Raw genomic sequence first — 288,358 nt, 5'->3', positions numbered from 1 at the left:
CTATGTTCATAAGACCGTGAAATTGGGGGTCAAAGTTCTAATTTGGCATTAAAATTAGAAAGATTATATCATACGGAAGATGTGTACTAAGTTTCAAGTTGATTGGAATTCAACTTCATCAAAAACTACCATGACCACAACTTTAACTTGAAGCGGGCACTATCATATTTTATGTTCAGTGGACCGTGAAATTGGGGTCAAAACTCTTAATTTTACATTAATATTAAAAAGATCATATCATAGGAAACATGTGTACTAAGTTTCAAGTTGATTGGACTTCAACTTCATCTAAAACTACCTTGACCAAAACTTTAACCTGAAGTGGGCACTATCATTTTCTATATTCAGTGGACCGTGAAACTGGGGTCCAAACTCTAATTTGGCATTAAAATTAGAAAGATCACATCATAAAGAACATGTGTACCAAGTTTCAAGTAAAGTAGACTTCAACTTCATCAAAAACTACTTTGACCAAAAACTTTAACTTGAAGAGGGCACTATCATTTTCTATGTTCAGTGGACCGCAAAATTAGGGCCAAAACTCTAATTTGGCATGAAAAGTAGAAATATATTATCATAGGGAACATGTGTACAAAGTTTCAAGTTGATTGGACTTCAAAATCTACCTTGACCAAAAACTGTAACCTCAAGTCGGACAAACGGATGGACGCATGAACTGACGCACAGACCTAAAAACATAATACTCCTAGGTGGGGGATAAAAATCAAAATCCTGTGGTCAAACACACCTCCATTATGTGTATGAACATCCTACAAAATATCAAAGTTGTACCTTCAAAACTGTAGGAGAAATACAGCAATTTTCCCAACATGAAGTCATCAACATTAGTTTCTGTATCAGACAAGAAGTTTGTAAGCTGCAGATAATGTCTGTTCATATTTATAATGTGTACTTCTTTTTTTTCAATAAAGAAAGCTGGACAAACTATGTATCCTAATATGGACAGACAGACAGGTGGACGAACGGACAGACCAACGTACAGGGGTACATGTATATGCAGTTTGGAATTCAGAATTAATATGCCCCTCTACATTTTGTTGAATTACATGGTTAAATTTAGTATATCAAGAACCCAAAGAATTAATTTTTTGCTGAAATCACATGAAGTTGGATTTTGGACCCTTAGGATTTACCTTTTCAATTTGGACCTTAATTTGGGCCAATTTGATAATGGGGCCCAAAATCCAATATCTGAATACAGTTAGCAATCTTCATAATAGACTTTTGAATTTCAGACCTATGCTAAATTTTAAGAAAATTTTAGTTAAGATTTTAATGGCCTGTGGAAATGATTTTTACAGGCCAGAAAGAAGTTTTATAAGCCTGGGCTGGTGGGCCTGTGATTGTGTGCGAAGACCAGGTTCGATTCAACATACCAAGGAATATGAAGAAATTCCATTTTTATTGACAGCAAACAAACCTTTAATAATTTGAAAACTGGGCCCAAAATCAAATCTTAATACATTTTACATTTCAGCATACAAAAGCCCTTGAATTCATTAAAAAAAACTATGTTCAATTTTGGACTCTTTGGACCTTAATATTAACCAAATAGAAAGCCAGGCCCAGTATGATAAAAGAACAGAGTTCCAATGCCCCCAACATTGCACTTATTTAATATTTCCAAGGGCATAACTCTTTTAAAAAAAGTCGATCGTCCACCATTTTAGAACTTATCCGAGATATTGCTGATATTAGCCTATAGTAAAAGTTTTATAAAAATCTGGCAAATATTGTGCCCTTGAGAGCGCTAATGAGGCCATTTTCCATCAATTTAATATTTCTAAGGGACATATAAACTATTCTAATAAAAAGTCGATCGTCCACCATTTTAGAACTTGTCAGAGATATTGCTGATATTAACCTTAATAAAAATCTGGCAAGAATTGTACCCGTGAGAGCCCTAACAAGACCATTTTCCATAAATTTAATATTTTTAAGAGGCATAATTCTTTCAAAAAAGTCGATCGTCCACCAATATAGAACTTATCTGAAATATATTGCCGATATAGACCTATAGTATAAGTTTTATAAAAATCTGGCAAGAATTGTACCAGTGATGAATAAATTCATTTTTTGTTGAAAACAAACAAAATCTTATTTTGACCCGATTTGGACCAATTTGAAAACTGGGCCAAAAATCAAAATCTTAATACATTTTTAGATTCAGCATACTTAAAAGCTCTTGGATTCAGTAAAAAAATAATCAAACTTAGTTTAATTTTGAACTCTTTAGACCTTGATGTGGACCAAATAGAAAGCCAGGCCCATTAAAATAAGAACTGAGTTCCAATATCCCCCGCATAGCACTTATTAAAATATTTCCAAGGGGCATTACTCTTTTAAAAAAAATCAATCATCCACCATTTTGGATCTTGTGAGAGATATTGCTGATATTATCCTATGGTATAAGTTTTGTAAAAATCAGGCAAGAATTGTACCGGTGAGAGTGCTAACAAATTATTTTTCTTCACCCCACACCTTTTTTTACATAGAAAAAATGATATTAGAAGAAATTTTCTTTTTAATTTCTGAAATCAGTAATGAGAAAATAAATCTGGATAGTGTCCACATGTGGACACATGATGCCCCCGCTTGCATATCATATAGTTATAAAGGGACATAACTGAAGAACGGTAAAAGTGACGCTACCCCAATTTGAACTTGATCTGAGTTTTGTGGTAATAAGCATTGTGAATAAGTCTCATAACATTTGGTTGAGGCTAACTTAAGTAGAGAACAGAAACTAATAAAATGCTCCGCTGGGCGCAGCTAGATACGACCGCAGAGGTCGAACCCTGAACAGTTGGGGCAAGTATGGACACAACATTCAAGCTTGATACACACTGACTTTGGATGGTGATTAAATATTTGACACAGCATAGGTTTCTGACACAGAATGAATGTGGTCTAAGAACTTATAAATTTTTAATTTATCTATTCAAACCATATCATTATTATTTGCTTTTATATATAAATCAGAAATAACCAATTTAAAATGAGAAATTTTAAAGAAAAAAAAAAGGAAAAAAAGGAAAAAAAATCCCTCCCCCCAAATTTTTTGAACCCCCTTATGATTCATCACCCACGAACTCAATCCCAGCCTTCTCTTTCCCTTTGTGGTATGGTACCTTGCAGTACAATTTCAGAGAGATCCATATATTTGAACACAAGTAATTGTCTGGAAACTTAAGAAAAATGCTTCTTTTTGGCCCCTTATTCCTAAACGTTTTGGGCAATCACCCCCAAACTCAAACCCAGCTTTTCCTTTGTGATATGGAACCTTGTAGAACAATTTCATAAAGATCCATACACTTACACACAAGTTATTGTCCTGAAACTAGAAAAAATTGCTTGTTTTTTGCCACTTTTTTGCCCCTAGTTCCCAAAATTTTGAGGCAATTCCCCCCAAAATCAATCCCAGCCTTTCCTTTGTGGTATGGTACCTTATAGTACAATTTCAGAGAGATCCATACACTTGAACACAAGTTATTGTCATGAAACTAGAATCATGCTTGTTTTTTGCCCCTAATTCCTAAATTTTAAGGCAATTACCCCCAAAATCAATCCCAGCATTCCCTTTGTGATATGGAACACTGTGGTACTATGTCAGAGAGATCCATACACTAACACACAAGTTATGTCTGGAAGTTACAAAAATGCTTATTTTTGGCCCCTTTTTGGCCCTTAATTCCTTAACTGTTGGTACCATAACCCCTAAAATCAATCCCAACCTTCCTTTTGTGGTATTGAACCTTATGGCAAAATTTCATAGAGATCCATTTACTTAAACTAAAGTTAGAGTGCAAAAACCAATGTGTCTTCGGACGAAGAAGACGACGCCAATGTCATACCAATATACGACAGCAAATTTTTTTTGCGGTTGTATAAAAAGTTGATCATTCCCCATTTCAGAACATGTCTGAGATATAGCTGATATTAACCTATTGTATAAGTTTTATAAAAATCTGGCAAGAAGTGGACCTGTGAGAGCGCTTACTAGACCAGAAGGGTGGACTCACGGAAGGACGGACGACCTGTATTTTCATGTACCCCGCTTTATGTGGGGGACAAAAAATCTAAGTTACATGGTGAGATTCAGCATACCAAAGAACCCCCCAAAAAGCTGAATTTAAGATCTTTAGACCAATTTGAAAACGTAGTAAAAAAATCCAAAATTGTAACTACACAGTTAGATTCAGCATATTGAAGAAGCCAAAGAATTCAAGACCGAATTAAACCCTATTGAAATTGCGAAAAAACAAGCAATACATAATCTCCAACCAGTTAAAAATTCATTGTAATGGAACGAAATTCTAACTTGATCTATAACTTGTCATGGTGTAAATTACATAAAATAACAAACAAACCTGCCACTAAATTCTTCAAACAATTTACTAAAGAAAAGGAAAAAACTCCAAAACGTCATTTATCTTAATACAATGTCTTTTACAAATCTTAAAAAAAAAAGTTATTTCCCTTTGAACAGAAATCTAGTAATTAATAAGTATTTCATCAAAAATGTTATTCAAGGGAAAGTTAAAAAATGAGTTATTTCCCTGTGAACAGAAATCTAGTAATTAATAAATATTTCATCAAAAATTTAATTCTAGGGAAAGGGCTTTAACTGAACAAGGAGAAAAGCTAAAATCATGAAAATCAAACTTGACCTGTAACTTGTCATGATAAAACAATACACCAAATATCAAATCAGTATCTTCAAGCATGAAGAAAAAAAGTCTGGAAAACTGATTAGCCATACTGACGGATGGACAGACGGACAGAGTGCAAACCTATAGTCCCCTTCGACTTCATCGGTAGGGGACTAAATAAGCAATTTATTTGAAGTTTTAAAAAAATACTGTTTTAGGAACCTTTTCAGCCCTCAAAATCATACCTAATATTCCTTTGTTTGTATGGAACCGAACCGTGTGGTACAATTTCATAGTGATCCATATATACTTATACTCAAGTTTTTGTCTGGAAACCAAATGACGTAGACTGAGCAACACTGACAACGTGATGACATTATAGGACCAAAAAATAATTAGCGGTTGTATGAAAGCAGTTAGATTCATATGCATCTTGCATTTTCAAGACACAAGTTATTGTCCCAAAACATGAAAATCCTAGTTTTTCAACTATTCCAAATGGTTTGGGCCATAACCCAAAAATTCAATACCAACCTTCCTTTTGAGGTATTGAACTTTGTGCTACTATTTCAGAGGAACGTACACTTATACAAAAGTTATTGTCCAGAAGTAACAGAAATGCTTGTTTTTGGCCCTTAGTTACTAAAAAGTTAGGACAATAACCCCAGATTTCAATCTCTCCAGCTATGGTGTGGAACCTTGTAGTACAATTTCACAGAGAACCATATACAAAATGTATATACACTTATACTCAAGTTTTTGTCTGGAAACCAAATGACTTTGGACGACGACGAAACTGACAACTTGATAATATTATAAAATTACAAAAATTTGTAAGGGTTCCACGGAACCCAGTGTCTCGCCTACTTTTGCTGTTAATCGCAGGCTCAACAAAAATGAGGAAAAAAATAATAAAAAATATTCCTCTCTATACTGTCTTTTGATTGTAAGTAGCTTCTGTCCAAGTTTGGTAAAAATCCAGGATAGTTTATGGATCTAATAAATGTTTTAATAAAATGCTTCCTGGGCGCAGCTTGATACGACCGCAGAGGTCGAACCTTGAACAGTTGGGGCAAGTATATACACAACATTCAAGCTTGATACAGCACTGAATTTGGATTGTGATTAAATGTTTGACACAGCATAGGTTTCTGACACAGAATGAAAGTGGTCTAAGAACTAAAAAATTTTTAATTTAACTATTCAAACCATATCATTATTTTTTGCTTTTATATATAAATCAGAAATAACAAATTTAAAATGGAAAATTTTAAAGAAAAAAAAGGGGAAAAAAAATCCCCCCTCAAAAAAATAAATTTTTTGAACCCCCTTATGATTCATCACCCCCAAACTCAATTCCAGCCTTCCCTTTGTGGTATGGTACCTTGCAGTACAATTTCAGAGAGATCCATACACTTGGACACAAGTTATTGTCTGGAAACTAGAAAAATGCTTGTTTTTTTGCCCCTTTTTGGCCCCAAATTCCTAAACGTTTAGGGCAATACCCTAAAACTCAAACCCAGCTTTTCCTTTGTGATATGGAACCTTGTAGTACAATTTCATAAAGATCCATACACTTACAGATAAGTTATTGTACTGAAACTAGAAAAATGTTTGTTTTTTTCCCCTTTTTGGCCCCCAATTCCTAAAATTTTGAGGCAATTACCCCCAAAATCAATCCCAGCCTTCCCTTTGTGGTATGGTACCTTGCAGTACAATTTCAGAGAGATCCATACACTTGAACACAAGTTATTGCCTGGAAACTAGAAAAATGCTTATTTTTGGCCCCTTATTCCTAAACGTTTTGGGCAATTACCCCCAAACTCAATTCCAGCTTTCCCTTTGTGATATGGAACCTTGTAGTACAATTTCATAAAGATCCATACACTTACACACAAGTTATTGTCATGAAATTAGAAAAATGCTTGTTTTTTGCCCATTTTTTGGCCCCTAATTCCTAAAATTTGGAGGCAATTACCCCCAAAATCAATCCCAGCATTCCCTTTGTGATATGGAACCTTGTAGTACAATGTCAGAGAGTTCCATACACTAACACACAAGTTATGTATGGAAGTTACAAAAATGCTTATTTTTGTCCCCTTTTTGGCCCCTAATTCCTTAAATGTTGGTACCATAACCCCCAAAATCAATCCCAACCTTCCTTTTGTGGTATTGAACCTTATGGTAAAATTTCATTTAAACTAAAGTTAGAGTGCGAAAACCAATGTGTCTTTGGACGACGAAGACGACGACACCAACTTCATACCAATATACGACCACAAAATTTTTTTGGGGTCGTATAAAAACTTAAACTGCAGACTGTATGTAATGTTAACTGGAAGAAAAACTAAGTCCTTTTATAAGTAAAATACAGAAAAAATGGAACAAAATTTCCTTCTAGATACTAGCTTTTAATCATAAACAAGCTTCTGTCCAAGTTTGGTACAAATCCAGAACAGTTTAAGAAAGTTGTTAAAGTTTTAAAAACTTTAACCACAGAGTGAATGTAATGTTAACTGGCAGAAAAACTAAGTCCATTTATAAGTAAAATACGGAAAAAATGGATTTTTTTTTTTTACAAAATTTACTTCTGCATGAATACTATCTTATGATCATAAAAAAGCTTCTTTCCAAGTTTGGTAGAAATCCAGGATAGTTTAAGAAAGTTATTAAAATTTTAAAAACTTTAACCACAGAGTGAATGTTATGTTTCCTGGCAGAAAAACTAAGTCCATTTATGAGTAAAATACGGAAAAAATGGAATTTTTTTTTTACAAAATTTACTTTTGAAAATTATCTTATGATCATAAACAAGCTTCTGACCAAGTTTGGTAGAAATCCAGGACAGTTTAAGAAAGTTATTAAAATTTCAAAAACTTTAACCTCAGACATGTCAGAGTGAATATTTGTGGACGCCAACGACGACGGAATGTAGGATCGCTATGTCTCGCTTTTATCAACAAAAGTCGAAGGCTCGACAAAAATGAAGCTGTTGTATGAAAGCAGGTAGATTCATATGCATCTAGATGAATCTTCAAGACACAAGCTATACCCTGTTTAAAATCATCAAAGTAGATAACACAACTTATGATTCCCTTTAGTATGAGTTTCAGGGCAGCAAAATGAATAAAATGCTTCGCTGAGCGCAGCTGGATACGACCGCAGGGTCAAACCCTGAACAGTTGGGGCGAAAATTGACACAATATTCGTACTTGATACAGGTCTGAATTTGGATTGTAATTAAATATTTGACACATAATAGGTTTCTGACAAGGAATAATTGCAGTCAAAGAACTTAGAATTGGTTATATGATTTGAATTCATATTAAATTTTTTGCCTTTGTGAAATACACTATGCTGTTGTGTATTGACCCCTCCCCCCAAATTTTTTTTTTTTCTGAAATCTGAAATGAAAAAATAAATTACCCCCCACAATTTCTTTTTTAGCCCCCCTTTTCTCAAAAAAAAATCCTTTCCCTCAAGATATGGTCATAATCGCAATTCAAATTTCCAATAGAGTTTGCAACCATAATTACCAATTTAAATACATCATAAAAGTCTTGAATAGATAATTTAAAAGCAGTGTAAGGGAGGTAATCCAACATTGTACAACATTGTACAATTTTGTTTTTGGATTACCTCCCTTACACTGCTTTTAAATTGTCCATTAACCAGGAAACCCTTGTTTTCCCCTTTTTTTGCTTCCTAAACAGTTTGAGCCATAACCCCCCAAAACAATCCTAACCATCCCTTAGTGGTATGGAAACTTGTGGTATAATTTCAGAGAGATCCATACACTTAAACAGAAGTTATTGTCTTGAAGTTACAAAAATGCCTATTTTTGGCCCCTTTTTTACCCCTAATTCCTTAACAATTGGTACCATAACCCCCAAAATCAATCCCAACCTACCTTTTGTGGTATTGAACCTAGTAAAATTTCATAGAGATCCATTCACTCAAACTAAAGTTATTGTGCGAAAACCAATGTGTCTTAGGACGACGACGGCGCCAACGTCATACCAATATATGACCGCAAAATTTTTTTGAGGTCATATAAAAATCTGATGGAGACATTTACTTAGAGAAGAATGCATCTACTGTACATGTAGCTGTAATCTTTTGTTAATGACAATGAATGATGTTCATTTCCAGCTTAATTTTCTGTTCTGCTATCCACCAAATGTCTATGGAACTTTGCTGTATTATGCATACCAGTGGATTGAGAAAAGTGCAGCAGATTTTACAACAATGCTGACTGTCACCATGCTCAAACCAGTGAATTTGCAATTCATCAATACACAAAACTTCAAGTCCCACTCTGTTGAAAAAATGAAAATCTTCATTATAAACACTCTGTGTAGTATTTCTGTTTGTATCCATCTGATGAGTTAAGCCTTTTTCAACTGATTTTTAGCTCACCTGGCCCAAAGGGCCAAGTGAGCTTTTCTCATCACTTGGCGTCCGTCGTCCGGCGTCGTCCGTCGTCGGCGTTAACTTTTTACATTTTGAACTTCTTCTAGAGAACCACTGAATGGAATGAAACCAAACATGGCATGAATGTTCCTTATGAGGTGCTGACCAAGTGTTGTTACTTTGTAGCCGATCCATCATCCAAGATGGCCGCCAGCGGGGGACTTAGTTTAACATAGGACCCTATGGGAAATGCATACAAATGACTTCTTTTAGAGAACCACTGAATGGAATAAAACCAAACATGGCATGAATGTTCCTTATGAGGTGCTCACCAAGTGTTGTTACTTTGTAGCCGATCCATCATCCAAGATGGCCGCCAGCGGGGGACTTAGTTTAACATAGGACCCTATGGGAAATGCATACAAATGACTTCTTTAAGAGAACCACTGAATGGAATGAAACCAAACATGGCATGAATGTTCCTTATGAGGTGCTGACCATGTGTTGTTACTTTGTAGCCGATCCATCATCCAAGATGGCCGCCATCGGGGAACTTAGTTTAACATAGGACCCTATGGGAAATACATACAAATGTCTTCTTTTAGAGAACCACTGAATGGAATGAAACCAAACATGGCATGAATGTTCCTTATGAGGTGCTGACCAAGTGTTGTTACTTTGTAGCCGATCCATCATCCAAGATGGCCGCCAGCGGGGGACTTAGTTTAACATAGGACCCTATAGGAAATACATAAAAATGTCTTCTTTTAGAGAACCACTGAATGGAATGGAACCAAACATGGCATGAATGTTCCGTATGAGATGCTGACCAAGTGTTGTTACTTTGCAGTCGGTCCATCATCCAAGATGGCCGCCAGCGGGGGACTTAGTTTAACATAGGACCCTATGGGAAATACATACAAATGTCTTCTTTTAGAGAACCACTGAATGGAATGAAACCAAACATGGCATGAATGTTCCTTATGAGGTTCTGACCAAGTGTTGTTACTTTGTAGCCGATCCATCATCCAAGATGGCCGCCAGCGGGGGACTTAGTTTAACATAGGACCCTATGGGAAATACATACAAATGTCTTCTTTTAGTGAACCACTGAATGGAATGAAACCAAACATGGCATGAATCTTCCTTATGAGATGCTGACCAAGTGTTGTTACTTTGTAGCCGATCCATCATCCAAGATGGCCCCCAGCGGGGGACTTAGTTTTACATAGGACCCTTTGGGAAAAACATAAAAATGTCTTCTTTTAGAGAACCAATAAATGGAATGGAACCAAACATGGCATGAATGTTCCTTATGAGATGTTGACCAAGTGTTGTTACTTTGCAGCCGATCCATCATCCAAGATGGCCGACAGCGGGGGACTTAGTTTAACATAGGACCCTATGGGAAATACATACAATTGTCTTCTTTTAGAGAACCACTGAATGGAATTGAACCAAACATGGCATGAATGTTCCTTATGAGTTGCTGACCAAGTGTTGTTACTTTGCAGTCGATCCATCATCCAAGATGGCCGCTAGGGGGGGGGGGCTTAGTTTAACATAGGACCCTATGGGAAATACATACAAATGTCTTCTTTTAGAGTACCACTGAATGGAATGAAACCAAACATGGCATGAATGTTCCTTATGAAGTGCTGACCAAGTGTTGCTACTTTGTTGCCGATTTACTGTTCAAGATGGCCACCAGGATATTTTATTAAATAACGGGACCAATATTAATCAAAATTTGGCCTCAATCATTATTTGGGTATCTGTTATGATTTTTATCTATCTTTACATGATTTCTAAAACCAAAGTAGAGTCAGGTGAGCGACACAGGCTCTTGAGAGCCTCTAGTTACAGTTCGTTCTTGTGTTGTACTGTTACACCACTGTCCCAGTTTAGGGGGAGGGTTGGGATCCCGCTAACATGTTTAACCCTGCCACATTCTGTATGTATGTGCCTGTCCGAAGTCGGGAGCCTGTAATTCAGTGATTGTCTTTTGTTGATGTGTTACAATGTACATATTTGTTTTTAGTTCATTTTTTGTACATAAACATGATACAATAGGCAGTTAGTTTTCTTGTTTGAATTGTTTTTCATTTGTAATTTCAGGGCCAATTATAGCTGTCTATGCGGTATGGGCTCTGCTCATTGTTGGAGACCATACGGTGACCTATAGTTGTTAATTTCTCATCACTTGTCGTCCGGCGTCGTCCGTCGTCGGCGTTAACTTTTTACATTTTGAACTTCTTCTAGAGAACCACTGAATGGAATGAAACCAAACATGGCATGAATGTTCCTTATGAGGTGCTGACCAACTGTTGTTACTTTGTAGCCGATCCATCATCCAAGATGGCCGCCAGCGGGGGACTTAGTTTAACATAGGACCCTATGGGAAATGCATACAAATGACTTCTTTTAGAGAACCACTGAATGGAATGAAACCAAACATGGCATGAATGTTCCTTATGAGGTGCTGACCAAGTGTTGTTACTTTGTAGCCAATCCATCATCCAAGATGGCCGCCAGCGGGGGACTTAGTTTAACATAGGACCCTATGGGAAATGCATACAAATGACTTCTTTTAGAGAACCACTGAATGGAATAAAACCAAACATGGCATGAATGTTCCTTATGAGGTGCTGACCATGTGTTGTTACTTTGTAGCCCATCCATCATCCAAGATGGCTGCCAGCGGGGGACTTAGTTTAACATAGGACCCTATGGGAAATACATAAAAATGTCTTCTTTTAGAGAACCACTGAATGGAATGGAACCAAACATGGCATGAATGTTCCTTATGAGATGCTGACCAAGTGTTGTTACTTTGCAGTTGGTCCATCATCCAAGATGGCCGCCAGCAGGGGACTTAGTTTAACATAGGACCCTATGGGAAATACATACAAATGTCTTCTTTAAGAGAACCACTGAATGGAATGAAACCAAACATGGCATGAATGTCCCTTATGAGGTGCTGACCAAGTGTTGTTACTTTGTAGCTGATCCATCATCCAAGATGGCCGCCAGCGGGGGACTTAGTTTAACATAGGACCCTATGGGAAATACATACAAATGTCTTCTTTTAGAGAACCACTGAATGGAATAAAACAAAACATGGCATGAATGTTCCTTATGAGATGCTGACCAAGTGTTGTCACTTTGCAGTCGGTCCATCATCCAAGATGGCCGACAGCAGGGGACTTAGTTTAACAAAGGACCTACGGGAAATACATACAAATGTCTTCTTTTAGCGAACCACTGAATGGAATGAAACCAAACATGGCATGAATGTTCCTTATGAGGTACTGACCAAGTGTTGTTATTTTGCAGTCGGTCCATCATCCAAGATGGCCGACAGCAGGGGACTTAGTTTAACAAAGGACCTATGGGAAATACATACAAATGTCATCTTTTAGAGAACCACTGAATGGAATGAAACCAAACATGGCATGAATGTTCCTTATGAGATGCTGACCAAGTGTTGTTACTTTGCAGTTGGTCCATCATCCAAGATGGCCGCCAGCGGGGGACTTAGTTTAACATAGGAACCTATGGGAAATGCATACAAATGACTTCTTTTAGAGAACCACTGAATGGAATAAAACCAAACATGGCATGAATGTTCCTTATGAGGTGCTGACCATGTGTTGTTACTTTGTAGCCGATCCATCATCCAAGATGGCTGCCAGCGGGGGACTTAGTTTAACATAGGACCCTATGGGAAATACATAAAAATGTCTTCTTTTAGAGAACCACTGAATGGAATGGAACCAAACATGGCATGAATGTTCCTTATGAGATGCTGACCAAGTGTTGTTACTTTGCAGTTGGTCCATCATCCAAGATGGCCGCCAGCAGGGGACTTAGTTTAACATAGGACCCTATGGGAAATACATACAAATGTCTTCTTTAAGAGAACCACTGAATGGAATGAAACCAAACATGGCATGAATGTCCCTTATGAGGTGCTGACCAAGTGTTGTTACTTTGTAGCCGATCCATCATCCAAGATGGCCGCCAGCGGGGGACTTAGTTTAACATAGGACCCTATGGGAAATACATACAAATGTCTTCTTTTAGAGAACCACTGAATGGAATAAAACAAAACATGGCACGAATGTTCCTTATGAGATGCTGACCAAGTGTTGTCACTTTGCAGTCGGTCCATCATCCAAGATGGCCGACAGCAGGGGACTTAGTTTAACAAAGGACCTACGGGAAATACATACAAATGTCTTCTTTTAGCGAACCACTGAATGGAATGAAACCAAACATGGCATGAATGTTCCTTATGAGGTACTGACCAAGTGTTGTTATTTTGCAGTCGGTCCATCATCCAAGATGGCCGACAGCAGGGGACTTAGTTTAACAAAGGACCTATGGGAAATACATACAAATGTCATCTTTTAGAGAACCACTGAATGGAATGAAACCAAACATGGCATGAATCTTCCTTATGAGATGCTGACCAAGTGTTGTTACTTTGTAGCCGATCCATCATCCAAGATGGCCGCCAGCGGGGGACTTAGTTTAACATAGGAACCTATGGGAAATGCATACAAATGACTTCTTTTAGAGAACCACTGAATGGAATTGAACCAAACATGGCATGAATGTTCCTTATGAGGTGCTGACCAAGTGTTGTTACTTTGCAGTCGATCCACCATCCAAGATGGCCGCTAGGGGGGGGGGGGGGGGCTTAGTTTAACATAGGACCTATGGGAAATACATACAAATGTCTTCTTTTAGAGTACCACTGAATGGAATGAAACCAAACATGGCATGAATGTTCCTTATGAAGTGCTGACCAAGTGTTGCTACTTTGTTGCCGATTTACTGTTCAAGATGGCCACCAGGATATTTTATTAAATAACGGGACCAATATTAATCAAAATTTGGCCTCAATCATTATTTGGGTATCTGTTATGATTTTTATCTATCTTTACATGATTTCTAAAACCAAAGTAGAGTCAGGTGAGCGACACAGGCTCTTGAGAGCCTCTAGTTTGGTCTCTTGAGGAGAGTTGTCTCATTGGCAATCATACCACATCTTCTTTTTTATATTACATACAATTCAAAAAAATACTGTAGAAGGTCCTATAACAATGCAACAACTCTTTAAGGAATGCAACAGTAATTTTTTGAGATCAACATGTTTCGGTGGCTAGGCCACCCCCATCAGGATAGAAAACAATACCATGAATACATAAAATCATGCTGATGTATAAAATCCGGTTGAGAAAATCATAACGTTACAATGTTGCTATGGTGAGTAACGTTATAAATAGCAATTGAAAGAGAAAGTGAAAGCAAGTATATTTGTAAGTAATCTATTAATATAAAATAAAACAAGTGAATATGTAAGGGAGCTACCATTTGATTTTTATGGGGGGGGGCTTGGATGAAAAATTTTGTCCTGCCTTTTTATTTTCCCCTTTATTTGGTCCTGCCTTTTTATTTTTCACTCTATTCGGTCCTGTCTTTTTTTTTTTAGTTTATCCTGACTTTTTTTTTTACATAAATTGTCATCCTGCCTTTTTTTTTACTCAAAACTCCTGTCCTGCCTATTTTTTTCAAATTTCATCCTAGCCCCCCCATAAAAATCAAATGGTAGCTCCCTAAGCTACATTTGTGTACTGCTCACTAATGATACCCCGCCCCGCTAAAAGTACATGTATAAGGTAAACAGGAAGTTGTTGAGTGATGAATCTGAAAACACATCACACAGTATAGCTGACTCATATAAACCCTGAAACCAAATTACAGAAATCCTTGTATTGTAGTTCCTGAAAAAAATGTGACTAAAATTTTCAACTTGGCTATCATGTGTAAAATGAATTACAAGTGTTCGGTAAACAGGAAGTTGTTCAGTGATGAATCTGAAAACCCATCACACTGTAAAGCTGACTTATATAAACCTTGAAACTAAATTTCAGAAATCTGTGTAATGTAGTTCCTGAGAAAGATGCGACGAAAAGTATTCATGGGACGGAAGGACGGTCAGACCGATGGATGGACAGACAGAGGTACATGTAAAACAGTATACCAACACTTTTTTAAAGCGGGGGTATAATAAAATAAAAATACAATGTTTTTGTTGTTAAAATGTTTGTTAAAATTATTCTGCCATTATGTGTTAACACTCTTGCACAGTGGAACAAATTATACAATAAATTATTATCAGTTGTGTTCTATGTATACATTGTGTTCAATTTAAGTCTTCATTTGCAAATATATACATTTTACTAGCAATTCTGTACCATTTGGCCTGGCTTCCCATGGCCAGAGGTACTACTCCCAATCACGTCTAAAGTGTTTGACCGTCGAAGGTATAGTGAAAATAAAATAAAATATCACAAATCTATGATGAATGTTAACGCTGTGTTCCTTCATTAAACTATCGGAAGTGGCTGGTAATCTGTTAAAAAAATACTGTTATAGAAAATTTTGATATTTTCTATTGCAACCTTCAACTGTAGAACTTAAATAATCAAATACATGTATACAGAAAGCTCTGTTAATTTCTTTATGTGCCCATGCCATGTCAAGGGCCTGTCAATTTAATATTTTTCTATTGGTTTAGGTCCTTCATATTTGTTTTTAGTAAAATGCTTTGTTACTGATTTGTTCCACATGTTTCATCTCAGGGCCTTTTATAGCTTACTATATGGTACAAGTTTTTCTCATTGTTGATGACCGTATGGTGGCCTATAGTATAGTTGTTAATATATCTTCCTCCTTTAAACTCTTTTGGATAGCATTGGTCCATTTGCAAAAAAAATATCACATTTTTTTTAAAATAAAACAGTGAACTTAAATCAATACAACTGTAATGAAAGTGAATTTATATTGAAGGCAATAAATAGGGAATGTGTCCATGACACAAATGATGCCCCCGCTAGCATTAACATTATTAAGGGTCACAACTCAAGAACTGTAAATGTGATGCTACCAAAATTAGTACTTGATCTGAGTTTTGGGGTAATAAGCATTGTGTATACATTCATCACATTAAGTTGAGGCAAACTTAAGTTTAAGAAAGGAATCGAAAAAATTATAATTTTTTCCATTAGTAACGAGGCACAACCGTAGAGCAGTAACTAGAGGCTCTAAAGAGCCTGTATGGCTCACCTTGATCTATGTGCATATTAAACAAAGGACACAGATGGATTCATGACAAAATTGTGTTTTGGTGATGGTGATGTATTTGTAGATCTTACTTCACTGAACATTCTTGCTGCTTACAATTATCTCTATCTATAATGAACTTTCAGTTTCAGAGGAAAATATTTTGTAAATATTTTACAAAATTGTTAAAAATTGACTATAAAGGGCAATAACTCCTAAACGGGTCAATTGACCATTTTTCAGTAGTTTCAGAGAAGATTTTTGTAAAAGATTACAAAAATTTACGAAAAATTGTTAAAAAATTGACTGTAAAGGGCAATAACTCCTTAAGGGGTCAACTGACAATTTTGTTCATTTGAGTTATTTGTAGATCTCACTTTGCTGAACATAATTGCTGTTTACAGTTTATCTCTATCTATAATAATATTCAAGATACAAAAAAAACTTGTAACCAAAAACTGCAAAATTTCCTCAAAATAACCAATCCAGGGGTAGCAACCCAACAACGGGTTGTCCGGTTCGTCTGAAAATTTCAGGGCAGATAGAAATTGACCTGATTAACAATTTTACCCCCTTGTCAGATTTGCTATAAATGCTTTGGTTTCAGAGATAGCCAAAAACGGCATTTTACCTCTATGTTCTATTTTTAGCCATGTTGGCCATCTTGGTTGGTGGACCAGGTCATCAGACACATTTTTAAAACTAAATACCCTAGTGATGATTGTGGCCAAATTTGGTTAAATTTTGGAGTAGTAGTTTCAGAGGAGAAGATTTTTGTAAAAGTTAACAGACGACGGATGCCAAGTGATGAGAAAAGCTCACTTGGCCCTTTGGGCAAGGTGATCGAAAAATGGCTCCACCAAAATTCAAACTTGATCTTGGTTTTATGGTTAAAAGTATTGTATATAAGCATGATAAGTTTCATAACATTTGGTTGAGCGAACTAAAGTAAGATAACGGAAAAGAAAAAATTCAGCAATTTTTACATTTGTAAAGGGGCATAATTCTAGAACAGTATAACTGACGCCACCAAATTTCAAATTTGATCAGTGTTTTGTGGTAATGAGCATTGTGTGTAAGTTTCATAACACTTGGTTTAGACAAAATAAAGTTAGAGAACAGAAACTAAAAATTCCAGCAACTTTTCTATTTGTAAAGGAGCATGTAACTCTAGATTTGTAAAAGTGACGCCACCAAAATTCAAACTTGACTTGTGTTTTGTGGTAATAAGCATTGCGTATAAGTTTCATACAATAAATTTGCTTCAGGCAAACTCAAGTAAGAAAACAGAAACCAATTTTGGGATTTACGGACGTACGTACAAGTAAGAGACATACATACTTACAGAAGATCAAGGATAAAACTCAATACAGTGGGGGCATAATAATAGCAGTATGACCACAGGAATAAAAAGTTTATATACATTTTACACTAGATTCATAGAGGTGCTTATAACCCTGTAACACATTTTAGTTGCTGCTGTGAGATTTAGCATTTAGGCAATAACATTTGAGATGTAAGTTTTAAGCCATTCATTTGATATACTAGTAATCATTGCCTCTGTGTTTGGATGACACATTGTTAATTATAGGTCAGTCTTAAAGAATCATACTGCCCCAGGTATAAAGTGTGAGGATAAAAAGTTCTGGATCTGCCACTGCATTGTTAAGCACTAAGAAAGTCATTTTGCTAGTACATGGACAAATGTTATTTAATCATGTTAATAATTTCTACAACACTTGTCTTGATACACTGAGCTATAATATTCTAAGAAGTATATGCTGACTCGGCTGCTTTTAATACAAGCCTTATCCTGGTAACAATATTATATGTGTACAAATGTAGTTGTTAGTCATAACACTGATGAGGAGGCTATGATAGTTCACTGAGTTGATACGAATTGTCGTTGAGTCAATGTTTTTCTGCTGTCAGTTTGATCCACTCGAGCATGCTGAACGAGTGAAGGTTCTTATATCCACATTGGAATGTGAAACAGCTAGTATTTAAATAACAGAATTAAAAGTTTTCAAATGATTTTTGACATCAAAACCTTCTGATCGATATTTTGACAAAAACAATGCACTTTTCTATTAAAGCCGGTATTTACATTTACTCATTCTTGGTGTGACACATTAGCCATTTAATTATCGAGTATTTTTTATTCTATCACATGTGTATTGTTCAATCAAACCATTATCACTTGTCAATTATCCGACGGCTTGGTCAAAATATCAACTTGATCTCGCATTTCAGTCAATCATGCTGGATTCTTTCGATACACTCCGGCATTTACTTATTCAATAATAAAGATTTGTAAATATCGTACGTAGTAAAAATAGCGCGGGAAAATGTTCATTCATGAAATATTCATGAATGAAACACTGTCTCGTGTAGATTTCTTTTGATTTTCTCTTCAGCGCATGGCAGATCCGCAAAGTAGTGTTTGTGATACTCATTCAAGTTCAAAATGAAGTTAAATTCATCTGAATTGTCGGTGAACATTCATTCCTGTTTTATTTTCAAAAGAGTAGAAACTCAAAATTTCAAAAGCATCTTCCTAGCATCAGTATTCAAACACTACATGTAGTACTACATTATCTTGGAGCAGAACATTTGCGATAGTCTGTCACCGGAAGTTTGAGGCCGACGCCATAGGAAAGTAGCTATAGCAAGCTATAGCAAACTTTCCAAAAACTAGAAGCTCTAAAGAGCCTGTGTCGCTCACCTTGGTCTATGTGCATATCAAACAAAGGACACTCTCTAAAATTGTAGACGAGAATAAACTTCATGACAAAAATCTCTATTTTCTTGATCTTGTATTACTAATCTTTTAGTCTGTTTAGTTTCCAAGTTTCTCTCTTTCTTGTTGAGTTTTTGCTTTAAACACAAAAGAGGGTAAAAAAAAATCCTCATTTATGGGTAATCACTCTTATTAAGAGTATTAACTATAAAACCAAACTTTTATTGTTACTTTTGTATTAAGAAGTTCACAAGCTTTTTTATTCCAGCTGACAATTTTTCTACAGTTATAATTGTAGTTTTTAAATTGAATAATAAATTTATAATATAAACATATTTACATGTATCATTTAATATTAAAACCATCATAATGACTCATGACACTGATATTATATGGCATCTAGGATCTGCTATTCATTTACCACGTTGATGGTCAAACATTATTTTCAACTGTGTGCTAATTAAGTTATAGGGTGTTTTGCATAAATTTTCTCTAACCAGAATGCATCACAAAAAATTTGGCCATTGATTTTTGTTACTGTCATGACTGTTAATAGCCATCTCGCTCAAATCCCTTTTCAATCACAGTTGGAAGTACGTGGACAACGTGATCGCCTTACTTATAATATAGCGGGTTGCACACTTCGTCTAGTAATGGACTTCTGCCATGTCTGCTATTACATGTTTCAATTATCATGATTATTGCACTTTACTGGAAATTGTGATAAATATGTATAAGAAGATGTGGTATGAGTGCCAATGAGACAACTCTCCATCCAAGTCAAAATTTATAAAAGTAAACCATTATAGGTCAAAGTACGGTCTTCAACACGGAGCCTTGGCTCTCACCGAACATCAAGCTATAAAGGGCCCCAAAAAATTACTAGTGTACACCCATTCAAACGGGAAAATCAATGGTCTAATCTATATAAAAAACAAGAAACGAGAAACACTTATGAACCACATCAACAAACAACAACTACTGAACATCAGTCCTGACTTAGAGTTAGGACATGTAGGACAGGTGCAAACAATATTGCAGCGGGTTTAAACGTTTTAATGGTACCAAACCTTCAGGCTTCACCCTTATCTGAAATAATAGTGTAACATCACAACATAGAAAGACACACTATAAAACATCAATTGAAATGGCGTAACTCAATGCCCAGTTTTCTGCTAAAGTGACAGAACTTGTAATCTAGCTTTTGTGTACCTATTTGAACATAACAACAATAGAGGCCTTAACAACTGTGGAGCACAAGTACAAAGAAGGGCTGCAAAGTATGTGACATATAAGTCAAACAAACTGCTAGTGTCACAGACATGATGAAACCCCTAGGCCTAGATTGGAAACCCTACAACAATGAAGAAAGGAAACCAGACTTGTCATGTTTTACAAAAATGACAGTAACATGGTTGAAATATCTAAAGAAGGGCGACTGACACCATTTTTGCGCCAAGGAATAAACACATCCAAAAGCATACCAAGTACACGAAGTACCACACTCGAGTATTACATAAGATGTCCTCAACGATGGTTATCCGACAGAACCTGTCAGAACAGAAGAAAGCGAAAATAATTTATAAGTTACATGACATGCATGAGTAACGAATGAATGTAAAAAAAAACAAACACTTCTTTCTTCATTCGACCAAAAACAACATCTATCTGAAACAAAACGTTAAAAAAACAGTTGAAAGAATGACATTAAACGGAATTACCTGTAAGCTGCCATTTTGTCCTATTTAATCGAAGCGAATGAGTCCAAAGGTGTTCCGAATTAGATCTTCGAATGAATATATATATGAAATTTCAAACATGCTACTCATATATATGTCGAATATTTTTTCTATTTCTCACAATTTCTTGGTAAAAATTAACAGAAAACTGCAGAAAGTTCCCACCACTATGCTTAAATAATAATATACTTGATATACATTAGTGTTTTTGGTAGAAAACAAAAAAAGGCGAATTAGCCCAAACGCCCGTTTATAACTCCAGCTAGATATGCACTTTGCAGACGGTCATATTTCAGAAATCGATAATTATTCAAATGGTTGTCCGATTAAAATGTTTGGACGCGTTTTGGGGAGATATCAACTAGCTGTATAACATATCAAAACCACAAAATGATAGCATTATTATTTAGGGTCGAAATTAGCACCGATCTTTGGGCTAATTTTTTTCAATTACCCCAAAGATTTTATTACACCAAAGGTACCAATTTTACATATAAACGGACACCAACAATTCATATTTCGATTATATATATATATATATATATATATATTAATTAGAAAAAAAAGATAAAGTAGAACGGCCAAATATTCCTTTTTGCAAATAATCGATTAATTTTCTTTTTTCTTTATTTGTTACTTATTGATAGGAATGTTAATTATCATTAAGTCATTTATGGATATAAAAACAGACAACCTATACAATGGTATTTGATAAACAAACTAAGGTACTGGAGCAATGATGCTGCCTTTACAAGCTGGCCCATGCTGTGTTTATCTACGTAATAAACTCACTTATCAGCATTCATTAGACATGCTTAAATAAACCTGTAGTATTATATAATAATATATCATATTAATAATGTAATATTTTATTGTATATCTTGTTGTTACAATACTTTTACGGGCAATGAGGGTTTCTCAAATCTGCAATATTTTAATTGTTTCTTTTTCTTCAGTGTAAATGGACAACTTTTCTACAAAATGTCATGATTTGATCTGTCATTTCAACTTTTCAGGAGTAATTATCTCATCATACTTTAACACAAAAAGTATATACAATGATATACATGAACAAAATATTGCTCTTTATATATTTGCTATAACAAATCATGCACTTTTTTGTTATTAAATGTTTATAATAACCGCCATCTTGCTGCTTAACTTGACCTAGGTTGCTGGATTGCCATGTATTGCTCAGAGGGGTGGTGGGAATTAGTGAATATGGGAAATTTTAATGTATTGTTTTCCTTTACAAATACTTAGAAACATTATCTATGTCCTTCAGGTAGTGAAAATATTAAGACAAATAATGTTTAATATGAACCTCTTATGTTTGAAAGATTTCATATTTCTGAAAAGTATTATCAAATACCATTAGTTAAACCTAGTTTTGCTACGGAATGGCTCCAACGTGATGTTTTTATTGCTAAATTCCTCCAGAAAAAATCCCATTTACATGGTTGCCATGACATCTTTTTTTGGAGTATTTCCCAAATTGTTGTCTATAAATATGGTTAGGCTAAGTTACTGAAAAAATCAAGCCATTCCCCTATATGATATGATTGATGGTAACAATGACTTGCTCATATCAATATTAATTCAATTGAAATCGTTTGTTATATAAACCACATTAACGTACTAGTTATTCAATTAAAATATACATTAATTCAAGGACTTTTTTATTTTAACAATATCGTAAATTCTTTTTAGTGTTAATTTCAAATTTCTACACAAAAATATTGTGCTTAGGACATAGAGCTGAAGAATCTGTCAAGGTCAAAATGCCGTATGCTGCTTTATATAAATGGTCAGAATTAAAATAATAAAGTACATTTCTAAACGATCGACTTTTAAGATGGTTGGTGGATAAATTAAAAACGAAAACTTTCAATATTGGGCATGTTTGGCGAGTTTATAATCTATCGTCGACAGAAACGCTTAACATCATCAATTTATTTGACTCTTGTTGTAACATGTCCATTGGTAAATATCACAGTTGTATCGGTTATGTACATGACGATGTTATTTTTGTAAAATATAGATTTAAAAGCAAAAAGAAAATTGTCGTTGAATTCAAAGAAATTTAAGGCAGAATCCAGAAATGTTTGTAATCGTAATCATGCGGGATTTTTTTTCCAGATGTGGTAATATAAAAGAATTACAAATACTTCAGTGTGCTTGGAATGCTTTACTTGCCCCATCTAAACAAATGTTTACGTACACGTAACACTTCATAAAGCATTATCGGTGTTCTGTGTACCAAAATCAAATAAAGTCTTTCTGTAACATGTAATCTTTTGGAAAGAAGAAAAAAAAAAACCAATTACAGAAAATCATATTATTTTTTTTTAGGAAAACAGGTTTGTTAGGAATTAAATAAGATTAAGAAAAAATAAGAATCTTGGGAAATAGACTGAACGGGATTTACATTACGACAAGTTGTCATATGTTGCTATACAGATATTCAACATGTTCAATAACGGTCAATCGAATCATGAATACGTCTGTCAGACATTCGAACCGATTACTTAAACTTAACCATTTGATACCCTTGATGTTATAGCTTCATTGTAAACTCACTATCAAAAACCCTAATGGTATGTAAAGCAAATCCGGAATATTGTGTCAAATTGAAAATGAATATCGGTACTTTATAAACATTCGCTACTGGAATAGTCATTTGCCGGGCATATGCTGATTTTGTGTGATATCCTTTCTTTTCTGTTATACACATAAATGGGAAGATGAGGTTAAGAAGTTTTTTTTAGTTATCCTTTTGTTGCCAATTACCCCTCATTGTCATTTGTTGATTCAAGATTACAAGTAGATTTTACTGTGTCTGCTCGATCCTTTATTTCAAGTTCACTGAAATAATTGCAGTAACAATATCAAATTATTCAGTGAAAGGACTTCAGTTTTTATGCGGAACGTGACATGCAAGCTGTTCATTTTTCATGAGAAGCTTCTGTATGGCAGAGGATAATCAATTTTTATCTGAACTGTTATTGTCGCTTATTTTTTCATCCTTTTCATCTTTAAACGTTTAAAGTTTTTCTAAGTAGCAATTGATAAACTTATAACAATAAATTTGTTTCCGTAAAATCTAACGTATAGAGGAATATCGTCAATACACTACTGATATATTAAGGTGTATAGCAATTAAAGGAAAACTTTATTTCAGTCAATTTAAGACATGATTCAATTTCAAAATAAAATGCTTTTAGAAGTCTTACTTTTAATCAAACCTAAAAAAAAAGGTCCTCGTTTATATGTTCCGTCATTATTCCAAGGTTCAATAACCACTATTATGTGGACGATACACACGTATACATGGTCATCAAGCCGCTAGACAACTGGATGAATTACTTTTAAATCTCGAATTGTGTCTTTCCGATATTAGTTCATGGATGTCAACAAATGTGTTAAAACTTAACCAAGACAAAACTGAACTTATCATATTCAAACGAAACATCTGAAGGCAACTGTACCAAATCTCTAACTCAAAGTCAGCAATACTGTGACAAGTAGTGTATCCTGCGTGAAAAACCTATATATTTTGATAAACATTTTACGATGGAACAGCAAGTATCTGCCATAGGAAAATCATGTAATTTTCACATATGTAATGTGGGACGCATTCGAGTCTTTATAATAGCCGCATGTAAGACACTAGTGAACTATCTAGTAACACCCAGGCTTTACGGGAATATTTTGCTGTACGGTATAAAGAAGACTTCAATGAACAAATTACAAAATGTAAAAAAATACAGCAGCTCGTCTTATCACCAAGACAAGGAAACATCAATATGTTTCGCCGATACTTACCGATTTATTGGTAACCCGTTCAATACAGACCAGAATACAAAATACTTATTAGAGTGTGCGTTGAATGGCATCGGTCCTGCTTACATTTTAGAATTAGTCAACATATACGTGACACATCGATCTCTTCGTTCAGGATCTACGCAATTACTCATTTTTCCAAAAGTGCGGACGAAAACGTACGGCTAAAGACAATTTGATTGAGCAGCGGTATTTCTTTAAACTAATTTCCCGAACAGTTTGAGATAATGCAAAGCCCAAGACTGATTTAAATATAAAAATAAAACTTTTCTTATCGCATTGCTTTTAAATAATATTGTTTTCTTGCGAGTTTTTGTGATAACTTTCAAGGCAACATTCGGTATTCCTTTTGTATGATTTTTTACCTGCTTCGCATTTCTTAAAGACGAACAGATTGTAAACTTTATTATTTTGTTTTGGAGATTGATTTTTTTTTTTTCAGGTTGCTTTTTTTTCATGGTAGGCAGTTTTGTTGTATTTTTTTTTCAGTGCTTGCATCTGATATATTGTATGCTTTGTGTTTTTTTCTTTTTGATTAATTTAAATTTTAACCATGCTGCATGTACATCGCCTTAGGGTATGATTTATTTATTATAAATGGCGCTTTATAAATTTTCATTATTTATTATAATTATAAATGTCGTTTGTTGATGTTGTGCATAAGTGTATTCTTGTTTATTATATAGATTATACCGTTAGTTTTCCTGTTTGAATTGTTTTACACTAGTAATTTTGGGACCTTGATAGCTTGCAGTTCGGTGTGAGCCAAGGCTCTGTGTTGAAGGCCATACTTAAACCTATAATTGCTTACTTTTTACACATTGTGACTTGGATGGAGAGTTGTCTAATTGGCACTCATACCACATCTTCTTATTTCTATAAAAAAGTGCAGAACAAATTTAATTCAAAGTAATGAAATTACAGGATAAGTTAATGTGAATTAGGAGACTGTGATAACAAAATTTTGTTACTAAAGGACTAACAGAAAATAAACCGACCTGTTGGTGGCCTTCTGCTGTTGTCTGTTCTGTGGTCGGGTTGTTGTCTCTTTGACACATTCTCCATTTCCATTCTCCATTTTAATATTCCCATTCATACGATAATTGTTTAAAATTTTAATATCTTTATTGCAGTTGAAGCCGTTGAGCATATAAAGAAAGTTGAAAGAAAATTATGTTCTGGGAGTGAAAGAAGAGAGATGGCTCTGAACGCAATTGATGTTGGCAGTTTGGAGAATTTTTTATTACCAGCTCCTACATCAGTCGCAATTTTAGGACAATTGATGGCTATTGCTTCAAAAATAGATTTTAGCCTTGAAAAACATGTACCAACCGATGGCTTTAAACATATTAAACAACCAGGATCTTTCCGGGCATGTTTAGTTCAAATAAGTACCTCTGGGTGTGAGGCTTTTACAGCGGCTGATAAGAGTATGGACAAAATACGACTGAATTGTATGCAGTTCCAAGTACATGTTCAAAACCTAGTCAGGATTATTCTTAAAGGAAGTAAGCATGAAAAATCCAATTTAGCTCCGATATACTTAAAGGATATGATGGAAAAAGCAATTATGTGCCTTGACCTGGCACAAAAAACTGAAACGAATTTTTCAGTGTTAACATCATTGCTTTCAGAGGTATCAATTGCTGCAATATCTGCAAAAGGGTTACACGAGAGTAACATTGAAGATGCAAAAATACAAACTAGGATTTTGGAAAAACGAAAAGAACTAGTTCAACTTCAAAAACGTGAACTAGAAGATGAAAAACTTCAAGTCATTGAGCAATTATCTGAAGCAAAGATCGCGTTTGATAAAATCGTAGATGAAATTCCCGGTCCAATGCATACAGTTGGAATTGCAACCTTTGAGAAAACTGTCAATACACTCGCTACTGGTGCCTGTATGTATGGCTTAAGTACACTTTCAGCTCCTGTAGCTATCACATGTGTTGCTGCAAAAGGTATGGTGGAAATGGGTAAGAGAATGTTTGGAAAATCCAATAAGGTGGAAAGCGAGAAAGAAACAAAAGTAGCTGTGACGATAGCTCTTAGAAATGCATCTGAGATTTATGCATTAATACGATCTCTTTTCGAGAATATCGAAAGTCGATTATGTAATGAGGCATCAAAAGACTGCACTAGAAATACTGATGAAGATCAGCTTCAAGATGACCCCAAAGCAAAAAGAAACGACGATATTGAAAGAATTCATGAAAGCCTTGAAAGATATGTGAAAGAGCTTGACATGTCAGCTTTTCCAGGTCATGAAGCAGTAGACGTGACAAGGCATTTATGTAAACGTAGTATTTCTGTATGTGTAAGCTTAACACAGAATAAAGGATGCAAAAAGTTGATCGAAGACCTATTTGGGGAAGTTAAATCGTGCTCAATTGAAGCTGAAAACTTGAAAATAAAGTCTGATCTGTTGTTTTCTACAGGGTCAGCATCATGTCTCAATATTTGTGTCGATTCGTCGAATGGAGATAAAGAAATGGTCCAACAGGCAAATGAAAACGTGCTCACCAAGATTGAAATGCGGAAACAAAATTTGGAATTTATGAGACGAAAACAAGAAGCCGTGAAAGAAAAAGCAAAAGAAATAAATCAACAGCAATGCCAGTTATTGGAAAGCCTTTTAAAAACTGATCTCCAAATAATCAATTTTGAGGAAATCATACGGACTCTATCAAAAGGTATGGATGCTCTTGGCAGGCTTGATGAACAATGGCATATGATGGTCATGTTTTTTGCTCATATAACAAATCGGATAGAGGTTTGTATATCACAGGAAACACAAACTTTTGAGAAAATTTTGCATGGAACAGGATATACATTAACTGCTGGAACCCAAGACATTATTCTTGAAACCGCCGCTGGCATCAATTCAATCGCTTATTCGGTAAGACTCATTGCAGAGACATACACAGATATTTCTGCCAAGCATCTTGTAGGAGCTTCTGCGGGACTTATGGGAATGATAGCACTTCATCCAAAAAAAGACGCAGATGCGTTAAACGACAAACGAAAAGAACTTAACGAAAAATGCACCAACGCTCAATTAGAAATAAAGAAGCTTGTGGCCGAACGAAGAGAAATGGTTTTGAATCATATTACTGAACAGTTCGATAGAATAGAGATTTTAGAATCGCAACTACCAGCTGTAGAAGAGGATCGAAAGAATACGATTCGTGACAGTGTGGCAGAAAGTATTCAATATATAAGTAATATGGGAAAGGACGAACACGATTATCTTTGATTATCTGGTGTACTGTCAGAATTTGCAATTCCAATTTTGATTTTAGACACGTAGATACTTAAGTGATAAAGTGTATTCTTGATATCATTTCAATTTGACTGACTAGAAAACATTATAGATTTGAAACTTACTAAATACAAAGCTGAAGGTCAATAATTAGAATTCACAATTTTTTGTATGTTCATTTTATCTAAATGAATGATATTTTGCCTAAAAAGAATAAACAATCATACAATAATAGACTTACATCATCAGATACTAGTATTGTTCCTACATTAAATCATAATTTAGCAAATAAAGTATTTACTTTAGGAGTTCAAAAATAAATCATTACTTGTAACTCTATATCAGTGTTTCTTGGTTTGTAATGTAACTTTTACCACTGTTTATGCCATTGTTTAAAATCTTGACCTTTGCTAGTTACAAATGTATTCAGGTTATTGCATCTCATTTCAAAGCAAAACAGAAAAAATATAAAAGCAAGGAAAGGATTGTTGCAAATGTTAAGGTAAGTGAGACAAGAGTAATGTACCCATACCGCATGCTTAGGCTGGATCGACGTCATTCTAACGGTGGCCCAAAGTTTGTTAAAAATTGTACTGTTGATGAGTTTTAGGCAATGACATACTTACATTTGTCCCACGTTTGGCCAATTATACGACCTAATGTTTTTAAATAGGTGCAACAATGCATTAGTCACTTCAAAATGACAAAATCAGACAGTACACATTATCAACCAACGGAACGAAATAGCACTTTTGACCAAAAATGTTTTAGATCCATTTAAAAGTATGGGAATAACCATATTACATGTATATTATCAAACAAATGAAATTGGATACTCAAAGCCTGCATAATTTCTTTATAAATACTAAATTTAGAATTCTGTTCCTGCGCTTTCGCTCTTCTTTTGGTTTTGGGATATTTACCATATTTAAAAACAGTATTCATAGCTAAATAAAGTCATCATCCAAATTCAAGTCATCCCTACATGCAGTATTATGCTTTGAACAATTGTCCTTTTACTTAAAACAACAAACCTTAGTTTTTCTTTTAATCACTTCAAGCATCCGTGAATTACAGTACACACTTATTGCATTTAGTGCTGACTGCAATTCAACTAAAACAACTAAGCACGCTGATCTCGTCATATCTATTTGAACCGCAGAACAAGAATCTACACAAATATTGCGAAATCGACACAAATTAGAAAAAGTAATTCTTAAATTTTACACATAAATTTAAAACTTAATTCACCAAAATTAAAAAAAACACATGGCTATATTTGAAAACTAAAAGTAAGCTAGAATAAAGGGGCATAGCTACGAATACTCGTTTTAATCCGTATTCATGCGACACTTAATTTGGTCTTTAGTTGAGAATACTTTTAGGTACATGTAATGCAGTGCATGTGTTAAGCGTGTGGTCATTTTGTTCATTCATTAAAAAAACAGTGAAGAATGAAACAAACGATTCATAAGGTTGACTGGTCCGGCCAACACAAAGCAACATCTCCATACAGGTAAAACGATGATTTATATAAATCCCTAACCTAACACATGAAATAAAACATACCTACAAATCGTCATTATACGAGTGCATGTTTTTATATATATTTATACTAACTTAAACCGAGGAGGGTTATCCTGTCAATATGTTATTCCTTCCCTGTGTTCAACTGATTTTAAATAAATTTAATAACATTGTATTTTTCTTGAATATTTTATCAAGGTTATCAATTGCTTAACAATTTAATTGTGTAAATAAAGTCATGTCTGGCCCCGAATTGATCATATCTTAGATGCATTTTTCAAAACCAAATGTTTTATTAACTATTGACTTGAAGAGTGTTGATCATCAGCTAAATCTAGATAAAGGAAAACGAACAAATACGGCTTATCCTTTCATGCTGATCGTCTTAGGCAGTTCACTATTTTCACGTTTAGGTTACGGAATGTCCCGGTACTTTTTCATAAACCGAGGTTAAACATTTAGGCGTATATTGCTGTCTTGTTTATATCTCGATGACATTATATGATTACGCGAAAAATAACTTTGAGAAACATATTTAAAGTTTGAAAGAAAATTTACACAGAGTAGCATGATTACGAGATGATTTTTTTTTCGGAAGTATTGTCCTTCGAATTTTTGTTAGTGAAAAAGGTAAATTAACAGATTAGAACAAAACAAAAGCTGGACCTTTTCCAAAACGACAAACAAGTCAGGCCTTAGCTAGGAATACAATCTTTTTTTATAGCCGCTTTAAGTAAGTTCGAGCAGATTGTTGAGATTTCCAGACCATTCGATAGAATTATCTAAAGCCAATCAAAAATTGCTTCTGTCAGATCAATGTCAGTCATATTTTAAACAAATTAGGATCTTGTTAACTTCTTCCACAGTTTTACATGTTTTAAATAATCCAAGATATGGATTATCTATCCTTGATACTGATGCTGGTAACGATAGTGTATGATCGTTATTGTGTAAGGTTGAAGATGCTTTTGAAAAAGTAATAATTATTGAAAAAAAAAGTTAACAGGAAATAATATATTATTAGTACATGTAATACTAGGGGTGAGCTTTCTGCAGGTGTCAACTTAGTAAAGTACTTCCACCATTAAGTACTGTGACGTTATATTCTTGTCCGTAGTAAACACGGTGCTGCGAGAATGTTTTTGAATTTAAAAATCCTAATTACCAGGTAGCTCGGTGGATTGATATTGCCCGAATATAATTTTGGAAGTCAAAATCGAAATAGCATACCACATGCCATTGCTGATACATCATCATGACAACCATCTGAATCATTAGTTGTAGTAAGTTGCTCAAAATAAGAGGGAAATGTAGCTTAACTTGGTTGAGTTAAGTTGATGGAATATTGTTTGACAAACAAAACTGAAAAGTATTCTAGAATCTCAGATTTCAATAATAATCAACTTGTTAAAGTTTCTACTACATTTACTAGATGTATATCATTCATTGGCAAATTTTATTGTTAAAACTCGAGGAAACTGTTCTACGAATAAAACTTCTTCAAACAGAAAATTTGAGATAGATTCATTTAACAGATACAATTAAAAATTCTTGATTTGGAACAAATGTCTCCGTACACAGAAACTATCATTTTGTCTTGACGCAATCATTCACTTGGTTTTCCAGAGAATTTTGTTGTAAGAAAATAGGAATCAAAAATGACTCAGGGTTTAATTGCAAACTGCCATGCCAACAGATCATTTAAATGGAAAATTACATAACGGTTTACTTTAGGAACATATAGAGATTGAAAAATTTACATGATTAAACATAGAGGGTCGATCAGTTGTGGCGTAAACGCTGCAAAAGTGCATCGAGGAAGCCACCGAATAATGAACCAATAGCTCCTCTCCAACAATTTCACATAGGAGCATACTTTTGAAAGAATAGGATTTGATCTACTAAGGAAATTCAACCAGTCATCCGAAAGACACAATAATTTATTGGAAAAGGGAATCATTTTACAAAATGAATGGCTGCAATACCTATTTAAGATGCCGAAGCTACTACTTTACTAATCAATTAAAAGAAACAATGTTGGGAGTTCCAATTAAAATACACTTTGATAGAGGTAAACACTTCAAACCTAATCATCAGAGGATTGTGAAAATTATTATTTTAAAGAGAGGGAGAGAATACCAAAGGGAAATCGAAAAAAAAAAAAAAAAAAAAAAAAAAAAAAAAAAAAAAAAAAAAAAAAAAAACAGACAGCACAAAGGTTGAAGCGTAGAAAGTCAATTGTATGAACTTGTTTAGTTCAGTGTTTCTATTGTTCCGTTGTTTTCCTCTTAGAGTTGATGTGTTTCTCTCGGTTTTATTGTGTAACCCGGATTTGTTTTCTCTTAATCGAATTATGACTTTTGAACAGCGGTATACTACTGTTGCCTTTATTCAACCCAGTCACAATCTATATGTGCCTGTTTCAAGTCATTTAGTGGTTGTTGTTTGTTGCTGTTTATATTTGATTTTCGTTTATTGTTTTGTACAGCGTTTATTGTTTTGTACAGCGTTTATTGTTTTGTACAGTTTGTTCTTGTGTTATTCAATTACTCTACTATCCCAGGTTTAGGGCAAGGGTCGCTAATATGGTTTACACCGCCATATTCTATAAATGCCTATCTAAAGTCAGGTGCCTGTTATTCAGTAGTTGTCATTTGTTGCTGTTTATCATATTTGGTTCGAGTTTTTTTTTTGTAGATAACATTTACTTTCTCGTTTGAATTGTTTTACAATTTTGTCATTTCATGGTCTTTATAGCTTTATAGTTTTGCTGATTGTTGAAAGCCGATCTGTGACCCACAGTTTCTCCCTTCTAGATGTACATCATTTAGTCTCTGGTAAATAGTTGTCTCGTTGTCAGTCATAATTAATCTACTTATTTTTACATTAAATCAATTTCATTATTATCTTACTAAAGTAATTTCTTTTTTCAAATTCAAGCCTATCTGCTCTTGAATTTTTGAGAAAATCTATATGTTTTCTGAGATACCAAAGTGATCGGAATACATGATGGAAATATTATCAACTCATATTACTAGTATCGGGCTTGTCGGGAGACAGCAATAACTTGAAGATCACACAATTTGCATAATATTTCTTTTCAATTGCAATTCGATATTTTTATGAAATTATGATCACAGTTTCAAGTTTAAACTTTTAACTTTTAATCTGAAAAAAGTTTATTCTTGTCATGCCATGTATTCAGCCTTGGATCTATAATGAAAAAAGAAATTGAAGCTAAAATCTTGTCTCCCTACATTTACTTAAAAATCGTTGATTTTTGGGGATAAATCTTTCTAAACAAAGGTACTGTGAAGTACTTTTATTCGTGGGGTACCAATTTTCGTGGTTTTCGTGGATGGCTTTATCCACGAATGTAAGTGTTCAACGAAATATAAGAACTGTTGTCCAAATCAGGACATGAAAAGCTCCCTATTACAGTAGTTGACTACATATATCAGCAAACGCATTATGAACTAAAGATACAACTTCAGACAGGATTCTGTCCACTTAATCTTTTAAAAATCTAAACTGTACGACTTCTAACCTTTTAATTCTCAAGAAAAAAACAGTTTTGATCGATAAAAGTCAGACTTCCGCTGATGATATGCGATGATGAAGTGTTTATTTCATATCAACAAGTCAATGTACATTTGTAGCTTTGTTATGTACCGGTAATCATTTTCCTTAAGTGACATATTTATGGACCAATTACCACCTTTGGTGACCGTTAATCTGTTGATCAAACAATCTCGGGTTAATTAGTGGCATCACACGTGTGCAACAATTAAAATATTAACGTTTCAATTTCCTTTAATCGAGAAATTTGTAGGAATAGATGAATCGGCTTATTTCAGAAAGCAATTATCTTATTAAAAGTTTGATGAATGTTGTCAGTATTGAAAGACAAACAAGTAGGTGAAAACAAACACCTTATTTTGCAATGTCCCAGAAATTATTATAAAACAACGCATGATTATGTTCACGAGTTTAAAACAAATTTAAAACCCACGAACATGCAACTTTTGCTCAAACCACGAAAATTGATACTCACGAATAAATGTACTTTCACAGTATATTTTTTTTCTAACTTTCTTCATATGATCGTTTATTGCGCCACTGTATTATCATAACAGTTGTAATTAAAGAACACGCATGTATAAAGACATCACGAAGATAAAAGATATTGATGCATTTCAATTGCAATTGTTTTTGAAAGAAGTTTTATTTGAAATAGAAAAGTACCTAACAAAGCACATATTAATATATAAAAAGTAGATGCGGTTTGTTTGTCGATGAGACTTCCCGAGACCAAATGACATAGATGTTAGTACTTTTAGGACGACATACGGCCTTCAACAATAAACACAACCCATACCTCTTTGCAAGCTATAAAAGGATCCGACAAAATTAAATGAAAACAATTCAAATTAGAAAACCATGTTCAAAACAATAAACGAAAAACAAATATGATAACAATAACGAACGACTGTCACTGCATTACAGACTTGGACTTAGAACAGGCTCATACAGAATATGGCAGGGTAATACATGTTTGCGGATTCCTTAGTAATTTCAGTTTTAGTTTATTAAAAAAAAGTTTTAACTGTTGTCTATGTTAACATTTTGTCAAGTGAAGGATTGAAGACTGTATGGCGCCCTCTCGATATCGTTTGGTTAGTTTTGTATTTGGGTTACTATATTATGGGCTTATAACCCCAACATCTCATTTTATTCATCATAGACATAATCTGGTTCAAAATAAAAACAAAATTATGGGTATAGTTTGTTAGAAAAAAATGTAAAACCAAATTGACTAGATACTACTTTTTGCAACCATTCTTTAACCATTTGCTTAGTAACACCTCTACTAATATCCCCGGCAGAGTCCGTCATAGACATAAAGAGAAAAGATTCTAAGTGAAACAGAATCAACGCATTTTGTATTTGTAATTTATTTTATCGAATGTCCGTTGAAAAGAGAAGTGGCTTTACAAATTATATCTTAGGAAACACATGAAAAGTAAAATGTTTCAATGTACAATGTGCCAATTACGCCCACCAAATTTGGTTCAATTTAGTCAATGTGTAAAGTATGTAAATTCGTTCAAAACGCCTTCAAACAAACTATCAATATTTAGGTGAAGTAGGTATGTATTATTTTGGATCTAAACCATGTCAATTTTGAACAAAACCATGACGAATGTTTAGACTCATAACTGAACCATGTCAATCGCTTCACCAAACCGTATCAATTTCGATATTTTGCTTACCCTGCGTTAATGTCATAAAAACAACAATTTCAATTTAAATCGTTTGACTTACAATATAGATTGAAAGATCTTATTTGCTTTTATTTGCTCATTGGAAAAGAACTGAGGCAATTGTTCATGGAAGTAACCTAACTAAACAATGACCAACTTAACCAAACTATGACAAAATCACTACACTAAACGCTTCACGATATGACGACGTTCCTACCCGTGATAGTGATGCTTATTCAGTTGATATTTCAATTTAAGATGGTGCACTGATTTTTACATCCTCTTTTTTCATAAGAAATATTCAATTAATTGATTGAGAAATGAATAAGAAATATGAAAAGTCAATTGCAGGTTTTTTTTATTGAAGTTTGGATTAAAATTTTCCAGAAAGAGGCATTTTTTCAACAACAGCAACTTTTATTTTTATTTAGATTGGTGTTCATTCTTGAGGGGAAAAAGAGAATTTACTGTTTTTAAATATACAGTCATATATACAGTTAAATAGCGATACAATGTAGATACGATAGATAATCGTTGATTCGATAAAAAGAAACCATGAGCCCTGAGGGTGAATGGCTTCTTTTTAACCATCCAACGCTTTTCCATTGTGTCTTTTATTCAAACTTTTGTCGATACGTCTTTTCAAAATTACAGTCATGACAGTTCTTTTACAAAGTAAGCCCTAATTTTCTTAAACGATTCACTAAAACAACCAGGAATTAGAAGTATACAGGTATAATCATGAACGAATATTAAAACAAAATCACATGCACTTTCAATTTATTGTACTGACTTTTTACCTTCAATTGTTATGCATCTGAATATTATCCGTAATTTACTAAAAAAAAATACATATTCGAACTAATATTTAAAAATGTAAGTTTCTAGTACGAAACCTAAATCTAGGCATAGCACAATTTACTCACATAGGGATTTGTGAATATATATTTGTAAAGATATGTATTAAACGAAATGAAATCACACTATATTTATGAACAAAAATGGAAAAATTTAATGTAATAATTATCTTTGAAATACGCTATAGCCAAAAATAAACGGCAAAACCCCTCTATTATTGGAAAGAGGTGGATTGCTATGCGGTATGGGTTGTATACATTGTTGAAGGCCGCACGGTGACATATAGTTGTTAATTTCTGTGTCATTTGGTCTCTTTTGGAGAGTTGTCTCATTGGCAATCATACCACAACTTCTGATTTTTAAATGTATGTGCTTTTTCTTAGGAAAAAAATCTTATTAATCCTTAATCTGTCATCCTTGATACACAATTTACAAAATTATTTTATGAAGTATAGATCAAAAGTGATTATACATGTAAATAATTATTTATATCATTTCTCTACATTTATATGAACCCTCTAACATTATATTGAGGTCAGGAGTTGTGTATTGAAATATGTTATAAAGGGCCTGTTAAATTATGTAATTCAACAATAAGGTATTAACAGAAGTCAATTAAGGTTAAGTCAGGGATTTTTTTAATTACTTAAAACTTTAGCTAAATTCTTTCATAGATACATATATTTGGTTAGTAAATTTGGCTGTACCTGTAGAAAACTTATTAAAAACGGTATTTCTCATCTTAAATTTTACGGTAATATTGTACTAAAAAATAAAGGCAACAGTAGTATACCGCTGTTCGAAACTCATAAATCGATAGAGATAAAAACAAATCCGGGTTACAAACTAAAACTGAGGGAAACGCATCAAATATAAGAGGAGAACAACGACACAACAAAAACACAACATTAAAATGTAACACACACAGAAACGAACTATAATATAACAATGGCCATTTTCCTGACTTGGTACAGGACATTTAAAGAAAAAAATGGTGGGTTGAACCTGGTTTTGTGGCATGCCAAACCTCCCGCTTTAATGGCAACGTCAAACACAACAACAAAACGACAACATCACATGACAGGACCACAATACAAATAAATGGGAGAACATATAGGACAAAGAAACACACGAATAATAGCTAACAAAAGGTACTAGGCTTTAAATTCAATACGCCAGACGTGCGTCTCGTCCACACGAGACCATCCAGTGACGCTCAGATGAACAAAGCTTGAAAGCCAAAACAAGTACAAAGCCGAAGAGCACCGAGGACCAAAACTTCCAAAATGTTGCGCCTAACACGGCCAGGGTTTTCTGCCTGGGACAAGAACATCCTTATTATTTAGAATAATATATAACATGTTTAATTTTGCAAACAGTAAATTTTATAAAATGACTATATAATAGATATACATGATAAAACCGAAGTGGGGACTAACTACAGAAAAAAAACGGATACATTACATAAAACAACTTAATCCAACATATAAAAATACACAGCCGAGTTAGCCAAAGCATCAACGCACAAAGTGACGTCACATTTGAAATTCTAAAAAAACACACAAAGTGACGTCACATTTGAATTTGTAAAAGTATTTCCCAAAAATAAGATAGGATTAGGATTGATTCAAGATTAGATTTGTAATACTGACATAACATTTATTAATAACAATGAAAACTACAATACTTATTAATATCAAATTGTGGTAGTAATTAGATAATTAATTGTATTATCTAGCGATGTCGGTGTTTCTTCTGAATCAAACTGTAAACCAAATATATCGTATAAATTTCGTTGAACCAAACTAAAATCTAATAAATGAAGGGGTGATTAGTTATCTTTACCATAACACACGAATATAACAGAAAAGACGTTAAGACATTTGACAAAATCCGACGAGAATAACAAATATAACATCAAAATTAGATACATGAATTTGGGATAGAAAGGTACCGTGACACGTCTTATAGCAATGCGGTTTCACACTCAGCAAAACAGTCACAATCTGGAATAAGTCACGTTCGGTAATTAAAAGATCAGACGACGTAATGACAAACCACAATCTAACACGTGGTAAAAATGTCCTTAGTTAGTTTGGACAAAGACACATCGTATGGACTAATCAATTCGTGATGGTGTCCGTACAATTTACGGAGTGTCATTTTTAATCTGTCCTCCTCATAACTTTGTTGGAGCAGTTTCTGTGTAAGGAGCACACTCCTATATATGAAGTCCGTATAGTGTGAACAAGCACGAGAATAACGAGATATGTAAACACCATACGAAGGGGCAGAGGGTGTGTTACTGCTGAGAAATGGGAAATTGATAATTGGGAAGTTGAAATCGTCCCGTTTATCATAGATTTTCGTGTGAAGTCGTCCATCTGTGTCAATATTGAGGAAAAGATCAAGGTATGAAGCAGTCCTTCTAGTATCAGTAGTATCCTTAATTTCAAGTTCACTGGGATATATGAGATGTAAGTATTGGCTGAATATGGGTTATTCAATGATAGAACATCATCAATATATCGGAAAGTAAAATTAAAGAATTTCGCAAGGTGCTTTTTCTTTTTGTCTTTAAGAAGGTTCTGAATGAATTCTGCTTCATACGAGTACAAAAACAAATCGGCCAGTAGGGGTTCACAATTAGTTCCCATTGGAATACCGGCTGTCTGTTGAAATATAAATCCTCAAAACTCAACAAATATATTGTCGATCAAAAAGTCCAGCATTTTGATAATATCATCTTCAGTATATTTTCTGGTAAATTCAGTGTGGTTTTTCACAAAATATGAACTATTGTACCCCAAAACAAGAAATTTGTATCTACGATTCCCATTTTTATAGAAAAAGCTCTGTTTAATGAGATGGTGAAGTCGATCTTTCAACTGAGCATGGGGAATAGTAGTGTAAAGCGTAGAAAAATCAAAAGTCTTTATGTTGCTGCAAAATTACAAAGATTGTGTTCGAAGATTAAGCAGTAGATCTTTCGAATTTTTGAGAATCCACAACTGGTTAACACCACTGGTAGAACATATCTCATCACAATATTTTTGAAGCCCATCTTTAACTGTAGAAAGAATAGTAGTCAGTACTTTAGAAAGATGTTTAGTCGAATATTTTGATGACCCAGCTATGTATCGTTCTTTATATGGAGTTTTGTGTAGTTTTGGTATCCAGTATAAGAATGGTAAATTTTCTTCATTTCTTAGATGTTGATACCAAAAGAAAGAAGGACAGATTTGTGATTTTGTAAAATTTCGTCCTTGGTAAATGATGTTAAAGAGTATGTAGCGTTACCAGTAGTTCTATTTATTCCAAGCTCTGTTGTGAGACATTGCAAATAATGATTTTTACATATGAAGACAATATTATTGGAGGCTTTATCTGCTGGAACAACGACATATCTGTCATGCAAAGAGGATAAAGCATCCACAACATCCTGATTTTTGAAAGGGTTAGTAGCTCTTGTGCTCATATTGCATCGTAGTTTTTGAATGCGATTCTGAATGCATGATCGAATAGCTTTGATCCATTCACACAAAGTGTCCAGATCTGGTTCGTCTGGTTCGCGATTTACCTATTTTCTTGCATAGTCCTCAACTGCATCCTAAAAGCGCGGAAATTACTATGTGATCCGAGTAAACTCATCGAACCTTTAATCAAATTTATTAGTAAAGGTTATCCTATTAATGTTGTAATGAAATCTTTCAATATTGTTTACATTGGCACAAATATCGATTGATTTTGTCATCAACAAATTAAAACATAACTAAATTTGTATTATGTATTTCTTCGGATGGTTTTTGGGATGTATAAATACACATCCACGTTAATTTTTCTGTATAGAGATTGCTTTGTCTATATATATAGCATTATACTTATTTATTACAAGGTTAAATCTAAACCATCCTACTGCCTGTCGATACTATTATTTTGGTATTACACAAGTCATGTCTTCTTTGACTGTCCCTGGCGTTAAAACACTAAATCCCTGGGATGTGTTTTAGTTGATTTTAGTCTCTGATACATGATTTTTTATAATTATTTGTGTTTGACTTTTAACTAGCTTTCAGTAACTGCGAGTACTCTAAAATCGTACTTTCATGTTAATTTGACCTGTTACACAATTTGCAATGCATTTTTTGTTATTCAGTGCTTATTTATTTTGTGTTTTATCTGGTCTCAATTTTTTATCAGTATTTAGTATGGCAATAAATTTTCACTGCTGTTCTCGTTCTATGAACAACAAATTATTTTATTTTGTAAAAAATATCTCCGTACTCCTAACAACAAAATTATTTTATTTTGTAAAAAATATCTCCGTACTCCTAACAACAAAATTATTATATTTAAATTGACCTGTGTACGTTATTTTATTTAACGCAATTTTGTGCAAGGTAATAGTCGTCTTCTTGACATTGTGTCATAGATCAAATTTATTCGTTCAGTGTATGTTTACTTGTTTTTGTTAATATGTCTTTTTGATTGAGTTTAGCCATTTTAATTGATATTTTATAGTGTGTCATTCTATGTGGTAATGTTACACTAATATTTCAGGTTAGGGTGAAGGTTGGCGCCTGTTATAACGTTTAAACCCGCTGCACTTGTTTGCACCTGTCCTAAATCAGGAACCTGTTTCACTGGATTTCGTTTGTTGATGTGGTTCTTAAGTGTTTCTCGTTTTTTTATATAGATTAGACCGTTGGTTTTCCTGTTTGAATTGTTTTACACTAGTCATATTGGGGACCTTTTTAGCTTGCTGTTCGGTGTGAGCCAAGGCTCCGTGTTGACGACCGTACTTTGACCTATAATGGTTTATTTTTATAAATTTTGATTTGGATGGAGAGTTGTCGCATTGGCACTCATACCACATCTACTTATATCTATATAGGATATCACAAGGAAGCTTCCAATAATTCTCAGTGTGAACTGCTTCATTAGCCCTTAAGAACATGTTGTTCTACTTAAATTTATAGGCTGGAATGTAAATTGTTTGCAAATGGTGAAAGACTAGTCGAACTTAAGATAACAAAAGATTAGATCCTGATCACCTATGCAAACAATGTGTTATAATAAAAATCAATTTAAACAATGATTCCCAAGAAAAAAGTTTTTTTAATGAATCTTTAAATCCCTGTATCATAATTCAGTGTGTCAGCAAATAAATTTGAAACCTGTTTTATAGAATATCTGTATGTTTATAAATTATTATATTTTTTTTTTTACTATAGTATCTCACAAACCGGACTTGGCTGATCAATTTTAGGACCATAAGGATTGATATAAAATATAAATATGGTCATCTGGAATACTAAAATGTCATGTACGTGTGGGGAAAGTGCACGAAATAGAAATAAGACAACAAAGATTTAAATGAGTTTATCTGTTTCATTTTAGGTCTTTCTTATCATCATCACCGTTTTTTCTGCATAATGTCCTTTTATATCATACCAATACTATTTGTCTCTTTTTGCATGTTTTGAGTTATTAAGAGCACTGTGGCAACAATCGCTATGCCACCATGGTCCCCATATCTTGCCACAAACGAAACTACTCTGATCATTGTCCCTATCAACAGTAGAGAACTTCATTCCATTTTGGTTTTTCAGTGAATCACATTAAACAGAAATAGTACGATATAATTTAAAAAGTACTAGTAAGACATATAAACAATGTCAAACTTTTCTGTCTGTTACAAATATAAGATCTTATTCTAAATGTTGTAACAAATGTAGCTGTCATATAAGAATAAAACAAACACAACTTCGAACTCAATATATTGAAACAACTATTGCAGACACAAGTTTTGTTTTCAACAATAAGCTTTATATTTAGGTTTCGTTATTGCAACTTTCTTCAGAATATTTTATACATCTAATATTTGTCCTAAGCCTCTTATCCTTGTATATGTTACAGGCATTTTCTAAATAAAGGCATTTTGAAAAATTACTGAATTATCAGGCAATTTATAAAATGCCTAACCTTGACAGGCATTATATAAAATGACTAAAAATACCTTGTCATTTTGAAAAATGACTGAAATTTTGAAACACAGTTCAACAAATTGCCTGTTCAGTTTCAGACAATTTGTAGAAAAAGGATATCATTGAGATGCATATGACAAAAAGGGAACAAAACACAATTTGCAAAGAAAATAACTAATGCTTCGGTAGAATTAATTTATTCTTCAAAAACCACCAGGGAAAGTTTGTTTGTCATATGATATGTTTTTTTTTAGTGAAACTACATTAAGTATGTACTCACTCTGTATTTCAGATAGTAAATTTGTGATTATTTTGTCAAAATTGCAGAAGGAAAAATCGTTTTTTCAATAGAAACAACATTTACAAAGTTAACGAATTTTTTGAAAATCCAGATTAAAAAAAGTGAAGAAGCAGAGAAAAAGAAGTTTGTTTTTAATTGATTCAATGATGTTTATTTGCTTTCAGTAGCAAATATTTCATGCATTTTTAAGACGTTAACAATTCTGTATAATTCATGAATAAATGAGACAGTAGTTAACTGTGGTTAAAAATCTCGAAAATCGACCAAGAAGAGACAAACAACGGTGCATTGACAGGGTAAGCGTCTCTTGTTATAGATGCATCACCCGGCCTGGGCAGATCTGCTGCAGTCCTTTAAAGCTATTAGTCAAAAGATACAAGTCAAAAAAATCATGATAGTGTACTTTTAATCTTTTCGGAAAATATATGAAAACGAAGATATTCATGTGTGATGTTTGTGCTTATTGCAAAACCCAATGATGTCGAACGTTAAATGTTTTATCAGAAAAGATAAACAAAGAGCTAAAAATATCATGATCCAGGTTTCTCCAAATGTGGTCGAAGTGCTAAAACCAGACTTTACGCCCAACGATGTATTTGCAAAAAATCAGGACAAATATTGTGTAACAGTTCTGTCATACAAATATTTTAAGAAATAAACAATAATTGTCGAGATCTGTGCTTCTGTGATATATTTTGAATAATTCAGTAAAACTTATTTTTGATTATTAGAACTCTTAAATTGCAAGCTTCAACATTCAGTAATTATCATAAATAAAACTGCTCTGTTGTTCAAAGCTTTCAATTGGTTTTTAACATTTCATTCTATAAAATAATTTCAGGCATTTTGTAAAATACCTTTCAATTTTTCGAGGCATTTTGTAAAATGCCTAGAAAAATTAGTCATTATGTAAAATGCCCGAATCTTGCAGGCATTTTAGCATTTTAGAAAATGCCTAAAGTTTTAAGGCTTTTAAAAAATGCCTAAATTTAGAAAATGCGTGTTACATAAAATTGAGAATGGAAATGTGGAATGTGTCAAATAGACAACAACCCGACCATAGAGCAGACAACAGCTGAAGGCCACCAATGGGTCTTCAATGCAGCGAGAAACTCCCCCACCCGGAAGCGTCCTTCAGCTGGCCCCTAAACAAATAAGTATACTAGTTCAGTGATAATGGACGTCATACTAAACTCCAAATTATACACAGGAAACTAAAATCAAAAATGATACAAGACTAACAAAGGCCAGAGGCTCCTGACTTGGGACAGGCGCAAAAATGTGGCGGGGTTTAACATGTTTTTTGAGATCTCAATCCTCCCCCATACCTCTAGGCAATGTAGAAAAAACAAACGCACAACAGTACATACAGTAAAACTCAGTATAAGATAAATCCGAGTCCGATGTCAGAATAGGAAACAAAAAAAAATAAACAAAATGACAATAATACATAAATAACAAAAGACTACTAGCAGTTACTGACATGCCAGCTCCAGACCTCAATTAAACTGATTGAAAGATTATGTCTTCATCATTTGAATATCAGGCACAATCCCTCCTGTTAGGGATTCAGTATTATACCGTCATAAAATATATGAGAAGAACATAATCCGTGTCATGCCAACAACTGGTTTTAGAATCAATGTGTTAATTCCGATGCAAAGACCCTATAAGTGAATCAATATCAAAGCCAAAATATGCAATATTTAATGACCTGACAACAGTATCGTAACTATATCCCTTCTTAATAAGTCTGTTTAAAGGTTTTGTTAGCTTTTGAGGTGAATACTGACATTTTTGTGCTTTGTAAAGAATATTACCATAAAGATTGGATGTGAAATACCCGAACGTATAAGATGTCTGCATGTTGAGTTATATTTACGAATGATGTCCTTATACCGATGATAAAATTTAGTAAATGTTTTGACTAGTTTATGATATCGAAAACCCTGGTGTAATAATTTTTCAGTAATACATAAATTTCTCTTGCTAAAATCTAATACGTTGTTACATACACGAGCAAATCGTAAAAGTTGAGGTATATAAACACCATAAGATGGTGACAAGGGAACGTCACCATCTAAAAATGGATAATTAATATATGTATTGTATAATTAAGAAATAAACCAATAAAACAGAAAACTCTATGGTCAAATACATTAACGGGAAGTATTACATTTGGCGGAGATAGTTTGCTGAAAATATGTTTTCCGACGCATATCGTCAAGGTGTATTGCTAGTTAATTCTTCAAAACAAAAAGCGAATCGATATAAATAGATATAAGAAGATGTGGTATGAGTGCCAATGAGACAACTCTCCATCCAAGTCAAAATTTATAAAAGTAAACCATTATAGGTCAAAGTACGGTCTTCAACACGGAGCCTTGGCTCACACCAAACAGCAAGTTAAAAAGGGCCCCAAAAATTACTAGTGTAAAACCATTCAAACGGGAAGACCAACGGTCTTATCTATATAAAAAACGAAAACACTTATTAACCACATCAACAAACGAGAACTACTAAAAATCAAATTCCTTATTTAGGACAGGTGCAAACAAATGCAGCGGGTTTAAACGTTTTAGTGGTACCAAACCTTCACCCTTTTTCTGAAACAATACTGTAACATTACAACATAGAAAGACCCACTATAATTTTTTTTAAATATCAACTGAAATAGCTTAACTCAATCAAAGGACATATTAACACCAGTGAACATACACTGAACAAATAATTTTGACCTATGATACAATGTAAATACAAAATAAATAAACTAAGGGAAGAATAATAAAAATAACATGTTATACCACTATGAAATATTAAACAATTTAAGAAAAACAATATGCTCGAACAAAAATATCAGCCATTTGCAAAAACTTTAAACACAGGTAAATGAAAATAATTTTGTTGTTAGGTATACGTGTACAGTTCAAAAAGAGAAAGGAAATATTTTTACAAAATAAATAATTTTGATGTTCATAGTACGAAGTGAAAATTTATAGTAATACCAAACACTTATCAAAGCTGGTATATAGACCAAATATAACCCTGACTGACATCTAGCTAAAAGCAAAAAACAATTAATAATAAAAAATCATGCATCAGAGACTAAAATCAACTAAAACACATCCCATGGATTTAGTATTTTAACGTCATGGACAGTCAAAGAAAACATGACTTGTGCAATGCCAAAAATGAATGTATCGACAAGCAGTAGGATAGTTAGGAGTTTAACCTCTTATAGATCAAAATGAACGTGGGTGTGTCTTTATACATCCCGTTTGAAAAGAATACAAATTTAGTTATGTTTTAATTTGCTGATGGCAAAATCGATATTAGTGCCAATGTAAACTATATTCAAAGATCTAATTACAACATTGGTAAGATAACCTTTACTAATAAGTTTGTTTAAAGGTTCGATGAGTTTACACGGATCACATAGTGATTTCCGCGCTTTAATTACAATATTACCGTAAAATTTAGGATGTGAAATACCGTTTTTAATCATTTTTCTACAGGTACAGCCAAATTTACTAATCAAATCTTTGTATCTATGAAAGAATTTAGTAAAAGTTTTACGTAATTTATGGTAACGAAATCCCTGACTTAATAATTTACCAGTGATGCATTGATTACGTTCGTTAAAATTTATGACATCACTACACACACGGGCATAACGAACGAGTTGGGATATACAAAAACCGTATGATGGAGCCAAAGGAACATCGCCGTCTAAAAAAGGAAAATTAAAAATAGGGAATGAAAAGTCGTCTTTTTGTCGTAAATTTTCGTATGGAGTTTTCCTTTAGAGATTGAAATGTCCAAATCTAGAAAAGGACAACTACTGCTGTTTATGTCAGATTTAGTTAAAGTAAGTTCTATTGGGTAAATTTCGGTAGTATATCTAGAGAGCTCTGGATTATTTAACGAAAAAATATCATCTAGATAACGGAAGGTATTGTTGAATGTATCAACCAAATGTAACAATCACGTGTCTTTACTGAGTTTGGTCATACACTGAGATTCATAGCAATACAGGAATACATCTGATATTAAAGGGGCACAGTTAGTGCCCATAGGAATACCTACTACTTGTCGATACACTTATTTTGACCGTGAATTAAGTAATTGACACCTGCAGCAGTGCTCTGAAGAGTAATACTCTTTAGGAAATTACACTCTGTTATGAACATACATATATGAATCTAAAGAGAAACTAGACGAGGTGAAAAGTCTGTATATATGTATTTGTGATCTAAGGAATGTCAGAAACAATTACAGTTGAATATTTCTTTTATTAATTTTTTTCTGAAGCGTCCGTTGTTCTTATTGATGACCAAATTAAAATGTTTATGATGATGTCTAGCATAGTCTGAATAGATCATTACAATAAAATTCTAGTTTACGTTTTTACAAATTATTAGTACCCTACCGACGAAGTCGAAGGGGCTTTTAGGTTTGCACTCCGTCCGTCTGGCTGTATGTCCGTCTGTCTGTCCTTCTGTTAGTCCGGCAGATCAGCTTTCTACACTTTTTTTCTTCGTTCTTGAAGATATGGATTTGAAATTTGGTATATAGTTTTATCATGACTAGTTATAGATCAACTTAAATTTTGTTCCGGTCTGATGATTTAATTCAGAGTTATGGACCATAACTCTGGACCATATTTAATGTAAGAGTACTATGTTAAACCATATTTCTGTACACAGGGAGATAACTAATTTTTTAAAAGACATTCTTTGTTCAATTTTTTGAACAATTTTTTGGCAGGTTTGTTAGTTATTTAGTAAAAACTAATTTTCTGAATGCCATATATATAAAAAAAATTATGAAGAGAAATCCTTTAGTTAGATAATAATCTATTTTTATTATCTATACATTTCAATACATTACATTGTGTAGATAAAAGTTGTTGACATTTTATAGATAAGTTACAAATCTATATTAGTTTGTGACAAATGAAAGAAAAAATATTTGGAACTATTAGTTATATTTGATTATAATTTGAAAATAGATATACACTGTATTACATCATATCTAATTTTAGAGAACTATTAATCATATCTAATGTTTTTTTCATCATGCTTATACGATATTGATTGATAATTGGTATATAGTTTTATCATGACAAGTTACAGATCAAGTTTAAATTTTTGTTTCGGTCTAATAATTTTGTGCAGAGTTATGGTCCTTGGACTTGAAAAATTCATTCATATAATCAGTTGTTCACACTGTTTTTATTCATGCTTGAAGATATAGACATGATATTTACTTTTTGTTTACACCATGGCAAGTTATATATTGACAAGTTAGCATTTTGTTCCAGTATAATGAATTTTAACCCGGTAGGGGACTATGTATTGCCATGCAATACTCTCAGAATGCTTGTTATTATTATTTTTATTATTACTTTTATCATTATTATTATTATCATATTTGATTAATAGCGCTGAGATGCTTCTAACACACATTAAATCTCAAATCTGCACGGGGAAAGGTCATCGTCCGTTCATGTCTTTGTTTGAAAGAAACACGGCACATAAACATACAGAAAAGAAGAAAGTGTTGGACAAAATTCATATCTCTTTGCATTATGTTATGTGATTTAGTGAAAGATGTATGTATTAGGAAATCAGTAAATTCCAGTATGGGACGATCACCCTTTGGAGGACATCGAGCCAACAGACGCCAAGTTTAATGTATCCCAAAATATACAGACAAATTACTTTCTTTGTGCTAAATTGCAGGTTATTTGTTGGCATTATTTTGTTCTATGACATTTGTTCAGATAATATGTTCGGGATATTTGCGCTTTCATTTGAAAACCAAAGACATACAGTTATGTATAGCCTATCGTTTAGCACTTACATTATTCAACCAGAGTTCTTCTTGTTCAATGTTTCTCCAACTTTCAAATATTTTATCTACATGATGTCAAGACTAATTCATGAAGGTCCCAAGGCCATAGTATTTAGGCAACATTCTATATATTATGGTGTTCAATTTAATTGGCAAAAAAGCTAAAAGTTGAAAGCAGAGGGTAAAAAACAAGGTGTATCATGACAATTATCTGCATTTAATCCTTATGCTATAATTCAAGCTATTGCTGCCAAGTTGGTTATATTTTTATTTTCGGAAGTCCAAATTGCCAACCCTAAGTATCATCACGTTAGGCCCTATTAGTAGTACCTGCCTATTGTATCTATTGTTATTTTGTTTTCCCGTCCAATATACATGAAATATTTACCACGGTAATGTGAAGCAAGAAACAATCAATCAGTCATGGGAACGAATTTCTATATTCCACCAAAACATTATCGATCAACAATTTATAAATACTCTTTTGGAATTACGAAAACAAGGTGATTAGAGGTAAATGTTTGTTTAATAGAGATCTTACCAGTATAACCATGATAACAAAAGATATTGCGAAAATCAAGGATCTTCCTAAAATAATCAGATATTATTTACACAACACTCCTTTTACGAATTATCATATTTTATGCAGCCCAAGAACACGTAACTGTGCTCTAACTGAATTAGATATATCAAATAGTGACGTTCTTACTTTACTAAGCAGAAAGAGTCTCTGTTTTCAGAAAGTGAACACATGTCGAAATTGTTTTCAGTAGTATTTTTATCTCAGATGTAACATAACATGTTGCCCTGATATTTTCTTTGGTCACGTTTGTTAATCTGTATGCGATTTATGTGTTACTGAATATTGTTCCCTCTCGAATATTCTTCAAGGAGGTTGACCCAAAGTCGTATTTGATGTATAGCAGGTTGCCTGCTTTCAAAGCCAATACGACGTGTAGTGTCAGCTGAGTTAAACGTTGTGATATGAACGAATATTTCTTAAAGCATAATACTGATCGACTGGCTGTTGATTGCATTAGGTCCAGGGAAAGTTTTGTTTGCATGCTTAGTTAATAGAGAAATGGCTTAATTTGAAGACATAACTGAACATCCAGTAACATTTCTTTTTAAAATATTTATTCTGAAACGAAAAAAAAACCAGGTTTCCACAAAAAAGATTCCAGTTTGACTTAAAGGAATTGATAAGAAAGTGAGGGAAAAAAAACAAAGACACGGTATCTCTTAAACTATATTTATACTTATGTGCATTTTTATTTATATTTATAGAAGACTTTTATGGTCAGTGATTATACTTACATTTTATTTTTTTTTAAAGCAACATTCAGTTTCTGCATTCCTCTGAAAATAACAGACGTTAACTCAAAGGAAAATTTACATTCCCGTTATAGAAAGTTATAGAAACTAACATTTATTCATACGCTATTGATTTAAAAATAAATTCGTTTCGTGCAATAAAAAACCCAATCATCGTTTATAGAACTTCTAGAATAGTTATGGCACTGACCATAGTGTTATCAAACATAACATTAGCATCTATAAAATACTGTAAAGACATAAATATAACGATAAGGAGCATGCTTCAATCAAGATATTAAGTAGTTTTGCATAAAGAACGAAAGTTTTTAGATAAATCTTTGGCTCAGAGATTTTAGTTGACGAAGGGTCAACATTGGCTGTAAAATTAGGTAAACATATCCTACAATAAATTGATACATCATCAAAAGTCTCTGACACAAGTCAAATTACATGAAACTTAAGTTTAAACATTTGACTATCATCAATTACAAATATGTAAGCTCCCCACAAGCTCAAACAAAAACTGTTCATCATATATAAACAGTTTAATATAGATTCTGTATACTTGTTTTGGATATTGATTTATTCTAATCTTTACAGTAGGATAAGTGTTCAGCTGGGATCATGTTTTATCGATATCGCCACTTCGTTTAAAGACATTATTTATTTGTGCGTTTCTCTGTGCTGAGTGTTTTTGCCTTTGTTTGTGTTGTATTTCTGTCACGTAGTGTTGTCATCTTAGCGATATTTTTTAACATTGCCATATAAGCGGGAGGTTTGGCTAGCCATAAAACCAGGTTCAACATACCATTTTTTTCTTAAAATGCCCTGTACCAAGTCAGGAATATGGCAGTTGTTATCAAATAGTTCGTTTCTATGTGCGTTGGCGTTTGTTTTTGTTGCAATTCAGTCTTTCTGATGTTCCGTTATTTTCCTCTTATTGTTGATGTGTTTCCCTCGGTTTTAGTTTGCAACCCGGATTTGTTTTCTCTCAATCGATTTTTGACTTTTAAATAGCGGTATACTACTGTTGCCTTTATTTATCGAGTTATTTGATCGAATGTTTTCGAATGTGACCGCATTTTTTTCAATGCAAATGTCAACGGAAAGACATACATGTAATCTATTTATAATTTGATATACAGACACTTTACAAAAAATCTTGATGATTCATTGATAAGGACATTTTAGAGAGTCAATTCATTTTTATGTGTTTTTTCGAGAGCGGTCCGTGTTTTTTCGATAGCGTCCTTGTTTTATCGAGTGAAAAATATGATTCTATACTGGCTTAAAATGCAATATGTCAGTGCATTTACGTTTAGAAAACAATAAAAAGATTCCAATAAAGTAGTTTCCAAACCACAAAACAATGCATTACACCAGTTTGATAACGTTGTATTGACACGTACATTCCATAAAAAAGCATCATGTATTTGTATTCAGAAATCATCATGTTAGTATACTGATATGGATTTCATATAGTAAATATTTCATGATTTGAACAATCTTAATGTGATCTCACACATGTTGGATTGAAATAGGTGCATACAAAACTCTCTAAAATTCTTTACCTTAAAGGGGGACAGGGGAATATAAATATGGTCACTTGGGTTCTCTTTCGACCGACAGGTAAACATGTGCCCAAATAGGGCGTCCGTTTGGCTGTGCAGGATGTACATGTACGCAGTCAAGTTCGGTCAGAATATTACGTATACAGAGAGTGCCACGCTCACAGCACGTTAAGAACCCTAACAACAACTAATACAGGGGTCCGCAAGTGGCATGTTGCAAGGCAACAATTATGTCCCTATCTAATTTTCTAACATTTAACTATTATTCTAGCACAATAGCAGTAAATCGATCTGATCGCATGTAATATCACACGAAAAACCTGATCTACACTCTTAAAAACGTGGAATGATTCGCTCGAGAAAAAAAACCGATTTCAGCCGGATACTATACTATAATACTAACTTTACATATATCCAAATCATACATTTAGTATACATTTGAGCTTTTCTAAATCAGATAGCTCTGAAACGGACGTAACAGCAGAACTGTCACTTATTCGTACTTTTAATATATGGTAAAATAGTTTGTTTATCAACATCAGCATAAACGTTATATACTTTTATCTCAAATATGGGAGTTGAGTTTAAGTTTACTACCGTTACCATGATTACATGTACTTAAAATATTTTCTCAATAGATTGTTTGTTTCAAGAATATTCAAAAATTGCTGTCTAACGTTTTATTGTTGTTAATGGAAGTAGTCTTTTTTTATTTTTATTTAAAGATGTCGTATATAGCGTTAAACATCAAATTAAACTACAATTTAAGTTTACTTCACATACTGTTGCATGAATGTTATCAATCAACCTCGAAATGATCTAAAGTAGAGCCTTATCTGGATAAGGAGTTAGAGCTTTGCATACATAAAATACATTTCTTAATTTAAAGGATTTCCAAAATTTCCAATATTTGATACAGCAATATTTGTATTTGTATAACTTGTCAATTTTACGCCTTCCTGGCTTAACTCTACAATTATTTGAAGTTGAATATGAAAAAAAACACACAAACTATAAACTAAAGGATCTTAAAGGTCAGTGTCGATCACCTGGATCTATGTGCAACGGCCACTTATGAGTTTGATTGTTCCTTTTGTATCTTTCGCCTCTCCTTTGGAAGGTTTTTAAGTAGAGTATAATTTAGACTACTCACATCTCTTTTTTGATGATCTAGCTTGTACTTGTTTTATTGCTTACATTTTGTTTTTCATGGTTGATTTCCATAATATATACATGTTATAGATTTTGCTCATTACACAAATAAATGGGTACAAATTCCTTTCAAATCCAATAACTACCCTAGAAGAAAACTGATATTATTCATGTTTTACCAATGAGTAAATGATCGACTTGCAGATTGTTTTCGCTGCTACAATTTCTCTAACTTTTATGTTTTTACCCAAAACATAGGAAAGGTAAATATCGTATTTTAAGGACAGTAACTCCTATTCTGAGTCAACTAACAATGTCAAAAATCTGGATATTTTATTAGATCATGTCTTACTCATCATCTTTGCTGTTTATCGTTTTTTCTTTCTTTTTGTTTGTTTGACAACCAAATAGGTAAAAAATCATAATTAAAAGACAAAAACTCCTATGATGGTAAAAAAAAAAATCAGCTAAATTCTCCCTCGCCATGCTTGTCTGAATTTAAAGTATTTCTACTCTAAATTCAATTGGTTATAAACAAGACAAACATAGAAATAGAATTAGTTGCCCGCAGTAACATATTATTTTCTCTTGGTATACAATATCTTATTTTACTTAATTTTACAGATTTCTTTTATTCAAACAACATATAAATGCATGTAATAAACATAGCAGCAACTGTATATACACTAATGTGAATATTTTCGATTCGACGTAACTACGAGCACCTTCGATACTAATCTATACTACTAAAGGAAGAGACCGATTTCATTGAGCCGTAACTCCTGTTAAACCATACAAAGTCGGAAATATTTGTGATATGACGTATAAATGTAGTGTTTTGTGATTCCTAAATGTGTCTATGAAACAATCTTTTTTCCACAGAAATCGCCAATTTCTGAGAAAAATCCTAATTCGGAGACCTTTAACGATCCGTGTCTTATACGCTTTCGCGCATGCTCAGTCGACATACTGCCCGCGAAATTTAGTTTTCTATGTTGTGTTATCTGTACTATTATTTGTCTGTTTGTCTTTTTATTTTTGGCAATGGCGTTGTCAGTTTGTTTTCGATCTATGAGTTTGACTGTCCCTCTGGTTTCGTTCGTCCCTCTTTTAAAAAACTCTTTATTTCAACACTTGCCCAATTGTACCGCGAATTTCTAGTACATTTAAATGCCAAACTGTATATAGTACCCTAAAGACCCCACACGTAAAAACCGCCAAAACTTTTCTCGTGCCTTATGCACATAACATCAAACTTTATAAATAATAAGTACTGTTGCAGAACTAGTTCCCATCTATATATAAGTCCTACAAATAGCAAACGGGAAAACCCCAATTTCAAACAAAATGAAATATATTTATGTTGACTTATTTGTAGATCTTGACTTGCTTATCATTTGGCTATTTACAGTAATTCATAATCTTTTATAATTTCGTCATAGTTATCAATTCATAGATAAAACTTACCATTCAAGGGCAGTTACTTCTATAAGGGGATGACAATTTCATACTATTTGCAGATTCCGGGCTGTTGATTTAATTTGCTTTGACGGTTTCTCTTTATATATTATATTTTTCAAGATATTAGTTAAAATGAAAACAAAATTGGTAGCTATCATCATATAAGAGAGATAATATAGGGTCTTAGACAAAAGACATAATTTAGATCTTGACATTTTGAACATTCCAGTCATTGAGATTTTTACTTTTTGTAACGGTTTTCAAAATAATAGACAATCTGGTATTTAATCCCTATTTGGGTTTTTTACTCATATTGAAGTATTGATCTCCTGGTTGGGTCATTGTACGAATTCTATTGATACATGATAACTAAGGTATGAAGATCGCCACGTTTTGTCTGATCAGAGGAGATATTTTTGTAAAGGTTGACGGACGCCACCGGAGATGACGACGAAAGGCAGTCGACGACCGCTAAGTTGAGTCAGATGTGCTGATAAAAGGCTAATTGGGTTATACATTTAAACAACAACACAAAATCAAACAGACATCTAGATGGCAACAAACAGTCTCCAATAGTGTATCCCACATCTCCATGTAGGCACATGATTGTTTCCATGATTATTTAAGCAAACGCTTGAAAGTTCGTGTCAATCATAATTACATGACATTAGTTGTTTGCGAGTAGTATTTTCCTAGAGGCTAAATAGTGAAATAAGTCAGAGACCAAATAAAATGTATTGGAAATTATTACGTACGGTACTTTCAATACTAAATGCAGTGACCAATTTTTGTATGTTGCTTTGTCCAACTACAAATATTAATTCACCACCGTGACTTTATATCCTTTATTTAGCAAATCGCTATCTGAATTTTGACTGATTTACTTTTGATTACATGTAGAAAAATTCTTCCCGTCATCTTTTTCGGATTTATAGATATAAGAAGATGTGGTATGAATGCCAATGAGACAACTCTCCATCCAAGTCACATTAGTAAACCATTATAGGTCAAAGTACAGCCTTTAATACGGAACCTTGGCTCACACCGAACAGCAAGCTATAAAGGGCCCCCAAAATGACGAGTGTAAAACCATTCAAACAGGAAAACCAACGGTCTAATCTATATAAAAACGAGAAACGAGAAACACTTATGAACCACATCAACAAACGACAACCACTGAACATCAGGTTCCTGATGTCAATATTTTCTTTTTCAGCAGTTAAAGAAATTAAAAGAGATCGGTATCGATTTGACTAAAATCTTACACATATCAAAACAACAACCCACCATAATTGATAAGGTTTTAAAAGTAAAATAACATTGGTTTCAAACTTACAAAATCTAGTCCATGAATAATGGAAAACAACTATTTAACTTCACGAAAACAGATTAACATTAGTACTTAGTCTAGTTAATATTATGTGTTCTTTATCATAATGAAAAATGTAAAATGTAAAAATTGTACTGCTTTTACATGATGTATACATATATGTAACAGGCAGAAACGTGTCCATCCACCCAAACGTGTCCGATGCCCTCAAACGTGTCCATATGAGGTCAATGAATTGCAAAACATGTATAGTTGCTAAAGGGCGCCAAAACGTGTCCTATTTATGAACGCCCTATTGTTTTCATTTAATTAAAAACGGCCAAATGGGTCCGGTTCATATGAAACCGTTAGGTCTCCTTTTTAAAAGCACATAAACCACTTCCGCAAGAAGCAGGTCGTGCAATACCCCCAAACATTATAAAGACATTTAAGCATCACCGGAGAATATTAGTACAACAGAATTCACTTAGTAAACGATGATTTAAACTGTACAAAACTAATAAATTGCAATGTTTATGTTTTTTTCTAAATACGCATGACAGATTTGCCACTGGAAATTAAGCAATCAACAAGCTATAGTTGATTATGTGTTGCAAATTTTGGCTTGCAGTAATGCTTAATATGAATATCCGGCGTTGAACAAATTAATGCTTAATAAATTACCACTTTATTAAAAGTGAAGCGCCGGGAAAACTTACAAGATAAAATGTATTTTCGAATTTTAATAAATTTTAATAAAAAAATTTTAATTGTGAAGTACCTCTATCTGAACTTTAAAACAATGATAATTATATTGATAAAAAATTAATAAAACCGCTGCAAGTAAAAATAATTTTATATTGTGCCTTTCTTTTTTTAACCTGGTGTCTGTTTATTTGAAAGCAGAAGTCATTGTGCACAGTGAAGCATGTCTTGGACATTTGTCTATACGGATTACTACACCTTTCCTCCAGATTTCTTTGGTTAACTACTTCGAATTGTTTAGTATTCAACTGAACCCGAAGTCTTTTATCGTATCCTACACCATTGAATTGCCGTAAACGTTTTTGACTTCACGGAGTAATATTGGCGCTAAGAGTTTTGAGACGTTCTGGCGTTTTTATCTGGACACGTTTTGGCGAATAATAATTATCGGACACGTTTGGGGAATGTGAAATCGGGCACGTTTGGGCGATTTATGATTTAAAGGACATGTTAAGGCGAAATAGACACGTTTGGGGGAATCGGACATGTTTGGGGGGATGGACACGTTTGGGAGTGTTACATATATAAATAGAATGAGACATTTGCCATAAATTCCATAGACATGTTATAATTTATATACATAATTCATTATTTTAATTAAACTACAGTTAAGGATAGGATAATAGTCACGGTTAAAATTGTTCATTTATTATCACTATAAAATGAATACCTATCAAATTTTAATATCCATAGGCACCAAGAAGCCAGTATTTTAAGACAATCTGTTTTTATATCAATGATATGATCATTATTATTTTTGTAAATAAATTATGTTAACCCAATTGTATAATGTTTTATTATTATTATTAAAGAAAGGTACAAATAATAATTTGGAACATACATTATTTTGTTTTTCAAAGAAAAAATATCTCAAAACAGAGATGTGAGTTTCTGTCTTGTGCTTTTCTGTGATACATTTGTTAAACAGTAATGTATTATCTAAATTAGGGAAGAAAAAGCAGTAAATAAAATATTGAAAGATGTATCTAAAATTAACTTCCAATGTTATCATTTGCCATGTGATTTAATAAATTTTAAAATAAAAGAGGATAACAAGAATTGGAAATTTTCCACACTGTACAACAGACAACCGCATTTTTTTATTAATGTTTTTATTTGATTTAAGGTTAATTTTCATGATGTTTGGCTATTTTTCTTCTAACCTTAAATCTTAGCACTTTTATTTGAAATATATTACAAAATTAATATAATTTAATTGATAATAATTTTGATAAAAAATGAATAAAGATAGCATTTTCATATAATATAGAACATACAACTTTAAAATTTAAAATAAATTGATATAATATTCTATAATTATACAAAAGATATTTTTTTTTCATTTCCTGTTTTATTATTTTTTTTCAATTCAAAGTACACCTTTAAAACAAAGTTAAACATGTACCTGAAAAAAATTGGAAACAAAATTGTCAACCTGTGGCAGTAAAATTACACGTCTGGATGACCACCTGTAAAATAATTTGCTTAGCAGGTAGCAACATTTCACATCCCTAGCAGTCCATGGTTTATTACTACCAATAGATGCCTAATATCCAATGTCAGACATAGAGAATGCTGATGATTTATCCCACTACGTCCCAGTGTGTACTGTAAGTAGACGCTAAGATAGATATTTAAACACATCACCATTCAAACGCGATAGAAATAGTATACCAAATGATGCGTCCATATGGTTATTACAAATGAGTCCTTTCCAAAAGGACAATTATAATTTAAACTAACAGATCAGCAAACGCATGCACAGAAAACAGGTATCTTTCTTTGGATCATAGAATTCATACAATGTATATTTAAATTATTGTTATTATATCTAGACCTTTCTTATCATCATCACTGATGTCTTCGCTTACGCACTGCTTATTGAAAGCCAGAATCAACGGTTTCTTTATAAATGATTGAGAGCACTAAGAGCTATTAAACCACCACGGTCCTTTTCTCTTGGCACAGTTGCTATTGCTTAAGTCATTATCCCTTTCAACAGTAGAGAATTTCATTCCGTTATGATAGGTTAGCGAATCTCCTAAAATTGCAATGTTAGATATGTTTATATTCAAATGATCACACATACAAAATATTTAAATATCAAAGGCAACAGTAGTATACTGCTGTTCAAGTCATAAATCGATAAAACTATACTTATTTTACTGCACCACATGAGCAAACGATGCCACCAAGTTCCTCAGAAAATATCTTTAAATTAGGAATATGAAAGTTGTTTTCCATTCGCCCATTTAAATATAGCATAGCCTTGATTTTGTCAGATTTTGTGGATTACCCCTTTTACTCAAAGTTGTTGCTAAGGAAACAGTTAATCACAACAGTTCAGTTAGTTACAAAACAAAAACTGCATTAATTGAAGCCGTTTGATGTTAAGAGTACTATTTTATTTTCATTATTGCGCATTTCAAAGTCTCTTTTAAATGATAGTCGAGGCCAAAAGATTTTAAGATTTTAAACCTTTTACATATCTGAAATAAATATTAAATCAAACAGTAAATATTAAAGCAAAACTCGACAAGAAATCAGTTATATTTGAGTGTACTATATTTAAGTTTGAATAAAATACAGCAGTTAAATGACTAAAATGTAAAATAATTTTTTGTTTGCTTTTATTACTGATTTAGGGGTGCAACTGTTTTGTAACTACAAACATAACAAAAGCGAAATTTTCTGTTGATTTAATATGCTATTTTCAAAAAGGAATAGGAATAGGTTTTTTTTTTGTCTGTAATCATCAGACAAATAAAACAAAATAAGACAAGTCAGTTAATAAAAAGGCAATGCATGTTTTTTTTTATACTGTTTTGACGTCTTGTTTGTTAAATTTTCTTTTACTTTACCGTTTTGTGTATCTATAAGAGGAACGAATGCATATTAGAGAAGACAACAGATTGTACTGTTTTCCTTATCTGTTCTAAGACGAACCATATAAAGTAGTAGAGAAATACCGATCCTTGCCCCGCTTTCACTTTCGAGCAGAAATGCACGTCAAAAGATGATTTTTCAAATAGGAGTGAGAGTTTAAAAGTGAAAGTAATGGAATAGGAGTGAGAGGTAGTTTTCACTCTGTAACGCATGCGCTAGAAAGTGAAAGTAAAAGCAATAAAAATGGAATAGGAGTGAGAGGTAATTTCGGAGAAAAAATTGCCCAGTGGACCTCTGAGAAGAGTGGATGGACATTGAAGCAAACCGTGAAATTACAACTTAACATCAACAAAAACATACCGTTATCTGGTTCACAGTATGTAAATTTACCGAAATGGATCATTGTTATCAAGGTAATGTCATGACAATGGTATAAGATGCGATGGGCTTGATGATTCCATTGAAAACAGGGAACAGTACATGACAAATTGGATAATACGAACTAATGAAACACGGGATGAAGTTAAAGCACAATTTTTAGCTATTATTAACGGGAGCCGTGTGAAACTAGCACCTGGTGATCCAAGTTGGTACAAATGATTTTACAGTGGAATGAGACACATTATGCAGTCAATTGTTAAACTACAACCATAATTGTATGCATTAGCAAAACAGTCAAAGGATAACAGAGGTACAAACTACAACATTGATGGTACTACGGTAAATTATGTGATGTGTAGATTTAGAAAACAAAATGTATTGATGATTGCTTTTGATAATTTGACTGAACATGACATTGAAGTAGGTTCCCTTGTGTTTGATGGCATTATCGTGTACAAAGACAACGTACCACCAGAAAACCTTCCAAAAATACTGAAAGGGTGTTCACAAAAAGTGAAAGAGGTTATGGGATGTAACATTACGTTTACCAACAACATGAACAAACGTATGGATGAAGGTTATAATTTACCTATAGACACATCATTAACAACCCCATTTAAAAAACTGAAAAATTGAAGTAGGTTCCCTTGTGTATACACCAACTCCTTCTTTGAACGTTGAATTGGGTCAATATCTTTAATTGTTTTTCCATAGGCGGTAATGGTAACGTTTTTTCCTGTAGCTAAGTTCATATCGTAAACTTTGATATGTATGATAGCTCGTTTCGAAGCTGTGACATTTTCACATATGTGGTTAAATTTTCGGGGTACGAAGTGAGATTTCTTTTTCCGTAAATTAGCATACCCCGAACATCCTTTCGTGATGCGGCTCCTCGTGGTAAAAAATCCCTTTTTTAACACAATAAGTTCTTTGAAAATTTAATACTTTGAACACATTTAATAGCTCCATAGTTTTTACACATTTATTCTATGTTCCTCTACTTTCCTAATCACCACAAATGGTTAAGCTCAGTCATTTGTAAAAAATAGAAACATGTCCAATATCACTACACAGAGATTTTTTGTTTACACACAACTTTTGAGTTCCTCATTTCGAGGCGCATTAGGGATATTGACCCAATTGTTTCTGCGAAAAGGCGTAAACCCCTATGATTACATGGATGGGTTCGAGCAACTCCAAGACACAGAGTTACCCTTTAGGAAAAAGTTTTACAATACCCTCGATAACGAAATAGTGAGTCATGCAAACTATGAACATACACAGAAAGTGTGGAAGGAAATGAGAATCACCAGCATGAGAGAGTACCACGATCTGTAGTTGAAGACGGACGTGCTCCTACTATGTGACGTGTTTGAGAATTTCAGAGATCTTTGTTTGAAGGATTATCAACTCGACCCTGCTTGGTACTTATGATGCAGCCTTGAAGATTACTGATGTTAAGCTTGACCTTTTTACTTACAAAGACATGTTGTTATTGTTTGAAGAAGGAATTAGAGGTGGAATTACCGTTGCAACTCATTGGTATGCTAAAGCAAACAATTTTTACATGAAAGGGTATGATGCTAGTAAACCAACAAGTCATTTAATGTATGTGGATGCCAACAACTTATATGGATGGGCCATGAGTAAATACTTACCCACCAATGGGTTCAGGTGAATTACGCCTGAAGAGATGCCAGCTTTTGATACCGCCGAAGACGATCAAGGATACGTGTTGGAGGTAGATTTGGAATATCCTACAGAACTCCACGATTATCACAACGATTACCCCTGAGCTCCCGAAAGATTATTCATGAACAAAGTGAAGAAGTTAGTGCCTTGGAGAAGTACGTCATTCACTATATCAACTTGAAACAATACCTCGCATTTGGACTTCAGCTGAATAAGATTCAATCAAAGTTCTATCAAGGACCATGGTTGAAAAAATACGTCGACTTGAACACCGTATTTCGTACCAATGCCAAGACGGATTTTGAAAGAGATTTCTTCAAACTCATGAACAACTCGGTGTTTGGCAAGACCATGGAGAACATTAAAAGCAGATTGGACGTTAAGTTGGTTAACACTGAAAAGCAAGCTTTACAACTCGTTGCAAACCCAACTTTGATTGTCGGATTGTTTTCAGCGAATAATTCATTGTACAGTGAGACAAGAAAATTTGGTATGGTACAGGCAGCAATAAATCACATTATATGCATTAAAGCATGTATCGCCTTGATTTTCTATGAAGTTACCCAGTTATAATGTGTACATAAATTCTAAATCGCAAAATTAAAAAAAAAATGATACCGTTCGCTTCACTTGTAGAGCATTCGCCTTAAAAAACCTCATCGTCTAGAAAAAATCAAGTCAAAGACATTTCTCTTGCTCTCCTCATATTTTTTAGAGTTTTCGTCCGAAGAACTGCAAATCAAATTGGTGTGGCCTAACATCTCGTTTTGTTTCTCACAACAAAATACAAAAGTGCTATTGGTTTTATTTTATTAACAAAATGAAAAAAGACAATTTCTGATTTCAATTTTGAGTACAAATGTATGTATGGAATATGTAGTAATGTGTCCTTGATAGAAGGTTGAAAATGGAACTAAAATGTATATGAATATTGTCTCATTTTGTTGCATAGGTATTTTAGGTTCAACTTGTCAGTATGTTTTGTTTTTACAATAGAATAAGTATGCGAGATAGATACACACCAAGCAGTCTTCAATACAAATGGAATACAATATGAAAAGAAAATGAAATCATCTTACTTTCAGCTATTATATGAAATACATTCGTGTATTTAAATCATTGAATGGGTACTAGTATTCTAGTATAACATGTCACATGAAAACAAACATCGTATCCATGAGAGAGATTACTACTTTTAAGAAACAAAGACAAATTAAGAAATAAACAGAGCAATTACCAAATCAATAGTATTATATCCAGTTATAAAGACGTGAAAAACTAATACTTATATAATCTGCACAATACAAGCCAGGAAGGATAGATATTTTGAATAGTTATTTTTGATCCCGAGTAGCAAATTCGCTCCATAATAGTAAGAGAAACTTGTATGTGTCCGTTTTCTTTGTGTGGAGATCCGTTGTCATGACAACAAATGTTGTGGTTTTGAGAATAACTATCTTCTCGTATAATGCATGTGTAAATTTGATTAAGTGACGGAAATATTAACAATGATCAGAAACATCTTTGTGATGTTCTACTGTATAATTTCTTTTCATGTCGATTTCATAAATAGAACCAACACAAGGGTTTGTTTGACACACTTAAAAGAATCAGTTCTTCGAGATCCCCCTTACAAATATTGACAATACTAGAACTGTAAATCTGAAACAAAAACAGTTTTTCGTTGAATACAAAGTGTTTATTTTGAAGCACTTGTTGCAGTAGGTGAACTAGACGGCTGGGGGAGTTTGTCCTATCGAGTGTTCCATACTGTTTCACACATTTTTTTTTTGGAGGGGCGGGGGATATTATTGTTTAAAGATCACACATCCATTTAAATCAAAAATATGTTAATAGGTAAGGGATTTCAGAAATTTATTTATGTGGGTGTCAGTAGGTGTCTTCAATTATTTCTCTGTCATTTTTTAAAATACCTCCTTTATTGTGTTGACTTACATGTTAAACTCTAGATTTCCCGTGTCAAGTTGTCGATTTTTTATCATACAGCTAAAAAACAAGTTATTTTCTTGAATATTCGTGAAATATTGGTCAATGGAGTAAGCAAAACTGATATCGTGGAGAGAATAAGCATCTCCTAACTCGACATACGAATTAAGACTAGCAATGCGACAATTCAACGTATATCTCAAAAGCATGCCCGTCTTGATTTGGCTCACAGACAAATACTATGGTGATGACCACAAAACCTGTTTGTCTTCATTTCATTTGTACACCCTCAAATCCTATTTAGAGCAGTTTTATGATAGAAACATGCAATTAATACAAATTTGAAAGCTCTGTCTTACCTGCATTTCCACTATTACCTCCAATTGTAAACTACTTGTATTGAGATGATACGCTCCCAACTACAAATATCTTCTATTTAGCACAATACTTGCTGTTTTTGTTGTCAGTTAGGTCTATTCTTAGCTCATATGTTCCACTTGATGTCAAGCGATGAATATATGTGTTGCCTTCATTTAAACGTTCAACATTTTACATAATACAAAAATACAAAAACAAAACAAAAAATAATTAAGTAAAAAATACAGATTCCATAAATATTTAAACTAATGTTGATGCCTGTTTTTGTTAAAAGACTGTAACAAAACTGAATATAGAAAAACTTAATTGATTCAATTTCATATAAATCTGTTATTATTTGTAATAGTTATGGCTAAAATACTTGACTTGAGTCAGCTGTTTCTAATCTGTAATGTTTCACACTAACCAAGCCAATATTCTCCATTTACGTTGCCAAACCCATTTTCGCATTCTGTCCACAATCTTTAGAAGTTAACAGACCCGTCATATATCTTCTGAATAATCTGAAATTGAATATTGATATAATATACTACTGTCTCCACAGATATGTTTTAACAACCACCTATTTAGCATTCAGATGTGACCATTTTATAATGTGGATAAGAACTTTGATATTATATAAGTAAACAAATTCTTTTAATATCTTATTCTTAGGACACGAGACTAGCAACGGGAAAGCCTTTCTTATATTCCGGTTCATTTTATTTCATTTTCATTTATATTCTATGAACAGAGTAGTGTTCAAAACAAATTAAATAATTATCCCAAACGTATTGAATAACCTAATACATTATAATGTCTCAACCGACCATCTTTTGACATATATTAAAATAAGAAAAAAATAATTCTTAATTTTTTGTATTGATCTGTCTTGATCTTCAAACAATTAATGCATCACATAGACACAAAGAAAAGCAATTTTATATACATCAAATAAAATATCCATACAGTGATGAGAGAGGAACAATTTCACAAATACACAACTGATTTAACAAAGATCAGCCAAGATGACAGGCAAATTGTTTACAAATAACTTTACATAACAGTGTTTTCAATCTTGGTTGTAGATGATTATATCTAAAAGTTTATTCACGTTGGTCTGTAAGTAAAATACATATTGCTATATGTATGTCATTTTACGAGAAAAGCCGTGCATTCAAATATGTAGTGAAACTTTTCCGTTTCCCTATTATTCCTCCTAACATGTTTTATTGGTAATTTTGTATCCACAATTTACAATTTACAAAATATAAAAGAACTCTGAAAACCAGGAATGTTGAAGTACTCTTTCGTATTCTTACTTCGTTTGAAATATCTTTGACTCCTTGATTTTTTTTCTACGATACAGGGTAAAATATGTTGCCCCATAACACCCATTTTTCTTTTCATACAAGACTTGAAAAATCATTTACCAAATTTTAAGCAGATAATAGATTTCCTTTCTTTTGATTTGAGACCCAAATAATACCAATGCAAATATAACGTAAAAGTCCGAGTCGGCTTTTTCTCGTCATTTGTTAGAAATTAAATATCCCGAAAAGGAGCTAAATAACCTATCAATATTTTCAGCTGATTTTGTTCCTTAACTAATGTTCTTCTGACTTAAAGTATCAATTTTAAACTCCAGTCTTCTTTTTAATAAGTTCACCTAAGTACATCCTTAATAGACAAATGTGTCTTTCTATGTTGTGATGTTACACCATTGTTTAAGGTTAGAGTGAAGGTTGGCGACTAGTAACGATTAAACCCTCTGAATTTGTTTGCCCCATGTCCTAAATAAAGGCAACAAAAGTATACCGCTGTTTGAAAACTCTGAAAACTCTGCTTGTCATCTTGGCTGATCTTTGTTAAATCAGTTGTGTATTTGTAAAATTGTTCCACTCTCATCAAGTCAGAAATCTGATGTTCAGAAATCTGATGCTCAGTGGTTGTCGTTTGTTGATGTGGTTCATAAGTGCTTCTCGTTTCTCGTTTTTATAATATAGATTAGACCGTTTGTTTTCCTGTTTGAATAGTATTACACTATGTCGATTCAATTTTGGGGCCCTTTATAGCTTGCTGTTTGGTGTGAACCAAGGCTCCGTGTTGAAGGCCGTACTTTGACTCATAATGGGTTATTTTAACAAATTGTGACTTGGATCCTATAAACATGTTATATAAATATATTTAAATAGATATTGATAACGTCGTTACGGACGTTTTCCTGAGAATTGCTAAAAAAGCATGAATAAGCTAGCAATCTTTAAAGTGTTTAGTTGTTAAATATATAGACACATTTGCTTACTACTTTATTTTGAATATATTCATATATGTACACAACTTTATTTTTATATATGTGTTAACCGTTACGAAATCTCTGAAATATTCAAAAATCTGGTTCTATTTATTTTCGTTTTCGAAACTTGCTTTGTATAGGTTCTCTTCAATTGTGTGTGCATCATATTAATAATAAAATGAAAGTTAACGTTGCACCAACCAGATTTGTTTTCCATTTTAACGCTTTTCAAGATATTGTATGATATATGCATTTTACTTTGTTTTTTTTATAGCCATTACTGACCTGTTAGGGAATATGATGAGAAGGCATTGCTGACTAGTAATTAAGGGAACATGATGAGAACGTGTAGTTGCATATTTGAAAAAGACTTACAGTCCACCCCCCACTATCTGTATCCATATTACAAAAAGCCTTAACTCCTTCGGTTTCCGTAGGACATATTTGGTAGACACCAGACAAAGATTAAAATTGAGAATGGAAATGGGGAATGTGTCAACGAGAAACCAACCCGACCATAGAGCAGACAACAGCCGAAGGCCACCAATGGGTCTTCAATGCAGCGAGAAACTCCCGCACCCAGGGGCGTCCTTCAGCTGGCCCCTAAACAAATATGTATACTAGTTCAGTGATAATGGACGTCATACTAAACTCCAAATTATACACAAGAAACTAAAATTAAAAATAATACAAGACTAACAAAGGCCAGAGGCTCCTGACTTGGGACAGGCGCAAAAATGCGGCGGGGTTAAACATGTTTTTTGAGATCTCAACCCTCCCTCTATACCTCTAGACAATGTAGAAAAAACAAACGTACACCAGTACGCATAGTAAAACTCAGTTTAAGAGAAGTCCGAGTCCGACATTGTTTATATGTGCACCCCGAACAGCCAACGAAACTACAGCGTGCTTATTCCTGTCAATGTTATTTCAAGGATGAGCCCTACTGGTAAATCGATGACAATTACACAGATGCTTAGTTACTAACACATTTTCTAACAATTTAGATGATTGACCTTAATCCATCGGTCATGGTGCATGTAACTGTTTGTAAATTCTGTTGTGTTAAGAGGCACCATTTATTAGCAGGAAATGCTATTTAACATGCAGTTAGTTTAGCCTTTGTGAGGCGGAACACAAGTCATTTGAAATTATAATACCACACCAGCTCATTCGTGGTTCATTGGCCCTAATGAACTTGAATAATTTGCATCTTACAAGAGAGGCGATAGTAACTAAAGAAAGTTCAAGCTCATAAGTCCAAAAACAATGACAACAACACGGTACAACCTAGAAACCTGAAGACTGAGCAACATGGACCCAAACAAAAACCAGTGGTAATCACAGGTGCTCCAGAAGGATAGGCAGATCATTTACCTCATGTGGCAACCGTTGCATAACGCTGTCAAAACATAATACTGTTTCTAAAGTTCATTAATGCATTCACATAAATTATATGAATATTTTTCTAAAAGGCAGAAGATCCAAAATAGAGTATAAGATACTTAAGAAAACATTTTATTTCTGATATAGCTTGATCCTGTACTGAGTATGTTCATCAGTACTAAATAATTTGTTAGCGCCAATGCATAATCAGCTATGTTATTTCAAACACTTATTCACAACCCGTTTCAAATCTGTGGGTGGTTGAAACATCTTTTGCATCAGATTACAAGAGATATTTTGAGCCTGTCATAGATTGCGCATGTTCACTAGCATGTTTATTATGTTTATGTCCCTGAATTAGCTCATTGAAAATAACTTTTGAAAAACATGATAGAACGATGACATGGATGATGAGTTCACAGCAAGATTTGCAAACATTCAATTTTAGATCGCTCTCAACTCTTTCGATTTTTATTGTAAGTTACATTCTCAATAATATTCTATTAGCGGTTACAATTATATTGCACCATATTGTCTTGACAACAAATAATATTTCTCTAGTGGAGCTCAAGAACAACAGTAACATGTATATTTTAACGTCGAACAGCTGATTAACAAATGAGAAACATAGCAAATGTAAAACAAACTCAGACAAAGAATCAATGCTATATATTTGAAAAAAGGAGATACATTCCTTAATTTAAAAGTTTTATTACATCATATTGTAAATAAACCATCCGTATTTTCATGGAGTACCAAAGTATTTGATACTGGATTGGTGATAACGTCCTGCACTAACACAACATCAACAAAGTAATCCATTCAATTGAATTATAAATATTAAAGGTACTAATTCTAATACACCATTTGTAAAAAGCTGCACTAATGTGTCGTCAATGATGATCGTTATGTTTGCCAAAATTCACGAAAATACACAACCTTACACTGCTTATTTGTACAATGGCAAAACAATTATACTGACCTTCAATAATCCATTTAATATCATTCTTTAACTGTTTGTTCATCTCCGCCATATCTGTAACGAGACAGGATTCAAATATGCATAACGACGTTAGGCAGTAATAATTCAATCAATCAAATAGTCAAAAACAACACAATACAGTTCAATGTCCCTTTTTTGTCCGGTATTATTGTTTTTAAGTGATTTTATAACTGAATAGTATTCCAACAACCATGGCTGAGTATATATAACAAATTTACACAAAAAAATGAACAATAAAGGTTTTGTTTTGGTGTTCTGCTTTCTGTAATATACCAAAGGATGATTCGATAATCATAGGTACATATGTAAAGGAAAACAAGAAATAAAAAATAAGTGTCTTTGACATTTGTTCTCTTGTAGAGAGTTGTCTCATTGGCAATGATACCAGATCTTCTTATTTTTATAAAAACTAAAGAGTACGTACCAAATTTCCATTAAAAAACATAACTCATGACCTCCGAGGGGGTAAACAGTTCCTGATCTATATGTGGAACACGTCATGATGCTGCGGTATTAAATCAGAGTAGTAAACATTACTAGCCTTCCCAACTGAAGCGATATTTTTTGTCTTTTTTTGGTTTGATAGAGAGAAACATACTATTCCATCTGATGATTTAAGCCTTTTTCAACTAATTTTGATAGTTCGTTCTTTTATGTTGTACTGTTACACCACTGTTCCAGGTTTGGGGATGGCTGGGATCCCGCTAACATGTTCAACCCCGCCACATTCTGTATGTATATGCCTGTCCCAAGCCAGGAGCCTGTAATTCAGTGGATGTCGTTTGTTGCTCTTTTCATATTTGTTTTTCGTTCATTTTTTTATACATTAATTAGGCCGTTAGTTTTCCCGTTTGAATTTATTTTACATTTGTCATTTCGGGGCTTTTTATAGCCTACTATCTATATGCGCTTTGCTCATTGTTGAAGGCCGTACGGTGAACTTTGGTTCATTTCTGTGTCATTTGGTCTCTTGTGAAGAGTTGTCTCATTGGCAATCATACCACATTTTATTTTTATACAAACTTTTAAATTTCCATTTAAAACCGAAGTCAAGGAATGTGCTCCGTACAGATAAACAGTTCCTGATCCATACGTGGAACACGTCATGATGATCCAGAATTAAATCAAAGAGTGGTTAACACTACACAAGCCTTCAAAACTGAAGCAACTTTTTTTTGGTTTTTTTTCGTTATGATAGAGATAAACATACAATTTATACGAATACTTCATGTTTCCCTCTTGGTAATTTCTTGGTTATTTTTGTTGTTCTATTGCTGACCGGTTGACATTATTCCCACATTTTATTGTATTCTAACTTACCTTAAATACCTCTTCAAATGTTTCGGTACTAAAGCATTCTCGGCTTTCATCAATTCGGCTTTGAGCGTTCCTGATGAAGGTAAATTCGGAAAAGAGCTTCGAAGGCATGAAATTATTTAACTTGTTGTTTTCAGTTTTTACCACCTTTGACAGGATATTTCATTTTACATTTCTATGTAGCAACATTCCCGCAGCGCCTGCACACGGAGAATATATTTCCCAATTGATACGATATTCCCGGACTTGTATTTCCTGTCATGATTTCCTCGATAGAGGGTTGCTGCTCACAACGAAGCTATTAAACCAAGAGTTTCAAATGATGAAGTTGAAATCATCCCTTTGTAAATTTTACGGACGCCATCCTGAGTTGGTTGACCGTGATGGAATATCCGTTTCACAAATGATAGCGGGTATGCTCCTAATGTCGTAACTACAATCTCGTGCCCTTTTAACGATTGTGACCTACCGAATTAGACTATTTACCGGGTTTGTACTAACATGAGCAACACGACGGTGCCACATGTGGAGCAGGATCTGCTCACCCTTTCGGAGTACCTGAGATCACACCTAGTTTTTTGTGTGGTTCGTGTTGCTTAGTCTTTAGTTTTCTATGGTGTGTTTTGTGTACTATTGTTTGTATGTTTGTTTATTTCTATTTATCCCTGGCGTTGTCAGTTTATTTTCGATTTATGAGTTTGAATGTCCCTCTGGTATCTTTTGCCCCTCTTTTATAATACTATGTTTATTCAGGAATAAATACGGTAGCCATCAACAACTGCTCTCATTCGAAACAATCTAAAAAATAGAGGTTGAAAAATTAAATGCAAATTTGAAAGAATAATCAAGTAAAACAATAACAAGCAGAATAACATTTTATCGATTTTTGAGTTGCTAACATGTACAAACGTTTAATGGTCTTCGAAATGTAAACTACTTAATATGTTATGCTGACATTAATGTTGTTACATATTGCCTGTTTTAAATTTACCATTAAAATAAGTTCCAACTATTGAACGCCTGTTCTTACATGGTAAAATGTTACTCTTATGTACTTACCATTCTATCATGGTGTAAATGATATAAACACTCATCAGGTTAACTGCCTCCGGGTTATATCTAATACTTACATGTTGATAATATTGAGTGGATAAAAAATTTATTAACATTTTGTTTCCTTCTATTATGCATTACAGCTATGGATTCAAAGTCTATTTTTCTTTCTTTTCTTTACTTTTTGATAATGGTTATTCATACACTTCTCAAATTTCTGTTTCTCTTTTTTATTGTAATTTGGTAGTCTGAATACTAAGGTTAGTTTAATAGTATAAATGGGAAAAACGTACGAATCTAAACGTTTTTGGTAGTATCTACGTTTTTATTTTGTATCATATTTCTAACCTCGATGGTGACCATGATGACATAGTATTAAGCTTAGAATATGTAAATAGGAATGTCAAAACACTCACGGCCTTCCATTCTATCAAACATTTTAACTCACCAGGTAAAAGATTATACAAGCGGTACATACGGTTCTGCAAAAGGCTGAATAACGCAATAAAGATATGCATCTCTATAGATACACCAATTGTTAAATAAAACTTTGTTTTATTCTCAAAGAAAACAAATTTGAGACCCTGTAATTTGTATTAACACTTGGCCCCAGACAATAGAATGTGATTATCATCTTTGCATATTTTTGGGTTCATTTCACTTTTCCTGTTTGCTGTTTAATAAAAAACTGTTTGATTGTTTGATTGTTTCAAATCAGATTGGTTTGCTTTTCCATAACTGATGAATTCAAAATGCTATTAATATTTTTGTTCTTTATATTTTACAAAAGTTTAAAAAATGTGTATTAATATTATTCATTATTTGATAATCGAGGAGACATTTGTCGTTGGACATATTGCTTTTTGATTGTCCGTCCATCCGTCCAACATAGGATGCATTGTTTGTCTAGCTCCTCGTTCATTTTGTTAGGCTAGGACTTTAATATATCATGTATATTGCAGGATGTTAGAACATAATCAAAAGGTGTGTACATCATCAGTAATATGATTTTCTTAAATCATCTTGATCTTGATCTTTGTCATTTTTGGGTGGAAATATTGATGTGGGGTACATGGTTTGTCCGGCTTCATGCCCAAAATTTTTTCAAGCAACAACTGTTATATATGCGGGGCGAAAAACTTATACTTATAGTTTGCATTTGTATAGATATCAACAACAGCAAGGAAAAAAAGCTCAAAATAATAAATCTGCTCAGATTCATGACCTTAATGATGTCAATAAATTTCCCTTTCCGTCGCGTAAAAAGTCATTTACTAAGTGTTGTCTAGAAAGGACATGTGTGCCAAGGGAATTAATAAACGGTGCATATTACCAACTAAGTGGCTAGTGATTCCTTGACCAACTTTGGTTACACTGTTTGTCATATTTGGTATAATAATTTTACATTTTCAAATATTTTGGCCTGTTTTCATGTTTGAAAAGACACTGATTCTCGAAATGTGCACCCGATGCAGTAAAATTTGTAAATGTAATTAATCGATATGTTACATATAGAGATAATGTTGGTGCAATTCTGAAGAAAATTATACGGGAAACATATGAAACAAAAGCGTGTCGTCAGTTTACAAAGGTACATTTGCGTTAGAATGATATTTTTGCAAATATTGATCAAAACAGCATGAACCTTTATAAACCATCGAATTCTGTATCAAAACTTATTCATTAAAACAAATAAAAAAAATGTTTGCCTAATAAATTAAAAGCCAACTTATGTTTTTTTTTCTCCTCATAAAGTCGGAAAAACATATTTTTCTATTTAGTTATAGTTTATATTGTTTTTAAGCGTTTTAAGTAATCATCAAAACATTGAAAATGACTTGAACGATCCTTAAAATCTATAAAGTTTAAGAAAAGATATTCCTTCTCCAACAGCAACTTTCATAGCTGGAAAAAAACAAATATAACTGAAACATGCAGTCTGCCAAATACAGAATATATTTTTGTTTAAAAAATAAAACATAGAAAATTGAGAAGATACAAGATATTGAGCTTGCATCGGCAAAAGAAAGTAATATCTGTTGAATTTATAAGTGTATATTGTAGATTTCAACATTTATTTTAAATTGAATGGGTGTTTCTAAATCAAGATGATATATTCATACTGATTACTGAAAATGGCCAAACTATGTATAAAAATTAATGTGTAAAAAGAAAGGTGAAAGGTACATATGGGACATATGAACTCATAAGTCGAAAATAAACTAACAACGCCATAGAAAAAAATGACAAAAAGGCAACAAAGAAGACTAACAACTCAGCCACATAAACCCCACCAAACAAGGGGGTGATCTCAGGTGATCCGGAACGTTAAGCATATCCTGCTTCACATGTGACCTTTGTGGGCGTGTTGCTCATGTAAGTATAAACATTGTTGTCAGTCTAATTCGGTATGCCAATCTTAAGATTGTTGTTTGACATCACAGGGTCGTTTTTGGTAATGACAATAAATTTTCTTAATTAGTTTTCCTGTTCAAACGATAGAAATTTAAAAATAAAGACCAAATGTATTATAGCATAAATATCTGTGTGTACCTAATGATATTAGCAATGTTGATATCCATGTTAGCATGGCTGTATTGTAAATTATTCGAACAGATATCATATTTGGATGAAATAACATTGAGTGTTAGTCATCGCCTTGATTTAGTTTTTAACAAAGCTTTAAAAGTATAACGTAAAAAATTCACTTCATATACTTTGAAAATGACAACAGAAATACTACAGGTGTATTTAATTCATTAATAACTCGATGGAAGACCATTTAATGTTATGAGATTCGAAAACCTCTCCTAATCAGAATATCAAATTATCACTTTCTGTACAAAAATTAAAAGGTATGGACTTGTATGAAGGCTCGCTCTATCCTCTCAAAGCACCTGTGTCCATCTCGAGTTGTAGGTGGTTCGTGTCGATCAATATTCAGGTTTCTGTTAGTTGAACATGTTGAAGGCCTAAACTACTAGTATATCAATTTTCTTTCTGGATGTGTGTTTTCTTAAATAATACGTTTAATACAAGTATTGAGTACTAGCACGAATTATAACATGTTTGTCAACATTTGTTTGGCATGTTTTAGTTGTTTTCATTATACGTTTGGTGGTAACTTTATTTTATTCTGCTAAAAGCAATGGACACTTGATATTCTCCAGTTCGTCATTATACAGCCCTTGGATGGTGTAAACTTCCCAAAAAAACGTGTATGGTGTAATGGTGTATGGCATATGGTGCAATGGTAGAAGGTGTATGGTGCTATGGTGTATGGTGTAAGGGGAATGGTGTGATGGTGTATGAGGAATGGTGTGATTGTGTAACGTGCGATCGGGAATGGTGTGAATGAATGGTGTACGACATTTCATTGGTTGAAACCGAAGTTCATTTTATTTTAATTTTTCGGATTGTAAACATAAACAATAATAATAATGTTATTGTTCTTTTTTCCCAGTATAGCAAATTACTTTACTCGTTAGACTCTATGTTATAGATATTATACACATATTAAAAAATCTTTTTTTGTTCATATTCTTATTTACATTAAACAATGGCTATAAAATTGCACACTTGTGATCACATGCAGTCATCATAAAAGAAAGGATTTTTTTTAAAACTAGAAGGCGGATAGAAAGGTTATCCACGCATCGGAACAATATTTTTATATCATGGGTTATCAACATCATTTTTAACGTTGCTTCGTTCCCCATTTTTGACAGTCTCTTTATAAATATCTCATCGTAATTTACCTTTGTTTGCATTTGGGTTTACGATTCTGTGTTCCAAAAAATGTTCAAAGGAAAAGTGTACAGTGTAATTGCACATAAGGTGTTGTATAATTATGAACAATCTCGTCAATTGCGTTAGATTTGTCTTTACGGATTATAAATGATATCTTGAACATCCGAAAAAATATACTTATGTGAACAGGAATGAAATATTTGCCACTTGATATTTAGCCACCAACAAAATCAACAAACCGACGTAATATACTAATAGTATACTTTTCCTAGAAGAGAACTTCTCATACTTTTCATTATAAAGTACAAATGAAATCTGTCATGTCAGTCACAGTGTTGGATGATGTGGTGGACTAGTTTTATTATACAAACCATCCTGAACTACTGAGTTTAAATCATCACACCTTAGCAAGCACGACTAATTTATGCGCATCACACAATAGCCCAAAAGGAATCTGTGACGTACCCATCCATATTCAGAAGTTGGAAATTTAGATACTGATACATGACTTTAGTGACAGTTTTATATTACGAATACAGAGATGAAATGCTGGCACTCTAAATTAAAGCGGACAAATTTTTGTTGTCATTGTATTGCAATGTTTCTGTCATTTGTATTATACAATCCATCCTGACATCAAGATAATGCTGATTTACTATGTGGCTATATAGATATACATAATAAAGTGCAAATATGGTCAATTTTTGTTGATGCGTTTAAAAAATTGTGGTATACTAGTCAGCCTTAGGTATCAAAATTACTGAAATTTTGTGGCGAGGCAATATTTTGAATAAAAAGAGGACATGCTGGCAATCTTGATTGATGGGGATAATTTTTGTTGTCATTGTGTTGCAATGTTGCTGTCATTTGTATTATACAATCCATTCTGACATCAAAATATTGCTGATTTATAAAGTGGCTATATAGATTTACATAATAAAGTGCAAATATGGTCTGTTTGTGATGCTTTAAAATAATGTTGTTATACGAGTCAGCCTGAGGTATCAAAACTCCTGAAATTTTCTTGCTAGACAATATTTTAAATAAAAAGAGAACATGCTGGCTTTTTAGATTGATGGGGACAAATTTTTGTTGTCATTGTATTGCACTGTTGCTGTCATTTGTAATATATAATCCATCCTGACATCAATATATTACTGATTTACTATGTGGCTATATAGATATACATAATAAAGTGCAAAAATGGTCAGTTTTTGTTGATGCGTTAAGATAATTTTGTTATAATAGTCAGCCTGAGGTATAAAAATTACTGAAATTTTGTTGCGAGACAATATTTTGGATAAAAAGAGGACATGCTGGCAATGTAGATTGATGGGGATAATTGTTTTTGTCATTGTGTTGCAATGTTGCTGTCATTTGTATTATACAATCCATCTTGACATCATATAGCTGATTTACTATGCGGCGATATAGATTTACATAATAATTTGCAAATCTGGTCAGTTTTGGTTGATGAGTTAAAATAATTTTGTTATACTAGTCAGCCTGAGGTATCAAAACTACTGAAAATTTCTTTCGAGACAATATTTTGTATACAAAAAGGACATGCTGGCAATCTAAATTGATGGGGACAATTTTTTGTTGTCATTGTGTTGCTGTGTTGCTGTCATTTCTATTTTACAATCCATTCTGACAATAAAATATAGCTGATTTACTATGTGGCAAATATATACAAATGTACATAATAAAGTGCATATATGGTCAGTTTTGGTTGATGCGTTAAAATAATTTTGTTATATGAGTCAGCCTCACAGGTATCAAAACTACTAACATTTTGTTTTGAGACAATATTCTGAATAAAAAGAGGACATGCTGGCAATCTAGATTGATGAGAACAATTTTTTGTTGTCATTGTGTTGCAATGTTGCTGTCATTTCTATTTTACAATCCATCTTGACATCAAAATATAGCTGATTGACTATGCGGCTGAATATAGCTTTACATAATAATGTGCAAATATGGTCAGTTTTGGTTGATGCATTAAAATATTTTTGTTATACGAGTCAGCCGGAGGTATCAAAACAACTGAACTTTTCTTGCGAGACAATATTTGGAATAAAGAGGACATGCTGGCAATCTAGATTGATAGGGACAATTTTTTGTTGTCATTGTGTTGCAAAGTTGCTGTCATTTCTATTTTACAATCCATTCTGACAATAAAATAAAGCTGATTTACTATGCGGCTATATAGATTTACATAATAATGTGCAAATATGGTCAGTTTTGGTTGATGCGTTAAAAAAATTTTGTTAAACAAGTCAGCCTGAGGTATCAAAACTACTGAAATGTTCTTGCGAGACAATATTTGGAATAAAAAGAGGACATGCTGGCAATCTAGATTGATGGGGACAATTATTGTTGTCATTGTGTTGCAATGTTGCTGTCATTTCTATTTTACAATCCATCTTGACATCAAAATATAGCTGATTGACTATGCGGCTCAATATAGCTTTACATAATAATGTGCAAATATGGTCAGTTTTGGTTGATGCGTTAAAATAATTTTGTTATACGAGTCAGCCTGAGGTATCAAAACTACTGAAATTTTCTTGCGAGACAATATTTTGTATACAAAAAGGACATGCTGGCAATCTAAATTGATGGGGACAATTTTTTGTTGTCATTGTGTTGCTGTGTTGCTGTCATTTCTATTTTACAATCCATTCTGACAATAAAATATAGCTAATTTACTATGTGGCATAGATATACAAATGTACATAATAAAGTGCAAATATGGTCAGTTTTGGTTGATGCGTTAAAATAATTTTGTTATATGAGTCAGCCTGAGGTATCCAAACTACTGAAAGTTTGTTGCGAGACAATATTTTGAATAAAAAGAGGACATGCTGGCAATCTAGATTGATGAGAACAATTTTTTGTTGTCATTGTTTTGCAATGTTGCTGTCATTTCTATTTTACAATCCATCTTGACATCAAAATATAGCTGATTGACTATGTGGCTGAATATAGCTTTACATAATAATGTGCAAATATGGTCAGTTTTGGTTGATGCATTAAAATATTTTTGTTATACGAGTCAGCTTGAGGTATCAAAACTACTGAACTTTTCTTGCGAGACAATATTTGGAATACAGAGGACATGCTGGCAATCTAGATTGATAGGGACAATTTTTTGTTGTCATTCTGTTGCAATGTTGCTGTCATTTCTATTTTACAATCCATTCTGACAATAAAATAAAGCTGATTTAATATGCGGCTATATAGATTTACATAATAATGTGCAAATATGGTCAGTTTTGGTTGATGCGTTAAAATAATTTTGTTATACGAGTCATCCTGAGGTATCAAAACTACTGAAATTTTCTTGCGAGACAATATTTTGTATACAAAAAGGACATCCTGGCAATGTAAATTGATGGGGACAATTTTTTGTCGTCATTGTGTTGCAATGTTGCTGTCATTTCTATTTTTACAATCCATTCTGACAATAAAATATAGCTGATTTACTATGTGACATAGATATACAAATGTACATAATAAAGTGCAAATATGGTCAGTTTTGGTTGATGCGTTAAAATAATTTTCTTATATGAGTCAGCCTGAGGTATGAAAACTACTGAAATTTTGTTGCGAGACAATATTTTGAATAAAAAGAGGCCATGCTGACAATCTAGATTGATGAGAACAATTTTTTGTTGTCATTGTGTTGCTGTGTTGCTGTCATTTCTATTTTACAATCCATCTTGACATCAAAATATAGCTGATTGACTATGTGGCTGAATATAGCTTTACATAATAATGTGCAAAAATGGTCAGTTTTGGTTGATGTATTAAAATATTTTTGTTATACGAGTCAGCCTGAGGTATCAAAACTACTGAACTTTTCTTGCAAGACAATATTTGGAATAAAGAGGACATGCTGGCAATCTAGATTGATGAGAACAATTTTTTGTTGTCATTGTGTTGCAATGTTGCTGTCATTTCTATTTTACAATCCATTCTGACAATAAGATAAAGCTGATTTACTATGCGGCTATATAGATTTACATAATAATGTGCAAGTATGGTCAGTTATGGTTGATGTGTTAAAATAATTTTGTTAAACCAGTCAGCCTGAGGTATCAAAACTACTGAAATTTTTTTGCGAGACAATATTTGGAATAAAAAGAGAACATGCTGGCAATCTATATTGATGGGGACAATTATTGTTGTCATTGTGTTGCAATGTTGCTGTCATTTCTATTTTACAATCCATCTTGACATCAAAATATAGCTGATTGACTGTGCAACTCAATATAGCTTTACATAATAATGTGCAAATATGGTCAGTTTTGGTTGATGCGTTAAAATAATTTTGTTATACGAGTCAGCCTGAGGTATCAAAACTACTGAAATTTTCTTGCGAGACAATATTTTGTATACAAAAAGGACATGCTGGCAATCTAAATTGATTGGGACAATTTTTTGTTGTCATTGTGTTGCTGTGTTGCTGTCATTTCTATTTTACAATCCATTCTGACAATAAAATATAGCTGATTTACTATGTGGCATAGATATACAAATGTACATAATAAAGTGCAAATATGGTCAGTTTTGGTTGATGCGTTAAAATAATTTTCTTATATGAGTCAGCCTGAGGTATCAAAACTACTGCAATTGTGTTGCGAGACAATATTCTGAATAAAAAGAGGACATGCTGGCAATCTAGATTGATGAGAACAATTTTTTGTTTTCATTGTGTTGCAATGTTGCTGTCATTTCTATTTTACAATCAATCTTGACATCAAAATATAGCTGATTGACTATGCGGCTCAATATAGCTTTACATAATAATGTGCAAATATGGTCAGTTTTGGTTGATGCGTTAAAATAATTTTGTTATACGAGTCAGCCTGAGGTATCAAAACTACTGAAATTTTCTTGCGAGACAATATTTTGTATACAAAAAGGACATGCTGGCAATCTAAATTGATGGGGACAATTTTTTGTTGTCATTGTGTTGCTGTGTTGCTGTCATTTCTATTTTACAATCCATTCTGACAATAAAATATAGCTAATTTACTATGTGGCATAGATATACAAATGTACATAATAAAATGCAAATATGGTCAGTTTTGGTTGATGCGTTAAAATAATTTTGTTATATGAGTCAGCCTGAGGTATCAACACTACTGAAATTTTGTTGCGAGACAATATTTTGAATAAAAAGAGGACATGCTGGCAATTTAGATTGATGAGAACAATTTTTTGTTGTCATTGTGTTGCAATGTTGCTGTCATTTCAATTTTACAATCCATTTTGAAAATAAAATATAGCTGATTTACTATGTGGCACAGATATACATAATAAATTAAAAATATGGTCAGGTTTGGTTGATGCGTTAAAATAATTTTCTTATATGAGTCAGCCTGAGGTATCAAAACTACTGAAATTTTGTTGCGAGACAATATTTGGAATAAAAAGAGGACATGCTGGCAATCTAGATTGATGAGGACAATTTTTTGTTGTCATTGTGTTGCAATGTTGCTGTCATTTCTATTTTACAATCCATCTTGACATCAAAATATAGCTGATTGACTATGTGGCTGAATATAGCTTTACATAATAATGTTCAAATATGGTCAGTTTTGGTTGATGCATTAAAATATTTTTGTTATACGAGTCAGCTTGAGGAATCAAAACTACTGAACTTTTCTTGCGAGACAATATTTGGAATACAGAGGACATGCTGGCAATCTAGATTGATAGGGACAATTTTTTGTTGTCATTGTGTTGCAATGTTGCTGTCATTTCTATTTTCCAATCCATTCTGACAATAAAATAAAGCTGATTTACTATGCGGCTATATAGATTTACATAATAATGTGCAAATATGGTCAGTTTTGGTTGATGCGTTAGAATAATTTTGTTAAACAAGTCAGCCTGAGGTATCAAAACTACTGAAATTTTGTTGCGAGACAATATTTGGAATAAAAAGAGAACATGCTGGCAATCTAGATTGATGGGGACAATTATTGTTGTCATTGTGTTGCAATGTTGCTGTCATTTCTATTTTACAATCTATCTTGACATCAAAATATAGCTGATTGACTATGCGGCTCAATATAGCTTTACATAATAATGTGCAAATATGGTCAGTTTTGGTTGATGCGTTAAAATAATTTAGTTATACGAGTCAGTCTGAGGTATCAAAACTACTGAAATTTTCTTGAGAGACAATATTTGGAATAAAAAGAGGACATGCTGGCAATCTAGATTGATAGAGACAATTTTTTGTTGTCAATGTTTTGCAATGTTGCTGTCATTTCTATTTTACAATCCATTCTGACAATAAAATATAGCTGATTTACTATGCGGCTATAAAGATTTACATAATAATGTGCAAATATGGTCAGTTTTGGTTGATGCGTTCAAATAATTTTGTTAAACAAGTCGGCCTGAGGTATCAAAACTACTGAAATTTTCTTGCGAGACAATATTTGGAATAAAAAGAGGACATGCTGGCAATCTAGATTGATGGGGACAATTATTGTTGTCATTGTGTTGCGATGTTGCTGTCATTTCAATTTTACAATCCATTTTGAAAATAAAATATAGCTGATTTACTATGTGGCACAGATATACATAATAAATTGAAAATATGGTCAGGTTTGGTTGATGCGTTAAAATAATTTTCTTATATGAGTCAGCCTGAGGTATCAAAACTACTGAAATTTTGTTGCGAGACAATATTTGGAATAAAAAGAGGACATGCTGGCAATCTAGATTGATGAGGATAATTTTTTGTTGTCATTGTGTTGCAATGTTGCTGTCATTTCTATTTATACAATCCATCTTGACATCAAAATATAGCTGATTGACTATGCGGCTGAATATAGCTTTACATAATAATGTGCAAATATGGTCAGTTTTGGTTGATGCGTTAAAATAATTTTGTTATACGAGTCAACCTGAGGTATCAAAACTACTGAAATTTTCTTGCGAGACAATATTTTGTATACAAATAGGACATGCTGGCAATCTAAATTGATGGGGACAATTTTATGTTGTCATTGTGTTGCTGTGTTGCTGTCATTTCTATTTTACAATCCATTCTGAAAATAAAATATAGCTGATTTACTATGTGGCATAGATATACAAATGTACATAATAAAGTGCAAATATGGTCAGTTTTGGTTGATGCGTTAAAATAATTTTCTTATATGAGTCAGCCTGAGGTATCAAAACTACTGAAATTTTGTTGCGAGACAATATTTTGAATAAAAAGAGGACATGCTGGCAATCTAGATTGATGAGGACAAATTTTTGTTGTCATTGTGTTGCAATGTTGCTATCATTTCTATTTTACAATCCATCTTGACATCAAAATATAGCTGATTGACTATGCGGCTCAATATAGCTTTTCATAATAATGTGCAAATATGGTCAGTTTTGGTTGATGCGTTCAAATAATTTTGTTATACGAGTCAGCCTGAGGTATCAAAACTACTGAAATTTTCTTGCGAGACAATATTTTGTATACAAAAAGTACATGTTGACAATCTAAATTGATGGGGACAATTTTTTGTTGTCATTGTGTTGCTGTGTTGCTGTCATTTCTATTTTACAATCCATTCTGACAATAAAATATAGCTGATTTACTATGTCGCATAGATATACAAATGTACATAATAAAGTGCAAATATGGTCAGTTTTGGTTGATGCGTTAAAATAATTTTCTTATATGAGTCAGCCTGAGGTATCAAAACTACTGAAATTTTGTTGCGAGACAATATTTTGAATAAAAAGAGGACATGCTGGCAATCTAGATTGATGAGGACAAATTTTTGTTGTCATTGTGTTGCAATGTTGCTATCATTTCTATTTTACAATCCATCTTGACATCAAAATATAGCTGATTGACTATGCGGCTCAATATAGCTTTTCATAATAATGTGCAAATATGGTCAGTTTTGGTTGATGCGTTCAAATAATTTTGTTATACGAGTCAGCCTGAGGTATCAAAACTACTGAAATTTTCTTGCGAGACAATATTTTGTATACAAAAAGTACATGTTGACAATCTAAATTGATGGGGACAATTTTTTGTTGTCATTGTGTTGCTGTGTTGCTGTCATTTCTATTTTACAATCCATTCTGGCTGATTTACTATGTGGCATAGATATACAAATGTACATAATAAAGTGCAAATATGGTCAGTTTTGGTTGATGCGTTAAAATAATTTTGTTATACGAGTCAGCCTGAGGTATCAAAACTACTGAACATTTCTTGCGAGACAATATTTGGAATAAAAAGAGGACATGATGGCAATCTAGATTGATAGGGACAATTTTTTGTTGTCATTGTGTTGCAATGTTGCTGTAATTTCTATTTTACAATCCATTCTGACAATAAAATATAGCTGATTTACTATGCGGCTATATAGATTTACTTAATAATGTGCAAATATGGTCAGTTTTGGTTGATGCGTTCAAATAATTTTGTTAAACAAGTCAGCCTGAGGTATCAAAACTACTGAAATTTTCTTGCGAGACCATATTTGGAATAAAAATAGGACATGCTGGCAATCTAGATTGATGGGGACAATTATTGTTGTCATTGTGTTGCGATGTTGCTGTCATTTCTATTTTACAATCCATTCTGAAAATAAAATATAGCTGATTTACTTTGTGGCATAGATATACATAATAAATTGCAAATATGGTCAGGTTTGGTTGATGCGTTAAAATAATTTTGTTACATGAGTCACCCTGAGGTACCGTATCAAAACTACTGAAATTTTGTTGCGAGACAATATTTTGAATAAAAGGAGGACATGCTGGCAATCTAGATTGATTGGGACAAATTTTTGTTTTAATTGTATTGCAATGTTGCTGTCATTTGTATTATACAATCCATCCTGACATCAAAATATTGCTGATTTACTATGCGGCTATATAGATTTACATAATAAAGTGAAAATATGGTCTGTGTTGGTTGATGCGTTAAAATAATTTTGTTATATGAGTCAGCCTGAGGTATCAAAATTACTGAAATTTTGTTGTGAGACAATATTTTGAATAAAAAGAGGACATGCTGGCAATCTAGATTGATGGGAACAATTTTTTGTTGTCATTGTATTGCAATGTTGCTGTCATTTGTATTATACAATCCATCCTGACATCAAAATATTGCTGATTTACTATGCGGCTATATAGATTTACATAATAAAGTGAAAATATGGTCAGTTTTGGTTGATGCGATAAAATAATTTTGTTATATGAGTCAGCCTGAGGTATCAAAATTACTGAAATTTTGTTGCGAGACAATATTTTTAATAAAAAGAGGACAAAATTATTTCCAAATGTTTTAACCCTATATAAATAAACAGATTGACACATTCCCCATTTCCATTCTCAATTTTATAATTAAGTGCAAATATGGTCAGTTTTGGTTGATGCGTCAAAATAATTTTGTTGTACATGTACCAGTCAGCCTGAAGTATCAAAACTACAAATAATATATATATGTTCCTGGGACAGTAAAAAAAAATAATGTTATATTGGAGCCAGTCTGAGATGTGAAAACTACTGATTTTTCGTGATGATTCAATTATTTGAATTAAAAAAGGACATGCATACTTGCACTGTTGATTGGTGCAAAAAAAAATATTATTAATATTACGCTAGCCATAAGCATGATTAACTGTACACCAATATTGCTTTCAATTATCATGATTATTTTATATGATCTAAGTACTATTCGTTTTTGGCATTGTTTGTCGATTTTATCTGAAAACCAAGTTTATAAGATTTACGCTACATTTTAAAACCGATAATAATAGCATTGTAACCAATATCGTTTTTAATTTATAGATAGGCAGATCGCGGATAAATTTGCATTACAAGCAAAGTTTTATGCGTACTTTATTTACAAATACATGTATATATATTTAATCTGTATTGTTTATATAACCATCATAGGCATGACCACGGAGGTTTTAATTTTATACATTAATTTACAATATTGTGATCAAAATTCGTTTTTTAAAACAAATAAATAATTTTGTAGTCGCACGCTTTCTTTGAAATTTAATTGCATTATGGGTAATTCCGGATCGTGTAACTCGAATGGGGAATGGTGTATGGTGTATTGTGTAAGGTGTATGGTGCAAAGTAGTAACGTGTATGGTGTAATGGCACAAGGTGTATGGTGTAATGATGTATGGTGAATGGTGAAATGGTTTATGGTGTAAGTGGGAAGTTTACACCATCCAAGGACTGTATTGATCGTCATAACAATATACCCTACAAACTGTTATCAAAACAAATTCGTAAAACTAAACCCTAATATACAATGACCCAATGAAGTATCACATAGCATACTAGTTACTGTTCCTCATTTTAGGCTTACTTATCCTGGCATCTATAATGAGAGAATTCTTAAATTAAAATATAGAAGTATCTTACTCCTAATGTCTTTTGTTTCCGAGGAAGAACTTACGGCGAACAAAAGTCACAACAAGTGGAATCTCTGTAGCATATCTATACAATCCTTTCCTCCACAAACGAGAGCAGTAAACTAGTTGTTTTGCAAAAAGAAAATAACCATTCGATACACAATCATTCTGTTGCATGGAAACTTGTTTTTCGAAAACGTATAAACTTTCACAAGTAACCAGATATTGCACATTGTTATTTTACACTTAACACAACAGAAATTGATTATATGATAGTTTTAACTACAAAAAACATATTTTTTTTTAATTTCAAAATAATGTCAAAATATTTCAAAATTAGGGAATGACAATTAAATATTTTCGAAGCATTTAACGTACCCCTTATAATATGTATGTGTTTGCAAAGATCTTTTGAAATTTTGTCGGTTGAGGAGGGATTCAAGTTAGACTACAAATTGACAGGAATGTTAAAAATTTAACCAACAAAACAATAAATGTAATTGTTCAGCAATCGTATCCTAACCGATTCTAAAGCATTCAAGTGTTAACCGTTGCCATAAAAATCTTAACTTTATCATGTATTTTTAATGAAGGATGTTCTTTTTGCAATCAAATATGAAAACGCATCGAAAATAACAGGCATATCCTTTTGAACGCAAACCACGCGTTTCGTTTACGAAAGTTTCACCATTGATGCTCAAATAAACAAATTCAAAAGGCTAAATACAGAACGAAATTGAAGAACGTTACCCACCAGCATTCATCAAGTTGCATTTATCAAAATTTCACGCGTACCTGAAATTGTATTTATCCTTTATTATTAATTGGATTGACTTTTATCCTTTTTTATTATTAATATTTATGTCTGTTGACAAACATGGAAGTATTTTCCTACCCATTTGGCTTAGTAGAAACAATATTTTATCGTGTAGTATAGTTATTATGATGATAATAACTCTTATTAGCAGCAACTAAATATAACATGTAACATTACAATGCGTAGTGTCTCTCCACACTTCACATAAAACATATTACAAATGCATTTATATATTCAATGCATTAAGATTAAATGGTTTTTTGACTGACGGACTTTGAAAAAGTAGCACACATTTTGTTGATTTTTTTTATCAGATCATGATTGATTTTCATATAACTACTATTAATGCTTACCATGTTTTTTTTTCTTTTTAGAAACATTACTTACCTGAGGTTATTAAATATACCGAACCTTTGAAGTAGCTCGAATTCCTTAAAGTGATATTTGACAACCATTAATGATTTTTAAAGTGTTTCTTTGTATTTTTTCTTGAAACTTCTTTTTTCAATCTACATTTAAATTAGTCAACAAATGTTGAATCTCCATATTTCTGAGACTGAACAACGAAAATCTGAATCAGGCCATAAGAATATTGCAGGCAGAAAACTTGAATGTGCTGTAACTAGACAATTTACGTCAGAAACTCGTCTTACTGTCTTTCCAACAATGATACAGGCAGACGGGATTTGTTTATGACAATCAATGACCAGATCAAAATGAAGTGACAACGCCTCGTCAATAGAATTTGATAACGCAACGTCATTTGTGCGACTTGTTTACGGTCGCAATGTTAACTGATAATCTAATCGCCGAATAACATGGCAGACAGATTCATGCCGTACATGTTTCCCAAAAACTAACATGCAAGTAAACCGACTGCACAAAAAAGATATAGCTTTAAAGTTTAAACCGTATAATTGCCAAAACACACTGTAATGGATAGGACAAAGGCAAAATCAGAAGGAATAAAACAGAACTCAAAACATTTAAAGGGAGCGTATTTCAATAGATATATACAAGTCACCAAAGTTTCATAAAAACTGCTCAGTGCGTTTTTGAGTTATTGTCCGAAAATTGGAAAATCACCCTTTTTATGAATGATGTCCAAAAACTCCAATATGTAAAATCAGATTTTTTTTTCAAATTGAAAAGAAACTTATGTCATTATATATAAACAATTATCCAAAGTTTCATACTTGTGAAAACGTTTTTGAGTTACCTCCGAAGTGATGACAACGACAGAAAGACGAACAACGTTATACCATAATACATCCCGTCTTAGAAGGTCGCATAACCAATGTATACAAGATATGTGCGATAAACGTCAATAAGACAGTAACCCAATAACACAAACACATTTCTGCATACGGCCTAGAACGATGGACATTTGCCTCAATAACGGCTTTATATATTCTAGATAGATTGTGAAGTAATTCCTTTTTGGCGGAAAAGCTTTTCATCATTTTTGTCTTTGTTTTTGTTTTAATTTTAATTCGGAACTACAATGTAGACATAGAAAATATGATACATGTACATTTTATTTTTACATTTGACAAAATCACTCAATAAAAAAAGCCTTTCAGATCTGATTACAATACTGAAGAACGTTGTTGGTATTAACGTCGAAAAAAGCGTTAACATATGCCCCCCTATACTTTTTGAGTATCAATAAATACCAATTGGTGTTAAGAAACTGGTGAAAAACGGTACATGGATAAACGATTCGCACAGTGCCCTCTTTTAAGCTAGTCGTAGTCATGTCCTAGGATTTGCAATTATCAAATTATCCACAGTACTTTAAACATCATGCCGCCTAATTCTTGTCTGAAAATTCAGTCACATTTAAGTGGCCGCGAACGTTATTTATTATAATAAATTGAAAACAGTGTTACTCATTTAGTATAATGTTTTAAACCTTACTATACTTGAAAACATTAGCATAGACATGTATTTATATTCATTCAAGCTTAAGAAATGTTGAAATTTGAAAGTTACTCTTATTTATACTAATAAATTTTAAAGCAGTTATTTGTCAAAATAACTGAAAAATAATTATTCTCGGCTCTTTTTTATTATTTTAAATAACGAAAAAGATACTTTAATTTAAACTTCAACTCTGATCGTTTTGGTTGTGTCTACTGGCCAAACGCTTGATTATCCAAGATATCATTGATATGTAGAATGAATAATACAGGACACATGACAGTGCCTTGAGGTACCATAAAGAGTCAACGGTTGACCAGTTTGACTTCGTCCAATTTACCATGACTCTTTGCTTCCGGTAGCATTGGAATTGTTCAATCCAATACAGTGTTTTACCTAATATCCCGTAACTGTATAATTTCGATTTAAGTAGTTCATGTGGAGCCGTGTCGATGGCCTTTTCAAAATCTAGTAACATTATATCTGTTTGGTGTCCTTTATCGTTGTGTTTGGCCCAATCATAAATGATAGTATATAGTTGTGGTTCGCAACTGCGATATTTATTTTAGGTATAAAACCACTATTTCATAGCCCCCTTGCTTTCTATGTCACATTCTGCAATATCAAGCATTAATAACTGCTTTGTCCTAGGTTCAAATTATGTGGCAGTCATTTCAAGTAAAAACTTTACCTTATCCTGACTTGTGCCGAAATATTCAACATACCTTTAATTGCATATTAGAGCGTACTGGTTCCCGGAAGTTTGATAGTACAAAAACAGGTACTTCTGATCTCAACAACAGGGTAAATGTGCTCTCCTATTATAATTTTATACACTTTTTTACTATTAAAAAGAAACTGTCAAAAAGGGTTCTACATTAATCCCAAGTCCCCAAGTTTTCATTTAATACCAAAACTACCTAAATAGTTCACTATTGACAAAGATACAGCTATGCGTAGGAACTATTTTGTTTCAAAAATGTACTACTTTCTTGTATGTTCCTTCCGACCGGGTCCAAATTGGTGGTTCTATACCTTTACTAAAAGCATGCTGTGTTTCATAGATATTATAATGATCTAGAAATTTGTTGGATTATACTATATGTTCGATCATCTTGCAGAGAATGGAAGTTAATAATACTTTGTCGGTATCGAATGGTCAGCGTTCTTGAATGTGGACAGATGTCTGCTGTTGTCCATGCATATTGTGCTGAGATGGTATCGATAGATTAGTGAAAAAGGTGACTAATGGTAAGTGCTAATGTCATTATAATGTTTTAGTATTCTAGGTCTTACTTCATCTGGCCCACAAGTTTTAAGTATTTTGCATCCATGTGTTCATTTTTTTCTCACCCCTGCATACGTTATTTCTCAGTCTTTCAATTTTTGATATACTGGTTTCGTTAGTGGTACATCCTCAGTTGATGACTTCTCAGTCGATACTTTAGTGAACTGTTTATTAAATGCGTCTGCTCTGTCATGTTCGTTTTCTGTTGTGAGACCTGTCTTATTCTTCAGTGGTGGTATACTTTGAGTATAGGGGGAGGGTTGAGATCTCATAAACATGTTTAACCCCGCCGCATTTGTGCGCCTGTCCCAAGTCAGGAGCTTCTAGCCTTTGTTAGTCTTATATTATTTTTGATTTTAGTTTCTTGTGTACAAATTTGGAGTTTAGTATGGCGTTCATTATCACTGAACTAGTATATATTTTTGTTTAGGGGCCAGCTGAAGGACGCCTCCGGGTGCGGGAATTTCTCGCTGCATTGAAGACCTGTTGGTGACCTTCTGCTGTTGTCTGTTCTATGATCGGGTTGTTGTCTCTTTGACACATTCCCCATTTCCATTCTCAATTTTATTTGAGAGTTTTTTTTTAGCTCGATCAACTGGCCAAAGGGAGCTTTTTTTCATCACTTGGCGTCCGTCGTCCATCGTTCGTCGTTATTAACTTTTACAAAAATCTTCTCCTCTGAAACTACTGGCCCAAGTTTAACTAAACATAACTCCGATAAGAAGTCTGATAGTTTTTTAAACTTGGCCACAATTATCATTGGGGTATCTAGTTTCAAAAATGTGTTCAATAACCCTAATTTTCCCTGCCAACCAAAAACCGATCTAACTAAAAAATAGAACATGCGGGCAATTCGAGTTGTCTACTTATTACTGAAAACTGTTAAAAAAAGAGCAGATATGACGTTGCAAAAATGTTCAGAATGTAGAGCTATACTTAATGTCTGTTCATGCACGTTACATCTGTCAGACAACGTCTAATACGAGTTATTGCCCTGAAATGACAAATTTTACCTTTTTTTTGTCATTATGCCTATGATCTCATATAATAAAAATGACCAGCATGACAAGATCTACAAAGATGTCAAATGGCCGAAATTGTTAATCGACTCATCATTTATATGTTATTACAGTTTTTCATGTGTTTGCTCTTTAAAGATTTTTACCAAATTTTGGTTTTTTGTCTATTATCTCAAAAACTATACATTGCTATAGAAGATAGATAAAAACTTTGAATAACACAAATGATCAGCGATATAAGATTAACAAACATTTAATATTGTGCCGAAATGGTAAGTTACTGTGGACTGTTTATAGGAGTTATCGCACAATAAATGACGATTGCTTACCCTCTTTTGTGCTTTGGATAAAACCTAAACAAGGTAGAGAGAAATTGTAAACAGAAAATGGTCAGCAATGCAAGATCAATAAAAAAAAATATTTATGTTATGAATCTAATCAAGTCTACAATATTGTAGAGTGTCCTTTGTTAAAGATGCACATATACATAGACTAGATAATTGACACATGCTCTTTCGGGCCTATATGTTTGTAATTTTTTGTTAGAAAATGGATGTTTGATTAAGAAAGCTGTCGGTGATAACGATATATGTGATGGCAATCATATCATATTTTCTTATTTTTATTAAACACTTTTCAGAAAAATCTATCCTTGTCTATGAGTTTTATTTATATGAATGGTTCAAATTGGTAGATTTTAATTGGCACAAAAGAAGTACAACAATAAAAATCGATAGAAAAAAGGTTTGATTCATCCTATCAACACAGGAAAGACAATTAGCAAAAGGACTAAAGATTCAAAGTACCAACAGTTACTGAAACCGAGCGAAAGACAATTACAATCAATAAATAAATCGTGTTTCTCAGATTAAGGTATATCAATCAGTACATACCCAATGGATTAAGTTCAGTTTATGTTCACTGTTGTTCATTCTCAATTGTTTAAAAGCTTTCTATAAGATTCGGTCGTTTGTGTCTTTGATCCATTTCTTGAATCTTAATTTTAAGCTTGTTGGTTTTTGTTAATAATCTTCTTTTTTTTGTTTTGGCTTGTTCATTACGAAAATGGACAAAAATGTGTCATTATGCTTTCTTCCTTGTCATCCATTTACGTTGTAGGCGTATTTGATGGTTAATGAATTATACATCATTGAGACAGCAACTATTCGACAACACAAATAACTAGCAACATAACAACATGCAGCATGCAGTCTTCAGCGGTATACCCAACATATTCTTTTAGTTTCATGATTGTTCGTATGAGTACTTAAAAGTAAAATAACAAAAAATACTGAACTCCGAGGAAAATTTAAAAAGGAAAGTCTATAATCAAGAGAAAAATCGAAAGCTCAAACATGGATAATAACTGTCATATTCCTAACTTGGTACAGGCATTTTCATATGTAGAAAATGGTGGATTAACCCTGATTTTAAAGCTAGCGAAACCTTTCACTTCCATGACAGTCGCATAAACATCCAATATCTCGACAAAAATGTGTGAATAAAACAAACAGACATGATAGGTAAAAATGACAAAAATAGGGGTACGGCAGTCAACATTGTGTTATTACATGTATCTTTATCACTATAGAAACATACAAATATGTCAACAAACAAAAACCAAAAACTTCAAGACAAAGTACAGCAGTAAAAACGAAAGACAAAAATACAAAAATTTACCCAAGCCCAATAACACAATAACAGAATGTATACGTACCGAGCCATGTCAAATTAATGAATATTACCCGTAATAGTAATAATTTACAAAGACAAATAAAAGAGCACTATTATACGTTATTAAGGTAACAAATAACGTCAGTACCTTGAATTTATACTTCAAGACCATACTGAATTATTTGTGAAGTTGATACAGAATATTTATTGAATAATGGGTTCAGAGTGGTAAGGTTAAAGTCATCCCTTCATTTGAAAAGTTTTTATGGACGCCATCACTGAGATGATAAACAACGTCTGTTCCTAGAATGTACACTTCAAGACCATCCTGTTTTATTTGTGAAGTTGAAAAGAAATATTTATCAACAAGTTCTTAGTATCATCCAATGGACTTTATTAGAAAAAGGAAGAGACGTTCTTTAACATTGCCCTGGTTCAACAACGTTCTGCTTGGACACTGATGATGTATTATAAAGTCAGAGTAGAAGCTGCAGGCGCTTGAATACCGAAAAAATTGGAAATGTATATCCCATATTCAGGGGAAGTTGGTATATTGCTACTAAGATAAGGGTAGCTTAGACGAACGTGTCAATCGTAATAATTCAAACCATTTTTCGGTAGGCATTGTTTCTGGAAGCAATTTGATTCAATTAAAGCTAGAGGTCAAATACACTATTTGTGAATTATTAGGTTCTGTAATTTATATACATATTATTCATATTATTTTAGAAAAAGTTGGAAAAAAACATGATTGCCAAATGTTTTTCCACGTCATCCAACTCGGATTTATGTATTTTTTTCTATTTTTACCAGAAAAAGGTAGAAATCGGTAACGATATTACTAAAAACAATCACATCAGCAAACAACAACCTATCATAATGTTTTAAAAATTAGAATAGATTGACCTGAGACGAAAACCATTAAGACCATGCTAGAATGGATAAAACTATGTATCTTAACGGAAATAATTAGGCATAAGTACTTATTCTATTTATTAATTTTTGCACTTAATCATTTTACAACATGAATAGAATTAAACAAAACAATGTGAAGTGCAAAGAAAGTCTCGCAATCCGACAATAAATCGTTCTGTTTTAAGACACGATTCCATATCAATACAAATATCTTTGTTATATGGCATACACTTATCTGCAGTCAAGTTTAGCGATTGATAATTCATTGATAACATTCTGGCGTATCACAAACAAACAACTTTTAACGTCTCATTTCATTGGTCGAAAGATTTAAATACAACAACAATCGTAGAGTGCACGTGAATTAACACAGGTGACCGACAATGGAATGTACTATGTTACTTCTAACTTTTTGTTATGCTGTGTCGTTGCTTGATTTTTCAAATAGTGGGGTTGAAACATTATTGTGTGTAAGACAACAGATTGAAATGTATCATCGGCGAGGATTTTCTTGTGCACTGATGTGTAGAACTAAAAAATGAAGAAAAAAAAAATACTTGTGTCAGAGTAATGTCGTTGGTTATAAGGAACAATATAAATGTACCGTTTCGATTTTAATTGGATGCACATTTGTCTTTTGATTTCATACTTAAATGAACCTACCAGAAGAATTCTCGAGCTTTGCATAACATGTTTTGTGCAAATACAAAAATTAACATCTACATACAAAATTGATTATGAATGAAATTGAATTATTAAAAGAAACATTCACATTTTCTTTTAAAGTCTGACTCTAAAAGTAGTATATGCCGTGGTTAAAATGTATCAGACACAATGTAATCAAGACTATGGATTTAAAACATATTCCATTGGCGGATTCAGATGTAGGATACTAGTAGTACACCTAGAAAATATTTTGTTTCCAAAATCTTAGAACAAGTTTATCGAGAAAGATACAATATTAATAGATGACAATAAAATTAAAGGTAAACAATTGTAGCATACAAATTTAAAAATAAGGAGATGTGGTATGATAGCACATGATACTTGGTCTGTTATGGAAATATTTACAATATATATAAATGTGTGTCGGTTTTTCAATTGAGAACAGCAAACAAATAATTATATACTGACCGACTTTAGAAACGCAACACTAGATTATTCTCTTTAAATTTTTGAATGAATGTGGCACCGTCAAAAGCAATGACTGCCTGTAACAAACGCCAAAATGATTGTCAAAAATATCAACCAATTCTGTTCCACATTTTTGGGTTCTGTTTTACACCTTCTGAATATGCGTTTGTTCCACCCATTACAATGGGTTTTGGCAATTATGCGGTGGAAACTTTAAGCTTTAAATGTTTTTCTTCAGTCGATTCTTTGGCAGTTAAGTTTATGGGAAACGTGTATGGCATGAATCTGTGCGCAATGGCATTCGGCAATTTAATAAGCAGTTGACGTTGCAGCCGTAAACATGTCCCGCAAATGACGTTGCGTAATCAAATTCTATTGACGTTGCATTGTCACTACATGTTGATCTGGCCATTGATGGTCAGTAACAAATTCCGTCTACTTGTATCGTTGTCGGAAGGACAGTAAGACGAGTTTCTGAAGTCAAACTGTATGGTTGCAGCACGTTCAAGTTTTTCTGTTTGCAGTATTCTTATGGGCTGATTCAGTTCTTTATTCCTCAGTCTTGGCAATATGGAGATGCAACATTTTTTAACTGATTTAAGTGTGGCCAAGGATTGAAAGAACTGTTTCATGAAGCAAAACAAACTGAAAAAATCTTTTATGGGTTCCAAATTTCGCTTTAAAAAATTCATTCGACTTCAAAAATCCGGTATGTTCAATAACCACAGGTAAGTCAGATGTTGATTTTTTCTAAAGAGAATGAATTATGGTAAGCATTAATAGTAGTTGTATGAGAATCAAACATGATGTGGAAAAAAAATCAACAAAATGAGTGTTGCGTTTTTAAAGTCAGTCAGTATAATCATAAATTCATCAATTATTATATATATATATCGGCGGAGTTACATTTCCTTTCACCGCGCCAACGTTTTGCCATATCCATTTTTCTCTAAACAAATCATGGTTACCTACTTTGAATTTACTGACAATTTCGGGATTTATTTTCAAAAGGAAGTAAGGAAGTAAACTGATAAAAAAACACTTTCCGAAGTTGAATACCTAAAACACAATCCTCCCTAGATTATGCCATGAAATGATGTAAATGTAAATTGTCATCTATAACCAATTGGAATTCCTTTTTTTCTATTTCTATGTAGTTTCATATTTACAAAAAAGGTTAAGTCTAAGTGAGCAAGCCTAGTTTTAAGGTTGATGAGGTGGCTTTGATAAACTGGCGATGGAATATGAAGGGTTATAATTATCCAGAACTATTTGAGAGGAGACAGTTGGATTCAATATTTCGTCGTTCCAACCGTTAAGTCTTTGTATATAACAAATTCAAAAATTTAAATAAAAATACCTTATTAAGACTGTTGCACAAAATTATATTATCAATACATCTTACATGCGATGTAAGATAGTTTTACAATGAGATAATCAAGTACACAATTCTGTACGTAATCATTCAATTAAATTTTGGATCATTAAAGTACACACGTTCTAAATTCTCAGGTGTGCTTGGGCGGCGTTGATTGAAAGTTTATGTGAGGTTGAAGGTTTGAATTGACCAATGAGAACGATTGTTCCTTGGCGAGTTGACCTAATAAAGTTTGTTTAACTGATTACATCGCACGGCCTTTTGCTAAGCTTGGCCGTAGTTAAGTGTATTTGTTCGTTCTAAGGTTACCTTTTATTCAGGCACATCATGGTTTACTTGTATAAGGAACAACACTCATTAAAATCAGTTATAGTCGATATTCCCCTCCTTTATAACTTGAAATATCTGATTCTTAAACGCGTGCCTAGCAAAATATGTATCATGCCTTAGATCATAGCGAAATAATTCATACAATGTTTATGTAAATAATTTTATTTATCTAGAACTTCCGTATCATCATCACCGACATCTTTACATAATGACCGCTTATATGATACTAGTACCAATTGTTTCTTAATGGATAGTTCAGGGCACTTCGAGAACAGCTTTTAAACCACCAAGGTCCACGTTCCATGGCACAGTTGGTAGAGGATAAATCATTATCCCTGTCAACAGTAGTGAATTTCATTCCGTTGCTGAAGTTCAACGAATCTCCTTAAATTGAAATACCTTATACGTTTACATTAAAGATAGCATATAAAAACATAAATGAACAATAACGATATCAATTGCATCAGATACGAGCACACTTTGCGGTATGTTAATTTTGTTACCGTGACTACAGTTGTAGCTTAAAGTACCTTTCAATATGTGTTAGTTGTCAACTTCGTTTAGAGACTATAATCACGATTTTGTGAAGAAAACAGTCATTCATGACAGTTCATTCAGTAGCAAAATTGCATTTATGTTCACAATACAAATCTAACTGACAAAAAACAAGTATTAAGAAATGATAACTAAAATAAAAAAATTAATGCGAAACTCGACAAAAAACAACAGTTAAATATGAGTGTAATTTACATTGGAAGAAAACAGAACTATTAAATGACAATATGTAAAGGAAATAATGTTTATGTTCTGTTAAGCTTCTTCAACTTTACATTGTATTCTTTATAAATATTGTAAAAATGTTCATACGATATTGTATGCTAAATAATCTAAAATGGAATCGGATGCATAATAAATTACATAACACAGTGTAGTGTTTTCATTACATATTTGAAGACAAAACCATGTTAGGATAAGTAATCAGGGTTTCATAAAGGCGACGTTTGACATGACGCAGTTTATTTGTTCTATATCATACATTTCATAAATGAAAAATCTAGCAGTTTAACTTAATTGCAGTCATAGACAGACTGGTGCTCCACAAAAAAAGACAAAAAGACATACCCATTATTTAAGCGTTCAAAAAGTCACAATTTTTATGGGAGGGGGTGGGGGAGGGGGGAGGGGTTAGAAAGTTTTGTAAGATAAAACAAATATCCGCTTTGGCTAATAATACAAATACAACTATCAAACCATAAGAATTTAAACAACCACGAATTATACTACACTACCAGGAATTTATACAGCGTTTTCGTGTACTTTTAATGCCACTACATATACAGTACTGGTAAAAAATATCACCAATCAGTACATTTCTTACCCATACCTTTTCAGTACATATAATTATATGCATGTTTTCAGTAATGTTGAGAAAAAAGTTGTTTTCAGTACCAGAAATGTTAATTATTTTTCAGTACTGAAAATTTCAGACTTTTTCAGTACTGAATATTTAAGTCATTTTTCAGTACTTAAACTTTTTGTCATCTTTAAGTACTTCTACACATACAATATTAGGTCAATGTCAGAAAAATATGAAATTGTTTGTATGAGGCTGATAAACTGGAGAAGGGCGAGTTTTTACTGAGCCCTTCCCCAGTTTTGTGCCGAATACAAAAAAAGTTTATATCTTTATGACATTGACCTAATATTGTTTTATACTGCAACTTAAATTAATATATTGATAGCTTTTTAAATCATAATTATATATTAATAACATAAATATCAAACTTATTTTTATCCCTAAATGAACCCCTGATTGTGGAGAAAGTATTCCATGATGAAATTGACATTGCACAAAATATAGAAATCAACGATTACGGAAGCCCGCAATGAGAACGGTTTTAATCTTTTGCTGACGACAACTTCAAAATCTACTCAGGACCAGGATTCTGTAAGGTAAAGTTACGAATTGAAACAAAGTAGTTCACATTTCCTTTGGTTAGTATGGTATGGTGGTCATGAAGTTGAATATGGTGTTCAAACTTAGGGCAGCCGCGTTTCAGTTGGGTGCTAGACAAGTCGGCCCGGGGACAACTCGGACCATCTATAATGACAACTCAAACTAAGTTAAAGTATAAAATTAGACTTTGGAAGAAATGAATGATTTAAGGAAAAATAACAAGTCTGAAGAGACGTATCTAAATTGATACTTGTTTTATTCCAAGTTTGACCATGTTGAGTATATTATATACAATTATAACGTCAACTAGGGGCGTGTTGTTTTGTTCCTCGGTAGTAAGCCAGAAGAGGTCCATTTCTGTTTTTTTTTTTTTTTGCATTGGGAAGCTCTTCTGGCTCTCTTCTACATTTTCTTTTTTAATAGGTAGTTTAGATGGCAGAGACACGTAACAAACATGGCGTCGCTTAGTCTATAAACAAACAATAACCACTGAACTACAGGCTCATGAGAATATGGCAGAATTCAACGTTTGTGAGCGCTCAATCCACCCCTAAACTTAGACAATGGTGTAACAGTACAATATAAAAACAACTTGTAAAAGTCAGTTGCATTTGGATTAACACAAAAGATCGGTACAAGACACAAAAACAATTAACATTAAATAAATAGCTAAATATGATAAACGTAAAGCACCGAAATAAGAGTACTTGTAGTAACTGAGAACTTGTTCAAAGCCAATAAAAACCAACAAATAAATCATGCTCTTCCAGACTAAAGTATCAATCAGTGGCAGATCAAGAAATGTTCATAAGGAGAGTGGGACAAGAGGGAGCCCGCTCTAATCATGCTTCAGTAATTCCCTATATAATCAACCAAATTTTTACCACAAAACGGGGTTGCGTATCCCGCCCCCTAAATCCGCCTCTGTCAATCATTACACAATAAACGGATTTAGTCATAAACAGTCTGAAAAATGCCATTACCTTGTATACATATACATTTGTACGATTAAGGTTCTGAAAAAGTGGTGATCCGAAGGTTTTGACCAGTAGATTTTTTTTCAAATTCCAACTCTGCGATACCTTTTATATGCAATTTCTAAAGAAAAGATGTCCTTTTCGGTCATATATGTACTAGTAAATTATTGACAGATTTTTCAGTTTCAAATTATTTCAAAAAGATAAACAGTCTGAGCTTTAAGCCGTATTTGTTTAGTTTAATTAAGGTAGAAAGGATAAAGAAAAATGTCACGTACACACTGATTTCTTCCAACCAATGTTTTTTTCTTTACACTTATTATATAATTACATCAATGCCAAAACAGAAAACACTATTAAAGTCATGTCTACCAAATGAACTGACGTAACTGAATTTTCTAATAAATTATCATAAATTTCGTTTATGTAATACAACATAAAAAAAAATTGTGCTATATTTGACGGCAAATTGTATTTTTGTTTTATAAATTTTTCATCGGAATATCTCCTGAAGAGGTCCAGATTCATTATTTTTGGACTATTCACCAGAAGATATTCTGGAGATATACAGAAGAAACCAATAAAACACGCCCTAGGTCCGTACATGAAGAGAGGTCTAAATCAACAGTGGAGTACTAGTATTTTTGGGACTTTAGGTTTGCACTCCGTCGATCTGTCTGTCTGTCTGTCTGTCTATATGTCTGTCTGTCTGTTCGTCCGTCCGTCTGTCCATCCGTCAGTCCATCACATCAGTGTTCAACTCTTTTTTTCGTCATGTTTCAAGATATTATTTTATTATTTGGTGTATTGTTTTATCATGACAAGTTATAGATCAAGTTTGAATTTTGTTCCGGTCGGATGGTTTTGTGCAGAGTTATGGCCCTTGGACAGAACATTCACTTAAATAATGTCCTCACTTTTTCGTTGTGCTTGAAGATATTGACTTGATATGTGTTATATACAATGTAGTTTGAAGATCAAGTTTTTAACCGGTAGGGGACTATTATATTGCCCTGCAATACTCACATAATGCTTGTTATTTCTGTTGTTTGAAAGCTGTATGAGAAAATATTTTGTGTAATGTTTTGATAGATTCTCTTTTTTTTTTGGTTTGTTACATTACTGATTATTGATTCAGTTTAATTATTATGACAAAATGAATACTTTAATCAACAGATTAATTAAAGGGGCACTAGCTACGATATATAAAACAAATCTAAAATATGACTTTGTTTTTGTTCAATTAAGAATTGAATGTACTTTTTATAAATTCATTGGGGTGTAAAAGCGTTGACCGAAGTACATTTTGTATCAAGCGCGGAAACGCTTCATTCTAAAAATGTACGCACGGTCCACGCTTTTACAACCCTTTGAAATTACTAAAAGAAGCATTCAATACTTATAATTACATTTTTTGCTATGATCATGAAAACACGATTACTATCAAGTTTTTCTTTTATTTACCTGTGCACTTTATTGTGGAAACGTGTGTCATCATGTATGTTTCAATTCATGCAATTCATATGAAATTAAAAAAGAATGACGCGATATTGCTGTTAGCCAATCAAAATAACGTATGATAATTAAACATACATCTAATGTAATTATTCATTAATGAAAGTGAAAGAGTGAAATAATTATTCGCTTTTAGCAGCCAGTAGAGTTCAATTTTGTCATGAAATTGCCTCCGTTGAAAGTTTGCAAACATCCCATAGAGCAAATTACATCGATGATTAATATTGACCATTTGGTATATGACCGTGTTCTAAGAGACACGTACATTCAGGTCATGAATTTATTTGTTGAATGAAATCAAACATTTAGCTACTAATGGGTGCCGTAGGAGGTCCACCGGAATGTTTAGCGAGGGTTACTTGGCATTGGAGAAAGGAAGAAAGATCATTCACAAGTTGACTAACACTTATTTTCTCATAAAGTCTGAAGGCGGGCGCATAGAAGAAAACGAAAGTTTTTTTTGGCAAAGGTTCCCGGGACAATCTTCTCTATGTTCAAAATATACATGAAATATTTGCTACAACCCCTCGTCTGTTCTATAAATTCTAACCCTGAGTTTTCTATCTGTTTCTTGAAAGATTTAAATAAATGGGTAATGTGTTCATGGGACACAGATGATGCCCCCCTTGCATATCATATAAAGTTATGAAAGGACATAACTGAGGAACAGTAAAAGTGACACTTCCTAAATTTGTACTTGATCTGAGTTTTGTGGTAATACGTATTCTGTATAAGTTACATATCATTTGGTTTAGGCAATTTAAACTCAAGTTAAAGAATGAAAACAAAAAATACACATTTTTTTATTTGTAAAGGAGCATAACTCTAAAAGGGGTAGAATGACGCCACTAAAATTCAAACTTGATCTGGGTTTTGTTGTATTTAGCATTGTGTATAAGTTTCATAACATTTGGTTGAGGCAAACTTAAGTTCGAGAACAGAACGAAAATATTCAGCATTTTTATAAATTTTTAAAGGGGCATTACTCTTGAACGGTTAAGGCGACCCCACCAAAATTCTAACTCGATCTGTGTTATGTAATATAAAGCATTGTTTTTAAGTTTCATCTGTGTTTTGTGTTCATAAGCATTGTGTATGAGTTTCATAACATTTGATTGAGGCAAACTAAAGTAAGAGAATGGAAACGAAAAATTCAAAAATTCTTCCAATTGTAAAGGGGCATAACTCTAGAACGGTTAAAGTGACACCACCAAAATTCTAACTCGATCTGTGTTATGTAATATAAAGCATTGTGTTTAAGTTTCATTACATTTAGTTGAGGCAAACTAAAGTAAGAAAACGGGAACGAAAAATTCAACAATTCTTCCATTTGTAAAGGGGCATAACTCTAAAACGGTAAAAGTGACGCCATCATAATTCATACTTGATCTGTGTTTTGTGATAATTAGCTTTGAGTATAAGTTTCATAACATTTGGTTGAGGCAAACTTAAGTAAGAGAATTGAAACCAACTTCAGACGTACGGACGAACGGACAGACGGACAAGGGTAAAACTTAATGCCCCCTCCGCTATGGCGGGGGCATAAAAAAAGCTAATTTAACCTGGACTTAAGTTAAAATTTGTATCCACGTAATTAAATATTTATTTTATTATGTTTTGCGAATTCAGTATTATGCCGAAATGATGTTGCCATCTAAAATATATCACTTGATAATTTATATAGTTCAAATCCTCTTTAGATAATAAATTTTTGAGTTGTCTTTATATATGGTCCGAGTTTACTTATTGATGGTCCGAGTTGTCTTATTGACAGTCCGAGTTGTCTTTTTAGACTTTCCGATTGGACTCGGTCCGACTTGTCTCCGGTTAATTGTGATGCATTCTGTAACTTTACTACAAGGGACCCTGTAAGGGTTCTTTTATGGTTGCCATGGTCAGGGTTGTTTAGTTTCAAGGGGAGAACTATTTGATGTATATTTTTTTTTGGGGGGGGGGGGGGGGTGGATGAATTTTTGACAAATAGATCTACTCATTTGGATCTGTTGCTACGCATGCTTAATTTTTACTGCAATAAAGTTTTATTTTTACTTTGTACACAGTTCATGCATTTTGAGTTGGAGAGATTCATTTTTCCTCATGTTCTTGGCATGTTGAGCAAAATCATTTCTTTCAGCTCTTACCAGCCCACGGAAAAAGGGGGGGGGCATCGATGTCATTCAGCAGAGAGTAGAAATAGACTTTATTAAAGATAATTAAAAAAAATGAAAATAAACTAATTTGAATACCTTATTTAAACAAGTAGCTTGGAAATATACATGTGTATACATGGCTTTTGATTTTCTTATTTAATATATATGTATCAATATATGAACGGGAGGTGTTTTTCAAACTCCAACCGGACGTCTCAACTCTGTACCCATCTTTTTAGGTTGAGATTCCCTTGTATACCAACCAGGCCAGGATATGAACAACTTTGGAATTAGTACACTTCCCCATATAATTCTTATGTCACAATGCTCATGTTGTTTTGTCAAAGAAAAAAAAAACCCTGATTGTTCAAGTATGTCATTTATAATCGTTGTAATTCATTCATACAAAAACAATTTCAGATGGGTGAATTTATAAATACATGAAAATAAAATAGCATAAAAAAGGGAAAAGAGGGGGGTCTTGGGTCTTATATACGATATAAGATATATATAAGTATAAAATCCAAACAATTGGACTGCTACAAAATAACACAAATATACAATAAACATTACAAATATGTAACATTTACAAAAGTAAAAAATTAATTTAAAAAAATCTCAGTTTTTTTTTTTTTTTTTTTGTTTTTGTTTATTTTGTTTATTCTTTAATTCTTTTCTAACACCATAGACTACATTGCTCTCCCCCAAATTAACATGTAAATTGTTATGCTAAGAGCAGTAAAAAGAAAAATGCTAGGAAGAAACATGGGCAAAGAAAATCTTTAAAGCCCTTTTTTTACGGTCAACTGCCGCAGACAATATTTATTTATTTTATACATGTACATGCTTTGTACATTTGGCAAGTAGAGCGAGTGAAAAAAGATTGTACGTTTTCATTATTTTGGGTCAGAATTTATGTAATATATATTTTCGAGTGTGATAAGTCAGGTTTATCTATTTCCAACTAAATAGGTGCCAGAACATTAATTTCCAAAATCTGCCAGCATCCGGTTCCTTTTAGAATCAATGGTCGTCCCCTTAACGGTAATTGGGATTTTGTTACACTTTACTTATAGACTTCTATCATGCACACAGTGCTTTCTTTGTGTGACGTTCAAAACTTTTCTGATGTAAAGGTAATATTGGGAAACATGCACCTAAAAATGTTTTAACATGTAATTTCATCCCCTTACTTAATATTTCATGTATAAAATATCAAGAAATAAATTGGAAAGTGTATAAAAAAAAATGCAAGTTATACACTGTTCACACTAGGGCCTATATTGGTAGACAACGAAAACCAAAGGACGATAACTGTGTCCTTGGACCTAATAGGATAGAAAAACTTGACCAATTTTAATAAAACTTTGCATGATCTAAGCTTAGGAAATTATAAGATAGTTGGCCAAGATTCATGGCCATAGAATCTATATTATAGAAACTAGGGTCATTTTAATATTGAAATTTGGATGTTTATTTTTGACGTTTAAATCAAATATTTTCAACTGTCAAGATTTTGGCCTAAAAAATTTAGATATTGCAAAAATTTGCTTTTTAAATACTCTTGAATATAATGTAATAAGTATTAAAAGCAACGAAACACTCGTTTGATTTATCAGATCTATTACAGCTATTCAAATGTAAAATTTATATCAGCCTGTGCCTGAAAATAGAGATTTTCGAATTAAGGGAAGCCTAACATAAACATGCATTTTGTTCAACCAAGTTGAAGTGTTTGAAGTTTTTTAACCATACATTATATTTTCATATATATTAAATGTACTTTAAATGTAAAGAAAAGTTACAAAAAGCATACCACATGAATATAAAATGGTCTTACGCCATGGAAGACTGAGAATTATTTAGAGTCGATTTAGGCCGTAGCCCATATTTACATATTAAAATGAACACAGAGGCTATAAGAAATGGAAATTTGTTACTTGTTGCTCATTTCTATGCTGAGATGTCATGATACAAGAAATCTAATTGCAAAAGGACTCTTGAATTCAACTTTTTTTGCAGACAGTATGGTCTCATGACCAGTTTTTCACTTTTCAATGGAAAACTTGCATGTAGTTTTAGTCTCAATTGGCATATATTTGAACCACTTACTATCCTAAAGAAGAAAATTATAGTAGCATATGAAATGAATAGGGTGTACAGATCATTGTCAAGTGTTATTTTACAGATTTAGTGAAATATTTGTGATAGACTACAGATTTTATGTACAAAGCTCTTCACATTCCACATACATCAAACAGGCTGTTTAACCAGGGACATAAATACAAATATTCTGCACATTTTTTCTGTGATAATCTTCTTTTCTTTAGATTCAGAGTTCACAAATGGTTAATTAAATTTGAATTAAGCATAAAAACACAAATATCAGGAACATAAAAAGCTGTCAGATAGAAAGTCAGCATGGCTCTTAGGCATAAAATGGAAACTGCTTTAAAATGCTTATTTTAGCCGTATAATGGCAAAATGGGACATTTTAACAGAATTTTTGTCAAACAAAGATGTAAATCTTTTACTTTTATTGAGTTTGACAAATTGAAACCAGCAAACCATTCAGGAAAGTTGCTAAAGTACAGAATCTACATTTACGGAATTCATCTCTTAGGCCCGAGAACACAGTTATTTCGTAGTGCATTTCTTTTAGACAATAAATTCAAATTAAAAAAATCGCACCTGCTCTATCTCAAAAAGATTTTGACAGTACTGTATTTGCAGTGGCATTTAAATTACATGTAAACAATGTTTAAATTCCTATTAGTGTACGGTTTCAACAATCAGAAATACAAGAAAAACATACAATATACTAAGTTATAAAAAACCGCTAAAATCAGCTTGTATTTTGATGCTGCACTTCAGTAAAAAATGCCTTACCTTCATTTCCGCAACCATGAGCCTGTGATGTGATGATGCATCTACATACACTTACCTGAATTTAAGCTGTGTTCCCGAATCTTCAGCTTGTACTTAGATTTCACCATTATCGTCACCTTCCACTGTGATGTTTCATCTTCAGCAACAAATGTCTAACCTGCATTTAAACTTTAACTCCCTGGCCATTCGTTAGCTTTCATGTAATGTTGCATCTAGATTAACTAATTGCAGTTCAGATATATCCTTAAATCGTCATCTTGTACTTATAAGATGCATCTCCTACAACAATTGTCGTCCAGTATTTCCTCTATAAATTCCTATCGTCAGCTTCACTGTAATGTTTAATCTCAAACAACAAATATTAAACATGCATTTCTGCTGTAGCTTTCAATCAACAGCTTGAACTGTGATATTAAATCGCTAACACAAATTTTCTTACCTACATTTCTGCTATAGCCTTCAATCGTCAGCTTGAACTGTGATGTTAAATCGCTAACTCAAATTGCCTTACCTGCATTTCTGTTTTAACTTTTAATCCTGAGCTTGTACTTGAATGTTGCATGTTCAACAACAAACATATTACCTGCGTTTCTGCTATAGCCTTCAATCGTCAGCTTGAACTGTGATGTTAAATCGCTAACACAAATTGCCTTACCTGCATTTCCGTTATAACTTCTAATCGTGAGCTTGTACTAACATGTTGCATGTTCAACAACAAACATATTACCTGCATTTCTGCAATAGCCTTCAATCGTCAGCTTGAACTGCGATGTTAAAATAGCTTACACAAATTACCTTACCTGTATTTCCGTTATAACTTCTAATCGTAAGCTTGTACTAAAATGTTGCATGTTAAACAACAAACATAGTACCTGCATTTCAGCTATAGCCTTCAATCATCAGCTTGAACTGTGATGTTAAATCTCAAACACAAATTGCCTTACCTGCATTTCCGTTATAACTTCTAAACATGTGCTTGTACTAAAATGTTGCATGTTTAACAACAAACATATTACTCGCACATCTGCTATAGTCTTCAATTGTCAGCTTGAACTGTGATGTTAAATCGCTAACATAAATTACCTTACCTGCATTTTCGTTATAACTTATAATTGTGAGCTTGTACTAAAATGTTGCATGTTAAACAACAAACATAGTACCTGCATTTCAGCTATAACCTCCAATCGTCAGCTTGAACTGTGATGCTGCATCACCAACAACAAATGTTCTATATTTGGCATATTTCTTGTTGTTATGTTTATCAGTGAGGTCTATTTTCAGCTCATAATTACCACTGGACGTCAAACGATTAATATGTTTGTTACCTTACAATATACGTATAACAATTTATCAAGTTATTTTCATATTAAAACGAAAAAGATATATTGAGTATATGACTGACGTTAACAATGAACGAAAAGGATGAACGTTTATAGTTTAATTTTATATATTAATATTTGTATAATGACGAAATTAATAGGGAATCGATAACCTAATACGTATAGATAGTGTCACATGTACAAATCATCAAGCATACAGTGTTCAGTTGTCATTTACACTTAAGAAAGTTATAGACTTTAATTTGCTTATTAATGAAAAGGTTTTTTTTTACCATAAACTCAAAAAGTCATTCAGATTATTGAAATCAATAATGATGAAATAGTACATGGCAGTCGGTAGACCTATTTTGTCATATGCTTTGATAATATGTTATAATGCTCATTAGTTATGTGTTTAATGTAAACCTACCAAGCCAATATTCTCCATTAACGTTACCGATACCGAACCCGTTTTCGTACTCTGTCCACATTCTCTGGAAGTTAACAGAGTTGTCATATCTTTTCTGGATAATCTTCAATGATATCATGAAATAATAAGAAACTATAATTTTTATCTAAATCTTTACATTTGAATTAAAATAGTACTGCTTCATAGTTCCACTGATTTCTTACAGCATATTGAACAACATATGTAAATATTCCTTTTAAAATTTGATACTTTCTAAGCTTTTTCAGGATTGACCATCGTTAGGAACACTCAAAGCCAAATATTTCAAAAATGTATAAGTAACAAAACATATGGAGAGCTATATGATCAAGAGTGACCTTTGAAGAGGTAATAGCCACATTTATCTAAGATAAAGCCTTTTGGAGTTGGATCCTACGTTTCTTAATAATTATATATGTGTATGTTAAACATCGTATATGTACCGCGGCACTGACAACCGAGCTTATGACACCCTTGTTGACCAATGTTAAACTAACAGCAGTGCTAAAACATGAACATTATATTTAATAAGGTGTATACATCCGAAAAGATCTAGAGAATTAACAATTTTTGCATCTGGTCTAAATTTGTTTTTAATTTCAATTACCATAAAGGTTATTTTACATTAAAGAATTTCTCGGGAATGCATACAACATAATTTTAAGTGTACAAACCATTAATCTCTTAATTTTTCAAATGAAATTACTTAGACATAAAAAAAAACTTACAGTCCATCCCCCACCGTCTATATCCATTTCACAATAAGCCATTACGTCTTCTGTTTTCTCAGGAAATATTTGATAGACACCGGATGAAGCTCTTATTGTCTTTAACTCGGTGCAGTCCTTTGGTGTTCCTTTATAAAAATAAGGATATGTCGTATGATTGCCAATGAGACAAGTGTCCATCAAAGTTCAATTGAAGTAGCATGTTTATCTATTGTCATAGAAATTCATATAATCAAATAGAATTAGTAGATTTTGCTAAATAAGTCCTTATAATTGAATAAAGTAACATATATATTAGTGAAAATGCTTTTTAACGTCATTTAGCTCCAAACAAACATTGTTTGCTAGCTTCTCTTTGTTATTTATGTAAGATAACTCTGGTTAATTTTCCCAACAGTTTATCATTAAAGGGAGATAATATTATTGGTTTTCAGGTTGGATCCACCATTTTCTAAATCAGAAAATGCTAATACCAAGTTAGGAATATGACAGTTGTTATCCATTCGTTTGATGTGTTTGAGCTTTTGACCTTGCTATTTAATTAGGGACTTTCCGTTTTTCCTGGAAGTTCGTCATTTTCGTTGTTTTTACTTTTTTCATTTATAGACTTCTTCAAAAAAGTTGAAATGCTTTATGTAGGTTCCATTCATAATTTCTCACTAAAGCATTTGACATAATTTTGAAGTTTCTAAGATAAAGTAGTCGTCATGGTGTTCGATTTTTGTGAATGTGCGTATGTGTATCTTATGTGTGATTGTATTAAGAGGTTACACAGAGTACATGTATTTGACTATAGGGAATCAAGAAATGCACATAAATTGAGACAATATGTCTACTTGATTTGAATTCTGGCATGATTATATATACTACATGTACTATATCAAAACAATAAATGTTTTTACTAGTAGTAGGATTAATGCTGTTGGAGGTTAGATGCGGACCACAACTTAAAACAGTGTATGTTTAACAGCAGAATGACACATGTGTATATGAACTGAATAATTAACCTCAAATAAAAAGGTAGACAGAGTACTATTTACATAAGGTGTTACCATAAAAGTTAACTATTCCATGTTTAGTTTGAGGCAGATTCTCTATCTGTACTGTCAAAGCAGATTGCCTCATCAAAATTGAATAACTTAATATGTAACTAATAATATTTATAAAATTATGAAAGGTTCTTCATATTGGTATATACTAACTTGAAACGTTTCAAAACAAATAAATAAATTGTAAGTATACAGTATTGTCTTTAATAAACCAATAGTAAATACTAAGATCTATCATTTGGTTTGTAATGGTTTGAAATGAGATCAAATAACTATACGTAACGGTGAAATTATGAATCTGTTCAAAGGAGACAATAAACGCATTGATTGGATAGACTTCAGATGAAACATAGTACAAAGTGATGACATTCTTGATTACAAAAGACACATCAAACGAATTAACACAACATTTGTGCTCCAGCTTCAATGAAGATTCTAAATTGTCATTAAATATAACCAACAGTTGTTAATATATATGATAGTGATTGCTAACAATGCTTACTCAATATAAGGTATATCTGTTTGAACTTTTTTAAACCTACTTGGAAAAAAACACGAACTACTTGACTTTCATAGCTCAAAATGTATGTGCTTACCATTAATATAATATGACCGTTAAATATTGTTTGCCTCTAACAGTATAAAATACAATACAGATCATATGTTTGCATCAACTTACCAAAAAAGATTTGATTAAAGCTTGGATATTTTGACATTGCTTTTTGTTTTATCAGTTTAGGTTCTTTAATTCCTTACAACTTTAAGATTTAACTAAAAACCTATATCCCGATATCGTCAGGTAAATACGCTAAACGTAATAGATGTAACAAGTATAGGCAACCGTACGGCGTTTAACATGGCAAAAAACCATACCATATAGTCGACTATGAAAAGCCCCGACATGCAAAATTTGAAAGAATTCAATTGATAAAACTAACGGCCTAATTTATAACAAGAAAATTCACGAAACACAATATGACATATATCTTTATCGATTTATTAGTTTGAACATCGGTTAACTAATGCCTTAATTAGATGGTTGTTTTGTTGGGTGCAGTATAAATGTGGTATTGGACAATAATTTTACAGATGTTTTGAAGTCACTTGTGTGTTTTATCGGGGATCTATTTACACATCGTTTAAGTATCCAGTTAACACCCATGTGTTACATTCAATTTTAGGATAGTGCAACAAAATAAATGAAAATAAGTTTGACTTATCACGCATTACATGAAAGCATACAGGTTGAAAGTGTTGTACAGGTACAAAAGTGTCTAACAGGTTCTTATGGTGTGCTGTTTCACCACTGTACCAGGTTAGGGGAGGGTTTGACGCCTGCAAACATGTTGAACCCCGTATCATTATACGTGTACCTTTTTTCCAAAAAAGGAACCTCTACCTCAGTAGTTTGTCGCTGTTGATCATAATTATTTATCATTTACTAGTAATGTTTTGGACAGTTTGTTCTTGTGTCGTGATGTTTCATTCCTGTCTCATATTAAGAACTGTTTGGTGCCTGATAACATGATTTCTCCGCCACATTATCTATGTGTTTATATAAAGTCAGTGATCTGTAATTCAGATGTGGTTGTTTCTTGCTGTTAACTATATTTGTTTTGTTTTTTTTGTTTTTTTTAGTTTTGGTTTATTATTTAGCACATACATCAGGCCGTTAGTTTTTTTTTTTTTTTTATCGTTTGAATTTGTCAGCAATTATTTTGTGGCTTTCTATAGCTTGATATGTGGTATTAAGTTTGCTAATTGTTGAAGACCGTATGGTGGCCTATATTTGCTATCTTCTGCGTTTTTTGAGTCTCTTGTGGATAGTTGTCTCATTAGCAATTTAAGTCAAACCAGCCCTTACAGTCATATGCCTATAACGGTCACTTTCAGCACCTTTCAAACGTTTTTTCTATGGAATTACACTCCTTAAGTGGTCTCATGTCCAACGAAGTCAGAGGTGAACTAACTTTCGCACATAATTGTCATGTCATCCATTTGCAACAGTCATTTTGATATTTTAAACACATGGGGACAAATATATGCATTCAGTGTCGAAGTCAAAATAAATAAACTGGAACCCGTTTGCAACTGAGATTGCGGAATGGGTAGTGAGTAAGTGAATTCTCCGAATAATACAACTTTCCGTTTCCATTAAAAACCATATCATTGACTAATTTATCCACGAATATCAAATTAAACATATTTCAAATACTTTTCTTTATATTAACTGTGCCGTAATCCAACCTTGTTTTATTTCACTTCCGCAAGAAAGATAATTCTATCGATTGAAAACATTTAAACACTTTGCCCGGATTCCGGCCGCGTGTGATGTCGGATGCGGACTTATTGGGGATCTTGTTTGAAAGGTAAACTCTGTGGTGGGGTTTCTGTTGATACTTCCTTAGAGTGACTGCTGAATACAAGTTTGGCTGTATACCACTTATATTATGTAAGTGCTAAAAATGTTCAAAGACCAAAGGTCGATAAAAGTATCCATAAAACTGGTTTTTGTTTAAGAATGAAGACACCAAACAGAAAATGATAGTCATACTGTATAACAGGATTATTAAAGATAATTAAATAGTAACTTTATAGGTGACATATAAAATAAACACGAAAATTCAAGCCCTGTAAAATTCCCTACATATTCCAAGACTAATCTATGTTTAAACGTTTCATACATTATACTATGATTTTTGGAGTTTACACGAAATTGATATGTAATCTCTTTTCAATTTATAGGTGAAATAACTTTATATATAAAATCAGTTTTTTTGTGTTTACTGATTTCACACGAATGTGCAGATGTAATTCTGATCTCTGTTTTCATTCCAATTAAGTTGGCTAAGCAGACATGTCACGCTTTTTGACCACACAAAAATCACATAAGAATCAGAAACATGTTCCAAACTTTTAATTAGTAACGATCAGTTTATCGTTGTTATATTATGAAACATGTATCATATAATTTAAAAATAAAAAATAAAATCATATTTACACTGACATTTGCAAAAATATGCTTTAAATCACTCTGTTATACCATCAGAACGTTTAATTTCAGCATGCTGAAATGTACATAATTTAATTTTCTTTACAGTTTTCCGAATTATCTGTTTTCAAGTTTGTCGTACTCGAATTAATTAGTTAATGACTATTTGTCGTTAACTAAGTTTATATTGTTCACATCTTTAACAATACAATACTGTTATTTTTTTAGCGTGTATTTTCCCAATAATCAAAAATTTTACACAATAAAAAATCAACCTGCCCGTTTTATCGTGAAATTGCAACAAAAGCAGACACGAACAAAAAAAAATTGTTAAGTGGTAGTACAGTGAACGCTGAAGTTGTACTGTTTAATTGCTCAGCGATTTCAGATTTCGAAAAATCAAATGTGGCTACATTTAACTGCAGATCTTGGATCTTGAAATTCACTATAGACACTCCAAAAGATAGGCGAATGAAATTAAACGAGTATTCAAACTCAAAAGTCGATAACAAACTGACAATGTCATAACAAAAGACAAAATATTAGAAAAGACAAACAACTGTATACAAAACACAACATCGAAAACTAAATTCTGTGAAGTAGGAACCCCTACAAGAACAGGCGGTGATCTCAGGAGATTCGGATAGCTAAGCTGATTCTGCTCCACAGTTGCTACTCTTTGGGTTGCTTATGTGATAACAGTTCCGGGGAAATGTCTTATTAGATAGGTGACATTCGAGTAACAGTGTAATTATGGTTCTTACTACATTGAAACATATCGGTCGTGATCTGTGATTATTCCAATATGTAACCAACGAGTTCGGCTATTTGTCATATTTGTTGAGATCTTTTCTTGTGAATAATTTTTGCTGTTCAAGTTTCTCTCTTCACAGTAAAGACAATAATGCAAAAAAAAAATGATTAAAACTCGTCATGTCAGGGCAATTATAAAACAAGTCAACTTTATATTTCGGACATTTTACTTTCTGTAGTTCTTGTCTGGTCAATCATAATTGTTAATTTTCAAAAGTGTATCTCTGTGTATTTCCGTTTTTACGATAATATGCAAAATTGTCGAAAAGTCATTTAAGGACCATTACTTTTAAAAGAGGTCATCTGAAAGTTATGATGTCACCAGATAGTAGGATATTTCATTATTATCAACAATTTACTTTGTCAGATTTTTCTACGCTAAGCGGTTTTCAAATAATATACTAAACATGCGTTTTACTCCAACGTTCTATTTTCAATCATGTCAGCCACATTAGAAGGTGTGCCGGATTATCGGACATATTTTTTTGTAAACTTGAAACCTAATGCATTTTGAATATTATAGTTAATGATTATTTTACAACTTAGAGAATAAAACAATTTACCTTGTACTTGATCTTTCAAAACGCCATTAAGTTCCTGTAGTGTTATATTTTTAATTAAGTCTATGGTCGAGTTTTCTTCCAATGATGTCTTTACAAGTTCTAGTATGTGTCCTTGTAGTGTATTTTGAATCATATTCTTCATAAGTGTTTTAATGTAACTTTTAATTTTCCTGTTAATGGTAATGGTGTCTAGCATTGCTACCAGTGGTGCTCCGTTGTCGTTTACCAACGGTATAGATAATGGATCCTCAATTCCTGTTTCTACGGTATCTGACTCTAATGCTGTTACATATTTATGTGTATCAAAATGCAGGAATAAACAATAAACAAAAACATACAAAGTGTGTTTAACTGCCAAAAGTGCGTCATCTTTACAGGCAAATGTGCAAATGTATAACTGTGTATATGCTATTGTTTAAAACCACAAAACTCTGCACTAGGTATTTTACTAATCAATATAATTGCTTAACAAAGATAACATTCATGGTTTGAAGATAAAGAAACCTGATCGAATTGCAATTAAATTATGTATTAGTTAACTTGCTATAATAAATAATAACCTGTTTGGCTTTGTGATAAAAAAAACTACACGAATTTCGATTTAATTGTGTAGTAATTGAATTGCGATAAACGAATGATAAAGTTTCCTCTTTAAGACAAAGCAATGTGATATAATCTTATTTAGTATTTAGTCTTTCTATCTTAATGTAAATAATCGTCATGATAGAAGTGGTCTTCCCAAATGATAAAGGAAATAATAAATTGAAATAACATGCAAAAGTCAATAATTTGGTAACGTTTGACAAACGTGCAGTGGCTAAAATGGCATGCATATTCAACATTTGAAAAACATTGGAAATCTTTCGGTATGAAGAGTTGAAACAGTAATCGTATTATTTGTTTACCCAAACCACAATAGGTGCGGATTACTTGTTTCCCCCTACCCATTCCAACGACTAACTGTAGGTTTCATTAGTCGTGGGCGATAGTTGTTGAAAAGGTCTAAATAGTAAATTTTAGTATTTGAAATTTATTTACCTCTCCCTTATTTTCACTTTTTTTTTATTTAAAAGACATTTTAAACCCTATATAGATGATGTGAAATTGATACTGGTGTTATAGACGAAAAGTCTCATACTTCATACTCTAGTGAACGTCAAAATAATAGTCCTCGTGAATCTGATATTCAAAGAACTTTTATTACACCTACTATCTTTACTTGCGAATGTTATATCGGTCGTATGCACAAACATCATATCACGTTTATATTTTAATTGTCATTAAATCGCTGAATATGAAAATGATCTTTAGAATAGGCAAAAAGATGTCTGTTTCAAGTTTCTTGCGATCTTAAACTGATGAAAATTTTAACCTCAAGAATTATATACCTGCACTCAAAAAATTAAATTAATAGATTTTACTCAAAACAAGTATTGTTTTTACTCAAAACAAGTATTGTTTTTACTCAAATCAAGTAAAAAAAAACAGTAAAAATGTTTGTCAAAAAACGAGTTATTACTAGTAATTCCAAGTAATGGTTAGTAATTAGCTAGTAATTAAATGCAACACATTTTTCAATGTATCTTAAGTAATTCTTTTAATAAATACTAAGTAATTTTTTTTATATATAATAAGTAATTCTTTTAATACATATTAAGTATTTCTTTTAATTATAGTAAGTATTTCTTTTAATACACATTAAGTATTTCTTTTATTACAGTAAGTAATTCATTTAATTCACATTAAGTATTTCTTTTAATTATAGTTAGTAATTCTGTTAATACACATTAGGTATATCTTTTAATAATAGTAAGTTTTTTTTAATATATATTGAGTATTTCTTTTATTATTCTTAGTAATTTTTTTATCACTTGTAAGCCATTTTTTTTATTTATGGCAAGTTATTTCTGGAAGAACTATTACTTGAATCAGTAAATTTATTTGTAGGTTTTGAGTGATTTTTAATTTTGTAATATATTTATTTTCACAAAAGTTCGTCAAAATAACGCTCCCCCCTTCTTTTCTTGTCGTATTGCACGTTATTTTAACAAAATACGTAAATCAGATTACGTTTAAAGAAAATATTTTCCCGCAATTTGTCTATTCTTATCAAAAATCAATGTCTTTTGTCTGAAACAATAGCTCTAATATTACTCCCCATCTGTTTAAGCTTGACCGCAGGGATAACACAAATTCATTGGTAAAAAATCCAGGGACATAGATGTCCGAGTGATAAGGAGTACACAAAATTCTAAAACAATATTAAGTAAAATTAACATCTAGTACAGTTTTCTTGTGTCGTTAGAGGTTTTTCTTGTATATTTTCTGTGTTCCAGAAGCTTCATTATCCCATTAAAAATACTTAACTTAAAGTTTTAAATTCTATAATGTGATTTTTTTTAAAGTATTATCTACAAGGTCGCATTCATAATGTATCCTATTGTTTCATATATTTCTTTTCCGCCATGTTATTCTGTAATGTTTACTGCGACTTCAGTGTAAGTATATATTATTACATTGATCGATTTTCACTAAACTTTATACAAAAAAAAACAATTAATCGACATTGGGCGAGTGGTACGTCTAAACACCACCTATGCCGCCTTGGTGCAGTAAGCTCATAAAACTGCACTAAGCCCGTAATGGAACAGTCATATAAGCACCAAACCATTTCGTACTAGTACGCAAAAAAAAGAAGACAAAAATGCAAAAAATTACCACAGCACACCAACATAATGGCTGGATGTAAACGTTAATGATTTACAAAAACAAACAGAAGAACACTATAAAATATGATTAAGATGATAAACAACGTCAGTACCTAGAATCTATACATCAAGACCATCATGTTTTATTTGGGAAGTTGATACGGAATATTTATCAAAAAGGTCTTGATATCTTCCGATGAACTTTTTTAGAAAAAGTACTAGATGTTCTTTGAAATAACCCCGGTTCATCAACTTTCTGCTCAGACACTGGTGACGTTTTACAAAGTCTGAGTAGCAGCTAGCTGCAAGCTCTTGAATACCGAACGAGTTGGGAAATGTATATCCCATATGCAGGTGAATTTGGTATATTGCTACTAAGGTGTGAGAAATTGATAATTTCAAAACTAAAATCGTCTCGTTTGTCATAAATTCTTGTACTGAGATGACCGCTTGTGTCAAATTCGAGGTATAAGTCTAAAAATGAGGAGGAGGTAGCCGCATCTGTCGTTTCTTTAATTGATAGTTCTGGAGAATACATTAATGGAACCCAATCAGAAAAGTTTGGATTAGACCCGACCTTTAGTTAAATAAAAGATAATTGAATTAATCTTTGGTTTCTAGTACAGATAAATATTATACTCAAATACACTCTTTATCTACTAAATCTCTATGTTCATTCATGAATATTCTTGTATAAATGAATCAATGGTTATAAAATTTTGGATTTGTCGATTGACATAAATATACTGACCAGTTTAGTATTATAAATAAAAAGAGGATATGTTGGCACTCTAAATTAGACATGGCGAAAAATATAAGTTATGTATGAATTAGTTGCTTTCACTCATGTTCTACTATCCATCCCGAGTGACCAAATCAACTGATTTCTAATTCTGGAATATATTTTCCAATATAAATAGAGAAATGGCCCTTGTTGATAACGTGCGGTCATATATATATTTTGTTTTCACTCGGGAAGGGTTGGAAGATCCATCTTTACCTTTGGCTCGTGCACATGTATCCGACAGTAGAAAAATAACTGTTTTGGCATTTTTGTAAATCTTGTTTTACTGGTCATGTTTGCTATACCAATTTGTGTTTTAACTTTTATTATCGTGTTTATATAATAGGAAAGTACACTAAAAGACAAAATGACGTTTATTGGAAATTGTTATTAATAGCAAGATCGAGTGGTCTTGTATTGATATAAACGGTGCAAGTTACCTTCATCAATCATGAGAACACAACAAACCCAATGAAACCTATAAAATTCTTATAAAATTTTCTTACAATAAATATTTACATAAGCAAGAGAGAGAGATAGACATGATAGAGAGTAGTGTGCATTACAAAAGTGCAATTAAAAAGTAAAGATGGAGATAAAACTGAAAATATAATGACAGGGTCAGCAGTTAAGACGCAAGATGAAAACATTTTACGTTTGTTTTTAACCACAAGTATTTATCTATATGCGTTTAAAATAATTTTTTTTTAAATAGCAATACCTTAAAGTGAATCATTTAACTTTCTAATGACAATGACGAATTTAAGCACAAAGCAGGTGTGCTATATACATAAAAGTGTGAAATATCACAGCCACATTACTCTCACTATCGTTTTCATCATTCTGAATTGCAAGTTTACTTACTTTACCATGTAAAGTAAGCAATTATTTATTAATTCTAATTGAAATCATCAACCATCATTTTAAAAAGTACTTGTTGTATACAGGATAGGTTGTTTTTCATTACATATTATATAGGAATAATAGTGAAAAAAATACCGAAACTGTTTTAGCAAGTTGCCTCATGGTCTATCGTAGGATCATAAATTCCTGTTACTTCCTATCAGTACTAGGGGGAAATTTCCGATTTTCTAGAAGGATTTTGATTCATTGTAGGGGTAAACAGAATATTTTGTTTCCAACCAGAAAATATTTCAACCATAAATCTTTCTTTTTTAAGTGTATCATTCTTGACTAATATTGATTTGTATTCAGTTATTTTAAACTAGAAATATGTGTGATAATTATCTTTATGTTGCTGTGTTATAAGCAACTAAGTTCTCGTTTACAAATTCTAAAGTTGGAGGACAAAAAATTGAGATTGTTGATAAACACAATGCTGCAAAGATAAAATATTTACCAGGAAAATATTGAAATGTAAGAAAGAATGGGTAATGGAGGAGTTTTAAGCTAGACTTTTTAACATGGTTTGTATATTTTTTTTAAGTGCGTAGCTTGCTTTACTGAAAATTTTGCTTGTATATATGTTGATCACAGCTACCTGCTTGGTGTTAACATAATGATATACCAACAAAAGTGTTTTTGAAAAAAATAGAAATGTGTTACCGCTTTTTTTCCATAATTAAAATGAAAAAAAAGATTCAAAAACACATCACGGCAGCTTTGTACATGTTGCAGCTACCTCAGGATTTTGTTCTCTGTTGCTAATATTCAAACCGACGAGTGTCCCGTCGTGTATATAAAAACCCGTGCATAGATGCCAGAATCATAATTGTGTACGCCAGACGCGCGTTACGTCTAAAAAAGACTCATCAGTGACGCTCGAATACAAAATTGTTAATTAAGCCAAAAACAAGAACAAAGTTGAAGAGCATTCAGGGCTCAAATATGTATACACTTAAGTTTGTAATGAATACTTTTAGATTCCTGCTAGAAAATTAATTTTCAAAAAGAAAAACAAAATCTCTACCAGGAATATTCAAATTAGCAGGGCATTTTAACAGGAATCCCGGTAGGAATTTTACTTTCTGTCAAATTTTTCCTGTTAATTGGAATATTACCTGGAGGAAACACAATAATCCAGATAAGACAATTCTGCCTATTTATTTTTTTTTGCTGTTTCCGCAGGACAGATCATTGCTACAATCAATATTTTTACTGTATTCTTAGTACATTCCTGTAGAATATGTCATTTCTTTTGGTAATCAGGATAGATTGTTTTAAAAAAATAATAAGATGCAAATAAGAGAGAAAACACTCAACAGTTTGTTTGTGTTCTTAAAAGATACCTATATTTCTTCTATTTACTTATAATCATGCGCCGGTATTAACAATCTGTCATGTAAATGCCCCTTCATGAATAGTTTTTGATAAGCGTAAATAATAAAAGGATTAAAAATAATTTAACTGTTTTTGTTTTCAATAAGAGTGAAATAATTTCTTCATTCTAATGGAAATCAGGAACCTACATTAGATGGTAGTACAGGTAGTATTTCAGGAAGGATTATTTGCATCAAATTTAAAGAATATCAAAGAAAAGATACATAAAATTGTGTTTTTGGATTGTTAAAAAAACCCTATATTTCTTCTTTTTATTGCAATTGATGATCTGTCATAAGTAATCAGTACTTTTCGTTCACTAGAATTGTTTGTTTTTCCTGAAATATATAAAAAAAACATTTTGATGAATATAAAAGATACATGAGATAAGTTACTAAAAGCTTTGTTTTTACATTGTTTACACGTACCTATATTTTGCTTGCATTGCTTTAAAATGACCATATTTCATTGTTTTTAATAAGATTAATGCATCGTTATTTTCATTAGTCATTAAAAATGCCTCCAGATGAAATATTTTTTAATATAATATGTCAATGATATCTGGATAAATATATTTGAACTTTTGTTTGCGTTGAATGAGAGTTCACAAATTATTTATTTTAATGTAAACTGTCATTGTGTCTTAGTATATTTTATTCCTCAGGATGAGTCGCTTTTCAAACAAGCATGTTATTGATATCAGAGTAAAGATACTTACAATTGTGTACTTTTTAAAAGTATTGCAATCATTCCTTTTAATGAAAATCATTAACCGTCATTTGATAAAATTATGTTTTGACAGGGACTGGGTGTTTTTCATAAAATGTGATGAATATAAGAGACGATATACTACACATGTATATATTTTGCTTGCATTATATAGAGTGTCCATATTTCTTAGTTTTATTTAAAATCCTGTACTGATATTTGAATTGTTCCCTTGATTTCATTTAGAGCATTTTCAGTGTTTAAGTAAACTTTAGCAAACTTATTTGGTTTTATTACAAAAATGCCTATATATTTACGACAAACGGAATCTTTTGTTGAGAATTAAATGGAAGTTTTATTTTGCATATTTCACTTTTGTTCTAACACACCGTTTTGCTACAAAATTGAAAAAAAAATATGTCGGGCTACTGTACTAAGACGATTCGTACTTTTCCTACGCGCCATTTTAATTAAATGAAACGAAAATACGATTCCTTGATTCATTAGTAGTCAACATTAAAGTTGAATCTTTCAGACGGATCAATCCGTTCGATCATTTCAATCAGTCAAACGGAATTTGCTAATAAGTGCTAAAAGAGGGACGAAAGATACCTGAGGGACATTCAAACTCATAGATCGAAAACAAACTGACAATGCCATGGCCAAAAATAAAAAGACAATTAGACAAATAATACTACAGATAACACAACAAAGGAAACTAAAGACTAAGCAACACGAATCCCACCAAAAACTGGGGGTGATGCTAACTTAACTGACTGATGACCAATTGCTGACTGCTGGCTGATCGTTTAAATAAAAACGCATAAATTTGCAGGTGCTAAGTATGTTCCTGTTCTGATTCTATTTTTGGTTATTTCATTGTTTAACAAATTTTAGACATCAAAAAGAGTGATTGATTGATGACTGTTTAACGTCCTAACCACAAACCACAAACCACAAACCACAAACATATAACTTAATTGATGACTGCTTAACCACTAACGACTAACCACAAACAACTTACCACAAACTTAATTGATATTAAAACAGGTTTGCATTGTTTATATATAGTTTTGTCTCGTTATTTGCTTTCTCTGATTGCCTTCACAATCTTTCATGTTAAAAAAGAACTTGATCCTCAGATTGAAACTTCCATCTATCAAGTTTAAATTTTCTTATATTTTTACTTTTTCTTCAGTCAAATTACTTATCATGCTTTTCTACTTTGCCTAAAAATTTCATTTTAAAAAAGAGCCAGATATCAAAGGGACACTCAGAACTGACAACGCCTCGGCAAAAAACGAAAAAGACCAAGACAAATAGCAGTATACCGAACAAAACATATAAAAATAAAGACTGAGAAACACGAACCCCAACAAAAACCCGGGAGTGATCACAGATACTCTGAAAAGGTAAGCAGATCCTGTTCAACGTTTGGCACCCGTCGTTTTGCTCTTGTAAGTACAAATATGTTGATAAGTCTAATTCGGTAGGTCACATTTGGGTAAGTGGAGGACGGTATATGTATTGTGGTAACGACGATCGGAACATATCCGTAGTCATTTGTGAAACAGATATTCCATAACGGTCAACCAACTTGTGATGGCGTCCGTAAAATGTTCTAGGGGATGATTTCAAATTCGCCACTTAAAACTTTTAGAATTAGGAAGCTGAATTCATCTCTTTTGTCGTAAAGTTCTACTCTCAACCAACCCATATTGTCAATTTCTAGATGTTAGTCAAGATATGCAACTGACCTAACTGCATTTATTGTATCCTTTATTTTATGTTCGCTGTGATTAACGTATTCACTTAAATTTTATCATCAGAGAGAACATTGTGTGGTAATTAACCTTTTCACGTATCTTTTAAATTAATACAAGTAGCTTGATGAACAAAATAAATGATGACAAGAACTACTGTATGAATAATATAAACATTATCACTATTTGGAATTAAGCTTAATTGACCCGAGATTGTGTGACATTTGACATACTGACGTCATACATGCATTACTATCAACTATCACATAATCCTGTATAGTGTAATACATTTTCTCTTTTTGTGTCAAACGTTTACGGAACATCTTCGATGTTTATTGATGGCGAACGATTAGCGATATATATTGTCACAACGGAACATTTGAGGGGAGATAATTTACACATTATCATCTCTTGTACATGTGAATCATTGAAAATTTTCCCTGCTTAGTTCGTATAAAATATTGTCATTTTGCAAAATTAATGGAAACTATACGGAACCTGTATTACAGTATATTGCATGCTGTATACATTTCAAAACAAATTTAAACTAATATCTGTACTCTTTGAACATCGTTTAACTACGAATGTTAGATCTGACACTGGCTTTAAAACGTATTAAGAATATATAATAAACCTGAAAAGGAACACCAACTTATCCCTGTGAATAAAACCTAAACTCTTTCGGAACTTTAAATCCTCAGTGCTCTTCAGCATCGTACTTTATTTGAACTTGTTTACTTTGCTGATTCGCGTGTCACTGATAAGTCAATTTTAGAAGAAACGCCCGTCTGTCATACAAAATTAAAATCCTGGTATCCATGATGAGTTGAAATTTAACATTTAACAAGTTTTACATCTGTATTTTTCTTAAGAAAACAGAAATTGCCAAAAATATCAGACAGTACTACATACCACATTAAACACAAATTCCGTTTCGTTTCTTCCAGTATAACAGAAAATACAAACAAACAAACAAACAAAAAGGACAAAAGAAAACCACGAAAATGTCTTTGTCAAGGTAGACTGACATGGTTTATGCAGGCACAAAGAGTGATAGGGTAAATAAGTTTTATGTGAACACAAACCTCCCTCTTTACCTTTCGTGGCCTTATTTTGTAAAGTAAAATACACAATAAAACACCCACTCTGTCAAACTACACATAACTTAACGTACGTATCAATATATAATCCAAAACTTTCTCGTTTGAATTGTTTTACTTTTTTTATTTCGGGGCCTTTTATGACTTGCTATGCGATATGGGACTTATTGTTGAAGACCGAACGATGGCCTATAGTTATTAATTTTTGTGTCAGTTGGTCTTTTGTGGAGAGTTGTCTCATTGGCAATCATACCACATCTTCTTATATTGCATCCTTTCGGAAGGAAACAGCAAAGGCATTATCATTTGCACTCACTTTGCAAGCAAGAACATGTAAACTAGCGGAATAACAGTTTTTGTTGACATCGTTTAAATAGTAGTGAAGAGTAGATCGAGTCAATGTTTAAATTGCTGTTTGATACCAAAATATGTGCAGCTATTTCCATTTGAGTAAAAAGTACATTCCATAATGAAAAACAATTAAAACAACATTCGATAAATCGTCAGAAGTAGAATTCTGCAATTCATTGAAGATTGTATGGTTCCATTAAGTAGAGCAATAACATGTTAAATAGAAACATCAATATCTTTGTTTCATGTGATATGGAAAAAATAACAGAATTCTTTGTCAAAATGTAGTATATATTGTGATATGTTCAAAATTATAATAAAAAAGCAGGTCACCGAGCTTGTTTTAAGCTACATGTGCTGATAAAATGACATATGTTGTATGGATTATATAGAGAAAAAGCATCAAAAAGTGAATAGAAGAAAAACTAAATATTAGAATTTTTAGATATAACACTAGAAGATAGCTCTTATAATATGCTTTCAGAATTTTTTTTTTAAACAATGGGGTCATCGTATGTCATTTCCTGCTATAACATTAATACAAAACATTTCCATTAGATCTGTTTTTAAATTGTTCTATTTTTTAGTAACCTCCTCTTAGTACGCAAAGCTAAAAAAAACCAAAATTAAGCAAAAATTGTTCTTTTTTGCAAAAGAATGATTACTTATAACTTTAAATCACATTAATTTGTTCATTTAATAATCTTCTTATTTAGTTGCTCCTCTGCATCAGATGTACTGACCTAATTAAAATCTAAACCTATTGTGTTCCGCTATTTTACAATCTAAGATGCCAGAAGACACCCATACCACCTTAAAACAAGCATTTTGTATAGAGGTCGGTTTCAATAGTCCTTTACAGTGCTTCAGTTATCTATTTATTCAGTTATTTATTATTATTACATTAATTGCAATGAAATACCGTGATTTCCCAGTCTAATAAAACCCGATAATTTCAGATTTCATATAAATCTTATAACGTCATATAACAATGGCTCTTGTCAAGACATTGTCGATGATGTTGCATTTAAACGAATTGGGTATGTGTTAGAAAAGAAATAGTTCCTTTTATTAATTTTTCTACTTTATTTCCATTACAAATATCAGTCAATGTAATAATAACTTATAGATAAATATATACAACTCGTGACCGACCTGCCAATTAAATCATGTGCTACGCGCTTTCATGAACTAAGTTTTTTTTGGTCACTCGTTGAATATTTTTCCATATTTGAATTCTTCAATTATTACTAAGTATTATATTTTATTATCATTATTATTATCATTATATATATATATATATATATATACTACTATGATTGTTATTATAAGTATTGTAGTTCATATAATTATTTCATTTATCTCTATCATATCTAACCTATTCATTACTAAAGTCGAAGCTCAAAACTCGATCATCTTTTCATTGTCAAATAACATTGACCTTTCCTGGAATCGTAAACAAGTAAAACATGCCACTTTCCTCAAATTCTTAAACAAATATAACCTTGAATCCTTGACATGTTTACTTCTTTTTTTCTTTTCTTTTTGCTAACCAAAAGATGGATTTGTTTCCTTGACGATTCGTTTTCCTTGATTTATCATCTTACTTTGTTTATATTTTTATATTTATAAATATACATACATATTAGGTGATGTCTTCTTGAAAAGTTACATCTTGAATCGTTGAAGGTAAGTCCTTATCCATGACTTATAGTTAATAGCAGTCAATGACGGCAAATCCATGGAATACGACAAGAAATTTAGAGAGCTTATACACTAAGTAATATGTGTTGTGAAGGTAAGGTAAAGTATAATTATTAAACACTGTATAAATAATGTTTAAAAGTAGTTCTCCGTTTACTCCCTGTTCATTGCACTTCATTAGAGTATTAATAAACTTAACGTTCTTGTTTTGGCGAGTAAAAACCGATTACTTACTTATTTTCTGGATACTGAAGCGATTTCATTTAAAACAGTTAAAATGAATAGTGTTATACCTTCTATCGAATAATCTTTTAAAATGTCCAAAATAGATTGTAACATCAAAATTGTTAACGAAAGTCATAGATCTTGGTACGACGTCGGGCAGTTAGAGTTTTTGTTTTTGTATAATGCCATCGGCTCTGATTCTCAATCAACATGTTGGAATTCACTTTTAAAGATTATCAATTCGTTTCCCGGTCACGTTTAGAATTTGATTTTTTTTTTTAATAAACGTGATATCTACATTCCTTAAACGATAAAACAATGTCTTAAGGATGCAAATTAATGATAGTAATTTCAAGCTTAAGTAAAAAAAACCAAACTAGGTTCAATATTGATAGATTTCTTGATTATGAAATGTCAAGTAGCAAATATATCGTGCATAGTCAGGACAACTTAATAATTATTTCGAAAAACAAACAACAGTCAACAAAACACTTAACAGAAGGAGAAAATATTCAGTAACAAGAACCCCAAAAAACAAATCCTGAAGGGTATTCAGTTTATTGAATGACATCCACTATAAACATAATATTCATGAATATATGTGAATGTGCATGCTGATTTTTGTCATACTCCTTTAGCATTATAAAAACAGAGTGACAATTGTGCCTTTCTTGCAGGCAGTTAGTACAAATTAAAGAAAAACTGAAAAAATCATGTTCACCAGTGGGGATTTTTGTTTATATATCTATATATATATTTTTTTTCTTCATCTAATTCAACCTTCAACTTGAATAAATGTGTTCAGTAGATGGTGTACATTTTCTACAACCACATTGTTCAAATATATTGACTTCAGTAGGATTTACTGTAATACGTTTTATTTTTAGGTCTTTCCACTTTTCGTGGAAAGACCTTTTGTTTATGTCAAGTATGTTCTGATTATTTTTTTTTTCTTTTGCCGTCTGAGATGCTTTTTTGTTTTACGACATATCGAATGAATTTTTGGCCAATGATGTCGAACGGTGATGGGGATTTCCCAACTCACCCTGTGTAACCGAACACTTATTCTTATAGGAGTTATCTCCCCTTGTCCCCTTTTTCTTCTTATCTTTATTTCTCTGATACCGTAAAAAATATCAACAAACTTTTTTCATCAAATTGTTTTTCTAATGTTAAAGATGTTTTGGTTAAGTTAAACCGAGTAATCCAATGACATCTTATGGGAGTTATTTCCCTTTAAAAATTTTCAATAACTGATATGTTGAAGAAATTCATACTTCATAAGTAATAGAGGCCTAAAGTCTTTTGATATGAAGTCCTTGGTCCATTTGGAGGAAATTAAGGTCAAGGTCAAAGGTCAAGGTCATGTTCTAAATTTTGAACTCAGCTTGTTATCTTCTTATAATCCAAACAAACCATTACAGTTAATGGTATGATGCAAATGCCAAATTATTGTTTTCGACATGGCGCAACTTCAACCCATTTAAGTCGAAGAGTTTCGGTCACGCTTTATAGGAGTTTTCTCCCCTTATGTATTTTGAATCAGTATTACTCTTCAACCATACAAGTGAATGACCTGAGATCTTTAATTTGAAATAACTGACCTACAACCGTGAAATTGAGGTCGAGGTCGTTCTAAATTTGAACTTTGCTTGGTATCTTTATTCCAAAGAAACTGCAACAGTTAAGGATACAATGCGTTTGCCAGATAATTGTTCACGACATGGCGCAACTTCAACACATTTAAGTCAAAGTGTTTCGGTCATCCTTTTCGGGATTTTTCTCCCCTTATGTATTTGAAATCAGTATTACTCCTAAACCATACAAGTGAATGATCAGGGATTTTTTTATTTGAGATAATTGACTATGACCTTGAAATTGAGGTCAAGGTCAAAGGTCAATTCGAGTTCTAGATTTTGACCTTTGCTAAAAATTCATACTGATTCATTATAAAACCATTAGTTCTATTGCATTTGGTTTTGTTGACATTTGACCTTTTAAAAGATTAACCAGAAGTGAACTTATCTTAACCGGAAGTACCATATTTCGATGAAAAAGTACATAGAATCTTAATTTTTAAAATCAGTTTGAAGTAACAAATTACACCAAAAGTGATACCTTTAACATCGTTTTTTAAATTTCGTTCTGTATTATCGATGTTCCGGTGGAAAGACCTTTAATTGTTCTCTGAACGATTGGTTTTTAATATTGTTATTATTATTCTTCTGAAAAAAAATTCCACATGCATGTTATCTGATCTTCTCTGAAACTACATGTCCAATTGACCTCAAAATTTGCAGTCAGCAGGGTATACATGTATTACACCTTGATATAACAATGTTGGCCAGCTACCTCCTAAGAATTTTCGTAGAGAGCAGAAATTTCAATGCCGTAAAAATCGCTTGCTAGCTCCGTAAATCTTAGTGAAATCCTACAATAAAATGTCTGCTCCTAGATTAAAATACAAATCTGTGTTACAAACTGGTGCTGAAAAATGTACATTGTATGAAAATAATCGATAAACGTGTTTTAAAGTTTCACCGGATCAAGTAAATCCAAAGCATGCACTTCTCGTGAAGTTTGATCAAAACATCAAATACCTACAATAACAAAAGAAATACATTGTGTGCATTCCGTCGCTATACATGTTGTCTGTCCAACGTCTCCACCTAAAAAGAAATAAAAATGCTAAGTTTTCGCTATTATAAGGCGTCGTCACGTGACGCCATAATCTGGCGCGAGACAAATACGCGCGCGGGACCTGAAATAGAATAAAAACTTTCCAAACTAAATATAGAAACTTAACCAACACACTAATATGGACCCTTTAAAGTAACAAACAAACAAACACATAACAATCAATCATGTTTCAAAGGGGGAAGACCGTTTACAATTGATTTTTTAAAGCATTTGATTTATATTTATTTTTGTATTTGTTTTGTATATGTTTTTTTATTTTTATAAACTATATCCTAATTGTTCATAAAATGTTTATCTGTTATTTTGAAGTTTTAATATCGCTAAACTACATAATTAAGAACACGTATGATAGCTTGAGCATGAGCAACGCAAACCTTGTTATATAACTTGTATAAACTAAAGGGATCGTTTAAGTGCTTTAAAGTTAATAGACCCGAAAAGTTGTACAGAGATCTCGATTTTTATTTATATCATAGGAGATTTTCCGAATTTTGGCATTAATTATGGTATTTTTAGTCAAAATAACGATTCTAAGTATTAAATATTACTTTATTATTAATCATTTATATTTATTTTCGTGGATATCAATTTTCTTGGATCGAGGAAACAGTTCATATTGTAGATATTTGATTTCGTGCACTTAGCTGAGCAGTAAAATTCGTTGTCTACTTTAACCCATGAAATTCACGAAAAATGGTATCCCATGAACATTAATGAATCCACAGTAGATTGTAATCTAGACCACAACTATATGTGTAACCTTTAATATCTAAATTACCATGCGGTAGGTCATGTATAAAGATGCACAATTCACGTTTGCATTATGCACGGAACACACATTTTGAATCGTCGCTCCTAAAATAAAAAAAAAACTATGTACATCGCATTTCTCTTTTCATGATCCGCATTCAACCAGTGTTTGTTCTATCAAATATGACAAACGACAAGGACTGCGAATTGAAAACCGCAATGTTTGCATCGCTTTTCTTCTGGTTTCCGAAGTTTGTAAAAGCACATTTTAATTTTTCTAACAATTTACTTCTAGAGATTGTACGTGCATACATGTTTTGAAACGCTCAAGCGTATATAGGATTTTCACAATAGGATACATATCATCATCATCAGCATCACTTATAGTTACTTTACTTGTCATAGATGGCAGCAAGCATTATATTTTACACTATTGTAGAAAGTACAGTTTTACTGAAGCGGCCATAGGAAGACAAAATGAAGTTCGCATTGTTGATGCTGGTATTTCTTGCCATAGTCACAGGTATTAACTAATGAGTAACTGCATGTTAGATTCAGTGCTTGCTCCAGTATCGTGTTCAATTAAAAATCTTAAGTACTAGTTTGTCAAACGCGTTTTAAATGTAACCGTTCCTCGTTTCACTTGCACTATAGTTATTAATTTATTTCTACAAATATATGCGCTTCAATTCCTCTGATTACGTTTTATTCATAAATGTCTCTATGCTCATTGGTATCGTTAATGCATTCAATAGTTCTTCAAACAAAAAATGATGTCATTATTAAGCGCAAAACTAGGCGTTCCTGGCATAATATTTATGAAGTATGCTCTTGACGAAAAGTGTAAAAAATCCATTCGAAAACCATTTGGAGAAATTCAATCAACATGGCCTAGAAATATCCAGTCTATCCAGTCTATGGTAATCTTTCATTCAGTGAGTTGTAACATTAGTTTAACGAAAATTGCATTGCTTAACGAACAAACAATTTCCAAAAACATTGAATTGTTATATTTATCCTGCTAAAACCGAACCCATGGCTCCTCGATTGATGGTACACTTGGAACCCTATTGACATAGGCAACCTAATCTGGCACTTACCCAGTAGTACTAAAAACCAATGGTAGGATTTACGTCTGCAAAACATGGGATCTGCAACAAATCTCATCTGGTGCATTCTTGAATTCAACTTTGAAAGACTAGAAATATATAAGGTTTGCTGACAATAGAATAAAGAAGACCAAGAATATAAAAACTTTGAGTGAAATATGAACGAAAAAAGGTAGTCAAAGGACTGCCAAAACCGTGTATTGACTTTGCCTAAAGGACGAGCAACGTTGGTTACAGAACATTATGCAACAAAATAGAACGACACACATAATTAGCATTATCTATAGCTTTCAAATCTCGAAGGACAGACTTTTTGTTGAAAAGCACACCTGGAGACAAGAATAACAGCAGTACCAACATAGAAGTTGATAAAACATAACACATGTTCGTTACTCACAACATAAGTTTCAAGTCATTTTATTCTAAACTCCAACAAGTTTTAAATCCTCGAAGCTTTTTTGAAGGTTCAGTTCAGAATATGTACCTGTAAATATCCTTCTAGAGATGTTTAACTCTAACGAAACAAAACGAGTTAAATTCATGAGTGGTTATTTTCCTAACTAAGAGTAATAACACAAAACTAAAACACAAAACTAAATCACAAAAAATATAATACTTGTTCAAGAGTCGCATACAAAATTTTGATCTAATAAATGCAGAATACAGAACGAACATTTACCGCTTTTTAACTCTCCTAAAACAGTTAAAACGGTCATACATGTAGTTTAAGACTAGCGCGATTGAAGAAATTCTAATATTAACTGATCCCTAAAAAAGACTATGTATAAAACTTCATTAAACGTAAACATGATATTTTAAGAATAGTTTTTGTTTTGTTTGTGACGTGTTCAAATCAGTATAGAAATACGTAATATAAGAAAAGTATATAATTGTATCCTTCAACAGCTTTTAAAATGCATTTATTATATAGTTATTTAATATATCTAAAATAAAGTAAAATAAATAGTATAGTTTCTATCAAATTAATTGTATGACAACCTTGTGTATTATATTTAATCACTAATTACAAATCAAGTGAACATTATCCAAACTGATCAATAGATTACATTGCATAAAGACAGAATGGTCAACAAATCTAAAATATCATATTGTTCTTTCTGATGATTAAATTCCAGTATAACGAAAAGACTGTATCTTAAAGTATTCGTCTTTTGGAAAATGTATTGTCCGTTGGATCTTTACTCAATTCATCTCGACTCAGTCGATAAACACTTCATATAAAATATGGATGAAGTACATCAAAATAAGCTTGTACCTAAAATATTTCCATTATTAACATCTGTGACAATAATTTTAAAATATATACCTTTAATGAGATGTTATGGCCTACTTGTTCATACAAATAGAATAAATTTGTTAATCTTTAAATAACATAAATACCAAATCAATTAGTCAAATGTTGTATTTTTTGCATGAAGAAGATGTTGCAATCTCAGTTCTTAAAAAAAAATCCATCTTAATCTTACATATTTCAAGCTTCAAAATGCATTGCAGTTATATCTTTTTTTAACAAACAAACACAGCGTACAGGTCGCCCAAGATATTTTCATTAACTAGAACGTTTTTCTTTTCGGACTGATATGATTTAAATAATCTTTTCTGTGCCGATAGTCAAAATCTTCGGTACCAATAACTGTAATTTTACATGTGTTAACTAAAAATAACTTTTTAGTTAAATAGAAATTCTTTACTATGTACTGGAAAGGAAAAGCCTTTTCTGTGTTTCAGAAGAATTCTAATGGTTATCGTTTCCAATTTTAGATGATGTACTTTCCCAACTTTGTGGTTGTAATCCGATAACAGATTTAGTTTGTTCAAGATTTGGTGTGACTTTCGAAAATGAATGTTTCATGCGATGCAGGTAAGTATGTTCTACAAAACAAACAATTCATCTATTATGTTTTAAAACAAATCACATAGTTAAATTAATTGAAATCACTGTTCAATTGATATTGTCTCCCTTAAACTGTGTCGTACAGGCTTAACAAATTTGCAAAGCGATATGCTGAGCTGGCATATTTAAACCCCAGCTTATGAATATCAAACAATGAATTGGACATGAGAACTGTTCTAGATCCTTTTTTTAATTTAAAAGTATTGATATATAACAGTTTAAATTTTATTGAACCAGAAGCACTTCAATACAGTTTCCCAGTGATGCTAGGTGCCAAAATATTTCTAAAAGAACCAAAGGTATAGCCAAACACATAGGATGAATCAGAGCAATTTTAAGTGATACATTTCATAATTCATATAATGTCAATAGTTTCACCACTGCAAATTTCTTTAATCAATATCCCTATTTCCTTCCAAGTATTGAAGCATTACACTTCCGGGATTGTGATGCCCTCTTGGGACTAACAATTAAATAGCAGAGGTATCTCGATCCAGTTATAACAAAGGCAAAACACGGGATCATTTTTAATGCACTTGAAGCGCATTTCCATATATCATGGCTCTTTAGTGATACTCGAAGCCAAAGTGTTTGGAATCAAAACCTAATACAAACGTTGAGGAGCTGATATGACCGTAGTTGACAAAAAGTATAGCCAATAAACATAGATATATGTTTCGGTTCTTATACATCATTGGCTTTCAAATCTTTGGCTTTGACCGTTCCTGGTGAAGGTAGAATTAAAAAAAAACGCTTCGAACGCATGAAATTTACAACGTGTTGTGTTCATTTTTTTTAAGAGCATTATGACATAAAACTTCCGGACATGAATCAGAGAGAGAATACATGAGAGAAATGCGTTCTTTATTTTGTCTGTCGCATTTGAATTGACAAGAAGAACTCTTTGTTCGGAATTGATAAAATTGATACATTGTTTTTATTAACACCAACCGTAAGGTAACGTAAGTTGGTGATATCACGGGTTGATCCATATGAATACCATAGAAATAGAGGTAAAAGTTACCAACGGGACATTAAAAAATAAATGTATAAAAATAACTTTTATATATTTTAACTTTCCGAGATTTAACAAATTATAAATCCTTTAAATAGAAGAATGCATTATAAAATTTATGTAGATATCTGAACAAGTTCAAATATTTTGAAATATTGCTTCTTGAAAGCCTGTCCAACGAATTCCTAAAATTAATCGGTTCCATTTTACAAATAAACGTTGGTAAGGAGTAAATGGTCGAATTTTCCGAACATTGTGAAAAAAGTGCCGAAAAGGCAAACGTAAACATTACGTCGTATATGCTTTGTCCAAAGAATCCTCATTGGTCAATGTTTTTACATATAACACGTTCACTTAAATTGACATTACAGTAAAAACGAATTTGATGACACTTATAAAAAATTATAAAAGTTATGTTGTGTTAATAAAACAGATAATTTAGTGGCAATTTATATAATTTTAAAATTTATGATTATATGATTTTTCCTATATGCAGTTTCGCTTGTTCTTATTGTTTGCAATTTTCATGAAACCCGTGAGATTGCTAAATTATTCTCCTGTTCCCTTAACGTTTGATTGAAATTTCATAGAAAACTAAACATATACAACTGTTTAAGGTTTTTGAAATACGTATAAGATTATGTGATTGCTGGTCATCAGATTTGACTCAAATTTGTAACTCAAATTTCACCAATAGAAAACTATCTGTACCAGATAAATATTCAACTTTACACATTGTTGTTGAGAAAATAAATGTGCATGTGTTTTACTACACCTTTAACTAGGAACTGCTTATTTTTTTACCACAACACTCACAAAACTCGGTCTACAAGCATTCATCATAAATCAGAATTGTCAATTTTATACAATTCCATAATACTTATGTGTAGGTATATTGATGTATTTTCTATTACAGTTGTAATGTGACGTATAGTATTATTACCGAGTAATTGAGGAATGATTTGTCTCATAAGATTACTAAAAGGAAAATCTGTATTGTTGGTTCATTATTATTTGTGGGGTATAAATTTTGGTGGATTTCGTGGGGATAGTTATGTATGTTACCACGTATGTATGTGTTCAATGAAATAATAATCCCCTTAAGGTCTGTGTGTAAACTTTGGCAATAGTTATCAAAGGTACCAGGATTATAATTGAATACGCCAGACGCGCGTTTCGTCTACATAAGACTCATGGTTGACGCTCAGATCAAAATCGTTTTAAAACCAAACAAGTACAAATTTAAAGAGCATTGAGGACCCAAAATTCCAAAAAGTTGTGCCAAATACGGCTAAGGTAATCTAATCCTGGGATAAGAAAATCCTTAGTTTTACGAAAAATTCAAAGTTTTGTAACAGGACATTTATAAAAATGACCATATAATTGATATTCATGTCAACACCGAATTTGCAAAACACAAAATCAAGTATCCACGAAATTACTATCTTGCTCAGTCAACAGATTGCATACAAAATCAATGGATAATATTGAAGATTTTATATAATCAATGTAGGTAAGAAATGAATGATTTTCATAACAATAGCCCATTACAGACGTCAAAGTGATATGTTATACTTTTTATTACAGTGGACAAGATTTTGGTTGCCGTGGTCCTTGTCCATGTCTATTTTAACATGTATCCGAAAAAGGTCAGTAGGAATGTAACAGAATTAATTTTTAGAATGTTGGTAAAGGACATATTAAATTGAGAATGGTCACGGGGAATGTGTCAACCAAAGAGCAGAAAACAGCCCAAGGCCACCAATTGGTCTTCAACACATAGAGAAAATCCCGCACCTGAGGCGGGCTTCAGTTGGCCCCTTAACAAAATGTGTACTAGTTCAGCGTAAATGGACGTCACAGTAAAATACGAAATATAGAAATGAACCAAAATAAATAAACATACAAGACTAACAAAGGCCAGAGTTTCCTGACTTGGGGCAGGCGCAAAAATGCAGCAGGGTTATACAAGTCCGAGTCCGATGTTAGAACGGGTAACAGAAGAAACTATATAAGCTAAATGACAATGATCAACACAAATTAACAAAGGACTACTAACAGTTACTAAAACGCCAGCTCCAGACCTCAACTAAACTGATTGAAAGATTATGTCTTCATCATATGAACATCAAGTACAATCCCTCCCGTTAGAGGTTTATTATCATACCATCATAAAATACACGAGAAGAACATAACCCGTGTCATGCCAACAACTGGTTTTGAAATAAATGTGTTTTTCCCGATGCAAAGACCCAATGAGTGAATCAATATTAATTAAAAAAAATGCAATATTTAATGACCTGACAACAGTATCGTAACTATATCACTTCTGAATAAGTCTGTTTAAAGGTTTGGTTAGCTTTTTAGGTGAATGACGACATTTTTGTGTTTAGTATAGAATATTACAATAAAAAATTGGATGTGAAGTACCTAAACGTTTCAGATGTCTGCACGTTGATTTATATTTACGAATGGTGTCCTTGTATCAATGACATGTATGGGCACATAAGCGATTTCAGTTACCGAATAATCTCAAATGGGAATCAAAATAAAAAATTACAGAGCAAAGTACTCAGATGAGATGAGAAAAACACAACAGAAACTACAAACAAAAAGAGACATATTCGAATAATGCACACTTTAAACAAAATATTTGGTCAATATCAACTCACATCGGAACTAGGAAGATACATATAATATATATATTTATCAGGAATTGGTTAGAAGCCACTTTTTGGACCCCTGTCGTTTCAAAAGTGGTTTGATTTAATAATTAAAGGATCCTCCAGATGTTAGAAATTTATTTAATATGTCGGCTATCAGTAATTATATATTCTAATTTCCCCTTATGACCTTCAATTTCTTGCAATAAACAAAATTCAAACTGTAAAAAGGTCTCATTTAATACAATTTATATTTCAAAATAAACGACTGACATACTAACATATAATTCGCGTAAAAAAATCATATACAAAGACGTCCATATGTTTGTTTTGTTCTTGCTGCTCATATACAATCCTGTAATACTGTAAAATGATCATCATTGTTTAATTGCTAATAATGTAAACATGGTTAATGCTAGTACAGTTAGTCTTTTAAACTAGATTTAACAGACTGCTTATTTCATTCATTACTACAATTCAAATATTTTTTACAGAATGAATTAGTATTCGTTATAACCATACAAGGGGAATAATTATGTGTTTTTAATCATCCTTACAAAGAAACAAGCCCAGTAGAGTATTATGAACTCAAAATCCTTGTTTTAATCAAAAGGAATACAATATTCCAAATACATAAATATTTAATGAAATTGATATTTAAGATTTGTTTCGAAAAAACAACTAAATGTATACGGAGGATTACACTAACAAAGGTTTTGTAATTATGGAGTGATGGCTCTTTCTGACGATTATGCTTTGTGTTATTGCAACTTAATTTCAATGAGAACTTCATTATTTTACATTGTTCCTGTAATATTCATTATCTATAAGATTATATTGGATTTTAAGCAGCAATTATAGAGCCCTATAATATAGAACACACTAAGTTTTTTTTTAATACTTATTTCACATTTGTTTTTCAGAAGCAAGTGAGACTGTCCGCACCAAGTGAGATTGATAAATAAAATGAAAAACAATTAAGATTTTGTCTTGGCTATTGTTTTGGGAATTTCATAATGAGTAAGATATGATTTTCAACTAATTTAAACTATCTGCCATTGTTGGTGCGTATTTGTGATTGCATATATATGTATGTAAAAATGTTTATGCGACAACTGTAAAACATGCATTCTCAATTGGATAACCTTGGGATATCTAGATGGTATACCTTGCAGATCAGAATTTTGTTTAGCTATAAGTTTATAATATTCATCATTTAGTCACATAACCTAGCATATTTTTGATAGCAGGGTTTAGACTCTCAATCATCAGGTTTGAACACAGGCTTGGTTAAACCACTCGGCCATCTAGGTTTTTTACCAATATTTGCGAAAAATACCAGTCGAGAGAATGTTAAATTTCGCGAGCCCAAAGGCGAGGGGAATTCATTCTCAAGACTGGTATTTTTCGCAAATACCCCTCAAGAACATGCTATATCTGTTTAATTACACCGAATGTTAACGTTCAAAAACGCATTAATGATCATGACGTTACAAACGTCCAGTCGGATAGAGTATGTTTTGGCAAATACCATGGCAGAGAGGGTAAAAAAGGCATATCCTTTTTGCATATACCCCGGCGGCGTTAAAAAATGAACGATATTCATTTGATAACAGTAAATTGGTGAAAAATACACTGCCTATCAACCAATCAAAACCCAGGATTCTTGCATAAGGTGTAATTATTCCAGATATAACATTGATTGGCTAAATTTCATACAAAATATTTGAAAGAGCAAATATACTTCCGAAATCCTCACACTGACAACTAAACATTGAGAAAAAACGAGACTTATAAAAAAAAAATGCGATAACAGTCATTTTGTTGTTAGCGTCAGTCGTCGTGATTCTCAATCTATTTGATACGTCGTCGTCAGTGAAAAACTTTCCTGCAATAATATTTTGGTAGATTTTGTCTTTTGTCTAACCATTAGACATTACCACATTCATAAATAATTGGTACATTTAAAGTATCCACAACCAAAAGTGAATTTTTGAAATAACGATAAGTTTTTTTGACATAGAAAACATATCAAGATATACCTGACAAAGGAATGCCTGGGAAAGCCTTTCCTATGAATCAAATTTATAAGTGTTGATTCAATTTTCCAAAACAATTAACCACGCACATACGTGTAGGACAACAAAATCTTACAATATATCTTGAACCACACAAAATGAAAACTAGGAGTGAACAAAGGTGCTGCAAAAGGGCAACATATTATCTAGAAGCACCCGACGCTTTACTCATGAACAGTAAAAATCCAGTGACACATTTGTGAATCGTCTAACATGATGAAATAAACAAAGAGGTTGACGAGTATCGGGCAACAACAAACATATCTGTTATTGAAAGATAATAATAATAATATTATTATTAATAATAATGATATATATTATTATCATTATTATAATATTCTTTATTTAAATCGGGTAATCCAATTAGTTTTTACTAATCTTACTTGGGGTCCTCATAAAGTAAGTACAAAAATGATATAGTACATACAGATAAACAATAAAAACAATAAAAACAAACAAGTAGTATATATACATCAGATTAATATCATTCATAGTGTTCATGTTAATTAATAATCTATCTCTGTGTGGCTTGATGGAGATATTTGAATGATGTTGATGTTTATATGTTCGTTGGTAAACTATTCCATAGAATTGCAGAACTGTATGCAAAAGATTTTTTCATTATATTTGTGTTTGCCTGAATAACTACCAAATTGTTTTTGAGACGGATCTTAAATTTCTTTCATAAATTTCAGAGTTCTGAACACACAACTTTTTCAGATAATCAGGAGTTGTGTCGTGTAAGATTTTATACACTAGAATTAGTTTATGATATGAAATTCTGTCTCGGAAACTTAACCAATTTAATCTGTCAAAAAATTCTCTCGATTGCTGCTCTTTTCTGGAGTTTTAATAATCTCTGCAGGCATTCTTCATTACCATTACCCCATACTGTGCAACAGTAGTCAAATATTGGTAAAATATAAGATTATTAAATACAATTTTATTTTTGTGTTCTAAGTATTTTTTGATTTTTGCAAAATAAACAACCTGCAGCTAATGATTTTAGAAATTTGATTAATTTGCTTTTTCCAAGTAAGGTGGTGATCTATTTCGATTCCTGATACCATTTGTGTATTCACCATTTGAATAATTGTATCATCTATACTATCATTTATTTGATTGTATAATATATTTTTACTTTGGGGAGTACTTATTGTTTTATAGGAAGGTTATCTTTCTGGTAGTAAAACCCGTCCCGGCCAGGCTGGGAAACTGGGTAGGCAAATGCTCACATTAAATATGTAGTGTATACAGTGTGTTAAATGTCCTCCTTTACACCAAAACTCATGGTGGTGCTCCTACTAAAGCAGGAAGATACAAAACATACATACATTAGCATACTTGTGGTTTTTGCTGGATTTATTAACATGTTGTTCTTATTATGCCAAATATTTACTAAACAGAGAATATTATTTAAATTATTTTTCGATAGAATGGATACTTTTACTAACACAGTGTAATGTTGCGTCTTCAGCAGTGGCGGATCCAGAGGGGGCGTAGAGGGCGTACGCCCCCTCCTTTGCTTGCACTTTTTTTTTTGTAAAATGATTAATCAGAATAGACTTCGTGAACTTTGCCATTTCCCGTGTATTTAATTTTTATGCAACAATTCCTTACTCATAAAGATATTTTTCGCTCGTATATACTGTAATATATAATGGATTATGTCAAACTGAGACTACTATAACACAGTATAGTAGTCTCAGTGTCAAATTCATGTGATTCGCTGCGTTGGAGACTTGACCAGTGCGTCGACAAAACGTCACTCAGTTATTTTGAAATTTAAATTACAGTAAGACATTGCTTAGGCTGAGGATGACAAGCATGACACATTCAAAGCGACAAAAGATTGAGCAAGAACGTATAATTGACTTCTATTTCACAATTCCACCAAACAGAAAGTAATACTCTATTACACTCTCATGAAAGTTCCACAGCAATATCATTTACCTACGAAAACAAGTTTAACCCCATACGCCCCAGCCTATTAATAACATAGCTGAATAATGATCCCCAGTCAGTAAGCTCTAGATAGATTTAAAGTATATTTAAGGTACGGACTATTTGATTTGAGAGGGCAGTCTGAGATATTTGAGAGAAAATATTCTGACCCTGATTTTTGCCTTAAACAAATGTTCTGGCCGTATCTGGATTGCAAACAATAATCTTGTCCACTTTTTTGCTATTAGAAACAAAAAATTCCAACTTAATTATTTAGCATTAAATGAACATGATGAATAAAAAACGGCCTAAAAAAGAGGGACGAAAGATACCAGAGGGACAGTCAAACTCATTGATCGAAAACAAACTGACAACGTCATGGCCAAAAATAAAAAGACAAACAGACAAATAATAGTACAGATGACACAACATAGAAAACTAAAGACTAAGCAACACGAACCCCACCAAAAACTGGGGGTGATCTCAGGTGCTCCGGAAGGGTAAGCAGATCCTGCTCCACATGTGGCACCCGTCGTGTTGCTTATGTTATTACAAATCCGGTAAATAGTCTAATTCGGTAAGTCACATTCGTGAAAAGGGAAGGGTATTGTATTTACGACATAAGGAACATATCCGATATCATCTGTGAAACGGTTATTCCATAACGGTCAACCAACTCGTGATGGCGTCCGTAAAATTTACGAAGGGATGACTTCAACTTCACCATTTGGAACTCTTGGTTTAATAGCTTCCTTGTGAGCAGCAATCCTCTATCAAGGAAATCATGATAGGAAACACAAGCCCGGGAATATCGTATCAATTGGGAGATATATACTCCGTATGCAGGCGCTGCTGGAATGTTGCTACATAGAAATGGAACGTTAACAATAGGGAAGCTGAAATCATCTCTTTTGTCGTAAAGTTTTGTTTTCAACCGACCCTCATTGTCAATTTCTAGATGTAAGTCAAGATATGAGGCAGACTTAACTGTATCTGTAGTATCCTTTATCTCTAGTTCGATGGGATAGATTCGTTCAACATAGTCACCAAATTTTGTATTATTTAGTGAGAGAACATCATCTATATAGCGGAACGTAGAGTTAAAGGATATTGCTTACTTCTTATCTCTCTTCCTAAGAAGCTCCTGTATGAAGTCAGCCTCATAATAATAAAGAAACAAGTCGGCAAGAAGAGGGGCACAATTGGTTCCCATTGGAATTCCGACAGTCTGTTGAAAAACACGTCCTCCAAACATAACAAATATGTTGTCAATCAAGAAATCAAGCATCTTGATAATGTCAGTTTCAGAGAATTTTTTGTTTGAATCAGAGTGATTCTTTACAAAGTAGGATTATTCCCTCCCCAAGACAAGATACTTGTATCTACGTTCGCCATTCTTTTTAATGAAACAAAGTAATACCAACTCTTTCAATTCGTCTTTTAGTTTGGAATGGGGAATACTTGTGTAAAGTGTAGAAAAGTCAAATGTTTTAATACTATTGCAAGATGAGAGAGTCTTAGATTGTATGTACTCTAAAAGATCTTTGGAATTTTTTAGTATCCACATCTGATTCACGCCACCTCTAGAATAGGCAGTTTCACAATAACTTTGGAGCCCGGCTTTGATTGCTGATAAAATAGATGTTAATAATTTAGAAAGAGGTTTCTTGGAGCACTTGGAAGACCCAGCACTATACCGTTGTTTGTAAGGACACTTATGTAGTTTAGGTATCCAATACAGTGATGGAAGATCCAGTTCTTCGTCTTTGGTTGAAATTCCAAAGGAACATAGAACAGACCTATGATAATCTAGGATTTCCTCTTTGGTAAGTGTCGTGAGGGTATATGTTGAGTTTCCATGTGAATTGTCAATACCTAATTGTTTTTGGGTCCGGGGGTTTGCATGTAAATCCCATATCTGACCGGAATGTCTGTTTCGCCGAACTGATATATTGAATTATTATTTTAAGGCCCGACTGCAACCTGCCTGCTGGGTGTGGCCTTTATGTCTCCATTTGTCGACCGTCATTCATAAATTCTTTGTCATTTCAGACTCATTCGTAGCCTTTGGTTGATTTGGAACCACTCAATTCACTTGTTGGGTGAAACATTTCAAACAATCATTTGGATAAAAATTGCTTGTTTGTCTTTCTTAACTCGTGTCGGTCGTATTGTAAATTTCATTGAATAGCCCGGCGTATATCTTGTTTACAACAAGAAATCTTTGAGGATATGCTAACTAAACATACAACAAACGAGAATTTTCCATGTCCATTTATTACTGACAAGTCCCACATCAAATATATTAGTAAATAGCTTTGGATCCATCCAATGATTTTATAATAGACAAGTAATGAGGAGAATACGGCATCAAAAATGTCCAACCCTTACACTTTTACTATACAATATACATGCCCCACGTCAGGAACCGTTAAAAAAATGCAGTTTACACTTATTTCATGTTTATTAGCCAAAAAAAAAGGTCCCAAAAATTTTTCGCCTCGCTCCACTCGACGAACATTACATACCTCGCTCCCCCTTTCCAAAATCCTGGTTCCGCCCCTGATCAGCATTCATGCCAATTTGACTGTCAATATTCTCTAATGGTGAATCATTTATAAACAAAATAAACAATAAAGGACCCAATATTGACCCTTGAGGCACTCCAAATTTCACAGGTTCAGACTTGGACATAATATGTCCAACAAAAACCCTCTGTGTTCGAAAGGAAGATAAGATTCAAACCGACGAAGTGAAACATTTGAGATTTTGTAGCATCTCAGTTATTGACAGAGCATATTATGATCCAACATATCAAAAGCTTTCTTTAGATCTAACAATAAACAGCCAATTAGATTACCATTATCGATATTTTTCAACCAATTGTCTATTAAATTGGTAAGGGCTGTATAGCATAAATGCTTTGAGCGAAAGCCGGATTGTGATTCGAGTAGTAATCTATATTTGAAGTAGAAATATAAATGAAAAGCAACATGTTTCTCAAAATATTTAGAGTGTGTGGGCAATATGGAAATTGGTCGGTAATTTCCTTGTGTCATTTTATCGCCACTTTTAACAAGAAGAATTATTTTAGAATTTTTTAAAGAAGAAGGAAAAGACCCTTCAATTATGCTGAGGTTTAATAAATATGTTATACAGGGGGCCATTATTTCTGATAACAACTTAGAAAAACACAGCCCAATATTATCAAGTCCTTTAGCTTTTGATATATCTAATATATGATGCAAAAAATTTGTTTCATCAAGTTTGATAAAAGGTATTTTAAATTCAACAAGCTTAAGGCTTGGGGCTTTTTATTGAACATAATTATTAAGATTTTCAAAATTGGTATCCATGTTGATAAAATTAGTTAACATGTTCCCAATTTGTGAGAAAAAAAATCTTAAGTTTATTCATTATTTCTGGGGTAATATACACTACTTCATTTTCAAATGTCATAGCAGATGGGAAATGATTTTGTTGTTTAGGATTATTTAGATATTTCAAAACTTTCTCTAGGTTCTTTGTTTTCTTCCATCATTTTTTTAATAGTAATTGAGTTTATCTATGAGTGTCTAGCATTTGTTTCTTAAAATCTGAAATTTATCCAGCTCCCCCTTTTATGATATAGATTTCTGCTTTTCTATGCTTCTTTAATTTCATCTGTAAGCCATTCGGGATTATGTGAATAGTTTATTCTTTTAGTTTCAAGAGGTGCATGTTTGTTAGTCATACATGTTATGGTTTGGTGTGAATGATCAGGGCAATCCTTTTTGTTAATTTTACGTGTGACACAAATTGGATAGTGATCACTTAAAGCAATGTGTGATACATTAATATCAAAAATGTTTTCTGGATGGTTAACATACACATGGTCAATATTATACCTTGTAGTAGATGTAACTCTAATTGAGTTAGCAGTTAATTCCTACTCCGAAAGCGGTATCTGTCGTATTGCTCATGCAAGTATAAATCCGATCATGAGTTTTAATCCACGATGTCACAATAAAGGAAAAGAGGAAGGAATTGTGATTACGACAATTATTTACTGAAAATATGTGTGTTCATCTTCGACACAGATATTCCATAACGGTCAAGAAACTCGTAATGGAGGTTATGAAACATTCGAAGGGATGACTTCAACTTTACCACACGGAACCTGTGGCGCAATAAATTTCTTGGAAGCGAAACCCCTCTATCGAGGAAATTATGATTTGGAAAACAATCTCTGGAGTATTTTAACAACTTAGAGATACATATACTTCGTATGCAGTTGCTGCAGGAACGTTATTGCATAGAAATGAAACAAGTAACAATCAAATATTTGCCGTAAAGCTTTTACTTCTTGACCCTCATCCAATGTCAGGAATCTTTACCCTTTGTTAGTCTTATGTGTTGTTTTTTTTTAATTTAAGTTCATTTGTATGTTTTGGAGTTGATAGTGTCGTTCATTCGCTGAACTAGTATACAATATTGTTTAGGAGCAAGGTAAAGCCCGCCTCCGGGTGCGGAATTTTCTCGGTAGATTTAGATAGTTCAGTTTTACACGGGAAACTCTACACTACAATTTACGTCAAAAGGGACGATTTTTCGTTCCCTATTGTAAATTTCCTTTTTTTGACGGTGATGTTCCTGTAGTACAATCATAGGTGTTTATCAATCACAACTCGTTCGCTATGCATAAAAAAATAAAAATCACAAAAATACTGAACTCCGAGGAAAATTCAAAAAAGGAAAGTCCCTAATCAAATGGCAAAATCAAAAGCTCAAACACATCAAACGAATGGATAACAAGTGTCATATTCCTAACTTGGTACAGGCATTTTCTTATGTCTTATTTCTAATGTCTTATGTCTTAATTTTTAATTCTTATTTTCTTGCATGTGTCTGCTGTGACGTTTTGGATTTCAATGAACGTAATCTATGTATTACTGGTAAATTATAAAATCAGGGATTTCGTTACCACAAATTACTTAAAACTTTTACTAAATTCTTCCATAGATATAAATATTTGGTTTGGAAGTTTGGTTGTACTTGTAGACAACTTATTTTTGACAGGATAGCACATCCTAATTTTTACAGAGATGTTATTTACCGAGCCCGGGAATGTAGGTTAGATCCGGGTAAACTTATCGATCCTTTAAATATACTTATTCAACACTATAATTAGATCTTTGAATATGGTTTTTATTGGTATTAATATTGATTGTGTTAACAGTAAATTAAAATCAAACTAACTATTATTTTTATATACATATGCACATTTATGTTTCTACAATCTGTCGGTACTTGTATCTTGGCATTGCACAAGGTCATGTTTATCTCTGACCGTTAATGATGTTTTAAAATCTAAATCCATTGGATGTTGGATGTGTATTGGTTGATATTTTAGTCTTAGATGCATGATTTTTTTAATAGTTGTTATTGGCTTTGAACTAGCTGCCAGTAACTGCGAGTACTCTCAGATCTGTACTTAGTGTCTGTTTGTTGTGCATGTTGTGGGGATGTATAAGTACCCTGCCACGTCTACTCTGGGTTTTAGTTTGATGTATTTCTGCTTTGTATCGATCTGATGAGTAGAGCCCTTTCCAACTGATTTTTATAGTTTGTTCTTATGTTGTACTGTTACACTACTGTCTCAGGTAAGGGGAGGGTTGGCGCCAGAGTACAGCAGATGGACGTACCGACACAGATGGGAAGCAGTTCTAGTAATGTCGTCGGACAGCATACTTCCATCCCAGTTTCAGCTCAGACGACTCCAGAAATAAGAAATGAAGTTATACAGACTGTTAATGCACTAATCAACTCTTCAGCTACTGTTGCATCTCCCGATTCAGTCAATGAAAGGCATCAATGAAATACAGGTATAACACAAAGTTCTATTGTTTTGCCAGTAATTAGTGTTAATGATAATCTAGGTTTGAATGTATCACCACAAACACAGGACAAAATAATTAATGATGAATATGTAGATTTAGGTATTTTGCTTACAATATCAAGCACAGAGCAATCAAATTTTTTAACTTTAGATACAAATGGACAGCTAGTAATCCAAACTGAACCAAGAAAAAGTAGATTACTGATATTAACACATGGATAGATGCTTTCCTTATTTACACAAGTATTTATGTTGGTGTGCATTTAGAAGATACACAAAATATTTTAAAAATATATGTATTCGGTTAAATTGGGAGCAAGTCGTTCAATTAGGCTAGGTTGGAAGGACTATGATCAACAGTTTCGTCTAAAGAAAGCTAGAAACCCAGCTATGTCATGGGCTACATTTGAACAAGGACTTTTGCTGCTATATATTCATGCAGTGCATACAAATAAACCTAGTTCTGAGGTTTATGTGGTTAACACTAACAGGAAATGTTACGAGTTCAATAACAAAGGTACATGTATGTTACCACAATGTCGATACCTTCATTAATGTTTGAGATGCATCAAGTGTAGGGTCCCTCAAAATGTGGCTGGATAACGAATAGTTAATTTTCGTCCATTCAATAGATCAAATTTCAGACAAACCGGACTAGGAACAGATGCAGGTAGACACATACCCTTTATTCGAAATACATAGGATGTCAAAAACTCCGATTAAGGTTGAAGTTTTGTTAAAATTGGTTACAAATAATCCTAATCAGGTGGACAAACAGATTTTATCTGATGGTTTTAAAGTGGGTTATGAAGGACCAAGGTTGCCTACAAATTGTCATAACTTAATTGCAGCATATCAAAAAAAAAACTTGGAATTAAACTTTTAAAAGAGTCAGAGTCGGATCGAATTGCGGGTGCATTTTCATACAGGCCATTTAAAAATCTACGTTTATCTCCAATAGGTCTGGTTCCTAAAAAACCGTCTGGATGGCGTCTCATTCACTACTTGTCATATCCATTTGGTAAAAGTGTTAATACTTTTATTGACCCTCAAAATTGTTCGGTACAGTACACTTCTTTCGACACGGTTCTTAATACTATCAGTGAAATAGGAACAAAATCGCTGATGGGACGAATGGACGTGTCCTCGGCATTTAGATTGATACCATTACATCCCGATGATTTTGATTTATTTGGTTTTAAATTTGATGATAATTACTTTTTCCAAAAAGCGTTGCCGATGGGCTTAGCGGCTGCTTGTTATTTGTTTAAAAAATTTGCCACTTTTGTTGAATGGTCGGTAAGGTTAAGATCGGGACAGGAATCCGTGCAGCATTACCTGGATGATATTCTTCTTTGTCCGGAAAGTAGATTCAAATAATTGTTTAATACTTATGAATACTTTTCGTGACATTTGTACAGAAATGGGCATTCATTTAGCGGAAAATAAAACATGGTCCATCAAGTAAAATTACTTTTCTGAGTTTAGAAATTGACACTATTTAACTGGTTATAAGAATTCCGCATGATAATTTGAAAGAAACAAGGAAAAATGTGTTTTCATTTTAAAAAGTAAAAAGGTTACTCTAAAAGCGCTACAATCACTAGTTGTTTTATTGAATTTTGTCCGCAACAACTATTCCTGCGATGAGAGCTTTCAATAGGCGCTTTTGTGACGCAACGTGTGGAGTAGTTAAACCAGAACATTTTATTCGAGATTCTGTTAGCATGAAAGAGGATATACATATAGATGATTAACAAACGCTTCCTGTTTTAGCGTTTTTTGAGTAATGAATGAGCAGAATAAAGAAATTAAGATTTGAATTATAATTTTCGCAGGGTGGAAAGTTACCTCCATATTGTACATTCAAGCGGGCAACTGCTGGCGGGAAAACAAAAATAGATATGTTTTATCGTTTTGCCAGTTACTGATTCACATGAAAGTATTTTAAGAGGTAAACATTTGATATATGATAACCCATTATAATCATACTATTGTTAGATAATAGAATTCTTATATAAAACAAATCCGGGGAATACAATGAACACATGCAATTTCTTCTTCTGAATTGAGCGATGATTCCTCCTTTCATTTTTGTAAGGGTCCCATCTGCGGGATGTATCAGATTTAAATGTGTTCGCCTATCTGTTTTGTTTTTATTATATATCACACATATCATGTTCATCGTCTAGATAAAAAAAAATGTGCTGCTAGGATGTTAACCTAAAACAATAAAATCAGCATATTTAAAAAGGATAGGCCAACGCGAATGAGTAATCAAATGACACGAAAAACTAAATCTTATGTATGAACATGAATTACTGTATGAATAAGATATAATAAAGTGGGAAAAGATACCAATGGAGAATCAATATGATAAGTCAAGTAGAATAAATCAGCACCATATCCAGCAGTACAAAAACTACGAAAGGACAAACAACAAACCATTACATAGAAAACTTAAGTTTGAGTAACACCAATATCACCGAAAAACAGGGTGAACAAAATGTTTTTAGAGGGATAAACAGCTTATCGTGTGACACCCGTCGTATTTCTAGACCAAATGAATTCATGATATGAAACACCGCCCCTGGAATAAAGTATTAAGTGTAATATATATACTCCATATACATACACTGTCGGAATATTGCTTCACAAAATGTCAAACAATTAGCAAAAGAATGCACATACAAGAATAGTTATACAGACGTGTTTTTTTAAATGAAAATCCACATCAAATTTAATAAGAATTTTGATGAAAATGAAATTATTTGCAGGTTCATCTTTCTTTTCTGTATGTTCAAAATACACATGAGGATATTGACGCCGGTTTCAGCAAGATAGCAGATTCCCTCCGTCGAAATCACGCAGAAACAATTCCTGAGCTTTTGGATCTCTTACCAAATCCAAGCATTTTAATTATGCAATACGATATCAGGAACTGGCTAGAACCATTCATTGCTGATGTACGGAAACATATCAAGCCATTACATTATAAATTTACAATGAATGAAGTATCGAATAAGATGAAATTGTGTTACAAATCAAATCAAGCTGGGCCTTGGAAGACTTCTTCAGGTGGCATGTGCCTGTTCAACAATTAAGGTGAAGTAGAATTGCCAAAGGGTGTACCAAAAGTATCAGCGCAAGTTTTTGACAAAATATCTGTTGAAAAAATTGAAAGTGGTATTAATAACTGGAAATGTCTCTTCACGGATCAAATAGAAAATTACAAATTTTATTGGTGGAAGAACCGGGTTAACTACATGAAGAAATTAGGAGATGATAATCAATTATGAATTGATATAATTGGTATATATAATCATACCATAGGCAGTTCGTTACCTGGATAAATTAGCGAAAATTAGAATGACATCTGACTGTTTGGATGAAAACAAACCACCAAAGGAAATAGTTGACATGATAAATCAGGAGCTTATAGAACACAAGGTAAGCCCTAAATAATCAATAACGATTCTGACCTCGTTATGAATACACATCCACAAAGCCCCTTTCTCCCTTGTGTATTTAAAGCCTAGCTATCAGTTGACAAAAATACTATATTCCGATCCAAATGTCTTTTTTTATTTCGTATTTCCCTTTTAGTTTTATTATGTTTGTCTGGACGATAATATACACAAAAACTCAGAAATTGTTGCGAGGTTTTCATTTAAGCGAATATCATATTCTTTCATTTATAGGTCATAGACAATACTATCTCTGTATGTTTACATTATAAATCAGGGAATTGTATAACTTACTCTTTTGCTATTCCATAGCGTTTAAATACTTTTTTATCATACAGGTTCTGATATATGACATGACGACAAGGGAAATAAAAGGGATGCATAAATATGCTATGGCCATTTTTGCCTGGGGGAAGTGGAAACCCTAGTTTCTTCATAATTTCTAAATTTAGCAATAAAAAAAATGGGAAATATACACTTCAAGTCATATATTAGTGGAGAACAGCTTTCTCCCATTCAAACGATACCTTTGGCATCTAACTATTTACAGCTTATATACTAGTAGAACATTCGTATTTTTTCTATCTTAGATACAGATTACCCACAAAAGAAAAAGAAAACAAAGTGAACAAAACAAAACCAAACCTGAAATGAAAAAAAACAAAAAAAAAGGTAAAAAATGTGACTAATGTGACTAACAAGAAACACTATTGTACAGTTGTTGTTACAGTGTCATCGAGAGGAGCAATGACGATTATTTTTTTCAATGCTGTTATCAGTGGCAACAATTGCCATTAATTGTTTATTATAAAAAAGCGAGACATACTTCAGTTTATTTGAATATTTAAAATATTCATAGAGGAAGTTGGCATTGAAGACCTGTTGGTGACCTTCTGCTGTTGTCTGTTCTATGGTCGGGTTGTTGTCTCTTTGACACATTCCCCATTTCCATTCTCAATTTTATAAGATAAATTGCTGATCGAATTTCATCAGTTCCTCTGATTTCAAAGTATTTTATAATAAGTAAGTCAAACGTGGTCTTGCAAATAACTGAGAAAAACATATTTTTCTTCTTTTCAAATTAAATATTTTTCGTTTGAGCAAGACATCTGGACGTAAATTTATTAGCGAACTCATACTGAAATCGGCAATTGACTACTTTATAATACTTATTGGTTTTTTTTTATCATCAACCGACAATATTTAAGAACGAAATCAATCGGTTTTTTTTATGTACAGGAAATACAAAGAACATGACAGCAAGATGCACCATATATTGCTCATATGTATATGGCTATATATGTCAAAAGAAACAGATATTTTATTCTGTAATACAGGAACTAATAGAACTTATTTCCTTTTTTAATTTGATTTGTTATATACATGAGTTATTATATTTGTTGTGTCTATTTTACCTAGCAGTTGAACAACATATGGATTCAACAGCAACAGTACAATTATGTTTTATTCAAAATAATGCGCATGCTTGAATATGTTAATTTCAAGAATTTAAATTTTCAGCTTAAGCTGTACTGACATTAAACAATTTGTAATTATGTTTTCTCTTATGAAAAACATTAATTTCTATCTCTTTTACCTTCATCTACTATGATGGATACACAAATAACAAGAGAACAGCCTCGGTGGTCTCGTGGTAGTGTGTTCACCTAGAGTGGGGGAGGTCGTAGGTTCGATCCCGGCTGGATGGAACCACAGACTTTAAAATTTGTATTTGCTGCTTCTCCGCAAAGCACGCGGCATGAAGGAGTAAGAGCAAAGACTGGTCGGCTCGAAGTGAGAATAATATGTCCGTGTAAGGTATGTCTTTCGGTGGACTGTTACCTTATGAACAACATTTTTTTCATGTGGGGAAATGTCCCCAATATTGTCTAGTGTTCACGTATGTGTTGTCTTCCTGTATAGATGTTTTCCTACTATTTGTTTTTAGTGGGGAAATTTCCCCATTTCGTATTCTTTATCAGCATATTGAAAGTAAAATACTACAATGTATAAGTGGGGATATTTCCCCATTTTATTCGTTATGTTGAATACAGTTAGTTACAAACACTTCTAAAACTTATATTTGAAGAAAAGTGGGGATTTTTCTCCAGTCTGAGGTGCTTTTTATTCTGAGGATATTTCCCCATTCTCATTTTTTGTTAATATTCATTATGATCATAGATGAAGATAAATTCCTATGTTTACATTTTAATGTATTTTATAGCAAGGAGTTACATCAATCTTTGTTGCTGAAAAATTATAAAGTTAACATCAGGTGTAATTCTGGATATATTTTCACAATTTTTTAGCGATTGATTTGCCTTGCTTTCATCAAATAAATTTGTTTTATACAATATTCGTTGACAATACTTTTGTTTACCGAATTTGCAAACACACAAAAAGGGGAATAAAATAGAAATTCTCTTTTTCAAATAGAACGCGTTATATGTGGTTAACATTTCTAGATTTATTTGATGGAAGTTGTAAATTTGGTAAAAATATCTGGTTGACAAATGAACAATTATTTGTATACTGATAGTACAGGAATTTCCAAACTTGGATGTGGCATATACTTTTTTGGACAATAGGCATATTTTGATTGGCCCGTTAAGTGGCACGAAACAGAAATAATGAAAGAGATGACTTTTTAAGAACTTGTACCAATACTATTTATTGACCCTATATTTATTTACATTCGAATTGAGAGACAAAAAAAATATGTTTCACACGGATAACTGTTCTTTGGTTGCTATTTTGAATAAAAAGTCTTCAAAATCATAACTAGTTATGCAGTTGATTCGACAGCTCGTATTGCACACAATGATGTATAATATGCATTTTATAGCATGCAATACCTAAGGACGGCTCAACTTCATAGCAGATTAAATCTCTCGTAAACAGTGGATAGATTCAGAAGCAATGATCCAGCGGCAGATCCATTACCAACAACAATACCACGAGATTTTCTGAGGCTGATAATGATGTTGAAATTAACAAACTAGTGGATTCTTCAGTATCAGTGAAAACTAAAGAGACATAGTGTACAGGTCTAGTGGCTTTCGAAGCGTTCGGTAAATTGTATATTTGTGATTTCCCCAAGTTCACATATGTGCCTTACTTTAAATTGTCGTCCTGCATATACAGAACTTAGAAAAATCTCAGATCAATGATAAATGGTCCATCAGAACCGTTGTTTTCTCAACATATGTAAAATGTAAAAAGTCATGACAACGTGTCATTTTTTGTTCGTTTTTGTGATTGTACTGAACAGAATGAGGTATTTACGACCCAATGTAATACCGTCCTAGATAATGCGGTTACTAGTTCATTCGAATGAACCCTGTACCGATGAATACAAGTTTTGTTTTTATTTGAAAACGTTTTAAAAACTGATTAAGTTGGAAAATGTTTCTTAATGCGACAATCAATGATATATTTCTTATAATACCGTTTCGGGGGTGAATCAACTTTGGGCCGATATAATATGGGGCGAGATTGACACTTTGATGTGAAAGTACTTGATAAACTACGTCATCAAAATGTGAATACGCTGATGGAGGTTCAAAATGAAAAATCCGATCTGAAGATGTTTTCAGATAAGTATATTTGAAATTTAATTAACATATAATGATAATAAAATATGATTTATTGAGGCATTTTGAAATTTTTATAGTTTTAATTTGACCAAATCAACATCAGAAAGCCTGGCAGCATAAACTTAAAATAGATATTTATTATTATATCCCGTAATAGTGGTACTCCGTTCACTTAATGACATTTTCTCTTTTATATTTCTGTAGACTTAGCTTTGATTTTTAATTACCGCGTGTTGTCAAGCTTGGTTACTCATAATTCATGTGAAATTTTTTCTCAGTTACTGAATGTACGATGTTGTTACAATCTGAAGCAGCTGACCCCGTTTGTTTACCTTTAAATTCTAATGGCGCCAATACCACGTGACACATTAAATCGTGATGTCCAATCAAATTGCTCTATTGTCAATTAGGGGATTTTTTAGTCTAAGGCAATAACATTATTTGTTTGTATGATATTGCTTTGGAATTGTTTGCAATGGATTGGGTGTTTATTTAACAGGAAACCTCATTATTTCCAATGAAATTTGACATCAATGGAATTTTTTTATGAATTTTCACTTATGGTCAGAATATTGATCTGTGTATATTGAACCAATATTTTTATTAAATATATAAAGTACTGAAATTACAAAGCATGTTGATATACCAGTATAGAACAAAATTCTCCCCATAAAAATATATATTACACATATGAATTATAGAAAAAAAATTAGCATCTATAATAATCAACACATTCTTAGACTTACCATGGGTACTTCTACTTTACGCTCCTTCATATTCTTAATAATAAATGTTAATAAAACAATACTCATGAAATGAGAACTTGGTGCAGAAATATCAAGAATTGTAACCCATAACATCAACAGTAGGTACTCAACAAGAAACTAATTTTATTAGTATATGTAGCAGGATCAGTTCTGTTGTGGATTCAAACGAAAGGTGCACTAAAGAGCTAATGATAAGGTACCTGTTGTTATGATAATACTACACACTTAACATACCATCTTAGTTTAACGAAATAGATGATTAGTTATATATCAGGAAAAATTAGACAATACATACTATTCATTTAGAAGTATATAGGTATATAAACATTTTAAATGTTTCAAATCAAAATTTCTGAAAATCAATAAAACTATAAACAAATTAAAAGAGTTACATCTATCAAATTAAACAAGTTGTGTGACTTTCTGCCATTACATGAAATATTTATTAACATTTATGAAATTTGGAGAAAAACTAGGGAGATAACACTACATCTACATACTTACTCATTTCTTGATATCACTCTAATTGGGTCAACTCAACTTGGTTTATAGTAATTAAATTTGAATAAAGAAAGACAGACTGGATGTGTATAAAACATTTTTTTTTCAATTAATGTACTAAAGATATTAAATTGTTTTTAACCTACTCCTGAACAAAACTATGGCATGTACATGTGTACTGAAAAATTGTGTTCATCGTTTGTTTCCCAACGATTTTCTTTCATTTTGGATGCTTTTTCGCGGGAAAATCGCTAAAAGACGTAAGGTGCTTGTCATTTCTAAATTCTTAAAAATACGATTTTCTTTGCCTGTTTTGTCTGCCATTACATTGTAAGATTGATGATGCTTAATAGATTGTAAACAAATCAATGGAGGCCGGAAGACGGGTTTTCTGAAGTTCTGAAATGTTTTTAGGCATTCGGAAGTCAGGTTTGAAATGGCCATTTGAAAATCTGCATTTTTGTACAATACTTAAGAATAATAATGAAGAAAATATCTGTAGAAATATCATTTTATTTAGAAGTGTAGACAAAATGTACTCTGCACTAATTTTATACGCTTGTATAGGCTTACTGACGTCAATGCGGAGTTTTCCCGTGTGATAAGTACAATAACAAAATCCGAACGAACCAACATTATGACCCATTATAGACTACGGTAGGATACACAACAATGAAAAATTGTTATCATATTCGTAACAGGTATAACTGGTAGATATGTACAAATTAAATTGAATTTTGCGAATGATTCCTTGGTGTAAATAATCTAATTCTAAATGGCTTCAAATGTAATATATATATATATATATATATATATATATATATATATATGCAGTTATGTTTCTATGGAATTTATTGCTTCAATTGATTCTTTGTGGATTGTTTTTTGTACTTTTAGGGGACTAAATGATTAAATTAGCTGCCAGTAATGATATAAAACAGATTTCATGCAGACTTCAGTTACCTTTTTTCAGCAATTCTAGTTGAAAGTACGAAGGCAGCAAGTTTAATTACAGAAAGGAAAAGAAGTTTACATTTATCCTTTTTATCTGACACATTATTCTAGTATTATAATTCAGTTTTTTTTGGTGAGGCTTAAGCTGACCATAGTCACTGTTTAACAATGTTCGCTGGTCAGGTTTCAATTTTTGTCAGATTTTCACTATTATCTTGTTTGTTCTGTTTGAATACCATAAGCCAAGGCACATACCATTTTGGTTTTCTAAGGAAAAGCGAGGAGTGTTGTAGCAAGCAAGATTTTTTTTTGTACTATACAAACCAAGCATTAATTTTTTTTTTCAGTCAATCCAAAATTTTGATTTTAAATACTAATACCTTGTGTTAATGGGAGGAAATTTGGGGTTTTAACATTGCTTAAATATAAAAAAAATGATAAAACAAATCTCAGGGTAGGTATTTTCTGTAAAAAAAAATAAAGTAGGTGAGGAAACACTTAACATTCTTTTAACACGCCTAACAAGTATTATGAGATATAGAAAATCTTGTAATTATTGAAACTGAACAGCGAGCATCAGTAAGCCAAGGTCAACATTGAGTATCCATTTCAATTAAGACAATGGACTGCTTTCAAGTGCTAGTGGATATTGCACGTGAAGGGTGAAGGGGTACCATTATACTGGGAATGGAATATTTAACAGCCATTACAAATGGTCAACAAAGTTTGCTATTAACTAATTCTAATGGAAGTTTAAGGATCATTAAATACAGGAAAATTGTATTTTAACGGAAATTTGACAGCCATTCAAATAAGCTTTTAAACATAGCCAATACCCATTAATTTCGAAAATTTTAATTTAATGGGTCTTAATATTGTACCTATAATGACTGTTAAGTTTTAAGTTCCTATCATGTTTTTAAATGGCCATTAATTCATTGTTTCTTAATGGGCGTTAAGTAGAACTGTTTTAATGGGCATTAAAGGTTATCTTACCAATGTTGTAATTAGATCTTTGAATATAGTTTACATTGGCACTAATATCGATTTTGTCATCAACAAATTAAAACATGACTAAATTTGTATTTTTTTCAAGTGGGATGTATTTTGACACACCCACGTTCGTTTAGATCTATAAAGAGGTTAAACTCCTAACTATCCTACTGTCTGTCGATACATTCATTTTTGGCATTGCACTAGTCATGTCTTCTTTGACTTTCCATGACGTTAAAATACTAAATTCCTGGGATGTGTTTTAGTTGATTTTAGTCTCTGGTGCATGATTTTTTATTATTAATTGTTTTGGCTTTTAACTAGCTGTCAGTAACTGCGAGTACTCTCATATCGTACTTTCTTGTTTATTTGACCTGTTGATACTTATTGTATTGCTTTTTTGTTATTTGATGTTATTCAGGGTAATATCTGGTCTATATACCAGCTTTGATAAGTGTTTGGTATAACTATGTATTTTCACTTCGTACTATGAACATCAAAATTATTTATTTTGTAAAAATATTTCCTTTCTCTATTGGTACTGTACACGTATACCTAACAACAAAATTATTTTCATTTACCTGTGTTTAAAGTTATTGCACATGGCTGATATTTTTGTTCGAGCATATTGTTTTTCTTTAATTGTTTAACATTTCTTACCGATATAACATGTTACTTTTATTATTCTTCCCTTAGTTTATTTATTTTGTATTTACATTGTGTCATAGGTCAAATTTATTTGTTCAGTGTATGTTCAATGGTGTTAATATGTCCTTTGATTGAGTTAAGCTATTTCAGTTGATATTTTATAGTGTGTCTTTCTATGTTGTGATGTTACACTATTGTTTCAGAAAAAGGGTGAAGGTTTGGTACCATTAAAACGTTTAAACCCGCTGCATTTGTTTACACCTGTCCTAAGTCAGGAATCTGATGTTCAGTAGTTGTCATTTGTTGATGTGGTTCATAAGTGTTTCTCGTTTCTCGTTTTTTATATAGATTAGACCGTTGGTTTTCCCGTTTGAATGGTTTTACACTAGTAATTTTTTGGGGGCCCTTTATAGCTTACTGTTCGGTGTGAGCCAAGGCTCCGTGTTGAAGACCGTACTGTGACCTATAATGGTTTACTTTTATAAATTTTTACTTGGATGGAGAGTTGTCTCATTGGCACTCATACCACATCTTCTTATATCTATTAAATGTTGGTTGTAAATTTCATGGGTTGAAACCTACAATGTGATGGCCATGAAATAAATTTTAGTTTTAATGGCTTTCATTTTGTCCTGATTAATGACTATTAAATATATATTTAATGGCTTTAATGCTGTCAAAATTCAAGGCCATTAACTGTAGTTAATGGTTTTTAACATAAGGAACACTGGTCTTTAATTTGTACCTTTAAGGGGTTTTTAATGAAATTTTAATGGTTATCTAATGGTAGCTATACATGGCCGATAAATGAGTGATTATGCAGTCAGTCATTATTTTTCTTTTTTTGTTTTTAACTACAGTTATTTTCGCGTGGCTTTGCAATGTCATAGCAAAAAAGAATTACATTGTTTCAAATCAAATGTGTTTTTTTTTTCATGTTACTGTTGAACTTGAAATATCATCAACCGTTGCTTTCCCTTGTATTTTTCAAAAGCACAAACATTTTGCACTAACACCTTTCGATTTAATTATTATCAATCATTATTGGATAATTGAAGCGACCATTTTCGTTGGACATATAGCTTTTCGATTGTCCATTTATTCGCCCAAAACTGGATATAATGTTTGTCTATCTCCTCGCTCATTATTCAAGCTAGATCTTTAATGTACTGCAAGATGTTAGAACATAAAAAAAGGTCTGTAAATCATCAGTAATAAAATTTTCCTAAATAGCTTTTTCAAATGACAAGATCTCGATTTTTGTAATTTTGGGATGAAATTATTCATGTGGGGTACATGGTTTGTCCGGCTTTCTACCCCAAAATGTGTTCTAGAAACAAATTTTACATATGCAGGATGTAGAACTTACATTTCAATTTTCCTTGGAGTTCGGTATTTTTGTTATTTTATTTCTATACTATGTGTATGCAGTTGTATAGATGCGAACCACCGTCAGGAGCTAATAACTAAACATGATAAATCTGCTCAGATTCATGACATTAAATAATTTCTAGTTCCGTCGCATAAGAAACCATTGACTTAGTGTTGTCTAGGAAGGAAATGTGTGATAAGGGAACAAAACGGTGCAATTTACCAACAAAGTATTAAGTACTTTAATACTGGCATGAACATACGGATAAGGTCTTATTTGAATTGCTTTAATAAATTAAGGAAAGTATTTATATTCTCTCAAGCAAAGCTTTGATTCCTTGCCAAACTTTGATCATACTGTTTGTTCTTTTTGTTTTAGATTTTCTGAAAGAATTAATATGAAAAAGATATAAAAACAACAGCGTGTCACCAGTTTACATAGGTACATTGGCGTTACAACGACATTTATTTTGTAAATATTGCTTAGCTTTAACCCTTATTTACTAGCGAACTCTGTATCACAACAAATTCATGAAGACAAATTAGAAAAACATTTGCTAAATAAAACACGAGTCAATCTATGTTTTTTTTGGTAATAAAGTGGTACAAATTGTTTTCTAATGAGATATAGTTCATGTTATATTTAAGCGTTTCAAGTCATCATCTTAACAGTGAAAATGACTTGAACGATTTTTTAATATCTTTTAATTATCCTTTACCAATAGCAATTTTAATAGCTGGGAAATACAAAATATAACTACAACATCGGTCTGACGAAGACATGTTATATATTTGTTTAAAATCAAAACATTGAAAATTGAGAAAAAACATGACCTTGAACTTGCATTTGCAAAATAACGTCATACCTGTTGAATGTGTAAATGTACAGATTTCAACAATAATTTTTAATTGAATGCAACATTAAATTGTTGCAAAATTAAGATGCTATATCCATACTGATTACTTTAACTGGCCAAACTATTATACATTAATATTTACAAAATAGAAACAAAAGACAAAAGACAAACAACTGTACACAATACACAACATATATACTAACAACTGAGCCACACGGACCATACCAAAAATCGGGGATGATATCTGGTGCTCCTGGAGGGTAAGCATATCCTGCTTCACATATGGCACTTTCACGTTGCTCATGTTAGAAAAACTCGGTAATACATATCTCTGAGTATCTCTAGATTATTATTTGACATAACATGGTCGTGTTGGCATTTTCTTAAGCAATTTTCTTGTTCAAATAAAGGATAATAAAGGATAAAGACAAACATGTCTGATAACCTAAATATATGTGTGTACCTAATGATATCGGTAAAATTAATATATACTTTTGCATGGCTGTATTGTAAGTTATTGAGCAGATAATATATTTGGATGAACTACATTGAGTGTTATTCAGTGTCTTGATTTTAGTTTCTTCGAAAAAGCAATCAGAGGATAACGTGATTAAATCACTTAATATACTGCAAATATGACAGCAGATTGGAAAACTTCAGGTGTATTAAATGTATTAACATTTCGGTGGACGATCATTTAATTTTCAAAAGCCTCTCCCTTTCAGAAAATCAAATTGTCACATTTTGGGAAAATATGACAGGAATACAAGCTCAACATCATTGGATTCAAATTTTCTACGGGCTTGTAGGCAGATTTTGGGATAACCAGGAAATTCAATATCTATTAAAATACATTTTCCTTCAATCCACGAAAGTTGGTATCAACGAAAATAAATGAATTCACTGTACAAACATTACAATATAAGTTATAGACTTTTAAGAAGACGATCCCTATCCTTTCAGAGCACCTACGTCCATCTCGAGTTTTTAGGTGGTTCGTGTCGATCAATATTTAGTTTTCTGTTAGTTGAAGAACTATATGAATAGATAACAAGTTGAGTTTGTATCCCTTTGTTTCTGTGTGAGTTTTTTCTTCAATAATAAGTTGAATACTAGTGTTGAGTACTAACACGAATTTAACGAGGTTTGTGTACCTTTGTTTGACATTTTGGAGTTGTTTTCATTATAAATGTGGTGCTTACTTTTAAACTTTGCTTTATTCTGTCGAACGCATTACACACTTGATTTTCTCTAGTTTGTCAGTATATTCATCGTCTTTACAATATTCCATACAAACTGTTATCAAAACAAATTCGTAAACTAACCCTAGTATACAATGCCCCAATGGAGTTCCTGTTCCCAGTGTAAGGCTAATTGATTCTGGTATCTATGCTGAGTGTATTCTTAAAGTAAGACTAAAATAGAAGTATCTTATCCCTAATGTCTTTTGTTTCGGAGGAAGTATTAACGGCGAACAAAAGTAACAACACGAGACAACTCTGTAACATATTGATACAATACTGTTTCATGACATAAACGAGAACAGTGAACTGGTTGTATTGAATTAAAGACAAAAAACAATTGATACTAAATTATTCTGTTGCATGTTAACTTATTTTCAAACACTTTCATAGGTAACCAGATGTTTCACATTGTTGTCGTACACTTAACACAACAAACATTGATTATTCGATAGTTTGAACTACAAAAACATATTATTTTATTTCAAAATAATGTCAAATAAAATTGAGAATAGAAATGGGGAATGTGTCAAAGAGACAAAATATTTTAAAATTAAGGAATGAAAATTAAACTTGTTCAAGGCATTAACGTACCCCTTTTAATATATATGTGTGTGTAAAGCTGGTATTTTGAAATTTTATCGGTGGAGGAGGGTTTCAGGTTAGACTACAGATTGACAGGAATGTTAAACTTTGAACCAACAAAACAGTATATTTATTTGTGCAGCAATCGTATCCTAACCGATTCTAAACTATTCAAGTATCAACCGTCCTCAGAAAAATCATATCTACTTTATCATGTATTTTTAATGAAAAAAATTAAAAGGCCAAATAAAGAACGAAGTTAAAGAACTTATCCACCATCAATCATCCACATGCATTTATCCAAATTTCACGCGTACCTGAAATTGTTTTTATTCAACACCTGGATTGGATTGGCTTTTAGCTTTTATATTTTATTAGTATTTTTGACAACATAGGGGTATTTTTCTACCAATTTGGTTCAGTAAAACAATATCGTATTGTGTAGTATAGTTATATGATGAAGACATAATCTTTCAATCAGTTTAACTGAGGTCTGGAGCTGGCATGTCAGTAACTGCTAGTAGTCCTTTGTTAATTTATGTAGCATTGTTATTTTGCTTAGTTTCTTTTGTTACGTATTCTGACATCGGATTCGGACTTCTTTTAGACTGAGTTGTACTGTGCGTATTGCTGTTTTTTTGTTTTTTCTACATTTGCTAGAGGTATAGGGGAGGGTTGAGATCTCACTAAACATGTTTAACCCCGACGCATTTTTGGGCCTGGTCCTAGTCCGGAGCCTCTGGCCTTTTGTTAGTCTTGTATGATTTTTTTATTTTAGTTCATTTATATGTTTTGGAAATTAGCATGACGTCCATGTTGACTGAACTAGTACACATTTTTGTTTAGGGGCCAGCTGAAGCCTGCTTCCGGACGTAAGATTTTTTCGCTGTGTTGAAAACCCGTTGGTGGCCTTCGGCTGTTTTCTGCTAACTGTATAATTTTGATTGAAGTAGTTAATCTGGGGCTGTGTCGAAGGCTTTTTCGAAATCTAGTAACATTATGTCTGTTCGGTGTCCTTTATTGATATGTTTGGTCCAATCATTTATGACAGTACATAGTTGTGTTTCGCAACTGCGATACTTATGTTAGGTATAAAACCACTAATTCATAGCCCCATTGCTTTCTATGTAAAATTCTGTTATTTCAAACATGTATGGCTACTTTGTCCTAGGTTCAAGTAAAGTGCCAGTCATTTCATGTCAACACTATACCTTATCCTGACTTGTGCTGACAAATTCAACGTACCTTTAATTGCTATTAGAGCTTACTGATTCTCGGAAGTTTGATAGTACAAAAACGGGTACTTTTGATCTGAACAACGGGGAAACTTTTAACAAGGGTTCAGTGATCCCAAATCCCCAAGCTTTCATTTGATACCAAAACTACTTAAATATTTCACCTATTGACAAAGATACAGCTATGCGTAGAAACTATTTTGTTTCAAATATGTACTACTTTCTTGTACGTTATTTCCGATCGGGTCCGAATTAGTGGTTCTTTACCTTTACAAAAAGCATGTTGGTTTTCATTGATATCATAATGATCTAGAATTTTTTTGGATTATACTATATGTTCGAGCATCTTGCAGAGAATGAAAGTTAATGATACTTTGCCGGTATCAAATGGTCAGCGTTCTTGAATGTGGACAGAAGTCTGCTGTTGTCCATGCATCAGGTGTTGAGCTGGTATCGATGGATTAGTGAAAAGGTGACTAATGGTAGGTGCTAATTTCATTATATCTTTTTTAGTATTCTAGGACTTACTTCATCTGGCCCACATGCTTTTGGTGTATTGCATCCATGTGCTTATTTTTCTTTTCACCCCAAAATACATTATTGCTAGGTCTTTCTATTTTTTACATACTGGTTTTTTTAGTGGTACATCCTCAGTTGTTGACTTCTCAGTAGATACTTCAGTGAATTGTTTATTCAATGCGTCTGCTCTGTCATGGTCGTTTTCTGCTGTTAGACTTGCCTTAGTCCTCAGTAGTGGTATACTTTGAGAGTTCTTTTCTCCAGCTCGATCACCTGACCCAAGTGAGCTTTTCTCATCACTTGGCGTCTGTCTTCCATCGTTCGTCGTTGTTAACTTTTACAAAAATCTTCTCCTCTGAAACTACTGGCCTAAGTTAAACCAAACATAACTTCTATAAGAAGTCGTCCAAATTGTTTTGTTAAATTTGGCCACAATTATCATTTGGGTATCCAGTTATAAAGATGTGTTTAATAATTCTAATTTTGTTTGCCAACCAAGAACCGATATGGCTAAAAAATAGAAAATACGAGCAATACGTGTGTTGTCTAAAAGTTACTGAAAACTGTTATAAATGGAGAAGATATGACGTGGCAGACATGTTAAGAATGTTGATCTATACCTAATGTCTGTTCACGTTACATCTGTCAGACAACTTCTTATACTATTTATCGCCCTTAAATGACGAATTTTACATTGTTTTGCCCTTTTGCCTATTATCTCATTATATAATCAAAAGGGATAAACTTTTACTAGCAAAAATGACCAGCATGGCAAGAATTACAAGGAGGTCAAATGGCCGAAATTGTTAGTCGACTCATTATTCATATGTTATTGGAGTTTTTGCTCTTTAAAGATTTTTACCAAATTTTGGTTTTCTTTGTCTATTATCTCGAAAACTTTACATTGCTATAGATTATAGATAAAAACTTTGAATAACAAAAATGATTAGCAAGACAAGATTAACAAACATGTCAAATTGTACCGAAATGGTAACGTACTGTGGACTGTTTATATGAGTTATTGCACTAATAATGACGACTTTTTTACCCTCTTTTGAGTTTTAGTTAAACCTAAATAAGATAAATAGAAACTGTGAACAGAAAATTGTCAGCAATGCAAGATTCCACTTTTCTGTGGAAAGACCTATTGATTTTGTTCTGATTATAATTTTTTTTCCTTCCGCCAAATTTTTTTCTTGCAATGTTTAGTGGTTTCCGAAGATGTCGCTTAGATTTTTTGCATATGATATCGACCAGTTATTGCGCTTTTGAGACTGACCCTGTTTAACCGAACACTTTTTATTCTAAGAGTTATCTCCCCAATCACTGTTTTTCTTGTTTGCGCATCTCCTTCGCAACCGTAAAAGATTACTACAAAATTATTTCACCTATTTGCTCGTAATATCCTCAGGTTCTGAAGAATAATTTTGACCGAAGCCATCCGGAGACTCCATATGAGGGTTATTTCCCCTTATGCATTTGATATAAGTGATATGTATTTGTAACTAGTTAACCTTAAGTGATAAAGTCCTAGGGTCTTTTGATTTGAGGTCCTTGGTCCGCTGAAATGAAAATAAGGTCAAGGTCATATTCAAAATATTGATACTGACTTATTTTTATTTTTATTAGAAACTATAGAAGATATCGACAAAATATGTTTACTAAACTGTTAGTTGCGACATGTCGTTACACATAAATTTGGTTTAAAGAGTACGTTGACATCTAATTAGAGTTGCCTCCCCTTTTCGATTTTAAATAATCTCTAACATAATATAACTCATTAAACATATATAAATAGAACAGACCTAGGGTATTTAGATTTATGGTCCTTGCTTTTTGACCTTGAAATGATGTCAAGGTCAAATATGAATTTGACGTTTTAGATTTTGATCTTTGCTATAAGTTCATTATTTTACATTATAAAGCAATGGCTTCTTTCGCTTAGGTTGGAAGACACATGACCTTGAAATTTAAAGATCAGCCGGAAGTGACCTTTTGTTCACCGGAAGTAGCCATTTGTTGCACTGATATCATGTAAAAGTACCTGGAACAACATATTTTTTGAATCCATGTGAAGTAATCATATTATACCTGAAATTATTTTTTAGTAGCCGATTATCCAATTTTTACAGGCAAAAGTATATATAAACCATATATTTTTAGAATCAGTGTAAAAACAGCTATAATATGAGACCGGAAGTGACATTTTCTGAACCGGAAGTTGGCAATTATGTCCCTTATTTCAGGCAAAAGTATGCAGAAATCATATATTTTTTGAATCAGTATGAAGATACCTATGATTGAACGCCAAAAGTAACTTACTATTAACCGGAAGTAGCTTCTTATCAATTACTTAGAAAATTGATGTGGAAAGACCTTCAATTGCTCTCTGAACAATTGGTTTTTAATTATAATTATTATTTTTTTGTTTCTTCCGCTAAACCCTTTTCTAGCAGAATAAAGTTGTTTCGCAAGATGTCGCTAAGATATTTTGGATATTATATCGAACAGTTATTGTGCTTTTAAAACTCATCTTTTTTAGCCGAAGACTTTTTTATTGTAAGAGTTATCTCCCCAAAAACTGTTTTTCTTGTGAGGTATCTCCTCCTTAACAAAAAAGATAACGACAAAATTTTTTTCCCCATTTGTTCGTTACATCTTCAGTAAATTTTGGCTGATATGGATCGAAGCGATTCGGTGAAATCTGATAGGAGTTATCTACCTTTACCAAATAAATTTGTCGTTATGTTTTTGCAAGTCATAAACCGTAAGCCGTATAAACCTAGAGTCTTCTAATTTGAGGTCCTTGGACCCTTACTAAGAAAATGAGGTCAAGGTCAAAGGTTAAGGTAATGTTCTCAATTTTGGCATTTGCTTGTTTTTGCATTTTCTCTGACACCTTTTAGATATTTATGAAAAAAACTAGTGCAAAATGTTTGCTTCATTATGATGAAGATATGTTACATTATGTCTGAAACAATCCAAATACATCTTATAGGAGTTATTGCTCCTGAAATGATTTATTTTATTGTAAATTGATTATTACTTCAAATTGATAAATGATAAATCCATAAGATCTTTTGCAAATTGTTAGGTGACCTATGACCTTGAAAAATGTCAACCGGAAGAGACCTTGAGTGAACCGGAAGTAGTAATGTTTGCACTTATTTCATTGAAAAAAACATAGAAACCATATATTTTTTGAATGGGCATACATTAATCTATCATTTGAGACCGGAAGTGACATCTTATAAACCGGAAGTAGCATATTATCTCCTTTTCTACAGGCAAAAGTATATATAAACCATATATGTTTGGAATCAGTGTAAATAAAGCAATCATATGGTTACAAGAGCGCAATTATTTGTTTACATTTTACCGGCAAGTTTTTTACCCCAAGATGGTACTCAGAATAGAATCCTATACGGCTTCTGATTGGATGATACAGGATTGGAATTACATTTAATCGAAAGCTTATCCAATTAGGTTTAAAAATTGCAGAAAATCATATTCACATTTTACGAAGTATAGAAAATATTCTCCATTTCTGCACGTCGGAGCCATTAAAAATATGCCTTTTTCATTAAGCGAAAAAAATAGACGATCTTTTTCAACTGCATTTTAAGTCAATTTCTGCCGCATGACCCTATATATTTTTTTGGTTGTAATGCAACACTGGCATTTCTAGTAACAGGAACTGCAATCCGTTTTTCCCTAGTTTGTGTAGTCTTCGAGAAAAAAAATACGGAACACCAGTGGTACCCTATGGAAAATGCATTACGAATAATTGCGCTCTTGTAACCTATAGAAAAAAGACATTTTTTTTTAATAAGGCTTAGAAAAATGTTAAAAATAGTCATTTTGCTCGGAAAAAATGTGAAACAGCGAGAAATTGGGTCAAATGGACTTTTCATTAACGTGAATTCAAGCTATAGTCTGTTTCCTATTTGTGTTGATTTCCATATCTAAATCTAGGGTGGGCTCGAATGTCGACAAAGTATGAAGAGAATAGAACGGTTTTGTGATATCTACTGTTTTTATGGGGAAAAGCATGTGTATATTTTGAATTTGAAGATTCATTTTGGTTTTTAACAATAATGATCGTGACTCAGTTGCTATTCTAGCAAAAAGCTAATTTGGTGAAAATTGACCGAAAGGGTCCCTAAGCAAACACCAACGATTTAGTTAAATTGCAAAGTAGAAAAATTAATCTTGGCATTGAATATTGTAGTCCAAGAATAGTTTATCCTGCCAAAGTAGTAATATTATCATATTTTCAAAATTTGGAAAAACTATAGTCTGTTTCAAAAACGTGTTTTTTCAAGAAATGGTTTCATTTAAAACCATTCTTCAAAATTCGATGTAGCTTTTCCATATCAGAACGGTTTTGTCGACAATATGATCAGTGCTGGGTGACCTTTGAAAAATAAGGCCAGTAAATAAACTTTATCTTCATGTCTTTTTGAACAGTACCGTATTTGGTGAAAAAATCAGTTCAAATTTTTGGCCCGATCGGCGGGCAAAAACTAATTCTTAAAATTAAGAGAGTGATCAGATAATGTTTTAAAGACGTGATTTTATCTAGATAGACGCTAGCGCTTCATTTAGCGCGGGCGCTTAATTTTCGGAATTTTTTTTCATTACCGTATAGGTTACAAGAGCGCAATTATTTGTTTACATTTTACCGGCAAGTTTTTTACCCCAAGATGGTACTCAGAATAGAATCCTATACGGCTTCTGATTGGATGATACAGGATTGGAATTACATTTAATCGAAAGCTTATCCAATTAGGTTTAAAAATTGCAGAAAATCATATTCACATTTTACGAAGTATAGAAAATATTCTCCATTTCTGCACGTCGGAGCCATTAAAAATATGCCTTTTTCATTAAGCGAAAAAAATAGACGATCTTTTTCAACTGCATTTTAAGTCAATTTCTGCCGCATGACCCTATATATTTTTTTGGTTGTAATGCAACACTGGCATTTCTAGTAACAGGAACTGCAATCCGTTTTTCCCTAGTTTGTGTAGTCTTCGAGAAAAAAAATACGGAACACCAGTGGTACCCTATGGAAAATGCATTACGAATAATTGCGCTCTTGTAACCTATAGAAAAAAGACATTTTTTTTTAATAAGGCTTAGAAAAATGTTAAAAATAGTCATTTTGCTCGGAAAAAATGTGAAACAGCGAGAAATTGGGTCAAATGGACTTTTCATTAACGTGAATTCAAGCTATAGTCTGTTTCCTATTTGTGTTGATTTCCATATCTAAATCTAGGGTGGGCTCGAATGTCGACAAAGTATGAAGAGAATAGAACGGTTTTGTGATATCTACTGTTTTTATGGGGAAAAGCATGTGTATATCTTGAATTTGAAGATTCATTTTGGTTTTTAACAATAATGATCGTGACTCAGTTGCTATTCTAGCAAAAAGCTAATTTGGTGAAAATTGACCGAAAGGGTCCCTAAGCAAACACCAACGATTTAGTTAAATTGCAAAGTAGAAAAATTAATCTTGGCATTGAATATTGTAGTCCAAGAATAGTTTATCCTGCCAAAGTAGTAATATTATCATATTTTCAAAATTTGGAAAAACTATAGTCTGTTTCAAAAACGTGTTTTTTCAAGAAATGGTTTCATTTAAAACCATTCTTCAAAATTCGATGTAGCTTTTCCATATCAGAACGGTTTTGTCGACAATATGATCAGTGCTGGGTGACCTTTGAAAAATAAGGCCAGTAAATAAACTTTATCTTCATGTCTTTTTGAACAGTACCGTATTTGGTGAAAAAATCAGTTCAAATTTTTGGCCCGATCGGCGGGCAAAAACTAATTCTTAAAATTAAGAGAGTGATCAGATAATGTTTTAAAGACGTGATTTTATCTAGATAGACGCTAGCGCTTCATTTAGCGCGGGCGCTTAATTTTCGGAATTTTTTTTCATTACCGTATAGGTTACAAGAGCGCAATTATTTGTTTACATTTTACCGGCAAGTTTTTTACCCCAAGATGGTACTCAGAATAGAATCCTATACGGCTTCTGATTGGATGATACAGGATTGGAATTACATTTAATCGAAAGCTTATCCAATTAGGTTTAAAAATTGCAGAAAATCATATTCACATTTTACGAAGTATAGAAAATATTCTCCATTTCTGCACGTCGGAGCCATTAAAAATATGCCTTTTTCATTAAGCGAAAAAAATAGACGATCTTTTTCAACTGCATTTTAAGTCAATTTCTGCCGCATGACCCTATATATTTTTTTGGTTGTAATGCAACACTGGCATTTCTAGTAACAGGAACTGCAATCCGTTTTTCCCTAGTTTGTGTAGTCTTCGAGAAAAAAAATACGGAACACCAGTGGTACCCTATGGAAAATGCATTACGAATAATTGCGCTCTTGTAACCATATGAGACCGGGAGTGACATTTTCTCAACCGGAAAATGTCAATTATCTCCCTTATTTCAGGCAAAAGTATATAGAAACCATATATTTATTGAATCAGTATGAAGAAACCTATGATTGGACGCCTATAGTAACTTTGAGTAAACCTCAAGTAGCTTCTTATCAATTATTTAGAAAATTGAAGTGGAAAGACTTTCAATTGTTCTTTGAACAATTGGTTTTTAATTTGTATTTTTTTTATCCTCTTCCGCCAAACCTTTTTCTCGCGGTATAAAGTTGTTTTGCAAGATGTCGCTTAGATATTTTGGATATTATATTGAACAGTTATTGCGCTTTTAAAACTCATTTGTTAAGCCGAGCACTTTTTCATTGTAAAAGTTATCTTTCCAAACACTGTTTTTCTTGTCAGTGTATCTCCTCCGTAACCGAAAAAGATAACGACAAAATCCTTTTTTATATTTGTTCGTTACATCCTCAGGGATTTTTGGCTGATTTTGATCGAAGCGATCTGATGAATTTTTATAGGAGTTATCTACCTTTATCAAATCGATTTGTCGTTATGTTTTTGTTACTCATAATCGTCAGCCGTATAAACCTATAGACTTTTTTTTTAGGTTTTTGGGTCCTAACTTAGATTATGAGGTCAAGGTCAAAAAGCAAGGTCATGTTTTGAATTCTTTCTTTTGCTTGTTTTTGCATTTTCTCTGATACTTTTAAAGTAATATATTAAAAACTAGTGCAAAAAGTTATTTTAAGTTAAATTGATTATTTCTTCTGATGGGTACATGATAAAACCATAAGGTCTTTTGCAAATTGTTAGGTGAGATATGACCTTGAAAAAAGTCAACCGGGAATGACCTTCTAAGCAATGAAAGTAGCATTTCTTATCAATAACTTTTAAAAAATTATGTGGAAAGACCTTTAATTGTTCTCTGAACAAATGGTTTTAATTGTAATATGAAGTAGTTGTTAATTTCTGTGTCATTTGGTCTCTTGTGGAGAGTTTTCTCATTGTCAATCATACCACATCTTCTTATTTTTATTAAACATGAGTCTATGAGTTTTATTTATATGAACAGGTCAAATTGGTAGATTTTAATTGGCACAAAAGAGAAACAACAGTAAAAAATAAAAATCGATAGAAAGATAGAAGATATGATTCAGCATATCAACACAGGAAAGACAATTAACAAAAGAACGTAAGACTCAAAGTATCAACAGTCACTGAAACCGAGCGAAAGACAATTACAATTAATAAATAAATCGTTTTTCTCAGATTAAGGTATATCAATGAGTACACACTCAATGGATTAAGTTCAGTATATGTTCATTATTGTTTATTCCCAAGTGTTTAAAAAGCTTTCTGTAAAACCCGGTCGTTTCTGTCTTTTATCTTAATTTTAAGCGTGTTGCTTGCTTTCTGTTTATATTCATTAACGTTCTTTGGCTTGTTCAATTGTGGAATTTGACAAAATTCGTCATTATGTTTTCTTCCTGATCATCCATTTACGTTGTACGCAAAGTTTGTATTTGATCGTAAATGAATTATACATTATTGAGACAGCAACTACTCGAAAACACAAATAACTAGAAACACAACAAAATGCAGCAAATAGTCTTCAGCTGTATACTCAACATCTCCTTTTAGTTACATGAATGTTTCCATAAATACTTTAAAAGTAAAATAACAAAAATGCCGAACTCCGAGGAAAATTCAAAACGGAAAGTCCCTAATAAAAAGACAAAATCAAAAACTCAAACACATCAAACGAATGGATAACAACTGTCACATTCCTGACTTGGTACAGGCATTTTCTTATGTGGAAAATAGTGGATTAACCCTGGTTTTATAGCTAGCTAAACCTTTCACTTGTATGCAGTCGCATAAAATTCAATTATATTGACAAAAATGTGTGAACAAAACAAACAGACATGATAGGTAAAAATGTCAAAATTGGGGGTGCAACAGTCAGTATTGTGTTATAATCTTTATCACTATAAAAACAAACAAATATGTCAATATAGAAAAACCAAAAGGCATATAGACAAAGCACATCAGCAAAAACGAACGACAAGAATACAAAACGTTACCATAGCACAATTAGACAATGACGGGATGAATAAGTACCAAGCCACGTCTAATGAATAATACCAAAAATAAACTAAACAGTAAAAGTAATAATTTACAAAGTCAAATAAAAGAACACTATTTATAAAACACATAATTAAGATGATAAACAACGTAATCTATACTTCTTGACAATCGTGTATTATTTGTGAAGTTGATACGGAACATTCATAAACAAGGTCTTGTTATCTTTCGATGAACTTTTTTATAAAAAAAGACGAGACGTTCTTTGACATAACCTTTCTTCGTCAACTTTCTGCTCAGACACTGGTGACGTTTTACAAAGTCTGAGTAGCAGGTGCAAGCTGTTGAGTACCGAATGAGTGGGAAAAGTATATCCAGTATGCAGGTGAAGTTGGTATATTGCTAATAAGGTAAGGGAAATTGATAATTTCAAAATTAAAATCGTCTTGTTTGTCAAAGATTCTGGTACTGAGATGACCGCTTATGTCAAATTCGAGGTATAAGTCTAGCTTAGACCAACGTGTCAATCGTAATACTTTAAATCCTTTTTCGGTAAGTATTGTTTTTGGAAACAATTTGATTTAATAAAGGTTAGAGGTCAAATAAGATATTTTTGAATTATAAGGTTTTGTAATTTGTATACATATTATTTGGACAAAAGTTGGAAACAAGAACTATTGCCAAATGTTTTTCTTCCACGTCACCCAACTCGTATTTATGTCAATTTTTCTATTTTTACCAGTTAAAGAACATGGCAAAAATCAGTACCGATATTACTAGAAACCATCATATCAGCAACCACAAACCTAATGTTTTGAAAATGAGAATAGATTGACCTGAAACTAACAACATTAAGACCATGCTTGATTGGATAAAACTATTTATCTGACGGAAATCATTCGGCATAAGTACTTATTCTATTTATTAATGTGTGTATTTAATCATTTGACAACACGAATTGAAATCAACAGAAGAATGTGAAGGGCAAAGAAAATCTCACAATCCGACAATAAATCTTTTCTGATTTGAAAACACGATTCCATATACATAGACATATCATTGTGGTATTGCATTGTTTGTTTTATTCAATCTAGGGTTAACTTTTATTCATGCAGGGAGATCTTGGTTCAATAGTTTGCGTCATATATTTTTTCTTCTTAAAAAACAACAATCTTTCAATCAGTTTGTCGACATTCCCCTCCATTATAATCAGAATTATCAGATGATTAAACGTGTGCATAGCAAAACATGTATCTTTCTTTAGATCAGAGCAAAATAAGTCATACCATGTACATGTAAATGATTTTTATTTTTCTAGACCTTCCGTATCATCATCACCGACGTCTCAACGTAATGCCCGCTTATATAATGCCAGTACAATTTGTCTCTTGGTAGATTTAGGGCACTTGACGAACAGCTATGAAACCACCATGGTCCTTCACCCTTGGCACAGTCTCTACTGCTCAAATCATTATCCCTGTCAACAGTAGAGAATTTCATTCCGTTGTGGTAGCTCAACGAATCTCCTTAAATTGAAAAGTTTGCATTTCAAGAATCCACTATTAAAACATATATGAACTTTAACGATACCAATTGGCCCAGAAGCTACATATATGAGTGAAATTTACATTAAAGAAAACAGAACTGTTAAATGAGAATAATGTAAAGGACATAATGTTGATGTTCTGTTAAGCTTGTTTATCTTTATCATATCCTGTATGAATATTGTATAAATGTTTCTACAATGTAGTATGAAAAATAATCTAAAATGGAGGAAACGGATGCATAAAATATTATATAATGCAGTATAGTGTTCTCAATACCCATTCGAAAACGAAACCATGTATTAAGATAGGTATTTATTGTTTTCATAAAGGAGACTTTTGACATGTCGCATATTATTCGTTCTATATCATACATTTCATAAATGAAAATTCTAGCACTGTTTCGTAATTGTAGCAATAATTCGACTGGTGCTCCCCCTAAAAAAAACAAGAAAGATATAGCCATTATTCAAGCGTTCGAAATTCACCTGTTTTTGTGGGGGTCAGGAAACTTTATCAGCTAAAACAACTTGAACAGAACTGTTAAATGAGAATAATGTAAAGGACATGATGTTGATGTTCTGTTAAGCTTGTTTATCTTTATCATATCATGTATGAATATTGTATAAATGTTTCTACAATGTAGTACGAAAAATAATCTAAAATGGAGGAAACGGATGCATAAAATATTATATAATACAGTATAGTGTTCTCAATACCTATTCGAAAACGAAACCATGTATTAAGATAGGTATTTATTGTTTTCATAAAGGAGACTTTTGACATGTCGCATATTATTCGTTCTATATCATACATTTCATAAATGGAACTAGCACTGTTTCGTAATTGTAGCCATAATTCGACTGGTGCTCCCCCCAAAAAACAAGAAAGATATAGCCATTAATCAAGCGTTCGAAATGTCACCTGTTTTTTTTTGGGGGGGGGGGGGGGGGGGGAAGGGGGGGGGTCCGGAAACTTTATCAGCTTAAACAACTTTCTGCTTTGCCTTATGATAAAAATACAACTATCAAAACATAAGGCTTTAAACAGCCACAAATCTTAGTATTGTTACAACAATGAAAGAAATGAAAAAAAACATACCATATACTAAGATATAGACCGGCCTCCAAAATTCAGCTTGCATTGTGATGTTGCACTTCAGTAACAAATGTCTTACCTGCATTTCTGCAACAACCATGAACCTGTAATGTGATGATGCCTGTATGTAAGCTCTTTTCCCGAATCTTAAACTTTTACATTGAAGATTCGTCTTCAACAACAATTGTCTACCTGTATGTCCTCTATTACTTCCTATCGTCAGTTTCCACTGTGATGTTTCATCTCAAACAGCATATATTATACCTACATTTCCGCTATAGCATTCAATCGTCAGGTAGAACTGTGATGTTAAATCGCTATCATAAATTGCTTTATCTGCATTTCCGCTATTACCTCCAATCGTCAGCTTGAACTGAAATGTTGCATGTTCAACAACAAGAATCTTACCTGCAGTTCCACTATAACCTCCAATCGTCAGCTTGTACTGAGATGATGCATCCCCAACAACAAATGTCTTATATTTAGCATAATACTTGTTCTTTTTGTCAGTTAGGTCTATTCTCAGCTCATATGTACCACTGGACGTCAAACGATGAATATGGGTGTTGCCTTGATATAGACGTATAACAAATATTCAAGATATTTTCATCTTAAAACGAAAAACATATATTGAGTATATGTCTGACGTTAATAATGAACAAAAAGGATGAAAGTTTATAGTTTGGTTTTTATTAATATTGATATAATTGAAAGAAAATCAAACAAATAATAAATATATGAAAATGTCAGTGTGTATAGTTGTTCTTTACAACAATTACAGTTATAGACGTTCATTTGCTTAGCTTATGAAAGAAAACATTTTTCTACCAAGTAACACAATAAATCTATCCGATTATTGAAATAAGAAATTATTGAATAGTACATGCTAATCGGTAGACGTAGCTTGTCATATGCTTTAATCAAATGTTATAATGCTCGTTTGGTTATTTGTTTTAAGTATACTTACCAAGCCAATATTCTCCATTGACGTTACCGAACCCATTTTCGCATTCTGTCCACGTTCTCTGGAAGTTAACAGAGTTGTCATATCTTTTCTGGATAATCTTCAATGATATAATGACATAATAAGAAACTAGAATATTTATTTAAAACTATATATTTGATTTAAAATAGTGCTGTATCACAGCTACAATGATTTCTTACAGTAAATTAATAAAAAACGTAAATATTACTTTTTAAATTTGATACGTCCGAAGCGCTTTTCTGGATTGACCGTCGTTAGGAACACTTTAAGTACAAAAACACATGAAGAGCTATATGAACAAGAGTGACCTTAAAAACTAATAGCCAAATCTATCCAAAGTAAGTCCACTTGGAGTTGCAACCTATGTTTATAAATATTTATATATGTGTATGTTAAACATCATATCTGTACCGAGGTACTGACCACTGAGCTTATGACACCCTTGTTGACCAATAATCACATTATAAATACATTTTTTTATATAATATGCATCAGAAAAGAATTAATCATAACTGTTGTTTGTTTTCCTGCTTTTAATTACCACTAAGATTCTTTTACACGCAGAAGGATTTTCTGTTTACAAACCATTAATTTCTAACTTTGAAAATTAAATTACATAAACCTGGAGAAAAACGATTGCATGGACAGTCAATGAAATACCCATACAGTGGGGAACGAGACACAATTACCCAATACAACACTGATATAACAAAGAAGGTAAGCCAGGAGAACAAACACATTCATTTATACATTAACTTTATGTACACAGTTTCTTTATTCTCGCTGCTCTAATGTTACATTATTTTTAAAAGTTTCATGCAGTATATCTGAATGTCAAACTATAACTCAAATGCATTTCTTTCGTTCTCTGTCAAAAGCTATTGGTTCAAATACGTAGTGACACTTATTCGATATTTTGCCAAATACCACAATTTACAAAATGTAATATTGTAAGAAAATCAAGAATGTTAAGAATTTCTTGAATTTCATTTGAAAGATCTTATAGTGTTTTGCCTCTTCTGGAGGTTTTTAGATCAGTGTACTATTAATGGGTGACCAGGTTCTAAAGGAATTGTTTAACGCTTAATAACGATTGAACATCTTTTATTTATAATAAAGAGTGTCTCATATTTATATCATTGTAATCAAAAGCATAAAAAAACTGCGTAATAGGCAAAGATCATTCATATGATTATTGTTATTTGTGAACATGTAATATATGTGCAAACAATAGCGTAGAATATGCATTATTGAAAGATCTAGTTCAATTAATTTTTCTTTTCACCTTTTGACAAACAATCATCATAGTATATGTTTTGTCTCTTCTGGCTAATTTGTTTATGGTTCGAATAGGTTTACACTTAATTGAACCCAATTTTCGAATGTTTACTAGTATACTAAAAAAAGCAATAACAGCGCTGTTCCTTTGCTTTTTGTGTTTTTGCTGTGCATGTACTGATGTTGTGTCATGGATGTATACCCCATATTTTTGTTTTTTTTTTTATCAAATCCTTACTGGCATATCTTTCATATGTTTTTCCAATTTATAAAGTGCATTGAAAGTCATGCATTATCTAAAGGCATGGCGAAAATATTTTCCTTTGCTATGTATAGTATCATTTTTATTTAAATTACGCTTCATCATACTGTATCAATCATATTCATAAAATACGTGTAATAAAACACAAACAAAAGTTATTCATACCCGTTTTACCGTTCCACGGTAAAAGCAATGCATTCTATTATTAACATGTAATAACAATTATCAATTACCGTTCCACGGTAAAAGCAATGCATTCTATTATTAACATGTAATAACAATTATCTCTTTCTTTGGCCACCTACCACGTTCTGTTGTTAGTTGTGTATTTGTTGTTTACAACAAGCACAATTTAACAAGATTTTAAGTATCAAGAAAGCTTACTAGTATAGATAGCCTGATGGGCATAATTTGACTTTATATTGGACAAAAAATTAGCTTGAAGGAGTTGGAACATTAGTTTCTTAATAAAAGACAGACAAAATATACTAAAGGGACATTCAAAATCATAAGTCGAAAATAAACTGACAAACAAGAGTACATTACTTAAGTGTTTATATATATATATATATTTATATGAATAATGCAAATCAAGTCAGTACCGAGGCAATGACTACTAAGCTGATGATACCCTTGGGGACCAATAGTCAACCAGCAGCGGTATTGACAAGTGTTAAAGCTTGAAAATTATATTTTATAAATTGTATGCATCCGAATAGAATTTTGTTTTGTTTTTGTTTTTTTTTTTTTATGCAGCATTTATAGTATACAACATTACAGTTATCAAATAGAAGTTCATATATATGAATGTAATATAATACAACTCTTCATAAAATGTATAGTATTTGAACTTGAAAATAACACTTTGTTGGGATTTTATAAAGGTAACTTATTAGAAAGGACAAAAAAAGTATAGAGAATTAAATAAAAAAAATAATAATAATAATATTAAAAGATGATTAAGAAAAGACTTTAAACAAAAATAGTAAACTAAACCAAAAAAACAAAACAAAACAAAACTTTAGTTTTATGTCTGTTAATTTTGTAGTTGATAATCCATCATATTATTATGTAAAGCCTCCTGGTAAATGTGTCAAGCTTGGTTAAACTTGTCAAAACCTTTATTTTTAATTGCTTTCTTCTTCTCCAAATAATAATGATGCTTTATTTTTTCAATCAATGCTGTTAAACTTAATTCTCCTTTAAAAGATCTTGAATTATATATGTATATTGTTTAATCCAGAGAAAAATATTATTTTGAGGGTCACCTTTGTACACTCGTGATAAATTTTCAAACAAAAAAATATCTTGTGTAAAAGGTATACTAATAGCATTCTGGAGAAACCAGATTTCAGTTTGCTCAATGAATTGTTGTACATAATAACCGTCCCAAAGTATATGTTCAATTGATTCCAATTCAGTCACACAAAGAGTACAATATGGGTTTTGAATTAACCCTATTTTGTTTAAAAAACCTATTTATTGCCAGAATTCTATGATTTATTATATACTGAAGCCATTGTAGCTTAGTTTTTTTGTTATCCGAAGAGAATTAACTATGCCTGCTTCTGGTCCTAATTTGTCGTGTTTCCACTTGTTTGTTTATTTATCTAAAAGGATATTTTATGTTTAAGAATTTCTCGAGAGTACATACAAAAGGATTTTAAGTTACAAACCATTAATTTTTAACTTTTTTTAATGAAATTGCGTGAACATACATAAAAACTTACAGTCCATCCTCCACTGTCTGTATCCATATCACAATAAACTTTTACTCCTCCTGTTTTCTCAGGAAATATTTGGTAGACACCGGAGGTTGCTTTTGATTTCTTAATCTCGGTGCAGTCTTTTGGTGTTCCTATATAAAAATAAGGAGATGTTGTATGCTTGCCAATGAGACAAGTTTCCATCAAAGTTCAAATGAATTAGCATGTTTATCTATTCTCATAAAAATTCATATTATCAAATAGAATAAGTAGATTTTGCTAACTAAGTCCTTATGATTGAATAAAGTAACATTCATTTTTAGTGGAATTTTGTTTAACGTTTATTAAGCTCTAAAATAAAATTGTGGAAAAAAAATGTTTGCTAACTCCTCTGTGTGATTAATGTTAGGAAACTCTGATTAATTTTCCCAACGTTTTATCATTATAGGGAGATAATATAATTCGGTTTGCAGGTTGAATTCACCATTTTCTACATCAGAAAATGCCGATACCAAGTCAGGAATATGACAGTTGTTATCCATTCGTTTGATGTGTTTCAGCTTTTGACTTTGCTATTTGATTAGGGACTTTCCGTTTTGAATTTTCCTCGGAGTTCGGTATGTTTGTTATTTTATTTTTTTTTTATTTATAGCCTTTTTAAAAAAGAGGTTCACAGCATACATGTTTTTTTTCTTTAGGGAATCAAATTATGCAGATAAATTGAGACCATATATCTGCTTGATTTGAATTCTGACATGATTAATTATACTAAATTAAAACAAGAAATGCTTTTACAAGTAGCAGGATCAATGCTGTTCGAGGTTAGGTGATGCGGAAAACAACTTAAAACAGTGTATTCTAACAACAGAATGAAACATGTGTTATTCACCTAAACAATTTACCTCAAGAAAAAAGTAGACAGGTTACTATTTATATAGTGTATTACCATAATACGGCTTTGAAAGTAAGCAATTCCGTGATTAGTTTGAGGCAGATTCACTATCTGTACTCTCGCAGTAGATAACCTAATCAAACTAAATAACTTCACATGTAACTAAATTATACTTATAAAATTATGAAAGGTTCTTTATATTGCTATATTATAATATTAAACGTTTCAAAAACAAATAAATAAAATTATAGATATACATAAATGTCTTTAAATAAACCAACAATAAATACTATGATCTATTAAATTTAAAAGTTTAATGATTTGAAATTTAATCAAATATCTGTACGTAAAGATGAAATTATGAACCTGTTCAAGGGAGAGATAATAAACGCATTGCTTGAATATACTTTTTGGAATTGAAACATAGTACAAAGGGATGTCACTCTTGCAAACATAGAACACATCAAACGAATTAATTAACACCACATTCGTGCTCCAGCTTAAATGAAGATTCTCAATTATCAAAACAACCAACAGTTAATGCTATTTTTGTTAGGTGCAGTATGACTGTGGTATTGGAAAATAAATCTTTCAGATGTCTTGAAGTCACTTGTGTGGTTTTTTCGGGGAGCTATTGACACATCGGTTTAAGTATCTATTAACACACATGTTTTACATTAAATTTTAAGATGGTGCAACACAAACAATGAAAACAAGACAAGTTTGACTCTACACGCATTACATAAAAACAAACGGGTTCAAAGTGTTATACAGGTACAAAAGTGTCAAACAGGTTCTTATGTTGTGCTGTTACACCACTGTTCCAGGTTAGGGGAGAGTTTAGTGCCCGCAAACATTTTTAACCTCGCCTTTTTACGTGTGCCTTTCCCAAAACAGCAACCTCTAACTCAGTAGTTTTTGTTTTTAGGTTTGTCAACGATTGTTTTGTGGCTTTTAAAGCTTCCTATGCGGTATTTGGTTTGCTCATTGTTGAAGGCCGTATGGTCACCTACAGTAATATATTTTTCCGCGTTTCGTAGAATAGCGGGAAAATGTTGTCTAAAAGGAACGTTTTTAATAATGGTATGTTTTGGCGGTACACGTGGTTTTGTGGACCAATCATTTGGATTGTGTAAACAAGTATTCTTATGTTAATGAGGTGAAAGCGGGTTTTAATTTTCTTTGTGTTTGAAAATCATTCAAGCCGCAGACGTTTAACACTAAACCTCGATATTATAATATTTTATTTTATATATTATTTTTTGATGAGGTTGGGCATCAATGTCAATAGGCGTGCCGTGCACTTGCCCCGTAACACAGGTTTCCATATCAATTTTCTTTAGTAAAGTTTTTGTGGTTTTTCCTAGGCGGCGAGGTTACGTTAAAGACGGATATGTATAGACTCATTTATAGAATACGGGGCCGTTCGTGCTTCATGGTTGCCATTGTTTAGATGTTTATTTATTCTATATATATGTTCCTTTTTTTGGAATGTACTTGTACTTCAAATAGGTATTGTTATATAAAAATATATATTAAACTCCGTCACAGTCAGTCTGCACAGCTAAATGCATTCTTTTTGTTAGTTGTTATTGAAGTGTAGTTGAGACGCTAACTTACACTATTTGGTCTCTTATGGATAGTTGTCTCATTGGTAATTACAGTTAAACCTGCCGTAACGGTCATATGCCTCAAACGGTAGCTTTCAGACCATCACAAACGTTTTTCTTTGAAACTTAATTCCTTTAAGCGGCCATATGTCTAACGCGGTCAGCGGTGAACTAATATTTGCACAAACAATCGTCATTTCATCCTTCAACAACTGTCATTTTAATATTTTTGATTAATCATAGAATAAAATATATGCGTTCAGTGCCGAAGTCATAATGAAAACTCGGAACCCGTTTGCAACTAAGATTGTTCAATGGGTGGTGTATAAGTGAATTCCTTGAATATCACATCTTTCCCTCTCCATTAAAAGCCGTATCATTGACTTATTTCTGCACGAATATTAAATTTAACATATTTTGAATGTTTGTCTTTAATTTACTGCGCCATTTTCCGCAATTGTTTTATTTCATTTCCGCGAGAAAGATAATTCGTGCGATGTCGGATTCGGAATAATTGGGAACCTCGTTTGAAAGGTAACATCTGTTGAATGGTATCTTTTGATACTTCCCAAGAGTGACTACTTAATACAGGTTTGACTGTATACGACTTCTTCTGTGCTCAACAGGTTCAAAGACCAAAAGTTGATAAAGGTATTCATATAACTCCTTTTTTTAGAATGAAGAAACTAAACAGAAAAATGAAAGTAATACTGTATAACGAGATTTTTAGGCAGAATTAAATGATAACTTTGAACGCGACACATAAAAAATTCGCGAAAATTTAAGCCCCGTAATATTCCCTGTATATTCCAAGAGTTATCTCTGTTAAAACGTCTCGTAATTTATACTATGAATTAAAGAGTTTACACGAAATTGATATACAATGTTTTTCCACTTTAGAGTTGAAATAACCTTATATATAAAATCAGTATTTTGTGTTTATCGACCTCAAAAGATTGTGCATATTTAGTTCAGACCTGTTTTCATACCATTTTATTTGGCTAAGCATACATGTCATGCCATTTGACAACATAGCAATCACATATGAATTGGAGAAATGCTCAAAACTGTGAATTAGTAACGATTCGTTTATCGTTGTTATATCACGAAACATGTATCATATAATTAAAAAATTACGTTTACACTGATCTTTGCAAAACTATGTTTTTAATCTCTCTGATATGCCATCAAAACCTTCAATGTTTGCAATGTACATAATTTACTTTTATTTAAACTTTTCCGAATTATTTGTATTCAAGTTTGTGGTACTCTAATTAATTATTATTGTCTATTTGTCTGTTAATAAAGTTTATATTGTCCGAATTATATGCAAATCTTTTTTTTTAATAATACCTCAACCCCTTGACCCGCAAAATCGGACAACCCTAGCGACATATTATATTTTGATAAACATTGGTATTAAAACCAATAAATTTCTTCTAAGAAGCTGGCATTTGGTTAAATTCCTTGATTCGAATTCATTTCTATTCAAATCATACGGGAAAAAATCGTAAAAAGTAGTTTTTTTTATCCTGAAACTTGCATATGAAGCCTCAAAATCTGCAACACGTAAATACACGTAAATACAGGGAGAGGTGTTTGAGAAAACAGAGCACTGAAAACGTCTGCTTCTGCTTGCTGCAAATATATTATGGTTCGGTTCCTTCCGTGCAATACATTACTGAGTACTAACAATTCCCAAAAAAGAAATGTTGATTCGTAAACTTACCTTGATCGTTTTTCTCTACTTCAAAATTGCCACCCCCGTTTCAAAAATAGTCGACAACCCCATGTGGCGTTCTTCACGGTGTAATTGTTCTCTTAAGTGTCTCTTTGTGTATTTCCGTTTTAACGATAATACGCAAAATTGACAAATATTTTTTTCTACGTAAGGCGGTTTTCAAATTATATTCTATACATGCATTTTACTCACAGTTTATATTTTCAATTATGTCAGCCACGTAAGGAGGCGTACCGGATCATCAGACTTCTTTTTTAAACTTGAATCCCAATGAAAATTGAATATTAATGATTAAAATTATTTCGCAACTTAGAGGATGAAACAATTTACCTTGAATTTGATCTTTCAAAACGCCATTGAGTTCCTGCAAGGTTATATTTCTGATTAAATCTATGATCGATTTTTCTTTCAATGATGTCTTAAAAAATTCTAGTACGTGTCCCTGTAATGTATTTTGAATCATATTCTTCAAAAGTGTTTTAATGTAACTTTTAATTTTCCTGTTAATGGTATTCGTATCTAGCATGGCAACCAGTGGTGCTCCTTTGTCGCTTATCAACGGTATAGATAACGGATCTTCACTTCCTGTTTTTACGGTATCTGAATCTACTGCTGTAACATATCCATGTGTATATCCTTGCAGTAATAAACAGCAAACAACTAACATAAGTAGTGTGTTCAAATTCCAATGGCACTTCATCTTTCCAAATCAATTTCGAAATGTATTACACAATGTATAGGCTATTTTTTAAATTTCAGCCAGTTAATTATTTAAAATCAGAAACATCTGTAGTTGGTAAATCTATACTTGTTAAACAAACGATAACCTATTAGACTTGTAGATAAAGAAAACCTGATGGAATTTTAGTCTAATTTTAATCTACTTCTGAAGTAATTCTGTATTGTGATAAACAAATGCTAATGTTTGATCTTTTAGACAAAGAAACGTGGTCACGCTCGTCTTATTTGGAAGTATTTCCGTTTGATGTGAAAAATCGTCCCATCAGAACACTGAAGGTAATAACAACTCGAAATTTTATAAATAAGTTAGTGATTGTCTATTGGTTGCCTAACATTCGGTATCAAATTCTACATGCATATGAAAGACACTAACAGATTGAAAATTAATATATTTTAACATAGATGTAAGAAGATGTGGTATGAGTGCCAATGAGACAACTCTCCATCCAAGTCAAAATTTATAAAAGTAAACCATTGTCGACTAGAACATTAGAATGGAGTGCGGAATTTTCCTTTTCTTTGTCTAGTTTTATGTGAACCTTTTTTTACAGAACGCCTACATTGACTGGATGTAATAAAACATGGTTTAAGCAGCATGTAAACAATGATTTTTATAGTGAGATCTTAGCAGAGTTTAGTTTACACTTCATAGACAAAGCACATACGTAAAAATAAAAGAATACAAAAAATATGACCACAATAACACAACGGCATGATGTATAAATACCGATCCACGTGAAAAGGATATAAACAAAAACTGACTAAACAGTTAAGGTTAAAAATATAAAAAAGACAAATAAAAGAACCCTATAACACGTAATTAAGATGATAAACAACGTCCGTATCTAGAATATATACTTCAAGACCATCGTGTTTTATTTTTCAAGTTGATACGGAATATGTATCAACAAAGATGAACTTTGTTAGAAAAAGGACGAGACTTTCTTTGGCATAATCCTGATTCCTCAACTTTCGGCTAAGGCATTGGTGACGGTTTATAAAGTCTGAGTTGCAGCTGCAAGCTCTTGAATTTCAAATGAGTTGGATATTTATTTTTTTAGTTTTAATATCAATTAAGAATAATATCAAAATCGAGTACAATTAAATAGTTATAGACTAGCTTTCAAAAGATAGTCAAAGATAACTTAAGAATTTATTTGCAGAGTTGTGAATTGACTTTCTAACTTGACAGATGTTAGAACTTCTTGGGGTTTTTTTCTACGACACATGGTAACATATGTTGCCCCATATCACCCGATTTTCTTTTTATAAAGGACTTCAATAGCTTATATAAGGCCATTACCAAACTTTAACCAAATTCTAGAGTTTTTGTCTACGATTCGAGACGACAATAATGACAATGCTAAATATAAGTTAAAAGTCCGAGTCATCCTTTCCCGGCCTTTTTTTAAAAGTCAAATATCTCAAAAAGGAGTTCTATAACCTATCAATAATTTAGCTTAATTTGTTCCTTAGCTAATGTTCTTCTGACTTTAATATAGTATCAATTCTAAATTCTAGATTTTTTTTATATTTGAACTAAATACATCCTTAATTTTGTTTAAGAGAACAAAACGAATGGCCTTATTTGAACAAAAAGAAAGAACATATATGACAGTCGGCAGTCTGCGATTGTCGTTGAACTACATGCTGCTAGCTTTGGACAGGCATATAAATAATATGGCAGTATTCAATCTGATATTGGAGGCTAACTTTTCTTTTTCACTTAAGCAGAGGTTAACCATTCAACATTAGAACAAATTTTAACCTTAAGTTGAATATGAAATGTCCAGCAAGATCGATACTGAGCACAGAAACAACTAACAAAATAAGCTAGTTTAAAGCCAAATTTCATTTTTTTCAAATATTAAAATATCAATCCAAATAATATGTATCTTCCATTAGTACATAAATTTCCAATCAAATAATCTAGGAGACGTTGAGCAAACTAATCCAGGGACAATTGACTTGTGTAGTGAAATTGGTTTTAAATGTTTAAATGTGTAACCTTGAAATTATAAAATGGTTCACAATATAACTACACTTAAATTCGAATAACAAAGAAAGGTCCTTTGTAGTATATCAATTAGTCACTATAAAAATGAAAACTCTCAATGAAATTTACAAAGCAATGTAGGAGGAGCTGTGCTTATTTAGTTTTTCTAGAAATAATAGAGATAATCAATCGCCGGGTTACAAAAAGTCATTCCGGTGTCGTAAGATAGCTTACTTTACACTAATTCTTAAATTCTAAAATAAAATGGTTCCTAGGTACCTTTCTATTTTTCTACATAAGAAAATGCTTGTACCAAGTAAGGAATATGACAGTTGTTATCCATTCATTTGATGTGATTGAACTTTTAATTTTGCCATTCCATTACGGACTTTCCGTTTTGAATTTTCCTCGGACTTCGGTTTTTTTTTTTTATTTTAGTTTTTCCTTGAAATAGCTGCAAAAGCTTCCTCCGGTTTTATTAAGGTCACTTCAGGTTGACTGTCCATTTTATAACAGGCATGCATCATCAGGACTCCTAAATTGGCGACGATGAACTTTGTACTTTACATCAGGACTCCTAAATTTGCGACGATGAACTTTGTACTTTACATCTCGTGATACTCGGTATCAAGGAAAAACGGTAGTACTTATTCTGCCATAGGCGACAATACTAACGTTTTCTAAATTTACCACTTTTTATAATAAAAACCTGGACAAAACAGTTACGTGTGGTATTAGTACTTTATTATTCTGTTTTAGAAATTGAAGTCAAATAGTATCATGACCATCTTCCTATGGAGCTTGTTTATGTTATCCATTCCCACCGTCATTTTACATTAAATTTATGAAATTTTGGAAGTCTTTTCGAATAACTCTAAAGAAAATATTTGAATTGGTTTCAATTTCATGTTGTAAATATACATACTGCAGTTATTCATAGATCAACAAAAAAATATATTGTACTCTTCCATCCAATCACAGAGCTCCTACATTGACTTCCTTCACCTGCCTTGGGTACACAAAACCTTAAGCCGGGAAAAATGTAATACTACTTTGTTCCCTATCTGAATAACAGTATTACCATTATAATGTGATTCTAACTTCAGATATAACACATTAAACATGTAACTGAAAAACGATCTATCTATTTCTATTTCGTTCGACTAATTTGCATTGTAAGTTAAATATTGAGCGAAGTGATATTTCACCTCAAACACAGGATAAAATAATTGCCACTGAACAAACTTTATTTAGTTTCCTACTTATAACTATTATATTTCTTTTTAATAATTGCAATATAAATTCACTTGATATGTCATCTATCTAAAATATCGAACACATGATATAAGACGTCATACCGTACCATTTATGACAGGTAAACACACTACTACTTGCATGTTGACGATTACAATACACAACTTTTATAGATATATATATAGACAATATCATATAAATATAACTCATGAACATGCATGTGCTGAAAAACGTTCAATTTATTTGTATATTAAATATTACTACAATCTCTTCACGCTATGAGAATGTAAACTGGATTTTTAATCTTATCGATACACCTAATTAACAATTTTACACAAGGCATTCTATTTGTAATACAAATTTAACCCTTATCTTATCTCTGTGTAATACAAACAATTAGGTTAACATAGCACGTGCGCCCAACCCATTATTGATTACGTTACAATCAACATGACCAGATGCTTTAATAGAACTATTAGAGCTGTCTTACTGAAGAACGGAAAGCATGTATTTCATTCCCACTATATCACTGAAAATCTGTATTTAATCCGGTAAAACGGCATTCTTTTCTGAATCAAATGTATCTTAGATAATTAAAGAATATAGCAAAGCAGCTACGAATTAAATAACTGAAAATGAAGAACAATAGTTTAAAGTATACCTACGTCCCATAGTTGCTAATATTATAGATAAATTAAATGCATTTCCTTACAGATTTTCGTGTCGTATAACAAACAGAGGGGTGTCAGGATTATTAAAAAAAGACCGACCGCAGGGAGGTCTTTCTTAAGGCAATTTTGACACCCCGAGGTAATTGTTTTCTCTCTTTTGTAAGGCTATACAATTCTTTTAAACTGAGAATCAGGATTAAATATCATAACCCCCTACACACACACACACACACACAAACCCACACGCACACCTCATTATAAAATACGTAGCTGTAAGTCTATAGAAAATAAGAATATTTGTTTATTTGATTATTCGATAGAGTAAAAGGTAAATATAGATGTAAGAAACTAAGAACTGACATGATGAGAGCCCGAAATCAGGATACAAAAAAAGAATACCCATAGATATGTTTCATGATTTCTAATATCATGTGAATCAATAAGTTAAATCCGTATTATTTTAAAAGTGATATGGAAGGTTTTGCATTATCAAATTCATCTCACATAATGTCCCTTTATTGTAGCGATAAAGTAACAAAATTTCACATTATTTGTTTCGAAAGTTAATTTAAAAATGTTTTTCGACGACGATTTTTAGTATTACCGTCTATTAAACAGATGAAATGATTTGTTTTGTCTTAAACCTATCAAAGATTTGTCAGACAAAAATGCTTCAATGTATGGAAAAATTATGAAAAAAAATCTTGAAGAAAGGAAAATTTGACTTTTTATTTTTCATTAAACGTGAATGTCAATTGAGAGTAAATGCGAAACTTGCAAACGCATGGAACAAATGTGAAACGGAATAAATATTATACCCTCTTCCCCAAATGTCATTAAACGGTCGTTGCCTTAGTATTCCCCCGATAGATTTTCATGATATATTGTCAGCTAGTAATATCTGTTCAGTTAATGCTAGATGGACAACTGGTTTGGTCTCATTCTTTCTTTTAAACGTCGATAATTGGTATGAAATAAGACAATAATTGTGCACTATTCAGTGATATATTTAGCATTGACTAAAGATGCCACATGAACACGAACGTGTAATCCAGTGTCATTTTCAAAGAAAATATTAACACATACACACCCTCACAAACAGCGTTGATTTGAATACTTGTAGACAGATATTGAATGAATGTCAACGATACAATAACTAGACAACAAGGAAATCATCATAAACACCAAGGCAAATAGAGTTCTGTATGAACTTTTAACATGTGGACTATATATTATATAGTCAACATTGTATAGCAATCTTGAAATGGTCTAAAACAAGAACAAGAAAAATAAGAAACAAGTTATACTGAAAAAAAACCGAAACACTTAGATGTTCGGAAGGTAAACCGGTCTCTATATTTGGCTGAGATGTGCATATAAAAGACCAATGTGGAGACTAGGAATATGTCTGCCAAGTAGATACAATTCTGGTACGCTCCACTCCTAAATCCACCCTTGAGTTCTGATTATAGATCAACTTATTAAAGATCTTGTTTTGTTCAATGAAATTTCCATACACATTTTATCATCTGAATGTAAGTTTATTGTTCAGCAGCGATCTTATAGCTGTAGAGGGTTACTGATTTTGTTTTGTTTTGTTTTTCATTTGTTTTTTTTTTGTTTTTGTTTTTGTTGGGTATAATTACAATGTCATAATAAAGAGGATGGCATTAGCAAGACTATTTTAATATAGTAACCTAATAGTGTTCTTTTATTTGTCTTTGTAAATTTTAACCTTTATTGTTTAGTCTATTTTTGATAATATTCTTTTGGCGTGGCTCGACACTTAAACATTCCGCCTTTGGGTTATTGTGCTATGGTCATTTGTTTGTATCCTAGTCTTCATGTTGTGCATGTGCTTTGTCTATGTGCCATTTTGTATTTCTTTGTTGACATTTCTGTTTGTTTTTATAGTTATTAAGATTATAACACAATGTTGACTGATGTACCCCTATTTTTGACATGTTTACCCATTATGTCTGTTTGTTTTGTTCACACTTTGTTGTCAATATAATGACATTATATGCGACTGTCATACAAGTGAGAGGTTTAGCTAGCTATAAAACTAGGTTTTTTCTTCCATTTTATACATAGGGAAATGCCTGCACCAAGTCAGGAACATGGCAGTTACTTGTTAATTGATCAATCTAGTCTTAAAATATACGTCACATCAACTGTAATGTCATATATACTCATTATTGTAAATATAAACAAGAATGACACCTTGTGATAGAACAGTTAGTATTGTAAGAGTATTACATTGCTTTAATTCGCCGTTTCAATATTTAACGGATTCTGGGTTATATTTTCAAAAGCGTACACCAAAACAATGTGATTGGTTAAAAACGTACTAAATAAATGAAAACAACACGTTATTAATTGCATGCGTCCAATGCACTTTCCTGGATTAACCTTCACCAGGAAAGATCAAAACCGAATTTCTGAAAGCCGAGGATGTATGAGAACCGAAAAAATTGAAGAGCTAAATATCCAAAAAGTACCTAAACAATAACCAGATCCATCTATGGGTCAATTTTGACTAAGGGAGTTGAATAATAATTTCTATTTAATTTTAGAATTTATAAACGAACAATATAAGAAAGGTTTGTTATTAATGATGTAAGTACCGAGGAACTGACTTCTGAGCTGATGATACCGTTAGGGACTGAAAGTCAACCAGCAGATGAATCGACCAAGTGCTGTAAAAATGAAAACAACACGTTTTTTTAATTCATGCGTCCGAAGCGCTTTTCTGCATTTAATTTCATCAGGAATGCTCAATGTCGAATATTTGAAAGCCGAGGATGTGTAGGAACCGAAGCAGTTGAAGAGCTATATAACCTAAAGGTATATTAAGCAATGGTAATTCAACCAATACCGCAACGTATGTTCATTGTGGTGTACGAACAATGTGATCACACATAGTCATTTAGATTCTAAACAGGCGAATTTCATTCTTCATCTTACCGTCCAAAGTTTCCAAACTAGTCATATTGATGAAATCCTGACCAATCGAAGTCATGAGCGCAAAGTTATACTTAAATGAAGTAGGACTCCATAAGTAGTGATGCGTCTACGATTAATATCTAGAATAACCATTTTTCTAACCTCGGTCTATTGTTCTTACTGTAATTTTTTTTTTAAGAATCCACTGAACGCCGTGTTAACCTAAGATAACTTATATTATAACATTCAACTTTTATCTTACGATCTTTTATCCTCTCAAAAACGAGTTTCATTTAAAGGGTTCGAACTCGCGCGTATTTTCATCGTAAATCATTAGTCTTCAATCTATGCATGATACCACTATACCATGAGTGCTGACATAAATCCATATCAAAATGACACCTTTAAAGCGCTTAATTATCAGTATATGTCAATCAAGTGGAATTCTGTCTTATGGATGATTAGCTTCTGTAATCTATGGAATATATATCATGTCTTGGTTTGGTCATGTTCTTATCAAATGTGTTTGATTCGTTTAATTTTGGGTATTATTTTTTCAAGTAAGATTATGTTCTACATTTGAACGATTTTGAGTATAATTATATGGCAATATCAATATATAGAATGACAAGAGAAAAACATAATTAAAACATTTTCTTTAATATCATAAAAAAGAGTTTATTTCGGATGTCAGGTTTGAACATTGGTCGATTATAATGAACTGAACCTTTAAAAAATTGTGGCTATTACACAATAGTTGTAACTAGTATATAATCAAGGAATTGTATATTCCAAAACAATTCCTTGCTAAAACAAACATCCTTGTGCTCATTACACTTGTCACTTTTAACGCACAAGGACTTTCATTTTTTGTTTTCATCAAAGCAGATGCTTACTTAAGGTCTAAGTTTTATAATATTATCATGCTATCAATCACTTTGTCTATGTTTGATTATGAATGGTCCAACATCACGCCAAAATTGAACGGATTCTAATTTGAATAACGTGTCATATAAAAACCCCGACCGTCAATATGTTGAACAGACAATTTACCCGGAATAAAAGATTTAACATGTTTAATGGTTTTTTTTTCTCTACCTTTTTTCAAATGTTAAAGCAAAGGAGTCTAGTGCAAAATAATGGCCGGTGCGACGTTTTGAAGATCTCAAAAGGTAGAATTATCGTATCATGCTAATCAATAATCTTCAATATATATCTATTAGTTAAGATATTCCTTTGAAACCAACTGGATCACTCTCATAAAAAATGACAACGAAACTTTATAAATTTCATGTGTCTGAAGCCGTCTTATATCCATTAGGCAACTTGCTCAATGATTACTTACACACTTCATGTAAAAGATGAATTAATCATATTCAATATCTATCGACAAATGATTAACGGACAAAGGTTTTGTAAAATAACATACTTGTATAATTAAAGTATTAAGTTGCTATTGACTTCATACTTTTGCATGACGTATAGGCCTTCAAATAATAAAGTATAGGTAAAAACTTGACCGACTATGAACAAGCTGACAACTACACGTTAGTAGGACTTTAGTGGTAATGAAAATTCCAAACTGCAGTTCTTATATTCCTCATCTTTAATTGTTACTTATCTAAAGAAAAAAATTATGTATGTACAGATAATAATGCAGAGCTAATACAGAAGACTGATTACTACACCTCAATTAATGCACTTCCATACACACATTTTCCTCTTTTTTTATTATTTAAACAAACAAAAAATGAAATTGATAATAAGCAAGTTATTTTCGACTTTTTAGTTTTAATATCCGTTTGGTGCCTTTCGACTCTTTTTTTTACATATAAAATTCACTACAAACAATGCTTAGTTACTATGAAGTTTTAATAAGAGAAGACAGAATTCACAAAGTTATGGATTTATAAGCTGATTTCCACATCATTATTTAACGTTTGAATAAACGTTAAATATTGTGGTACAGCAGTCAAAATTCTGTATAATCTTAAAGAGTCTTTGCATATTCTGGTTGATACTCAAGCAAAGGAACGACTGTATAACGGATGACTAAAGTGTAAACTGTCTTTGTATACAATGATGATCCTATGCATTTGAAACAATTCGGCTAAATACAACAAACCTACCATTCCATTTTGCAAATCACAACGAAGTTAAGTTCAACAAACATACCGCTTCATTTTAAAAATCACAATGGTTTTCACTATAAAAACTCCTAAGGGTTGCGGAGTAAGAGTGTTCACTTGCTGTATTGGCATACTTTATCATGACGGGAATAGACTACAAACCATACATATAGGTGAAAAACTGATCGACCAGGAACATGAAGAATTGTACAAAACATAATTAGGTTAAATACAAGAAACCTACCGTTTTACTTTAAAGATCACAATGGGACAAATGGTTTGAAACGTGAGGATGCAATTTTTTTTTGTTCATGTAGGTTCAATTGCTCAACGCAATAATTGATCCAAGATTAGGTAATTAATAATTTATTAGTTATTTTGTCATTTTGTAAAGGAAAAAGCATTTGTTTTTATTATTTTTTTTACATAACAATGGATAATACGATACCTTAACAAAATAACGGGTGTACAAAATACTTGAAACTCATCATACTGATTGATACTATGGCATGTTTTGTTGCTTGTATTTCTTTCAGTAGATTACCCATGGCATTGTCAGTTTGTTTTAGACTAATGAGTTTGAATATGCCTTTAGCATCCTTCGCCTCTGTTTTACTTGCGGTGGTGGTAACACTAGTTGTTGCCAAAATGAGAAATGCATTATATTTATTAACAAATCGACATATCATTCATACATAACATTTTTGTCAATGAAGTTATGTCTTGATTGAACATTCTAGTCATAACTGCACATTCATATCAGATCATTCTCATAGCAAAACAATATTAGTTACATTAAAACATATTGTGACAAAAGATTAGTGTATACTCCATCAGATAAAGCTGTTAGGACATTACACAGCTGTTGATTCTATATTCTAACATGGCGTCTGTAATCAGTCGGAATGAAAATTTCGAACACATTAACTCCCTTAGCTATTGTCTGCAATTCAAGGTAGACTGACATTGTTCATCACTTTTTAAGATTGTCCGGCTGTACAATTTCATAAAACTTATAACTTTTTATACAAATAATTATATATATATATATATATTTTTATGCTTTTTTTCAAGACTATAATGAAATTACTTAGCTGTCATTAATTCGATTTAATAATACGAAAACAGTATAAACAAAAAAAAACTAACCACTTAGGTAAATTAAAAAAGGGGATACAATAATACCTGACAAAATGAACAGCTCGACTCTATCAACCAACGTAATGAATGGAAAACAACTGTCATACAGGCATTTGTATATAGAGTATATCTATAGGTTGCACTTTGTAAATACAGCTGTTTCTCAAACCACGCCTCTTTTGGGGAGATATAGAATATTCATAGATAATTAATTTTGTTTACATACTGGTTCCCAGTTATGATCTCTATGTTTCATCTCATAGAGACATAACTTGGGAATGTTACCAGTAAATATACATATGCATTGTGTTTATATTGAAATCTGTGGTAATCCTGTAGTCAAGGTAGGGATAGTTAAGAAATTTAGTGTTAGTTTAAACTCTTAGAAGTTCGGGGCATATAAACGTTGAAAATATGCCGCACAGCCCTATATTTTGATCTTTGAAAAAAATTGTAGTGCATATGAACTTTCCATTCTAGGATATGATTTTTTACAAAACTTCATAGTAAAAGTGGTACAGTTTTAGCCGTAAAAGGAGTTCCTATGGGAAATTGCATTGTCAATATTTACAGAAATGCAACCTATAACAGTTAAAGATCAACTTAAACGATATAATTATGGACGGTTAACATCACCATTTGATAGATTTCAAGCATGTGTAATGATAGCCCTACATGTATTTTAACCCGTAGATTCAGTCTGAACAAAACCCGATGAATACTAGTATGCAACTAATACGATTATTGAATTGTTATTTTCACGAAAAGACAAAATTTCTATATTGAAAGCTCACGTAAAAAGAGCATGAAGAGCAGACCGGTGTACTCGACAACTTTTATTGTGAACTTCAAGGTATATGTTCGGAAATTATATCATGCTAAGGACTATGTGGAACACTCTGAAATGAAGTCTTTTAAGATTATTTCAAGTAACATGTGATAGCTCTAGTAAACAAGAGCAACAGATACCGGTTATAATTAACACATTTTTATCCTAATTTTGGTCTATGTCGGTCAGTTCGTTAAGAAAGTTGGAGGTGTCATACATGTAAAGCATGTATAGAATCAATTCATTATATTTAATATCAATCGAAACTCCAAATAATGACGGAAAACTATTGTCAATAAAAGAGAAGAGGACGATACCAAAGGGACATGCAAACTCATAAGTCGAAAATAAGCTGACAACGCCATGGCAAAAAAAAAGAAAAACACAACATAGAAAACTAAACACTGAGCAACACGAACCCCACTTAAACAGAGGATGATTTCAAGTGTTCCAAAAGAGTAAGGAGATCATGCTTCACAAGTCGCATTCGATATGTTGCGCATGTAAGTACAAACACCGTGGTTAGTCTTATTCCGTAAATCGCGTTCGAGGATTGTAGTTACGACAATTGAAACATATCCGTCGTCATATGTGAAACAAATATTCAATAACTGTGCACATATTGCTATTGTTCTATCGGTTATTATACATCATTGGTTTTCCAAAATTCGGCTTTGAGCGTTCCTGGTGAAAATAAATCCAGAAAAGTGCTTTCGACAGATGACATTTCTAAAGTGTTGTTTTAAATTCCAATATTTTCTAAGATACGTAAAGTGTATGCTCATTCGTCAGATAGTTTCTTAACTCATTTGTTAGATAAATAAGACGTCAGAAAGACTTTTAACGCTCTTCATCAATTATTCCAGCAGAGGAGCACCTGATACAACCTATCAGCATATATTAGGCGCTTTTCAGGGTGCATTCAGAAATCTATTTACAAAATGTCAGTTTTGTTTTATTTCAAAATCAAATACCATGTTTTGTTATTTTATTGGGATATAAAAACGTTGAACGAAGCACACTTTGCACGAACCGCACAAGCGCTTCTTACAAAAAATGTGCGCATTTCCAACGTTTTTTCACCCCTATGGAATTACATAAAGAAGCATTCAATTCTTATTTGGAATTTCAACCAAAGATGAAGAACTGGACCTTCCTTCACTGTATTGGATACCTAAACTACATAAGTGTCCCTACAAACAACGGTATATTGCTGGGTCTTCCGAGTTCTCTACGAAACCTCTTTTTAAATTATTAACATCAATTTTATCAGCAATCAAAACCGGGCTTTAAAGTTATTGGTAAACTGCCTATTCTAGAGGTAGCGTGAATCAGATGTGGATACTGAAAAATTCCAAAGATCTTTTAGAGTACATACATTCTAAGACTCTTTCATCTTGCAACAGTATTAAAACATTTGACTTTTCTACACTTTACACAAGTATTCCCCATTCCAAACTAAAAGACAAATTGAAAGAGTTGGTATTGCTTTGTTTCATTAAAAAGAATGGCCAACGTAGAAACAAGTATCTTGTCTAAGGGAGGGATAAATCCTACTTAGTAAAAAATCACTCTGATTCAAACAAAAAATTCTCTGAAACTGACATTATCAAGATGCTTGATTTCTTGATTGACAACATATTTGTTATGTTTGGAGGACGTGTTTTTCAACAAACTACCGGCATTCCCATGGGAACCAACTGTGCCCCTCTTCTTGCCGACTTGTTCCTTTATTCTTATGAGGCTGAATTCATACAGGAACTTCTAAGGAAGAAAGAAAAGAAGTTAGCAGTATCCTTTAACTTTACTTTCCGCTATATAGATGATGTTCTTTCACTAAATAATTCAAAATTTGGTGACTATGATGAACGCATCTATCCCATCGAACTTGAGATAAAGGATAAAACATATACAGTTAATTCTGCCTCATATCTTGACTTACATCTAGAAATTGACAATGAGGGTCGGTTGAAGATAAAACTTTATGACAAAAGAGATGATTTCAGCTTCCCAATTGTGAACTTTCCAATTCTATGTAGCAACATTCCGCACCGCCTGCATACGGAGTATATATCTTCCAATTGATACAATATTCCCGAGCTTGTATTTCTTATCATGATTTCATTGATAGAGGGTTGCTGCTCACAAGGAATCTTTTAAACCAAGAGTTCCAAATGGTGAAGTTGAAATCATCCCTTCGGACGCCATCACGAGTTGGTTGACCGTTATGGAATATCCGTTTCACAGAAGATAGCGGATATGTTCCTAATGTCGTAACTACAATCCCGTTCCCTTTTCACAAATGTGACCTACCGAATTAGACTATTTTCCGGGTTTGTACTAACATGAGCAACACAACGGGTGCCACATGTGGATCAGGATCTGCTTACCCTTCCGGAGCACCTGAGATCACCCCTAGTTTTTGGTGGGGTTCGTGTTGCTGAGTCTTTAGTTTTCTATGTTGTGTTTTGTGTACTATTGTTTGTCTGTTTGACTTTTTCTTTTTTAGCCATGGCGTTGTCAGTTTATTTTCGATTTATGAGTTTGGATGTCTTTGGTATCCTTTGCCTCTCTTTATGCTACTATTGAATCCGGACTTATGATAATGTGTGAGTTGTAGCCTTGATTGTGAATTAAAATTGAAGACAAGCAAATAGATTGATGATCCTACATTGAAACAAATATCATACAAATAAGAATGTAGTTTGATTGCAATAGTGGCAACTTTCAACCAAGGACCAAAATGACGAGGATATAAGGAGCCAAAGGTCACCATGTGCCCGTAACCAAAGACCAAACCCCATACCGTTAAGAAAGCTATAGCAAGCATCTTAAGATTAAAATAACACCCAAGAAGTTACTTGGAGAAACCAAATCACATGTAGCGTATTTCTAGAACTGTTTAAGTACGTTCCAACTGGAAGGTGTGGATAGTCGTAAGTGATATGAAAGGTAAAAAAAAAATTTCAATAACAGCAAAAAAAAATACTACTAGCTTAGTTGGATAGATAACTATGGAAACAATAACATTTAATTATGGCTTGACATTTGTAGATAAATTGTAGTATTTATTTCTGGGCATAACCCTTTCTGAAGCCCTTTGTGATACTAAGCAATGCCTATCTGATTTCTCAAGTAATTTTTCAAACTCCAGTTTTTGATCGGGTTTGTGTTGCTTAGTCGTTCGTGTTTTTGTTTTGTTATCTACGACATCTAGTAATCCCCTAATCATATCGTATCCATTTGTTTATTAATATGTATTAACTGATCGACAAATGATAATAATGTTTCCTTAGCTATTCCTTTTTTTAGCGTTCCTTGTGAAGGTAACACGAGGAAAGATGTTTAAATGAACTTTATCTTCAAAGTGTAGTTTGCATATCAATTTGGCAACCCGAAGAACCTTACAAAATAGTATGTTCAATAGAAAGTTTGTTTTATTTTATTTAATAGTTTAAATCAAGGATGAAAAAGCTGATCTTTCTTCATTGTACGTGATACTCGTGTCATGATAGAGTCCTTTGTCTAAAGTAATATCATATAATTAAGACTGTCAAATTCTACATGATTCGTTCTTTCTGATCATGTTTAGCTATCAGCAATCGATATTGAACTCCAGTTATCCATTGACACGAATAAATATGGTGTAGTGTCAATTAAACAACTACCCAAAAACGTGAAATTCATGAAATGACCATTTGAATTGGATATCTGTATTTACAATAACAAAAATATGTCCAATGCTGTCATAGAAAAATATCGGAGTATATCTCTTAGAAGAGTAATACAAAAAAAACCCCAAGAAAATGAGTCATATAATACCATGTTCCGCTGGTAGTAGTATATTTCCATGTTCAGTGAACGGTGAACTTGAGATACGATTTTTGTTGGCATATAATTTATACAAACAATTGTGCTATTAAATAGAAGTTGATACGAGAATAGATGGATGGTAAACTGCCTTAAGAAGTCAACCTGCAAGTGAACCGGTATCACACTATCAACTTGTCATGTACAATTAACGTGTGGAATTCTGATGAAAACCGTAGTGTTGCAAATAATGTTATAACGTACACATCTCAATGAAGATGTATACTTATTTTCAAGTTAATCTAAACAGAGCTAAATGGACAACTATCTAAATTAAACATTACCCTAAATAAGGGGAGGACGAACGTACAGACCAGAAAACCAATTGGCCTCTTATAACGTAGGCGGGGTTTAAAACATATGACCTCTTAAACCTTCAACACGAATGCCTTATGACAAAACTATATACATTTGATTATATAATGGGTCAAATCTCAGTGAACAGTTTTTTTTTGCATTATTGTTTACAGCACATCGGTATTACGTTACAATTTGCTGTGATCACAACTTTATGGGAAACTTTATTTCTGTTTATTTTTTTCACACATTGTTGTCAATATAATGGAATTGTATGCGACTGTCATACAAGTGAGTGGTTTAGCTAGCTATAACACCAGGTTTAATCCACCATTTTTTACACAAGAAAATGTCTGTACCAAGTCAGGAGTATGAGCGTTGTTTACCATTCGTTTGATGTGTTTGGGCTTTTGATTTTGCCATTTGATAAAGGACTTTCCGTTTACAATGTTCCTTGGTATTTTCGTTATTCTATTTTTAACCTGATAGGAACCTTGAAATGAAGAACATACAGAATAACAAACAGACGCACTGGCCAAACAATGTGGCATACAAATGAAATAGTTCATATCATAATGAACATGTGTACTTACATTTAAATTGTTGTGAATATGACTTCATGGTGAACTACCTTAACCAAAGCCTTAGTCTCGTACGGACGAACAAACGAAAGAAAGGACGGGACAACATAATGCCCTTAGTCCTTACCATAGTAGACGGGTCAAAAATATATACATCTTATCTCAGGCCCATCGCCCGTCGATGATATACGACGAGAAACTCCCTTTTGTTTCAAAACCATTTATAATCTACAAAATTAACTCGCCGTTGTTTAGTTGTTTTATATAAATTGCAGGCAACAGTAGTTGACAGTTGTTTAAATCTTATGAACCGATAGAAGATACAACATGTACAAGTCAAGTTAAAAAAACAGAATATTTGCATTAACCATAAAAAGTAGCGAGATCGGGTGCGTAGAGAATGGAAGCGTTTCCTGTTATAATGATCCACGATCGGGAATAGGACAAACTTATATGGCGGACAAAATGTAAATCAAAATTAGATTTAATCCCACATTTATTTAGAAAAAGGTCACACACAAATGAATATATGATTAAAAAGATGCTACATATTACAAAAGTATGTGTTCATCAAATGATTTAAGTGTTACCAGTCACCAATTGATATTCCCAAGTATATGATCAATCAAGTTTCGTTAAAAACTATATCTAGATGTTTTATTTTATAATTCATCCTTGAAATTATAGTGATAGTAAATAGGCTACGTTGTTTCTTTAAAGTCAATATTTTCTATAAAGTACTTTTGATAAATCAACAATAAGTGTTTTAATAAAATATTATGCAAGTTAAGTATGACTTTTAGTAGCAACCTTTCTTAAGAAATTAACAACTAAAGGTCACCGTACGGCCTTCAACAATGAGCAAAGCCCATACCGCATAGTCAGCTATAAAAGGAACCGAAATGATAAATGTAAAACAATTTAAACGAAAAAACAAACAGCCTAATTTATGTACAAAAAAAAATTAACGAAAAACAAATGTGTAACACATCAACAAACGACAACCACTGAATTACAGGCTCCTGACTTGGGACGGGCACATACATACAGAATGTGGCGGGGCTAAACTAGTTTGAAGGCGCCAACCCTCCCCTAACCAGGGACAGTGGTGTAACGGTACAACATAAGAACGAACTATAAAATCAGTTGAAAAAGGCTTAACTCATCAGATGGATACAAATAGAAATGCATCTAACAAAAACACAGAGGGTACTTGTACATCCCAACAACATAAAGACACTAAGTACAGATCTGAGAGTACTCGCAGTTCCTGACAGCTAGTACAAAGCCAATAACAACTAATAAAAAAAGCATGCATCTAAGACTAAGTTATCAATCATTACACATCCAACATCCAATGGATTTAGTGTAAAGACATCATAAACAGTCAGAGAAAAACATGACCTTGTGCAATGCCAAGATACAGGTACCGACAGGTTGTAGATCCATGAATGTGCATATGTATATAACAATAATATTTAGTTACCTTTTAATTTACTGATAACAAAATCAATATTAATACCAATAAAAACAATATTCAAAGATCTAATTACATTGTTGAATTGGTAACCTTTTAGAATAAGTTTATTTAAAGGATCGATAAGTTTACCAGGATCGTTTCTAAATTTCCGGGCACTTTAAACAAAATCTCCGTAAAAATGAGGATGTGCTATCCCGTTTGAAATAAGTTTTCTACAGGTACAACCAAACAAAACCAAATCTTTATATCTATAGAAGAATTTAGTAAATTTTTTAAGTAATTTGTGGTAACGAAATCCCTGATTTAATAATTTACCAGTAATACATAGATTACATTCGTTAAAATCCAAAACGTCACAACAGACACGGGCATAGCTAACGAGTTGTGATATATAAACACCGTAAGATGGTGCCAAAGGAACATCACCATTCAAAAAAGGACAATTAACAATAGGGAACGAAAAATCGTCCCTTTTGTTGTAAATTTTAGTGTGGAGTTTCCCGTGTAAAACTGAAATATTTAAATCTGTTCAGTTATGCAACAAAATATAAGTAATGTTGATACAAATATATGTTCCCAGTCAACAGACTAACAGTGGGCCAACGTTGGCAAATTGTCGGTCCGTTGGTCGTACGTTGGTGTTGGCTGCACAACATTGGCCAAACGTTGGCCCAACGTTGTAAGTTCCTTTTATTATCTCATGTTGGTTATGAATAATCGGGTCAACGTTGGCATTATGTTAGTAGCAAACACAATTTGTTGTTGTTTGCATCACAATTTTCAACTAATGTTGGCCCAATGATGGGCTGATGTTTGAAACAGCAGATCACTATATCTGATTTTTTTTCGAGAAATTTTGTTCACTTTATTTATTTTCAAGTTCACTTTTTTATCCATACAAAAGGGAATGTTATACCGAATGTGATCATTGACTGAAATAAGATTTACTACTCTATGTTGGGCCAATGCTGGGCCAACATTGGTCCTATCTTATACTCAGATAAAATATATAATGGATAGATTAATAAGGTAATAAAAAAAAGTTTGTATTCCTTAAACATAGATTGCCTGATTAAAAGTTTAAATTTATTATTATCGTTATTTATTATAATTTTTTCTTTCAACTTTAATTTGTGAAACATAAAAGAGTGATATTTGATACAGCCATTCTGTTAATCAAGTACATTCTGACAAGGCTGGCTGACCAGATGTTAGACAAATTTCTAAGATAGTTGCTATGGTAATTAAGTTTATAGGAAATCTAAATGTAATGGGATGGTCACTTTTGATGTTATTTCCTGTCGTGTATTTGAAAGAAAGCAGTGATAACAAAGAAAACAATTCTTATATATGTTGTGTGCAAGTTGTAACTACATGATACAGTCTAATACTGAGCATTGATACAAAAATATTATAAGAACACAAAAAGATTTTTTATGGATATGATTTTGGTATAAGGAGAAAAATAAAATTAGAATTTAAACCACTCAGGTGTGCTCATTTCCAGTTTGAGGACAAAGAGAATATCATTAAATGTTAGGTTGAAGAATATAAATTTGAATTTAAGACATTAAACTGATACATTTTAGAAGATAAACTTTTATCACCTGGAGCAAGAAAGTATGTGTCAAAAAACTTATAACTTGTACAAAACCTCTGTACAAATTATAATTTGTACAAACTTACATCTTGTACACAACATATATATATGATTATGAATACAAATACAATATGTTTTTTTTAAATCTAAAGCATGTTGTTCACAAATGAAACGTGTAATTGCTATCATTTTATAGAGTTTATCTTTAAGTTTACGTTGCGGACGAAATATTTTCTAGATTTTGTTAAAATCATTGTTAATCCTAAATTAACATGAAATATTTGCCACTGAACATTAGTATCATCAAACAAATTGTATACATTACCAATATTTTATTATTTTATTTCTGAAATCTTTGTTAATCTTGACTATTGCATTTATTTCCATCATTAATGAAAAAGTCTGTCTTAGGATGTACCTTGTTCCGTAATGTTTCAGAAATGTTGTTTATAAATGATTTCTACTTCATAGAAATATAAAAAAAAAAATCGTTAGTTTTATTTTTTTTTTAAATCTCCAAACATGTACGATATATTTGTGAAACATTATCATATATAGATATAAGAAGATGTGTTATGAGTGCCAATGAGACAACTCTCCATCCAAGTCAAAATTATAAAAGTAAACCATTATAGGTCAAAGTACGGTCTTCAACACGAACACGGAGACGGAGCCTTCATATACACATTTACATGTGTAACAGTGTTTTAGATATCAAATAGTGTATTTATTTCTTAAATTTTTAAAATTCAGTGCAAGAACTTAATTGTAATTTATATGTATATACGGACACGACTGAATTTTGTTTTTTGTCCTTGTCAAAGATTTAGCAAAACAAAATCGGTATTTGAATAGTTTGTACATGTAGGAGTATATATCACAAAAAGATGACGCTACTTCTTTAAATTATATGTATGCCATGTTATAATCAAAAGTTATATATAAAACAAATTGAAACGGCATGTATGTGTGATAATTGTATTTAAATCATCTAATCTATTGTAATAACCTACATAGAAATCTAAAGAAGAAAGCCATTACAAAAATTTTCCTTGAAAAATAAAAAAGGGGGGGAAATGTAGAAACATATATCATGCCTTCTTTAGGATATTTCTAAACAGAAAGTCTATAAAAATTGGCGGACAGATTCGTGTATGAATTACTAGAAGTGGATTTTCTTTTTAATATACAATTTTACATTCTAATATAAATTTATAGGTCAAGTATTTGAGTACTGCAGAAGACAAAATAAAACAGAATGCAAAAGGAATAGTAGGAATCTTTGACAATATTCTGGCTAAATTATGCATGGAAATGGAGATTGGACAAAATGCATTCTACCGTTTGATAGCTCAAAATGAATTACTTTAAGTAAGTAACATAATAGCCATCCTTTATGCTACATCGGATTCCGCAGATATATAAGCATATAATGTTTAATATTACCGTTAATGCTAGATTTGACTTTGTATTTTTTCACTAGAATTATTGATTTAGTTAGAAGGTTTTTTTGACATAGTTCTGTTTCCTGTATCCATATCTACCCTCAATTTTCCTGCTTAACCTAGCTAGCACGGTGAAGTCTAACCATTATGGTAAATCATGCATTAATGCCTATTGCTTTGTCTTGTATAGTCTGAGTTAAATATTAAAAAAGACTCTTTTTCTACCTATTTACCATATTTTTGTTGTGCCAGGACACCAAAAACAATGTTATTTTGTTTTTGTTTTATTTATTATTATAAATTTTATACAGTATACATTGAGTACTTATTTATTTATTACTTTATTACAGGGGCAGTAAAATAATTTTTATGAAGATATGATAAAGGATTAAACATAAGACGGAGTCAGAAATAGTGACAAAACAATGTGTAGCAGAAAACAACAGAAACACTTTGTGAGTAATACCATGTTAGAATACAGAACTAGGAAAATAGTGTATGAAATGAATTATCAATGCCTGAATACAGGGCTTTGATATTGCAACATAAACCGTATTGATTTTATACAAATGTTAATTATCATGAATAGACTTTATGATTTTCATTATAGATCTGATTTAATTAGCAACGTACAGATACAAAAAATTAAACTTTTTAACTTTGCTTGTTGTCTAGCTTAATAAATTATATATATTCATTCCTTTGTATTTACATTGTTTAAGAAAAATAGGTAAAACTGAGAATGGAAATTGGGAATGTGTCAAAGAGACAACGACCCGACCATAGAGCAGACAACAGCCGAAGGCCACCAATGGGTCTTCAATGCAGCGAGAAACTCCCGCACCCGGAGGCGTTCTTCAGCTGGCCCCTAAACATGGATATGTTGATTGAATTCATTCAAATATCGGTAAAATCAATAGTACAATTCCGGGAAAGATCGATTGATTGTTGGTTGCCTAAACGTCCAATGGCAAATATTTCATGCATGTTCAGGAAGATGGAGAGAAAGTGGCAAAATACCAAATTGTCAGGGTAGTATGTATGAAACAATATGGTATAACAACAGTGGATCCGTAAAACGCAATAAATGAAACATATCATAAAAACTTAAATACTTTCGCAATTTTGAATTGATGTAAAAACCAGGAATAATTTCAGCTGTTGCTTGGAAGGGATTTTAGCATCCTTCATATGGATCGAAAAGTTTACAAATTGAACCAACGGAGTGCCAACGTTTGTTAAAAGTTTGTATTACTACTTTGGCCCAAAGTTTGTTCAACATCGGCCGTATTATTCCATCATTGGGCCAACGTTGGACCTATGTATTGTATAAAACCTTACAACGTTGTGCCAACGTTTAGCCATCACGTTGGGCCAACATAGGGCCACTTTGCACTTATACAATGGGCCAACGTTTAAAAACAACGTTGGGCCAATGAATGTAGCTACGTTGGGCCAATGTTGTGCCAATGTACACATGTTGTCTGGGTTAGCGCTACAATGAACATTAGACTGAAGTAGGCATGAAACTAACTTACATAGTATTAGGTTAGTATACATCGACAATTAATCAAAGCTAATCTTAATCATCATTTTGTACTTAATTTGTTAACAGATGAAAAAGAACATTACAAATTAAATCAGAAAAAATAAAACGAAAATCATAGATTTTTTCCAAGTCTGTGTCATTGATACTTGTAGGAAACAGTTTAGCATAAAACACTAGTAACGGGTTTTACTACTGAAACGGTCATTTTAAACTGAACAACTCTTAAATTTTTACATTTTTTCAGTTGTCAAGTACATGTTCAGCACACTGGCTTCCTCGAGCGATTAAGTATCGATCAATACTGGTTCAGGTAATTAAGAAAAAAAAGCCTTGCATTCAATCCAGTAGAGTTAAGTACGTTTTAGATCATGTCAGTTCATCGATAGAATTGTTTCCCAGTTGTGTTCAGTGTATCAAAATAATATACGGATTGCTTCCCTTTGGTAAGCAGAGTGTCAATTAAAGGAAATCGAAATAAAAAAAAATCATTGATGAATAATTAAGGACCATTAAATAAACACATAAATATTATGAGACATAATCGGCAACTGTATTGGAAACATTTGTTTCGTTTTTTGTATAAATTTATAAAAATAACAACTGTTAAAATATTCTTCAATAACCAAATGATAAATATAATGTATTTTAATATTATATATTGAAGACTGTATATCGAATTTGGCAGTAGCTCATTCGTATAAATGTTACAATAGAATGGAGTAGAATCCCGATATCTTCCAAAAATATCTACGCTATGATTTCGCGCCCTTTGTCATTCGCCATTTGATAACTATTTGCAGTGTCTGATTGAACTTGAAGTAACGTAAGCACATTGTTTGAAAACGTGTTGACAGTCTTGATGTATTTCTATACATTCCTAGTGTAAAAGAGTGTTTGTTGAGTGAAATAACTCCTTGAATGATCATTAAATGTTGATACCAATGGCCAAACCAAGCATTTTCATATAGAGGGGGATTTGGTTATGCAGTTCTTCGTTGACATCCGTGTTCTTTGTCCTTTACACTTATAACAAAAAAATTTTAGATCATCTGAAGCATTATTAGTATCAAATTTAGCCTCAGCATCAAAATAATCGGGGACAGCTCAGCAATTTTATCAAAAGGGGTGAACAGGGGGTCCCTGATTCCCACTTCCCTATCTCCCACTTCCCTCCCCGTACTCCAAGATGAAAGTCGTTCAAAACTTTTCCCAGAATTATTCCTATTTTACTGCCCCTCTTGCCAGGGTCCCGTCCCTGACTCCTGCTTGCCTAACTCTCACTTCCCGTCCCTCCTTCTAAGCTGAACCCGAATATCATTTTACAATATTTTAGAACGTAACAGGTGCATATAACATGTATAACTCTGTCCCCTTTTGTATTAAAATGTATTAACATATATAACCCAGTCATACATGTCGTAGTGCAGGAGATATAAACTAAAATCAGAGACACGAAAATGTTGCACAATAAATCTTGGATAATAGGTACAAAAATAAACATGGGACGATATAAAAGTTTACAATGCAGTTATCTTGCGTTGCTGGTTATTCATTTTTTATTATTTTTACGTTATCATGCAACCGTAGAAATCTCAACACGTAGTTTACTCGTGTGAACAAATCTCATGAGATTGTACAGGTAATCAAAACTGGTGTACAAATGAGAAAAAAGTTAAATGTTTAAACAGTGTTCATTTCATTATACTAATTGCAAACCGGTTTACAGTACGCGATGTTTGGTGTCAACACAGTCCTATATATATGCCTTATTTGGTTTAAGTGTACATAAAACTAGATAATTAGAAAGGGAATTTTATAGGAATATTCAAGAAAAAAAAATCTTTTGAATGAAATGGATTATATAAATGTTGTGAATTAAATGAGAGGCGAATGATTCCAGAGGGATCTTCAAACTCATAAGTTGAAAATTGACTGACAACGCGATGGCTAAGTTATATAATAATTTGTTTGTCCAAAACTCACAATATTGCTTATTCAAAAGAAAAAAAAGAAAGCCTTATAAAGCTATTTCAGATTCAACGCGATCGTTATATGCATCATTCACTTGAAATTGTCTTCCCGAATTGAGTGAAGCTGACCCTGAAACTGGGGCATTAATAAAATTCTTTTTGGTTGGTTATGTCAAGGGATAAATAGTTCAAGCATTTTCAGGATGAAAACGAATAAACAACTTATACAATTTTCATGCAGTAGGTAGTCAGTCAGGATGAAGGGGTGTGGGAATTTAGAATGATTGAGAAAATAAGGCTATATTGGACAGGGATAGAAATTAAGCCTTGCAACTGGCATCAGGCTTCCTGCGAAACCCTCAAAGAGTTGTCGCAAAGGTTCTTAACTACAGAGAACGTCGCGCTCTCTTTTCACGAGGCAATGGAATTAACTCTCATTCGGCCTGCTTCTCTATTATGTAATCATGACATCCATGGAACTCTGAAAAGGTATTTTAAATCAGAAGAACGTTTTTCAAAAAGCAGTGGCCATCCATTTCTCTTGAGGGACATATACTTTAGGCAAAAACTAAAAACAAACATTTTGTTTTTTATAGAACAAACAGGACCATAGATTATAGTTTTTAAAACTCAGTTTTGCGCCCTTTATTTTCAAAGGAAACATTTTTTTCTTCAAGGAATTTAGAATTTAAAAAAAAATAATAAAATATTACATGCCCCCTCGTACCGCCTCACCCACACAAGATACAAGATGAAATGCATCAAATCCTAAAGAGGTTATAAGTGAAATTGTCAAATCAATTATATGTAATGAGCATTTCCATTACTCCTACATATAGTTTACTGGTATGATCAAATCTCATCTACAAGTAATTTAAACCGGTGTACAGATGAGAACACATTTCGGGGTACTCACCACTTCGGCTAAAATAGATTAGGCTTTTTAACTGTCAAAAATGTCAACAAAATATTTATTTACACAAAAATATAAAAAAAATTTAAAATTTGAACCACACAATTTCCATTGGATATATAGCAGTTTAACAAACACTAATTTTGATCATTGTGACGTTTGATTTCTCTTAGCTAAAAGTGTGTGGTAAAAATGTTCATTTTTATAGAGTTAACTATCTTAAGTGTTCTGTACTCCTTTAAATGTTAAAACAATGTTCATTATATGAAGCTAATTGCAAACATGTTTACAGTACGCGACATTTGTTGTAAACAAGGCCTTAGTTATTCCACCTCGATATACAAGCTTTCAATATCATCTTTCCTGTTCAACATTTGGTTACTTACATCTTTACTTTAATCATTGTTAATTCAGCACCTTTTTTTAAAGTCAAACTGTACTTTTTAATTCAAACATATTTTATTTGAAGAAAACAAATATCACAAAAAAGTATTATATCCAAGTTGTCCAACTCATCTATAGAATTCTATAGCTTGCAAATATTTAATTTCATTATTAAATAATTCAGATCAAACAAATTAAAGAGACTTATAACCAAACAAGATAGATAAAGGAAAGATAGGAAGAAAAGTAAGAGAGAAAAACATTCATGTGTGTGTGTACCTTTATGAGTTACGGTCTTGACTAACACATAAATTATAAAGTTGAAGCAACGAATCGGAGAAATCTCACACCGTATCACAATATGTGGGGAATGAAAAATAAAGAAAGTCTCCTTAAATAAAATGTCAGTCTCCTTGAAAATATAAGTTGATTACAACTTATAGACACACTTCTTACAGTGAAGAAACGAAAGATGTTCAAACAAATCTGAATAACTCCAACGGTGCAAACAGGTTTTATAATAGCTTAAATAGAAAGAACGAAATATGACTTGAAAATGCTTTTCACTAGAGAAATGAAAAGAATATGATTTTGAAAATTAATGCTTTCTTACTGAGACATATTTATCAATTCTGCATAATTCATGAAATGTAGTATTCCGTTATTGATCACTTCTAGATAAGGTAAACCACTATGTCCATGCCACTGGTAAACGTTCAATCATCAAGGGTATCACACCCCTAATAATCAGCACTTCAATGCTGACATGAAATATAATTGAAAGGTATTTATCTTTAGATTAAGTTTTTATAAAATGTTGAGCTATTCGAAACACTAAGGTTTCTGTACCTACACATAGGTAACCTAAATTGTATTTGGCACAGTTTTTTTTTTTCAGAATCTTTTACTTTTCAATTCTCCTCAACTTTGTATTGTATTGTATTTGACCTTTCAAAGTCGTTAGTGCGGTTTTCGATTTGCATACTGTGGATTTATGTTTATTTTCACGGATATCTTTCGTAGAGGTTGATCAAGAATTTAAAAGTTAAATGACGTATCCATTTCTAAAAGTTTGTATACAGCAAATCCACGAAATTAAATATTCACGAAAATACAATTTGTCTTCAATCAACGAAAATTAATAAATTTACAGTAATGTATAGGTCAGTACATTATGGAAATGGATAACTATCTTAATTGAGATTATATCCATATTACGACTTAAATAAAGAAAAAAATGAAAGAAAAAAAAACAAGAAGGGCTGAATAATGTACATAATGAAACAGATATGCATGTACAATTAGTAGTTCAAAAATGCAGGGATCTACCAAATGATCGTGAAGAAAAAAAACTTTTTCTTTTTATTAAACAGTGGAACACGTCTCTGCTACACTACGCTGACTTAGGACAAGCAACGTCGCCACTGGTTCGGAGTTCGGAATCAAGCGTATTACAAAACCTTTAATGTCTTAATGTGTTAAACATGTGGTCAATATATCAAAGTTGGCTTATTTATACAATATTTATAAATAAAATCAACTTACATTGTTTCAATTTTTGACATTTTTACCTATTTTGTTTGTTTTTGCTCACACATTGTTGTCACTATAAATGAATTATATGCGACTGTCATACAAGTGAGAGGTTTAGGTAGTTTTAAAACCATATTTAATATACCATTTCCACAGATGGAAATGCCTGTAGCAAGTCAGGAATATGACAATTGTTTATATATTCGTTTGGTGTGTTTGAGCTTGTGATTTTGCCATTTGATAAGGGACTGTCCGTTTTGAATTTTCCTTGGGGTTCAGTATTTTTGTTATTATACTTTGTGTTCGATTATTTCTAAATTTTTGAGATACCTAAATATTTCGTCATTTGACTTTCCAATGTTCGAATTAAATGAAACTTTAACTACATGTAATTAGATGAACGGAAACAAGACTATGATTTGAAATCTCGCAATAAGTCGTTCTTTAAGTGTTAGTTGAAATGTATTTTTGAAAATATTTTTATGTAATATGTTTAGTTTTAGAATGCCTTACTTTACACAATACAAAAACAAAAGTTCAGCATATCGCCTTACTTTTACGTGTCACATAGTTGACTATATTGAATGATGTCATTATACAATTACTACACACACTATATAGGTTCGACGCTGAATATGCATTAATGCCTATACTTTGTATATTACTTTGCATACTTATGGAGGTACATACAACATTGCATTATTGTAAGCAAACAAATATAAAATACCAAACGGTTTCGATAATGCAATGTTCACTTCAAAAGACATCACTTTAGAACAATTATAGTATTCTTTTGCAATTTCAACTGAATTTTTCTATGTCAGCAAATTTTGAAATTCCTGTTCCAAGTCATATTTTAAATCAATACAAACTAACACCTGTTATCTCATATATTGCCCATCACAGGCGTTTCAGACGTTGGCATTTAGACGAATTTCACAGTAAAACGCTTCATTCTGCTAACAAAAAATCTTAAACATGTTAAAGTAATTAATTTAAGTTGTTTCATTCATCAACCAAAAACATTATACAGTTGATCAAAAGACAGACAAAGATAGACACAACTATTGCAAAACATAGAACAAATATATTTGTGTAAGAGCCTGATCCTTTCCAGTCTCTCTTACTTACATGTCCAATATATTCAACAACAAATATATGTTACAAATTCTCAATGTCTTAGTCTCTTGTTTTTACATGTGCAAAATACAAAAATGAAAACAAAATCCGGCCACCAATGTTAATACTGGCAACCTACACATAAGCATTCACACTTTTCTCTTAACAGTTTAAATAATTAAATATTTCGAGAATATCAATTTAATGTCTCTGTGATGGTTGGAGCCTTACAATAAAAAGTTAAAAAGAAGTTGCCAACGATTTTGATTTATGGTCATTTATTGGTAAAACTGAAACAAAACAATTTGACTATTACCACATTTTGGTTGTTAGATATGCAAACATAAATAACAATATTAATGATTCAATGTAACATGTTTTTCGTTAAAAGAAAAGTATTGCCGCCAGTGCTCCTTATTTTAAAAAATGAAAGCTAAAAATCATTAATTTATAGGTTATATGCATGGTTTGAAAGCCGCTGGTTAATAAAGACTTCCAACCGACTTATATCATCAAAAGTTTGAATGACTCAAATATGATTGAAACAATAGATATTTGCTTAATAGAGGGATATATTTTTGTAAACATGTAGTATATATACATGATATATAACGGTACCGATAACTTCATAATATTCAAATACCTTGTTTGATACATTTTCCTTTTCGATTTTAAAACAATTTCATTATCAGACAAACGATTCTCGTGATTAAATTCTTTTTCTTCTGGCTGTTTTATAAATTATCTTAGTTTTTACTGAATTCAACTTAGTTATTAAACATGTAAAATAATCACTAGACTAAGTGTACTAAATCTTTACTGAAAAATCAATCTTTTATAGCATTGGATATAATACTTTGAAATTAATGTATAATCAGAAGGAAAGGTAAACTTATTCCTCTTTCTTACTATAGAATGTTATTTATATATTTATATATGTAACATCATTTTGATAAAAAAAAAATAAAAAGCTTTTAAGGAGTTGTCTTAATTTTAATGAAATAAACAGAACCGTTGGTAGATCTTGACAAGATGAACATGTTTGCACCAGCCATATTTTATCTATTTATAACGATTTCCGAGATATTCTAAAATTTGAACATGTTACTAGCGTGTATTTTAGCGATTGTGGTTGTGTTGGTCAACCCGATTAGACAGGTGTAATTACATATTTAGAAAAATACTTACAGTCCATCCCCCATTGTCTGTATCCATGTCACAATAAGCTTTTACTCCTTCTGTTTTTTCGGGAAATATTTGGTAGACACCGGAGATTGCTCTAGCTTTCTTTAATTCAGTGCAGTATTTCCCTGTTTCTTTACGTCCACATATCCCTGTTTTGTTTTATATTTGATACTTGTGTATAGATTTAGTACAAACAAATATATTTTAATAAACGTACACACTATTCACATTAACACATCTTTTTCTTAAACAACGATTTTACATATGCTATGTTTCCCCTTTTTTCTCCTGTTTTTCTTCTGTAATATTTCTTCGCCCGGTTCTTTAAGTGTATTCATTATAATCATCACAATAAGAGATAGGAATTGATGATGATTATGACAAGTCAATAATAAATGTGTTATATTTACCTTTTACATCAAGTTTTAACCGTCTTAAAATTCTTGAAACTTCTTTTTCGCCACGAGACTCTGTAAAATTAATATGCAAATTATTAGCCAAACGTTTATATTATTCATTCACTGAATGTGTGAATCTCCTTTCTTTAAAAGACATTTGGAACACTATTCTTTATTCTCTTTCGAATGCATGCTAAACATTAAGCCCTCGAATCAACTATTTGAAGGATATAGAACTCCACCTATCAAACATATACATTATACATGAAATAATATATTGTATATCGTAAAAAAATAGGCTTTGAAAATTTACAAATAGTTCCACCAGTCTATGGATGAACTTACAATCCTAGACTTTTTTATGTTTTTCATGTTACATTTGCTTCCGAAGTTTATGTTTTATGTGTATCCAAAACAGCAAGACCATTCATTTACTAAGTGATCTGATTTCAGTAGAGCTGGAGCCTCCGGAATGGCTTAAATTTGTGATAATGTAATTTTAGTGCGATTCACTAATTATAAAACGATGATAATATACGTTGATGTTTTAGTACGGGCATATTTCATATTAATACAGAATATGTAACCCTTCGACATATCAGTCATGGGTCATTTATTTTTAAACTTTTGCAAAGTGTGTATAGTTTACTTTAAACATATTGTATTTGCTAAATATCAGCAAAATGGATGAGACACAAGTAAATCATACTTATGAAGTCTTCTCCATATTACAATACAAGTATATATACAATAATAACATTATGAGCATGCATGTAAAGCGAACAAATTCATTAACTATTATACGAGCTATAAATAAAAAGAAGAAAAGAACAAGAAGAATGGAAAAGGAGGAAAAGAAAAAGAAGCAAATCATATTTTCTGTGACGATGACTTAGGTTTGATGGTGATGATCATCCGTGCCGGTAGCAATAACATTTTATGAAGGTACTAGAAATCTGTTAGACCTTTTAATAAAATCTTGAACATGTTTGAAAATTAGGAGATGTTGTTCATTCGAAAGTTCAAGGTCTCCGCAAGTTAATAGTTTAGTATCAATAATAAAGTTTTCAGTAAACCAATTAAGATTGTTAAGTTAAATTTCTCTACATGTAGTGTATGTTGGGCAAACTAAAAGAAAATGATGAACATCCTCAATATCAGACCCACACTGACACGAAGGATCCAGTATAATGTTATATTTGAAAAGGTCAGAGTTTAAAAATGAAGCGGAACATCGCAATTGAGTTAAAATAGTATTCAGTTTCCTCGGACCGTACATATAATACGGCGCAACTCTACTCTGAACACTTTCGTTTTTCAATTCTCTCTTAAATTTAGATATAAAGTCGGTGTTTCGAATTTTTGAAGTCAAGCTTATTCCATTCTCGTTTTGTGGATGGAATAAAATATTCAGTGGTGAGGGAAAGTCTACAAAATTGAACAATGATATTTTGACCGTTTCGCAAAGGATAGTTGGTTGTACTTTGTATACATGGGGGGACAAGATTACACAGGTACTCAGGTGCATGTTTTTTATTCACATTATAAAACATCTGTAATTTTCGTCTTCTTCGTTTTTCATATAAAGATTTCCAGCCAACCTCAGAGTACAGAGTATCAGTATTAGTGAAGATTGGTAGACCTGTTACAATTCTTGCGGCTTCCAATTGCAAGTTTTCTAATTTATTTGAATAACATATCCCACATTTATTCCACACTTCCGTGGCATATTCAAAAATGGATCTAATAAAAACTAGATAAAGTTTTTCAAAATTATTACGAGACAGTCGATATTTAAGTTTACGCAGAACATTAAGGTGTTTCTTTACACTTGTAATTATACTTTCAATATGATTGTTCCATTTTGCGTCACACCTAAAGGTAACTCCCAGGTGCTTATGCGATGTATTTATAGGGATAGTTTTATCATTTAGGGAAAAGTTGAGATCTGGTATCTCAATATTTGAAAATATCATAATTTCTGTTTTATCAGGATTAAATGACATAAGCCATTTAGTTGACCAAACATCCAGATCTTTCAGGTCGCGGTCGATCACAGATTTAATCTGTTCACCATCGCTACCGGAATAACAGAATGAAGTGTCGTCTGCAAATAGCCTACACAGCGATGTAAACTTATCAGCAATATCATTAATATATCATTAATATATAAAACAAAGAGAAGAGGGCCCAAAACAGATCCCTGGGGTATACCTGCTGACACATTACAAAAGGAGGAGGACGAACTATGCAGTACTACCCTTTGTTTCCTGTCATGCAGATAATCTTCAAACCACTGTAACAAGGTTCCATCAATACCATAGGCTTTCAGTTTGTGAATAAGACCTCTATGCCAAACGTTGTCAAACGCTTTAGAGAAATCACAGAATACAAAACATTTTATTTCTTTTTTTTTCCAAAGAGTTTAAGATGCAGTTGTATATTTCTAAAAGTTGATGGACAGTTGAATTTTTTAGTGTGTATGTAACTAGTTGTGATAATGTGAGGTTATGAAGAGTCAATAATGGTGAGTCAATGATATTTAATATTCAGTTGTACTAGCCTAGGCGCAACTCAAATCTTTTATATATTATTTTTCCAAACCAGCTCGTTCATGGTTTATTGATCTTTCAAAATTTTATATTTGCATTAAAGAGTATTGCCATTTTGATTTTTACATGTTCCAATCATAATAACGTAGAGGCACGACATACTAATGTGTCAACTGTTTATCAATGCATCCACCTATATGAAAATTGAAAAAAGAGGCAGAAATGCAAAAGTACTTTTAATTATTCATTTTTAAAAACCGACGACTCAAAATTAGCTTTGAATCTAATTTTTTTTTATTTAGTAGCAATATGCTATATGTCTCCTTGTATCTTACTTCTTTTTTTTTATTATTCAATTTTGAATAATCGTCATACTCGAAAAGAATAAAACACTCCAAAAAGAATAAAACACTCCTCCAATACATAATCAACTTCATTACGTAAAATACACATTCTGTGGATATTAATATATACTTTTTATCAGTTTACTGTATCCCTGTTTTTGAGCATGGAAAACACTTTGAGGGGCTTGGTGAATGGGGAATTCGATTTTCACTTTAACTGACATCGTATACAAACATATATTAATTGTTTGCATATTACCATTAACGATACCAGTTGTTTGAGACCAGATGATGACAAATAATTTTCTCCAGTGATGCTTAAGGATGTACACCTCTGAGGAGCCAAAAATTTCTAGAACTACACGTTTTTTCTTTACCTGATTTTTGGGTTTGTATGACTGTAAAAAAATAGTTGGTGAAGAAAACATCATATGGTGGTGCACTTTTTTTTTTTTTTTGGCAACAGCAATTTGAAAGTACCCAATTTTGATGATTATCCCATTTTTCATCAATTTTTATCCATTTTCAGGCTATTATCATGGAAAAAAACACAGTTTCACAATTAAACTGTTTTTCATACTTTCACTAAAGATGAAGTGGACCAATCTGAATGAATTTAACTTGAAAAACTATAAGTAAGTATTAATATGAGAAAGTTTTACAAGCTTTTGTTGCTTTTTCGTGTCAAGTTTACCATGTTTTCAATTTTGTAAATTTGGGATTTTTCTCTTTTTTTAGAACAAAAAGCATATTGTTTCAGCTTCTTTGTTATAAATGATTGAAAAAAAAAAGAAATTTGAAAAGAAATAAACTGTTAACACAGAGATATGTGTCTCCTTTTTGTAATTTTGATAATGTTGAAATTAAAATAGCAATACTTTAACATGTAAGTTATGCAAATATTCAAAGTCAATGAACCATGACTTATCACAAACTAATACATGTAAACTAAGCAAAATGTTCAAAGTCAATAGACCATGACTGATGGGACAGGGCCAAATAATCTTCATGGAAATGAGATGTGCCAATGCTAATACAACTGCATACCAAATAACATTGACCTACCACCAGTGGTTTACCATAAACTACACCTAATTACAAACTAATACATTGTTGACGCCGCCGCCGCCGACGCCGGAAACAGCATACCTATGTTTCGCTTTTTGACTCCGTCAAGGCGAGACAAAAAATATTGATTTGGGATGACCATGTATCTCGTAAAATCATTTCTTGTACCCCTCACCCATTTTCTCAACATTTTGGCTAATGAGACTGATTTGAACGGTTATAAAATTTGAAAATTTTATTACTCAAAAACTACAATTTGTAAATACACAATTTTTTCACAGAGTTAAGTTTGTTTATAATATTTTTTAAATTCATTGATATTTTCCACTTGTATTACATGTTTTGGAAATAATTCCAGAACATGATTTCAACGAGACTGAAACGTCAGAATATTGAAAATTCAAAATATATTAACGTCGAAGAACTGATAAACTAAAGAGGAACAAACCAGATAATGGACAAAATCAGACAAGGAATCAGTGCTATATAAAAGCAAGAAGGAGATGCGTTCCTTAGTTTTAAATGATTTTTAAAAACTATATTATAGGCAAATGCAATAACACAACATCCGTTTATTCGTGCAATTATTGAATTACTTGCTAGATCAGTGCTATATAAATGCAAGAAGGAGATGCGTTCCTTAATTTTAAATGATTTCTAAAACTTTATTATAGGTAAATGTAATAACACAACATCTGTTTATTCGCGCAATTAGCGAATTACTTGCTAGAAGACTGGTGATACCGTCAGGGACTTACAGTCCATCAACAAAGTTATCGACCCATAGGTTATAATAACATTAAAAGAACCAATTGTAATATCATGTCAGTGATGTTCGTTTTATTTGCATTTTTTTTTTTTCGACAATCCATAGCCTAACACTGTTATAGTTCATTTGCGCAGATAATATGTTAAAAAGACTACTTTAAGTACCGTATTAGATAATGTAATTGATTGATTTAGGTTTCTTACCAATATGAGAGTTCTCAATTGTATAAACTGTTACGGACAAATATATATGTAAATATATGTAACGGTTGAATCATTTATACTGACCTTCTAGAATCCATTGTATATCATCCTTTAACTGTTTATTCATCTTTACTACATCTTTATACACCGCCATATCTGTCAAAAAGACAGGCTTTAAATGTTTATTAATAAAGGCAACAGTAGTATACCGCTGTTCGAACAACACAGATACAATACAAATACACATAATACAGTTATTGCTTTTAATCCGGTACACATTGTTTTTTTTTATTAGTGATTTTCAATCAAATAGTTTTCCTTTCTGTTATGTATCATCAACCATGCTGAGTAGATATTACAAAAAAAAAGATTAAAATAAAATGTGTTTTAATCCCGCTGCAAATGTTTGCACCTGTCCTAAGTCAGGAATCTGATTACAGTAGTTGTCGTCTGTTTATGTAGTTCATACGTGTTTCTCGTTTCTCGTTTTTATATAGATTATACCGTTGGTTTTTCCGTTTGAATGGTTTCACACTAGTAATTTTTTGGGGCCCTTTATTGCTTGCTGTTCGGTGTGCGCCAATGCTCCGTGCTGAAGGCCGTACCTTGACCTATAATGGTTTACTTTTATAAATTGTAACTTGGATGGAGAGTTGTCTCAATGGCACTCATACCACATCTTCCTATATCTATTGGTTTGGTATTACAAACTTTTTGCATGATTGTCAAAAAGGGAGAATATACAGAGGGGGCAATTGAAAATCATGAAACACCGGACAAAAAACTTTAACAACACTTTTTATAGAAAATTCAAGGCTGAGCAACAAGAACCCGCCATAAACTGGGGTAAAGTCGTGTGTTCCGGAGGTTAAACAGTACCTGATCTACATGAGGCACACATTGTGTTGCTCTGATGTTGAGTTTTATTTACGAAAACACAACAAGCATTCGTTATTGAGCCGACTAGTTCCGTCTTCTGTCGGTTAATAGAGTGCACATATAAGTTGTATAGGTACCAGTCTATTGTGAATGTTTCCTTCTTAGTGGCTTGTGGTAATTTTTGTCGTTTCTTTTACATGGTGTCTTTGACCGGATATTTTACAGATTTAAATCAATAATTTATAAACATTTAAAATCGTAAAATACTTACTTTTTAGTATAGATTGTGTATGTTTTTTCAGTTGCTTAACATCTCTGTACTGATTTTCATGCAGACATATTCCTATAAAATAAAAGTTGTAATGATGCTGCAGTAAGAAATCAAATATTGCTAGATCATACAGTCAAGAGTAAGAGAAAGAAAAACTTATAATTGTGAAATTAATTTCAAATTCGTTTGATATGGTGATTGTAAAGAATGTTGGACTCTCTGTACCACATAATCGTATTAAAAAGGAGATATCTAATTAAAACAAAAACTCAGTAAAAATCAATTTAAATGCATTTAATAAAGGAAATGTGTTACCTGGTAATTTTCTCTAATCAAACTTGGAAATTTACCCAGAAAAACTTAATATAACTATGAAACAGATTTATTCGTATATTGAACTGATCAGAATCAGAGGTATTTTTTTAATATGCGTATTCCTTCACCTTTAATGAAGGATTTGAAACAACTGCAGCATGATTTTATTGTTGGTGTGGGTATTCAAAATTTTCTGTTGGTTTTGTAAAATATTTGATATCTAAGATATTTTCGTTTTGAAATCTCTGTCCTTTATATGTTTCTAGATCAGGAACTTTCAAACTTTCTCTGTCAATTTCAAAAGTAAAAAGCAGGAGGTTATGATTTCGTTAGCTGTTTCGAAAAAAAGTTTAATTTCTTCTTCAAATCATGCTAGAAATTGTTTCAACTCCTTTATTAAATGTGAAGGAGTACGTTTCTTGGGAAATACCTCTGATTTTAATCAGTTCAAATATGAATAGATTTATTTAAGGAAAATATAATACGGAAAGGTTATAAAGACACATTTCTTTTTTTATAAGAAAACATTGGCATATAATTCAGGACAACCTACAAATCCAAAATATCTTTAATAAAAAAAAAACTGCAGTAGTATTCAAAAGAAACAGGAACATTGAAGAGATCGTCAAGAAACACTTAAATACATAAATGTCGCCTAATATATATGAATTTGACAGTAACAATAAAACTAAAGGATGGTGCGCTGTCAATTCAAAATGCGTACATTTCACTTAAGTCAAATACATAAAAGGAATAACTATCATATATCAGGCTAGTGATACAGTAGTTCGACTACGAAGACCACTCGGACACTGAGGCCCCCTGTAAATAATTACTTAGTAATATAAACATTTAGCCTCGCAAACGAGAATGGGATTATCAGTTTTGACTATCCTTTTGGGTTCTTCCACCTATCTTGTTAGCGATTTATTATATAAGGAAACAATAGTTCTCTAGAGCAAGTTTATTTTGACTTAGATGAAGTCCATGATGCATAAATTGTTAAACATGAATGCTTAACATTGAACAAACAACTCAGCGCTTCTTGAAAGATGAATAACTAGGATTGTACATACACAAGGACAATATAGCAATAATATTACCTTGTAACTCGCGTAAAATGTCATCAACTCTTGTATGTTCTTCTGATTCTCGATATGTTCTCACATCTGAAATTAAATTTGAGCTCTTTTCGTGTGGCATCGATATGTCATCTCAAAAATGTATTAAATTATTTCAAATCAGTTTCTACATTTTCATGTGACTTTTAAATTTAACATGTTATCAATATTTGTTTTCCTTTATATTATACAAAAGTATTGAAGTTTCGTATTTCATAGCAAGCTACCTTTTTATTATCAGTATTTTTAATACTAGTAATCATTTTAAAGCCCTAACGACAAATTATCGTGAGACATATTGCTTTACGTCCGTCCGTCCTTTCGTCCTACATAGGAAACATTTTTTTTCCAAATTACTCTTCCTGCAGTTTTAAAGTTTGAACTTTCATATTGATTGTACAGGATGTAAGTACATATAGAAAGGTGTGTACATCATCAGTAACATGATTTTCCGTAATTATTTAAGAAATGACAGGCTCTTAAACTTTGCTCATTTCTGGTGAGATGATTCATTCGTGGTATATGGTTTGTCCGGCTTACTTAGACAAAAGTTTTCAAGTCATAATTTCTATATATACAGGATGTTAGTACTTGTACTAAGGATTTGCATTTTGTAGAAATGTCAACTACCGCTAGTGAAAAATAACGGGAGATAATAAACTTGCTCAGATCAATGACCCTAATCTGTTTTGCGTTACAGCGCGTAACAGGTCATTGACAAAGTGTCGTCTACGAAATAAGTATTTGTAATAGGAACACATAAACGTTTAGAATTTTATGTATGGAAATAGTTTTGATGAAAAATGTATGAGAAAGTTATGGGGAAACATTGAAAATGTTTACTATCTTTATGATTTAAATGTTAGAGAAATGTTTAGTATGCATTGTAAACACCAGCTGCAAAAACTCTTAAAAACGTGAATGGGCATAACAAAAAGAATTGATAGTCAAATTTTAAAACTTCCCTTAGCACATAAACATTTGTATACACCTCATACAAATTATCGAACCACCCTGATTTTTCTCACAAATAAATATTATAATAGCATATAATATTAAGTATATCTCCAAAAGTATATACGTTATACACTTCTGTTATTGACAAGACGACAGGCATAAATGAGAATAAATAAGTGGAAGAAAAAAACAAATATAATTTACTACAATTTTTGTCAAACAAAAGGATGTTTTGTGTACGAAAAAATTACAATGTTTAACTTTTGATGCTTACAAATCGAAAAGTTCGATAGCACAAATCCTTAAATATAAAAATAAGGATATGTGGTATGATTGTCAATGAGACAACTATTGTTTTGAAGACGAGAATCTGTGTCAGTGTCAGCCGAGCGCAAACAGACACGTTCCATGTTGTGCTTTAACATCACCATTTACTAGATTTAATGATTGCATGCTGCAAGGCACATGTTTTGTCAATTTTTTTTTTTAGCCTACCAACCAGGGCTCGATATTTTTCTTGAATTATCTTTTTGGCTTGTACTGTTTATCTTAAAACAAATTTCAGTAAAATATGAAGCTCCAATATATCGGCTTCAAACATATTGAAATATAACTTTATGACTACATTTACTCCTCATACATGTTATACAATAAACTCATCCAGTTTGGCAGCCAAATGTACATGACAAAAAATCATTCATTAATAATAATATGAATTCTTTTTGTATAGTTCAATTACAATCTCCGGTGTTTATAAAATTTGTTGGTGACCAAAAAATTAATTTTTATCAAAATAATAACCAAATTGCTTTAAAGGCTATATTCCTCATGAGATCAATAGAATACATGTATTTGAAAGAAAAACTTGCAAACAAACGAACAATATTTGTCCTTTCTTTGACTTATGTAAAACTATTTTTTTCTGCTTCTTTTACTTGTAAAAGGAATTTGATTTAGCTTTATGTATTGCATATTTTAACTTTTCTGTTAAATGTTGCATGTGTTAATTGTTTGTAGATTTGTCCTTTTAATAATTAAGATACCCCAAAAAAACAGTTTGTAAATAATTTAAAATTAGAAATATATTTATGAGATTTTAAAATAATTGAATTTAATATTAATATATACATATATATCTCCTATATATTGTATTTGGCCATATGAATAAGAAGTACCATTTATCACATCTTTCAAAAAACTATACAAACCTATTGATTTTTCTCATGCTTAAGACAACTAAATAATTAAGAAAATGTCAAATATACAAGGACTTGAACTTGCATTAGTAAAACACAGTGATACCAGTTGAATTTAAAAGATAAGGGATTTGAACAGACATTTTTGATTGAATGCAATCATGCATGTTGCCTTATCAAGATATTTCTGTACTTAAATTACTATAAAATGGCCGAACTATTTATAAAAATTGATGTTTAAGGTTGTTGACATCACACGGTTTGCTTCATTATTATAAATGATTGCATAATTAACATTGATTTTCTTGTTTAAATAAAGAAATTTAACATAGAAGAAGGGTAATGTATCAATATCAAACTTATGCTACTGGTAAATTTAATATACCTGTTTGCAAGGCCATTGTAAGTTATTTAAACAGAAAATATATTTCGATGAAGTTACATTGAATGTTATTTTCTTAACAAATATGACAGCAATACGACCTTAACTTCCTTGCATGTCAGCTTTTCTTAGGATATTGCAATTTTTTTCATTTTGTAGAATTTTTTAAAATGAAGTAGCCCGAAATTTATCAAAATGTTCGAAATAGGCAGAGGCTAACGCCCAACATTAATTAATTGACATGCAATACACATACTATCAAAGTGACACGATCCAATAAATTTTGGTAGCGATAAATTCAGAATTATTGATTTGTCTGGGTATATCTTTAGCGCCTAACATTTTTAAAAATTAAGTGAATTATCCTAAAATATATTTATTTAAATGTAAAACTAGCGCTTTTGGTAGGTTTTTTACTTAATATTAATCGTTTCCTATTTCGATCTGTTTTTTCGGCTAAAACAGTTATTTAACCGATTAATAATCACGAAAAGAATACTGTGGATTCATTATTATTCGTTGGATACCAATTTTTGTTTATTTCGTGGGTACAGGAGAACCACGAATTCAAATGTTCAACGAATTACAAGTTTTCTGAAGAAATGTATGCAGACTTTGTTAAAACAACGAAATCAAATATTCATGAAAATGCAAGTTTTTCACAATCCACGAAAATTGGTACCCATGAAAATAAATGAATCCACAGTATTACTATGTACGCACATCATTGCATTACGTTTTTTTTTAATTGCACATGTTAAAATTAGGAAATCAAAGGTAAAACACTTTTTTCAGTAATTTTCCAAAATAAATCTAAACTGTAAGTTCAAAATCCAATATGATTAAAATAAATCATTTACACTCGCTCACTTTGTAATGCTTGGTCGTTTCCACGCATACAACAAACCTTAAACGGTGAGCTCAAATTTAAATAAGATTGTTCATTATCCGTCTTTTCATTTCATGATTTTGTAAGAATTTTTCATGTTAAAGACATCTTTTCTATATGTTCTAAATTATTCTTTACGTTATTCTACTCAAATGTATGTACATGTAAACACTAAACTACTGTCCCCTTTGAAAACTATATAGATCGTTAAAGTAAAATATTTCACTTCCAAAAGATAAAATAAAAACATAGAATGCAAACATATTTTCAATTGACCGTATAAATAGGTATAGCACATGTTAGTTAGAAAGACTTCTGTGACGTAAAAAAATTAAAAGACATGATTTCCAAACTTCCGATGTCGTGATATTATTATATGAAAAGAAAATATGAATTTAAAATTGTGTTCTCGACGAATTAGCTTCCTTCAGCTAAATGACAAGTAACATAATTTAAGACCCCTTTCTGAAAAACAATTGTAGACCAGAAAAAATGATGTTACTGCAATAAGTCTTATGTGTGCATTTTTTTGTTAAGAGAAGCGGAAGATACCAATTTACCACATCATATGATTACCAAAACAAAGTTAAGTCAACTTGATCATTATAATAATAATAATTTCCTTTATTTCAACACGATAACATATTCATTTCAAAAACTAGTTTACAATAAGGTCCTGCATTATACACATACATTAAAACATAAGGTATAAACTTGTAGAGTAGGATTTCCCTATCCTATCAAAGAACCTGTGTTCATCTCAATGTTTTAGATGGTTCGTGTTAATCAATATTTAGTTTTCTGAATATTGTTTTCTGGACTGTTGGTTTTCTTCACGTATTATTTTTTTTCTTCTTCTTGGTCTTGTCTGTTTTGCTTCGACTTATGGTCTTTATTGATATCATGATATCTTCTCTCTCTAAATTAGGACTACAACATCACGTTAAATAGAAAGACATAATCAGGTGCTACACCCTCAAGGACAAAAGAATAGATACCCATTTAAGTTTGTTTCCTTTCTTTCTGGGTGGGTATCTTCTATCTTTAAATTAGGACTACAACATCATGCTGATACGTTAAATCGGAAGACACAACCAGGTGCTACACCCTCAAGGACTAAATGAATAGACTCACATTTAAGTTTGTTTCCTTTCTTTCTGGATGCGTTTTCCCTTCAATAAGAAGATGAATACTAGTATGTATTGTAAGAGTTATAAGATAGGTTTTTGTACAGTTGTTTTACATGTTTTAGTTGTTAAGTTTCTGTAAAACATATTTATACATTTGGTGCTAACTTCTAAATTTTGCACTATTCTGCTAATAGTATTGCATTATATTCATCGTCTTTACATTATACCATACAAACTGTTATCAAAACAAATTCGTAAAACTTTAACTTATAATATAATGACACAATCAAGAATCTCATAGTAATATACGATCTTGTTCTTAATTATATGCTTATTGATCCTGGTATCTATTATTAGTTATTCTTAATGCAAGTTTAGAGTAAAGAAGTGTCTTACCCCTAATGTCTTTTGTTTCAAGGGAATAATGTACGGCGAACAAAAGTGACAACACGAGAAAACTGTATAACATATTGATACAATGCTGTTCCATAACAAACGAGAACATTAAACTGATTGTATTGAAGTAAACAACAATATCATTCGATACAAAATTATTCTGTTGCATGCAAACTTTTTTGTCAAAAACGTATAAGCTTTCACAGGTAACCAGATGGTGCACTTTGTTTCTGTTCACTTAAAAGAACAAAAATCGATTGTTCGATATTTTTAATTACAAAATATTGCAATAAAGAAAAATTGTTGTAGTGATTTCAAAATAATACCAAAATAGTATAACTTTAAGGAATGAAAATTTAACTTTGAACTTTTAATGCCCAAAGCATCAATGTACCCTTTATTATGTATTGACACAGTTAGCTTTCGTTCATATCATTTAATATTTTGCATCTAGGTAGGAACCCGATATTTTGAAATTTTATCGTTTGAGGGTGTTCCGGTGAGAATACAAAATGATGTTCTTAATTATAGGCTTTCACCTTGACTACAGATTGACAGGAATATTAAACATATAACAGCAATCGTACTCTAACCAAAACTTAACTGTTTATATTTATCCAAGTATCAACCGTTCTCAGTACAAACATAGCTTTATCATGTATATTTATTGGAGACGTTACTGTTCGCAATCGAACATAAATACAAAACTCATCAAAGATAACAGGCGTATATTTGTTAGCGCTAGAGGCGCGTTTTGTCTACAAAAGAATCATCAGTGACCCCGAATCAAAAATCAAAAAAGAGTTAAAAGACCAAATAAACTAGCTACATTTGTGGTTGACTTGATCGATAACAGTTATGTGATCCGTACATTCCATAGTAAGTTCACGTACCAGACACTCCTACTTGTATTTAGATCAGTTGATGCAACAAGACTGCGATTGCATTAACGGTACTAATATTAATACACCAAATGCGAATTTTGACAACAAATACACCAAATACGCATTTTGACAACAAATGCATCGTTAGTGATGATTATGGCTGAAATATTCGACTATAAACGACCAAAAGTAAAGCTAAGACCTGATAGTAAATCTGCACTATGCCCGAGTCTTTTAATTTGAAAAGATTTCAAACTTTCATAACAGCAAATGTAAACAAACAATATCCATATTTTCATGCTAGTGTTAAAGTTCTGGCTTCTTAAGGTAACAGGTACGTAAATGGCTTGTGTAGCGATTTTTAAAAGAAATTGTATATACTTAGAACTTTAAAAGATACAATGAAAATTCAAAAAAAGTTAGTGGGTAACCGATCTACTTTCGGAGTTACAGCCTTCTGAAAATGTGAGGAAACCAATTTCAAGTACATAGACATAACGTCAAATTTACATTAAAAATTTGATATATAAAGATTAGTTTATTCTGCCGTTGAAACCAATCCTACGATTTTTCTTTAAAAATTAAATGTTGTTATGATGGAAATTTCCTTCCTATTGGTGAATAATTTGTATGGGGTTACAAAACTCCTTTTTTATATATCAGCCGTCAAAAAGGCGTTGCTGACGTAAAAACAGTTGAAATTGCATGATGTCGCCAACTGAACTTTTCGACGTCAAATCTCCATCAGCAGAATCATTGTCAACCAACTTGAAAATAATTTCACAAGAAACAATCAGTACGAACCAACGACCGCTTCATAAAGGTGTCTCTTTGATTATAATTTATTCTTCTAAATCGTTGTGATAAAGAGCAATATGAAACCATTATCCTGTCTTAAAAAGTATCGTGTGCGCTTACCGATTATTGTTTTCTACAGATTATATAAAATCCTTTGCATTTCTACGGATTTAATAAAATCCTTGGCATTTATAACTTTTTCCAATCAGTATTAGATGTACGCCAATCAGCAATAATTCAACGACAAAATAATTAAGGACATATTCAAAAATGGATAGGTCTTTATACAATATGTCAAGCTATAAATCGATAAAAGTTTTAAAAAGTTATGAATTAATTTCTGTTGTTTTGCCGATTTCCCTTAATCGATCTTTGAAATTCTTTACTGTAATTGGGAAAATTTTTATGCTAGCAAGGAAATAGACCCATTTCTTGCATCTAAATAGGCTAAACGTATATTTTTTGCATACATATCAGAATGATTTACAAAAATCCTATTTGTAGACATTTGTTTTATTGTTTCCGTCCATTTATACGAAAACATGATCCTGTATCTATGACACTGCTTGGATCATTTTAAATAAAAAAATTCATTCTCAGTTTATTGGAAAATTTGTTACATATATCTTATTTCAGATATTTTAATTATTGCAACAATTGCAAAAGAGAATGTATCCCGCTAATATCAGTCGAAATGAATATAACACAATTCACACCTCAAGTTTATTCCAAAATATTCCAAGTTACTGGATCCAAAGTATAAACGGATGAGATGAGATTGACTAAAAAGAAAATGCAATCATCAAAAGATTTTGTACCAATTACAATATTCAAGACATTCACAAAATCTAAACATAGGTGTGAAAAATATAGAAAACAGTCATTGTAACATCTAGGATTTACAAAAGTTATGGTTAAAGTTCATATTTTGAAAGAAAACAGTTATCAGATTGGCAATATTTGTCATTGTCTATAGTTTATAGTAACGCTATTGAAATAGCTTAATTTACTTTCATATTATCACAAAATTCATAGTAGATAAAATTGAGAATGGAAATGGGGAATGTGTCAAAGAGACAACAACCCGACCATAGAGCAGACAACAGTCGAAGGCCACCAATGTGTCTTCAATGCAGCGAGAAACTCCCGCACCCGGAGGCGTCCTTCAGCTGGCCCCTAAACAAATATGTATACTAGTTCAGTGATAATGGACGTCATACTAAACTCCAAATTATACACAAGAAACTAAAATTAAAAATGATACAAGATAACAAAGGCCAGAGTCTCCTGACTTGGGACAGGCGCAAAAATGCGGCGGGGTTAAACATGTTTTTGGAGATCTCAACCCTCCCCCTATTCCTCTAGCCAATGTAGAAAAAACAAACGTACAACAGTACGCACAGTAAAACTCAGTTTAAGAGAAATCCGAGTCCGATGTCAGAATAGGAAACAAAAGAAAATAAACAAAATGATGTATAGAAATCCACGTACCTTATTTGCTTTACTCTGATATAGTACTAAGGTAAGGTTCAACAAAAAAATCAATAAATTAGCAAAGCGAAATTTGTTTCAATATTTAAACAGGAAATTGACCTTAACAGACTAGATATAGTAAAATAAAGAACTCGAATTTTAATTTTTTATAGCAATATTTGTTTACAGCTTTTACTGAAATAGCAATTATTAGTCACAAAATTTTGTCGATATTGCAAAAATAAAAACTCGAATTTTAAATTTTGGAAGCAATATTTGTTTACAACTTTTACTGAAATCGTAATAATTAGTCACGAAATTTTGTTCATTCCTTAAAAGTGTAATAATAAATGCAATCAAACATTTCTGAAGTTTCAGTATAATATTATATGAACTTTGGTGTTCATTGTTTATTTTTCAAAGCGATGTTAAATGATAATTTTTGTGCAACGGTTTTGCAATTTTCATTTCACATGTTTTTGTGCTTGAAGCTATTATTCGCCATGTTTCGTATAAATTGGTCAAAAGCAACATGTAAACTATTTTTTTTTTTTTTCGTTCATCTGAAATTTCAAATTTACTTCCCGTTCGTCCGTTTACAAGGCTCCCTCTCCCCTATTACGATTTTCATTCAAGTTTCTTTTCCTCATCCCTCAGTCTTACACTAACCCAGTAATTTACGACATTATATAAAACAAAATTCATGCCACATCCGCCAAAAAAGAAATCAATACTTTTGTTCCAATATTAGATAAATTTTACGCTAGTTCTTTCTACTTTTATTTATAGACCGCATTGCGGACGTGAAAGAAAACACTGTAAACAACGGTTTTGATAATTATGAACTTCCAAATGTTAGGTTGGAAAGATATTAACTATCATGAATATCAAGTCAAGAATATCAGTTATAAAGCTTGACATAAAAGTTTTTTTCTGTTAAATGTCGAAAATTGAATACATAGTGTGTCAGTAGTTTTGCGAGAAGAATTTTTATAGAACTGAATATATTTACTTTGGAATTTCAATATATATGAAATGAAACAAAAATCCTACGTTATAGTATAAACTTTAATTTGTTATATTGCGTGTGTATGTGTGTATATGCTTGTGTTTATAATTTTACTTCATTTTGTGTTCACGGCCTTTTTGAATTTTCTTTTTGTTAAGTCTCTGATCTGTGCCGTTTTCTAGTGTTTAGAAGTCAATATAGAGACAGATTCAACAACTTGAAGGTACATATAAGATACTGACGACACCGTATTTGTTTTAGTTGTGGTAAAAAAAGGTGCAGAGCAGTTCTTACAAGGTTTTAGTAAGTCGGCCAGTAAACCCAACTCAACCACTCTAAGACCATCACGCCATGCTAAAGTATTTTCGTTTTCTTTGGAGGGAAGATATGTTTCACTCGGACAAACAATTTCTTATACAATAATTACGCTTTTTGAGAAACGTTGATGGAGTTCATTGAGTACAGTTCCACCGTAATTGTCCATTCTGCGGACGAGGCGGAATCTCCCGACACCTTGAATGATATTTTTTCTGGTATAAGGGAGATAACTCTCATAACAGCAAACGTATTTTTTCCCGTTTACCGTTAGAGGCGCTAATTTACGTACCTCCCACCTTAAGTATGGATATATGTAATCCACCAGCGGATGTATCAACCGAGTACTAGTAATTAAGGGTTCTTATATCACTGCACAAATTATGAATGATATGCGGAATGTGTACCAATAATTTGCCTTTAAACCTGTTTCTACCTTCATTATAGTCAATAGCATAAATAAAACGATATATATAAGCTAGTCTCCAAATTCCACAATAAGGATAGCCTATATCTTAAACTGAAATTAGACTTAAATATAAGCCTAAAAGGAATGACAAAAGTTATCCCCGGTAAGTATACTATATTTAACCCTTAACTTGCATGTAACAACAAATTGGAATACAAGAGACAGATTATTTGATCATTGACTATTTTTGTCTAGATTTTGTATCAATTACTATATGCCTGAACCAAGGAGCCTATAAATTCACTTAAGGATGTTCGCAACTCTGTTTCAAAATAACAAGCTTTTTAAAAGACTGTTATAAATTAAAAGTATATCAATAAAAGAACTAAGTAGCAGAAAAAAATGAAGGGTCCGTGCTTGTTTTCGCGATATAAGCCATAGAAAATTTGGCGGGAAGAGATTCTCTCTAGATTTTTCATACATATAACATTAGCACTTTTTTCCTTCAAAAACTATGAAAAAATAAAAAGGATTTTATAAGATTTTGGAAAATGGGTTTTAAAATCATATGTAATAGAATTATAAAAAGAAAAGTTGGGGTTTGCGGATAAAATTTTTAATGGCACTTCATGGATAAAACAAGAGGATTTCAAATATCTGGCAAGAATTCAAAAACAAGAGGAGCGAACGTCCTTCTTATCTATTAACTCAGGACGATGGTTCAATTTATCAAATAACATAATAATATATGCTTGCAAGGGAGTTCAAATTATTGCAAATAATACAAAAAAAGGCAACAGTAGTTTACCGGTGTTCAAAAGTCATAAATCGATTGAGAAAAAACAAATCCGGGTTACGAACCAAACCCGAGGGAAACACATCAACTATAAGAGGAAAACAATTGAACAACAGGAACACCGAAGTGCAACAAAAACAAACGCCAACACACATAACAACTTCCATATTCCTGACTTGGTACAGGACATTTTAAGAATAAATGGTGGGTTCAACCTGGTTTCATGGCATGCCAAACTTCCCACTTTATGACAATGTTAAAAAATATCGCTAAAACACTACGTGACAGAAATACAGCACAAACACAAGCAAGAACATTCATAACAGAGAAACGCACAAACAAATAATATAATAGTCGACATAACGTGCAAACCACAGAACAACAACGAACATATTTCATCAAAGAAAAACACCATAGGATATCAAAAACAGTGACGCGCTTACTTAACTAACATGCAATCTTGAACATTATACAATTATTTTCACAATATTCGTCCAAACAATTTACATGCCGATACAAACATTGGGCTTTTTATTTTATTAATATGTGTTTACGGATAGAGATTTTGGAGACAAAAAAGGAAAATTAAACGAGAGTTAAACGATTTTAGAATTTACAAAGCAATAAATTATTAACTTTTTTACATGTTTAACCCATGACCAATTCAATTGGCCTTTGGTTTTATATATTATTCATATGTGTCTTCGCACTCTTGGCAAACACTTAGCTCAGCAAACACAATATTTTATTGTGTAATATAGTTATTATATTGATTTAACCGCTATTTATATGTGTGTGTGTAGCGGAAACTAAAATCAACACAAGGTGACAATGCAAGGTGGAGTGTATTGTCTCATTTCACATATCTTGTATAACATATCTTAAATGCGTACATATATCCCATGCGTTAAGTTTCACTTGAAGATAGAAATTTAAAATTTGTAACAACATTCGATAAACCCACCATTTGATACAGACACATTAGCAAATAGTTGATTTATCTAGGTATGAAAGTGCTCTAAAAAGACCGAAATGAGTTCAAGAAAAAAATCTTACTAAAATAACCAAGATAAAACATCGGCATCAGAGACGATTAAGGCGTTGGTCTTATTCAAGCTAAAATGATAGGATTTGTGAGTTTGCTATGCTTATAAAATCGACGAGTATTCTAGTCACGATTTTGATTTAAATCCTATTGTATAATTATAGTAAATGATAAATGTAATACTTGTCAGAAAGACCAAAATGACCAATGAAAAATAGGAGTCCTTACACTTTTATAAATGCTTTTGCAATAAAATTGGAAATAAAAATGTTGTCCGGGCAAGGCGATTATCTTTAATAATAAATGACATTGGAACCGGATGCAAATTTCAACAAATTAGTAGTGGAAGCCGAACTGGAGGCTTGGATTTGAAAAGAAGCGACATAGACCTAATGCTAGCTATATAGTTCACGAGTCTGCTAAAGATATTGTTTTCTAACAAAACGTGGACAAAGAAAAGACACAGCCATGTTTTACAGAATTGCATCTACACCCTAGATGGCACGCGGTAACAGAACATATTAAGCAATGTCTTCAGCAAAACAATGGGAATATTCAGCAAGGAAGTGAAAAATATAGACTGGCTCATCTGCAAGGAACATATATTTATTCACCTAGATTAAATAAAATACATGGTCCATGAATATCTGATGATAAAGATCTGTTCTATTTTGCTGTTTTTCTAAGATGTGATACATAAATATGCATAAATATCTTTATAAACGCTCAAGAAAATTCTGAGATTCATTAGTAAACCTTAAGACAACTCATTCATAAATAAGAGTGTTAGATTAGTTCAAGAAATAGTTCAGAATATCGTTGGTTGTTTAAAACCTTATCGTTGTAACAATATTTCAAGAATGTTAAATGCTCTGCTTCATCATTTTAAATCACAAATATCCATAGCTATATTTACTATATGTTTGTCACATGCGTACCAATCTGTGCAAATGAATAAGAAAAAAATGACAGAAAGTAAGTAATAACCAGAAATACTGAAAGTTTAAATATGAGATAAGTCATCTATTGACTGGATTACATTCAGATGCATCATCGAGATGAATGATCATGCCGTCCTTTATTTACGTACGTGAATAAATAGTACGTTACATCAATAAATATAATAAGATATGCTTATCAAATAAACAGTAGTATACCGCTGTTCGCTGAAAAATGCACAGATGAAATAATGTTAGTCCTAGTGTTATTGGTGAACTGATAACATTAAATGCTTTTCAGCAGTCAGGGCTGCTTTTGGTAAAACATGAAAAACTAGCAGTATTGTTAAATGCATTGTCAATTCATGACATCGATTTTATAATTGATTCGTCGATGGTACCAAGAGAACTGCAGCTAGATGTGACGCGTCATCCTATTTTATTCCCTCTTTATCATTTGCCCATTTCGTACATTTTGTGTGTCAATACGAACTTCATGATTTAAAATCATGTATAGATTCTATATGCCAGCTGCAACAGACATGTGTGTCCATATTGCACATGGAATCTACGTCAAAACAATTGTATATCATAAACTGTGTTATTTGCCTTGGGATCTGTTGCCAAATCCTTGGATGCATGGACAGATATTGCAAAAACAAATGTTTTACAGGCTTTCCAATAGTGACAACTTCAACTGATGCAGTGCTACTTTCAGAGTATCGAAATTTTCATAATTTTCATTCTTTTATGCTTAGCCTCACGGTGTGAAGTTATGATTTCATTTGATATTCGATACGCATGCGCTGTAAGACTCAAAATGTAATACATGAATCATGAAGTCCGATTGCTTTCCCAGTTGTTTACTGCCGCCAAATTTAAAAAGATACTTGAAATTAGATAAATGAAAATAAGTTAAATAATAAGGTAACAGATACGTAAATGTGTGATCTCAGGGAAATTTGTCGCGCATCTTGAGCATGAGGAAATGCACATGAACATTGCAACAATTTTATGTAACGTATACTGAAATAACGAAAGATTTTACTTGATATCTCCACCGTTATGATCTAATTTGACAAAAAGAAATGTATCGCCCTCAAGTTTGACTACGATTCGTCTTCTAGCTTTGTCTATACTTTTGTCTTTTTCGGTTATATCAAGTCTTCCATGTTTCAAATATGGTTTGGATTTACCAATACTGTGGCTTCGAGCATCACTGAGGAGACACTGTTTTCTATTTAAAATGCACATTTTGTGCAATAACATTGGTACTGTATAATGTTATTGAAATTTGCAGATTAACAGGCATCGGGTTAATACTAAGTCTGGTATTACGAGATCCCAAGTCACATCCTATGTTCATACTAATCAATTATCGATGAAGTAAAAGGTCGATAAATACCGTCATACTATGATAAAAGTCGTGTTTGAACTGGGAAAGTAACAATAAAAAATATAATTGCTTTCTTGTGTTAAATTGAAAATTTCTTAAAGGGAATCAGTTTATTACATGGCCCCTCTTTTGATCGAAAAAAATGTAATGTTATGGCATAACATCGTCCTAATTTTTTTTTTTCGCCTGTCTTCAGTCGGCAGTGTTTATTACGTTGTATGGTATCACGGCCCTCCTCCCTCCCCTCTTTTCAAAAATCCTAGATCGGCCCCTGTTACAAATAGTGCAGTCATCTTTGACTTTAGAAAAACACCCGGCAGACATCGTTAGATTCCGTTTCTTTATTGTCGGTGCTTTTATCACAATACTAGCATTTTTTTTTAATATCATTAGTTGGTGTTCTGTACTGAATATAAGCTTTTTTTACACTACACTTACTGATTGTAAACATATATAACCTATTATAGATCTTAACAATTAAATTAACTTGATAACTTTGTCAAATTTCCTAGAACAGAGGAAATATCCACTTGTTCTTACAGGTAAACACTAAAATTGCCAAATATTTGAATTCATCGAATTTTAAAGGCTTTCCTATCGATGTGTTTTTCCTAGTTGAAATAGAATGGATAATATTAGTAATATAAAATTTAATAGTTGAAAAAGTCGATTGTTTGTTGAATAAATGTGAAAACACCTTTACTAAAATGTCTTGTTATCAAACGTGTAATGACATATAACATATTGCTGCTCACTAGAAAGCTATCAAAACAAGATTCCAAGTGAGGAAGGTGAAATCATCCCTTTGTAAATTTGACGGACGCCATCACAAATGCAAGTTGGGTGATTGTTTTGGACCATGCGTTTCACAGAAGATAACAGATATGTTCTAATTGTCGTAACTACAATCCCGTCTCCTGTTCCCCGATTGTAATCATGACCTACCGAATTAGACTAATCACTGGGTTTGTACTAAGATGAGCAACACGATGTGTGCCACATGTGGAGCAGGATGTGATGACCCTTCCGGAGCACCTGAGATAACCCCAGTTTTTTTAAGGTTCGTGTTGCTATGTCTTTAGTTTTCGGTTTTGTGTTTTATGTACTGTTGTTTGTCTGTTTGTCTTTTTTTCTTTTTTAGCCATGGCGTTGTCAGTTTGTTTTCAACTAATGAGTTTGAATGTCCATTTAGTATCTTTTGTCTCTCCTTTACTACCAGTAGTTCGGTTCTTATGCTGATGGACAATCAATGATATGGGGTAACATTTGTAAAGCAACAAACATTTCAGTCTGTGTATGTACTACTATAAATACACATTCAGAGCGTACAATATCAGTTAAAATGTTTATGGTTGAGTTTAGACTAAAGGTTTTTAACTTTCTTAGGCAATTATGACCATATGTTTAAATGTTTTGTTTATTTCTTTTTGATTATGGTTAGTTCGTGTAGTTGAAACATTGCATGCTTGTATACAACACGCAGACATCAATTATCAAATGCAAAAAAATCAGCATAGTAGATCCAATCATAATCATAGTATCCAAGACTTTCACAAAAGCACAGAGATTCCAGACAAGAAATTAAGTAGGTAAAATATTTTTATTATCATTGGAAATTCATTCTTATTTGCTTATGCCACACAGTAATTATGTCATTGGTGTATAGTGTACATGCAGCAAATCAATTTGAGAAAAGTATGTACAGGAATAAAAAGATGAGGTATCAGAAGTCAAAGAAAAATAGACAAAATAGACAAAATCATTATCAAAATAATAGATACGAATAGACTATCAAAAGTTCACAAAACACTACACATACAATTAAAGATGAATAACCTAATCCCATAAAACATCTTGGTTCAACTAATGTAGTGCAAAATGATCAATAGTTTCTGATCTACTAGTGCATGACAACTGGCTCCAGCTATAGCCTATTTATTCTTCTTGATAAAATGCATTGTTAGTTTATGATAATACTCTGAAAATATAAGATCTTATGAATAAAAAGAAATAACGCATTTTTTTAAATAATCATTGACAATCATTAAAGTTTTACTAAGGTATGTTTTACCGAAAAATAAAAAACAAAAACACCGAACTCCAGGGAAAGTTCAAAACGGAAAGTCCCTTATCTAGTTTTTCATTCATAAAAAAAGTAAAATAAGAAAAACACCGAACTCCAAGGAAAATTCAAAACGGAAAGTCCTTTATAAAATGGCAAAATCAAAAGCTCAAACACATCTAACGAATGGAAAACAACTGTCATATTTCTGACTTGGTACAGGCATTTCCTTATGTAGAAAATGGTGAATTAAACTTGGTTTTATAGCTTGCTAAACCTCTCACTTGTATGACAGTCGCATTTTTGCGATTATTGCGGAAAAACATAACCACAAAAAGCAATCCTCAGTTCTAATGAAATATCTTTTTTTCTGTTGTATGCACTGAAGCAACGCTGCCAAAGCTTTTCAACTTTCAGGCGATACTGAATGGCTTCCTCTTCAAACGCATTCATTTAGTAATGATCGCATTTCCTACCATGCGTAATTGAGGCTTTTTCTGAAACCAATTTTCAAATTTTAACAAGAATAGTTATCAGCAGTAATGTGCAGTAAACCTTTCATTTTGTTTTAATTGGGGGACGGGGGTGGGGATTGTCAAAAATCATGTTTTTCTCAATTTTCAAATGTCTTTTCAATTTAATTAAAAAGTAGTTTTTATCTTTACGGCTTCCTAGTAATGGATGGTATTTTCTTTGGCGACTTTTCGTTTTTCATAGGTCATTTTCAGATGCAAAATGTCCAAATGAGTTTAAGAAACAAATTGAAACTTTCCTATAATCCCATAGAGATGACATTTAGTGATGTTTTGGATTTTAATGAACGAAATATATGTAATACTGGCAATTATTAAGTCAGGGATTTCGTTACAACAAATTACTTCAAACCTTTACTTAATTCTTACATAGATTCAAATAATTGGTTTTGGATGTGACTGTAAAAAAACTTATTCTAAAAGGTTACCAATTCAACACTGAAATTATATCTTTGAATATTGTTTTAATTTGTAAAAATATTGATTTTGTTATCGGTAATTTGAAACCAAACTAATACTATTGTTATATACGTATGACCATTCACGGTTCTACAATCTGTCGATACCTGTATTTTTTGCATTGCTCAAGATCATTTTTTCTCTGACTTTACACTAAATCCTTTGGATGTTGGATGTAACCTGATTGATATTTTAGTCTTAGATAATTTTTATCGGTTATTATTGGCTTTGTACTAGCTGTCAGTAACTGCCATTATTCTCAGTTCTGTACTTAGTGTCTGTTTTGTAGTGGGGACGTGTAAATACCTTGCCACGTCCAATCTATGTTTTTCCTACTTGTTTTTATGCTTTTTATCGATCTGATAAGTTAAGCCTTTTTTAAATGATTTTTATAGTTTATTCGTATGCTGTACTGTTACACCACTGTCCCAGGTTAGGGTTGGGTTGGGCATCCACACACATAACATGCTTACATTACACAACCCTGCCACATTCTGTATATAGTCGGGAGCCTGTAATTCAGTGGTAGTCGTTTGTTGCTGTACATCATATATGTTTTTCATTCATTGTTTTGTTTAGTTTTCTCGTTTGAATTGTTTTGACATTAATTTTGTTATGTCGGGGCCATTTATAGCTGACTATGTCGTATAGGTTTTTCTCATTATTGAAGGCTTTATGGTGACCTTAAGTTGTTTATTTCTATTTCATTTAATCTCTGGTGGAGGGTTGTCACATTGGCAATCATACCACATCTTCTTATTTTGATATCTATTAACTTAAAAAGGTTTAAACTCATTTGATATCACGTTAAAGTTCCTGTCTGATTTGCAGATTTTACTACGAAATCACTTTAAAGGCATGTTAACATTGGTTATCAACTATTAATTATAGTTTTTATAACAAGTGAGTCTTGACTGTCGTTTGATATATAGCATCTGAAGTTATCTAATTTAAATATAATAATATATACGATTCTTGTGAAAGTTAATTTTTAATATTTAAAATAAGCAAAGAGAGTTTATATCAAACAATGTCCAATCTCACGAGTTGATAATCCTATTTCTCTTATGATCAAATATCTCCTTGTGCTAATTTGAAAATTGTACGACTCTTTGATCTAGTCTTCTGTATGACGTCAAATGTCCTGTTCCGGCGTCAAAATTTTTAAAACTTTGTGTACGCTTCTGAATGTATTATATTTTACAAAAACAAATTTCAGGTGAAAAGCGTTAGTTTGTATATATTATTTCAGTTGACATGCAGTAAATGTACATCGTTTTTTGTCTTTAAAAGTCATCAATGACATAACAAGTAGCCTATGGAAAGTGTTAGTTGGAATATTATTGGAGAAATCGCATATTTCCGTTGACATGGAAGAAATGTACATCGTTTTCTTCTTTGAAAATCATCAAAGACCTTACAAGTAGCCAATGGAAATGTTGCAATGTACATGTAGTCTCATCATACTGGATAATCCAACAAATTAACACATTTTTCGTCACACTTATTCATATCACAAACCGTTCAGTGGGATACGAGGAATAGATAACAGACAAAAACCACATGAGACAGAAAAGTAACAGATACTAGGTAGTTTAAGGTTATTCATACACTGCACAATCTATTAGCCAATTTCAATACAATGTACTGGCGCAGTATGTTTTCTTTCCGTCTTTCCATTGTTTACCATATTTAGATTTTAACTTAGAAATACACTTTGCTTCTTCTAAATCACATTGACATATTTTCCTTTCACATGGATGAATATCAGCTGAAATGAGAAAGAAATACATTTTTTGTAGTTAGCTTCATCGAGTTTTCATTTATATTAAATTTGGTTCAGATCTTAATAGTCATTAGACTAAATATGTGAATAGAATATAAACATTTCAATTTAGAAAAGAGGAAAATAATGGGTCAAGTGAATATACTAAGAGCCCTTTCCTTGGTTTTAATAAAGTTTTTATATTGATCAATATGTGTTGTATCGAATTCGATCTTTTGTTATGCAAAAAACAGTCACTAAATTAAACAACTGAACTTTTTTCAATCTGACCGTTCATAGACCATTTTCTTATTTCCGACTTTGAATCTTTGTTTTTCAACATGTTATCTACACTTTGGAATGACAGTATGGTACTCGGTCGAGAGCAACCAAAAGAAGTAAAATCAAGTATACAACCGGTGCAATTCGGGGTTATTTAATAATTTTATGTTTTCTATACACGACAAAATCATCAGTAAGCAGTTAAGTTTTTTTTCCCATAAAAACATCGATTGTAAGCTTGATTTTACCTTTTTGGGTTGCTCTTACTTGACCGAGTACCAGAATATCTTACCTCAGAGTAGGTAACCTGTCGACAAAATATATACTCCGGAGTCAGATGCGTGTAATGAAAATATTTAGTGTAAGTAGAATTCAGTTGCATTGTTCTTAAGTATGTTCGATATTCCTGATTTTGACATTTTGTCAGATATTTTGAATCCTCTAGTTTTATCCATGTCGTGCCAATAAAAAATGTAACCGCTAAGCCCACTTTTCTTTTTATTATTTTAACAAATGTAGATTAGAAAGCCAGTTATGAAAATCATATAAAGTTCTTGTTATTTTTTCATAATTTTGAAAGAAAAAAAGGTATCAATGTTAAATGTATCAAAATTCCGCCAAATTTGTGATTGATTATATCTCAATAACAAGGACACGGACATGTCATTGTTTTCTGCTTTTTAAGTTTCTTTATTTATATACTATCAATGTATTACAGTTCTTTTTAAAAGATTGTTACTTTGAAACAGAGTAGAGAACATCCTTAAGCTTTTTACTATTTTAGACATGACGTTGTCAGTTTATTTTCTTTTTCAATTTGAATGTTCATTTGGTTTGCATTGTATCTCTTTTCACTTCATAATTTGTTAGCGTCGAAACCCTTAGCAGGAATTACCATCATCAGGAACGCTCTTAATAAAATTTGACATCCAGAGATGTCTGAAAACTTGCGGGAACTTTGGAATTTGATGCGACCGTCATAAAAGTGAGAGGTTTAGCTAGCTTTAAAACCAGGTTCAATCCACCATTTTCTACATAAGAAAATGCCTGTACCAAGTCAGGAATATGACAGTTGTTGTCCATTCGTTTGATGTGTTTGTTTTTTTGATTTTGCCATTTGATTGGGGACTTTCCTTTTTGAATTTTCCTCGGAGTTCAGTATTTTTGTGATTTTACTTTTTTCAATTAAAGAATAGCAAAAACCATGTAGGGTAAATTGTGCATAAGGGAGTTGAAACCTAAGTTTCTTGATAGCTTCTGTCATACATTATGTCAATGGAGAAGAACAGACATCAGGTTCATTTTCGAAAGAAAGATAAAACAATCTCAAAGGTCAACTAATGAACTTATCTCTTTAACTGTGCTTTGTGATTAACTATAACAGAAATTAATGCAATTTTAATCATGTACATAAAAAAAGTCATTAAGGATAAAACAAAATACAGCAACCAAATTTCAACTAAGAATTGATGTTACATATAAAACAATAAATATGCGTTTCTAGTTTGCTCTTTACACATTAGTTTATCTGGCTATGCTTGATTGATATGTTTGTATCACTCTACTTTTACTATTTTCGGTGTTTTACTTATCGAAATGTATCCAATTCATACTGTTCGTCAATTTATCTAGCAAATATCTTGATGTTCCCTTTGGTAGTCTGAAATGTTGTACATCTCACAGTAAGATTACCAGGCAACTTATGACAGTAATTATGACATTTGTAGTCCGTTATTGTCTTAATTTGACGATCATATTCTGTTCATATGGTCTCAATGCACATTTGTTTCGATATGAACATCTGTCAAATTATCTACCACAATTTCGCAACATGTCAACTGAAAATTGAACATTTGAAACTACGTTTCTTTATATTATGTTTTTTAACGAAATCGACTTTTTAATTGGAATCTATTCTAAAATTCTAACTGATAATTTAGTAGATCATGCTCAGTTTTTTTCATAAAATTTAGACATATATCGTTTTGTTAATTCAGTTCATGTCATGCACTTTGCTTGCGGTCAATTAAGATCTGTTTCAAACAATAAATTATGTCCGCAGTGAAAGAGGGTCTTCAGAAAAACTGTGAAACTGTTTACTCGCGTTAAGAACTTCTGTAAAATTTCAAATCTCGATCTTTCTCTGAGATTAATTCTATCAAAACTGTTCAACCCTGTATACCACCATTCCCCATGTGAAATTGAAAAATCGTCTAAAAGGAATAATCCACCATGCTTTTCAATATTAAAATAGTAGCATCCGCTATAAATTTATTACTTTGGGATACCATACGGTAAAACATGGTACACAGAGGAACAAGTTGTCTGTATGCTGGAGTTTCTTATTGACAACATATTTGTTGAATTTGGAGGTAGACTTTTTCAACAAATTGTCGGCATTCCTATGGGAACGAACTGTGCACCTCTCCTTGCCAACCTCTTCTTATTTTCATATGAGTCGGAGTTCTTTCAGACACTTGTCAAAAACAAGAAGATCAAAGAAGCCAGATCATTTAATTTCACATTCAGATATATTGATGATGTTCTTTCCATTAACAATCCAAACTTTCCTGATTGGGTTCCATTAATATATCCTCCAGAAATAGAAATAAAACAACAGACACGGCTTCTTCCGCCTCATCTTTAGACTTATATCTCGAATTTGACATCTCAGTACCAGAATCTATGACAAACGAAACGATTTTAATTTTGAAATTATCCATCCCCCCCCCCCCCCCCCCCACTTTAGTAGCAGTGTCTTTCTATGTTGTGATGTTACACTATTGTATCCGGTAGGATGAAGGTTGGCGCCTATTAAAACGTTTAAACCTGCTGCATTTGTTTACACCTGTCCTAAGTCAGGAACCTGATGTTCAGTGGTTGTCGTTTGTTGATGTGGTTCATAAGTGTTTCTCGTTTCTCTTTTTTTTTTATATATAGATTAGACCGTTGGTTTTCCTGTTTGAATGGTTTTACACTAGTCATTTTTGGGGACCCTTTATAGCTTGCTGTTCGGTGTGAGCCAAGGCTCCGGGTTGAAGGCCGTACTTTGACCTATAATGGTTAACTTTTAAAAATTGTGACCTGGATTGAGAGTTGTCTCATTGGCACTCATACCACATCTTCTTATATCTATATACCGACTTCACCTGTGTATGGGATATACATTTCCCAACTCATTCGGTATTCAAGAGCTTGCAGCTGCTACTCAGACTTTATAAAGCGTCACCAGAGTCTGAGCAGGAGGCTGATGAATCAAGGTTATGTCAAAGAACGTCTCGTCCTTCTTCTTAAAAAATGTTCATCGGACGATACCTTGTTGATAAACTTCACAAATAATACATGATGGTCTTGAAGTATGGATTCTAGGTACTGACGTTTTTTATCATCTTAATTACGTGTTATAGTGTTCTTTTATTTGTCTTTGTAAATTATTAACCTTTACTGTTTAGTCCATTTTTGGTAATATCTATTTGGCGTGGCTCGGTACTTGTGCATCACGCCATTGTGTTGTTGTGCTGTGGTCATTTTTTGTATTCTTGTCCTTCATTTTGGCATATGTGCTTTGTCTATATGCCATTTTGTTTTTCTTTGTTGACATTTTTGGGGGTTTTTATAGTTATTAAGATTATAACACAATGTTGACTGCTGTACCTCTATTTTTACCTATTATGCATGTTTGTCTTGTTCACACATTGTTGTCAATATAATGGAATTTTATGCGACTGTCATACAAGTGAGATGTTTAGCTAGCTATAAAATCAGGTTTAATCCACCATTTTCTACATAAGGAAATGCCTTTACCCAGTCAGGAATATGACAGTTGTTTTCCATTCGTTTGATGTGTTTGAGCTTTTGATTTTGCCATTTGATAAGGGACTTTCCAATTTGAATTTCCCTTGGAGTTCGGTTTTTTGGTTATTTTACTTTTTACTGAAAAATGTGTGAAACGACTGAACAGCTTGGCAAAAAGTTAAAACAATACTTGAATACTACAAGACACATATCTGACTAAGAAGTAATATTTACATTTAACGGTTCAATGTTTAGATCAAAATGGCTGTTCTGGATTTAAATTTATTCACCTGAGAATTTGATTCAATTGAGCTGCGTCGAATAGAAATCGACCTTATGCAAATGAATATCAACACATCTCTTATTCATTTTGAGTTTAAAAATCTCTACAAAACACACAATAAAATCAACTTTTATTTCGTTTTTGAATGTTGAAAAATCAATCAAAGTCTTGTACGTTTCCTATCCGACGCAGCTCAATTGGTATAATGAGTAAAACGTTAAGAAATAGATATAAATTTACATACTACATGTAAAAATGTTCTCAAAACATTTGCGGTATTCATAGTGGACATCTATTGGTGAACAGCTTTCTGACAATAGATTAGTAATGCACAAATGGTGATCATAACAACACCTGCAAAAAGAAAAAAAAACAAAAAAAAACTAAACTGATGAAACAATTCCTTCATTTCTTAAAATCAATAAAAATTCACATTACATACATTGTCTTATTTTGCTATTTTGATAAGGGGGAATATATACATATATGATTAATAATGAGTCTGATATAAATAGGAAAGTGTGGTATGACAACTATCCACCAGAGACCGGATGACAAAGACTCTAACAACTATAGGTCAAAGTACAGCTTTCAAGAATGATCAACATTCGTACCGCATTATCCACTATAATACAAATCAAACGATAAAAACTGACGGCCTGATTTATGTACATATGTATATTCTAAGAACAGACTACAAGGAAAGTGATGGTCAGAAAACAACTCTACTCTATTTTATCCTAATCCTAATCCTTCTTTTAACGCAGGTGTTGGAAGAACAGAAATAGACAAAAGAAAACAGATGAACAGATATCTACTTTTCTTTTCGTCGATTTCGTTTTTTGCCATTGCATTGTCAGTTTGTTTTCAACTTATGAGTTTGGATATCCCTTTGGTATCTTTCGCCTCTCTTATACTGATACAAACTAATACACAGTAAACAGAGGATTAAAATAATAATGTCCTTCAAAAGACAAGGGATGAAATCGGTGTGCAAGGAAAGTGTTCCTGACCACTAATTGCGAAAACAATATAATAAACTGCTTTTCGCATCTAGTGTTTTTAAATTACAGATGGATTAAAACTTTTTGTTTATCTAAAACTTGAAAACGATCAATTTCTATCAATATTTTACTGAGTTCTAAAATAGGAATAAGCAATTATACTGGCATAATTAAGCTTGTACCATACGTTCACGTGGAACAGTACTGATACTCGTCTTTTAGTAAAAGCTATTTTACATCAAACTATATAGGAATCAATCAGTCTACATGTAGCTATAGAGAGTGAGAATTGTTGTAACGGTGTTATGATCTGGTGCTGCACAGTTCTTTATGATGGTTTGGATGGGGTTTACGGAATAGAAAATAACGAAACAAGACGACAGAAAACAAATAAAGAATAGAGAAATATACACCAAAAAATAAAGAAAGGACAAAATAGGGTGCTAAAATATAAAGAATGGAAAATAAAGGACAAAATGAATAAAAATAGACAGAAATGGCCCAAAATAATAAAAAAAAAATAACAAATCCAGACTCTCCTTTATGACACTATGTTTTTTATCTGTATTTATATTTCCCCTCCTTTATGGCGCTATGTTCTGTTATCTGTATCTGTATTTCCCCTCCTTAAAGTCGCTATGCTCTTTTATCTGTAGTTGTATTTCACCCCCTTTATGTCATGTTATGTCGCTATGTACTGTAATATGTATTTGTATTTCCCCTCTTTTATGTCGCTGTGTACTGTAATCTGTATTGTTTCCCCTCCTTTATGTCGCTATGTACTGTTATCTGTATTTGTATTTCCCCTCCTTTATGTCGCTGTGTACTGTAATGATTGATTGTTGCATGGTTTCTTAAAGTCCAGTGGCAAATGTGTCATGCATGTTCAGGACGAGATCAAATTACCAATAAATCAAATAACTAGTTCTTGTAACAGAGGAAGCTTGAAGTTTGGGAAATTTAGACTGCCACTGAAAATGAGAGTATATTGGATATGGACAGAAATTTAGATTTTCCAAAATAATCAAATTTTCAAATTTTCAACAAATAAAGAAAAATCCAATAGATAATATTTACAATGCACAGCAACGTCGGTGTTGAAAAATGTGTTGTGGAAGTTCGTCATAAAAATTTTTTTTTCAATTTTTCCCGGGAATAAAAATAGTAAACGAACGCTAATTTAAAAATAAATTCGTTATCTTGGTTGAATCAGGAGTGTACGAAATTTTACACCGGCATTGAAAATGCATACAACCTTCGGCTGCGCCTCAGAAATTCTGTACACTCCTAATTACACCAAGATAGTTAATATTACAATCAAGACAAATAGTAAATGAACCATTAAGGATATATATTTTCTGTTAAAAAGAAACACATTTACCCGCTTTACACACTATGTGTACGTACGTCTCAGTCCAACATGTCTGAACTCACATAAAGATTGTTTACACCACGAAATATTTACTGTATGAAATCAAATTGGTACCTTAACACAAAGATTTCTGAATGCAAATGTATGATGACTTTTTATAAAATGTACGTGTTAATACAGCATTATCAAACTAGTTTAATGCACTTTTTCGTGCCTTGAAACATAATTTATTTGAACCTTTTCATTGTTTTTAAACGTAAATGCACTGACATATACATGTTAAGCCAAAACACGGGCTGCTCTCGAAAAAAACACGGACATATAAAATGAATTTACTCTTCAAAATGTCCTTTTCAATGCAAAAACAAGTGGCTGTATATCTAAGTATATATGAATTCCATGTGCACATTTCCGTTGACATTTGCATTGGTATGTGTATAAAAATGGCTTTAACCTATATTTTGGAATAAAGCATTGTAAAGCTAGATTAAACGTTTTTAAAACAAAATAATGTAGAGTTGATAATATCTTTTAATCAAAAATACTACTTTGTCATCTATGATCTTGTATATAAGGTTCTAGCATCTTTTTTCACGTTTTACCAGAAAGGAAGTCTGTTTGTTTACATTTTTGATCATATTCACTCGAAAAAAAAGTGGTCACACTCGAAAAACCCTGATCAAATCACTCCAGCCGAACACTATACCTACCGTGATGGCACAATAACATAATGGTGGGATGTATAAGTAATGAGTTACGCCAAAAGGATATTACCAAAAATGGTCTAACAGTTAAAGTTAATAAATATACAAAGATAAATTAAAGAACACTAAGGTTTACTTAAAACAAGATTTGTATTCCTATATTTTATTTTGTTCTAAGTACGGAACGTTGTTTTGTGTGTAAATAAAGGGTAAACTGGAGCATACGTTAAAGCGGCAGCAACCCAACAACACAAAGTCAAATGATAAAATACACCAAGGAATCACTAATGACAAAAGACAGCTAGAGAACACTAATGAAAAAAGACATACAGAGATAACAAATGACAAAAGACATCTAAATTTCAAAATAAAATCCTCAAAACAAAAGACAGGTGTTTATACGATATAGTGGTGAAGTTCTAAATCGTCAAGATTGTCTTTGTTTTTTTAGTTTTAAAAAATTGATCGATAAGCAAGGCCATTTTGCAATCTCTGTTTTGATTTTTGAGCAATGTCGATTGATAATTAAAGCCTTTGCTGGCAGTTGTCCGTCAGAGAAAAGGGAAGTAATAGAAGGCTATGTTCTTGGATAATCTTCTAAAGTTTGATTTGTAGTCTCTTAAACATTTTGAATACTCACTTATCTAAATCATCGACGTACATTCCATTTCCTAGTTGTCCACACCAACAACCATAGTTTACTAATGTGTCAGCAAAAATCTTGTCTTCAGTCATTGCTGCCAAAAAATCAGTCCTATGCTTACTATAAATGTATTCGTAGTCTGCAAAATATCATGTATGAAACTTAAACTAGACAATTTTCGAAAGGCCATTTTTACTGCATATATACACATCATGTGATCTGGCCATTAAAAACATTAAATTCCATTAACGCCTTGAATTGAACTGATTGTTTTACACAGAAAATGTTAACTAGTTTTATGTAGTTAATCAGATTTTGATATTGCAATTATCTTAACTAAACTGAATTATACACTGAATCTAGCTTTAATTAGGGAACGAATATACGTAAATCTATCAATACCTATCATATGAACTGACAATATCACTTCCAAAAGGATATGTAAGGCATGTTCCACTAGTGACATGCATTGTGTTGTACATGACCAGGTACTCCGGACGGATATGTAGTTCATGCTTTACTAGTGACACACATTGTGTTGTACGTGACCAGGTACTCCGGAAGGGTATATAGATCATGCTCCACTAGTGACACGCATTGTGTTGTACATGACCAGATACACTGGAAGGGTATGTAAGTCATGCTCCACTAGTGACACGCATTCTGTTGTACGTGACCAGGTACTCCGAAAGGGTGTATAGTTCATGCTCTACTAGTGACACACATTGTGTTGTACGTGACCAGGTACTCTAGAAGGGTATATAGTTCATGCTCCACTAGTGACACGCATTGTGTTGTACATGACCAGATACACCGGAAGGGTATGTAATTCATGTTCCACTAGTGACATCTATTGCGTTGTACATGACCAGATAAACCAGAAGGATATGTAAGGCATGCTCCTCTAGTGACACGCATTGTGTTGTACATGACCAGATACACCGGAAGGGTATGTAATTCATGCTCCACTAGTGACATGCATTGTGTTGTACGTGACCAGGTACTCTAGAAGGGTATATAGTTCATGCTCCACTAGTGACACGCATTGTGTTGTACATGACCAGATACACCGGAAGTGTATGTAATTCATGCTCCACTAGTGACATGCATTGTGTTGTACATGACCCGATACACCAGAAGGAAATGTAAGGCATGCTCCACTAGTGACACGCATTGTGTTGTACGTGACCAGGTACTCCGAGGAGTGTGTAAGGCATGCTTCACTAGTGACACGCATTTAGTTGTACGTGACCAAGAACTTCGGAAGGGTATGTAAGGCATACTTCACTAGTGACACGTATTGTGTTGTACGTTACCAGGTACTCCGGAAGGGTATGTAAGGTTTGCTCCATTATTGACACGCATTTAGTTGTACGTGACCAGATACTCCGAGGAGTGTGTTAGGCATGCTCCACTAGTGTGAAGTATAATAAAATGAAATAGAATAGAGAAAAGGGGTGCGGCTACGACAAGTGGAACATATATGTTTAACAACTGTAGAACCTGATCAAATATGTGGAAAAGGTATCCCATAACGGTCAACCATAATAAAATGGCGTCAATGACTTTTTAATAAAATTACTTCAACTTACCATGATGGGCATCAGGAACTTTGGTTTAATAGCTTCAATGTACATAGTAAGCAGCATCTAACTATCAAGGAAAGTCTGGTTGAAATCGCAACCTCTTTCATATTATATCAACTAGGATATATATTATCATATATAGGTGCTGCTTGAATGTTGTTGATGCGGTATATTCTCTAAAAAGGTTTCGTTAGAGTTACATAACCTTACAAAGATCGTACAAATTTTACTGCTTTAATTCATTATACCTCATGTTGTCAAAAATGTTATACGGTTGTAAGGAATAAATAGCTCATTTGCATATGATTTGCATCTTTTTGCAAATATATGATAATTAGCCACTGTTTGAAAACAATTCAGCATGGTTAGAGATAGTATGCCTAAAACATTTGCAAATGGACTTATCATAAGCAATCAATCAATAGAATTATCTAAGAATTTACTTGTTGTCTGTTTCTAAATGCATTTTTAACCACCTCGATGGTCTCTTGGTAGCATGCTATCATTTAGTATGATGATCAAAAATTCAATATCCTGTTCTAAATAAGGACATAAGGACTTAAGGATGATATCAGGTGAAATTAAAAAAATCTGGAATTTAAAATTGATACTATAAATCAGAGAAGCATTAGTTAAGGAACAAAATAAGCTAAAAATATTGATGGGTTGTGGAACTCCTTTCCGAGATATCTTAATTGTTAAAATATGGCGGGAAAAGGCTGACTCGGACTTTTACCTTATATTTAGCATTGGCATTATTTGGGACTAAAATCGTAAGAAAAGAAATCTAGAATCTGCTTAGATTTTAGTAAATAACCTTTTATGCGCTATTGAAGTATTTTATTAAAAGAAAAGTGGATTATATGCGGCAAATTATTTTACCATATATCGTAGGAAAAAACCCAAGGAGTTTGAACATATGACAAAAATTCCTAAACCTGACATGACTACATCCTTAAACATTGGAATTTTCCACTTCCTTTTCTCTGAAAAAATTAAAAACCACTTAATATATATATGTACATGACTCTCAATATCGAATGATAAGATATACATTTGTAAAGTATAAATAAAGGCAACAGTAGTATATCGCTGTTCAAAAGTCATAAATCGATTTAGAGAAAACAAATCCGGGTTACAAACTTAAACTGAGGGAAACACATCAACTATAAAGGAAAACAACGGAACAACGGAAACACTGAAGTGCAAAAAAAAACAAACGCCAACATACATAAAAACGAACTATTTGATAACAACTACCATATAAAATATAAATCATTTGGCAACTTTGAATTTTGTCCATCATATGCCTTAAATAATTTCCTACACAAAGGTATGACAACACAGATCAAAAGGTATTGTATTTTCACGTCATTTGATCAAATCTAAAAAATTAAGGTTTATTGTAGTAAAGTCCCAGAATGTTTAAATATGATACCTTGGGAAATCAGTAATGAAATGGTGACCACATAAGTTTTCTTACCCTGAATGCAAAATTCAGGTTGTAAATCCTGTCTGTCCATTAAATATATAAAATGTGCATAGGTCTTCATTTTTATAGATTTTTTACAGGACAGGTGACCATAAATTGTCCCTAAAATGCATATTTTATATTATCTTATCCTAATTGCTTTAGTACCTTGTTTGGTTTGTCTTGCTTAGTCTGTAGTTGTTTTGTGGACTTATTTGTCTTTTGTGGCATTGTCAGTTCTCAACAACTTATGAGTTTTGAATGTCCCCTTGGTATCTCACACCCTTTTCTGTTGTGCTCTCTCATGTAACAGATTATGTATTGCATGCTTAAGGTGGTACCCAACACCTTGACTAATATTAATTTGGCTCGTTTAATCTTCATAAAATTTTGACAAAATGTTTACTTTGACCCTTTGACAAAAATATAAAAATTTCAAAAAATTTGAACCAACCACTTTATTAGAAAAATTTCATTGGTTATATAGCAGTTTGAAAAACACTAATTTTGATCATTGAGAAGCTTAATATTTCCTACAACAATACAACGTGATTAAAACGTTTAGCTGATTTTTACAGAGTTATCTCCCTGTAGTGTTAGGTACCACCTTAAATTTGGTCAATGAATATAAGTACAAACAAGGTTTTTTAATGAATTGTATCAATTTTAATACTTAGTTCAGCATACAAGGAACCTAAAATAACTTGTACATGTAATAAAGTAGGAATGTATAGTATTAAACATTACACAACTTGCACATGTAGTGAAATAGGAAAGTATAGCATTAAACATTTCAAAACTTGTACATCTAATAAAGTAGTAATGTACAGTATGAAACATGACATAAATTGTACATGTAATAAAGTAGAAATGCATACTATTACAAATGACATTACTTGCAGGTGTAATACAGTAGGAATGTATACTATTACAAATGACATTACTTGCAGGTGTAATACAGTAGGAATGTATACTATTACAAATGACATTACTTGCAGGTGTAATACAGTAGGAATGTAAAGCATTAAATATGACATAACTTGCACATTTAATAATGTAGGAATGTATGTTACATTATTTGCACATGTAATAAAGGACACAAAAACAGTTGCACACATGTAATCCATAATGACTATTCTGATGATTGTTAGTGTATATGCCAGTATATAGCTGAAATAACAGAGATATATTGGATATTAAAAAGTACAACATATTACTAAAGAAATTCTTTGACGAATGTGACTGCAGGCGACTATTGTGAACACCAGGGCGACTAGATATCGCTGTTGACGGGCAGGCAAAGCGAAGTGACGGAAGGGAAAGCGACTTTGTCACCCCAGTCGACTGCTAGCGTGAGCCCTGAAGAATGTCACCTGATTGCATGGGTATGGCTTATACTAGCAAGACTATTTGATTTCTATTCAATAAAAGCTAGTTAAATCTATAGTTTAGAACAATATATTTCTACCTTATTTCACCTACTTTGTTTGATAGGCATAACCATGTGACTGACAAAAGTTTTATTTGAGAAAAAAGCAACAAGCGCTGTTCCTAAATTGATCATGGTGGAGGGGATGGGAGGCATTCAAATTAATTAAATGTGAGTGGTTGCATTTTCCTTAGATTTTTGGAATAATTAAAAGTAAAATGAAAATTTAAATTATGAGTGGTTGGGGTCTGAAAAGTGCTTCCACTGTCCACCCTTCTATGCATTCAATTCTAAAACCGCCCTAAGTGATACTTGATAAGAACGTCCATCAATCGCATGATTTAATCAATCATACCCAGTCAGGTGAAATCATGTAGTAAAATATTGTCCTGTTTTCTAAAATTAGATCTAAACACCTCTAAAAAGTTATTAACACTAAACACTTCTGAGAAGTTATTAACATACATACACCCCCCTTTTTAAAACAATATACAATGTCCTTCTGGTACATACATTAGCCAAAACTGGTTAGATAAAGTGTATTTTTTATACATATTGTAGCAGTCTAAGTAGTAACTGTGGCTTCATTATTATTCGTGGCATACCAAGTTTCATGGATTTTGTGGCTAAAGGTGAACAACGACTTTAAAAGTTCAACAAAGTTCAAATCTTTTGTAGGCTTAAAGGAAGATTATGGTAAAACAATGAATTCAAAAATTTTGAGTTGGAATGATCATAAAACTAGATGCAATTAGGCAAGAAAGCATCTTAAACTTAATCAAATAAATAAATACCAGAAAAAATAGTAAAGAAGAAAAACAAATTCAAGTCAATAACTGTCAGAATTGAGACCTGTAAATTAACAAAGACTAAATAACTGAGATAAATTTATAATATTGAATAAAAAGAGCAAAATGAATGATAAAATCAATGATTCCTGAATTTCTAGAACAATGTACATATACATGTATACATATGTGTGCAATGAAATAGTTATGAAATGTAAATGACTAGTGGTTTTGCATGGAATGTCTTTACAATGTCTTAATTATCTATTGTAATATTATTAGTAAATAATGTAAACAAAACATTAATAACATATAGGAGTATCTGAATTATTTGATTAAAACAATATTTCTTTGAACATCTATTGGCTATGGTATACATTGTCATATGATTTTTTATTGAACATCTACTGGCCGTGGATAAAAATGTTATAAATATACATTTTAATTCTGACGCCCGGCTTGGCTTTAAAAACCACCTCTCATTCATGTATTGATTTATGTGAAAATCCTTACCAATTCCTATATTTCATACGAATATCCTTACAAATTCATGTTTCATACAAAAATCATTACCCATTTATATTTATTTCCCAACTGTCATGACATCTTATTAAGACTTAACCACATGGGATCATTTATATCACAAAATAAAAAGATCCATACACAGTTTTTACAGTCATTTTAACAAAAGATGAAAATTTATGACCAAATGACATGAATTTCTATCTATTGGTTAATAACCTCTGTGAAATTGTACCCAATTGGTAAATTTGAAATTCCAAAAAAGTGACCCATACCAGTGGCACTTCTTAGTATACCTTTATATAGGAAGAAAACTCCACTTAAGGTTATAACCATACATCCTTCAACAATGAGAAAAACCCATTACATATAGTAAGCTAAAAAAAAAGGTCCCAGTAGACAAAATGTGAAACGTTTCAAGCAAACCACCAAATGCATGTTCAATGCAAAGACAATTTAGAGAAAAAACAAATATTGCAGATAGCAACATATCACAACCACTGATTTACAGGCTTCTGATATGATTATTTATTTGCTGTTGCTAACAGTTTCACAAGATTATTTAGGTTTGATAACTTATCCATTAAATTCAAAATACACTTCCTTTAAAAACACCATTGAAAAACTTATTATCTTAAATAACATCAAGGGGCCTGGGTGGCCGAGTGGTCTAAGTAGTTACTACTGTAATCACTAGCCAGTCAACACTGAGGTTGTGAGTTCGAACCCCGCTTGTGCGTGTACACTCGACTCCAATCTTAATTGACTAGGATTGTCAGTTTTCCTGTCGAAGGTCGTGGTTCTCTCCGGGCACTCTGGCTTCCTCCACAAATAAAAACTGGCCGCCACGAAATAGCCAAAAAGCGGTGCTTAAAAGTGGCGTTAAAACACCAAAAATCAATCAAATAAATAACATCAACATTATCTTGGCAAATCATTCTTATAATCTTGACAATATGGAATAATCTGTTATTAATTTTGTATTTGTATTATCTATTACATATTTTTTCTTTTCCTGTACAGGTTTTTATTGTGTATTCGTTTATGTATGTTTTGTTACTCTTCTGATTGAAAATGAAAAAAAGGAGGGTTGAGATACAAAAATTGTTCTTCCCATCACATTTGTATGTGCCCCTCCCAAGTTAAGAACCTTGTAAATAGGGATCTTTTGACATATCTTAATACTTTTTATTCATCTGCAGAATTCCAGACTTGGGAGGATTTGACAGAAAAATTTCTAGGTTTACTCCTAAGAGAAGTTGTGCCTATTTAGGAAGAATTTATAATATTTCAGATTGGATAGAAATATTGAAAAACACAACTACAGGAGCTTTTTTGTAATCAGTTGATTAAACATGTATTTGTACAAACTAATATGTACTTTGTCAGAAATTGCCCAATCTGTGACTTCTTGAGATCAGTATCACAATCACAAATCAATAATAAATATTACAAAATAATACATGAATGATGTAGACTAAAAATTATAAAATATATGTATAAAACGGGTAGTAAAATTATCATTCAGATCATTTTTATAAAGAAAGACAAAAATATCGTAAGTTATCTCTAATTTATAAGTCTTTGAACTCATTCTGTGTACAGAATATCAAACAGACTCATACATTACCAACCTGCATAAATAAAACAGAGGAAACATGAGGCTTAAAATCCTATAAATAACTACCATTAAATGTATCTCATGTACTATACAATCTTTAACTTTTATTCAGAACTACAATTACAGAAGTCAGAATTGTAAAATTTGATCAATTTTAGTGAAATACTAGTACGAGTTTCCTTAATGAAAAGCAAAATGAATTCCCTAGGAGGTAAAAAGATCAAATGCCTATATGCATTTAAAAAAAAATGGCAAAAAAGACTGAGAAGTTGATATTATGAAGAATGTCTATACAAGACAAAATACAATAATCTCAAGTTTGTCCAATATTGATAGTAAAATATTTATCCCTTTAAGTGTTATTAAAGAAAATATTTGATGTAAAAGAACAAAAATGATTGTCTTGCAATTGTCATTCTGTCAATGGTAGTAAAATACCAGAACTTAAGATAAGGTGTTATTGAATTATATGGAGTGCTAATAGAAACATTACACATCATATTCCAAGCCCCGTTTGGTCCCTTCTTGACTTTTTAAAAATACATAATACATTTGGCTTCATGTTACTTGAAGAGTTTGGTCTCACATTGACTTTTTTCCATTCAGAAACTTGAGATTACTCCAATAGAGGTCAAATTTTCAGGGAATTAATGATGACACCCACTCCTACCCCCCTAATGTTTGACTCATGATGAATAATAAAATCAAAATACAAAATGTAAAATTTTAACAATAATTTGACAGCATGATGAAATATAAAATGCCAAATTAAATTACTGTCTTCAAAGGGTAAAAATTGAAGAAGAAAATTGGTATGAATAACAGAAATAAAACATGTTTTCAGGAAACCTTGTGTTCTCTTCATAAAATTCAATTTTCTAAATATAGTAAAATGTAAAATTTGAACGAATGTTATGAAAATGTGAGAAGGAAAATGAATAGAAAAATCGGAACACATCTTGGTTTAAAAATTAATCATAACTTTCAAATTGAGTTATAAGTATTATTTATCATGTTTATAGGATGAAAGGATTACTTATTTCATTTTTTAAATACATATCACATAGATGTATATATAAATGCATTATTTTTTCTTATTTTTTCTGAAAATAAATCACCCATAAACATTCTCAACGTGATTATATTCAGAGCATACTTTCCCTAATTCAATTTCTAAAACATTTTCTAAGTATTAAAATTGCTGAATTAATGCTCCAAGATTAGTTATTCAGTATTAAAAAAAAAATTGTAAAATAAACACGATAAAAGATAAATGATAAACGATAAAAAAATTAGTCATAGACATTTTACAAGTATTACAATATACTATTTTCATATTCCCGACTTTTGACTCCGGATTATATAATTGTTCGACAGGTTACCTACTCTATGGTCAGACATCCTGGTACTTGGTCAGGTAAGAGCATCCAAAACAAGTAAAATCAAATATATAATCGGTGCAATTTGCTGGAAAAGTTTACTGTTTTCCGATAAAACAGAAAATTTTCCCCCCATATTACCGATTGTAAGCTGGATTTTACTTCTTTAGGTTGCTCTTACTTGACTGAGTACCAGGATGTCCTACCACAGAGATGGTAACCTGTAGAAAAAATATAAACTCAAAAGTCAAAAGTCGGCACTATGAAAATGGTCTATTGCTTAATCAATGCTCAATGCTAAAAAGAAGTAAAATAAATAAGATAGATAAAATTATCATATAAGAATAAAACACATTGTTAAAGCCTCTACAACACATAAAACAAAAAGGCGGTGCTTAGAAAATACTACAAAAAAACATTGTCATAACACTTCTACACTTCCCACAACATGTATTGAGCCAATCTAAGCTACAAAACAACCATTTTAAATGTTGTGGAATTTCATTATTATTTGTCAGATACTAATTTTCGTGGATTTCCTAGCTAATGGTGATCGATGAACTACAAATTTTAATGTTTAACAAAGTACAAATTTTCTATAGGCTTGTATGCAGAACTTGGCAGAATAACAAAATCAAATATCCACAAACATAAAATATGTCTTCAATCAACAAAAAATGGTATCCACAAAACATAAATGAATCCACAGTAAAATGTCATTGTCACCTTGTAAATTACATTTACTTACAATAAAATTTAATGGCACACACAAGTTGAAACACAAAAGTTCTTGCTAGTGTTAAGTGAATCAATGAAAAACAGGGTGACTGCTGATTATTGTAAATTTATGGCCTTAAATTTGCTATATATTAATCTACTGTGAATTTGTTATTATAAGCGGGAAACCAATTTTCATAGATTTTGTGGTAATAGGCGAACAATTAATTAAAATGTTCTACGAAGTGCAATATTAAGTAGGGATTTATGCAGACTTCGGCAAAACCATGAAATCAAAGATTCACAAAAATGTTTGTTTTCCTTGATCCATGAAAATTGGCACCTTTGAAAATAAATGAATCCCTCAGTATACAAAATACATAGTGATATTCAGAGTGACTCCCTCACAATCACCACCATTAACAGTGAAAAATCACAATCTAGAGTGATTTTTATTGAATCAATATGTGGTATACTGTATTCCACAAAACATTTACTTTTCAATTTCACTGGATATTATGATAAACAAATTTCTATGGAAAAATGACAATTCATCTCATTACTTAATTTTTGATTTTTTATCCAATTCAAATTTACCCTTTAATTATACATGAATGGGAATCAAGTGTTCAAAATAAAAATTTATGGAAAATTCAATTTCCAAGGCAAGATGGATTGTCTGCATACAATGGTTGTCCATCTATAAATATTGTCACTCTGTGTAAGTAAAAATGATGGTAAGGCTGCATGATCCTCAGTCTTTTAAACTTCATCTCGTGTCTACTTCCATGAAGTATTAGCACTTTGACAATAATTTTATTGGCAGTTCATGATCATTGTCATTCAGATATCACATGAATTTATCTTTGACTGTGATTGGTCAGTCATCACTGGAAGTTGGACTTCCTTCTCCTCTGAGCATGTTCAGAGCTGTTTCAGCAAGTTCATCAATGGTTGTAGGTTGTGATGAGATCTGATGAATTTTTGTTATAACTTGTTCTATATCATGTTCTCTGAAGGCTTGTAGGAAAAATTGATCTGGAATAAAAAATAAATAAAATGTAATTCTGAAAATGCAAATAATATAAAAATTTAATATTACTGATTCTAAATACAGTACATGTATACTGGGACTATTATACTGACGGGATTAGAATCTTGTAGGTTTTTCCTTATGGTATGACCTAATTACTTGTTTCCACGAGATTTAACGAGACTTGCAGGAATTTAGAGAGAAAAATGTCAACAGCTATGTAAATTTATGGAATAATATATTCCAAATGATCGTCACAAACATTTTATTGTTAAGTATTAAATGAAACAAAATATGATTTGTCTTTGAGAATGACACCTAAAAGAGAGATTTTCAGGTTGTGAAGTGATTTAAAGTGTTGTGAAATTGTTTGTGATTTATGGCTACCTGCAAAGCCACCGTTATATTTATTACCCCTTTGCATGTTGGCACACTTGCACATACAAGTCTCTTTTTTCATTTTGTTGAGCCTAAGACAATAAGTCTCCTTTTTTTACTTCTTTGAGCCTAGACAATAAAACCAGTTGTTTTCAGTGTTGCAGTTATTAAATGAATATACATAAAAATACATAAAAATATATATATATACTAACCTTTAAGTAATTGCACCAACGTCCACAAGGCAACATGTATAAAGTTTGGATCTGGTGATTTCAGGAACATGTCTATATACAATAGAATACCTTTCCTATTTTCCACCTTTAGAGGTTCTGGTAGGGCTAAAATATAAAATTCACATAAATGAAATTCAGATCAATGTCACATACCACACATATACAGATATAAAACAACAATAACAACTGTAGAAATGTATATAAAAACTGTTATAAAAGTCTTTTTTTTTAATGAAAACATGTCAAAGGGAAATAACTCAACATTTGAGACAAAAAGTTTGAAAGAGACTTTCATATTGTTAAATCTTTATGCTTTTGGAATTTGGGGACTTTAGTAGATATTTGATAGTCTCAGTTTTAATTTACAACTTTTATACTCTGCGTGGTTTTAATCATAAACATATGGTGTAAAAACCATATCGATGTCTAGATTTTGGTTTAGAGCGTCATTTTTTACTTGTTTCTGATTAATTAAAATCCTCCTTAAATATCAAATTTACGTGAGGGATAATTTGGAAATTTTATCTTATTCATGAAAAAAAAAAAATAATTCCATCACAAAAATTTTCCAGTATTGCACAGAATGGATCCCAAAAATAAGCAGCACTTAACATCTTCCTTCAAATGGTAAATAGTGGATTCTGATTGGTCAATTTATGATTGTGATGTAATGACAATAATGGGAAAAAGAAAGTCAACCATACATACGGACAAGAGAAAGTTGGCCGAGGATACCAACACTATTATATTGCACATCTGTATGACTTGATAAGGTTGCCATGGCTACAAGCTTTGTAAAACATTTGCCATTGTGTAGTTGTAATATTTTATACTTCACATCATCTGAAAGAGAAAACACATTAAACAGTGTGTACAGAAATGTCTGAAAATTAAAAATGTTGTGCATGCACTTAAGTGCCAATCTGCCTATAAAGATACAGGCAGTGGTGAAAACATGACAAACAAAAACCTGCTCAAGTTTACACTGATTTATGTTCAAAATGTATAATGGTGCACAAATATAACTTTTGTTTCCTTTTCCTGTTCTTGTAATTCAAGATATAATTTAGTTGAAATGCATTAGAAATTAACAATTAAGGGGAGCTAACTCCATCATTCTTACCAAAATTTATCTAGAGATTTCTCAAATTACCAGACATGCAGAAACAAAAGACCTAGCATTTCTAACTTAGGATGAGGGTAACTTCAAAATAGGATGTTTAGGTCGGTGGGTTTATTTCGGCCATGTTTTTATTTTTTTTCAAAATTGCCTGATTCTTACAAAGACTGGCACTTAAAGAGAAAACACAATACTAGTTCTTTATTTAAACAGTGTGTCTAGAATATGTCTGTAAATTCAGAAATGTGTGCATGCATTTATTATTGTTTGTTGAATAATGGACAAAAATGTGAGATTTTGTTAATGAGATTCCCAAAACTACAGCATACAAATATTGCTATCAAAATTAAGAACTAAAGTTTTTGTATGCAAAAGATATCATGTTGCAATTTCCACCACAATAAAACTAATTCCAAAATTACTGAATTCTCAGTATCTATCATGAACTAATAAGAGAAAAAAAAATTTACTTATATGTACTGTAATTTCAGAAATTAATCTTTATTATTACTATTGGAAATTCTTGACCATTGGCAAAAAATGTGAAATCTATTTAATGCAATTAAACAAATTTTATGAAGAACCATCACTACAGAAACTATGAAATGCAAGTTTTTATCACTGCGAAAGTGATACTGTCACATTTTTCTAATTCATAAGATCATTGTTATCTTAACTTACAGTACTGTATTATTAAGGTAAGTATCTGACATATAATGCATGATGGAACATGGTTCAAACTGGATTATCTCCCATATACCAGAATAAATCTTGTTAAAAGTAACTTAACATTACAAATGCATTATATGTATGGGAGATAGGTCAGATACTTTGGTTAAGTATAGAGCATGTAGTTTGTGTATTTGTGGTTTTGCTTATAAAAGAAATTTTTGCTATAAATCAAATGAATCTTTATAAAGCTTACGCAATACATTTTGTAAAAACACTTGGGGTTTTATCATATATAAGAGGAGATAGCTTCACCTTTGTATGTCAATATTTTTGTGCCTTCATTGGAAGTTTGAAATAAATCAGGGGATAAACCTACCTTCATCTGAGGATAGATATGCAGCTGTTATTTCTGCTACCACTGTAAGTTTTGTTAAACAACAGGGAATATAATCCTACCTTTGTCTGTTGGGATAGCTAATGCAGCTGTTATTTCTTCTAGCACTTGACGATTTGCTATATATTAAGGGATATATATGATACCTTCTTAAGTGAGGATAGTATTTGTGCTGGCTTTGGAAGTTTTGTTATTAATCAGATGAGATTATTCTAACTTCATCCATAAGGATAGCTATTGCAGCTGTTATTTCTACCAGCAATGAAAGTTTTGTTAATCAAGGTAGATAATCTTACCTTCATCTGTGATAACTAATGCAGCTGTTACTTCTGCTAGCAAAGTAAGTTTTTTTCTTATAAATCAGGGGAAATAATCATCTGACCTTCATTTGTGAGGATAACTAATGCAGCTGTTATTTCTGCTAACACTAAGTTTTACAAATCAAGGGAGATAATCTAACCTTTGTCTGTGAGGATAGCTTATGCAGCTGTTAATTCTGCTAGCACTGTACGTTTTGCTACAAATCAGGGGAGATAATCTTACCTTTGTCTGTGAGGATAGCTTATGCAGCTGTTAATTCTGCTAGCACTGTACGTTTTGCTACAAATCAAGGGAGATAATCTAACCTTTGTCTGTGAGGATAGCTTATGCAGCTGTTAATTCTGCTAGCACTGTACGTTTTGCTACAAATCAGGGGAGATAATCTTACCTTTGTCTGTGAGGATAGCTTATGCAGCTGTTAATTCTGCTAGCACTGTACGTTTTGCTACAAATCAGGGGAGATAATCTTACCTTTGTCTGTGAGGATAGCTTATGCAGCTGTTAATTCTGCTAGCACTGTACATTTTGTTACAAATCAGGGCTGATAATCTTACCTTTGTCTGTGAGGATAGCTTATGCAGCTGTTAATTCTGCTAGCACTGTACGTTTTGTTACAAATCAGGGGAGATAATCTAACCTTTGTCTGTGAGGATAGCTTATGCAGCTGTAAATTCTGCTAGCACTGTACGTTTTGCTACAAATCAGGGGAGATAATCTTACCTTTGTCTGTGAAGATAGCTTATGCAGCTGTTAATTCTGCTAGAACTGTAAGTTTTGTTACAAATCAGGGGAGATAATCTTACCTTCATCTGAGGATAGCTGGCGCAGCTGTTATTTCTGTGTGAATTTTTTTTAACATAAATCAGGGGAGATCATCTTAACATAGTCTGTGATGATAGCTTATGCAGCTGTTTTAGAAGTTTTGTTAAATATCAGGGGAGATAATCTCACCTTCATCTGTGAGTATAGCTTATGCAGTTGTTATTTCTGCTAGCACTGTAAGTTTTGTTATAAATCAGGGGCGATAATCGTACCTTCATCTGTGAGTATAGCTAATGCAGCTGTTTTTTTCTGCTAGCACTATAAGTTTTGTTATAAATCAGGGGAGATAATCGTACCTTCATCTGTGAGTATAGCTAATGCAGCTGTTATTTCTGCTAGCACTGTAAGTTTTGTGTCCATGTCCATGAGAACAAATGTCATTGCTTCGATACAATCATTGTCTATTATGATCTGTAAAATGCACGAACAAATCAAAATTTCAGCACTCATAAGTAATAATTCATGTCAAAATAGAAATAAATAAAATTTAAATTGTATATGAAGCTCTGAAAATAACTTAATGAATCAAGATTATATTAAATAGTTCATAGTAGCGTTAAATAATGTTAATTTAATTTTACACCAGTAAGTTTGTATTTGTATGATTTATGGATGCAATATGCCAACCTCTTTTTGTGAATTTGACAATTTAGTACAGGTTTTGCTCTCGTGTTTGGATAAAACAAGAATGTGTCCATAGTACACAGATGCACCACTCGCACTATCATTTTCTATGTTCAGTGGACCATGAAATTGGGATCAAAACTCTAATTAGAAAGATCATATCATAGGGAACATGTGTACTAAGTTTCAAGTTGATTGGACTTCAACTTCATCAAAAACTACCTTGACCAAAAACTTTAACCTGAAGTTGGACAGACAGATGGACAGACAGACGAACGGACACACAGACCGAAAAACATAATGCCCCTAGGTGGCATAAAAATTAGAAAATTTACAATGCCATCAGATTCTGTGAAACTTTCACAGAAATAAGGTCATTGGTAGAGAAGAATTTGCATATGCAATTTGCAAATAGATGGAAAAATGAACTAGAGGCTCTCAAGAGCCTGTGTCGCTCACCTGTATTTACTGATGCTTTGGAAATCATGTAAAATAAGGTTAAAATCATAATTAATAGTATTAGATATTAGATATTATAATGATATCTAAGATAATAACAAAAAACTGCAAAATTTCTGTAAAATTACTAACTCAGGGGCAGCAACACAACAACGGGTTGTCGGATTCGTCTGAAAATTTCAGGGCAGATAAATCTAAATCTGATGAACATTTTTGCCAAGTCAGATTTGCTCTAAATGCTTTAGTTTCAGAGATATAAACCAACTAAAGGCTCTCAAGAGCCTGTGTCGCTCACCTGTATTTACTCATGCTTTAGAAATCATGTAAAATAAGGTTAAAATCATAATTAATAGTAGTAGATATTAGATATTATAATGATATCTAAGATAATAACAAAAAACTGCAAAATTTTTGTAAAATTACTAACTCAGGGGCAGCAACCCAACAACGGGTTGTCAGATTTGTCTGAAAATTTCAGGGCAGATAAATCTAAATCTGATGAACATTTTTGCCAAGTCAGATTTGCTCTAAATGCTTTAGTTTCAGAGATATAAACCAACTAAAGGCTCTCAAGAGCCTGTGTCGCTCACCTGTATTTACTCATGCTTTAGAAATCATGTAAAATAAGGTTAAAATCATAATTAATAGTAGTAGATATTAGATATTATAATGATATCTAAGATAATAACAAAAAACTGCAAAATTTTTGTAAAATTACTAACTCAGGGGCAGCAACCCAACAACGGGTTGTCAGATTTGTCTGAAAATTTCAGGGCAGATAAATCTAAATCTGATGAACATTTTTGCCACCTGTCACATTTGCTCTAAATGCTTTAGTTTCACAGATATAAACCAAAAACTGCATTTTACCCCTATGTTCTATATTTTACCAAGTCAGCCATGATGGTTGGAAGGCGGGGTCATCGGACAAATTTTTTAAACTAGATACCCTAATAATGATTATGGCCAAGTATGGTTAAATTTGTCTCAGTAGTTTCAGAGAAGAAGATTTTTGTAAAAGATTACAAAAATTTACGAAAAATTGTGAAAAATTGACTATAAAGGGCAATAACTCCTAAAGGGGTCGACTGACAATTTTGGTCATGCGACTTATTTGTAGATCTTACTTTGCTGAATATTATTGCTGTTTACAGTTTATCTCTATCTATAATAAAATTCAAGATAATAACCAAAAACTGCAAAATTTCCTTAAAATTACCAGTTCAGGGGCAGCAACCCAACAACAGATTGTCAGATTTGTCTGAAAATTTCAGGGCAGATAGATCTTGACCTGATAATCAGTTTTACCCTGTCAGATTTACTCTAAATGCTTTGGTTTCAGAGATATAAGCCAAAATCTACATTTTACCCCTATGTTCTATTTATAGCCGCGGCCGCCATCTTGGTTGGTTGGCAGGGTCATCGGACACATTTTTTAAACTAGATACCCTAATGATGATTGTGGCTAAGTTTGGTTAAATTTGGCCCAGTGGTTTCAGAGGAGAAGATTTTTGTAAAAAGCTAACGACGACAACGGACGCCAAGTGATGAGAAAAGCTCAATTGGCATTTCAGGCAAGGTGAGCTAATGAATTAATTAATACAATGATCACTACTTTGGTGCTTGATTTAGTAAAGTTGATGTCAAGAATAAGTTCATTAAAGTTATTTTTTCCTTGTATGGCTACACATTTCCCTTATACACCATGTCTTTTTGTTATAAACATTACTCTGAACTCTGAGTTCAAAATTTGTACTGGAAACATCAAATCCATTTTTTTGAAAAGTTATTTTCCAAGCCCGAGTACAATAATTGACTCAAAATTTTGATTGCTGTAAGTCCTTGTCGGAAGATGTTATCAGTTTAATTTTCTTTCTGCAAATAAATTTCGAAGGTAAATGTTTACCCTGTGGTGATCCCCAACAGCAAGATTCCTGAGTGTCCCTGCAGCATGCCTCTGAGCTTCCGAGTTTGAACTATCACATAAAATAGGACGTAAATCTGGGATTATCTTTTCTGAAATCAGTGGTATCTGAAAATTTAAAGAATAATTGTTTTAAAAGGATTACTCATATAAATTGATTGATTGTTGATTGCTTAACATCCAGTGGCAAATATTTCATGCATATTCAGGACAAAATATAAATCATAGTTGACAACTGACATGATATTCGCGTGTAATACACGCAAGGATTTTGTCACATGGCGTGTACACGCTTTTCACCACTTTACACGCAATTACACGCTTTTTCGTTGTTTTGATTTTTTGGTCGTTAGTGATATCGCGATTCTCGGGTTTTTTCATGACCAGAGGATAAATACTGAAAATTTCGAAGTAATTGTATGGTGGCCATTGTTTATTTTTCTATATGGACGAACAGCAAAAAGCACTTAGGGTAAGTAGTTTGTGATTAGTTTTTACGATTTTGTGACTTTCTTTCTTTCAAATTTACGTAGGGGAAATGTACACAGAAAGAGGTCGCTTTCAGGACCTGTACCGTCGTCTTAAGAGACGATTGTTAAGTGAAAACAATGTCGATGTGTACGTCTAAGATTCAAGATTTATAAATTATATTTGGGAGTTCGAGTTTAAATGATCGAGGGACGAGTAACGCATTGTGCACCCTATGTTGCAATCAGAACAATACATGTGAGAGGAGAACTACAATGTAGCTATTTGATTAAGCATTTAACGTGTTTAATGGTAATCAAATAACATGAATAATAAAATATTTTTCTTTTTCAGTTTCAAATCTAGCCAACAGATTTCCACAGGCCATAGGGGATGGAAATATCACGGAACTGTTGGATCAGTTCTCATAGTACCAGCTGTCTTCTGATGAACTACCTAGTTTTGACCAGGCTATAGCAACATATATAGTTTGTTGGGAGCAATGGCAGAGATAATAGATGACATTTTAGATGGCAAAAAAAAACGTTATGACACGCTTTCAAAGCTTGATAAAGCTATTTTAGTTCAGCTAATATCAATCCTGACTGTGACAGAGCATTTTCAATTATAAAGAAATTCACACTGAATTCTGATCAGAACTTGACAATGATATACTGTGTGCCTTGTTATCAAGTAAATGTAACCAAACTGGCAGTTGTTTTGAATTTGTACATGTACTTAGTGGTGTTGCTTTAAAAGCAGCAAAACAGACCACTATTGAATACAATAAAAGTTTATAGTAGAATATTGTTTTTTATATTAACAAATTTGTATAATGTGAAATTATGAACATTGTTCTGAGTCGTATTAAAAAGTCCACATCTACGTCACGCGTTTTCACACGCTTTTTGACATGTCATGTCATGTCATGACATGATTTCTCATTGTCAGAGGTTGGCAAGTATGTATAAATTGAAGTCTTACTGTATACATATCAATTCCACCTCTTTCGTTTTGAAATAAATATTTAAGATGGTACCAATCACCTTGACTAAAATTAATTTGGCTCGTTTAATTTTCATAAAATTTTGACAAAATATTTACTTTGACCCTTTGACAATAATATTAAAATTTCAAAAAACTTGAACCACACACTTTATCGGAAAAATTTCATTGGATATATAGCAGTTTGACAAACACTGATTTTTATCATTGAGAAGCTTAATATTTCCTTAATAATAGAATGTGATTAAGACGTGCAGCTGATTTTTAAAGAGTTATCTCCCTGTAGTGTTATGTACCACCTAAATGCAAATAACATTGATTCAGTATATTAGATATACCAATTCTGGAATGCAGAGCAAAGCAGTCATTCCACGTTAAAGAGGCTGTACAATGTATCATTCGAGCAAACAGCTTAGATTGTCTTTTTTTGAGTTTTAGAATTTTTTTATAGCATTTTTATGCACATGTCCTAAGTCAGGAGCCTGTTGTTCAATGGTTGTCATTTGTTGGTGTGGTTCATACGTGTTTCTCGTTTCTTGTTTTTTATATAGATGAGACCGTTGGTTTTCCTGTTTGAATTGTTTTACACTAGTCTTTTTGGGGCCCTTTATAGCTTGCTGTTCGGTGTGAGTCAAGGCTCTGTGTTGAAGGCTGTACTTTGACCAATAATTGTTTACTTTTTACACATTGGCACTCGTACCACATCTTCTTATTTATATAGATTGTCTTTTTTTGAGTTATCAAATTTTTTTATAGCATTGAACCTGAAAAAAGTGACATTATCACAAGTATGGCAACCATATGTTACAGAAAATATATCATATCATTATGTTTCATTCATCAGATATGTATTATAATTGGTTCCCTGTTTTACCTCATTAGCTCTATGTATGGATAGGTTCCTGAGACAGGCCACAGCAGCACCAAGCGTGTCTTTATGTGAGGCTTTTGACTTGATTATATTGTGTAAGTGTGGTAAAGCTCCAAATTGTACTATAATAATCTGATTTTCATCTGAAAAACATTAGATAAACATCATTATGTAAAGTAACTAAGTTCATGTACAATCAAAGAGTTGGTACATATCTTGTATAGTAAAACTCAAGTTTTTGTAATAAGTTTTTGGGGATCTCAAATGCTAATATATCCTGCGAAGCATTCAATTCTCAGGAAAAATTTGGCAAAAAGTTTATTCAGGGAACACATCACTTTTCTTAAAGGTAACTCCGGATACTGTGTCAGATAAAATTTACACTGGTTAAATTTCATTAATCTGTATTATAATATACTGGATAATAATAAGAAAACTAACATAGTTACACAGAACTAAATGTTTATTTTTTCACAGCTCATTTCATCTCAATAAACATTTTATTGTTTTTTTCAAATAAGAACTGACAATTATATAAACACAATGATATGTTGAACTATCATTAAAACGTTTATTTCACCACAATGTGTTCCCCTTCATTAAACATTCAAGTGATAATCAATTTTAACACCTTTGAACCTCTCTTTCAACCTATAATGATAAACAGCCGTTGCAGGTAAATGTCACAGGTGAGTGAACAAATCCACTATGTTTTTATGTAAACTGTTTGTAAAGGTAGAAAGTTACAAAACTAATAATTGTTTTTATTACAAATATCTGTCTTTATTGGATTTCTCATTCACTTATTCATTATTATTCGTAGAATAATAATTTTACTTGGGTTTTGTGGGTATCAGTGAACCACAAATTTAAAAGTTCAATGAAGTACAAGTTTTCCATAGCTAATATGTTTACTTTAGCAACAGCAGAAAATCAAATATCCAAGAAATACAATTTTCCTCAATCCACGAAATATTGGAACCCACAAAAATAAATGAATCCACAGTAAACTGCAATAGTAGTATACTCATTGAGAAGCTTAATATTTCCTTAACAATAGAAAGTGATTAAAACGTTCAGCTGATTTTTAAAGAGTTATCTCCCTGTAGTGTTATGTACCACCATTAACCCATACATCTATGTATATACATAGTATATAAAAATGTTCAGAGAGATAATTCTCTAATTTAATGGCATATTTCTTTTACATCTAATAAAGTGCATCTGATTACATTTCTTATTTATAAAACAAAATGCGCAATTTTCTAATACATTTACATAATAAGGAACATCTGGCATTTACATGTATATTATTCACATCGTAAAACATAAACCCTAGATATCATTTTTTGCGTCGAAAGCAGTAGTTCTTTTTTTTGCGTCTTAACCAAAGACTTTTAAAAATGTGTAAATAACTTATGTAAGCTAATGAGTCAGCCATTATATATGAATGAATCTTAATCACATCTGTGCTTACAATCAATATTTTCCTTCCTTCTGAACAAAACATATCAATGATGTTGATTATTGTTGTGCTGACTATTATTTCAAGTCTATAGATGAATCATTTATATAGATTTATGTCAATTTTATATATTTATATAACTGGACGTAAACAAAGTATATAGTTCAAGGTGTTTTCAAAATCCTTGAGAACTCTTAAGTAATTCGATTATATAAGTGTACCCAACTTCAAAATAAAAAATACTCATATAAATACCACGTCTGTACAATATAGATGTCTACGACCAGTCTTAATAATAATTCACATAAATATAGGTCACAGTGACCTAGATAGTATTGAATAACATTGTACTAGTCAAGGAGACTGTGGTAGGTAAATGAGATTTATAAAAAAGTAAAACCAAAGCAAATATATTCAATCATGAAATATACAAAGCACCATTGGCTTTTATTTGAATTTTTGTCAAGTCGGGGCCTTTTATAGCTGACTATAAGGTATGAGTTTTGATCATTGTTAAAGGCTGTATGGTGACCTATAGGCTCTTAAATCCCCATCATTTGGACTCTAGTAGATAATTGTCTGATAGGCAATCACACTACATCTCCTTTTTTTATCAAATGATTAAATCAACTTTAGTTGCCTATTTGTTTTGTTTTACACAAGAGGACTGTACATGTAAAATATCAATTATATTAAACAGTATAAAATGTAGGTAATGGTTTGTTTCTGTACCTTTTGGCATTACACATTCATTTGAGAATGAACTAGAGGCTCTCAAGAGCCTGTGTTGCTCACCTGTATTTTACTGATGCTTTGGAAATCATGTAAAATAAGGTTAAAATCATAATTAATAGTATTAGATATTAGATATCATAATGATATCTAAGATAATAACAAAAAACTGCAAAATTTCTGTAAAATAACTAACTCAGGGGCAGCAACCCAACAACGGGTTGTCGGATTCGTCTGAAAATTTCAGGGCAGATAAATCTAAATCTGATGAACATTTCTGCCACCTGTCAGATTTTTATCTAAATGCTTTAGTTTCAGAGATATAAACCAAAAACTGCATTTTACCCCGATGTTCTATTTTAAACCATGTTGGCCATGATGGTTGGAAGGCGGGGTCATCAGACAAATTTTTTAAACGAGATACCCTAATAATGATTAGGGCCAAGTATGGTTAAATTTGTCTCAGTAGTTTCAGAGAAGAAGATTTTTGTAAAAGATTACAAAAATTTACGAAAAATTGTTAAAAATTGACTATAAAGGGCAATAACTCCTAAAGGGGTCGACTGACAATTTTGGTCATGACGACTTATTTGTAGATCTTACTTTGCTGAACATTATTGCTGTTAACAGTTTATCTCTATCTATAATAATATTCAAGATAATAACCAAAAACTGCAAAATTTCCTTAAAATTACCAATTCAGGGGCAGCAACCCAACAACAGGTTGTCAGATTTGTCTGAAAATTTCAGGGCAGATAGATCGTGGCCTGATAATCAGTTTTACCCTTGTCAGATTTACTCTAAATGCTTTGGTTTCAGAGATATAAGCCAAAATCTACATTTTACCCCTATGTTCTATTTTTAGCCATGGCGGCCATCTTGGTTGGTTGGCGGGGTCATCGCACACATTTTTTAAAAAAGATACCCTAATGATAATTGTGGCCAAGTTTGGTTAAATTTAGCCCTGTGGTTTCAGAGAAGAAGATTTTTGTAAAAGCTAACGACGACGGACGACGGACGCCAAGTGATGAGAAAAGCTCACTTGGCCCTTCGAGCCAGGTGAGCTAAAAAGGAAGGACAAGTTGAGTCACTTTACTGCTGAACTCTAAGAAAACAATAACATCTGGGCATAGGACATCAGGACCTGTGCACATTCGATTTTTTTAAAGTTCAGTGAACCATGAAATCTAACTGAAAACCCTAATTTAACATTTTGTTTTTCAAAAGTACGCATCATACACAATAAGTTTAAGGTTGATATGACCACAAGATCATATAAACATAAGAAGATATGGTATAATTGCCAATGAGATAACTCTCCACCCGTGACCAATTGATGTAAAAGTTAACTACTATAGGTCACTGTACGGCTCTCAACAATGAGCAAAATCCATACTGCATATTAAGCTACAAAAGGCCCAAAAAGGACAAATGTAAACAATTCAAACAAGAAAACTAATGGCCTGCTTTATGTACAAAATAATTAACAGAAAACAAATATGCTATACAGCAACAAAAGACCACCACTAAATTAAAGTCTCCTTGGGACAGGCACATACAGAATGTTGCCGAGTTAACCATGGTAACTACCATAACTTTCACCTGATGCACACTATCTCATTTCCATGTTGAGGAGGTGCAAAAAAAATATACTCACCATCAGACGCAATATTCCTGAGAGCAAAACATGCTTGGCATTTAACCTGAAAATATAGTATGCATATATATGAATCACCTTCAGAAAACAATAACATTTTTACAAAAATAAGTTAAAGCCTTTTACTCATTCCTTCAAAAACACTTTATGGGCATGAAATTTAAGCGCATAGAAAATTCATAATTTTCATGGATTTTGTGGCCATAGGTGAACCAGGAATTTAAATGTTCAATAAATACAAATTTCCCTAAGGCGTTTATGCAGAATTTGTGAAAACCACGAAAAATCAAGTATCACAGGCCAAAAAATTTCTTGAATCAACGGAAATTGCTACCAAAGAAAATTAATGAATCCACAGTATCTGAGTTGACCTATGCATTATCAAACTCACCCTGTCCTTTTTAGTGGACATTAACTTGACCAATTGTTTTATCACAGCATAATGTCCAATGGCGGTCATCATAGTGCGGTGTTTGTCATTGACAGCGAGGTTACTGAGGGATGCCGCTACATAATACTGTACATCAATATCACTAGAGTGTAGAATATCAATTAATACTGGTATAGCACCTTTTGTAACTAAGTCGTTTCTGTAAGATTCTGTAAATATTATAAAATGATATTGTTAATTCAGAAATTTTTACAACTTTTTATGAATGCAAAAATTGTCACAGGATATCTGTTTCACAAAAATAGAAAATTGCATTTCAAATTTTGATAACATCATTTATGTGCTCCGCATTTCCTGTAATCACAATAATTAATCATGCATTTCTGTCAATTGTTCACCAATCGAAATCATAACTGCACGCAAAAATGTCTTCGTTATGCATTTAAAAAAATGAAATGGGGTTACTGGTACCCTAGCTGGTTTCCCTTATGCTATCAATGAAGTAAAGAGTCTGTACAATAACCACAAAATAAACCAGAAAGAAAGTACAGAATCAAATATTGTTGATTTGGTATACTTTTGGTTATTCAACTGGCATTAATTGATAAGAAGAAAAAGGTGGAGGATCTGAAAAATCAAATTTAACCAAGCAACATGTTCATGTCCCTGTCCAAAGACAGGTCCTTTGATTTGTCAGTACTGTAGTTGTCTTTTACGATATCGTAATTTTTTACGTTATTTAGAAAATTTGGTTTTGATGGCAGATCTTTGATAGCTTTGTTGAATGTATACATAATATAAGGCCTAAAATAAACTTTTGTTTGTTTGCCCTTCCCTGACTGTCCCAAAAAATTAAGCCTATCCAAAAATTGTTATTGTAATTTTGTTTTATTAACTTATTTCATTTCACAAATTAGTAAGAATTTAAGCTAAACATAACACTTTTTAAGCTAAACAAAATAAAATAAAATATTGTGCCTACCTACATACCCAGTCGAAAATTGGTGGGTTGGACCGGAGAAGGGCAAACAAACATATTTTTAAGCTTGGCCTAAGACAATGTAGAGTTCAACAAGAATATGTGTCCACAGAACACCATGCCTCGCTCTTATTATCATGTGTCCATGTTCAGTAAACCAAGTAATTGAGGTTAATTCTGTTTTTTACTGGAATTTATGCCAAGGGAAGTATAGATGTATAAAACACTTCATGAGGGAATTTCAGTTAATGGGCGATGCAAGTTTACGATTCTAAAGAATTATCTGATTTCCAATTTTCTTCTGTTGAAGATACATTGTATTAAATCCTCCATCTGTATTATTTCTATAGTATATTTTGTTTTATGTTCAAAGTTTATGTGCTTTAATAGAACACGAGGCTCTCAAGAGCCTGAATCGCTCACCTGTATTTCAGAGGAGAAGATTTTTAAATGTAAGCAAACTTGATGAACAAATTGTGTAAAATTGTCTTTAAAGGGCAATAACTCCTTAAGGGGTCAATTGACAATTATGGTCATATTAACTTTTTTGTAGATCTTACTTGGCTGAACATTATTGATGCTTACAGTTTATATATATCCATAATAATATTCAAAATAATAACAAAAAACTGCAAAATTTTGTTAAAACTACCAATTCGGTGGCAGCAACGTTAACCCAACAATGGGTTGTTCGATTCGTCTGAAAATTTCAGAGCTGACAGATCTTGACCAATTGAACAATTTTACCCCCGTCAGGTTTGCTCTAAAAGATTTAGTTTTTGAGATATAAGCCAAAAACTGCATTTGACCGCTATGTTCTATTTTTAGCCATGGCAGCCATGTTTGTAGATGGATCAAAACTTCGGATACAATTTATAAACTAGATACCCTAAGGAACATTAAGTTAAAGTTTGAAGGTATTTGGCCCAGTAGTTTCAGAGGAGAAGATTTTTTAAATAGTTTACGACGACAGACGACAACAGACGACAACGACAGACGACGGACGCCAAGTGATGGCATAAGCTCACATGGGGCCCTTCAGGCCCAGGTGAGCTAAAAACAAAGGATATGGGGGTATCCATCCATGACACAAAATCAGTATTTGTTTGTTTATTTTGTACGACTGAAAATATAGGAAAGTGTTACAACATCCATCAATCATATAAATAATAGTCATTCATTAATTGGCTTTAATCAAGGACATATACATGTAAAAGTTATTACATGTTGCCATGAATGGGTTTTTTTTGTAATAAGACCAATTTAAAAAGAAGTAAACACTTAGTTGTTTTTTTTAAATGACAAGACCAGCTTACGGAGGCCTGTAAGATAAATTTTTTACTGACAAGACAAACTTACGTTGGTGGGTGAGATTAAGTATAGCTCCAGCAGCATTTCTTTGAACACGTATATCTGTGGACTTCATCAGATTTATCAATGGCCTAATTCCATGGTTATTCACAATCAACTGTTTGTTTGAATCTGCATCATACATTATAATCATTAAAGCATACAAAAAATGTATATTGGCAATAGATTTAATCTCATCTGTAAAAACTTCAGTATGTAAAGGAGTAGGTCCGGTAAGGGCCGAGTATGGCCTCAAAATTCAGGTTCATCTGATGAAAGATTTTGGACAACTTTAAAACACTTAAGTGTCTACTTCAGTCGTTTTAATTAGTTTATGTGAAAGATTTGACCTGATTTAGTCATTAAAGATGCTCAAATTCAAGCTTAAATATGAAAAATCTATCAAATATGCCATAATATGTCACTTTTCAGATGGTTTTTGTCAAAAAAGAAAGTGGCCGCATCCGTGTTCATTCTCAACCTTTATATATGTTATGTATTATCATCAAATACAACTTATATTTAAATATTAAGAATGAACACAAATGCGGCCACTTCCATTTCAGACGGAAACCGTCTAAAAATTAACCAAAATGCTAAAATTTCGAAGATTTCAGTAATTTAGCATGACTTAATGATGCTAGTACCCGATACATGTGCATTGTATTGTCAAAAGCAGCCCATATTTATGTAACAGAAGTATTCTTCTTTCCAATAAATAGCTAAAAATTTACATTTTAACAATTTTGTAAAACTGCTATATTTTGGGGCCAAAAAGGCGTCTTACTGGGCCTACTCCTTTGTTTGAATGACATTCTATTGGTAGTTTTTATCTTGCAATTGTAAACCATTTATTAATTTTTGGCCCTCAATGCTCTTCAACTTCATACTTTATTTGACCTTTTAACTTTTTTTTAATTGAGCATCACTGATGAGTCTTTTGTAATTAAAATTCTCATTAAGCCTCCTATCTTTGAGGAGTTTTTCATTATCCATATGCTTTAGGTTTAGTATCAATATATTTTTAGCTGGTATGTATGACGATTATTTAACTGAGTGACGGAACAGAAATTCTCAAGAACCAGATTTAAGATCTTATGGACTTTAGTTTATAGACTTTAAATCTTGAACAAATATGAAAGTTTTTTGTTCTTGTTTTGTCAGTTTTTCTTAGCAGTTGTTTTAAAAGATCAAAGTTTTAACAATCTGCTTCTCCTTCTTTACCCAATACTCCAAATCTAAATTGGTTTTCTGATAAAATTAGCCTTAGAAAAGATGCAATGAATGAGCAAATGTAACTTGTAGTGGCACATCATGGACTGTAACAATAAAGCAAAGAGGGGGAGGGGGTTATTCTACAGTTTTTGTTGATTTTCTGAAGAAATCAAGATTGGTTTGTTTCTAGTTATATTAGAAGAAGGAAAGTAAAATTAAAGTTGTTATCAAATCTCAAAAGTTAAGTCTGAATTTGCTATTCTCCAGAGGAATAATTCTCCAGAGTTAAATAATGACATTGACCATCAAGGGAAATAACTCTTGTGTTAAATCTATCAGATATAAATTTTTTCTCACCTGAGGTAGCCAAAGATGTTATACAACCACAAGTATTGCACTGTACCTCAACATTCCTAGAATGTAAAAGTTGGACGAGAGGGGGGATAACTCCACATGTAACTAAGACCTCTTTATTCTGACCTGAAATGTAAAAATAAAATATTGTTTATATACTGTAAATTCAGAAATTATTGTGAGGTTTATATTAATGCGATCAATGTGACTGGGTGAGTATTGCAAGTACTAAAACTTACATTCTGATATCTGATACTTACATATGTATGCAGATTTTCCTGAATTCGCAACAATTAATCACACAATTTTGTCCATTCTTCAAAAATTGCAATAAAAATGCATGCAATAATATCTGAATTTTTAATACTTTAAAAATGTTATTAACTGATTAATGCAATAAATTGGATGATTTTTTTTTTTTTATGTTTAACGCTACTTTCAAAGCCATTGGCTATATCATATTGCGGCTAGTTGTATTGGTGGAAGAAGCCAGAGTAACTGGAGAGAACCATTTTTACCGGAAAACTGACAATCTTTGTCAATTAAGATTGGAGTTGAAAACCAACTTGCCACACACAGGTTAAAAGTTGTAACCTCAGAAGTACCATATCTATTGGGACAGGGCACTAACAGCTATCCAATGAAGTAACACAGGTTAATTTCAACCAACCTTTAACTTTAAACCATAGACCATAACAGTGAATGGCAAAATTTGTGTCAAAACCATAATTTGTCATATATTTTGAAATTTTCCTCAATGAACAGGTGTACTGAAGTTTTAAATAGACATTATTACAAATTCATGGTAAACTGCTTTAATTCAAAAATCTAACCTAATACAGGATGTACAGATTGACACATAGACTTGAAAACATATTGCCTCCTATTATTGTAGGTGGGGCATAATAAAGAATATGTCAAGAGTTTAACCTTGATGTGTGATAATAAAAAAAAACATTAACTTTTCCGTATTTGTCATATACTTGGCAATAATTGGATTTTGCTAGAAGTTAAACTTAGTATTAGTCTCAAGAAGCTGCCATATAACGATTCACACACTTAATGAGATACACACAGTTAAGCCAATAGACAGTAACAATACATTCAGTCAAACCTGTTTATGAAGGTCACGCTCAAGACAACTGAAAACTGACCTTAAGAGAGGTGACCTTTTAATTGATTGATTGATGGTTACTTAACATCTGACCTTTGAATTGAGGTTTACAATTCATAAGTATAACTGCAGCGTGATAAAACTAGAGGCTCTAAAGAGCCTGTGTCGCTCACCTTGGTCTATGTGCATATTAAACAAAGGACACAGATGGATTCATGACAAAATTGTGATTTGGTGATGGTGATGTGTTTGTAGATCTTACTTTACTGAACATTCTTGCTCCTTACTATTATCTCTATCTTTAATGAACTTGGCCCGGTAGTTACAGTGGAAAATATTTTGTAAAATATTTACAAAATTGACTATAAAGGGCAATAACTCCTTAAGGGGTCAATTGACAATTTTGGTCATGTTGACTTATTTGTAGATCTAACTTTGCTGTACATTATTGCTGTTTACAGTTTATCTCTATCTATAATAAAAGCTGCAAAATTTTCTTAAAATTACCAATTCAGGGGCAGCAACCCAACAACGGGTTGCCTGATTGGTCTGAAAATTCCAGGGCAGATAGATCTTGACCTAATGAACAATTTTACCCCATGTCAGATTTGCTCTAAATGCTTTGGTTTCAGAGATATGAGCCAAAAACTGCATTTTACCCTATGTACTATTTTTTAGCCATGTCGGCCATCTTGGTTCCCAGGCGGCGTCATCGAACATATTTTTTAAACTAAATACCCTAATGATGATTGTGGACAAGTTTGGTTAAATTTGTCTCAGTAGTTTCAGAGGAGAAGATTTTTGTAAAAGATTACAAAAATTTACGAAAAATGGTTAAAAATTGACTATAAAGGGCAATAACTCCTAAAGGGGTCGACTGACAATTTTGGTCATGTGACTTATTTGTAGATCTTACTTTGCTGAACATTATTGCTGTTTACAGTTTATCTCTATCTATAATAATATTCAAGATAATAACCAAAAACGGTAAAATTTCCATAAAATTACCAATTCAGGGGCAGCAACCCAACAACGGGTTGTCCGTTTCATCTGAAAATTTCAGGGCAGATAAATCTTGACCTGATAAACAATTTTACCCCGTGTCGGATTTCCTCTAAATGCTTTGGTTTCAGAGATATAAGCCAAAATCTACATTTTACCCCTATGTTCTATTTTTAGCCATGGCGGCCATCTTAGTTGGTTGGCCGGGTCACCGGACACATTTTTTAAACTAGATACCCCAAGTTTGGTCAAATTTGGCCCAGTAGTTTCAGAGGAGAAGATTTTTGTAAAAGTTAACGGACGACGACGACGGACGAACGACGGACAACGGATGCCAAGTGATGAGAAAAGCTCACTTGGCCCTTTGGGCCAGGTGAGCTAAAAAGGGCTGACTAGAAGTTGTATGTACACAGTAAAACATGCTATTAATGGTAAAGTGACCTTAATAGAAAGTTTTACTATACTGTATACTGCACTCATGTTTCACTTGTCTAAAATACAAATGATAAAATCATGAACTGTTAACACAGATTTGTCTCGTCAGTTTAACCTTATGAAAAAATTCTTAATGCCACCAATATTGCAGACACTGCCCAAACTGGAAACACCTTGCCTCAGACTGGCAGTAAAGACAAAAAAACTATTTAAAAGTGTTTCACTTTAAAAGAAATTTTAATATAATTGTTACCAGGTCCAATCATGCAGAAGTTACTGACAGCTAAAGTTGCTGCTTTCTGTACTTGAATATCCCGTGATCTCAGAAGCTCCACCAGAGGGCGTGCTATAGGTATTGTCAGAGGTGCTGACACTGAAAATATAAAAGATTGGCTTATAATTTTATTCTTATTTATTAAAAACAAAACATTTAGTCAAGAAAAAATTTTTCAGGTTTTTTTCAGATTTTCCATGCGAGGAAAGATTATGGTCAAAAAGTAAAAATTTTGGGTTATTTCCTTGTTGCATTGTGTTTCTTTTAAACATTTTTATGAAGTTTTTCATCAATAAACTATTTGAATGAGTAATTTTTTTAACATTGTACATTTTCAATAACAATTTGACAAAGTACAGTTTTATCCTTAATCAACATTTTTGTCATTCTACATCTATAAAACATTTTCTTACTTCTTTCACTGACTTCTGTAAAACATAAAGCAGCAGATTTCTGTAATTCTTCATTATCTGAGTATGTTAATATACACATGGCCCTGATGTGTTCCTCTGTTAATACTGGATCACCACTGGCTTCTGTAAAATAATGAGAACATGCTATATACATCAAAATGGCTTTTATGTGTTCTACTGTTAACACTGAATCACCACTGGCCTTTGTAAAATAATGAGAACATGTTATATACATCAGACATGACTCTCATGTGTTCCTCTGTTAACACTAGATCATCGTTGGCTTCTATAAAATAATGTGAACATGTTATATAATATAATAAAGAGAAAACTTTTATATATATATATGTTTATTACATGGCATTGATTTGAACTGCTGTTAATACTGAATCAACATTGGCTTCTGTAAAACAATGATAACTTATTACAGTACTTTGATGTTAGTATCATGAGTATGGCTCTAATGTCAGAATGCGTTCTTTTGTTAACACAGGATCCACACTTGCTTCTGTAAAACAATCAGCAAATGTCAATGTACATGCATATATACATAAAAAGTAAAATCACAAAAATACTGAACTCCGAGGAAAATTCAATCGGATCACATGGCAAAATCAAATGACAAAACACATCAAACGAATGGACAACAACTGTCATATTCCTGACTTGGTACAGGCATTTTCAAATGTAGAAAATGGTGGATTGAACCTGGTTTTATAGCGCTAAACCTCTCACTTGTACGACAGTCTCATCAAATTCCGTTATATTTACAACGATGCGTGAACAAAACAGACAATATCAAAACAAACAATCATTTACAAAAAAGCAGAAAAGCATCTATCAAATTAAAAACCACATTCATTGCTTCGCGTGTCTGACGTCAGAAAATGGAAACGTCATTTATTGTTTATTGTTTATTGTTCCATTATATTGACATGAAATTGCACAAAATCAAACAAAACTGGTACCCCATGAATAATATTATGATGAATCCACAGTACATGTATATACATGTACTAGTACTGGTCAATGTACTGACCTAACTCCATATAATGAAGTAGCTTCTGTACAGCTTCCTTCTAACTGTACCCTACACCTAATTAGCTATTCAGAAATCAGAATAAGAACGTGTTAATAGTGCATTATGAATATGAACCTTGCTTTGTACTACAGCTATATGCTGAGCTGGATTTTAACTTAATAGATTACAAGGTAAAAGTCTATTTGAAGACATGTCATCCTACTCAGTTACATAATTCTGACTCCAAGAAGATCAGAGTTTGCTCTTACTCCTCTACCCATGGCCACCTGCTTATTGCAAAAATGCAGCAAATACCAATTTAAAGTCTTAAGTTTTCACTCAAGGCAAGAATGATACCATGAGACCATTGAGGTGTTTCCCTTAGCTATTTAAATTTACTGACCTAACTCCATATAATGTAGAAGATTCTGCACAGCTTTCTTCTCACTGTCCAACAGAATCATCTCATATCCGTTTCCATTGAAAGACTTTGAGTCTGACGGTCTGTGATAACATCCACATGTCAAACACCACAAACAGTACTCTAGGAACTTCTTCAGTAGATCCACAATCTCCTCTAACACACAAGGCTTGGATCTCTCAATTTTAATGTCAAACTTTTCCATGGCTTTGGAAGCCTGAAAATAATCAAATTAACTCTTTAGGTGCTATGAATTTTTGCTCATATGAAGTGATCTGAATAAATCTGTTACACGGTTTTATGTTTTCTATACAGGACAAAATTTTTGGAAAACAGAAAACTTTCTTTCCAAATTGAACCAATTATATGTTTGATTTTACTTCTTTTGGTTGCTCTTACTTGACCAAGTACCAGGTTGTTCTACCACAGAATAGGTATAACCTGTCGAAAAAATATATATATTCCAGAGCCTAGACAGTAATATGAAAATAGTCTAGTTTATAGTTCCATTATATTAACAAAATTGGGTGAGCAACAGGGGCGGAACCAGCCATTTTTTAAAAAGGGGGGGTTCCAACCCAGGATAAAGAGGGTTCCAACCATATGCCCCCATTCAAAAGCATTGATCGTCAAAAAAAGGGGGGTTCCAATCCCCAACTGAGCAACCAAAACAGAATTGGTTAACATGACAAAATAAACATAAAGTACCGGTAGTTCTTTATACACTTAATTATAAATATTATGAACAATGTCAATACAATATTTATCAGCAGAAAATTTAAATTCTTTTGTGTATAAAATTTATTTGCTCCACAAGAAAATTTCAGTAAAATATGTTAGTTTAAAGCTTAAGCTTACCAGAAGTACTTAGGATGATTATGTATGCCTCTATATAATAAAAGATATGGTTTATAATGTGAACCCTCTACAATATTAATTACGTCATCAAAATATTTAACATCTCTTTGTTAAAACACATGCTTAATTTGCTAGACTAACTAACAAAGAAAAATCACCATGTGTTTACAAGCTTTTGTGATAAAAAAAGAAATCTATTTATAATTTTACATTTATTTATTTTAAGGTCAATAAACTACTTTCATGTGACTTCACAGTTAAATGAACTATCACATATCTTCAACAATCTAAGAAAATAATTTAGATATACATGATATAGGTAATAGTCTATTTAAAATATAAAATCAATTCTTAAGATCACTTAAAATAAATACATTAGTTAACAATATTTATATTATACGATTTTGGCAAATGTTAAGTGTAAAAATATTTGCAAATAATCTTGTTTTAATTAGATAAATAATTTATACAGTTTAAACACCATTTAAATGGGGAATTACACTAAATAGCTAAATATAACAACTCTTATAAGAAGTAACATCTAGAACTGAGGCATTATATACAATCTTTAAAAAATCGTCAAATTGCAAAACCATATGACAGGCTCTAGATTATAATGTTAGTAACAACAACAATACTCTTTTAAAGAGGGTTTACACAATTAGTTATAAAACTTACTATTACTAATCTTCCTTTAGGCACGTATATTGTCACCTTAAATTTCCTTCAGTATTCAGTATTTAAAATATAAAATCTTATTTCCTTATGTCTTATATATCATGTATATAGGATTATTGCATGGATTTTGGTGAATATTATAGTCCAGAGTAGATCTTTATAGTGCACATGCTAGGGGGTGGAATATATATTCTATGAGAAATAATATTTACCAATAAATATACATGCTATAACCTTTTTATGGTATAGTACAGATTGAAAAACTGTTTTAAACATATGTCTGTCACTGATAAGGTTATTAATTGTACCTATATCACAATATTGAACACTAACTTTTAGTAAAATTTATGTCCTGCTTGAAAAATTATGTTGCTATACAATAAGAGGGTATAGATGTATATTCAAGTAATGTATAGCATTATTTGCAATCAGTGTATTCTTGAATGTATATGTTAAATTTTCAGTACAAAAAAAATCAATCTTAATTTCTTGAAACACAAAGAAATTAACAAGCATTTTTTTCGATTTTAAATATATCCTGATAAAAACAGAGATTCTTTTTTTTTGTCTAAACAAATAGATATATATATATGAATAAAAAAATTACCTTAAAAGAATTTGTTTTAAATTTCCAAAAATTCCAAGTTTTTTTCACAATACAAGTGTTATCATATATATACTCTTCTTTAATCCAACCAGACACTTAAAGCCTTGGATTAAACTACATTGTATATGTATGATAAAACTCTTCAAGTCTTTTACAATTAATGATTAAATATCAAATACATCTTTAAGATATAATAGGCTTTTTTTTACCTCTTATCAAAATATCCAAATAGCACAATGATAGCAAACAATGGATTACCATCCTTATGTAAGAAATGTAAACAGCTGTCCAGGTCAAAGTTCAAGTTAGAGATTAACAGGTAAACAAGTGATTTTCTTGACCAGGTAACCTGTCAATCACTTACTATGTCACATTTATGATAATCAGGGGAAAAAATCAATTTAATAGAGTGCAAGCAAACTGTACTAACTTCCCAGTTTGTCACATAAAAAAATGTACTGTTTTGAAAACTTTATGTGTTTATTTTTTCTTTGTTTTAAAGAGAGGGTTTACTTTTTCTGAAAAAGTATAGTAAATATGAAAACATTTATAGGATTAGAGTTATGTCATGTATGTATACAAATACAGGAGTCAAATTTTATCTTTGTTTAACTTTCCACCAAAGTTCAAATAAAGTGGATGTAAGCAATTATAGCTATATATAGGCAACTATACAGCCTTCAACAATGAGAAAAACCCATACTGTATAGTCGGCTATGAAAGGCCCCAACATGAAAAATATGAAACAATTCAATTGAAAAAACTAACAGTCTGATTTATAACAAAACAATTAACTAAAAACAAATATGAGAGACATGAACCAATGACAGTACTTAGTTTCATTCTATGTATGTTTCCCATTAATGAAAACTTTAAGTGAAATACTTAAGACAAGGACAGATTCAATTGAGAGTATTCAAGTTGCCAGGACCCCTCCTTACATGTCTTATAGCCAAAAACTTGTATTTTATGTATAGTACATTTTTCAGATTTTTCACTAGGAGGCCCCACTTATTTTTCCATTGGCCTCTCTGCGCCCTCCCCTTTTTTGACAAACAAAGATGCTTCACGAGACAGCGACCATATCTTTTAATTCCTGTAGAAATTTGTGTTATAAACATTGTAGATTCCAATTTTGAAACAATCCCACTGCATGCACTCGTGAAATTTCTATAAATGGCAATGATATCAGGTCGAAGGGAGAAAGCAATTCAACAAAACAATACTGATCAACCAATTGAAGAATCATTTTCACTAAACTAGTACACATTTTTATTTAGGGGGAAGGTGAGGACCACATCCGGGTGCATTGAAGACCCATTGGTGGCCTTCGGCTGTTATCTGCTCTATGATCGGGTTGTTGTCTCTTTGACATATTCCCCATTTCCATTCTCAATATTATTTTAATTCCTTCATTTTGATGGATGTTATTACCCATGTTGTGTGTGACTAATGCATACATGTACTTTCAAAATCCAAATATGCATCTGATTGAATCAATGGGGCAAGCACTCTTTAGTTTTATCTGGTAAATTGACCAAATGAAAACATCTACAAAATTCTACATAATACATGTAATATATAATCATCCAAACATACACAAAATGAAACATACATCAATACTACCGATCAATTTAAATATGATATCAAAGTTTAACACTGGGATTGTTTACAAAAAAAAAAAAATTAGCATAGCAATTTATTTAAAAGTTTATAATGCTCAGTTTTATTTATCATGTTTATAGGGCACCAATATATTTGATCATGAACTAGCTTCATGTTATTATACATGTTATATACATACTAGCTATATGAATCATAAATCTATATATGATTGAGGACAACACTATAAAATCATTATCTATATAAAATCAGTGGAAAATCAAAAATTGTAGATCAAATCAACTCATCTTGACACTTGATATTGTTAATTTGGAGGTCATAAAAAGGTCATATTTTTGTATTAATCATGTTAATTAAACCTGTTTTAAACCAGTTAAATTATCTTGAGGCAGAGACATGTACATTGTATTATTTTTTTAACTTTTTTTTTGCAGGCACTAACAACCTATTGTTTCTAATTTCCTAAAAAAATGTGAAGAAAATAAGGTTCCAACTCCATAAACTCCCTTAGGCAAAGTTGATGTAAGACATGTATGTTAGTTGAATTTGGCCACTGTTAGGTCACATTTGGTTAACAAACACTTAATAAAATTAGATTTGACCTTGCCTGGGATCAATCCCATAACCTCATTCATGAAATGATTATTCTCAACTGGCATGGTGTGGATTTCATTAAATACACAAAAGGAATTTGTTGTACCACAATGTATTAAGTTAAATAAGTATGCAATCAAATTGTCATCCTAGCCTGGACCATGCAATGTTGTTATTTGTTGTTTTCAGTGTTTTTGGAGGATTCCAGTGTCAGCAGTTCAAGTGTAGGTCTGTTGTTGTATGCGGTCCAGTACTTTTGGTTATAGTACAAATGTTTTGTTTGTCCTTTGTTTTGGTGTTGTGATGATCAAGAAAAATCTTCTGATAAGAAACCATGATTAATTTTTCAACATTTCTGTCTTGGTGACGTACACTTTTATCATATTTTAATCGTCCTGAATATGCATGAAATATTGTCCACTGGACGTTAAACAAACATTAATCAATCAATCATATCATATTCTTATCATGCTTACACAATAACATATCTTCAAGGTCAAAGTAAGATTTTATTAATATCATAAAAATCCAAAATCTTCATATTAAATATTTATTGCAAACTCTCATCAGCACACATTTGTTTAAATTTTGAAAATTACATTTTTTTTTTCTTTCTTACTTTTCTAGACCAAGCCTGTGTGACTCTGAGGCTGAGAGCTTCACATGTAGTTTCTAAAGTCACTTGTCTATCATAGTAAAAGACCTTTAGTAGTTATATATAGAAAGATTTTGGGTCGCTCTGTTATTGCTTGCATGGTTATCCAAAACATTCTTTCATTAATAGATATACTTTTGATTCATGTATTTTCCCTGATACCAATTTTTGTGAGTTGGGGAAAAATCGTATTTTATTGAATATTTGATTTCGTGGTTTTGCCAGTCTGCATTCATGCATAAAAGCCTATAGAAAATTTGCACTTCATTGAATATCTAAATTCATAGTTGACCTGTTTCCACGAGATCAAAGAACCCAAGAAAATTGGTTTCTCATGATTAATAATGAATCCACACTTTCCACAGTACATTATAAATGTACATGTATGAATTGTCAATATTTGCTTGACATTCATTGACATTAAATTAAAGACCTGTTAATTCAATCTAGATTTTTTGTAGAGATATGTCATGTATGTATTGTAGATCAAATAAAAAAGAAGAAAGAACAGAAGCTGACATGAATATAATTATCCCATATTTGATTTTCTGTACGTTGACCTTTCTTTGTCCAATGTACATACATTAGTGACGATTTCATCTCTTTTTAAATTCATAATCAAGAAAAAAATCATAAATCTAGTGCAATGAACTCTTTCATTAAATGTACTGATAAATATTGATTCTATCACAGTTTTATGTGATATAGTACAGTCATGTACAAATATCTATCAAATATTGAGAAAGTTTTCGGGGTAAATTTAAAACCGTAATTCCATCATGTCCATTATCATGATTATATGTCTATTGAAATAAATTTATTTCAATTCGAAAATCAAGACTATCTGAAGAGTGGTGGGCAAGACAATTCATGGCGTAAGGAAGGAAATTTATAATGAGAGAATGTTAAAAGAAATATAAGCTTGGGAGCTTTTAATAGTTAAAATCGACTAGAGAAGAACTGAGAATGATCTCAAACCATACATTTCTGATCATTATGACAACTTCCTTGATTGTTTTGAAGGCTCCCTCCACCCAACAAAAACAGACTGTCACAATATAGCCATTCCAATAGTGCTGAAAGGGGTGCTAAACACCAACAATCAATCAATCACTTTTTTTTTAAATAAACCTCTAGTCATGCTGGCCATCGTAGAGTAGAGTTTCAAATGGTTATCATTAAAAAAAAAGTTGATTGGAAAATCTTTGTTCTCGACGGAGGGAAATAATGAGTTTGATTTATTTCATAGATACTAGCTTTTATTGTTCAATTCAGTTGTTTGACCTCTAGAGTCATTTTTGTGTTTTGTATTGTTAAGTTGCTGTCTCATCGATGTACAAATGTATAACCCTTACTATCCATTTGAATCCCCCTTTAGGTCTTACCTGTATATTTTGTTTATAATCAGTCAACCAGAAGGGGGGGGTTCAAATGGAAGTCTTTCCCTTATCTCCTGTTCTTCAGTTTAATGAGTAAAAAGTAATTTAATTGTGCCAAAAAAAATTGTAAATAAACAGGCAGCAACATAACAAAACAAATTCATAAAATGACATCTAGCTATAAGGACAGGTAAAAACAAAGTATACATTGACACAAATGATTGACATCTAGAGGACAGGTAAAAACAAAGTATACATTTTGTAATTGCCAAACTGACTACATTCTGGTATAGGATACATGAATATAATATAATTATACATTTGTATTTACCCCCCCCCCCCCTCCCCAGGTTACATCCACCATGGGAGTGGGTACATTCTAGATGGTCTGCTAAAAATGTATATATACATGTACCCACTCAATGATATGGACATCTCATTTCTTCCTTCTCACAATCTTTAGAATTAAACACACAAAACCTTAGAAAAATGAGTCAAGCTTTTGTGTTGATATTTTCCAAAAAATCTAACTTAAAGAGTAAATTTCAGCAAAATGACAAAATCCACATTACATCTATTGTAGTTGTATTTTCATTTAATTTAGTAACTATATCATTTAATTTGTTTGTCCATCATTCAAATCTAATGCCTGGGAGCAGAGAATTTCTTTTAGTACATGCATATATATTATTTTTACTTGATTAATAAACTAAAACAAATACACAGAAATGTTTAAAAGACTAAAAGAAAGTACAATAAATAAAGATACAGATTTTGCCTTCACTTATCAAATTCCAGAGACTTGAGCAAGTGTTTGCAAGAAAAACATTAACTTGACCAAGACATAACATATATGACATAAAACAGTGCTGTTTTTCAAAGCATTGACCTTTCACGATCATGATCCATATATATATATAAATTAAGTGTTGGGTAAAGTATACAAAAATCACAAAATTTATATTTTAACAGAAAAACACCAACATGAAAAACAAAACATTGCTGTCAGACAATCTATTCATATTTTAAAAGTGTTTAACATGTTTTACTTTAATTGTTTTTACAGGTTATAATTAAGTCAAGTTTAAATGTCTAACATATCCATGATATCAGTTCAATTTCTGATGACCATATATGATGACCACCAGGCTAAAAAAGATTTTAACAACTCTATCATGCATCATTAACCTTTTAGCATCATACATATGACCATGCATGAATAGATTTAAAAGTCCTCCCTTGACTTCAAACTTTTATTTACAATCGTAATTGTTGGATCAAGTCTATTGAAATAATCAAGTACACAGTGTAGATGAGAAGGACAAGACACACTTGACCAACATCAGATGAGGTGTTACATGTTTTTTTTTAGTTATTAGGGAGCTACCATTTGATTTTTATGGCATGTAGGGGGGGGGGGGGCTAGGATGAAAAATTTTGTCCTGCCTTTTTATAGTTGTAATCTCTGTCCTCTATTCGGTCCTGACTTTTTTACATAAATTGTCATCCTGCATTTTGTTTTGCCATGTTGCTCATCCTGCTTTTTTTTTTAACTCAAAACTCCTGTCCTGCCTTTTTTTCAAATTTCATCCTAGGCTAGCCCCCCCCCCCTAAAAATCAAATGGTAGCACCCTTACTTGTACAATGTTTATTGTATTTTCATACATTTGTATACTCCTTGTATTTTGTATTAACATTTCTAGTCTTCAACATGTGCATGTACAATGTAAGGCAACCTCTTCCCTTTCTGTTAATGCTTACATGTACCAACATGCCTGGACTTTTTTGCACATTGGCCTCAATTTTCAAGCCAACTTACACCCATTACAGATCACTTTAATTTAAGACTGATTCAAACTCTACCCTTGAACTGTAAAACCATACACCTTTCAATTACAGTTGATACATTTAATATTGTCTCACATTGATATACATCTTAAAACTTCTGTTACATGGTCCAAGGACACAGTTATCGTCCTTTGGTTTTCGTTGTCTACAAATATAGTCCCTAGTGTGAACAGTGTATAACTTGCATTTTTTTTTGATACACTTTCCCAATTTATTTCTTGATATTTTATGCATGAAATATTAAGTAAGGGGATGAAATTACATGTTAAAAAAATTTGGGTGCTGAATCTTTATGTTAAGTAGTGATTTGGTCCAGTTAAAAAAGGTCAAAAATTAGAATGTCTGAAGCTGTCAAACTGAATTTTAGCCCCCCTTAACACAGAATTGTCAATATTTTGAGTTAGAGCTGGTAGAAGTTTCTATAATTTTGATATTATTTGTATCAATAGTAGTACACTACACTGTAAAAATCTTTTTGAGATAGAGCAGGTGCGATTTTTTTAATTTGAATTTACTGTCTAAAAGAAATGCACTACGAAATAACTGTGTTCTCGGGCCTAAGAGATGAATTCCGTAAATGTAGATTCTGTACTTTGGCAACTTTCCTGAATGGTTTGCTGGTTTCAATTTGTCAAACTCAATAAAAGTAAAGGATTTACATCTTTGTTTGACAGAAATTCTGTTAAAATAAGCATTTTGGCATTATACGGCTAAAATAAGCATTTTAAAGCAGTTTCCATTTTATGCCTAAGAGCCATGCTGACTTTCTATCTGACAGCTTTTTATGTTCCTGATATTTGTGTTTCTATGCTTAAATCAAATTTAATTAACCATTTGTGAACTCGGAATCTAGAGAAAAGTAGATTATCACAGAAAAAATGTGCAGAATATTTGTATTTATGTCCCTGGTTAAACGGCCTGTTTGATGTATGTGAAATGTGAAGAGCTTTGTACATAAAATCTGTAGTCCATCACAAATATTTCACTAAATCTGTAAAAAAAACACTTTACAATGATCAGTACACCCTATTCATTTCATATGCTACCATAATTTTCTTCTTTAGGATAGTAAGTGGTTCAAATATATGCCAAATGAGACTAAAACTACATGCAAGTTTTCCATTGAAAAGTGAAAAACTGGTCATCAAACCATACTGTCTGCAAAAAAAAGTTGAATTCAAGAGTCCTTTTGCAATTAGACTTCTTGTATCATGACATCTTAGCATAGAAATGAGCAAAAAGTAACAAATTTCAATTTCTTATAGCCTCTGTGTGCATTTTTATATGTAAATATGGGCTACGGCCTAAATCGACTCTAAATAATTCTCAGTCTTACATGGCCTAAGACCATTTTATACTCATGTGGTATGCTTTTTGTAACTTTTCTTTACATTTAAAGTACATTTAATATATATGGAAGAATAATGTATGGTTAAAAAACTTCAAAAACTTCAAATTGGTTGAAAAAAATGCATGTTTATGTAAGGCTTCCCTTAATTCGAAAATCTCTATTTTCAGGCACAGGCTCATATAAATTTGACTTTTGAATAACTGAAATAAATCTGATAAATCAAATGAGTGTTCCGTTGCTTTAAATACTTATTATATTAAATTCAAGAGTATTTAAAAAGCAAATTTTTGCAATATTTAAATTTTTTAGGCCAAAATCTTGACAGTTGAAAATATTTGATTTAAACGTCAAAAATAAACATCCAAATTTCAATATTAAAATGGCCCTAGTTTCTATAATATATATCCTATGGCCATGAAACTTGGCCAACTATCTTATAATTGCCTAAGCTTAGGTCATGCAAAGTTTTATTAAAATTGGTCAAGTCTTTCTATCCTATTAGGTCCAAGGACACAGTTATCGTCCTTTGGTTTTCGTTGTCTACAAATATAGTCCCTAGTGTGAACAGTGTATAACTTGCATTTTTTTTTGATACACTTTCCCAATTTATTTCTTGATATTTTATGCATGAAATATTAAGTAAGGGGATGAAATTACATGTTAAAAAAATTTGGGTGCTGAATCTTTATGTTAAGTAGTGATTTGGTCCAGTTAAAAAAGGTCAAAAATTAGAATGTCTGAAGCTGTCAAACTGAATTTTAGCCCCCCTTAACACAGAATTGTCAATATTTTGAGTTAGAGCTGGTAGAAGTTTCTATAATTTTGATATTATTTGTATCAATAGTAGTACACTACACTGTAAAAATCTTTTTGAGATAGAGCAGGTGCGATTTTTTTAATTTGAATTTACTGTCTAAAAGAAATGCACTACGAAATAACTGTGTTCTCGGGCCACATAGAAGGTCAACTGCAAACAGATTTTGGAAGGAAAATACAATGTACCTGATGTATGCCTTATTTTCAGAGTATTCCTGCCTTTGGTCTACTGTATGTTTCTGTCTGTGTTGTTACTTGTTTTGGCAGCCCCCCCCCCCCCCCCTTTTGTGGGAAAAATTTGGTTGATTATATAGGGAATGAATCACTGAAGCATGACTGGAGCAGGCTCCCTCTTAGGGCAGTCAGTGGGCCCCCCTTATAAAAATTTCTGGATCCGCCACTGATAGGCATTTACCCCCTCCCCCTATTTTCTCATCATTTAAATAAAGATTACAGAAAAATCAATATCTTGTCTTTTAAAATCTGCAACATTTCAGATGAGTTTGTTTCGTGTACTTGTAATTACGAATTTGCAATATTTGTTACATAAAAGTGGGGCCTTGGCCTGAAAGATGCTGAAACTGAAAGACAAGTTGAAACCCTACTGTGACTCATTTTGTAAATTATTCAACTTTTTATGCATGCTTACGTCGGGACTCTTCTTTCTAGGAGTTGAATCCATTGTTTTTTTATGTCCTAAAATAGTGACCTTAACATCTGTATACGATTTATTCACATCTAATGATCACAGTACGTTTTCTGCAACAGCTGATTTTTATTGTCTAACCACAACAAAGAGTGCTCATTCATGCTTGACAGTTTCCGGTGTTTTAGATTTATCTTAACACCACACTTTCAATCGTTTTCGACAGCACATTTTGCAAGTGACAAATATTCCATGCATATTTGCTATTTTTTTTTAAGTTAAAAGAAACAGTTGAAAAATAAATTTATAAATGAAACCTAATTTTTGTACACATGCTTATCATTCATGAGGGTCTTTCAATTCTATATTCTTTATTTTTTCAGCCATTTTTCTCTATTCTTTATAAATTTTTCCTGGTATTCACTATTACTATTTAGATTTTTCTCTATTTTTCATATTTTTTACCCTGTATTCTGCGTGTTTTGTCCATTGTTCTCTATTTTGTAAACCCAATGATCCAGACCCCCTCATAGTAAAAAAAAATAAGATTTTAAACTTTGTCCGGGTAATTTAAATGGGAATCGTTTTTTTAATTCCAGGAACA

At 32.2% G+C, this 288,358-nt stretch overlaps 2 protein-coding genes and 1 long non-coding RNA gene across 3 annotated transcripts; 1 reads left to right on the top strand and 2 right to left on the bottom strand.

Moving 5' to 3' along the window:
* Positions 1-94,282: 94,282 nt before the first annotated feature.
* Positions 94,283-222,183, bottom strand: LOC127732215 (fibrinogen-like protein A). Its single transcript, XM_052241302.1, has 9 exons — positions 222,072-222,183; positions 217,104-217,169; positions 215,686-215,757; positions 214,620-214,691; positions 209,612-209,671; positions 209,205-209,350; positions 172,063-172,159; positions 171,504-171,665; positions 94,283-94,523 (listed from the first exon to the last, which is right to left on the bottom strand). Exons 1-9 carry the CDS (start codon positions 222,178-222,180, stop codon positions 94,366-94,368), a joined length of 942 nt encoding a protein of 313 aa, XP_052097262.1. The 5' UTR covers positions 222,181-222,183; the 3' UTR covers positions 94,283-94,365.
* On the top strand, positions 127,031-134,295 carry LOC127732218 (uncharacterized). Its single transcript, XR_007996129.1, has 4 exons — positions 127,031-127,135; positions 129,504-129,603; positions 132,239-132,300; positions 134,238-134,295. It is a non-coding gene; the product is annotated as an uncharacterized LOC127732218 (long non-coding RNA).
* A 25,553-nt stretch (positions 222,184-247,736) lies between the features above and the next one.
* LOC127732208 (uncharacterized) lies at positions 247,737-287,919 on the bottom strand. The gene is made up of 14 exons (XM_052241288.1): positions 287,758-287,919; positions 276,682-276,916; positions 275,258-275,380; positions 274,824-274,943; positions 272,023-272,145; positions 270,460-270,582; positions 268,122-268,330; positions 267,731-267,776; positions 263,880-264,019; positions 261,515-261,640; positions 258,822-258,936; positions 255,905-256,039; positions 255,176-255,301; positions 247,737-254,587 (listed from the first exon to the last, which is right to left on the bottom strand). The coding sequence occupies exons 1-14, from the start codon at positions 287,788-287,790 to the stop codon at positions 254,430-254,432; spliced, it is 1,812 nt and encodes a 603-aa protein (XP_052097248.1). The 5' UTR covers positions 287,791-287,919; the 3' UTR covers positions 247,737-254,429.
* Positions 287,920-288,358: the final 439 nt, after the last annotated feature.

This window comes from Mytilus californianus, unplaced genomic scaffold (genome assembly GCF_021869535.1).
Source record: "Mytilus californianus isolate M0D057914Y unplaced genomic scaffold, xbMytCali1.0.p SCAF_22, whole genome shotgun sequence".
Taxonomy (NCBI): domain Eukaryota; kingdom Metazoa; phylum Mollusca; class Bivalvia; order Mytilida; family Mytilidae; genus Mytilus; species Mytilus californianus.
Note: the sequence above shows the minus strand (reverse complement) of the source record. Positions and strands in the feature narration are given on the sequence as shown.

What these genes read in the sequence shown, in the direction of transcription:
- LOC127732215 (XM_052241302.1), bottom strand. Translation starts at nt 222,180, where the DNA reads ATGTTCTCGTTTGTTATGGAACAGCATTGTATCAATATGTTATACAGT. An exon ending in TATACAATGGATTCTAGAAG is followed by an intron (nt 209,672 to 214,619) that starts GTCAGTATAAAT and finishes TTAATTTTACAG; the next exon opens with AGTCTCGTGGCGAAAAAGAA. An exon ending in GTTAAAACTTGATGTAAAAG is followed by an intron (nt 209,351 to 209,611) that starts GTAAATATAACA and finishes AAAACAAAACAG; the next exon opens with GGATATGTGGACGTAAAGAA.
- LOC127732208 (XM_052241288.1), bottom strand. Translation starts at nt 287,790, where the DNA reads ATGGATTCAACTCCTAGAAAGAAGAGTCCCGAC. An exon ending in ACTTAATCTCACCCACCAAC is followed by an intron (nt 268,331 to 270,459) that starts GTAAGTTTGTCT and finishes TAATATTTACAG; the next exon opens with AATCTTACAGAAACGACTTA. An exon ending in CGGCCAACTTTCTCTTGTCC is followed by an intron (nt 255,302 to 255,904) that starts GTATGTATGGTT and finishes TTTATATTTTAG; the next exon opens with CCCTACCAGAACCTCTAAAG.